The sequence below is a fragment of the Penicillium manginii genome (genome assembly GCF_028828005.1).
Source record: "Penicillium manginii strain IBT 31320 chromosome Unknown utg000002l:1.0-5564898.0:1.0-5567710.0, whole genome shotgun sequence".
NCBI classification, from domain to species: Eukaryota; Fungi; Ascomycota; class Eurotiomycetes; order Eurotiales; family Aspergillaceae; genus Penicillium; species Penicillium manginii.
In genome coordinates, this window is record NW_026643103.1 from 5,282,712 (window position 1) to 5,558,552 (window position 275,841).

Consider the following 275,841-nt stretch of genomic DNA (forward strand, 5'->3'; position numbering starts at 1 on the left):
CCCAATTTGGAGTCGGTAATCGTATACGTATTCGTGCCCGGCTTCCATTGGATGTAACTTCATGTCAGTCCCGCCGACTTGCTTCTTTTCCACTTCCAAGATGTCGGAGAACGGAGTTCTGGGTGAAGAATGGCCGTACTGTGCCCCCGCTCTCCCTTGGGCACTAGCCTTCATCGAGTATTCAAGGAGTAATGTCTGGGGCGGACTCTGAATCCCGACCCCCCTCCCCTAAATAATAGATGGGTGCGAGCCAATAAGACTTGTCTTGGCTTTGGACGCGTACACTGTTGAGGGGGGAAAGTGCTTAGATTTTTCTTTATTCCGCATTCGTCTTTCCTACCACCTAAAAGGCGTGTGGGCTGAGCAACAAATACATACTACATACGCCCGTACCATTCATTCAGCCTTGGTGGTGTCGATCATTTCGATGCCGGCTTTCTTTCCTTAGCAGACCTTCCTTACTTTTCTACTTTTCATCTCCTCTCAAGACCAGCCTTTTCTGGACTTGCCATCCTTTCTTCCATTCTTTTGGCTTTTTCTTTGACTTTTTCTTTGGCTTTTCTTTTGGCTATTTCGTTCCTATGTCGGAGTCAACGCCAGAGCTGGGAAAACCTCAGTTCGCGTCGCACTCATGGCTCGAGCCACTGGTACGTTTTGTATCTGCCCGTTACCCCGACAGGAGGAGGAGCAGGTGGCAGAAAGACCAAGAAGCTTCGATTCCAATCAGTATAGTTTGCTCACATCCCACAACAGGTCGTCGTGAGCATTATGGTTGGCTCATTGGTACTTAATCGACGCAAGAACTACAGCATCTTCGGAGGCAACAAGTCACAGAGTGACTACTTCAACCCTGAACATAATAATGGCCGCGACTCTTCACCCCCTTGCCCGCAGAGGCCGGAGAAATTTTGCGGCATCCCTATTCAAACCCCAGACTCGTCTCGCTGGGCGAAGCACATCCACAGCCGGATTCTGTGGAAATACCCTTTCTTAATCGAAATGTTCTACTGGGCCGTTAATTATCTCTTCTATTCCGTCACAAAGGCCATGTCCCAGTGGTTGTTGCCCGCCCAGATCGAGGTCGTGCAGGTTGCCCAACAACACGGCGAAGATATTCTTTGGTTCGAGCATGAATCTATCTTTCGTTGGATGTTCCCCATCCAGGAGTCGGCGTATCAAAGATTCTTCCTGAGACCACGCCCCGGCCATGATGACCTTCTTCAACCGCATATATTCATTGGTTCACATTCCGGGCACAGTGCTGTAAGTTGTTCCTAAATGACGATCAATCACAATTCGACAAGTTCTCCGATGCTAATGTTATACCTTCATGGTGGATAGATTTCTCGGCTGGTTCTACCACGAAGCCCCCGATGCCAACACATTCGCCATCGCCCGCCGCACCATGACCCTGGGCAACTTCCTCGCCTTCGCAACCTTCTGCGTCTACCCCTGCATGCCACCCCGCCTCCTCCCCGAATCCTACGGCTTCTTCGACACTGTCCGACAAGATCATGCGGAAAGTGTTTGGGTGAACAGCAAATCCGTCAACCAGTTCGCCGCCATGCCAAGTCTTCACTTCACCTACGCGTTCTGCATCAGCAGCACCTTTCTCTACCATTCCGGAATCCTCCACCGTCTCCGCGGGAAACGTGTGCGTAGATCGCCCGTCTCCCAGATCATCTATAGTGTACTCGCCGTGCTGTATGCCGTGTTAGTACTCAGCGTTATCGTCGCAACCGCCAATCACTATTGGCTAGACGCTGTCCTCGCGATGGTGTCGGTCACTGCGTGTTTCTTTGGGAACCGTATCCTACTGCTCCTTTTGCCAGTGGAGTACTGGATTTGCTGGGCTTTGCGGATCGCGAAGCCGACCCCCAATATTGGCAAGCAGGATGATTGGAGGGAGGCTGAGTCGCCTCGTTACCGGCCCGTCTCGAATTATGATATAGAGGTATAGTGGTACAGTGGTATACTAAATCATACTATGCTACACTTATATACGGAGAACATAGTATATACACCGTTATTGAGGTTAATTTATAGTACAAATTTTAATTTGCGGAGGAGGATCCTCTTCCTTCTGACACAAAAGTGGATTTCGGAGTTGTGCAAGGCTGTCATGCTCAACTACTCGTAGTACTGTGGACGGCGATCCAATGCTTTCGTATGATTCCCTATATGAGATCGAGTGTGGTCACCAGTACACTCCATTAAATTGGGGGAAATGGAACTATAGGCTCTGTCACCCAGTACTTTCTCCATGAAAATCCATGGACACTCGTAAATAAAGTTGTTCATAGATCGGATAGGCACAGCCACATTTATTTCCAGCCATATACCTTCACCGCCTCAGTCAGCAGCAAATGAGAGCCGCGCCGATCGCGATGATGTCTGTCTCCCCGACTCCTCCGCCCAAAAAACATCCCACCCATTCATCGCCAACATGTCTCGCGCGGGGCTATGGACCAAGGCCATTATAGGGTGAGTTTATCACAGTGATCATCCTAGGCAGGCATAACTGCTACCACAATCGCAATCTCGAAGCAGCCGCAGCCGCAGAAACAGAGGCAAGAGGAAAGAAAGTAACTGACCGCATCACCCACTACAGAGGAATTGCGGTCTCAGTCGGAGGCCCAGCCTTTGTCGAATACATCCGACCCACCGATGAGGAACTGCGCAAGCGCTATAACCCGGATCTCCAGAAGCGCGCAGCCGAGCAGGGCAGTCGGCGCGAGCAGGAGTTTGACGACTATGTGATGAAGCTGAAGGAGTGGTCCAAGTCGGATAAGTCGAGTATGCTATTTTTCCAATCCCAATCCGAATGGCGATGAGACTCTGTCCTGGCTAGGGCTGTCATGCTTTGCAAGATGCTAACCTGTGCTTTTCTAGTTTGGTACGCCGCGCAGGAAGAACAGGATCGGAGACGGGCGACCGAGGAAGCACAGCGCTCGCAAGCGAAGGATCTAGCCCAGGCACAACGTGAGGAAATGCGCAAAGAGATGCAGGGAGAGAAATAATTGTCTTTGGTGAAGCGTTCCCCGGGACGGCCTGGACCGGATAGTCCTGCTCGTTCGTCTTCCTCCCTCGCAGGGACACCAGGGATCCCGGGTCGGCGCATAGTCGACTCTAGGCATCTCCAGCCCTGGATCTGATATTTACAATCTTTACGGCGTGTATGATACCAATTGGTGTATTCGTTGAATGCCTTTCTAGTTGAGGCTTTGTATTATATTTTTTACGATCGCATCTCCGTTCAATTGAAGCGTCTAAATTCGGATTAGAAGTGTGGAAAATTTACAGATGGTTTATGTCATCTACTGAGTAACTACTAGTACTTACGTACGAGCACCTAGTCACTATACTATTCAGCCGGGTGGGTAGAGGAAATTCGATATCTACTACCTAGGTAGCTACCGAGGTAGTAGGTATGAATGTAGTATGCAGAGTATCACTAGTAATGTAGCACCACCTGAGGTATAGACCACTTGGGCACTAGTACTAATATCAACTTGAACCAGTTATAGATAGTAACAGTATAGATCCCCAACTCCCAGCCAACTCCAAGATATATGAATGCAAACTTGAAAACAACCTCAAATCAAATCAACTCACTCAGAAAAACCAACGCCCCAACCGGCGCCAGAACAAACAACACAACCAAAACCCCAGCACCAGCCTTATCACCCGTCGTCATATCCCTCGTGTTGACATTTGTATCTTTCGTGTTACCTGCAGACGGATCATTCCCCTTACTAGTACCACCCGTATCCTTCGAAACAGGCACATCCTTAACCCTAGCCAACGTACTCTGAATAACCTCAAGAGCAGACATCTGCTCCCCAATCCCCGTCGTCCCATCATATTGATCCCCATCTGTCCAGCGCAGCCCGCATTTATTATCCGAGCCACCGGAGCACTGCTTCGCGGCCGCTATGGCGGACGCATTGATCTTCGTCATGATGATTGTTTCGACGAATGGCGCAAGTGGCACCGTTGCTCCCATGAAACGAGCTAGATAGGCCTTGAAGGATTGTTCGTTTAGATTGCATGAAGCGACCTCACATGGCTGGGACATTACATGGTCGTTTTTCGGTTCGAAGAAGGCATCTAGTGCGTTCGTTATGCCGATCACGCGGGTTTCCCACTTTTTGGACCCGTTTGTCTAAGTGCGAGATTGTCCTTGGTTAGTTCAAGGTGATATGCAGGGCTCAGAGTAGATATGTTTCTTTTGTCTTCAGGTTTTCTTTCATCCCTTTTTCAAGATCTCGCTGCTGAATTTCCTGTGCTGAAATGGGCTGTCAACTTACCACGGCATACATATTGGCACTCCCATGCATGAAAACAGCGGGCAGATAGGCATGCTGTACCCGATCAAAAGTCGTACAATTGTCTTTTGAATCGGTATTATCCCAAATAGTATAATCCGAACGAATGAGACCAATATCCTCAGTCCAGTCCCAGATTTTCTCCGCCCAGTGTGAATACGTCGCATTATTCGTATAATGCGCCAACCGCGACGCAATATTGAACAACCCACCATTCGAAATCGAGTTCTTCAAATGCCACCCACCAAGAGATTCGTATGCTTGCCAGTGCAAACCACCACCACAAGTTGACGGGTCCCACCGTGCGACTTGCGAGTTGAATACGTTCTCCGCGAGCTGAAGCCATTGCGGTTCGCCGTCCGGTGGATCGGGATACTTCGTTTCGGCAGCGGACATTGCCGCAAATGCCCAGAAGATCTGGTCGTCGTTTCCCATTGTTCGGCTTTGGTTGTAGGGCATGTAATCGTCGTCTACGCCAACTTGGTGCAGTAGCGCTTGGGTGGTCCAGTCGTTCCATGTGTCGTCGCCGGTGTAATAGTAGTATTCCACCATCGAGCCGAACATCGCTCCGGCTTCCCACCAGTAGTACGGGTCTGGGATGTTTCCCGCTACGTCGCCGGGTTTATAGCCTGTGTAGTAGCTCAGCATGCCCTTGGCAGCTTCTTTGGCGGCGGATTTGATGGAGTCTGGGGGTTTTCAAAGTCTTAGTTTCGACTTTTGTTGGGTTCAATGGTGTCTCAGTAGATTCGGGATCGATGATGCGGACCTTTTGATGATAGGTCGAGCTCTATAGACAGTGCGGCTTTTGATAGCAGGAGGCTGGTTAGAAGAGAGGATTTCCATGATTGCGTTCGACTTTTCATTATGATGGCGTTATAGAAGAGTGGGTTAGGAAGATGGAAAATGGAGTATATTCGAAAATTGCCTAACCAGATAGACGAGACGACTCATCCAAAGAGCGAAAGCAAGGCTATATAGAGGATAAAAAGAAAAAGAACAGGAAAAAGCTTCACTTCGTTTAAAATTAGAGGAAAGGAACGAACCGTCAAGCTGGGCGAACTCCGCAGAGTAGACCCCAAAGAGAGAACCACCACTCATCAAGAAGCAACAGACACTAAGGGTCCTAGCAGATGGAGATCGACGCGAGATGAAACATGATTGCTCGAAAATAGTGAAAGTCCTGGCTTGGCGTGCGGTGGGAATGGAGACCAGGGTCAGAGGCATGGGGCCGACGTTGGGGCCAAAATAGGGCAGACAAATCAATTGGCGTGGTTTCTGGGGATCATCAGCAAGCATGGGGCTAGAATTTTGATCGGTACAGTGTCGCATGGTCCCTGACTCGCACATTTACGTGCTTTTAGGGAGACAGGTAGCTGTTTGGCAGTCGACTTGCCGTCGTTGGGAATATATAACTGGTTAGTTAGTTATTCCGTATGGAGTGGATGTTCGAGAAGAATGCCGAGTGGGGTCGCGGGGTCTGATGTTAGCGAAATTTCATCACCACAAGCATACACCTGGGCATATAAAGTCGAAAATCAAATATGACATGATCTGATTGGGGGTCACCCCCGGATTCACAGGGTAAGAGGTGCCGACATCCATCCGATTCCGGGCCCCGCGGCACAGGACATACTGTAGTATCCGTAAGGCTCGCAAATGGAGGCTGTGTATGCAGGAGACTTTCCATACTCCATACGCAGTGGATAATAGGGCTCTTGAAGGATCAAGCGTGGATTGAGATCAAGTAACCCAAATCCGGAGGGCAGCTAAGATCGACAGATCTCTTGCCTGTCGTGGTTATGGTGCAGCAGTAGGCCAGGGGCAATGACAACCTGGGACAGCAAGCAGTGCGACGGGGAAGTACCTTAGTCAGAAGATGTTTATGGAGTAAAGGCACAGGCACTGCACATGAAATTTAGTGGTAGAGGAGTTCAACACGGGTACTCCTCAGTACTCCGCAGTGCGAGGTGAAGGTGAAGAGTGGCGCGGCACCCACGGAGCGTGTTACTAAATTAAGAACCGCCGTTTCTCGAGCAACCAGGCAGCACTACAGAGTAGTCTGAGGATAGAGAATGATGATTTGCAATTAACAAGTAGAGATGGTATATACGTATTAATTATATAACTATATACATACTATATTTCCATATACCAGTATATACCCTACTAGTTACTAGTGCCTAGCTGTATGTTATGACACGTTGCGGCAGTGGACCTATGTTTGTCTAGATTTGCCTCCACAAGGACCCTGCGATGATGTATCGGATGACATGGGCAATTGCCTCTCGAGTACCATAGTTATAACCTACTAAACCTACCTAGGCTCATATATTAGTTAATACCCAAATAATTGACCGAGTGGAAGCCCTAGTGAAATGTTACTTAATTAATGTTTAATGTTGCCTTTGAGACAGCGCCACCGCACGTGACTCTGGGCGAAACCCGCCGTGGCCGTGTGAAAGTGGAAGTGGTCAGCTTCAGATCGATCTCCCATTCACCTCCACTCCTCATTTCCACCCTCTCTGTCACGACCTTCCCCATCCAACTCTGCAACTAAGCCCTCAGAACTCTCCATATCCCTCTCGTCGCATTCACCCACACCTTCTAAGTTGGTTCACCCCCCTCCCAGTCCCCAACCCAATCCGACCCGGGCCACCCTCCCCGAAATCGAGGCTGCCTACCTAACCATTTGCCGATCGGTTCTAACATTTCTGATTCTCAGAAACTTCTTTCACCATGTCCTCCGAAGCCCCTTACGACCCTTATATCCCCGCCGGCGGCCAGGGCGCGACAGCAACCGCAGGCGCCTCCCAAAATGGCAACCAGCGAACAGCCGCATTGCAAGCGGTTAGTCCTCCCCTTCTCCCTCGACAAACTGAATCGTGGATGAGCCCAGCGTGCGATCTCGTCATTATATCCGCAATATGGAACGGCAGAGTCGCGCGCCGGGTTTGGCCTCGGGGATTTTCATCCAGGCAACCCCAAACAATGGGATCGACCGGGACAGCGGACTGGAATAGGCTAACCCAGTTGGCTTTTTAGCAAATCGATGACACCGTCGGCGTGATGCGCGAGAATATCAACAAGGTTTCCCAGCGTGGTGAGCGCCTCGACTCTCTCCAGGATAAGACCGACAACCTGGCTGTATCAGCCCAGGGGTTCCGCCGCGGTGCCAACCGTGTGCGCAAGCAGATGTGGTGGAAGGATATGAAGATGCGCGTATGCCTGGTCATTTGCGTGATCGTCCTGCTGGTCGTGATCATTGTGCCGAGTGAGTGATACCATCGGGGGACGGGAATCCATCAGGGAACGAATCCAGCTAACAATAAGTGTACAGTTGCGGTTACCAAGGGCTAAATACCCATGGAGGTACCTAAAGTATCCGATCTCGAATCGCAGATGATTCGATCTCACGCAGCCACGCGCGTTGTGCTTCAATTGGGAACATGGGAATGATGAAATTATCTGTTTTACAGGATTTTTACTTGTCGAGGAATCATGGCCGTCGCGTTTTCCAGCCGTTATCCGTTAATACCTCCTGTTTTTGTTATTGTGTTTTTCTTTTCCTTTGTTACCTTTCCTTTGTCTCTGCCCTGTTCTGCTTTCTCAGCTGTTCTTGGGCGTGTTGAAATGACCAAATGCCTTGCCTTCCCCTGTGCCGACGAGACGAGCGACGTCCTTTTGGTTTATTTTGCATGGGATGAAGCCCCGCCCCCTCGTCCGGGGAATGTAAATGTAAATGATATTGCCGCGATTAGTTATGTCACCACTATGCGATTGCTCTTCCTATTTTAGCAGTAGGTACCTAGGTATCCATGTAGTCTGTACTCCGCCCCCGTGTATACTCCGGCTCGTGCCTGAATGCCTGATGGCTGCAAGGGACTCCACTATACTTTTGCGGTCAGGTACATCGGAAGGGTCTAGGTCAAGCAGCCGAGTACCTGCTAGGTAGAGGGAGGCTCACTTGACAATTCGATTCCAGTTTCAGTACATAGGATCTCTGGAACACCCCTGATGTCTCATTTTCCAACTTGAAGTACCTAGGTAGTTTAAAAAAAAAATACAGTAAGAGGTTCAAGTTGTCTACGCATTATCCCACTACCTACTCTTCTATATTTAAATCTCACCAGCACCTAGGGATAATACTTTTAACATTGTCCACCGGGTACCTAGATACCTAGGTACCACTAGCTACCCTAGTAGCCGACTTCAATAGGCACTGGCGTAACCGATCAAGGTAAATACTAGTACAATCACTTACCCTCTCTCGACTACTCTGTCGCTGTCGCTCCCCTTTCTCTCGTCCTCCTACTCGAAGGGGTTGCAAGGCCCGCGACCCGCTTCCTTGGCAAAGACTCTGCTCATACGAGGTGTGCAGACCCAGAAACTCGGCTGACTGCCCCGGATAGCCCATCAGAAAGGCCACCTCGAATCTGAATGGCGGGACGAAGCGAAACAGACCCGGCAAGCTCAGACTGAGTGGAGGAAGTGTGGATAGTCCGATTACGCCACGCACGAGTCACAGCGGCCCAGAGGATCAGATAACCTGGCACTAGACCCAAGTCGACATTGAAGAAGTCAGATACCCTCGGTAGACGTGGGTGATAGTGGATTGACGCCGAGAAATGGGTAAAAAAAAACCTTCGGGTGCTTTTGGTCTTTGCTGGGTCTTTTTTTGTTTTCGCTTATGATAATGCGAGGTTTGCGCCGACACCGCTGTAGCCACCAGAATTGCGCATTGTCTTCAAAATTGCGAAACTAAATCGCTCATGCACAGGACCATGCGGGTAGTAATGGGGAAGACCTTATTTGTAGAGGGAGGGGTAGAACCATGATCATAACTGGGCATTGAGGGGAGCTCATTCGTGAAATTATTTCACGCTGAGTCAAAAAGAGGTCGAAAGGGTGTGGGCGGTGGGGAAAGATCGCTCTGACGCCGCTAAAATCTCGCAGTCATTCCCATCTGCCAGTGCCAACACCCACCACCCACCACCCACATCTTCTTCCTTCCCAACACTCTCCCCTCCACCTCCCTCCACCTCCTTTCTCGCTTTTAAAAGGGGTATCCTCCCCTTGGACGAATGGTCAAGTTCCCAATTGAAGCTGCCGCATGTCCAAGATGTTGTCCCTTCGCTCCGCTGTGCGGAGAGCTTCCTCTGCGCCCCTCCGATCTTTCTCCGCACCGCACACTCCCCTCCGTGCTGGTCTCTCAGCTGGCCTCAAGGTGTCCGCCGCTCGCCCGAATGCCCGTGGCTACTCTCGTTCTGCCGACCCTCACCTAACCTCTACTCGCAACACCGTTGTCCAGCTGCTGAGCAACATCGGATCCAAGCGTGAGGTTCAGCAATACCTCTCCCACTTCACCTCCGTCTCCTCCCAGCAATTCGCCGTCATCAAGGTCGGTGGTGCCATTATTACCGAGCACCTGCAGACTCTCTCCTCCGCTCTCGCCTTCCTGAACCATGTTGGTCTCTACCCCATCGTCGTCCACGGTGCTGGACCCCAGCTCAACAAGATGCTGGAGGATGCCGGTGTTGAGCCCCAGTTTGAGGATGGTATTCGCGTGACTGACGGTAAGACTCTCTCGTTGGCCCGTAAGCTGTTCCTGGAGGAGAACATGAAGCTGGTTGAGGAGCTGGAGCGTATCGGTATTCGTGCCCGCCCTCTGACCGCGGGCGTCTTCTCCGCCGACTACCTCGACAAGCCCAAGTACAACCTCGTCGGCAAGATCAATGGCGTCAACAAGAAGCCCATTGAGTCCGCCATCGACGCTGGCTGCCTGCCCATCCTGACCTCCATGGCCGAGACCCCCGATGGCCAGGTCCTGAACGTGAACGCAGACGTCGCGGCCGGTGAGCTGGCCCGCGCTCTGCAGCCGCTGAAGATCGTCTACCTCGCTGAGAAGGGCGGTCTCTTCAACGGCGACACTGGCGAGAAGATCTCTGCCATCAACTTGGACGAGGAGTACGACCACTTGATGACTCAGTGGTGGGTTCGCCACGGTACCCGCCTCAAGATCAAGGAGATGAAGGACCTGCTCAGCGATCTCCCCCGCTCCTCCAGTGTTGCCATCATTCACCCCGCCGATCTCCAAAAGGAGCTATTCACTGACTCCGGTGCTGGTACCCTGATCCGCCGCGGTAACAAGGTCCACGTCAAGACCTCGCTCTCTGATATCGAAGATCTTCAGAAGCTGAAGGATGTCCTGGTGCGTGACCGTGAGGGTCTGGATGCTCGTGCTGTGGTCGACCGCTACGTTGAGGGCCTGAAGGAGAACGACTTCAAGGTCTACTATGATGACCCCATGGAGGCTCTTGCCGTTGTCCTGCCTCCTCAGCAGGGCTCCCTGGTCGCCCAGCTGGCTACTTTCACCATCACCAAGTCTGGCTGGCTCACCAACGTTGCCGACAATGTCTTCCAGAGCCTGAAGAAGGACTTCCCCAAGCTGGCCTGGACCGTCAAGGAGGACGACGAGAACTTGACCTGGTTCTTTGACAAGGCCGATGGCAGCCTGAGCCGCGATGGCCAGGTCCTGTTCTGGTACGGTGTCGAGAACGGTGAGGAGGTCAAGCAGCTCGTCCAGGAGTTCACCAAGCACGGCCGCCAGATGTTCGGTGACATCAACCTTGAGTCCCGCCTCCACCGCGCTCACCAGGAGGCTGCTACTAAGTTCGCCAAGGGCCACGGTGCCAGCGGTGCTTCTGCTGAGCAGAAGCGTGCTTTCTCTACGACCTCCAACGCCCTTCGCGCTTCTCGGGTGCGTCCTACCGTTGGTGTCAACTCCATGCGCACCTACGCCACCACCAACCCTAACCCCCCTCTGGGCGAGAAGAACGCTTCCAACGCTACCCCCGCCAAGGTTGCCCTCATTGGTGCCCGTGGCTACACTGGCCAGGCTCTGATCAACCTGCTGAACGCCCACCCCAACATGGATCTTCGTCATGTCTCTTCCCGTGAGCTGGCTGGCAAGAAGCTCCAGGGCTATAACAAGCGTGACATCACCTATGAGAACCTCAGCCCCGAGGACGTCCGCAAGATGTCCGAGAACGGCGACATTGACTGCTGGGTCATGGCTCTCCCCAATGGTGTCTGCAAGCCTTTCGTCGACGCTGTCAACCAGGGCTCTGAGAAGGGCAACGTCATCGTCGACCTCAGCGCTGACTACCGCTTCGATAACAAGTGGACCTACGGTCTGCCCGAGCTGATCGACCGCTCCTCGATCGCCCGTGCCACCCGCATTGCCAACCCTGGCTGCTATGCCACCGCCGCCCAGCTCGGTATTGCTCCCCTCGTTCCCTTCCTAGGTGGCCAGCCCACCACCTTCGGTGTGTCCGGTTACTCGGGTGCCGGCACCAAGCCTAGCCCCAAGAACGACGTCAACTACCTCACCAACAACCTCATTCCTTACAGCCTGACGGACCACATCCACGAGCGCGAGATCAGCTCTCAGCTGGGCACCAGCATTGCTTTCATTCCCCATGTCGCGGTCTGGTTCCAGGGTATCTCTCACACTATCAGCATCCCCCTCTCGAAGGAGATGACCTCCCGCGATATTCGCAACCTTTACCAGGAGCGCTACGCCGGCGAGAAGCTTGTCAAGATCACCGGAGAGGCGCCACTGGTCAAGGACATTGCCGGTCGTCACGGTGTTGAGATTGGTGGTTTCGCTGTCCACTCCAGCGGCAAGCGTGTTGTTGTTTGCGCTACCATCGACAACCTGCTCAAGGGTGCCGCTACCCAGTGTCTTCGTATGTTCTCACCGTCCCTATAACTTTCCAATGAGCATAAGTACTAACAATCTCACAGAGAACATGAACCTGGCCCTGGGCTTCTCCGAGTACGAGGGCATTCCCCTGGAATAAATGACCACCTCACGCACGAACCAAAAAAGCGAGAGAATAGAGAGCAGACACCGAGTCCTTTGAGTGCATAGATTTTCGATGCGCCTTTCTTCTCTCTCCTCTGCTGTGTTGTGTACCCGCCCGTCATGCCTATATCCTGTATACCGCATCCTGTGGGCATGTTGAATGATGTTGCGACATTTGTTGGGCTGTTTTATATTTCCCGTGATCTATCCAAGCTATATTGGGGTTTTCTGTCTGTCCTTTTGTTCATTTTGCCTGTGAAGAGTCTTTGCGTGGTCGGTGTTTCGCTTCTTAGATTCCATTCCATTTTTCTTGTTCCTTTCCTGATCTCCATTACGTTTTCACATTACATATTCCCTACACCTGAGTCTTCGCCTACCGGGTCTATTCTATTTCTGATACTCGGGCGAGTTCGAGCTGGGACTCTGAGGAATGAAAAGCGCCTGAAGCAGTTGTCTAGAGGTTACAGCCATTTAAGGCTTGGGCAGAGTCTGGCCAGGGTGTAAGTTGGTGTAGATGATAAAAGAATAGCTGGCAAAGTTACCTCCATAGGGAATTATGGATGAGTATGATAATCTTGAAACCTTGCAATCATTTATAGAATTCAGGGAAGCTTTGTTGGTTGTGGCCGCCAGTATCATGATACCCGCAGTCTGCGATATATGATGTTTGCCATTTCCTCCATCTCCCATCACCTCCCCATTCATTCCACCTACTCACCTTCACCCCCTCCCACAATCCTCATCTTCATACATCTCATTCCATCGAAAATTTGAATTCGAAGAAGCAAATACCTCAAGTTCCTCTGAATCCGTTGGCTCATCATGTTCTACAGCCACGAGAGTGAGTTCATCCATGCTACTCCAGAAGTAACACCAGACAGCCATACACAGACTGAACTAACGATACCAGTCCTGACCTCGCCAGAGCATGGGGTCGCCACAGTCTGGTAAGCTAGACGTCCTCCATCATTCAGGGTCTCTCGGAACTTAGTCACTAACAACCTCAGGCTGGCCGCAACTCTCGGTCCCAAGTCAACAACCCGCAAGATTAACCGCAAGGCCATCTTCGACGTGAATGTACCTGGAGCATGCAGGGTCATTACTGATCCCGAAGTCCCGATGGCATTGCGTCTGCAGGGGAGTATGCTGTATGTCTTGTCCACCCCGGCCGGCCCTTCAACGGTGGTGTTTGAAAGCTGTTCTAATGAGATGTGATCAGATATGGCGTAAGCAGGGTTTTCCACCAACAGTGTGGCTATACACTTCTGGATGCACAGTCCATGCGAGACAAGATGGCTTCAATGCTGCGACTCATGCCTGGCGCCGGCTTGGATCCGAATGCCGGGAAAGCAAAGTGAGAAGCCACCCTTCCCCGAACGACAGCCCTGCTATTTCAGAATGCCAAGTGGAGTTTAGCAAGAAGACCGAAACTAACGAGGTTCTCGCCACAGACCAAGTTCTCTCGTCCTGCCCTATGACCCGACCTTTCTCCCCGAAACTGGACTTCCGGGCTTGAACTTCGACTTTTCGCTGTTCAACTACGCAGATAACGCCTCTAATCAAGGCTCGAGTCTATGGGGAAAGTCAGCTGAGAGCCACTCAACCTTCTTTCAAGTGAGCAATGAGATCCAGATCGAGTTCCCGGTAGAAGATATGGGGACAGCGAATATTGCGGCAGGGCTCGAAGATGATATTTTCGGCTCGGTGGCGAATCGAGGACTTTTCGGACGAAGTCCACCTGTCGCGAGGGGATGCGTAGAAGGAGTTCTCCTCCAGCCTGACTTCGAGTTTGATGAGGATGGGAATATCGTTGAGTTTCATTCTACTCAACTCTCGCCGAGAAAGAGACGCAAGATTGCTTCTATGCCACGATTGAGTGAGGATACTCCTGGAAGTATACATCGAAAGGAACACGTGAGTGTTACATGCATATAACGAGACACTCAATTGAAGAGTGAAGTGCAGAACTTGGCTTTCTAACCAAATCTCATGATCGTGCAGATGAACCAAGAAGATCCATTCCGAGACGAAGTGATGGTGGATCTGGACCTGGATCCGAACGTAGCGCAAGCAGCAACGATCCTTGAAAACGATAATCAGGACCCAAACAACCACCAAAGCCAAGCGGCACGAGAAATAGAGGCAGCCCATGACCCAACAGAGATCTTCCGGGCCCCCTCTCGTAAACGTCCACATCGAGAAATCATCCTCGACGAAAAGACAACCCTCCGAAGTGCAGACCTCATCCGCTCAAACGAAGAGTACCTGGCAAATATGGCCCAAGCTACTACACAAAAGAAGCACAACAGACTGCAGAAAATTGTCAAGAAGAACGCCACTTTCTGGGTCTATGGTCAGGGACTGGGCTCTGTCGGTATGGGATTGGGAGGGAGTCGTGAACCGCACCCGTTGAATATGTTTTCTGGTGAAAGTCTGTTCAAGTCGCTCGGTGGCAAGGGGTTACACCCAGATCTCCAGACTGAGCGAGGTACGGATGATGAGAGAGAGCATACACGTGCATCATCACGCAAAGCCCGAACCCAAGATCGGGGTGCAAATGCCCATGTGGATCAGCTTGCAGATGTCGAATTCGCTCGCCAGGCTCCGTCAAGCGTACTCGACGATGCTTCTTCGCAAATGCCGTGGAATATCAGTGCCTCTTTGCACTCCTCTGGTCGAGCCCAGCGGTTCGGAAGCAGGAGTGTGAGCATCGGCGACCCGCGCTTCGAGTCGAGTACTCGGGCTGGAGTTGGAGTTGGCGTAGCGGGACGATACAAAATCACAAGTGCCAGTCCTCTCGCCGGAAGAGGTCATCTCGATCCCGGCCATTTCAATATTGCTGGTGGAAACTTCGATGATGACCTTGAGATAACCCGGTATCTGGAAAATGAACTTGCATCGGACCGTGAGAATGTGAGTCTGCTATCGAATCCGAATGCAGAGGCGCGTTTACGGAAGACGCAAAAGAGTCTGGATGAACAGGTGCAATACCTGCGGAAGATTCAGCGGGACCTTGCGACTCTTGATCGGGAGAGCTTGAATTTCTACGAATTTATTCGCGAGAATGTGGATGCTGCTGCGTTGGTGATTGACGAAGAGGGTGATGGGGGGTATGGCAGTGTTGCGTTCGCTGATATCCTTCCGCCTTCTCAGACGACTCGAGTTGTTGCTACGCAGGCTTTTATGAATGTTCTCACGCTTGCGACGGAGGGGTGGCTGGTTGTTTGCCAGGATCGATCTTCGGATGGTGATGGTTATGGTTGGGAACGGTGTCGATCTGGAGATATCTTTATGCGGGTTGTTGAGGGGGGTGGTGCAACCTAAGAGGTTCGATGATGAGTCGGAGGAAGGCTGATTTATCTCGCAACAGTTCTTTTCATCATGGGGTTCGAGAGAATATTCTTAGGATGATTTCTTATCATTCGGGGACTGCGATTTGATTTTCTCTTCAGTTATTTAGATACCATTTATATTGTCTTCGGATATGGGCGATATGCCAGGGCATTTTTGCCCCGTCTTGCAACTCGGATGTTGCTTTCTTATTCATTAGTCAAAACCAGTATATTTCGATTATCGTCTGTCACAACCCTAGGGTGCACAACATTCTGTATCGTGTGGCTACTATTTTTAGGCTGGGTGGGGATGGAAGGAGCAAGGGTGAGCCGTTGACAGTTGACAGATTTAATACGGAGTAGATAGGATGGGGGGTTTCAATTTCACGTCAATTTTACATTGGTCATTTAGACTGTAGGGCGGATCGGTATAGTACTCTAGTCTCTGTTTAGTAGTATATCCTATGGGAAGCTGGTGTTTACCGATCTAATCTAATCTTACCAGGAACCGGTACGATGAAGACGTTAGAGTATCGCGTATGAGATACAGGAACGGGGTCAACAGTAATGGGTATTAATACTCATACTTGTACTGCGAGGCTACGGTACATAGATTTCAGTATGATGATATTAGGTGGAATATACCTGGGCAGTCAAATAGGAAGAACTGCCTACCGTAAGGTACTATCTGACAGATAGTTTCTGCCTTATTTCAGCATTCTCTTGCCTAGCCCTGAGTCGTGTGTTGAGGCTGTCTAAGCGAGTGCGCCCGGTGGGATTGCTTGGCGCCAATATCGGTCGGACAAGGGTTAAGAGGGGGTATCTTTATATGCGAGAGTTGAATAATTAGTATGTATATATTTTTAAATATCAATGCCATTAGGTATAGGTTAAATTAATTATACCCTAGTGTCCCACGGGGTTAAGGTAGTCTGCTTACTGAGTGTACTGAGTGTAGCGTAGCCTATGTTATCGTGTGTATGTTATCGGTGCCTCAAGGTGGTCAGTGCTATCCTAGGATCATCTGACGCGCGTGTACAGTAGGGGAGCAGAGATGATCAAGGGTAGTATGTTAAGTACTAGTATACTTGATAAAATATTCTAGCGGATCTGTAGTATATACTATTGAGTAATGATAGTAAATACTAAATAGTATTAGAGACTTAATACTACCTCCAGGGCCTAAGGTAATCCTATACTGAGTGTACTGTATAGTACTCGTAAGTCTCAAACATACGCAGGCGCGTACCGCCGTACCGCGTACCGCGTACAATACTGCCGACCGTCTCGGTCATTTCCATTTCCAATTCTGTTCTTCTCTCCTCCCCTTCCCTTCCACCCCCGCCTCCATTTTCTTCCCTGCATCGCGCGTTGCATCGCGCAGGCTATTTTCTTTCCCGGGTCGCCTTATAAACCTTCACCATCTCTCTCTCCACCATTGCGATGGGTCGCACCGTCGACCAGGAGGTGCACGCGGCGTTCGTCGAGTTCCGCGCCAAGGAAGATGATAAGGTGCGTGACTTGTGTATTTCGTAATATTTCACCCCCATCGACACCGCGTCACTAACATACGGGTCCCTCGTTTTACATCTTTTTAGTGCCTCTCCGTCCAGTGTATCTATTGTCAACAGATCCGTGCAAAGAACACCTCCCGACAGAAGCAACACTTGCTCGAGTGTCCTGGTCTACGCGGTCATCCCAACGCCCCCCCAGCCTACTCAGCCTACTCAGACCCCCAACGGACTGCCTACCAATGGATACCCCGGTACTCCGAACGGCCCCCCCGGCCGCACCACCTGGCCCAACTGGCCCGACGGCCATTCCCACTCCAAATGGCACCATGATCACCAACGGTGTCAATCCGCATGCGACTCCCATGCAGACACCGCTGCAGAACTTGAACCGACCGCCCATGCCGACCCCAGGTCCTCCCCCGGGACCTCCGGGGTCTGCGCCCCCCATCCGCTACTCCGTCGCGTCCCACCCCCAAACCCAAGCCCAAGTCTGCTAGTTCGAACCTGCCTGCGCCGCCGCTGGACGACGTGCACGCGGCCTTTGTCGAATTCCGCGCCAAGGAGGAAGACAAGGTAAGCTGTCGCAACCGAAGATGAGTGCGGACGATCGCGAAAACTGAAATGCTAACCACGTGTGCCATCCACAGTGCTTGTCTGTGCAGTGCATCTATTGTCAACAAGTCCGCGCCAAGAACACGAGTCGCCAGCGCCAACACTTGCTAGAATGCCCCACTTACCTCAGTGTCATGAAGGACTCGATCCCCGCCAACAACCTGCTGCACACATTCCCCGAAGGCGATGTCGCGCGATCATTGCAGATCCCGGCTCCATCTCTGGAGTTGGACTTCCGCATGAGCATCAAAATGAACCCTAAGGTTGGCGTTGGTGCCAGTATCTGGGGTCACCGCGAATGGGTGTCATACCTCGGTGGCCAGTGGGCTGGTCGATGGGGCAAGGGAATTGTCCTGGTGAGTAACCCCCATCTTGAATATCTGCAGACATTAAATTCAATCTAACGTGATACAATAAATAGCCCGGTGGACAGGATACTCAAATTGTGACCAAGGATTCCACAACCAGCATCCGCGCGAATTACCTCCTCCAGACTGCCGACGAGCCCCCAGCTTTCATTATCATCAAAGCGGATGGCTGGCTCACCGGCGCCAAGGACGTTTTGGAAAAGGTCAACGACTCTGCGATGGCTGATGGAATCAACCCCGGAAGTTACAAATACCGTCTCAACCTTGGAATGGAGACTGGTGATGAACGATACACCTTTTTGAATACCCTGATGTGGATCGGCAGTGGCTGCCGCCGCGGACAAGAAGGTATGTCGACACCGTCCCCAAAGTTTTGTGATGGCCTCTCTTACTGACAAATATCTCCCAGTCATCTTCGACGCATTCCGTGTCAACTAAATGCAACCCATGACTTCTTCACTGTCTTGCCGTTCTTGAGCGATGTCTTCTTTTTGCGATGGGAAAAATGGTGTTTTGTTAACCAATCTCTTTTTTTTAACGTGGATCCGTTTGAATGATCTATTCCCACTGCGAAATATCTACGATTATATTGTACTCGGGCTTTTTCAAACCAACCTGATATCGCTGCTTGCATTTTGGCAGCTAGGGCCAGGACAGGATTTGCCTGATTGAATCCCCTTTTATACTTCTGATGTACCTCTTCCTACGACTTGTTTTTGAACTGATCTGAGCGAGGGATCCTCCAGAAATCGCTGATTTTGGTCCAGTGTGTTCAACCCTTTTTTTCCTTTCTTCCTACTTATTTTTTGGTACTTTTTTTACTCCAGTTTTACCCCTGTTTTTCCTGCGATGGTGTTTATGCCTCTTCTTGATTCGCTCCCTGCCCAATGTTTGTGTTCTGGTCACGGTTATCCCCATCTAGGCTGTCCTTAGTACTTTACTGCGACTGAATTGAGTCTGCTCCGCGCTGTTTCCACTCTTATCAGGATGTGCCATTTCAATAGGGTATAGGGTATTGCGTATACCAGATTAGGAATTTGTAGACCTAGTTCGCAATGCCCGCCTTTACTGACATGAACCGGAGACCTCTGGGTCGTAGATGGATTCAATTGACTTTCCCCCGGATTCGCTAAATACTGGCTAGTCTAGTCTGGTTCTGTTCGGTATGGTTGTGTATGTATTCCATAACTAGTACCTTACTGTCGAGGATCCACCCACCTGCATCGATCCCCATCATACTTGATTTACGCCCCTGGCTAGTATGTACCATTGATACTGTTTGCTCTGAAAGTAACGAATTTATTCTCGTAACGGACAGGGTAGTATAGTATATTACACAATACGCCTAATATTATATGACTGTATGAGATGCGGTATGTATCCAGTCCCGTGGTGCGGAAGGTTCGTGGAATTGGGATTCCCCACCCGGCAAACCGGTACTCGGGTGTATGTCGACCGTACTTTGGGCGCCATACAACGAGGTATGCGGTATGCGGTAACTTGGTATGTATTCTGTCGTACTTGTACTAGTATGGCGAATAGAAGAAAATGTTTCTTGGCCTAGATGTTTGATGGTTTGTATCTTTGGTGATTTGATTGATCCCTGCCTGCCTGATCTGACGTGGTCATCCTCGTATCCAAGCAAGCAGGCCCACGTGATGTATGCCTTACTATGAGGCTCATTGGGGGAGAAAACCATTCCATTCTATGTATCCCTCCATCTTACTTACTATTCCGGAATATCTGTATCGTCTTACTCTCCTACTACAGTGTCATCTAATATTTTAAATTTCTGTTTGGCCGACTGAGACCTGTCTCCAAGTCTCATACATCTTAACAGGAGATGTTGGTTTTCAAGATGCCTGAGCATTGTTGCCCATACTACCTAGCCCTGGAGTTATCAGTGGCAACACTATCACTCCTTCAACCTTCAGGTCAGAATTTTCAACTTCCAACCTTGGAACCTCCGAGTCCGATCTAATGTAGGGCTGCAGGACTATCTAGGTAGGTACTAGTTAGTCGATTATAAGTCAGTATCCGTTGGAACTAGTAGGACAACTGAATGGACAAATTCAGACTCTGAGGTCAGGCAATCTTTCAAGAAACCCGAGGCCAGAACATTGGACCTGGAATATCCCCCCCCCGGGATCGATTTTCCAGTGCCTGCTCATCATCTTCTTACGACCCCCTTTATCGGCTCGAATCCTCCAGGTTCCATTTGACCAGAATAATTTCATGATCCAGTACTCATAGCTGTGGGATTACTGGGATGAGGAGACTCCACCCACTGATATTATTCTTCGCTATTGCCTAAGCCCACTGGTCAGATTTGTTGCATAATTTGTGCATTCGAACTGCTTCGCTTCATATCGTAGCTTCGATCTAGCTTGCATTTTGGAAGATAAGAATACAATTCTTATGGGCAAGTTGATAAATGGAAAAAGACCAGGCATTAATTACCAAGCGACGTCCATGGATCACGAGAACGCAATGGAATTAAAGAGCTTCCAGCTATACCAACGTCTACTCAATAGAACCGCTTGAAATACTCGACGAGATAGATATTTTCATTTTAGCTAACTAGCGCGTGGACTTGTAATAACTCCAGCTTGAAGACATTCATTTGTAGAATGAACGAGAGTATACCAGTACTAAGTAGCACAAGTGAAGGTAGCAAATTCCAAGTCACAAAGTACGACCTGGACTAACAGCGCCCATTCTCATTTCATTATGCTCCTCATAAATGTTCCTCTCATATGACACCGAAATTTCCTGCGTCTGCTTGATGCCACCAGTTTTCGCCAGTATGCTTTTTTCGCTGCTGTTGTCACCCCGATCTAGAAGGGTAATGGGCTCACCAGCAAAATAGTGGTATCGATCGGTACTGTGTGTATCTCGATTCTTGCCATGAGTCTTGGCAGAGATGTTGTAATCTCCCGATATGGGTTCGTCTGTTCGGTCAAAGGTGGATCGCATTCGGACGAGGAGGATTCGGAGGGCTGGAATGGATGCGGCAAATATCGTTAAGCCTGTTTCTGCGGAAGCCCATATAATGATGCTCGAGCAGTAATCTAACTAATGTAAGGGGGTATTCTTGATACAGGAGTGGCTTTACTCACAGGTGAAATCTTGGACTTTTGAAATATTGACCAGCTTTGATGTCTTGACAAATGCAGTCGCGGCAGCACTTTCGGAAGTTAGTCAGTCTTCATTCATTTCAGGTAATAAAATCGAGAGCCTTACAAAACGCCGAGACTCATTGCGACGGCGATGCCGAACTTTTCTCGTTTCTTCATTTGGAGTTTCCAAAGCACAGCCCATGGAAGGAGGGCAAGGATGAAATCCATACACCCTGAATAGGCTCCGGCTGTCAGGGCAATGTTTTCAAAGATAAAGGTTGGCCAGCATTTGGCTGTAGCCATGAGCTTCGTATTCCACAGAGCAGCTGCTGGCTTGCACTGGGCCAGATAACAGACTGCACAAAGCCACATGATCGCATTCATAGTTATTATGATGAACCATAAGAGAGCCTTCATCCAAACGCGAGTCACGGTTCCCAAGAGCGTTATGGCGAAGGAAGTTTTGCTGAGGACACAGCCGATGATCACGATGACGAATGATATGTAGACTAGTTTCAGCGCAGGAGGTATGGTAGATGGGTCTTCGATGGCTTCGACATGTTTTCCGATTACTCCTAACTGGATGGCCTTCGTGATAAGTACTGTATAAATAAGTTGTAGTAGCTATTTCATTAGTCAGATAGTCTGTCTAGGTGGGATTAGAGAACGGAGAAGATATTGGTATATACCCATGCAAGACTGACGACTAAATCGTCCCAGCCCAGCCCTCGACTCAGTGCGGTTTTGCACCATATACGCAGAGCCAACACCAACCCCGGGATGAGTACCAAAACCCAGCAGACTGCTAGAATCGTTGGGCCTTGGTTTTGGCCGTGAAAGATTGTAGCTGGAGACATTTTTTCCGATAAAAGGTTTCGAGCCGCCAAAGCTGAAAGACCTCAAATTAATAAATTTCGCACAGGAAATCAATCTCGTAAAAAACTTTGAGTTTACTCAATGGCGGTCAAGTTAAGTATTCGTTTTGAGACTAGGCATCGCAATGATCTAGCTCGAAGAAGAGGGAGGTTTTGTATTACCTCGTGCAAGAAGCGAATGCTTTCTAGAAACTACAAATCAGAGTCAGAAAAGAAAAAGGAAAGAATTTGGTTGATTACTACGGAAATAAAATCCTAAGTTTTTGCAAATGACAGGTACGAGGATATTTGAACGAAAATATCCAAAACGGCATTCCCAAATGATGATCTTCCCCAACGTTCTTCAATGCCATGGTCAAGGCAATGTCACAGGAGGTCAAAGGTGTAGGAACCAGCAGCCATTTCACATCTACCAGACGTGACCCATCACATCCATTGATTCCAGGCCCTCAATAACGCCTTTCTTCAGGGCCCGTGACCCGAGAGCACAGGTGACATGTGGGGCTTTTGCTGAACGGAGACTAGTGAATCTTTATCTAAAACGGTCGAGCGTACTACACTGTATCAGTGGAAGTGTCCGTGCGAAGGGGCATGAAATCGGCTGGAACTGTCGTCAAATTTGGCAGTTCCTGCCTGCTTCCTTAACTTGAATGTGCTCCCTTTCTCAATACATCCCTGTTAAGGGTCAATCTTCTGATTACATCCACAGGACTATATAGCTTGGAATTGGCCTATACCCTGAGAACCAAAAATTAATATATCTACTACTTTGTACTCCGTATTCTAAAGCCAAAGCTATGTTTTCAACATTTGAAGTTGAGGCACATGCCTCAAGTATATATTGACCACCCTCAGGTAGTGGTGGTGGGATAATTGTGACACCACTCACGTGAATTATCGCATAAACCAAAAGGTTATAGCAATCATGATGACCCATGGATAATATGACTATCTGGGAGTAATCCTACCAGATGCCATACATAACAGGTGTTTCCACCACAATCCTAAGGCAGCCAAGTGCGTGCCTGTGATCACAGTAGCTTTGTTATCATGTTCATCACTTTATTCAAGTTTTTTTTTTTTTTTTTTTTTTTTTTGATACAGTCAACAGTGCACTAATTTGTTTTATGAAAACGTCTGACCGGACCTAACAATGTTCTAGTGTCACTAGTGTCACTAGTGAATAGTTATTGTCAACCACTGGTCTTGGAATATTTTTTTTGCTTGATTATTCTTGCACTAGTTCAAGTTGGACGATTTGGGACTGTACCATTGACGGGTTCCATGGCTTTCAGAGCCCATATATGGCATGGGCTTCCATGAATGGATCGGTACTTAGAAATTGTACAAGGAATACATTCTCCTCACAACCTTGGAATGCATATGCAAAAAGAAAACCACCAAAGATATATTTATCCCGAACCCTTTTTCTCAAGCCATGGCGAATCCCCACAATCCCAGTACCCCCTGTGAAGGTTCAGCGCCAAAGGATGCGAATGATTTTGATTCCTCTGATTGTTCCTGCGACTGTCCCTATGAGACTGCTTCTAAGGCTGCCACTCTTACTCAATCCGAAACAGACACTCACCATTACACTCGTCAGTTGGCCTTTCCACTATGTTGAGAGAAGCTCCGAAAAAGAAAGCGCCCAATATGCTACTCTCACTGCCACGCGGTAAATTTCAGATAAGGGATATTTCCCCGCAGGATTGAGACGAGAACTCCATATCGGCATTTTATAAGCGTCTAGTATGCTAGAGTGGAATAGATAGTATTTGACATTCTATATCGAGCCTATTAGTACTAGTGGTGACAGAACAGGCGAAGATCAAGTTGCTTAAGCTCTTCCACACTGCAAGTGATTCATTGTGGTAGTAGCTATCGAAATAAAAGTTTGTTTAATAGTAGTACATTCCACTTTGCTCAGTGACACCATCTGCCCGCACTAGACTACTCCGGCTGTTAAGCTTAATAGAGCGTTGTATGGGCATAGTACTGGCTCTCCTTGGCTCTCTTCTTGACTATTATCGAACAAAGATTCTAAGCATCAATAGTATTTACCTGATTCAAATGAAGCTCCATTGATGTTGTTATCTATTGATAAACGCAATTAAAGCACAAGTTCGGTGATAAGCATCGGCGACCGACCGAAACGCCCGATCCCCCTCACAAACTTATCAAAAGGTGGGACATGAGATGGATACGACCGCGGAAAGAGAGCGCTTTCGTGCGGGGTAATAAATAAAAGGGCCGACCAAGTTGGCACCTATCTTCTCAACTTCACCTTGAACTCCGGTAGCTTGCTTTTTGTTACCCTTTCTTTTAATTCAATCCTCACGCCATGTCAGCCCCGCCGCGTGATAGCCAAGCATGCGGCTCATCTGCTAGCTTCGATATCTCTAAAGAGCATCTGACATTTGTTTCTCAGGCTATCGATTCCGCTTCAGCAGAGTTACGAGAATTAAATCTCGAGGTGAGCTTGAAAATCTTATTTTGGGAATGCGTGCTAATAGTCAATAGATTTGGAATAATCCAGAATTGAAGTTCGAAGAGGACAAGGCTTGCAAGCTCCTCACTGAATGGCTCCAATCTCAAGGGTGGAGTGTGCAAACTGGGGTTTACGGCATCAGCACGGCATTTGAAGCGCGCTTTTCGGTGGTCGGTGGTGGTCGGACGATTTGCTACAATGCTGAATACGGTTCGCAATAATTAATCAAGAAAGTGTCTGCTCTGCACGGGATAGATGCTGATCTAGACTATGCGTTTCTAGATGCCCTTCCCGAAATCGGACATGCGTGTGGCCACAACCTTATCGCTACATCAACACTCGCGTCTGGAGTAGGTGTCGCGTCGGCAATGAAGCAATTCAATATCCCTGGAACGCTAGTTATTATCGGAACCCCGGCTGAAGAAACCGGCGGAGGAAAGTACATCATGGCCAACAATGGAGCGTGGAAAGATTGCGATATTGTGATAATGACCCACCCAATGCCAGATTTCTCCAGCTCTCAAATGCAGACGAAAGCGTCGTGGAAATTCCGAGCAAAGTTTCATGGCAGAGGGTCCCATGCAGGTGCGGCACCGTGGGATGGTGCGAATGCTTGTGATGCGATTGTCATGGCGTATAATGGTCTGGCGTTGCTTCGGCAACATGTGAAGAAGACGGAGAGTATTCAATCGATTATTTTGGAAGCTGGGAAGGCGGTCAATATTATTCCTGATTATTCGGAAGGTCATTTCTCGCTGCGTGCAGAGGATTCGGTGTCAGTTGAGAAGTTGAGAGAGCGAGTTATCCCTATTTTCCACTCAGCTGCCGCTGCGACTGGCTGTACGGTGGAGCTTTTTTGGTGAGTGAACAAAGGGGGGGGTGAGATATGAGTCGGTGAGTGTAAACTAATGGCCTCAGGGACGCTCTTTACGAAGACGTGGTGAATAATATGGCCCTCGCAAACCGATACACCGATTACATGCTGAACGGCCTCGAATTTGACCCGGCCGAATTCTTGGACCCTGCTACTCAGCCCAAGGCTGTTATAGGAGGGAGCTCGTACGTTCCTTGACTCTTTTTGTTATGTATGGAATGAACTGTCCGGATCGAATTAACTCGATGCAGTGATTTTGGCAACTGTTCATATCTGAAGCCTGGCATTCAAACACTCTTCAAGATCAATGCGACCAACATGCCGCACACACCGGAGTTTCAGCAAGCGGCAGGCAGTGAGTTCGCTCACACTGAAGCACTCCGAGCGGGCAAAGCCAATGCAATGGTAGGGATTGATGTTCTGCTGAATGATGAATTCTACCAAGCGGCACAGAAGGAGTGGGAGAGCTCGATGGAGGCCCGGGGCCGTAGATAAAGTCGGGCAGTTACCTAGGTAGGAACAACATTGTACTTGAAATCAAGATCATGACACCTCAATATCAAGTACTAGCTACATACCAGTACCCGTGTCAAAATTCACATTCACCACTAGCAAGCCCGAGCTAATCAATCATGGCAGAACGACCTTCAGTCTGGAATGATGGGTCAATCGCAAATAAACTATGGGAGGGTGTTACCATCCACGGAGCCTAGGAAACGGGAGCCATACAAGGAGACTTAAGCACTATTGGATTGAATTGAAATCTTGTGACATTGATCAAGCTATAAATGCAAAATGGGTACTAGAATAAATGCCACCGCGCCGTGTCTGTGCAACTCCATATCGAAAGCTGGAAGATAATGTTACAATCCCACACGGGGATCGACAGCGAAATAACAAAAGGACGGGGTGTGTGGGCCCCATTTCCGGACAGGAGAGACCCTTTCAAACCAGGTTTTCAGGGCATAGGCTGACAATTTCCAAAGAATAGTTTCAGCCGAATAGCATTTTGCCGTGAGAATTCCCCAAGGGAAAAGGTGGGGCGGGGGTGATGATGATGTTGTGGCAGGCCAGGAGGAGAGCCCATTCTCGATGAGATGACCAAAATAAAAGGATCGGTCAGGCCATTAAATCATTGCAATACCGCGCTATAGATGGTAGAAGGTCGAAAAGCAAGTAGGTCGTCAAACATATACACATGAGGCGTCACGCGGCGACGCTCAGTTCTCGCGAGGAATATGCAGAGTCTCGTCCTTGCTGGCAACCAGGGCAATGAGAGCTGCACCAACGCCACTTCCATCCTTGGAGATACCGATGCGGATCTTCTTGTCACCTGCAACACCAACCTGGGGAACCTCACGCATGGCCTCACGGATGTGTGCCTCGAAGTTGGGGTAGAACTCGACGAGACTACCGTCAACACCGATATCGACAACGCCCTCGGTATCGAGCTTGCCAGAGTCAATGAGGATAGCGGCAATGGGGACAGCACTGAGGCGGGCGGCACGCTTGCCGATGGCGTGGACGAGGATCTTGACAGCCTCACACTCGGCATCGCTGGGATTCTCGATCTTCAAGTGGTCCTTGAGCGCGGCCTTGACGTCGACAAAGTCCTTGGTAGTATCGGCCTCGACTTGGCTCAGAAGGCTGGTGTCCAGACCCCACTGGCGGTAAAAGAGGGAGTCAGAGGGAAGGGAAACCTTGGAGGTGGCACTGGCCTTGAAGATGGCCAGCTTAGGGTCGTTGTGAATTGCCAGGAGTGCGCGGCGCAGAATTTCGCCCAGGAACATGCCGGAAACACGCTTCTCGAACATCTGAATGCCGGGGTTGTTGCTCTCGGCATCAAGGTCCCGGTCGTAGACGGTGCTAGGGAGGACGCTGAGGTGGTTGTCGAAGCTGCCCCACTCCGCGTTGATGATCATCTCTCCCGTGGACTTGTCGTAGTGGGCGTCCTTCATGTGTTGGAGCTTGGTGATCTTATCGAGCTTCTCGACGTAGGCACCGTTGGTACCGGTACCAAAGATAGCGCCCAGGAAGGTTCCGGTATCGCCGGGGGAAGTGTAGGAGCGAGCCATCAGAGTTCCAACGGTATCGTTGACCAGCGCAGCCACGCGAACGGGGAGTTCGAGTTCATCGATGGCAGACTGGAGCAGAGCGCAAACGTCGTGACCAACGGCATCGGGAATGTTGAAGCCCTTGGTCCAGCGGATCAGGGTTCCGGAGTTGATACCAAACTGGCGCACGGGGAAACTGAAAGTGAAACCAAGATCAAACAGTTCCTGTTCGCTGGCACCGGCAAGGCGACGGCGCAAGTGTGCCTCGAAGTGCTCGTTGTGGTGGATACGCAGGAAAGACTCGATCTGGCGGGCGAGGAAGAGGAAGAGGTCCTTGGAGGTACCGGAGGCCATGAGTTCCCGGGGAATCATAATCTTGGACTGGGTGAGGGAGAAGGTGGTGTCTCCGTGCAGCTGGACGGAGCAGACGCGGAAGTTGGTACCGCCGAGATCAACGGCCAGGTAGAGACCCTGGATAGAGGTTAGTGAGGGCTTCATCATTGCGCGGAGACAGCAAAACGGGACGGACCTTTTCCGTGCCATTGGGCACTGCTGTCACAAAAGTTGGGATTTGGCTCAGAGTAGTGTTCTCCTTAGCCAGACCCTCATTTTGCTGGCGGATATACTCAGCGACACCGCGCTGGACCTGCTCAGCGGGGTAGTCAAATTCGCGCGCGATGCGCGTGGCCTCAGCCAAGAGAGACATGATGATGGATGGTAGGGGAAGAGCGAAGGAGGATTATGGAGAGGAATAACCGGAAATGAAGGAAAGGTAGAGGTTGAGAAAAGAGGGAGTAAAGAAAGGGAATCACAGAGAAGAGAGTAAGAGCAGACGAGAGTAATGGAGAAGAGGAAAAAGAAAGTTGGATGTGGGATGGCGGGGTCCATGAGGTCAGTCCCCCCCCCAGCCAAGATGGGAATCTCCGGGTTCACCGGACTCCTCTTCAATGGCTTTGACCAGGGCTTATTTCTGTCCGATAACATTGTCGCAGACGGCCATTATCTAGAAATTGTGCTCCGATATTGTCCATTCTGATTTGTAGTTGGCATTTGACTATTCTCTCTCTGTACATCTTCACGGCCGAATGCAGCCGTGTCCCTTCATTCTTGCGGGGTCACACAGCACCCTGTGAAACCTCTTATTTCCTCTTTTACTCCCTCTTCACCTGGAAGTTCGCTAGCAGAATCACCTAGCCTATTTTTAATTTTTCTACTTTTTTTTTCTTGGTTTTTTTTTCTGTTTTTCCCCCACCTCAACCTATGACGCAGGCAACTGTTCGAAACTACGGAGATGACAAGGTGTGGAGGGCTCTGCAGGCTGTGACTGGTCAATTGGCCGACACCCACGTTTCCCCCGGCTTCACCGGTGAGCGACACTGGTTAAGACGCGGGCGACACGGGGGATGCAGGGGACGGGCATTCATTTGCACAGCGTCACACCCGGGGAAACTTGGGGGATGGGGAAGTCTAGGAATTCAGGGGCGCATGGTGCTTGACTGCAGAAGATATTCTCGACTCTCCCAAGTTTAGTACAAGTTAAGCTGGTCTCTAACATTCATCCCCGGACATACCCCAGTTTCCATTGACTTTGGTTTATTGTTCTCATCGGTCTCTCGGGACGATTCGGCATGCACTCGGGAAACCTGAATAGGCTGGCCAACCCGAATAGCGGCCCGAGTGTGCAGTCACGTCCCGAGAAACACGGAATCCATCGGTTTCCGTGACTAACAGATCCAAACACTCGTAAGACACTTCCCGGTATTATTTGTATTGCAGGTATCTGCAATACTGTCCTTCGGTACTTCCCCAGATATATTGAACGTTTCAACGTATACGCTTGATAGCCCACATCTACTAACTATAGTAAGTGGACCAGTTATTACCCGCAGTTCAAAATGAAGGCTATTGTCATTCCCTCATTTTTGTACACCGAGGCCCATTTAATTTATTTATTGGCCCCTTCTCCTTCTTCTTCAAGTTCTAGTCAGCTCTTAGATGAATAAATAAGCCACATTGCCTTGTGTCTTTCAAGTTGACCTCTGCGAACTATGCAAGTCGAATGCTTAGTACTATCATATTGTTTCCAACTATAGTACCTACTAGGTATTGAATCGAACTAATCAAGTTGAGTGGAGATATTCCGAGTCCTATTTCTTGCATGCTGATTCTAGTTCCCCAGCTCATATCCAATCGCCCTCGGAGCCAACACATAGTCAACCCTCGCAAACCTTCCCACATGGGAACCATCCACTTCACCAGTCGTCTTCGGGTCAGCCCCAATCAAATTGTTTGGAAATCCGACGTCAAACTCCTTCGCCTTCTCCAAAAATTCGATTTGCTTCTTAGTCAACCTAATCTTCAAAGCCTGGATATTGTCCTGCAAATGCTCAATCTTGCGCCCGCCAATAAGCGGAAACACGTTCGGCGCCTTGCAGAGAATATAAGCCAAAGCAATAGCAGCCACAGATTCAATCCCATGCTCTGCTGCGACGGTCGAAAGAGCCTGGGAAATCTGCTTCTCCTCCTCTGTTTGTCCGTCACTGTGAACACGTCGTAGTTTCTCACCATTCTTCTCTCGTTCAGCTATCTGCTTCTCGCTTTGAAAGTGACCACCACCTAGTACTTCCCAAGGCGCAAGCGCCATACCAAAATGGCGTGCCATGGGAAGAATGTCTCGCTCAAAGTCTCGAAGCATCACATTCCACCGTCCTTGGTAGATACAAAAGGGGGTCTTCCCATGTGCACGCGCGTAGGTGTTTGCCGCCGAAGCGACCCAAGCTGGCGTATCGGAAATACCGAGATATAGCACTTTGCCCTGCTCAACCAGGATGTGTAGCGAGTCCATAATTTCTTCGATAGAAGTTGTGTGGTCCCACCAATGTAGGTAAAGGATATCGATGAAATCAGTCTGAAGTTTGCGGAGCGAATCACGGACACTATTAAACATGCTTCGCTTGTGATTGCCACAGGTATTAGGTGTGTTACCCTTTCCTAGGGCGTGAGTGCGGTAATCTGTGGTGAATTTGGTTGCGATGACCATTTGGTCTCGATTTCCGCGTGCTGCCATCCATTCTCCAATCCAGGCTTCGGATTGTTCGTTTTGGTAGTTGTTTGCTGTGTCGATGAAGTTACCGCCTGCAGCGGCGAAGGCGTCGAGAAGAGCGAATGATTGCTCTTTGTTCATGCTGCCCAAGAAATTTGACCAATTGTCTCCAATTGACATGCCGCCAAGTTGGAGAGGAGATACTCGGATTCCTGCGATGGGGGAGAGGACTCGGTAGCGGCCCAGAGGAGTGGCGGGCTCAGGTGCGAGTGCGAAGATTTCTTCCATTTTTATTATTGATAGAGTGGTTTCCAAGGTTTGAAATAATATGAAGTGTTGAATGGAAATATCCTCTCGGCGCAGGCCTCATATTTATAACAATACTGAGCCCGGTTGGAGAAGCAAGTACTCGGCATTGTTAACGGAGATAAGAATCGCCCGAAATGTAACATTGAAGGGAGAAATAGTTGAATTGAGGACTGAAAAATGAGATATCTTATTTGAATTGCCATCTATTATCTTAATGCCAATTCAGGTGTTTACAGCGGTATGGCAAAATTGAATCATGCCTCTCGTGAAATCGAGACTTGCAGGTTCTTCACGGTTCTCACAATATGTACGTCGAATAATAAATCAGTGAAATTTAACCAGAGAGCTATCTAAGTGTTATTTGCGTTTGCAATCAAGTGTACTTGCAAAGCTTGAGTTTAACTCCAAAGTCCGGTCTGGTAACCCCATATACATCTTAAAACTAGCCCACTTTAGGTTAGACTGTTGTCATCAAATGCTGAACTGTCATTACTTGGTTGCCCCTATTTCCAGGTGTCAATCAAGTGCCTCTCCATCATCACAAAGGAAGTGATATCGACTCCCTAGCTTGCAATGTGACTGATTAGCTTGGTTTTTAAGTGCGCAAATATGCCCTCTAGCTGTATTTCTTTAAAAAAAAAATTAAAGGAACCAAAAAAGAACTTGAGATTCGTTAGGGCAGTATCTAATTTTAACCTTTCAACAACTTCGCTGAATTTCTGCAAGAAATATCACTATCGCACTCCATCATCTTTTGCGATTTGATCCGGAGAAAACCCTCCATTCAGTTTATCAAGATAGTCATCAAAACGTCCCGAAACTCGAATGACCTCCTTGAGATGCTCATATGTAAGAGTTGTCCCCTTCCATTTTGCATACTGACGAGCAGTCGTGATCACATTCCTTATCTGTCTTCCATTCAACTTTTCCTCCTTGAGAATGTGCAGATTATCTCGTAAGTCAGCAATATCGATATCTTCACCCATCGAGTCAAGCCGATCAACAAATGTCTGCCAAATTCGAAACCTTTGTTGGGGTCCAAGGTTAGGATAATGGAGAGCAAGCTGGATTCGAGATCGAAAAGCTTCATCAAAAGTACCAACTCGGTTGCTTGTCAATATCAGGATGCCATCGTAGTACTCAAGAACCCGAAGAAACACCGATACCAGGGCATTCCGGGCTAGATCTTCGAGACTCCGTTGCTCAAGGAAGATGTCCGCCTCGTCCAATAGCACCACACAGCCCCAAATACGGCCGAGATATAGGACAGACTCGAGGTATTTCTCTACATCTTCGGCCTTGGTTCCCACATCTCCACAGGTAACACGGTATAGTGGCTTCTGTGCAATTTCGGCCACACTCTCCGCTGTTAGAGTTTTGCCAGTTCCAGGCCCTCCATGAAGCAAGAGTATGAGGCCATTGCCTTTGCCAGCAATCAGGTCGGTTGATTTCTCCGTCTCGATTTGATTTGTCACAAGAGCTTGGATCATATCCTTTGCGCTTCGTTCAATGACAAGGCTATGAAATGCCTCTCGATTCCATTCGACATCTGATATGCGATCGAGAGAGATCTCGTACCACTTCTTCCGCCTGAGGTTGTACCCTTTAGTCTTCTCGGGCAAAAGAAAACAAAATCTTTCATCGGGGGGGTTCATCCTGAGCCATTTCATCTTCACTAAGCCTTTTCGGTCCACTGTCACCCTGCTTCCGAATACCCACTGACGGATGAAGTTTTCTATACGTCTCCATATCTATCATGTATCTCTCATCCCCCTAAGCAATGTTAAATCCAGAAACCCAAGACAAGGGAGGAACGACTCACCATTTCTGTAGATTTCTCGTTTTCTTGCGCTTTATATGACACAAGTCTCCTGGTGCGACATTTCCAAATGGTCTCTCCTCGTCTGTGTAGAGTGTCAAATAATGTTTGGGGTGCGTATTTCAAGGGAAAAACATTAAGATCCGTTATAGGCTTTGCTGTCTTCATGAGTATGTCAAAGGACTGTGGCTTTGATGGCGCATTCTTTCCGATGGAAAGCTCTTCGTTATTAAGTGAGAAGCTTAGAACTTTGTCGTTTCGAAAAAATTGCCCATCGAACTCGAAGTTCCAAGCCTCAATCTGGAAATGAGACACGGTCCGTAGCTTGAGACGTGGCCCATTCCCCACAATACTGTCAAATATTTCACTGTGATAGCTCTCTTCGGATAATCCGAAATTCTTCGAGATCCAGGATTGTGCAAAATAGCCTGCGTACTCGCCGTCTTTCTTCTCAACCAGTATTTCTCCCGGCTTGAAGAGATAGTGGATGTATTGAGGGGCTATGAGTCCTCTTCCGAGGAGGTAATCAACACCTTTATACTCTTCGCCGTATTCTTCATCTAAGTACCTCATAAAAAGATCCATGTGATCGATTTCGACAGGAGAGAGCTGAGCTTTTATTTTGTTGATGTCTTGGCGACTATGATATGCAAATAGATACGGCGCAAGTAAATCTCTACTTTCGCCGTACCTCTTCTTGATATCACCAAATCCAGCGTTTGCGCCAAGCATAGCATTCAGTGCTGATTTCATCTCGCTCGCCACGGGGTAGATACTCTCAGAAGTGGGACATGGAAGCTGGGCTGCTTCTTCGTTCACGTCATAATAAGGTTGGAATTTCTTCTTGTAGTGACGAAACACAAGGAATGAAATATCAGGATTCAGGGCTAGGAAGAGATCGAAATTCCGAAGTGGAATGCTGCATCGAAGATGGGCAACACCGTTCTGCTCGTACACGATTTCCGGCACGTCACTAAAAGTAGTGATTCTTTTTTCAAGTTCAAGTTCACTAGAGCTATGCTCTGAATAATGGTCGTTGTCATTGCTCGAATCCGGGTCTTCAAGTTGATACAGGAATTGAAACCTTGGGGGGGTTAACTTCCGCCGATTCGTATCTCTTCAGCTTGGCTTGCAAGAGATCCACTTGCTGTCGCAAGACCTTATTCTCGACAGCGGCAAGATCGTCGCTCATATTGACATGATCGTTCATTTTAATATTGTATGGCATGGCTCGATCTTTAACAAGTGAGGAGAGTTCTGGAAAAAACCTGGGGTATTCACGGGTAAGGCTTCGGGGGAGCGCTTCGTGCTCGTCAAAGTAATATTCTGTTGGGACTCGCTCTTCAATTACATGTCCCAGTTCTGGGTTGTGATAGCCTTTTTTTCGGCTTGTCTCAGGCGGTTGGCTAGTATTTTGGGTGTTTTCTCGCTGGCGCAGGGCTGAAAGTTTCAACACCTCGGTTTGACTCTTCTGGGTCTCGTCCGTTGAGATAGTCGAGTGGTTCTGTTGGGTAGTTTGCTCGGCGTCTGTGCTCTGGGGGCTCTCTTGATCGCCAAAGACGTATTCTCTATCATCCACATCAGGCTGGGGGCTTTGTTAGATTGTTCCAAGGTTACTAGTTCAGGCGACCTTGGATGTTTGAACTTACGTCAATACTAATATTATACGTCATCAAGTGCTCAGTCGCGTTCAAAGCTGAGGTTGAAAATGAATCTGCCCATGATGTGTGGGGTGAAGTTTAGAGCGCCTAGAGGGGTAAGATGAATGGTGCAGCGACTCGGCCCCCAAAAATACACGTGATGTCTCGATCGGACATCAAAGTGAGTCCGAGTCGGTTTCAAGCTCAGATCAAATTCATACTTGCCTCTAAGAGAGGTGTTACCGTCAAACTTTTCAAGATAAATTATAATTATATACAACATGGCGAGCAGTCCGAGTCTAATGATCACTCCGGGTCGATTTTCAAATTGGTACACAGCCAGTGAGTGAGTATACAAGCGGGGTTTCTGTGACTCCTATCAATCTTTCTGACCGTCTCAAGCTCAAGCACTATTAGGCCTGCAGAGGTGGCCTTCAACGAAGCACGAGATTTATTTGAAAATAAAGGGACCTCAGACTCCAGGAAGAAACGCCGTCTAGAAACCCTCAGCGCAACTTCTCTGGAAGATATTCTCGTCGTTGTGGAAAATGCAAGGCTCCATTATCATAAGGACCAGTCTGGATCAAAAATGCGAAGGTATATGGAGCAAATTTCAGAGCGGATTGATTATTATGGAAACATCATGGATGTTTTTGTTCAACATCACCCGGAGTATGTTTCCTTGGCATGGGGAACCATGAAATTGTTATTCGGAGTAGGTCCACAGTCCCGTTACCTGGATCAACAAATTGGTTCCTTTCCTGAGGTAACTTCTTGTTAGGCAATTATCGAACACAAAAAGATCGGATCCATCATCGCGAACGGTGTCTTGGATATTGCGGATGCTCTACCACGTGTGAAGCTAGCTTCGACGTTGTACCCAACAGATACTATTCAGACACTAGCTGCTACACTTTACGCTCATGTTATCCGGTTTCTTCTGCGAGCTCTGGAATGGTATGAAGAAGGGTCGTTCAAACGAGCATATCACTCTGTCATGAAGCCCGCACCATTAAGATACAACGATATTCTTGATGACATCCACCGCGTTACCACTCAAATAGCTGCACATGCAACAGCAGGAAGCCAAGCTGAGCAGCGTGATATGCACCAAGAGCTTGTGGCGGTAAAAGAGATTGTCAAGTCCGGCAACGAAGCAAATAAAAGAGAACAGAAAGAGTTCCAGCGAAAGCTACAGGTAGTGATGAATCTTGTTACCGAACTCAAGATCGACATTCACTCCGATCAAGCCCTTGTCAAATTCGAGCGAGGCCAGATACAAAAGACTTTGACTAGCGTACATTCAACACAGTACTTGCAGGTGATTTCAAATCAATGTACCATCGACCATCAAGCTAGCTTAGAAATGGCAAGAAATTTGCGCAACCGACGGCGATTTGCAAAGGTCAAAATATCACCATTCTGGAGCTCAACCACTATGGTAAATTGGAATCGTTCATCGACGTCTTCATTGATATCCGTTAAAGTTCCATTTTCCGACCGGCAATCTTCCCAGGACTTTTGCACCAATGCAATCGAGCAGCTCTTGCATTTCAAGATTGCCAATTTCTGGGTTCTCAAGACACAGGATGATTCTCATCCGATCATTGCAACGCTGAAGAGTCTTATCAACCAGGCCGCTACATTTGTCAATCAAACACCGGTTGGGTCTGATCTCGCTCAAGGTCTTGATCGTTTTCTCCACGCACAGCTCGAGGAGCACTATCTACACCTGCTTGCTGATATACTGAGTCGTTTGAAAGTTGTTTTCATCATCGTGCAGTTGGAAGCAATCGAGGCGGTTGACAGCTCACAGGTCATACTGTGTCTTCAACAGCTACTGGAGCGACTTTCCAGTCTTGGTGCACCTACAGTGGTCAGGATTCTCGTTCTCAGTTGGAAGCCAGGTCTGAACTCTGAGGCAGGAGAGTCGATTCCTCATTCTCAACTTCGTGCTCGCAAGGCCTCCCGGCGTAAGGCGACCCGGCTACCCAGTCGGCCTCTTTCGACTCCACGACTTAGAATACTAGAATAGAAAGCTTCTACTAGTTTCAATTTCAATATCGCCTCTCCGAAAGTAGTAGAACTCCAGACATTCCAAGGTTTCCAGCCGTCAATTGAAGAATAAAGAAGCAATGACAACCGGAGTTAGAGCACTGATAATCCATCTTTTCGTTATGTTATGTGCTCCGTAGTTTTATCCATGAATATCGCATTGTCACAGATGAGATTTAATGACATCTTTCATTAACTTAATTTCCCCTAGTACATCAACCTCTGCTTATCCCCCGCATAATCTTTACACGTCAATCTCACCGCTTTCCCACACAAATTCAGCCGGTGGCGCCCTCCAGTTTTATTAGCTTTCGGCCCCTTGCGGGCGATCATCTCCCACTACACTCCTTTTTATTTATTTTCAATGCCAGATTAACGGGGTCACGGTTCCTCATCGCGATCTCCCGGTCGATCATGATGCTGTCCGGGCGAGTTATGAATTTGTTTCACTTCACTCGATATTTTCACTGGCTGAGCATTGGCTGACGTGTGTTGGTACGAACAGATCGTTCTAGACACAGTACACTGCAGTGTGTCTCGATCTAGTAAACTATTATGGAGTACTTAGTACCCAACAACAACAGTCGGCAAATTCAGCTTGTCCCCTTAACATCGAGCAAGGAGATCGCCATTATTCACTCCTTTTTGCATCCCCATTGGTACTAAGGGTGCACCCACTGGAGCCTGGGCCCGAAGGTGACACCTGCAGAAGATAGCTTGGAGATCCTTGCATCGTCTCCTGGCCGATGTGTGGCCCTTCGGCTGCGGCTGAGACGCGGTTTCAACTCTGCCTGTCGCCCACTTTGCCACAGCTCTCGGATGTCTTTCATTCCTTTCTTTTTCCTGGACCCGGATCATCGCGCGTTTAGAATTGACGTATCTTGCATGGCGAGCTAGAACAACAACAGTAACCCCGTATATGCATCCTCTCCACATGCACACAGAAATGGGGGCCAATTGACAAAATGTAAAATTGAAAACTGAGAATTGACCCCCATACCATGGCATGCACTGCACTACTGCGCCGTACTATTGACTCTACAGACCGCTACGGAATATTCACGGACCACATGGGATGAGAAGGGAGACTCCAGGATTGGTCCTCCTTCATGTCCACGTTGCTTGCATCGGCAAGGTCGCCTGGTCGGGGATGAGACCTGTACAAAGGGCCAGTTGCGTTGGCAATCCTGCGCTGACAGAACTTGCGTCGACTTTTAATGTCTCGTCCCCCACTGTTTGGTCTGGCTTTTTTTCTTGTTTTGTAGAGCTAACCCCTTCCCCTCAATCTCTTCTCCCCCCTCATCCACTCGTTTACTGTTAATTACCCTGGGTTTATACGCCCATAATGTCTTCATTTTTTAATCCACCCGATCAGCCCAAAGAGGGGATTGTGCTTGGGAACAATGCCCCATCTGACACAGATAGTCACAGTCGTCCACAGTCTAAGGGCAAAGCTTCCTCGAAAGCGGCGAGTGAGAAGAGCACTTTGATTGAGGAATCAAGAAATTCCAACGCTTCCAGGAATTCCAATATACGAGCCGAAGATACCCAGAAGGAGATTGCCAATGGTACTACCAATACGACTGCCAAGGATGAATCCTCTAAGGAGGTGAAGCCCAACGAAGACTCCAACAAGGAACCTGCATCAAAGGACAATGCAGAGAAGGAGGTCAAAGACGGAGAAAATAAATCAGACAGCGATGTTGACGGCGAGAAGACTCAAGAGCCCGAAATCGAATATCCATCGGCCTGGAAGCTCGTCCTCATTACCATTGCGCTTTGTTTCTGTGTGTTCTGCGTGGCATTGGTGAGTACAGAGGACCTCAATTGGATCACAGAAGGAGCATCTGTCTAATAAATCCCAGGACAACACCATCATTGCAACTGCCATCCCTAAGATTACCGATCAATTCAACTCCCTCGAAGACGTCGGCTGGTATGGAAGTTCCTACTTGCTCACCACTTGCGCTGTCACCTTGATGTTCGGAAAATTCTACACCTACTACTCCATCAAATGGATCTACCTCGCCGCCCTTTCCATCTTCGAGATCGGTTCCCTCGTCTGTGCCACTACACCTACCTCTGTCGGTCTGATCTGTGGTCGAGCCATTGCTGGTCTCGGTGCTGCCGGTCTTTTCTCTGGTTCTATCTTGATCATCGGCCAGACTGTTCCTCTTGACAAACGACCAATGTATACCAGTCTCATTGGTGCTATGTTCGGTATTGCAAATGTCGCTGGTCCTCTGTATGTTATCTCCCCGTCCTGAAAACCGTTCAAACTGCTAATATAGAATAGCTTGGGTGGTGCCTTCACTGATCGACTCTCCTGGCGCTGGTGTTTCTACATCAATCTGCCCATTGGAGCCGTGACTTTCCTCTTCATCATCGCCTTCCTCCCTGCCAACAAGGCATTGAAGCAAAGAGGTCACTGGAAGCAACAACTGGGCGAATTTGACCTCCTCGGCTCCCTCTTCTTCCTTCCCTCCATCATCTGTCTTCTGTTGGCACTACAGTGGGGTGGTACCAAATACGCCTGGGAAAATGGCCGCGTCATTGCGCTCTTCGTCGTTTTCGGTATTCTTTTCATCGTCTTCGCCGTGATTCAATGGTGGGGACAGGACCGCGCAACTGTTCCCCCGCGTCTCATCAAGAACCGAAACATCTGGGGTGCAGCATGGTACTCATGTGCTCTTGGTGGTGCATACTTTGTTCTGACCTACTATGTGAGTAGTCCAACACTTCTGACTGCCTTCCCTCTTCTAGACTGGATGGACTTCTAATCTCCTCACAGCTCCCAATCTGGTTCCAAGCTATCAAAGGCGCAACAGCAATCAAATCCGGCATCATGAATCTCCCCATGATCATCGCCGTGGTCGTCGTTTCTCTTCTCGCTGGCGGCCTCGTCACGGCCTGTGGCTACTACACTCCGTTCATGATCGCCTCATCAATCATCATGACTATCGGTGCCGGCCTTCTCACTACATTGGAAGTTGATTCCGGCCACCCCAAGTGGATCGGCTACCAAGCGCTCTTCGGCATTGGCCTTGGCCTAGGAATGCAACAACCGATGATGGTCATGCAAACGGCGCTGGACCCCATGGACGTCCCGAGTGGCACTGCCATTGTCATGTTCTCGCAAACCCTCGGTGGCGCCATCTTCGTCTCGGTCGGACAAAACGTGTTTCAAAACCAGCTTTTCCAGAACCTTGCGCACTATGCACCTGATGCCCCTGCCGCGCAACTAATCTCTGCTGGTGCGACCATGCTGCGTACTCTTGTCCACGGTGATGAATTGCACCGCGTGCTTGTCGCGTACAATGAGGCTATCATGCAGACTTTCTATGTGTCTGTTGCCATGGGTGCTTTGACGCTTGTCGGTCCGATCTTCGTGGAGTGGCTCTCTGTTAAGGGGAAGAAGATTGAGATGCCCGCTGCTTGAGTGATGGAGGGTGTGAAAAGTCATTCTCTCAATCCTTTATTTCTTCGTTTCTATATCTCCCCCCTCTTCGTGCATATTCTTTTATTTCCTCTTGGCTATGCGGTGATCCGATTCTGGTCTGGGATAGTATAATATAATATGGTTGTTATATACCTAGTGACTTGATTGATTAATATAGTTGTTGATTGGTGAAATTCCAAAATTTGCAGTGTATGTTGTAGACATCATGTCTAATTCTATTATGCTCAAGTGCCCAGCTGAGATTGATGCAAAGAAAAAAAAACCAAGTAAAAAACCAAGAAAAAATCCAAGAGGAAGAAAGTGTATGGGTATATGCTATTATTAAACCGCCGCGTATAAGCTGAGGTAAATCCCCCATATCACTCCACATGCACTGCCGAAGACGACACGTCGGTCCACGGGGATGACAGTATACATCAGAGTTGACACGATTGGGCGGTATTTCATCCGGGCGATCATAATCGGCCGAAAGTCCTGTTCAACCAGGTTAGTAAAAGGCATGCAAAGATGGGGGCAGAGCTAAAATCAACAAGACATACCTCAATAACCAACTCCCAGACTCTTTTAAGCGCAACCCCCTTCAAGACATTGATCAAGAAAACAAATAACACAATATTTACCACACCGGCCACAGTCTGGTCAAAAAGGAATTTCATCATAAAAGCATGCAAACCAGACTTCCTCACGCGAGGGGCCCATCGGGAAGCCTGCCCTTGAGTTTGCTCTTTGATCTCGGCCATCTTCTCCTTCTCCTTGTCCTGGTGATGCGGGAGCTGGGCATCTGGATCAGCAGACCAGGGCCAGAGGGAGATGAGAAAAGCGCGCAGAGATGCGAGGGAACACAGTGCTTTGAAGCTGCATGAGCGCGAGGAGAAAAGGGTTGAGATCTCCGCGCGTGAGGGAAAGCCTGGATACTGTGTTTCCAGGGCGCGTTGCCAGTAGAAATTCAGGGGCACGATTAGGATGCCATAAGAGACGAATTGGAGTAGAGCCAGTATGTTCAATTTGAATGGGGTCTGGAGAGTGATTAGCTGCAATTCTTGGTCATTGGGCATAGTTTTCTTTTATTTTTTTCCCTTTTGTGCTTTAGCCTCAGGGAAGATGGGGATATTACAGTGTTGTTGCGCTGGTCGATTAGCTGCGCCAGGATGTTGGAGAGGGCATTTAGGAGGGTCGACTGCACGAATGTGACTGTGAGTGCAGAAGGCATTGTATGTGCGACGCCATGTGAATTTTGTCCGTATTTTGGGGGGAATCTAACGGCGATCCAGGGTCAAGTTGACGTTGAAGTGGAGTGGCTCCAATTTGCGCAGGGGCCGCCAAGACGCGCAACCGTGTCCTGAGCCCCCGACATGATCGACATTGCATTCTTCTATTACTTCTACGGAGTACCTGGGCACGATTTAGTTGCAGATAACTTGAACATATGCTTATTAGAATAGTATACTCAGTGCCATAGTGCGTGATACAACCACTATAAGGTCATTCCCGAGTATCTGGCATCCATTCATTCTGTTGCATTTCTCATAATGACATGTACACCCAGACCCACGGAGCCCTAGTTGGCAACAGAAACAGGCACAACTTTTTGAAACTCAACATTCGGCCCATCCTTAGCACTAGTAAAATGATCCACAAGCGCCAAATGACCCTTCTCATCCTCACCCTGCCGATCCGCAAGACTCATATCGAAAAGGAAGACCAGTCGCGCAAGCGTCAGTCGCATCTCCATAAACGCCATGCTCTTCCCGATACACCCACGCGGCCCGATGCTAAATGGGCAGAATGCCCTGCGCGCGGTCTCGATGTCTTCTTTGTTGCTTTCCCAGCTTGTTCCGGATGGTGTGCTGCAGGTTGCGCCCTCGATCCAGCGCTCTGGGATGAATTGCTGCGCTTCTCGGTAGTATTTTTCTTGTCGGTGGATTGAATAGGTTGGTGTGCCGCAGTCTGTGCCGGCGGGGAGGAAGATGCCGTCGACGACGGCGCCGCCTTCCATTACTTCACGAGGTGGTGCGCCGGGGACGGCGGGGCAAAGACGGAGGGCTTCGTCGATGCAGGCTTTTAGGTAGGTTAGTTCGTTTAGGCTTGTGCCGCTGATGATATCTTCGACTTCTGTGAAGGCGGTGCGGACTTCTTTGGTGAGCTTTGACAGGGCAGATGGGGAGCGGACGAGGTAGAAGAGGGTTGCAGCGAGGGTGGTGGAGGTTGTGTCACTGCCGGCGATCATGAGGACGTTTGCTTCGCCCCAGAGTTCGGGCGTGCTGAGACCTTTGCCTGTTTCGGGATCTTTGGCGTTGAGTAGGTAGTAGAAGAAATCTTTCTTTGCTTCGCGGCCGGCAGAGGCTCGTTCTTGGGCGCGTTTGTTTGCTTCGACGCGCGAGTTCATGATGAAGTTCCATCGATCTTGGGTTAGGCGGCGGATGAGGATCTGGTCTAGGTTCCAGCGGTCTAGAGGCATCCAGAGACCACACTGTTGTCATTGTGTTAGGAGTCGATAGTTGATATCTCTTGAGCTGATAGAGTACTCACCACATAGTGCCGGTTCGCAGCACGATCAACCAGTCCAATCATGTGTCGGCGACTGTCGGTGATTAACATGTCAAAGCTCTTTCCGAAGCAGAGCTCGCCCATTACATCGTAGGAGAGATAACTGAACCAGTTGCCCATGTTGCGCACTAAGCCCTTCCGATCTTGCGACTCGTCTGCTTCGAATCCGGATCCGGCAAGGACCGCGCATAGTTGTCGCACATGTAGCAGCATGACATCTTCCATGCCTTTCAGCGCAGCATCGGAGAACGCCTGACTCAGAACGCGTCTTTTGCGGCCATGCATAGTCTTGTCAATGGCGTTGTGAGTGTTATACACGCCTTTGATCGCGGGGAAGGCATTGTAGAAGTCCGCCTTTTGGAGGCGTTTTCCGTGTCCGTAGATGTCGTGGAGACCACGATCGGTGTTTACCGAGACAAAGTTTGGTGCGACGCGCACATGGCTACCGTACTTTTGATGGCAGTCATCGAGCCAGAGGTGTCGATCGCCTTTGAGCCCGTGGTAAAGTTGGACCCAGGGAGTGATAGATGCTAAAGGTGGGCCGGGGATGTGTCGAAGTGAGTGTACAAATCGATTGTAGAGGATGTAAGCGATAGTCTAAGAATTTTAGTCTTTTGTCCGGGGGTTTCGGAGGGGCGTTCATAGGTGGAGATGGCGGGGAATGGGGATGAGGATGGAGTGACTGGAATGGATGGATTGCTCACCAGCACGACGACCACCGCGGCCAGATCGCCTAGTATCCGGTCGACGGTGAGGTGTCTGAGCACAGGTTCAGCTAACATGGTTTTTGGAGTTATTGAATCAGCATGGAGGTCAGCATGAGTTCCCAAATTCTTTCTGGAATTCAGTGAGGTGGTAATACTTTATACTCACCGCGGCCGCAGATACCCGCAACCAGCCGAGGGTCGATGACGGAGCCTATGAAGAGCTGCGTATAGCAATCTTGCTTGACTTGGTGGGTTTCACGGCTATGGCCGGATGTTTTTCTTTCTTTTTTAGGAATGTGTTAAGTGGCCCCGTGATCTTCTGACGCTTATGAAGGGGTGGTGGTAGATAGAATCAAGTCTTCTGTTTGGTTACCACTCAATTGCACATTGCGGGGAGAGGTCTTACAAAGCTTGGTTGGTCCATTCAAACAGGTAAATGTTACTACGGAGTACATAGCAAGGAAAGTGACAGTGGCTGAATGGCTTATGCATGGCTGTGAATAGTTTACCTTAGGTCTCACTCATATTATATCAGACATTTCGTATAGGTAGGCTATTAGCATAGACTAGACGGCCGTCCTGGACTTCAGCAAACATGACCCTCAATAATTGAACCCCACCACCGGCTGGGGGTGGCTTTCAATTGCGGCATACCGTTAGTATCCGTTCCTATATTTGGTGGATACCCGCTGTTTTAAGCACGTAAGGTCGGCCAAAGTTGGTGGGGTTGCTGTGGATAGTTGACTGCACGCCCTCCTTCTCGGAAATATCAGTTCACGAAAGAGGGGAAGACGTATGCTGTCTCGGGGCGGAATAAGCGCTAGGCGATTCCGTCTGCCAGGTGCGAATCGGGTGGACGGGCTTTGTTAAGCCCTATCTTTATCCAGACACAAGGTTGTATAAAGCCCACCGAGCTGCGAGTATGCGGGACTTGGCACTGGGCGCTGGTCGAGCCCACTTGGCACTAGATTAGCAAAATAAAGTACTATTATGTGCTGTGTCCATGCATTCCACCATCCAGGATCCATTGTTCGTTATCGTCATTGTCATCCTGCACCCGCCGCCATGTTTGCTTTCGCTCGGCCCTCTCGTTCGGGTCCACGGTCTTGCCTTCGGGGGCCTTCCAGACCGGGCGCATGAGTCCTCCTGCTGCTAGGAGGGGGGTTCTTGCTGAATGCATGTCCCCGAGATGGAGGCGTGTCTGTTTCAGTATCCTCTACAGGTTCCGGTTCGCTAGCTTCGAGGGTGGATTCGGCTGGAGCAGTGTGATACACTCGCCTAACTTTTCCGCCCTTGATATCGAGACTCATGAAACTCTTCTTCTTCTCCCACTCAGGCCGAGCCTTTTCCTCCATCTCACGCTGGATACGTTGCTGCTTCTTGAGTGCCAGTGCTCTCTGCGCCGGACTCATCCAGAGAGTGGAGGCGACATTTGGTGTTTCAAAGTCAGCGGCTTCGTCAACCACCTTTGTTCGACGGGCGTTCTGGGCCTGGAACTGAAGCAGCTTATCACGATGTGCCCTTGCCGCATCGAGTTTGCTAGGTGAGGCGGATCCGGATTCGGATCCAACAGGCTTTGGTCCTCCAGTATGGTGGACACCCTCATTGTGGGCGCGCATCTTTTCTTGGCCACGTTCGGCTCGCAACTCCTTGATCATGCTCTGGACTTCCTCTGCAGACAGAAGAGGCGTGTCGCAGAAGGAGCACGGTTGTAGTCCCTCCAACGAGCAGATAATTCGGCCACAATTCAAGCAATTTGGAGCGGGATCGAACAGCGAGTGAATCGAAGCGTAGCAGTTGCACTTTCGTCTTTCGCCCAAGGTCGGGTTGGTCGAGACTTCCAAAGCAGCAATGGCAGCCGTTAGGTCGGAGATATCGTTTGTTGTGAGAGCCGCACCACCTTTATTTGAATTCGTGGAGTTGGAGGGTCCCGATGATCGAGAGGTTTTGCTCGTCTTTGACCGCACATTGGGTAGCATATCTGACAGGACTGGGCCCGAGGCGGATGGGGGAGGCTTCGGCGACGAAGTGGGCATTGGCGACTGGGCACGAGAGGAACCCGATGACCCAGGAGTCAAAGACTGAGAAGGAGGGATCAATGTAGGCCTGCTGGCAGACATGTAGTCCTCCTCCTCCCTCTTCTTGTAACCACCGCCCACATCACCATAGTTGTCTGGCCGGCGGGTCGGGCCGGCGCTGTGTAGCGGTGCCTTTTGTTTCTTGCCCCTCCCTTTTGGTCGGTCACTCTTAGAGGCATATGTATCGTTGGATCGGGATGATGTAGGTGCTGCTGGTGCAGTTGGAGCAGCAGGCACAGTAGGCGCAGATGATCGGCCTCGGCGCGCGTTGAAGGAGGCGATGAACTCGAAGGCGGCGGGGGAGTCACCCAGGAAGTTTTTGAGGTGATCGGCACAAGCATCGGCGGGGAGACTGGCGGAATATTCGATGACTTGCTTCAGGGAATCCTCATCCAGCGGCAACAGCTGGCCTAGCCGAGGAATGGCCCAAGCTACAAGGTCGGACATGATTGAGGTGGTGGTGTTGGAGGTGAAGGTGGAGTTGGAGGAGAACAAAAAGGGAAAGGTTCCCCCACAAACCACTTGGGCACATTGAGGCAACCCTTTTTGTATACCTCATAGAACTACAAAGTAAGTACTATTTGCTACTAGTAGGAACCAGGAACTATAACAAAGTCCAAATCATGCATTGAAGCCTATAAGGCCCAGAAAATCTCAGAAAGCGCACCGTCTACAGCAATGCCAGCTGCAGCCCAGTGTATGGTATGAAGTAATGTACAAGACCTATCCCACCCCTCATCATCATCGTCATCTATGCAAATTCTTGTGTAGGGCAAACCAGACCCCAAGACGCCGTAAGTGAACAAAAAGTAGGGAACAGACTATTGAAAGCAAAAGACAAAAATAAGAAAACGCCGATGACACCGTATTGACCCCCCGACTGGGACTGGGGAAAGCAAAGTATAGGAAAAAGAACGACCCTCGCGTAGTATCGCAAACGCTTAGGCATCGGCATTTTCGCTCTTGATGTCATCGTCGTGTTCCTCGACTGTGAACGAGTTTTTCAGCTTGCTGGGTCCGGGTTTATTCGTCGAGCCCTTTTTATTAGAGGAATTGAGCTTCTTCTTCTTCGTTGGACTAGGGCTACCACCCTCGTCGTCATTTTCGTGTGGACGCTTCGGCGCTGAGGAGGTCGGGCTGCTGGCGCCACTAGCGCCGCTATCTGTCGGAGTCTTGTTGCGGGTACTATTACGCCCGGAAATATTCATACAGCGGTCCAGGTGTTGTGCTACTCTGTTCATGACAAAATAGCGTGGACAAATCGGACACTTGCTTGTCGGAACCTCGGGAATGGTGCTATCTTTCTGATCCTTGCGTTTCTTCGGGTTCGGCATGATGGCGAATAATTTCCCGTGGACATCGTGGCCGGGGAGGGTGATCATCGGCCCATTCTCGCAGTATTTTTTGTTCGGGTCCGGAGGAGGTCGGTATCCTGCCCCAACCGGAGGATAGGATAGACGGGGCAGCCGGCAGTCCGGACAAATGATCTCCTTCACGGTATGTAGGGGATTGCCTTTCAGGAGGACTTTTCCGTGGTCGAAGACGGCGGCGTCGGTCTCCAGATGTGTATTCGCGAGTTTGTTCGCATCGATGTTGACCTCTCTCGGCTTTCCGTCGATCAGTGTCTTGCTGGCAGTGTCTTCTGGAATGATGGCCTCTTCCTCGGCTCTTTGCCGAGCCACCACGACGGCGGAGCGCATTCGGGCCACCTTCTCCTCGCGATGGACCTTTGCAACGAGGTCATGGATGATATTGTGAAAAGTTTCGTTGAGTATATCGGTTGACTAGTCAAAAGCAGGTTAGAAACAAGCAAGTTCGTCTTTAATATGACCATGATCGCGATCGCAATCGCGATTCTGTTGTCTCATACCACTTTGGCGATAGTGCCGGCAGGATAGCTCGGCCGGTGGGCCGCGGTGTTGGAATCGGCCATGATCGGAGTCGTCCTGCGACGTCGGTCTCGACAGTCTAGTCCAATGCGCTCCGGTCTATTCCAGTGCTGAAAGTGCGATAGCTGTGTCTACCCGCGCGACACAGTCAAAACCCTTCTCGCGCCGATGCGGGCTAGTTCTCCATGTGCCGGAAATCTATGCAGAGGCGTGCCAATGGTTAGAGGAAGGTTGAGATCGGAATCGGAATCGGTCCGAGGGGACATAAATCCTCGAACATAGAAGCCAGAAGGAGGGTGATAAGCGTGTCTATTGGACCCTGTCGCAGTTGGGAGGAGTATGTCAGTGCAAGTTCACGGGTAACCATGGTGTCTCGGGTACAGAGGAGGCTCAGCCACCGATTCCGAAAGGGGGAAGAGAGAGTTGAGGACAAGACAGAGACGAAAAGACTTCGTCACAGTCGAGGTGAATAATAGAAAGAAGGAATTCAACTCACAGTACCGTGTGGGCCACCAGATCCAAAGTCTCTCAAAGAAGTGTAGGTGGTTGGCGTTGGCATTTGGCGTTGGCGTTGGCGTGGCTGGAGGTCACCTTATCCTTATCGCTTATCTTCTCATCTCCGCATTCTCCCACTTCATCACCTTCACTCCAGGTCTCTCTCTCTCTCTATCTTTACACTTCTATCTCCTCTCCTCATGGCCTACCAGTTCTTCGCCAAAGGTCAGACACAGAATTCCTCCATACAATCCCCTTCTCGTTCCTCCAATTCTGTTCCACCCATCCATCCCCCAACACCACAACCACCAAAGTCCGCAGCTGTCGCAACAACAAGACCTGCCACAAAAGAAGCAACATTTATTCCATACCCCGGTACCATCTTAGCCGGCTATAAAACCACACATCCCAATGCTACAATCGAACCCATTGGTGTAGCGCATATCCCATCTCTCACGCGCATCACGGGACTACTACTACCAATTCGCTACCCAAACTCCTTCTATACAGCGACAATCACCGATCCTGTCATCGCGTCCTTGTCGCGTGTTGCTATATACCATGACCAGCCAGGAACAGATAAAGTGATTGGGGGTATTCGGTGTCGATTGGAAAGGCTAGACACTCTCGATACACAACAACACGACCACGAACAGGGCACGAACCTCTATATCCAAACTCTGCACCTCCTCTCACCATATCGAGGTCATGGTGTGGCGGCGGCCTTATTAAATTCGCTCTTATTCGAAACCCCACCAGCCTCGAAGACTACTCAATACCGCGTTTCGAAATTGGTGAAACACTACCGTATTCGTTCCGTGACGGCTCATGTCCATGAAGCAAACGAGGATGGGTTGAGGTGGTATATTGCGCGAGGATTCAAGGTGCAGGATGGGGTTGTCGAGGGGTATTATCGGCGACTGAAACCATCTGGCGCGAGGATTGTTAAGTTGGATGTGGAATGGGAGGAGAATGATCAGGTCGAGGGGGGACCTGGCAACGGGAAGGAAGATGAGGAGGATGGTTGGGAGAAGATTGAGGCTCACGATAGTGAGGAAGAGGGTGATCATGGGGTCCAACCACTGCCTGAGTCTCAGTCTCAATCTCAATCCTTCGAGGATGCGACTACGCCGTCGCGGAAACGCAAGGCTGAAGAGGAAAAGGGCAATATACCGCAGAGGAGATAGCGCCTGTCGAATATTTACCATTATAACTTTACTTTCGATACCCGGGGTCAATTTGAGAGATCTCTATTTGTATCAGCTTGCGATGCATCACATCATACCTTTAGGAATACCAATACCTACTGTTTACTAGTATGAAAAACGGCCAGCATCAAAGAATGGGTATATGCATGATTCTCAAGTAGTAGATACCTAGGTACCTATACGTAACATATTTCCCATGCAGTGTGGGGCTTTCCTATTCTAGGTGCCGCCGCTTTAATGAGGGCGCTCAGAATCAGACTCACTGAGTAGTCTCTCCCCATCTTTAGAACGCTCAAATGCCCCGCCCCATCCAAAAAGTTACGTATCACAAACAGCTGCAAAATTGCGTGGCAACCCTAACTCCTAGGAGCAAATACACAGGGCAGCTCACCTCATTAGCTTACGCAATTCTAGCTAAGTTCTGCAAGCTCCTGGAAACAATTCGTCAAGTTATCTTAGTTTACTGCTTTCTACAGAGGCCAAAGACCAGAAAGTATAGAGAGCCAATCTTCTATCAGATCTACATATGTTCGAACCATTCAACAAAGATATAATTTTTAGTAAGATAGTTACCTTATCGTAGCTAAAGGCTACTAGCAAAGATAATCTTGTAGGTAAATTAATCCTATAACTCTCCCAATCAGAGATAAGGTAAGATTTCTTATAGTAGCCAATAAACAGGTATTTTAACTATAACACTTTACTACTTCTAGGAGCTTGAATTTTAATTATTATTGTTACTTCTTTCCCCTTCTCCCCTACTAATCATAGATCCTAGGATATAATAGCAATTACTAAGGGATAGGCTAGAGACCTGTGACTAGGTAAGACTTCAGGTGGTAATCAAAGAAGAGGAGAATCAACCAATAAGATATTAGAATAGTATAGAGACTAATTCTTGAAGAAACTTCAAGAATAAAGGAAACACTGCGTCAAGTCATTCATCCTGACTATCACGTGAATCAGGCACGAATCGGGCACGAATCCCTAGCGTAGCTGAGACAAGATCGGATTGCCAAAGGAAATACAAAGAGAGTTGATTACTCCCCCCCCCGAAGCTCACCCTCTTTGACACAAGCCCCCTGACAGTATTATAAATAAGATAGCCCTTAAGTCTATTCAGTACTGTAGAGATTTATTCGGCGGTAGTCTGGTCAAGCTGTATATTTTTTTTTATCACTATAGCCTATTCATTGATGTCACGAAGAAAGTGACGGGTAGTTCTAATTAGAACCCCTTGTTGGATGAAGAAGCCATAGTCTGGATTCTTAAGGATCAGCTGAAGGTCTAGGTAATTCTCTAAAGTCACTTGGCAAAATTTACGGAAATTAGCTTTGTAACTCTCTTCTGTCGCGCGTGATTCTAGCTATTTGTAGTATTCTCTCACAGCGGATTCACGAGGCCCGGCAATAATGAGAGGCTCGTCAGCCAAAGGCCTGGGTAGGGACGAGGTATCCATACAAGCGCTGCCATCTTTTCCTGGTAAGACGTTGATAATAGTTGAAGGATATGGTAGTCCTGTTGTTAACACATCCATTTTTTTCGACTTTCTTCCCGCCTGGCTTTCCAGGATTAGATCTCGACGAATATCACCGGGAATATCGTTATGACCGTCTAGGATGCCACCCTCATTGACATAGTCGATAAGCCGTTCTAGATACGGGGTCCTAAGTTTCTAATGTTTTTTGTCCTTCGGATCCTCCTAGCACCAGTCAGACTTATGCGGACACGAGCGGACATTATATTGTATGAGCTCGTATACGCGTTCCCAAGTCGAAGGTTGTCCAGTAACCTCTTCTTCCGCCACAATGTATGCCTCACGTTCAGCTAACATTCTGCTGGTTGTGGACACGCGTCCTCTCTTCCCAAATTTTCTTGGTGGAGGTATGGAAGGGCCATCATCATCCTCCCTATAAGTGAAGGCGATCTCGATCGTAAGCTTCTTGCCCGTTTCATTGTTCCCCGAACCCCAAATGCCACGATACACTAAGCTACTTTTGGATAAGCTGTGTCAGCCTCATTTGTTTTGGGGATATACGGTAAATTACCGGACTATTATATCTTAGCGGAGAAATATTTAAAACCTATAAGATAAGAAGCTACAACCTTATGTGCCCCACGTCAAGTTTCCCCGTCCTCGCCTAATTTCCTTGGTTGGTACTTGGTATTACCACAGAAGTATAGCTCCTAATCTAGCAATATCCACTCTTATATTGATTCGTGATATAATTAGCAGTGATAAACTAACTACCTCGCAAATGGCGGAAGCTAATAGCCACAGCAAGCGCGCTATATCAGGATTCGGTTTAACCTTGAACTATTCAGTAGTGTCAAAGCTTCTCCTATCAAAGCTAGACAGCCATAGCGTATCACTCTGATTATACTAGAAGCCCTGTGTAACTATCTACTCAAAAAGTAGGATTTATACCTTCCTGAGATAGAGGTCTACATTCTTGATAAATTTGATATATATGTACCAAAGTCTACTATCAGTGATACCCTATATCATATAGGGTAGTTCAGGAAGATAGCTCGACAGAAACCAAAAGAGCATAACCCAAATTTACGCAATAACTATTATTATCTGATCTCAAAATTTACCTTATACCCCCTTGTCTACGTCGTTAAATCTGGGTGTGATGAGCGGATAGGCATCGGACGAACTAACTGGTCTCCCCTCGATACAACACCCGTCCAAGTATTAAAATTCCATCACGATTAAAGGCTTACCTTTTCAAGCAGCTTGCTTTTTTATCCGCTCAATTAATGAACCAGGCGATCTTTTCCGGTCTATTTACCTAACGGAACGGGCGGCCAAGGACTTGATGGAGAGGATATGTGTGAAGTATCAACTTGAACAGTCAAATATTGCTCGCATGCTGCGCATCGAAGGCGACGACTTGAGAGTTGAATTCGACGATGAGACTGTTCGTGAACTTCCAAGTGGTCAAGTTATGACCTTTGATCATTGTGAAGCCGCGAATACGATTCAAGGCGAGGGGATTTGGAGGAAGTTTAGAATTAGGTTTCATTAACTATTGACTCGTAGAATCAACAGATATCTTCATTTGATATATTAACATTTCAATGAGCAAGTATCGATTCCATATCATAATGGAAGACATATGGGTATCAAGAAATTCCCGTTAGGACATTTCATATTTCTCTTAGTGCTTAACCTGCTCTGTGAAAAGTTAGCTTTCCATAATTTTGAATTATCACAGGCAATCTTACCCTTGTAAACATCGGCCTTGACATCATGAGCATGCTCGTCCTTCTTATCGACCAAAGCGTCCTTAGCAGCGGTCGCACGGGTGGTCAGCTTGGCGTCGTTATCCTTAGCGACCTGCTTGTTGGCTTCCTTGGATGCCTCGGCTCCGGTGCCTTGGATAGACTCGGAAACGTAGTTGGCGGCGCTCTATGTCTTGTAAGTAAACGCTATAAATTGCAGCAGATAAAGCCGACCAACCTTGATGGTGTCCATGGTGAATAGATTTAGAGTTCTCGAAATTGTTTTATGAGAAGGGCTTTGTAGATGAAAATCGTAGTTAGATGCAGGAACTAGGGCAGCTATATACTCCTGCTGTATGACGTCACCGCGATGATGATGTCATCTATTCGGACCATGCATTGGGGGTATTCAAGTTGGCCGTCGTCATACAAAGCAAGCCACTAAAACCAACTTCCAAGGCCGCACGATATCCAGTCAAGCCACTTACCCCAACTTTCAAGCCATCACAACGTCCAGTCAAGCCATGTGCTTATTGTTGAGATCAGAGGGTTTTCCTGCCATACGTGGCATCTAGTCGTAGATAAAATGAGTAAAGAGAGACTGTTACTGTAGCGCTACATAACAAACATAAGTCTTTGTTTTTAATTAAAATTTTTGTTGTCATAGCGCCCTTTCGATCTGCTCTAGGTTGGCCGGGCCGGGAATAGGAAAGACACCTCAAGAAGCTGAAGCTCAGTAGGCCATCAAAAAAAGATTCCGCTGAAGCACTGTTGTGGGGCTGGGTACCAATTTTGGCATAGGCCGGGTGTAGGCTGGGTGCTCAATAAAGGCCTCTGATCAGTCTCTGAGTAATCACAGAGCAATCACTGATCACTCAGAGATGCTCAGTGAGTCTGAGCCCGGACTGAGATCTTTTGTGAGGGGTACGTAGCGTGCTGCGTTTTATTGGGGTGCTTGAGTCAGACCGCTGGCTCTCATGTAAGCAATGCTCAGAGAGCAAATCAGAGTACCCAGATCAGGCTCACTGATCCGCTCAGCGCGCTCAGAGACGTGCTCAGATCTACTCAGTGAGCAAAAGCAGTGCTCACTGAGCACCAAAACGGAAAGGGAAAGCCAAGACCTTGCATGGGAAATCCGGTACGGAGGTACAGATATATGTAAAATGGATGATTATGCGCATATATACATAGGCTTGAAAAGAACCTTCAAAACGCCGCGGGTATCGAATCAACAAAAATAGCGTGAAAGCGAGCCTTAATCTTGGAACATTCCCGAGGTCGTTCCACGAGATTAGATGTTATAGTTCTCGGCATGTAGGAAAATCTCGTCCTTGGACGAGTCAAACATTACTTGCGTCTGCAACCTGGCCACCGTACTGGCCACCTCAACACGCATTGAAGGGGGGCCGCAGACAAAGACACAGGCCCGTCGGCCAAAATTCTTAGAATAGTCCATGAGAATTTGGGAGATATTCGGGCGGAAGTAGTCTGTCTTCCAATTCTCTCTTCGCAATGGAGGTTGGTAATAGGCGTAGCGTGGAGTGGTGTTCCCTCGTGACGCAAACGTAGTTTGTACTGGTGGGAGACTCTTGCCAAATCCGAAATCGAATCCCGGTGAGCTGCTGCCAGAATGTGGATCTGTTGGTGGTGGTTGGTAGTGGCGGCTGTTGGAAATGTGGGAAGCAGTGTATGCGTTTGGAAGAGCAGCTAGACCATCCTCGTTCTCGCGACGTAACTCCTTCTCGATCTCTGCGTCGCCAGCTGCCTCCTCGCGAATGAATGCTGAGTTTCGTTTATCGATTCCTTGGAGCATTCCATAGATCTTTTCTTGGACCAAGTCTCGTCCTGCTTGGTCTTCTTGACCGAGGCCTGTGAGAAAGAAATGACAGTTCACAATGTTAGGTGGCGCGTTATCCCGGCAGATTCGTAGCTCTTCTTGAAACCACTCCATCGTTTCTGCTGTTTTCAGTGCCCATATCACTTTGACGGACTTGGTGACAGCCTTGCCATCGCGTATTTTCTTGATCAAATCTAGCAATTGACTAGCGATCGCCGTGATACCACTGCCACCAGCAAAAAAGATCACGTCGTCAAAGGCGGACATTTCACGTTGCATTCCGCCGTAAGGCCCTTCTAAAAGTGCCGAGTAGACCTTAAAAGGTCCATTTTCCAGGGCCTTTTTGAACACTTTGCGTGTGAAGCCTTTGAATGGCCGGAAGACCAGGGTCAGGTCACGATAGTCCTCTCCATACTCAGACGGGAAGTCATCGCTGCAAAGAGAAGCGATTGTGAATGGGTGATTTTCGAAGAATGCCATTCTCGGCATGCGCAGAAAGACATATTGGCCAGGCCGCCAGCGCATCTTTGTGGGCACTGTCACTTTCAGGGCACCCTGTGGGAGAAGAGTTATGGCCGACTCTTCTCCAATCATGAAAGAGTCGGTTCGGAATGGATTCGACCAATTCAAATAGAAAAGCCGGAGAACGTAGGAAATAATCCAAATGACGACCGTGGCCCAGAGATAACCCCATGAAGAGAGGAAGTTCTTTGTATGCCAAAAAAGCATGGCCACAAAGATCCATGACACCGGGATATGGATCACAATGAACAGTTCATACATTTTGTGGCGCAGAAAGGGTAGCGAATGGACGCAAAGGACGATGAGAGGGACTATAGCCGCAATCCCGTTTCCGTAGACATACATCGGTAGCGTGATGAAATTGCGATAGTTCATCATTGCACCGTCCTCCCAAATGGGCGTTATATAGAACGGAACCATGTGCACCAAACTCAGGAATAGACAGATGTAGGCAGACCAACGATGTAATCCGTTCAGTCGCTCAGGTCCCAGTCCAGTGAGCATGCTAATGAAGTTGGCCTTTGTGCTCAGTGCTACAATCCAGGGCACCATTGCGACAGCCAGCATACCGGCTCGAATTGCCAGGGGTGGTGACCCCAGAGCGATAGAGTAGTAGTAAAGAGGCTGCGGAAGAAAGCAGTAGAGAGTCACAAAAATCAAAGCAATCGATACGATTGCTGTCACTGCTAAAGAAGGGAAAACGAATTCGAGTTTCCCGACCCTGATCACTGGCATCGGTCGATAGAAGACCCAGCGCATCAGCGCGATCGCCTTCTTCAGCGGCACAATTCTCTGGACGATCCATTCACGTCGTTTTGGCGGAGCAGGTTGCGACGTCGGGGGAAAAAAGTGTGCACTTGAGGCATCTGTCCCTGCACTAGGCAGTTCGTATTCTTCGACTATTTCTGATGCTGCGGGCTGTAGATGTGGCCGGTGCTCCTTGTGTTCCTTGTAGTAGGCGATTCGCATTTTGTCGCCCCAAATGTGATAAAATCGGATGAGAGAAGTGGTGACCAGCAACACTACCGCAAAGTAAACGAAGCCATATCCGTATTTTGCAGACTGAGACCATGGGTCCCGTTGCATTTCAACAAGCTCTTTGTGCGTCGTCGATGCGGTGACTGGGACTTGAACCCGCTTGACGAGGGAGGAGATTGAATTCCACATGATGGCGGATGCCCACTGGCAGGTACAAGTGAATGAACTAGGATTGAGTTGGTCGATAAGGATTTTTTTCCCGAGACCTCAGGACCTTGAAGATATTCGTGAGCTCCTGTTGCTTGCGCATGTTTGTGCATCGGCATAGAGCATAGACATACTGTTTTGTTTTCTCTTGTAGATCGCACCGCAATCTAGGAAATACACACCCTCCTGTATTTCAGACCCTCCTCGATCTCATGTCCTCGCTGGAAGCTCGAGCAGGTATCAGTACCGGTGTCATCAAAGTTCGAAGCAAAACGAAAAAGGAATCGTGAGGGGGAGATCTGGACTAGATGTATTGGGCACAGCGGTGGGGGTAGCACCAAGCACTCAATGCGCCGTCGCGCCGTGACCAGCTGCAATGATTAGCCATTTCCTCCCAAAGCGAACCAATCGAAGGCCTGAAAGAGCTCAACGAGCAACGCTTTGCCAGGGAGACCACGGTGGGCGGTGGTGCGGAGGTATCTCCCCAGTGAAATGTGATGGATTAGCGCCTTCGGGCCCGATCTGCACCAATCGAAGCAGCCAACGGGGTGACTGGGGTGATCGGGCCGCATTAGCGTGGTGGGGGGGGACTGAAGAACCAGCCATGGCGAGTCGATGATGATGGATTATTATTAGAAACCATTTCACATCATGGAGTAATGAGCTCGGGGTGGTAGAGTTCAACTGGTACTCCGTACCTGGTTTCCCCGGCGCCTAGTCTTGATTGCTCGGGAGTATCTGCTCGTCATCTTCTCGAAGAGGTAGAGAAGGTCTTTTTCAGCCGAGTTCTGTCATTGGCTGGTGTAGAGGTTCATGGTCAATGTGGCTCTCGGAGGATGTGCCGGTGTGACGAGGTGACAATGTGACGAGGGCGGGCAGGCAAGCAACAGGAACTACCAAGCCAGCCACCATTCTGGAGTAGATAAATTTAGATATGCTTGACTTGTAGAGAGCACAGAGTACAGAGTCCATATTAGCTACATACTACGGAGTATATACTAAATGTATACAGAATAGCCGATAAATACTCCGTCCAGTACTTGTGTACTAATATCTTGCATGTATAGTATGGCTTTCACATGGAACTTGATCAGAAGTATAGTTGCCCATTTATCATGCCACATACTAATTTGAATACCTACCTACCTAGGTAGTTAGGTAGCTCGGGAAATTACTACTACTAGTAGTAGTAGGTCAGGAATTTCAAGTTCCCTAAATAGACCACTCTATGTGGAACTCCTTGGTCTTTTGGTACTGGGTTGGGATATTTTTATGACCGCATCCTTCAAGTTTTGTCATACTAGTACTACTAGCCCTCCAGGGCTAGTAAGAACATGAAGCCCTCGGTCAGTAAAGAAAGAATGCTATCTTGTTTGTACTTTTGCGTGTGTCAATCTACTGTAAATAAACTTGTATGCAGTGGTATCATATTCACATCCGACTAGTCCGCTACCCATTAACATTGATCCAGTATCAACTTCATCTCATCCCACCTCTGGGCCGAGATATCCACTAATTGCCTCAAATCCTCACTATCAACCGTCCACCCGCCATGCTTCTCCATCTTCACAATAACCGTCTTACCCTCCTCCTTGTCAACAACAAAATGAACCCGCTCCTGCACCAGACCTTCCTCGTATCCATCCGGATCCGCAAGAATCCATTTTTGTGAACCGTGCTTGCTATCTTGAGCCTTTTGCTCCTCGGCATCAGGAATGACAACAGCCCGCCAGCCCGCCGCAGCATCAGCCTCGAACACGCAGAATGAGCTGGAGATAGGAAGGCCACGCAACGAGAGCTTCTGCGATTCGTTCACATCGTCTGAGCAAAGGATACTCTCATTGTCAACGTCCCACCAGGCTTTGGGTAGCTTTGTATCGCGTAGAGCGGCTAGGACAGAAGCCCAAGCGGCGTCGAACGGGTTCCCAGCGAGAGAAATCAGCATGATGTCGATGTACAGAACCCAGAATGCCTTGATCTCGGCGGGTTTGGTTTCTTCCTCGTTGGCTCCTGCGTCTAGGTCCATTTGTTCTTCGTCGTTGTGTTGCTGCGCTTCCTCGGGTCCCAGGTTCGGCGGTTGGTACCAGATGCGCAGGTCTTCGGCTTGGACGAGACGGGTAGTGTGCAAAAGAGAGAGGATTTGATGAGAGAGCGATTGGGCAAGAGCGGAGGGTGGTGCGCTGGGAATGAAGCCTGGTGCGCAGCCCGTGCTCAATGAGATGTTCGGGACGAGCAGGTTCAAATCCTCGATGTGTGCGCGATCTTCTTCATCCGCGGTTTCGGATTCCTTCTCGGTCTCGCCGATGCGTCGGCGCTTGTTCGCGTTTGTCGACTGCGATACACTCCACGAGGCGATGTCGTCGGTGTGAAGAATTTCGGCCCGGACACCACATACGGCAGTTGTGTCACCGAGACGAACCACGGCACTACCATTAGTATGGGTCAGAGAGCCCGCATTGGCGGATGTGACTCGGAATTGAGAGGGGGCGCGGCCATTGGCACGGATTGAGGGCTGGTTGCTGGATGATGGAGGGGAGAGGTGGGCGAGAAGGTATGCGTGGGGTTGGAGGCGCGCAAATTGGGAAGGGGGAAGAGAGAGCGAGTTAGGAGCTGCAGGGGCAGCCGTCGAAGCGGAAGCCATGATTTGAGCTTCACGAGGGTGAGTTTATCTTGCAATCGGAGATTGAAGATCGGCAGGTTCTTCATCAAAAACGCCGTCTTCCAGTCCGGCAGAATAATTTCACTATCGGAGGCGGTGGGTGGACACCTTACGCATCAGGCCACAAGTATGACAACTAATAGTCTACACGAATCGAACATTTAGGAACTTTATACAAGATGGTTGGGTTTACTAGTGAATATTCATGATGATTCCATTTCAATCGTGATTATTTAGTGCACCACCATTGAATAAAGGGGGGGGGGAATTGCACGAGTTTACAGCGTGGAGATATTCGCTTCATTCAATCCCAAGTTGTTATGCGTAGCTTCAAGCACCAACTTTAGCTCTTTCGAGGAGTTCCTCGCCTTCTCTTGGTCGGCGGCTCCTCATCACATTGATCAACCCTTGGAATGAAGACCATGCCATCCTCAGGCTTGGGGTTCTCATTTTGGGAGTCCTTCTTGGTAGCAGACTTGCGCGGGAAGGAGATTGAGAAAGATACCAGATCCAAGTTCTCTTCTTCCTTCTCTTTCTCAGTCTCCTTCTTCTTTTCCCCTTCCTTTTCGGAATCGGATTCCTTGGAATTTTCATCCTCGGAAACTTCGTCTCTCTGCTCTTTGGAATCTTTTCCTTTGGGATCAGAAACCTTGTTTGATGAAGACCCCCCAGTTAGGGCTTTCAGATCCCCGGAGAGAATTCGACTGAACAGACTCTTGTGTTCAGGAGTCGATTCATCCTTGTCTTTCTTAGCATCTTCGGTAGATTCTCCATCTGTATCCTTCTCTTCCTCTACCTCTTCCCCGTTCGGAGAACTCCCACATGTCACGGATTTCACCTCTGAAGAACGCAGTGCTCCACAGGGAAATCAGAACGCCAGGAACCAGGTAGAGAAGAGCTGGCTGAGCATGATTGGAATACTGCATGGCCAGCAACGTGGAAATCATCCCAAGGACGTATCCGACAACGCTGGCTTTGAAGTATGGCTTAGGGAAAGATCGAGCATCATGGTAGGGAGGCTGAAGTTCGGGCTCTCGCGATGGGATTGTCGGCGCCCAAAAGCGTTCGCCCCATGAACCAACTGCGGCTTGATATTGCGGCTTCACAATCGACTCGCTCTTCTCAGCTTGTGCCTTTTGAATGCCCTTCTTATGATAGTAGATAAAAAGATCGAATCGCAACGCCAATCCTACCATCATTCCAGGAATGGCAATGTCTCCAAGTCCCAGCATTGCCAGGGCTTGAACAGCAGGGTCATCATTCGGTCCCGCCGGTCGAGGGAACAACAGCTTGATGGGCACATCCAACTTCGTCGCGACCGTAACCATCAGGGGTGTGAAAAAGACAAAGTATATGTCATAGAAAAACAAGGATCCGAGAATCAGAGAACCAGTCCAGAATGTGGATGGAGACATGAATTGCAAAGCGCCGTAGCTGAAACTGAACCCAAGGAAGTTAGTCAACCACCATGGTTTGGTAATGAATGCAAAGTATCCGACAGCACCCAGAGCAAAGATGCCACTGAAGAGATCGAGAAGGCCGACAAGGCCCTTGCCGTCAATGATACCTCGAACGAGAAGACGCATCTTCAGTCGCTGGTAGGAGACATTCCGAGTGGCCCAAAGCAAAGCCATAACTTTTCCTGGAAGCGGGATCCTTCCAAAGAAGCCAGGGAGTGGTGATTGTCGAACTTGATCACCGGCTTGGAAAACGCGCTTAGATTGGTTCACTCGCCACAGCCTCCCCCCGGAAGAATAGTATTTCGGAAAGATGATTGATCGAAAGATCAACAGGATATCCTTCAGGAATGCGACAGCGAAGAAGAGGCCCATTTGAGAGAAGTAGAAGCTAAGGATCTTGTTCAAGATGGCGGGGTCTTCCAGCCATTTGATCACCAAGTACAAGCCACCAAGAGTGAGTCCAGCAGTCAAAGGAAACATCAAGGCATCCGATGGCTCCAGGCCCTCCATTTTTTGTACCGTGCCTTCATCTTCGTCATCTTCGTCATCGGTGTCATCTTCTTTATCTTCGTCTTTCTTGGGTGGTTTTGCGGCGGAGGAAGGTCGTGATAGGGAAGCATGTGCGCCGATCCAAATAGGGAAAATAGCGGCAACAAGGAGGTGACCATATGTTGGAAGAAGTGGCCTCATGCGGTCAAAATGGTAGAGAGCTTGTCCCAAGACCTCGGCGAGGGGGCTCACATCGTGAACGTCCGACATTGTACGTCACACGAGCGATAGCTCTATTCCCCTGGAGTAAATTGGTAGAGATAGTCGAAGTGAATGTGAGGAAATGAATGAATGATGAATCAAAGCATGGCAAAATGAGGATAGAGAGGAAAGTGAAAGGGAAAGCAAGAGTGGAAGGAGAAGTGGAAGTGGAAGTGTCGAGGTTGACAAGGTGGACAAAGACAAAAGTAAACTGCCCGCACCGCCCAAAGCTCCGTGGACAACCTTGAAGGTCCCGCATTTCTTCTTCCTTTCTTCCCCTCCCGCGAACTTCTACGCAAAGAAAAAGACCAAAGCCCTTCACACCTTAATATCCTCGAAAATGGCGACCGAAGTGGCATTCGACACCTCCATGGTACGCACTGCAGGCATTGGAGTCACAATCCCATCCAATCCCAATGAATAGAGGCTGACTCCACGCAGGGTTCCTTCACGGTTGAGCTCTACAATACCCATGCGCCCAAGGTAAGCTAATCTCTAAGCTATAAGCTCCGTCATGACGGGAATCATCATGTTCATTAATGATACTCAAATATCTAGACTTGCAACAACTTCTCTACTCTCGCGCAGAGAGGTTACTACAACAACGTCGTCTTCCACCGCATCATCCCAAACTTCATGGTCCAGACTGGTGATCCTACCGGCACCGGTCGAGGAGGAAGCTCTATCTACGGCGAGAAATTCGAAGACGAGATTCGCGACGACCTCAAGCACACCGGTGCTGGCGTTCTCAGCATGGCGAATAGCGGCCCCAACACGAACGGTAGTCAATTCTTCGTCACCCTTGCGCCCACCCCATGGCTCGATGGCAAGCACACTATCTTCGGTCGGGTTAAGAGCGGCATGCGAGTGATTCAACGGATGGGACTGGTGAAGACGAATGGCGAGGATCGGCCAATGGACGAATTGAAGATCATTCGGGCGCGCGTGGTGGAGGGTAATGAGGAGTGAAGCAGGACGCAGCTTTGCAACCAATGGCTTGCACACATCGGCATATTCTCTACAGGGTGACCTTCTGGGCTATTGCCATCAAGACATGTACAGTTGCCTTCCGATCAGGCTACAGAGAATCGGCCCACGAGCAGGCACGTTTGAGGCTCTTGTCTTTGGCTCACCCGCTTTCGCATCCACACCCAGCGCAACTCAAAGCTGGGCAGAAGGCTTTCTGCCCACCCTCGAATGCATCAAACATGGAGCATGCAACCGCGCAGCAACATGACTCGGGGCTTGCGCCCATGACTATACTATAGCTACGAGGTCTATCAAACTAGAGCAGATGGATATACACCAACACCAGAGTAGACAAATGAATGTATCACTACAAAACGAACCGCTTCTATCAAATGAAACCATCTAGAGCAGCAGATACAGAGTGAGATTCTCATCTGCCACCCCCCACGACGTCGGCCAGTGAAGGCCTTCGTCATGACACCCGAGATAGTCATGAGAGAACAATCGGGCTGTGCAAGCACTGGGGGTGGCGTGGAGAAAGGAAAAGGAAATGTGGGAGGAAAAAACCACTTTTAAAGTGGGCTCCGTTCGACTTGATGAGTCATCACATCACGTGTAGTGTATAGATCGACAATATGAATTCAAGATCTATCGTGGATTTCTATTTTTGGGGCAAGATGCTCGGTTTGAGACAATTGATATTTGTTATGTGAAAAGAAAAAGCGCCCCGAGTATCATTAAATCATAATAAGCCCATTAAAAATCTCGAGCCAGCCGATCACAAAGTAGAATGAAGAATTAAGAGGATCCAGTAATGCTTTCTGCGGTTGGATACTGTGCAGCCATGTCGCCCGCGTCAAAGTTTTGACAAAATGAAGATAATATCTCATCAAAGTCGTCCACTCCCGTCAAGGAATTTCCATCGGCATCCGATGTTGAAACAATGTTGATAGGAACGGTTTCCTCTTTCGTTTTCATGCTCATGTTCATCGCGAGCCCGTTCTTGACTTCCAATGTTCGGAATTTCCAGACTTCCTTATATCTTCATGTCTGTTGTATTAGTTGTTTCGTCTTTTGAAGAAAGCCTGTTGGGATAGAAACATACACAACGCGCTTCCATGTCTCAATGGAGTTATGAGCCTGGTTAAAGGACCAATCGAACGTTTCCTTGACGACTGGCTCATCGGCCGGGTCATGGTATAATTTCAGATATGGGTGTGAAAGTGCATCCCTGGCGTTAATCCTCTCGTTCACGTCAAATACTAGCATTCTTTCGAGTAAATCATTTGCTGTTGTGATATTAGATTGCCGTCTTCGCTTTCTTTCCGGGGAAGAGACATACCTTGCTGGGAAAAGCTGGGGAAAGCATCTGCAAAGTCCCTCCGCTGACACTTTGGCAAAGAATCAACAAATCCTCTTGTCTATTGATTTGTTAGCTCTCTTTCCATAGTGTGGTATCTTCCATAACATCAATGTCCAAACTTACATTGGAATTCGTAATCATATCCACGATCCACACGGGCGGATTGCCCAAAAGTTTCACAATTTGATTGAACTGATCGGCATGATTACTAGCGGGGAAAAGTGGCTTTCCTTGTAGCATTTCAGCGAATATGCAGGCTGAGCTCCAGACATCTACCTTGGCTGAGTACTTCTGCCAGGTGAGCATGATCTCGGGCGCTCGGTAAAGTCTGGTCACAACATAGCCGGTCATCTGGGGCCCCTGTAGTCGTGCATGTTCAAAACCACTTATTTTCAAGTCACAGTTTTCATTAATTAAAATACTGCTTGGCTTAAGATCACGATGGATGATGCCTGCAGAATGGACATATTTGAGTCCTCGCTAGAGAAGTTCATTAGTAACTTGGGATCTTGAGTTTGCTGATGGCAAGGTGTTCCTACCAGTATTTGGTACAAAAAGTATTTTGCAAAGGCATCTTCCATTGGGCCTCGGTCAATAAGCCTTTGCAAGTTTGTCCACATGAGTTCTGTGACAATGTACCTGCGGAAGTTAGAAATCGACAAACTAAGTAGATCGTTGATCTGAACGTACAGGTCCTCTGCTGGAGATATAAAAAGATCATTCAAGCCAACAATCTGGGTTTTTTTGGAGGAGGTTAGTTAAAATTCTGGTGGTTTGACGGGTTGAATTGGGTCCGAACATTTTCGTGTCGCAGATATCGAAGTAACTTAATTTCACGAAGCGCCCGCTTTGCCAGGATAGATGAACCAAAGGGCTTTGTCACTTTCCTCACCGCGACCACGCTATGCAAGATTTGGTCCTCTGCGGAGCTAAGAGGGACCATGTTAATCGTATTATCTTCTTGCTTTTTTCAAGAAGAAAAAAAGCGATATCACTCTGGACATACCATATAAGACCAGCGGCATCCAGTTCAACCGCCTGCGGTTCCGTATACCTGCGACCGTGTTAATAATCTAGGGTTTGGAATCAAAGAGTCACCAATACGCAACGGAACTCACCTGGTCGTAATTTCGAATGTTACACCCATCACTTGGGAAGTGTTGAAATCAGCCATTTTTGAAAGGATAGGCAGCTTCATAGGAGAGATAGAGACTAAAGCTCCCGACTTGAAGACTACAAAAACTCAGAGTAACGATAGAAGTGAAAAGAAGTTGGAAGCGGGGATCAGGAAGCAAAGAGCAAAGAGCAAAGAATCCAAGTAGCACAGCAAAGAAGAAGCAGGGAGAACAGAAGGAGAGAGAGGAAGGGAAGAGAGAGAGAGGGGCGGTGGATCTAGGCAGGACACCGGGGAGCCCAGACCGCGGACTGTTGGAACAGACAGCTTTTTGGTCTCAGAGCAGCCCCATTGTTTGCCCCAGACCCTAAATATCCCGGTCCAATGGACTGGAATGAGAACCAGCTAGTGAGGATCCATATTACTTGTTTGTCGTTGAGGACTTTAAATAGGAGCATATCGCCTCTCTTAGCACATGAATCCTATCTATACGAGTCCAGCTTGAAAACCACGACCATGGGCGTGTCTCATGGGGTTTACTAGCAATTGCCAGTGGTGAAAAAAAATGCTTCCTTTTACCTGGCGCTACTTTGAGTTGTTGTCAAGTATTTTTATCACAACCATCATACGCTTTCACAGGCAGTGGCATTCTACATCATCTGCATGGTCTGTTGGTCTTCAGCTGCCCGCCACCATCTATCTCTCCTTGCTCTCCTTGCTCTCTGCTGGTACGGAGAACTTATCCAGGTTTACTGCAATTATTAGCATAGCCAAGTTCCGGCAAAATATCTCCCTAAACAATTTGCAGTCAACTGACTCAACTCACCATATCGCTTGCAGAGGCTACCTATGAAGTCAGGCCATATGATCGGCATGTCGCAAAGAAAGCTCATGATCTTAGTGGGTCAAGGATCTTCTATGGCTATGCCAATGAGGTTAACTAGAACAGATGAATATCGTATTTATGGAAAATTACTAATTAGAAACAAGCTACTACTTGTAGCTTGTTTTTGAAATATTTCCAAAGTAGAGGCAATATTTCTGCGATGTTCTATTATGCTGTTTGGGGATTCTTAGATCGTTCTTTGTATTCTGATTGGCGGAATGCCGTGCCGGACCGGAAGAGGCTCCCTTGACAAAGCGCAGGCGTGGAGACGTGGAGATCGCCGATGCAACACGACATCGAATCTCCACGGGTTTCGTCATGTTCCTTGGTTCTGTCCTTGGTATCCCTTTCCCATGGGTCGCTTTGCAATCGGCCCCCTTGATATGACATTCTTGTTTGTTGAGTTGATCCCGCGAATCACAGTTGTTGATTCGGCTTGTCACTTATACATCCCCTACTGTAAAAAAAATTCCTATTCACGAAGCTCCTACTAGCAGGCACCTGGGCACAAAAGTCTTCGTATACGCAGCAGAGTACAATATTCCAAGCAAACTTTGAACCCTCTTCCTCAGCCACATGCCCCAGTGGCTGGAACGCCACCCGTGAATTTGCAGGTTTGACCTTCCATGAATGATCTCAGTGCGACCCCCCCCTCCCAATACGAGACTTCACGTCTACTTTCTCCGGAATTTTCTAATTTCCTTCAAGATCGGGTCTGCCCCTCCAGTCTAGCCCTTCCCCCTCATCTCTTTCTAGAAAAAAAAATCGTTCTATTTCTGGGTGATGTCAATCTAAACGCCCCATGAGATCGACAAAACATCTTTCTAATTTCGAAATACCAACTTTCTCAACATCTCTTCCTCTCTACACCTCTCTGCACCTTAGCTTCCTCTTATTCTGGCATGGTCAAAGCATAGTGGAGTTTCCTTCACAGTCAAATCTAGTTAATCGATCGCATCCCCGCGATCCTCGTCATGGAAGAAAAATCACCCCCAACGGCGGTGATGGAGGCGTATCACAGTGCAGGCCGTCGCGCCCGAGAGGTGTATCGATACTTCCGGCCAGAGCGCCTAGGAACAATCTCTGAGAATGCTTCTTTATCCAGCGGCATTTCTTCCCAGAGAGGTCGAGTATCTCGCGATGATCAATCTATCCATCAAAGCCGTGATCCATCAGTGTTAACGGAGCGAAGCACCACGCAAAGCTCACAAGATTCATGGGCTGCATTGGGGTCTTTGCCCGAATCTATGGTACTGGGAGAACCCAGTACTACGTTAAAATCCTTTGCGCAATTGGCTGCATTCCGCTTGAATGTGGACCGGGTATTTATCAGGTGAGAAGGGGAAAATGTGAGCTCAGATGTTGGCAGTCTAGACTAACCGACCTGTTCTGAAGCGTATCCAACCGAGACTCGCAATTCATCATCGCTCAAGCTGCTCAAACTACGAAAGGCGATGGCAAATACGATTTCCTTGGCGACGGCGTGTATACCGGCTGCTCGACACTCGACGCTAGCTCATGGAAAATATGCAAGGTGAATACTATTCGCATATCTTCCTTTGCGCCGCTGTGCAATTCCGTCGAAAATAGCTTCTAATTATCATTAGGATACCATTGCATTGGCCCCATCCAATCGACTAACTGGAGAATACAACTTCCTGGTATCAAACGATCTCAGCCAAGATGACCGCTACAAAACTCTCCCTTTTGTAAAAGAGGAGCCAAACTTTCGATTTTATGCCGGAACACCACTCACGACTGAAAGTAATATCAACATAGGCTGCTTTTTTGTCCTGGATACGAAAACTCATGCTGAATTTACCCATCTTGAGAAAGAGACCATGGCACATATGGGCATGCTCATTATGGACTTTCTCAAGGTCAGCCGTCAGGCATCCGAGGGTCTTCGAGCTTCCCGCTTGTCTCACGGTTTAAGTTGCTTCGTTGAGGGGCAGTCGAGTCTTACGAGTAACGAACAAGACACGGCTGCGGGAGATGACTATCGAAAACCTGGCAGATCATCCGGAATTAGCACCAATCGCACCTCAAACGACCAGTTGGATGGTCGCAGCCTCTCATCTGGACGTTCTGGATCTCGCAGCAATAGTGCATACTCTCTCGACTCTGCCTCTGAACTATCGGTCGAGAAATCCATTCCATCCAGCTTTGATTCAAACTATGGCCATAACTGGTCCCAGAACAAGGCGAAAGATGAAGGGGAGACTCATCGAGGGAATTCATGGACATTCCGACGCGCAGCCAACTTGATTCGTGAAAGCCTCGAGCTGAATGGAAATGATGGTGTTGTTTTTGTCGAATCTGACAACGATCCAATGCACAACAGTGGGTCTGACAGTGAGCTTTCGAGCTCAGTGGACAACAGCAAGGCCGTCACCGTCCTGGCATTATCCACAGAAGACGGTGGTACGGAAAGGAGAACGCCTTTGTCCTGCTCAATTTCAAATTTAGACGAAGACTTTCTGCGTCGGTTGCTTAATCGATATAGCAGAGGAAATATCTGGTCCTTCCATCGGGATGGCCTGTTATCCAGCTCCGATAGTGAGGAATCAGAAGGATCACCTGAACCCCGTGGGAGGAAGAACCCATCTTTAAAACGAATGAAGGCACAAAAGAGGAAAACCACAGAGAATTCGATTCTAAACAAGTGCTTCCCTGGGGCATCCCAGATTATTTTTGTGCCCTTGTGGAACCCGGCCCATTCGCAATGGTTTGGTGGCTTCTTCTGTTGGAACACAATCGAAAGCAATGTTTTCAATCCATTAGTGGAGCTCAGCTCTCTTTTGGGATTTGGAACCTCGATCATGTCAGAATGCAATCGGGTTGATTCACTTATAGCTGACCGACAAAAAGGGGACTTCTTGGGCAGTATCTCGTACGTTTATCCCTATGATTAAAACCATGAGGATACTAACCATCATTTACTGCAGTCATGAGCTTCGCAGCCCTCTCCACGGTGTACTAGCAGCAGCAGAGATGATGCAAAGCACAGAACTAACGACATACCAAAGCTCACTGATGGAAACTATCGATGCTTGTGGCCGAACTCTGCTTGACACGATGAACCAAGTTTTGGATTACAGCAAGATCGTGTCCCTTGAGAGACAGCTACGACATTTGAAGAAACGAGGGGACCAGTCGCCCAATCTTCGAATGAAACATCGCTCTGCGGCTCACCTGGACATATACACAGTGACTGATGTGTCTGCTCTGGCCGAAGAGGTGGTGGAAGGTGTGAGTCTTGGTCATCAGTATAGCCAGCGACATCAATCTCCTGGTTATGATTCAATGAATTCAATCACAGGTGGCGTCCCTGAGCCACATGTTCTCGTGGATCTGGATATCGCGAATCACAATTGGGTATATCACACTGCACCCGGAGCCCTTCGACGAATCATCATGAATATCTTCAGCAACGCAATGAAATACACCTCTGAAGGCCGCGTTTTGGTGCGCCTTGAGGTAAAGGAAAGCTCTGAAAACACCCATCAACAGGCACAAAGACCAGATCTAGTGACATTGACAGTATCCGACACTGGCAAGGGCATTTCTGATGACTTCCTCCGTGGGCGATTGTTTGTACCATTCGCGCAGGAAGACACTCTAGCAAGCGGATCGGGCCTCGGTCTTTCCATTGTTCGCAGTTTACTCAAATCACTCGACGGAAATATCAATGTCCAAACTCAAGTTGGTAAAGGAACCACTGTCAAAGTAACCGTGCCACTCTATCGTTCAGAGCCAGATAACTGTGTGAATGACATGCGCTCCATGTCCCAATTAATGCAGCGACAAGAGATTACAAGTGATCTGAGTCACATTCGAAGGGACTTTTCTGGACGCAAGGTTGCCATTTGGGGATTGCAGCTTGACAGCGTTTCCAAGCACCCATTCTGGTCAATGGTTTCCCATTATCTAACCGAATGGTTTGGTCTGGAACTGGTCTCACCATCGTCAGGGGAAACCATCGATATCCTCTTGGTCGAAGAAATTCCTTCGCAGTCCGAGATTAATGAGAAGGTCACTGGCGATCCTGCATTCTTGCAAATAGATACCAAAGGTGTCGGTCATGATTCGATAAAGGTCAATTCGCTTCCAGCCACCAAATTTGTCGATATCATTCACCGTCCCTGCGGTCCCCACAAGCTTGGGAGAATTATTCGAAAATGCTTACAACATCCACTTTCGCTTCCTTCTATCGCTGATCTCAACATTGTGCCTGAAAACTTGAAGCCACCAATCAAGAAACAACTCGAATCGAAACCTAACAATACGTTGAGCGCCATCAGTGACACATCGACCGAATCACCTCAAATTTCCAGCAAGAAAGACGTGGCCCGCATTCTAGTCGTCGAAGATAACAAGATCAACCTCAATTTAATGCTCACATTCTTGAAGCAACGAGAAATACCGACTCTGGACTCGGCTGAAAATGGCCAACTAGCCGTGGCCGCCGTGCAAGAAGAAACGCAAGGCTACGATATCATATTCATGGGTAAGAAACATTTCAACGTGCATAGTAAGAGAAACCATGAACAATGAGCTAATTATCATTTGAATAGACATCTCGATGCCGGTCATGGACGGATTCGAGGCAGCACGGAATATCCGCGCAATTGAGAAAGAGCGCAATGCCAGTGAAAAGCCAGCCATAATTATCGCTCTTACTGGACTGAGCAGTCAGAAAGACGAATCGGAGGCCATTGAGTCTGGAATGGATTTCTTCTTGACAAAGCCGGTCGCATTCAAGCAAGTTGCGAAGATCCTTGATGGGTGGGGAGAGGCAGGCTTATTGGAGCAGACCCAACCGACTCAACACGGGGTCTCTTCATAAGGTATTTTCTTACGGAATTACCTATATCATATCCTTTGTAAATTTATAGATCTATATACCCATAATTTCACGTCCATTACATGATGACCTTCAAAATTGGTGTGTGCCGCTGTAGTACTTCATACTACAATACTCCTGATAGATCTTGCACATCTGCACCGGCACTACTCACATTCAATTTGAGATAACCTTGGTTGTCTTAAGTAATTTCAAGCGATCAATCATCATCAATTAATTAATTGACCAATTAATAGCCCAAATACCAAATCACTCAAGTTCCATGTTGTTGACTAACTGACTGTACTCCACTGCGCTTGTCCTCACCGCCTTCACGCACAAAATAGCTCCACCTCGATTTTTCTTCTCTTTTTTCTTTTCCCCCTCCTCTCAGTTCCGACAGCTCCTCTTTTTTCCGGGACTCGGGGATGCTTGTTTGGGCTAGGAAATTACCTGTCTGATGCCTTGAGACTCGCAGTTTTTTCTGCTTAATTCCCCGAACTTACCTGGTACAGCTCAAACCTCAATCGTGACACTGGACGCCATGGAGTCTCTCGCCGATACGACGTGGGATGTCATCATTGCAGGTACTGGGCTGTCCCAGTCTCTGCTGGCATTGTGAGTATTCTATCCTTTTCCAAAGGCGTCTATCGTAAGTCTTCAGTCACTGACTGCTATCTCAGGGCACTTTCAAGATCCGGCAAAAAGGTTCTTCACTTGGACCAAAATCCACACTATGGAGGACCAGATGCGGCCTTCAGTCTGGAGGAAGCTCATGAATGGGTGACGAGTGTCAACCAACGTGGGTAGCTGCCGAATCTGCCCTGCGTCTCGGCCTATCGCTGATTTCTGTCCTCTGATAGATCCTGGCCGGTCCCCGTTTGAAGATGCCAAGATATTCACATACCAACATCCCCCAGAGTCACCGCGCTCGCCCCCCCTCGCAGAATGACTCCGAGGGGAGCGAGCGCATGGCAGGCACCCCGGATATCCGTCCCAAACTGGCTGCCAGTCGAGCCTATACACTTTCTTTATCCCCTTACTTCCTCTACACCCGCTCGGCACTAATCTCTATCCTAATCTCTTCCAAGGTCTATCGCCAGCTCGAGTTCGTCGCGCTTGGGAGCTGGTGGATCCACACTGGCGTACCGACCGCTGAGTCGGATGACCTCGCTGCTACTAACATCTTCCATCGCGTGCCTGGCAACCGGGAAGATGTCTTCGCTGATAACCATATCAGTATGAAGTCCAAGAGGACGTTGATGCGGTTCTTGCGACACATAAGCAAATCCGAAGACGACAATGGAAGCGACACAGCTGAGGAATTGTCAGCACCATTTGGCAAATATTTGTCTACTAAGTTCAGTGTTCCAGATGACCTGCTCCACGCTCTTCACTCGCTCTCGCTGTCTCAAGGCTCTGCACAAGATACCCTCGCGGAATACGCTGTTCCCAGAGTCCAGCGACATCTGTCATCTATCGGATCCATGGGACCTGGATTTGGTGGCGTGGTTTCGAAATACGGCGGTGCTTCCGAGATTCTTCAGGTTGCCTGTCGCGCTTGCGCTGTAGGCGGAGGTGCAGTCGCTCTCGCTATCGGGGTTCAGTCCCTGAAAGAGATTGAAGCGACGGCGGAAAAAGAAGAATATCCGGTCGAGTTGGAGCTCACCAGCGGAGAGTCAGTCCGAAGCAAGTTCGTGATTGGCTCCCTTTGGGATCTCCCTAGCCAAAGTCAACCTCTTCCCAGTGCTCGAGTGGCCCGTTCGATTACTGTTGTCTCTTCGAGCTTCACTTCACTGTTCCCCATCACCACTGAAGGTGCTCCTCTCCCCGCCAGTACCGTTCTTATGTTCCCTGGCGACACTCTCAGCCATCCACAGTCGCCCCCGGTGTACCTCCAGATCCACTCGAGTGACACTGGCGACTGTCCCCGACAGCAGAGTAAGTTCACCTTGTTCTTTCGCGATTTCTCAACCCACCCCTCTATATTCAGCTCGTATGATGAATATCTTACTTATCTACATTGTCTGTAACTACATTGATGAAAACATACTATCATCTACTGATCACGAGCACAACAATCATCTTGTCATTTTATTTGATTTGTCTTGGGTTCATATGGCTAACTGAATCCACTAGGTGTTATCTACGGCAGTGTCGCCCTTTCTGGGCCAGAAGGCCACACTCTGCTTGAATGTGCTGTCGACCGGCTTCTCCACGCCGAAGGTCCTCAGGCCATGGTACTCTGGTCCATGAGATATACCCAGTCGGGTCGACTCAGTAATGACGGGTCCTCGGCTACCATTCACAAGCACTCGCCCCATGTCTATAGCTTCCCACCTTCCAGTCTTGATCTGACATGGGAAGATGAGGTCATTGACATGGTCAAGCAGGCTTGGACTAAGATCGTAGGAGATGAAGTGGACCATGATGACTTTATGATCTTTGACGATCGCGAAGGTACATCTGACGATTAATTCTAGAATAGCTCCGTTTCCACCGTAGCGGATTGTACAGACACGATACCTACATATGATGATATACAATTTGATGATATACAATTTGATGATATACAATTTAAATTTTCTCCTTAAGCTGCTGAGTGAATAAGGCCGGTAACAATCAAATTGGCCCCTCTTTCTCTCGATCCAGTCTAGTGCGAGTATACTGCATAATCTGCATAACCTGCATGTGCATCGGCATGTGGAAGCGGAGGTGATTATTCATAGAAGATCAACTTGAAGCTCGGTCCGGTCGGATGTGAGGCAAATAGACATTGCCTCGGTGAGGATTTGATCTAGTGCCTAAGAATGGAATAACTTATGGATGATACCATAGTGCTACCAGACAGGGTATCTTGAAGTAGTAGTAAGTTCCTTCCATCTCAGCCACAACCTCACAACTTCAACTTCAACTTCCATTTTTACTTCTACTTCTACCACACTACCACAAACCCAATCCTCCCCTCATCAACATGGGTTTTAGCACCGTAAAGGAATTTGACCAAGCAAGTTTTTTTGATAATTTCTAATGACCAAAACTGCTAACTAACCCCAATAGGCCTACAAAAGTGTGCACGATGCATTTGCAATCGGGACGACAAAGGACAAACGCTGGAGACGCCAGCAGCTCAAGCGTGCATGGTGGATGATCGAAGACAACAAAGACCAAATTTGCAATGCTCTCTACGTCGACCTCCACCGACATCGACAAGAAAGCTTCCTCTCGGACATCGCCATGGTCCAATCTGATATCCTGCGAACCCTCGACCAACTCGACGAATGGACCAAAGATGAAAAACCAACAAGGCGAGATCTGGTCAATTTCATGGGTGGCACCGTTATTCGCAAAGAGCCAAAGGGCGTAGCGCTCATCATTGGTGCCTGGAATTTTCCTATATTGCTACTTCTTCAGCCGATGGTCGCTGCCCTGGCCGCGGGATGTGCTGTGGTACTCAAACCATCAGATATGGCGCCTGCCACTCAAGATCTACTGATGGAAATTATTCCAAAATTCCTGGACCAGTCCGCTATTCGCTGTGTCAGTGCTGGTCCGCAGGAAATGCAGTACATACTGGAGCAGCGATACGACCACATCTTCTATACGGGCTCTCCCAACGTGGGCAAGATCGTGCATGCTGCAGCTGCAAAACACCTAACACCCACTACTCTAGAGTTGGGTGGTCTTGCACCAGCAATTGTTACAGCATCTGCCAATATCGAATTATCGGCGAAGCATATCGCTGCCACCAAATTTCAAAATGCCGGACAGGTATGGTAGTGAAAATTTCCACGTTCATGAACATGCTCAGGTGTATTTGAATTGGCTCACTAACTATTCACAGATCTGCCTGAATGTCAACCACGTTCTCGTCGACCCGTCCGTCAAAGAGGCCTTGATAACTAGCTTGATCAAACATTTCAGCACCTTCATGGGTAGCAAAGCCCAACCTGAATACTACACCCACATAATCAACGCACGAAACTTCGACCGCCTCGACACTCTCCTCGAAAATACAAGTGGCCAAATAGTCTACGGAGGAACCCGTAACCCTGAAACTCGCTTTTTCGCCCCGACAATAGTCACAAACCTCCAACCCAATGACCCTCTCTTAACAACTGAACTATTTGGTCCAATCCTCCCAATATTAGACCTGAATCTGGACCATGCTCTTGCATTCACAAGGGCAACAGGCAATCCACTCGCAATATACGGCTTCACAGAAGACGAATCAGAGAAAGATCGCATCCTCTCCGAAACCCAATCTGGCGGCGTGACATTCAACGACTGCGCTCTACACGTTATTGCCAAGGATGCGCCTTTTGGTGGAATAGGAGGTAGCGGACATGGATACTATCACGGCCCGTACGGTATTCGGGAATTCTCATATCTGAGATCGTGTACGAATGCCTTCCCTGCTTGGATGGAGGGTGTGATGGGAGCGAGATACCCGCCTTATTCGAATAAGAAGTTAGAGAAACTTGTCCCAGCCGTCAAGCCCGGCTTTGACCGGGATGGCAATGATGCTTCTCATGGTACTTGGAGAAAATGGGGGTTTGTGCTGGGCATAGGGCTTTCAATTGGGGTTGGAGTGAGCGATCAGGGCCGGGCATTTGTTCTGGGAGTTCTGGCAAATGTGCTGCAGGCCCTATGATTAATGATTTATTTGTTAGACACTATGTGGGCAAATTAGCAAGTTGACTATACACTCAAGTCCACTCCTTGATTCTGAAATTTCCAAGGTTCATATCTATAGAATAATCCAACCTTTGGCTGGACTACTGATTTTGCGTGTACGTTCCTGGCGCAATAAGCACCTCGGCAGAGTCTAGCCATGGAATATATTCGATTGCTTGATCTATCAGAGAATAAGAGGACACTACATAATTTGTCTCGAACCTTCCGCGGAGTCTGTTTGACGCTCTGGAATTATCTTGTAGAGCTGCCATCGCCCAGACTTGGCAAGGCAGCTTCCAGATATCATTCTTGCAGTGCGGCAGCCTTTGCCTGTCGATGAAATGAAGATAGCTATAGGTCTTGCGGGCGATTTAGAATACCATTTCTATGACTAGACCTCATGCGAAAGCTGGGAAGATTTTGAACTCACGATCAAAGATATTTGTGGTGCCTTGGTGACGATAGAAAGGGGCTTTGTGATTCTCATTCATCAAGCAATAAAGGACTTCTTGATACAGACCGAAAAGAACATAGATCTTGAAGGCATACTTTCAAGTCACATTGTCCGCATGAGAAATTTGCAATTGTCTGTATATCTATACTTTCGCTCACTTTCTTTTGCAAGCATTATCTTGTGATTCAAGATGATGATAATGTTGGCGATGCTGATATGGTTGAATATCTCATCCATCGCGAAGCTATCGTCGATTTCCCTTTGCAGGCCGCAGTTGCGCCATTAATCGTATCCATTTTCAATATCATGTTCAGTCTGAATTCGAAAAAACAATACGAAATTGAGATGCATATGTTCAAGTTGCCAACTGCTTCGCCATGGGGCGAATATGTCACGGTCTTTTGATACCATTGGATACCGCCACTACTTCAATTACGAACGATTGGAGAGTCGCACCGCTCTTCATCTTACAACCGGCATAGGAATTCTCAATTTTACGCGTATTTGTCGAATCGGAAACTGCCAATCTGAACTTTCCCACACAAAGGATGATGAATCCTTGGAACAGCACACCATCGGAGAGATGTGACTGATTCCACGAATTTTGAAGCTGCATTCTTAGATAGAGAATTTAGGCGCAACGCCGATCGGCGGTTTCCAACAAGTTGAAAAGCTGGAGGTTCTTCAAGCCGCCCACTGGCAAGGGAAGTTCTTTTTACCATCCATCGGGCCTCCGTTAACTAGTAGTAGTGATTTCAAGTTAATATAACCTTGGAAGTGAACTTGGTAGTACTAGTAGTAGCAGTAGTATCAACTGATCTGTTTATAATACTACTACCTAGATATAGTACCCATATACCTATTCACACCTTAGATTTTCCAAGGTTGTCAGTGACTACGGAATACTAGTAGTTACCCCGTCCTGCTCATACAAACCACCTGGGCACCATACTCCCCACCGTTGAACTTCTTTCCCAGTCCAGCCCAGCTCAACCGAGTCCAAGACTGAAACAATCGCCAGGGCCAACCGACCAGGATGGATACAGTTGCCACAGTAGCAGACTCCGCCGCGGGGTGGGACAAACGAAAAAAAGCTTCATTTCCGTAGCAGGGTCAGCACCAATGACGATGGCGGGTTCTGTCACCCATGCCCGCTCCGTGGTGGGACTGACGAACCCTGATAGTTCCTCGACATTTCAAAATGGGGGCGGAGAGTGTTTCATAAGCTGCAGACCGGACTCATGGACCCGGGGGCTGCTGGTTTAGGGCATCTGTCCAGCCTCATCTCTTCCGAGTCCATGCTTTTGCATCTAGGTGCTCCGTACATAACATGTCCTTTGTATTTCGTACAGAGTACTCTGTATAGTGTATATTATTCTTCGGATAACCCGTACTCGGTACTCGGTACTCGCTAGACCTGCATCGAACAGAGTCCACGAACCACGAGTACGTAGACAGGCAGGCACCTACATATTGCATAGTACTAAGTGGGGGTGGGCGGGCGAGAGGCTGAACGGGGCACGCCGATAGAGGTGGCCAATGGACGAACGGATATGCGCGATTGGGGAGAATGGCGACAAATGGCATCATCTATTGGACACTTTCTCATTTGCCAGCTGCGATTTGCCGCCTGGCCCATAGCCATAGCCATAGCCCATCCCTTAGTCTAGTTACCAGTGCCGACAGAACGGGACGTCACGGTATATTCAGCCGAGCATCGCATGAGACTACATACTCCGTAGTACATAGTACTGCGGATACTAGTACTCCGGATACACACAATCTTTGAATCCGAACAGACTCGACAGGTCCACATGGAACCAGACTCGGTTCCGACTCAGCCCTGGAATGTTCCATGGGCAATAGGAAAGGGACTGATGATCAGGGGTCAGGGCTCCACTTGGTCGTGGGACTTTTTTCAGGGTCTGACCAAATCTTCTGAACCGTTTCGAGCGGGTAGTCGCCGCTAAGCCCCTTAATTCCCTTTCTCTTTTTGTTCTCCCGCCTTTTCGTCGTTGACAGCATCGCCAAGACCGCGGCGCGTCGAGCTTAAACCCTCGCACCGTGCAGCCTGTGGCCCGAGAGATTACGCGAGAAGTGGTATGAATGGATAAAATGATGTACAGAATACTTCGTACACAAGTCTGACCCCAAGACAGTGTCATTCTATGACTACATAGCCCCTGCCAAGTTCCGTTTATTCCTTGGCCACTTGGCCGCTCTGCGTCGATTTGAACAACCCCATCGTGCGCTCGTTGTTAAGGTTAAACGTCGCTTAGACGACTCTTAGCTTCGAAAGCGGACTAGTTCTGGGCCTCGACGAAGCTCCGGCCCTTTTAATCAGTTGATATGATCTGTGTGATGAAGGATCTAGGCTGTGAAACAGTGCCGCCACCGGATTTAATATAGATAGAACACCACGCCGTGGATGACGCAGCTGTCTCAATCCAAGAGAATTGGATGGACCTCATCTCATGGCCTGAGCCCAGGGAGCGAAATGGTTCTTATGTCGATCGCGGCCCACTGTGAGTTCAGCACGGCTGAAGGCTCGCCACTTGAGATGTCTGGTCCGAAGAGCCTTGACCCTGGGAAAGTGGATGATGGGTACGGATGTGCAAAAGGGAGACGGGTAACTGGCAAATGACAACGGGGTGAATCCTGTGGATAAGCTTTCAGGGTCTCTCACAGTAAGAGAGACTCTCAGCTGTCCTCAAGTGTGTTCCACCATGTTGAGTTGAGGGTGTAGGAGGACACGCGTCAGTGGGGGGCCGCTGGCCAGGGTGGCCCTCCTGGTGGATGCTCAGTGGTCGCGGTTGGACAGCGCAGGGTGATCGACTTCACATCATTTCCTGTAATTCTGGATCCTGTCCGGTATGGTTAGTACGGTATAATATAATACAGAGAGACCAGTCTCGATTTATTCAGATGGCGGCAAGGGTCTAAGTATACACTCGATAGTCCGGAGTGAGTAGTCAACTGTGCATAGTAGTATTTTTGGTGGTCACTTCTGTAGTAAGCCACAGTATTCTCTTCCACTTGATCTATAACTGGCAGTATTTAGGTACTCCGTAGTTAGTAAAATGAAACTACATGACGTAGATATCCCTTCCATGGGTGCCATTTGATGTCCGCGCATCATGATGATGGGCTTACCTGGACTCCGGAACTGATCACCATACCCTGACTGTTATATGTACTATTGTATCTGTACAGTCGATGATCTCTAGGATTGCCCTGATCTCCGGTCGGTTCTCCGGCGGCCGTACTTGTAGATCTGTCTACCCAGAGGAAGTACAAAGTATCGTATCCGTACTCTCTTGAAGCAGGGGAACTGTACAGTACAGCACTGTACGGCACTGCCACTACACTCCCCGATCTGATAGATTCACGATCATCGGGGAAAGTACGGAGTAAAGGAGGGAGGAGGCCGATCCCTGCAGCATTCCAGGAGACGGAGAATAACATCAGTGTGTATAGTACAGTAGAACATTGTGATATACCTAGGTGTAGTGGTTTAAGGGTACAATGAATATAGTGAGTACAATAAATAATCATTACTTATATAGAATAGACAATAATATTCAGTATATACCATAAGAATACTTTCTGAATACTACAATACTATATTAAATGTACTCAAAGTATACTGCGTATACTGTATCTCTGTACCGTACACTGCGTAATGGTAATCGCGTGACCGGTCCTCCACTTTTCCCCCAAACCCCCCGTCTCTACTCACTCTTGTTCCTGTCTCTCTCTCCTCCCTTTTTTTCCTTTCTTCAACCTCTCCTCCCCCTCCCAACTCTACAGCATCGCCTTCCGCTCTGGACTCGCCCGTCCAGCCGCGTTGATTTCTCGACTCGGCTCCTCCTCTTCCCTCTATCTGGTGTCGCAGGTCCCGACGCTACCAGCCTCTCGTTGATCTCCGTTTCCGGCATCTGATCTGCCAGCCATTCTTTTTAAAACCCACACTATTTCCGTACATTCTTTTCGGTTCGGGATCGCTCTACTCGGTACCTTTTTTTTCCGCTACGTGGAATTGTTTATCAATTCTCTCAACTACGTCGGACACCATCAACCGACTTTTTTTCTCCCTCCCCGATATCCAACGCCAATTCCGAAAGGGGCGTGTCGAATTGCCACCGGCCCTTCTCCCTCTCAAACCACCCCGAGTACATGTTTGAAAAGTCCTCGCCAACGACCGTCAAGATGCCCCTCTTCCGGCTGAAGACGGTGTTCCCGCTGATCGCTTTGGTGTCGATTGGTGTGTTCTTCTGGTGTATGGAGCGTTATGATCGGACCGCCTTTATTCGGTTCAAGAATCCCATTGATCGCGTCAATCTGGGCACAAGCAACACCCCCAACTTAGATCCTGGTAGCCAGGCGACACTCGAAACCGCAAGCAACACCTGCGAGGTCGACCCCAAGCTGGCTGCTCCCCTTCCTTTCTCCGAATGGCTCCCTCGCAAGAACTACACTCGCGCTTACTTCCGCCCTCGTCTCGTGAACCCCGATACTGAATTCCACACTCTCGAGGAGATCGAGAAGCCCGTTCTTCCCCCGATGGTCGCTATGGAGCGTGGCATGGTCGTCTCCCCCCAGAACAAGGAGGAGAACTTCATCTGCCCTGAAATCATCGACATTGATGTCGCCGCTGATGACAGCGTTGAGGAAACATCCAAGCTCCTTTTCGGTCTGGCTACAACCGTGGATCGTCTTGATCGTCTGCTCCCCTCCCTGCTCTACACCTATGGTAACACCAAGGCTGGTCTGATTGTTCTGGTTCCCGAATCCGATGACGACCTGGAGAAGCAGGAAACCTACTTCCGCAACCGCGGTCTGGATCTGACTCTGATTGCCTCCCCGCTGGACTTCACCGCTCGCTACTTCGGTATGGTCGAAGCGTTCACCGAACACATTCGCAAGCACCGTCCTCACACCACTTGGGTTGGATTCAGCGATGATGACACTTTCTTCCTTTCTCTGCCTACCATCGCCAAGGAGCTGAAGCTGTTTGACGAGACCAAGAAGCACTACATTGGTTCTCTGTCTGAGGCCAGCTGGCAGGTCGACACCTTCGGCCACATCGCTTTCGGTGGTGCCGGTGTGTTCGTCTCCAAGCCTCTGCTTGATGTCCTCTGGAAGTACTACGACGAGTGCCAGTCCTGGGGTGAGCAGCCCGGTGACCAGAAGCTCGGGCAGTGTATTCAGCGATTCGGCAACACTCCCCTCACTCTCTGGCCCTCACTCTACCAGATGGATATGACCGACCCCGTTGACGGTGTGTACGAGTCTGGCCGCAAGATCGAGTCGATGCACCACTGGAACAGTTGGTACTCCAAGGATGTCGTGAAGATGACCACTGTGGCCGCCGCGGCGGGCCGCAAGTCCGTTCTGCGTCGCTGGGTCTTCGACCAGGAGGAGGTTGTCAACGCCGCCACTGGTGAGAAGGTCCGCCACTTCTGGGTCTTGACCAACGGTTACTCCATGGTCAAGTACACATATGATCAGAACGTGCCTGACGATGCCATCAACTTCGATGCGACCGAGAAGACCTGGCCCGAGGACCCCCGTGGTTACGAGGAGCGCCTGGGTCCTCTGCGTCCGGCCGAGGACGAGGGCATTGCCAAGGACCGCTGGTTGCTCTCTAACGCCTACGTGGTTGGCGACAACGTCCACCAGTTCTACGTGCGCGAGGAAGATGAGGGACACAGCGTGATTGAGATTGTCTGGCTCGGCCCCAAGGGTGGTGGTGGTGGCGGTCTTAGCGACCACTACATCCAGGGCACCTACCAGCAATGATCTATCTCTTTTCGCGGTTTTTCCTTGTCCCTTTTTGTTCCAAGCCTTTTGCTTGCCGTTAAAAGGCCCCGCCAGTGATTGAAGGCTGGTCCTTGGGGGATCCTTTTGTTTATCACGGTTCTTCAACATCTTCACTTCGCTGCACATGATTCAGTTCTTTTACTATTATTTCCTCTTCTATTATTTGCTCTTTTTTCCTTTTCCATTTTCTCTTACACCCACATCACGACGCCAATTCATATGCATCGACCAATCCTTTTTTTCCAACTCCAACTTCAACTTCAATCTCGACCTCAAACCCCCGACCTATCTCTTTTTCCGGATGAGACTCGTGATCGTGACCTGAATTCCGCGTCCTCCAGTTTCCGAAATGTTCATTTATCCGGCGTTAGCATTGGCGAAGTCCATTCTGGTGCAGGAACCTGGTGGTTTTATGTACTCCCTATATCCCGGCCTTGAGTGCCTCAATGTCTCGAGAGTCCGTCCCGGTCCGCGTGACCTGGTGCGGTCTTATGGGGGCTTGCTCTGTCGTCTTTCCTTTCCTTTCTTATCTTGGTCGTTTCTTCCTTCTTTTATGTCCGTGGGCTTGTCAAGGGCTACACGGGTACTGCATTTGTAAAAATAGACTTGAACCGAAGACCGTATTGGTCCTCGTTGGTGATTAGCGTTGAACTGTTGTTCATTATGCCAGGAATATGATGAGTCTTCTTGATAACTACTACTAGTATATTCTATCTCTCGGTCTCTTAGCACCTGTATTCTGGAGCCTGAGGTTTCCGGATCGGCCCGCGCTCGTGTGGACTGGGGTCCACCTGGGCAGTCCGGGTGATTCAATTGGAATGTAGCTAGTATCTTAGAAGGTTCACATTGAGGTCCTCGAGCGAAGCGGGAATCGTGGCTGTAACGTGGATAATCCTCCGACAGGCGAGGATGATTGTTACACGGTGAGATGTGAGCAGGCGGGTTGATTGATGAAGATTTTGAGTCAGGTACGTGATGATAGTGGTAATAATCACGTGGCTACAGCTTCAGGGCGCACAGAAAGTTTCATTACGAGGACCAGGCAGGAGCGGTATATACCTATTTAGGTAGATAGGTATAATATAGAAGTAGGTAGTTATATGATAAGACAATGTAAATATAGCCTGGAATGAGTACTATACATGGCTAGAATAGTTGAAGCATATTGGCTGCTGAAAGTTCCGCCAGCCCTGAGATTGCTTACTTGAAGTTTTCAAGTTCTGATACTACCTAGGTACGGAGTAGTAGAATAAGGTATGGCAATGGAATGGGATATTCTAATATGTCTAGTATCTTTTTAGTGCCTCGTAGGTACTAGTAATAATTTAGTATCTCCTCACATACCATAGTAATTTAGGACCTACTGGTACCTTCCGCAAGCGGGGACATTTCCGGCTTACGGTGACTGGAATCCAGTGAATCGCATTCCTCTATAATTAGAAGCTGCACAGTGCTTATGTACTTTTATTTAATTTCAAATCCATCAAAATAGATAGTCCTAGAGATAGTCCTGGAAATTAAATAATATTGTTCACACTATTAGCTGTACCTTACCCTGTAGCTCATCCTTCTGGTTCCTTCTCTATGCTTACTGCGGGGTGGACTCGGTGGTCCAGACTGTTGCGGTGGGGGCCAAATGGAATGCAGGATGCCGGAGCAGTGTATGCCCAGGTGTACTATGCTGTACTATATACTATGATACGTAGTATAGAGTATAGTACCTATATACCTGGGTATATACTGTATAGTATACACGATAGTATATAGTAGTTATACTATATACTATAAGTATACTCGATAGTATACTATACTATAGTACTGTATCGTATGCTGTATGCCGGTCATACTGTATTGAAACCATAATGTGCCACTTTTGAATAGCACCAATCCCAATCTGGACAAGAATACCGTAAATACCACGTACTGCCACAAATACCACCACTCACCGCCCATTCACCGCCTGCCCAGGATAAACCGCACTTTGCCTTCTTTGCTCATCTGCCCATCTTCTGCCCCCCCCCCCTTCCCTTTCCTTCCCGACTTTCCTTTCTTTTAACCCTGCGATCCCAAAAACGCGTTACTCGATTGGGTATCTACGATTTCCCTTCCCCTTTCGGACTCACATCTTCACACTTTCTTTCCCATCCCATCTCTCTATCTCTCACCTTTTCTTCTCTCTTCTCTTCTGCCTTTCAACATGGCCGACATGGCTGCCGTCGACGACAAGCTTTCCCCTGGTCACGATGACCTGCAACAGCCCGGCAACGGTGCTGATGCCCGCGGTACCAAGCGCGGTCGCATTAGTGCCGAGGACGACGACGATGATGATGACAAGCCTGGTCGTGAGCGTCGCAAGATTGAGATCAAGTTCATCCAGGATAAATCGCGTCGCCACATCACCTTCTCCAAGCGCAAGGCTGGTATTATGAAGAAGGTACGGTCGCGCCTTTCCCCTCTCCGGCTACGGGGCCCACCCCCATACTCCTCTATCTCTCCCCTCAAAACGTGCTGGTCAAAAGGGTCAATGTTACCAAAAGATCAACACTCATACCTTGAATTACTACATCATTTCCCCCGGATAGTTCTCACTAACATTGTTGCGACCAGGCCTACGAGCTGTCTGTCCTCACCGGAACCCAGGTGCTCCTCCTTGTCGTCTCCGAGACCGGACTGGTCTATACCTTCACCACCCCCAAGCTGCAGCCTCTCGTCACCAAGGCCGAAGGCAAGAACCTGATCCAGGTATGCTTTTCCCACTCAATTCACTCGGTCGCATCACTCTAACAATCTTCTTTCAGGCTTGCTTGAATGCCCCCGACCCAACCACTAACGATAATGGCGTCGATGCCTCCGACGTGCCGCCCGAGGCCCCCGAGGATGTTGCCCATAACAATGTCAACGCTCCTCAGTCCAACATGGCTCGCCCCGGCATGCACCCTGGCTACATGACCAATGAGCAGCAGCAACAGATGGCCTACTACCAAAACCTCCAGCAGCAGCAACAACAACAGCAGGCGGGTGGTCAGTACACCGGCATGCCCGTCGGCAATCGTATGCCGCCGCAGCACCAGCCCACCGCATAAAGCGCTTTGCTTCCCTTCCTCTTTTCTGCGCGCCGCGGTCGGGGGGGTTCTCAGATTGCTGCGTCCTCTTCTCGTCCCTTTCCTTGCGCCAATCTCGCGTTCATTTGATACCCGTCCATCTGTGCTGATCCTCCCCTCCACCCTCTCTCTATCTCGCTGTCTCTCTTTCTCTCCCATCCCCACTCTCGCTCTATCCTCGTGGGAAATACCATTCCGATTTGCTCCCCGGAGATGCGTGTATGTGTGTGTGTGTGTGTGTGCTCAATATTATGCTCCCGATTTGTGAAGTGTACATTTACCCTGGAAACGGCTTGACGTCCCTGTCTCAAACTTCAAGGGCAAAGCGTCCCAAGCGACAAACCCAAACCAACATTCCAATACCTCATCTTCGACTTCTTGCTTCGAGTGATGGAACGTTCTCGCGATCGAAGGAAAAGAAACAGAAAGGAATTACTCCCCTCAAAAATTTTGCGAAAAAAAAAAAGAAACAGAGAAAGACATCATCCCCCAATCCAATCCTGTCCAAAAACGAAAAATCATAAGAGAGATCACGAGCGCAAGCAACTGCAAAATCTGGATCTTCTATCGCTATTCTGGCTATGATCTGGTTTTCTTCTCCCCCATTTCCCCTCTTTGTCCCCTTCTACCTAGCTAGACACACACTATGGCTGAGGTTGGTGGTGTTCGTGGTGCATTGATCTGTCGGCGTGGTTCACCAGCCCCTTGGAGGGTGTTTCTGGTTTCAATGGTTGTTCTTTAACTTGCCTTTATTCTTTTACTCCATTTTATCATTTCTTTTACCCTCGTCTTAACCCTTTTACTTACCCCCTCCATATGACCCATTAACTGACCCTGTTTATTGCTTCTCCCCTCGCGTCTCTCGTCTTTCGTCTCTTGCCCTTGCCCTTGACTCCTTTTGCCAAGTTCTTTTCCTGTCTGTATCTGTCTCCCCAAGGTATTATGTTCCATCGCTTTTTTTTCTCACTCTCAGTCTAATCTCAACCCTGTTTCTTGAGTGTACTTCCTCGGTGTAGTCCGGCTTTGTATTGTGTCGGTGGGTTGGAATGAACTGTATCTCTTATTCTCTACAGCTTGCTGGTGCGGTTACTTATGTCTTATGCGAGACCTGAGGCTGCCATGTATTTGATTTTCAATGAAATGAGGCTTTAGGTTTATTTTATGACCATTATTGGATATGCCATTGCTATCTAATCCTTAGGAACACAGGTACTCGTAGACTTGGTTAGTTCTATTACACTCTTGCTACTAGTTGCTAGGTAATACCAGTGCACTGTTTCATCTCAGCAATTATTATATGTGTTGTTCACAAATCCTTTCCTCGCGTGTATATAACAAAGAAACGGTGGTATCGTAGCTAAAGGACAAAAAGAAGCATCTTCATATCTTCTATAAAGATGTGGTGTGACGTGGTGTGAGGTGGGTGGGACTCAATTGATCCCTACTGTACATGGCGGAAAGAACGAGGCCTTTAGAATGGATCTTCCAATATCAAATGTGAAGTGAAGAGAAGGAAGAGAAGTGAAACTGGGGTCTAGATAAGGTGGTGGTAGCATGCAGGATGAATGGTGAAGGTATTGCGGGAATCTAGAGTGATCAAGGTGGTGAGTCTGGATGCTCGTGGGAGTGAGCCCATGGCGGATGGGCTTCAACACGTGGTAATAAAGGTGATGATGAGCCGTCATTCTCGATCCGACCCGTCCGATTACCCGCCCGCGGGCTCGGGCTCGTGCTCGTGCCTCTCCATTGAGATAGGTAATTCCGTCCTTGTTGCCAGGCGCCCAAAAATGTTCTTCTCGAGCCTGCGAGAAGTCCGCCGGTTGTTGAGTCCTGCCAGGGTCGAGAGGTAGGGGTCTCGTCTGGCTCGATAGTATCAACCCCATTCTCCTGTATTGCTCCATACCCGTTGGTTTCTTGTGAGCTGGACGAGGTGAGGTGGCTGGAGATGAGGCGACGTCTGCGCTGGGAACCTCCTAATAATGCTGATAAAGGCGCGGAAGCTCGACGCCAAGCGGTATTGCCTTGACTTGGTGGCGCCGAACGACGATTCCCTCGCTGCCGATGTTGCGGGATTGGACCAATGGTAGAGTGACGTGAAAGGCCGCGCATCGGTCCATTTAACGCTGCACCACTGCTTGAACTGCGTGGACGCTCGGGACGTGAATGGGGGCCTGCCATGTCGTAGTCGGAGTCATCCAGTTCGGCCCAGATAGAGGCTGCGTTGAAATCTGCCGCTTCATGGCGGTCACTAGGCAGGATCAGCGGGAGGCTGGGTGCTCGCATACGCTGGTACGAGGAGAGATGTCGAGATCGGATGGTGCCCTGGAGGAGAGGCTCTCGCTCTCCCACTCGGGATTCTTCGTCGTCTCGGCCATCCAGCAGGCCGGGAGAGCTTGGGTGCTCCTCAACGATTGCCATACCGGGTCCAAGGCCGGTCTGCGTAGGCCCCACAACAGTGACGGCAGCATGATTGTCGATATCTTCCAGGCGCCAGGATAAGCAGAGGACACCCGCGAGAAGAATGACGGTTCCCAGTGCGATCAGTCCTGCGTGAATACCTGCAAGCTGGGAGACCTGTCGGAAATAGATCAGACCATCCATGATGGCGATCACATTGTAAATGCAAAACACGAACGGATATAGAATGCTAGTACTGCACAACTTCAGTCCACGGTGTAGATAGAAAAGCTGGGTCAGGGCCAAGAAGATCATAGCCAGCAAAATCACCCATGACTGCCAACGATTGAACTGGTTCACGCGATCCACGATCGTGCGCACTAGAAGCTCCACCGCTGATTTGGCCAGCAACAGCGAGTGGGCTGATAGTATACCGCTGACCGCGCCATAGCACATGCCCCGGAAAAGTTTGATGCGACTCTGTGCCCGCAGGTTATGCGGTGTGTAATGACCACCCGCGACCGGTTTGGCTCGGGATCCGGGAACACATTTTCGCAAAAGCTTCGATCCGATTAGAATGATGACTACCAAGACAAGGGTCATAACCATCCATATCAAAAATGGACGGCCTTTCAGAAGTTCGAGGAGTTGGCTGAGGGTATGCGCAGGCTCTCCAATAGCGCCGAAAGTCGCGATCAACACGGCGCCGATACAGACGAGGAGAGTGCCGGCGAAGGAGTAACGAGTGAAAGGTTCGCCGAGAATGAGAGTGGCAAAAATCGTATTGAATACTAGCCCAGACTGTTCCCCCAACTCCTGTTAGCCCACTGAGCTTGCGTCGTACGATCCCCGAATAACCAAGAAGTATGTACTGACCGCTTGAAGAGTCGAGAGGACCGGAAGTGGAAGTGTAGTGATTTGGATCGTACTGCCGACAATATTGGAAATGACGAACATGGACATCCCTATTTGCCATCGCCGACGCTTGTATGGAGGACGTCGCGCATCGTATATTGGTTTCTCGTCTTCAAGTAGGTGGGATTTGCGTTGGAGAGTGAGTCCGATGGCCTGCAGACTGGTTGAGATAAGCCCCACGATAATGCCGACCTAGTAAGGTTGTCAGTAAGACCGTCCACCTTTATTTGTTTTTCTTCAAGGCTTCTTTTACTCACGGCGACACTGCCCTGTGGCGACAAGTTCCCCAGGTTTCCCATCTTGACCAAGTTGACGTATCATGCATCGGTCGAGTGCAAGCAGTGGAGAGGAGCGAAAAGCGAGAAGCGAGAAGCAAGAAGCGAGAAGCGCAGAAGCCGGACGACTACCGGAGTACCGAATCCATTATGTGAGGGTCAAACTCGGAGGAAGGGCAAAGGGTAGACAAAAGCAGGGCGGGGGAGGGGGAGATATGAAGGGGAGGAGTTGAAGCAACTGGATGCGGCAAGGAAGAGAGAGGGAGTGGGCGGAGAGAGGAGAGCTTCCCTTCTCCACCACAACTGCCACCTCCTTCACATTATATCAACTTCAACCACCACCCACACACCTCTTCCCCTCCTAATCATCAACCACAATCCCATATTCACCATGTCGCAAAGTCATGCCCTCTCAGATGATCAGGTAACTCCCAGCAATACCACCCTGCATTCCCTGCAACCTGAACTGACCCCGTGGTCTCCGATCCCCCCCAGGTCGCGGGCGAGCTCCGCAAGATGACCGCCTTCATCCGACAAGAAGCCATGGAGAAGGCTCGCGAGATCCAACTCAAGGCCGACGAGGAATTCGCCATCGAGAAGTCCAAGCTTGTGCGCCAGGAGACCGCCTCCATCGATACCCTCTACGAGAAGAAGTTCAAGCAGGCCGCCATGTCCCAGCAGATCACCCGCTCGACTCTGGCCAACCGGACCCGCCTCCGCGTGCTCGGTGGTCGTCAGGAGCTTCTGGACGATCTTTTCCAGAAGGCCAGGGATCAGGTCGCCACCGTTGCCGCCAGTGACAAGAAGAAGTATGAGGTTATGCTGCAGGGTCTCATCGTCGAGGGCATCTACTTCCTGAATGAGGATAAGGCCGAGATTCGCGCTCGCAAGAAGGATATCGATGTTACTAAGAAGGCTATCGAGGGTGCTGCGAAGGAATTCGAAAAGAATACTGGCAGAGAGATCTCCCTCTCTGTTGATGAGTCCGAGCCCTTGCCGGAGGGATCGTAAGTTTCCCATATATCCCTGCTATTCTCTTTTTTGGGGGTTTCTTTTGGTTGGTATGACACCAATTCTAACTACCTTAATACAGTGCTGGTGGTGTGGTGATTGTTGGTGGACAGGGCAAGATCGAGATTAACAACACTTTCGAGGAACGCCTGCGACTGTTGGAGATCGATGCTCTCCCCGTCGTTCGTGAGACGCTCTTCGGAAAGAACGAGAACCGCCGATTCTACGACTAAACAAATCCTGTTTCGATATATTATACATTCTCTCCCGCGCGGCTGATGGTTCTTCCCCGGGAGCCGTGGCCAGGTGTTTTCGTTGTTTTATAGTTCGGGCTCCTTCTACTTTCTCGCTGTCTCCATAGAGAGGGAGGTTTCTTTGCACATCTCATCCCATGACTGACCTTACTTGATACTCTGGTCCAATCTCTCTGAGCGTTCATCTGATTCTTTTTCCGGATACTTTTCAGAAATTCTCGTCATATTTGCTTGTAAACAAAATGCTGCTCGCCTTTCTAATCATCAATCGTTGCGGTCATTAACAGTATCTCAACATCCTCCTACTCCAACAATGCAAGAGGTATAATATATCCGAGCAAGGCATCCAAACAACGCTAGCCGAAGCTATGCCGTATAATCATGCCCCCCCGTATGGGTATCCGAGTGGTATCTCCATTTGTCCCTCCAGTGTCCTTTTTATTGAAGTAAGAATTGATGCTGGTTCCTTCCTTGGCATGTATCTGGAAGGGTGTTTTCTTCGGTGGTGGCTTAGATCGAACTGAGTAGACAAGTCGGTAATGCAAGGTTTCCAGTGCTCCCTTCGCCAGCATTCGTTTGAGATGCGATGCTCCGCATTCCTTCATGGAGCTAAAATTCGTCTTGAGTTGGCTTGCAAGCTTATCAATAGCGGCATTGAACTCTTTTTCGGTGTCCTGCTCCTTGTATCTGAGATCATAGAGTGTGCTGTTGAGGGCCACTTCCAAAAGCTGGGTGAGAGCGATTAGCTCGCCATAATCGGACTCGGACTCGGCCCTTGTCCCAATATTTATATTTATCTGAAATCGTGGGTCGCGAATGATATGAGTAAGCCGTTTGAGGTCGAGAACCTCTTCAACTGGTTCAGTGAGGGGTGTTGGCTCTTGAAGCAGGAATGAAACAGCTAGGCGATATCGCAGAAGCGAGATCCAGGGTGAGGTGGGGAGAATATGTTGTATCATGCGGCATTGGAACTGTGGGTCTTTTACGGTGTCGTAGAGAGCTGTACCAAGCTGACGCTCCTGATATTCAGTTAGCAGCCATTCCTCGGGTTTTCATGATCAAGTGCGTGCATACCATGTCATCTATCTCCGCTTCGGAAACATGTTCCAGCAGAGCGGTCAAAGCACTCTGTAGCTTTGTATGAATAGTAAAGTCCTGTGTCAATGAATTGTCTAGAGAAATCCGTAACAAAATATGGATCGCATGCGCCCGAACATCAAGTGAGAACCTAAAAGATGGTGAGCGGTGGCCCGATGAGCTGGGTTTGGTTGAGGCTTACAGCTCTGAGGCATCTTGGAGCAGACTAAAAACAGAGAGTAGAATTGGACGGTCTTTGAAGTGGGAGTCCGAGGGGGATTCTAATTGAAAGAAATTAGTATATTCATGAGCCCACTACAAATCGGGGACAGGTCTTACGATCAGCGGATTCTTCGACGACATTGGAGAGATCTAAGGCTTGAGGCTTAGCTCCCAATTGCTGGAAGAGAGAGTCAATGTGGTCGGGATGAATATGCGATTGAATACACTTGGGAGGGGTGTTCTGCCTGTCGATTAGTATGAGGGACGGAGATCAGGTTGGGGCGGACATACCACGATGATTCGACAAAAGGCTTTCCTTATTTCCTCCCGTGGCTCGGTTGGAACTGTAGAACGGTTAGTTCTGTAAAGCAGTCATCAATTCGGGAAACTTACCGGACCAGAAAAGCCAAAGAATGAACTCGTTTGGTAAACGTCCTAGCGAAGACGCCCATTCGAGAATGCCCGATTGAATCATACGCACACGAGATTCAGGCTCTGACTTAAGTTAGCGATGGATACAATTGGATTTTGTTCTGTGGCTGACCTCTAAGCGCTGCCAATTTGGATCCGGGCGGGAAATGACCGTTAGGAAACTGTAGTCTGGCGGGCGTCGTCGGAACTTGGTCAAAGAATCTCCAGACTCGGTCGTGGTCGAGGGCTTCGGTTCTCCGAACAGCATTCAGAAGACGTTGCAGTCCAGATCCATCTTCTTCTTGGGTATCGCCTAATGCGGAGCTCAACATGCGCTCGCTGATTGCTGTGTTGTCTCTTGCAGGCTTGGACGTGGCTCGTTCCCCATTAGATCGGGCCAAGCCTGCCTTGACCTCGGCGACTTTGGCCTCTATCTCGGTGTCATCCACCGCGTCATGAACAATATCGTCGATATTATTCTTATACTTCTTCTGTGCCTTTAGAAGAGCGAAATATGATTTTTTGGCGCCGGGGGGGCTTTGACACGGTGGGCTCTTTCTTTGGCTCCGGCGTCGAAGAAAAGAGCGTAGACGGATCGTCAAGATCTGAGATGGAGTCTGTATCCTCGCCATCGGAGCTTATGACGATCTCCTTGCCCCCTTTGATTATGCGCTGGGAGCTGCTACTATCCAGAGTAGAGGGTGGAACGGTCGAATCGGTACTTTGGAAGCTTTCCTCGCGTGCCGATGATCTCAGGGGATTATCAGAGAGGGTTCTGGATAGTGATGCATGCAGCTGGGCATCGGGACCATTGGGGGAATCCGGAATCGGGGTCGGTGTTGGGGCCGAGAAGCCTTGGAATGATATACTGGACGATGGCGGGGGATCGGATAGTGGAGATGAAACCTGGAGGGAATCGTCGACCTTATGTGAGCGTTTCTTCTCGGGGGTCAGGCCTGTCGAAATTGGCGAATATGATGGCACGTCTTTGAACCATTTCGATGACATGGCGGAAAATTTAGGTATTGGTGAAAGCAACTTGAACTTGAAAGAGCCCTGGAGGCAATGAAGATGGAGTCCGCGTCGCGCGGCGCGAAGTCACCTGACCATTGAGGCTGAACGGGAATCACTGCCTAGGTGGCCTTGAATACTACAGTTGACATAGTAGACTAGTACTAGTATATTAAATAGTAGTAAGTACTAGTAGTAGAAGTGCAAGGAACCTTGGAATCTTGGAAATTGAATGGAGTAGTATACATCAAGTTCCGAGGGTCATGTTGATTGAATACTACTACTAATAGTAGTACTGCCCTATATATTATACCTGAGGAATCTACACCTGGGCATCCATAACCCTCCAGGGCTGGAGGTAGTGTCACAAACTTGAAGTTTATAGCAAGTCTATTCAAGCCAATGTTTAGTCATTAGAATGATTAGATGATAATTAAATCAATTTCAAATTCAAATTGCTTTTAATAGCATCAACCTTAAGCTTGAAGGACTCTAGTAACACCCGTGACATTGGACCCCACCGTCATATCAACTTGAACTCTAACCCCAAGCCTGCGAGGGACGTAGCCTTGCATTCGATCAACTCCAGACCCGCGCCTTTTGCTGGAAACGACAGTGACTTGGTAGGGCATCTGTCAAGACTTGTTCGGCCAGAGATTCAGGGGCATTGTCGTCGATCCGATTTGAGTTTACGAATCGCCCTCTCCTGACTCCACTATGGTTCGTGATTGATCCGCGCGGGCTGACGACGCCGTGTCATGTTTTGATTGCTGTCAATGTCAACTTTGGACGTTCAAGTTGGAGCTGCCAATGTCCTGCAATCTCTCCTTGCAAGATTTGACCCGCACCAACCTTGGAAGTACGCGGTTGCATCTGTCTAGGCATCAACTACTCCAGGCTACTAGTACTCCATACTACTCCGTACTGGCCGTACGGATCCCACTACGCAGGAACTCCGAGTCGCTATCACCGCCGGTCACCGGTACCGAGAGAGAGGCTCGACTGGAGCCAACAGACTCGGCAAGTTACAATGATCAACAGTGGACTCCGCTCCGCTCGGAGGCCAATGCATGGATTTTGAGTGCGCTCTGCCCCGAGCCAAGATCCGCAAGCGCATCCATCGCGTGGCAGAAATAAAAGGGGTTAAGGGGGGAGGGCAGGGGAAGGGTGAATGAGATGAACAAAAGGCAGACATGATCGATCAATACTCCCATCTCGTACGGGGTATATCTCCCAGACATCGCTCAAATTGTAAGCGAAAGCATGGACAGAGCTCCGCCCTTGGAGATCCAGAATTGCGCTAACCGATGAATTATTCAACATGGAGTGCAAGACAACCACCAATGGAAGGATCTCTAGACCTTCCACATCGAATCTACGGAGTGGAGTTAGTGCGCTGACTCAGGGTGGACCGGACGCTCGTGCCGTGTCGCCGGTCGTTTCAGGCGCGTTGCTCCGACTCCGAGACAACGAGAATATTCGCCTCGAACGGCAAGGTGGCCTTTGCGTCTTCCGGGGGGGGTATTTAGTGCAAAAATGCTTTGCTTAGTAGTCCGTAATATATGATAATGTACTCCGTATGTACATGCATATCTCGGTGAGCACGGCATGTGGTTAAAGCCGACGTGCGGATTAGAAATGTCCGTCTCCGGGGGCTTGTCACTACTCCCCCTGCCCAGACCCGAGAGTGCCGGGAGAGATTAGTTCCAAAGTTCCCAATCCAGAGTTCCAGAGTTCCAGAGTTCCAGATGGGGCGCGTCAGGGAGAGAGTGGGTTGCAGAACTGTACCCTATGGAGTGCTATGACGGTGGTATAACCCGCTCGTAAGCATGCACTATTTGTATGTATGGATACTATGGAATACTAGGTATGAATACGAGGGCTGTGTCCCTCGTGCAGAAGGGGCCAAATCCAGAAATAACTTAAACCACATAAGCACAGACATAAGAGGAAATCTACGGAACCATGAAGTTGAACCGTATACTATAGTACTCTTAAATCCGTGCCGAAGATCAACCCGTCTACCGTTGCCGTTGCCATTGCCATTGCCATTGCCACAGTCAGAAATTTAGATGAACCAGCTGTGAGAGGAGAGCGGGCGAGGCTGGTACGATACAGTACCATTAATACCGGACTTACGGTCCACTGCGGCGATCTGTTTACTTGCATAGAGTGCAAGGATATGCTGTCCATTATCTTGAGCATAATAGTTAGTAACTACCAAATATACTAAGTATACTAGATATACCAAAATATACACCTGATATACTACGTACTACCAAGTAAACTATCACTCACATCACTACTCTGTACTAGTATACATCACTATATGTAGAGAGTACTGCCAACCTTGGCAGATGCCAGTGCTGACCAAGCCGGCATGTCAGCAGCCCGATGACAATACGTGACCATACAGTACCCCCAGCTCTTCACATCGTCGATACCCTTTCACTTTCCTCCTTTGCTCAGGTCTCTCCCCTCGAGAAAAAACACCTCCCTTTCTTACTCTTTCTCCTCCCCCACCACCCTCTCTCCTCCGATCTCCAGATTGCATGGCCCCCCCGTGGGTGATTCGCCTTCCTCCCGTCAATTCTCGACACCCCCCTTCCACTCTACGTCGATTCCCTTCGAAGCCGCTCACATCCGCGCGTTCTGTCATCTTACTTGCGATTGCCCCCCCAGATGACCTGCTGCTTACCGACGGCCTCTCTCGCGTGAAGAATCGGCTTCAAATCGAATCTCGCCCGCCGGAACCCTCCATCAGACTCCCGCTTAATTCGTCGAATGGTACTCCGCTTCCGTACTCTCAAGACAACACCGTCAAGTTTTATGCCCTCGCTGGGCGCAACAGTAGCCTAGATGGCTTCCGTGCATTTCCCCGGGGACAATAACAACCTTGATGTGCCGAACGATATACAAGAGGTCCCCAGCAATATATCTAAACCAACCAAGCGACAAAGATGGGCAACCACGCGCCAGACCGGCTCCGGCGGCATGCGGAAACGAGTCTCTATCATTGATCGTTTCCACAAACGCGCCGAGATAAGAGACGAGAAGCGAAAGTCTAATGCGACAAGTTCCGCTGGCGATAATGCTTCGACCGTGGGCGAGGGACAAACGGAAGGAAACGAGAACCGAACGATCTACTTCAACATCCCCGTCCCTGAATCCGAACGAGACGAAGAAGGACAGTTGAAGCATGTTTATCCACGAAACAAGATTCGAACTGCCAAGTATACCGCACTCACCTTCGTCCCCAAAAATATCTTCCTGCAGTTCCACAACATCGCCAATATTTACTTCTTGTTCGTTATTATTCTTAATGTATGTGACCCTTCGCCCCACCCCCTCGTTTGCCCTCTCAATCGCCATCAGAGCTTTAAAATGGACCCATCGCTAATTGTAATTTCTAGTTCTTCCCTATTTTCGGTGCCAATAATCCCGGCCTGAACGCCGTTCCCTTGATTGTCATTATCGTGGTTACTGCAATTAAAGATGCAATCGAGGACTGGGGGCGAACCGTTTCTGATACCCAGGTCAACAACTCACCGGTATATCGACTTATCGAATGGACAAATGTCAATTCGACCGAGGACAGCATTGGGTTATGGCGTCGCTTCAAGAAGTCATGCACTCGCGGTGTGATCACCTCATACAAATGGATGAAGACACAGTTCAAAAAGGGCGAAGACACGGAAATTGAGGATGCCGCCCGACGGGACTCATTCATGACTACAGCAACGCCGCGCCAGTCGGGAATGTACTCACACCGCAATTCATTGGCCCCTGGCGAGGTGGCCATCCCAATGACCGACGTTCCATCGCCTCAGCCCGAAGCCCGTGAGAACTGGCCGATCGCAAGCAACACCGAAAACAAATTCCTTTCCCCCGATAGTGCCAACCGCGAGAACCTGATGTCTCCAACCAACCCTGACAAGAAAACAGGATCTGTCGTCGACATGTCCAAGCAGACCCCCGGTAAGGGCCGGTTCAAGCGGGACACATGGAAAAACATCGAAGTCGGTGATTTTGTCCGTTTGTACAACGAGGATCCCATTCCCGCCGATATTGTGATTCTGTCCACCTCCGACCCCGATGGAGCCTGCTACGTCGAAACCATGGGCCTGGACGGCGAGACCAACTTGAAGGTTCGTCATGCTCTTCACTGCGGTCGCCAGGTTCGTCATGCCCGTGACTGCGAGAAGTCCGAGTTTACTATTGAGAGCGAGGCGCCTCACCCCAATCTATACGCCTATAACGGTGCGATTCGCTGGGATCAGCGCGATCCTAACTACCCAGAAGGCCCCCGCAAGGAAATGGTCGAACCTATTACCATCAACAACATGCTGCTTCGTGGATGCTCGTTGCGCAGTACTGAGTGGGTTCTTGGCGTTGTCGTGTTTACCGGCGGGGAGAGCAAAATTATGCTCAACTCCGGGGCAACCCCTGCCAAGCGTGCCCGTCTGGCGAAGGACTTGAACTGGAACGTCATTTACAACTTCATCATCCTTTTCGTCATGTGTCTGGTCGCAGGTATCGTGAACGGTATCGCGTGGGCCGCTCCAGACAAGTCGTTGGATTTCTTCGACTACGGGTCTTATGGAGGTACTCCTCCTGTGACGGGTATTGTGACCTTCTGGACGGCTGTCATTCTGTTCCAGAATTTGGTTCCTATATCGCTTTACATCTCGCTCGAAATTGTTCGCACCATCCAGGCCGTCTTCATCCACAGTGATTTGTACATGTACTACGAGAGGCTGGGTCTTTATTGTGTTCCCAAGTCGTGGAACATCTCAGATGACGTAGGACAAGTCGAGTACATCTTCTCCGACAAAACTGGCACCTTGACGCAAAACGTGATGGAGTTCAAAAAATGCACGATCAATGGCGTGTCATATGGCGAAGCGTACACTGAAGCACAGATCGGAATGCGGCGTCGCGAAGGCGTTGATGCTGATGCAGAGGCCATTCAAGTCCGAGCCCAAATCGCAGCCAATGGCGTGAAAATGCTGGAGGGGTTGCGTCTTTTGCACGATAACCCGTATCTGAAGGACGAGAACTTGACTTTCATCGCTCCAAACTTCGTTTCCGATATGAACGGACAGTCTGGCGAGGAGCAGAAGAAGGCTGCGGAACATTTCATGCTCGCTTTGGCTGTTTGTCATACCGTTATCACGGAGCACACTCCCGGTGACCCCCCGCAAATTGAATTCAAGGCCCAATCGCCGGATGAGGCTGCACTTGTCAGCACCGCCCGTGACTGTGGCTTCACAGTCCTCGGTCGCGCGGGTGACGATCTGCTCTTGAACATCATGGGCGAAGAGCGTACCTACACTGTCTTGAATACCCTCGAATTTAACTCATCTCGGAAGCGGATGAGCGCGATCATTCGCATGCCCGATGGTACCATTCGTCTTTTCTGCAAAGGTGCTGATAGCATCATCTACTCCCGCCTGGCACGTGGCAAGCAACAAGATCTCCGACGCAAGACTGCCGAGCACCTGGAAGAATACGCCAAGGAAGGTCTCCGAACCTTGTGTATTGCCGACCGACTTCTTAGCGAAGAAGAATATCAAGCTTGGAACCGGGAACACGACGTCGCCGCCGCCGCCATTGAGATGCGCGAGGAAAAGCTGGAGAAGGTCTCGAGCCAAATTGAACAAGAGCTCATGCTTCTCGGTGGAACCGCTATCGAGGATCGTCTTCAGGATGGTGTTCCGGATACAATTCAACTCCTTGCAGATGCTGGCATCAAGTTGTGGGTTCTTACCGGTGATAAGGTCGAGACTGCTATCAACATTGGTTTCTCCTGCAATTTGCTGAACAATGACATGGACCTTATCGTCCTCAACGTTGCTGAAGGCCAGTTTGATCAGGCGTCCGCGGATCTCGATAAGCATCTTCAAACATTTGGATTGACTGGTTCGGACGAGGAGCTTATCGCTGCGCGTGCGGACCACACCCCCCTGAAGCTACCCACGCCGTCATCGTCGATGGTGAAACTCTCAAGTTGATGCTTAACGATGAATTGAAGCAAAAGTTCCTCTTGCTTTGCAAGCAGTGTAAGGCAGTTCTCTGCTGTCGTGTCAGTCCTTCCCAGAAGGCCGCTGTTGTCAACATGGTCCGCCATGGCCTGGATATCATGGCTCTTTCCATTGGTGATGGTGCCAACGATGTGGCCATGATTCAAGAAGCTGATGTTGGTGTTGGTATCGCTGGTGAGGAAGGTCGACAGGCCGTCATGTCCTCTGACTACGCCATCGGACAATTCCGATTCCTCCAACGTCTGCTTCTCGTTCATGGACGATGGTCCTACCGCCGTTTAGGAGAGTGCACTGCCAACTTCTTCTACAAAAATTTGGTTTGGACATTTGCTCTTTTCTGGTACTGTGTATACAACGACTTTGATGGCTCCTATCTCTTCGACTACACCTATATCGTTCTCGTCAACTTGGCATTCACTTCTCTGCCAGTTATCTTCATGGGTATCTTCGACCAGGATGTCGATGACAAGATTTCTCTTGCAGTGCCTCAGCTTTACATGCGTGGTATCGAGCGCAAGGAATGGTCGCAGCTCAAGTTCTGGCTGTACATGGCCGATGGCCTGTACCAGTCTGTTATTTGTTTCTTCATGCCATACCAACTCTACCAAGCAGCCAACTTTGCCACCGCAAGCGGTCGCGACATCGCTGATCGTACTCGCATGGGTGTTCTGATTGCCTCATGTGCCGTTCTTGCAAGCAACATCTACGTCATGATGAATACCTACCGCTGGGATTGGTTCACCGTCCTGATTAACGCCATCAGTTGTCTACTGATCTTCTTCTGGACTGGTATCTACTCATGCTTCACCGCCTCCGGACAATTCTACAATTCGGCATACGAAGTTTACGGTTCTCTCAGCTTCTGGGTCGTCTTGCTCATTACAACCATGATATCCTTGTTACCGCGATTCACCTACAATGCCATCCAGAAGGTCTTTTTCCCTCTCGACGTTGACATTATTCGCGAACAGGTCACACTCGGCAAGTTCAAATACTTGGACGATGTTGATGATGTTCTTTCCCCAAAAGGGGAAGCCGGGATTGCCGCCTCGACTGACGAGTCGGCGGCCTCTTCAGAGCTGGCCAAGCCGATTCAGCCCCAATTGAAGCAGGATTCCGGCATCCCCGACGATGAGCGGCCTTTCTATCCACCAGCGACCGTCCATCAGAACGGCCACAACCCCCGCAGTCAGAACGGCAGCAATGGGACCAACTATACCGCGAGCCTTGACCAAAACCCACGGCCGCAATCTGTGGACTATGTTCGGCGATCTCACGACCGGACACGGCATTCATTCGAACGCGTGAGGCAAAGTTTCGAGCAAAGCAATGATTTCACCTCCGCCGCCATGCTCCAGAGGATGGAATCCAGTCACGGGAATGAGATTGTTCAAGATCCGTTTCGGGCCCCTGGCGAGCCCCCTGCACATAATGTGATTTGAGGCACCGCACCTGCGGTCTTGCATAGACTTATTCTGATGACTACGACCTCTCTTCCCCTTCTTGCGGGCGAGTGTGAGCTGGAAGGCTGATCGCACTCGTTCCATCTTCTCATGAGCAATATGCTGCGCGGTGTTTTTGTTCTCTCGTAATCCGCTTCGTTTTCTTTCCCGCTCCCCCAATATTCACTCACAGCTCTGATATTCCCCCGATAGAAAGCAGGCGTTTGGTATACTCCACCCGGTTGGTGGTTCGGCGCATTTACCCTTCTTATTTCTTTTTCTTACCCCTCTCTTGCTTTTCCGCTCTATCTTATTCCCCGTTTCTTTTATACATGGCAACCCATGGCGGTTCCCCTTTCCTTATTGTCCTTGCATGTCTCATATTGCTCTCGCTCTTTGTATAAAAGCGTTGTTGCTCTCTCCATCTTTCCCTTTCCCCTTATTGTGCTCAACACGGGGTCTTAACTTCCCCTCACCTCTCATATCGAGGTCATCTTGCTTGACATTTTCCTTTTTCTCCTTTCTTCTCTCTATTTGCTGGTTCATTCATCCTTTCTCTCAAGGGTGTTGTTGGCTTTGCTCGGGAATGGTCTTCATGTAATCTATTCTATGCCCTCGATGAGGAGAGTTACTTAATGCGAATATCCCATGAATAGTGCAATGTGCGATCTTCTATCCTGCAGATAAAGAAGTAAAGTTGAAGGTAGCTTTCCATAACTATGAACTGCATAGTTCGTAGTACTCCTTTAGTCTTTTCTAGCTAAAATAAATTAAATCCCAGTCGAGTAAAATGCGGCGCGTCGCGCTCGCCATTCACCGCCCAAGTCCCGTGCAGCTGCGTTCTGCCCGCGTTTGTTGGTGATTTTTGTTCGTTCAACCAGCTTCAGGGTCCATCTTGGCCACTTTACTTGAGCTTGTGGGCACTCGGTGTAATTTTAAGCTCCCTTTATCTCGCGAAAAGTCTCAATCTACCTCTTTTTGGTGGTATCTCACTGTTTCATCTCAGATCAGACAAAGAAACTGAAACGCATGATCAATCACCACTTACTTCACTTCTCGAATTCGATCTGATCTGTTTGACAGCAAGCCCCCGCAGCAGCTATTCTGGACTGGAGGAGAAAGTTGTTTCATTTCTCTATCTGCAGTCAGCGGGGATTTCTCTTTCCTCACACACCTCATTTCTGACGACTCGTTTCGCACCAGCCTTGTTGCCGCCCACCTGTTCCTCCCACTCCATTTCACCAGCATCACTCGGAACCTCGAACGAGATATGTGCTAGGAGTACTCCGATGGGAGAAGAAAGACAGTCAGCTGATGTTGAAAAAAACGTAATAACTCTTTTCTTTGTGAATTCCTAGCCATGGAGTTCGTGGATGCGATAGGGTGAGTCTCCTTTGTCCCTAGGAATTACCACCGCACACTGCTAACCGTCATTTGTCCTTGCGTAGAGAGCTTAAAGCCCTTCCGGAGGGCACCCATCTCCTTTGCCCGCGCCAGCACGACGAAGATTACGGCCGATACGATGACTTAGAACATGTCGATGAACAAGGGAAGAGTGTCAAAGAGCAGGTGGCTGAGGCAACTGCACGAAAAGAGAAATTCCTCTCTTGCATGCGCATACTTGCATACAATGCGGATGGCATCGAAGAACTCCAGACTTGGGTTTTAACGAAACTCGACGAAAACCTGGAGAAATGCGACCTCTGTATCAAACAATACTACACGGGGAAAATTTGGCTCATGGATCAGCTTAAGATGGACTACCAGGACGAGGATATCGAGGCTTTTTTTCAACGGGTCGATGAGTGGGATGTCAAGCGGATTACGCGGAACTTGAATACGGCCACAAAACAATTAAAAAGTGTCCCCCCGCAGCAGATCGCGCTGGATGTTTTGGAAAGGGCGGCCTTGCTTTCTATATTTGAGACTCTGAGTTGCGAGGCTATGCTGCGCAGTGATAGTCTCTTGACAAAACATTTCGATGAGCCTTTCAAACTCATCCAAACAAAACGGACGTTGAAGATCTCTGATTATGTACCGGCTGTCACCCGTTTCCTTTTCGATTCAAGCGAACTCCGCCACTACTGGGCTATCTCCACCTGGACGCGATATGGAAGACCTCCAACGGCGCTGGAATTCGACTGGGCGATTCGCGATGGTCTTCTCAGTGCATTGCAAGCAGGTTCCATGCAGCCGCCACAGCTCACCGTTATTCAACGTCTTTGGCGTGGCATGCAATTGATTGTCAAAAAACTCGACAAAGAGCAAATTACTCACAACCTTCGCGGGCTTGACATCGATCCTCTCCGTCTCTCGGTAGATCATTTGAGCTTTCCGATGCCGGGACTGCGATTCCTCTTGAACACTATTCAAACCTTCCTCGAGAAGGCCCCCGTCGATTTCTGGGATGCTATGCAGACAATTTCCCCGCAAGCTCTCATGGAACACACTTTCTTCAACACACAATTCAACACTTTCCTCATGCAAACCACCGAAGGCGAGCCTTATGAGAAATCAGCAATGAAGGACATGCTTTCATGGATCGATCCATTCTTAGCTTCTTTGAAACCTGCTCACTCACCGGCCGCCTCCCGCTTCCTCGCATTGCAATTATTAAGACGCCTGCAAGATCCACAATATCCCCAATTAACCCGATATCACTGTTTCCATGTTGGACTTACGAGTCTGCTTCATACCCTCCGTCGATTTACCGACAATGAATCTTCACGGAGCTCGGTGGATCATATTGTGCTGGAGACTACCATGGGTGTGCTCAGTGATATCATTGAAGTCATCTTGAACACGCCTAAATTTGCTATTGAGCAGAGCCGACAACAGGAGATCGTTGACTTTTGCATGGATGTTGTTCGCAACACTCTTGCCCTGGAGTGTCAGTCCTTGAAAAGTGACTACGAAGTAATTCTCAAGCATGGAACTCTCTCTCATAGAGTCTCAACTTATTCCCCGCCGATATGGGGTGCGGTTGTCAAACATCTTCACCAGGATAATCCCGCTCTTTCGAAGGCAGCCTTGCTCGGAATCCTGCCCCTCGTTGGCCTGGAAAAATTCCCGATGAAAGGCGAGGAAAAGCAGAAGGGTACCTTCAATGAAACATACGATAACCTCACCCGCCTCTCCTGCCAGATCATCGAACGCCTCGCGGAATTCAGGCCAGACCACCTCGAATCGCTCTTTAAAAGCCAGGATACTAGCAGTGCTCTTATCTCGACACTCTTCGCCGCCGATGTGCATACCTACCAAGCATCTGTCGATTTGATCAAGAACTTCAGCGGCCACTCGGCTCGCCGGGACGCCATTTCCTATCTGCTACAAAAGACATTCGTGACAACTATGTACGGACTGAGTTGGTCGTTCCGCCGAATCTCCAATATGAAAACCTTCGCACCCGCTCCGCGGATGCTCCACACTGGTACAGATATCGTAGAGATTCTGTGTAATAGCCAGACTGGTATGCTGCGTACACGCAATCTTGTCGACCGTCGCGAGGTGTTGTCCTTGCAAAAACTTTGGGAATTCCTGTGGCAGGCGTTGACTACTATCTTCAATGAGACCGAGGCTTGGCATCTTCGGGGAAATGACAAATCTGTAATGCTTGAGTTCTGTCGAGACACGATCCAGTTCGCCGACTTCCTGTTTGACCAGTATGGTGTCTTCCTTGGTGCAGTGGGAGATGCCGATCCTGGTCAAAAGTCGGTGTCGGAGAACTTCCTGAAGCCTCCCACTGTTACCATGAGTGCAATGGTGAAATGGTTGAGGCTCAAGGATGAGTATCTTGCTACTACTTTGGTTGGTCTGGTCTCTAAGCTCTTGCGAAGACTGAGTAACTTGGATGTCACTACCGTTCGTCCGGACGCGTTGGAGTTCATCGAGGGCGTGTCTGTTAATGGGACTATTCGTACTATCCTGACTACACGTGACAAGGCCGAGCTGGTTCGCTCATTGGAGGCATACTATAAGAAGCCTGTTGTTACAGCATCCACCGCTGCCTTGAAAAAGCAAAGCTCTATCACGGCATTTGCCAAATCGTCGGACCGCTCAAGCCCGTTATCTCGCTCGGCTAGTGCCCTCCCGAGTGATGATGACTTCGACGATATTCCCGATAGCGAGCTTCTGGATCTTTCTCGTTCCGTGGAGCTCAACAAAAATCGGGTGGCGGCTGAGGCTAAACGTAAAGCAGCTCTGCAAGCTGGAAAGTCCTCGTTGGTTGCTCCTAGAGTGCGACCTGGCACTATTTCCCAACAGGTTTCTGCGCAGCGCCCGAAAGACGATGCTCGCAGTGTCTTGTCGTTCCGTGAGAAGCGTGACCGCGAGAAAGAAGCCAAGAAGAAACGTGATCTGGAAATTGCTGCGCGGTTGAAGAAGAATCTTCCGGCGCGCGGTGTTGCGGAGCTGACAGCCGAGCAGGGCTCAGGCCTGAAAGGTATCGGTGTCAAGGGCAAAGACCATGCCATCCCCGCCGAGAGTATGATGGTATCTTCTGGCGAAGATTCAGATTCAGAGAGCGAAGATGAATTGGACAAGGAGCTGTTTGGCGCAAAGTCGAAGAAGCCTGATGCGGTGGCCGCCTATGAGCTAAGCAAGAAGCAGTCACTGCAACATCAACCTGTCAAGAAGACCAAGCGCCATCGTTCGATCAAAGATATGCGTGCTCGCCTGGCACCCGATCTTTCCAGTCTCCACCACTCAATCCTTTCCTGGGATTTCTTCTCAACCGGCGATCTCCCCTCTTCATCTGGTCGCTCCGATTATACTCTGGTCTCCAATACCTTCCGCACCTCCACCGAGTACCAGAGTACATTCGAGCCTTTGTTGATCCTTGAGGCCTGGCAGGGTTTCCAACAGGCTAAAGAGGAAGGTTCTTTCCGTCCCTTTGAAGTGAAGATCATGTCCCGCTTGACTGTTGATGCATGGATTGAGTTCAGTACGCAACCGGTTGGAATGCCTCTGAAAGACTTCAGCATGGGTGAAGGCGACCTCGTATTATTCTCCAGCTCGTCTAACCCCACCGGGGACCCTGATGCCGGACATGTACTTGCGCGTGTGGCTGGTATCAATCGTAAAGGCGGCAAGCAAGAAGTCACGTATCGGATGAACATTGGAAATAGCAAATTCCATGCCTCTTTCGGCACGGGTTCAACATCTTGGGCTACCAAGATCACCTCTTTGATCCCCGTAGAGCGAGAGTATGGTGCCCTTATGGCTCTGCAGTTCTATGATCTGTGCGACGAGGTTGTTCAAGCCAAGCCTTCACCTATTCTTCCATACGGAGATGCTAAGCTGGATCCATTGATGAAGAACTACTCTGTCAACCGTGCCCAGGCTAGGGCTATCAGGCACGCCATGGACAACGATGGATTTTCTCTGATCCAGGGTCCCCCCGGTTCTGGAAAAACAAAAACTATCACAGCTCTTGTTGGAAGTCTTTTGACAAACGTGCTTGGAAAAACCTCTGTTTCAATCGGACCTGGATACCATGCCAACCAACCCAAAGTACCAGGGAAGAAGATTCTGATCTGTGCACCGAGTAACGCTGCCGTTGACGAGTTGGTCATGCGTTTGAAGGAAGGCGTCAAGACGGCTAATGGCAATCATGAAAAGCTCTCGGTCGTTCGTTTGGGACGAAGCGATGCCATCAATTCCAAAGTTCTCGATGTCACTCTCGACGAGATGGTGAATGCACGCCTTAACAAGAGCACCAGCTCTAGCAATGGTGTTGACATGCAGAAGCTTTACGAAGAGCACAAGGCTACTGATACTCGTTTCAAAGAGATCCGTACTTCCTTGGACGAGTGTAGGGCCAAGGGTCTGCCTGCTCCGGAGGAACTCGAGCGCGATTTCGAGTTGACGAAGAAGAAAAGGTCTCAACTCAGTACGGATATCGACAAAGCTCGAGACCAACTTCACACCCAAACCCGAAACGCAGAGCTCAACAAGCGACGTGCCCAACAAGAAGTCATCGACGGTGCACATGCTATCTGTACCACTCTCAGTGGTTCCGGCCACGAAATATTCCAGGGTATGAACGTCGAATTCGAGACTGTCATTATCGATGAGGCGGCCCAGTGTATTGAGCTGAGCGCGCTCATTCCGCTGAAGTATGGCTGTTCCAAGTGTATTTTGGTCGGTGATCCCAAACAATTGCCTCCTACTGTTCTCTCGAAGATGGCTTCTTCATTCCAGTACGAACAAAGTCTTTTCGTTCGTATGCAGAAGAATCATCCGAAGGACGTACATTTGCTGGATGTTCAGTATCGTATGCATCCAGAAATCAGCCGCTTCCCCAGTCTTACGTTCTATGATGGCAAGCTTGAGGATGGCCCCGACATGGCGAAGCTTCGAAGACGCCCATGGCATCAAAGTGATCTGCTGAGTCCCTATCGTTTCTTCGACGTTCAAGGCATGCAGTCGAGTGCCACTAAAGGCCACTCGTTGATTAACTACGCCGAAGTGCGAGTATCAATGCTACTATACGAACGACTCATTACGGATGTGAAGAGCTACGACTTTGCAGGCAAGATCGGTATCATTACCCCGTACAAGGGCCAACTCAGAGAAATGAAGAATCAGTTCGCTGCTAGATACGGCGAGGAAATTCTTACCAAAGTCGACTTCAATACTACCGATGCCTTCCAAGGTCGGGAAGCTGAAGTCATCATCTTCTCTTGTGTTCGCGCTTCGAACAAAGGCATCGGTTTCTTGGCCGATATCCGTCGTATGAACGTCGGTTTGACTCGTGCCAAATCTTCGCTCTGGGTGCTTGGTAACTCGCAAGCCCTTCAGCAAGGACAGTTCTGGAATGGCCTCATCCAGGACGCGCGTGGGCGTCAGGTGTATACAGAAGGCAACATTGTTCAGATGCTCGAGCGACCACAATTTACTGGCTACCAAGAAGTGGAGATGGTTGATGTTGATTCGCCCATAGCAGCGCCTTCGGTCGAAACTCCTGATTCGGTGAAAGCAGAATCACCAGCGCCGCCTATATCCCGACAATCCTCGGTGGCTGCTGTACCGGCTTCTCGTTCTGTGTCGATGTCGGTACCCAGCCGAGATGCTCCGAACGCACCGCCTGAAGGGCCGTCGGGTGGGAGAATGGGTCTGGATACCACGAAGAACTGTGGAGTTTGCGGTAGTAATGATCATTTTACCTACAACTGCGACAACACCGAAGCTCAAGAGGCGTCGCGTGGCACGTGCTTCCGATGTGGAGAGTCCGGTCACTCGAGAGTTCGATGCACTGCTGAGCTCTGTCTTCAGTGTGGTCAAATTGGTCACTTGAGTTCTCAGTGCAAAGCACCGCCCAACACGCTCTCTAAGATCGAAAGGTCGAAGCTACAGCATCAGCAACGCAAGTTTGAGGACCTCCGGAAACAGAACGCTGAGCGTCAGCAGCAACGTCAAGTTGCCAGAATCAATCCCCAGGTACCTACCGTGAAAGCAACGACTGAAAATCCAGTTAAAAAGGAGGAGAACCCGCACCAGAACCAGCGCCAGCATCAGCAGCAGAATCAGTATCGCAATCAACACCGGAACGAGAATCAGAACCCAAATAATTCTGCTCACCAACAAAAGCGCAAGCGCAATGACTCGGCACCCGATGCTCCACAGGCAATGCGACAACGCACCGATGCTCCGGATGCGCCTAAGGGTCCCAAAGGCCCCAAAGGCAAAGGCTCCAAAGGAACGACGGGTTCTAATGTTCCGACTGGACCTCGGAATCCGGTTCCACCAAGCGTGAGTTAATATATTGGATGAAGGTATAGGATCCCCACCACTGACACACTGAACCCTACGCAGGATCTCATCAAACCTTCCCGCGATGGGCCAGCATATGCACCGACAGGCAAGCCACCAGCACCGGCAATCCGGGCCCCAAGTGGGCCGTCGGCTGGCAGAGCCGGAGAGGTAAGCGTGGTTCAGTGTTTCCATCTGGGTTTCTGATCTGTTTGCTCACTCGTACCACTTTTAATCTATTTAGGCCCCGCCGAAACCACGGCCACCGATGATGCGAAAGAAGAAAGACGCAGACCCATTCATTCGACCCAAACAGCGACGCAAATAGATGGACATGTTTCACTTGTCCTGTCGCTATACATTTCCTTCCGAGGGCATATCTAGGCCCCTTCCTGGGCCGATCCGACGAACCATACGAACCTATCGACCCATCACTCGATCCTGTCTCACTCTTTGTTTTTCAATTCCCATTTCTTTTATTTGCATTTACACTATCCCGCCGGCTTGTGACGAGATCGAGTCGGCAATCACCATTACAAGGAAAGCATTAGAAGGCGTTTCCGCTTGCACTACTCCGTACATCACCAGCTTGGATTAGACTGGGTCGTCATGTACGCTACCATTGTATGTATAAATACTGATTCTACGGAGTAACCCTCGTAAACATTCCAAGGTTGTAGAACAAGTCAAAAAAAAAAGAAGAAAAAAAGAAAAAAAAGAAAGAAAGGAAAACAAAAGCAAAGCCTGATCAACCGTCAGGTCACTTCCAAGGTTTCTCAATGACAGGTGGGGACAATTGACAGATCTCTTCTGTTGTGCAGTAGCGGAGTGGAGGTGACGTGTGGTTTACCTTACAAGCCCTGGAGGTCATGGGATGGTCACGGTGTTTGTCCGCAACTTCCCTCTTCCACTTCACTTCCCATCTTCACCTCTCGGCTCTTTCACATCTATCTTTTTGGAAATCAAGAATTCCACGATGACCATGCATCGGCAAGACCGTTCCCGGAGAATAAAGGCGAAAGGGCTGAGATCCCTTTACGCAAGGACCTGTGGATCCCCAAGTGTGGGCGATCTATCGCCTAGGCGCAACTCGCACTCAATAATCAGCGACACTAAACTTTCGGGCGGATCCAAGAGCACTTCTTCCCCCCACCCTCCCCCTTTCCCCTCTATTCCTGCTCCACGCTGCTAGACTGGAATCATCCAAAGCTGCATATGGCTCCGAATTTGCTAAAAAAGCAACGGCCAACGGGGGCTGCAGCTCATCCCGATCGACAGCTTCTACCCGCACCGGAGATCCTTGGGATCTGCGGCGAACTATCCGAGTGGGGAACTGATACCTCACATCCTGACGTCGCTTATACTTTCGATAAGGAGAAGAAGGAGGAGGAAGAGGGGAGAGGAGGCCAATGGCCCAAGTAGTTGGGTCAGGCCCCTTGCGTGTGCAACAACTGGGGAAACAACTCCGTAGGAGCAGAGGGAAAAGAAAACACAGCAATGGTCTGATGCTCAGCTCTGCTCTCCTGGTTTCTAAATGGAGGAACGAACGCCTCCTTCCATCTCAATACTAGGCGGGTCACACAATGCAATGCCCACGAAGGGGATGGTGCAGCAGCAGAACTCGGTCTCGGTGCTTTTTGCGAACTCCTCAGCAAACAAACACAAACACCAATCACTGTGGCTCATGCATGTTGGTGCCGGGCGAGTCCGAAATAGTTTGTCAATTCATCCAACTGCTGTGTCATATTGCGGCGCTCCGATCCCCCGAACCACGCTGTACAGGGTCACACCCAGATGATCATGAAATCATGGCCAAGCGCCCGGTTCTCTTAGACCTGACCCTGGAAACTCCTTCCTCGACGAAGGTACTAATAATTTTAACTTCAACTGTATCTGCGCCCTTTCCAGGCTATCTGCTTTCCGAGAGCGGGCCCGAACTACCTCCTGCGTCTGGATCGTCTCCAGGATGGCTTCGCCGCCCCTCTTCTCTTTCAAGGAGATGCGACAGCTCAACTCTAAAATCCTGCAGCTTTCCCACACTTAAACACTGGCTATCCTCCCTTTTCGGTTGCCTCGTCTCAGCTGCGGATTTTTTCTCTTTTCGTCTTTCGACCCAGACGCCACCCTCAAATCACTTTGTACATACGACGAGTGGCTTGTGCCTGTATATAATATACCTGTCATTTCGCATTTGCATATGCGCCTATATCTACCTCGCCACAATCCCTGTTGCAATTCGCCTCTACGGAGTACAACAAGGTGAGTTGCGCCTCCCAGGCATCTTTGCCTGGCAAAACTTTATTTCTTTCTCTCCCTTCCTCCCTCCTGTTCTTCTCTAACAAAGCAATAGCCACTACTCCCCTCTGAACATACATCAAGGCCCCTATGAACCCGGCGGTTAGCCGGATTGCCAAGGCAGCCAATCGATGCCCCTATGCATCATTGGGATACCGTGTATGAAAGTGAAATCGCACCGAGCCCTATTGTTCGAACATACAGGCCCGATCCCCCCTCCAAACCAAAAGCCAAGCGGAGACAGTCCAGCATGTCTACTGGGGGCTCTGGATCCCCAGAGTCTGCCCGCCCGCAAGGAGTAAGCCCCCCCAAGGCCCCAGGCTCGCTCTGCGGGCATGGCCGAAAGGGCTCCCCGGAATGAAAGTCTAACGGATCTTGTGCGCTTTTTCCAAACTCAGAATGCTCCTGCGGAAAGCACTACTGCCCTGCCTACTTATCTATCGCCCGAGAGACCAACGCCGATACCCGAGGAGCAGCTCACAAAAGAGCTGAAACCATTACATCGACGCCTACTTCAGTTTACCCAACGCCAGAAAAAGGAATCGGCACCGAAAACTAAGAAAGACGATAATCAACGACAAATCGAGGCTCTTCAGCGAGAAGGGTACCTCCTTCCTGCAGCTCCCAAGCGAAGGGATTCCAAGAGTAGTCTTGAAAGAACCCTGTCCAGAACTTCCAAGACTTCCAAATCATCCAAGTCGTCCAAGATGCAAGACGTCGAAAACATCGGGCGACCGTGGCTCGATAATAAAGGACACAGCAAGACGTCTTCAACGGACACGAGAAGCCGCTTGGCCTCATTGGACCTCAGTGACTTTGGATCCCTGGTGGATGTCGCAGTTTCCATGACGGACTTCAGTGAACCTTCACCTCCTCCTTATCAATCCTCGATTGCAGGAAGGCCTGCAGCCAAGAGTGACCTGAGCGTGAACCTAACCCCGGCATCTTTGCTTCCAATCCCGGTCTCCTCAGAGACTCGCTTCACCAGCACCGATCCCTCGATCTCGTCGACCTCGGTTGTGGCCACTCCCGGAAGTTTCTTGAAGAGTGAGCACACCCGACAGCCTTCGACTTCCAGCAACTCAAGCGTTCGCATTGTCGACCAAGACGCGGCGTCATCCTTGACTAGCCCCAAGAGTCAACCAGCTAGCCTCGACAAAGTGGGATCACCGGACCAATCTATGAGCAGCGAGTCCAAGTCAGACCAGAGCACTGAGCCTTCTCGAATAAGTATGGAAAATTCGACCACCGGCTCAATCAGGACTCCCTCGCAGCGCTCTCTGAAACTGTTCCCCGATGTTGCGCCACCGCGTATCTCTAGCAAGCATGCATGGCGACTATCGTCGGCACCACAATACCAAAGGCCTCCTAGCATAGCGACCTCGATCAAGTCGAATCTTTCCACTGAGGCTAAGGAGCTCATTAAACCTACAGAAGAAAAGCAACAGAAGCCAAAGCCTCCGCCAATCGCTGCGAAGGTTGAAGCCGAACCCGAGATTGAAGATGCTGCTCAATGCTCTGGTGCTCTCGCAAGACCAGAAAGTTCTGTCGAAAAGCCCACCACAGAAGTAGTTTCTTCTTCTAACACTGTCGACAAAACTCAGAGCAAACCTCGACCTACGTCTTTAGCCCTGGGTACCCTCCAGGCCTTTCCCCTGCCGGCGCCGACAAGGCCCCTGCCGTCCATCCCAAAGCCTTCGCGTGCACCACCAGGAACCCCCGATAAATCTCGCCTCACAATACAAATGGCTCGACCGAAGACAAAGGGTATGGATCTACCCCCTGGTCAACCTTCGCCCATAGCAGAAGATCCTCATGAGCCCGAAGGTCAAGAAACCCGGTCTGCAACCTCATCAAGTTTTGTTGGCGAAGCAGACTCCATTGGGGATGATGGCAATAGCCAATCGCCTGCTTCAATTGAGCGACCCCATTCGACATCGCCAGAACAACCAGGGCCTCGGAAACGCGCTTCCAGCGTACGCATTCCTAAGATGCAGGATCTGGCCGAGTCAAGCAGCCCAGAAGGAGAACCAGTCGCAGACTCGCCTGTTCTAGGCCAAATGACACCGAGCAAGCCTCGTGGGAAACGAGCTTCTCGCAAAGTTCTCCAGATCGACCCAAATGTCGACCGCAAAAATCTCCCCTTTGGTCTTCCTTCTCCTCCCCAAGCGGAGCCCTTCCACCCGATCCATCTCTACAAACGTCAAACAATCGGATTAAATCCCAAAGGAACATAACTGCACCATCAGGAAAACCTGCCAGATCCTTGGAGGCACCATTCGGTCCTGCACACCACCGAGCTTCGATGGTGTCACGCAGCAGCAGCTCTCGTAGTAGCCTCCGCCACGAGAGTATTCCCGAGTCGTATGAGCCCAGTCGAGCGGAGTCCCCGCTTCCATCCTCGGACGATGAAGGGTTTGGCCCTGCTACGGACACCATCCGGCCTCGCCGCCAGGCTGAAAAGCAACCTAAGCGTGCTCATCCTATCCGCCATAAATATGACACAGTGGACGGACGCACCGGGCACACGCGGCTGCGCTATCCTGTCCCAATGCGGTCTCAAACACCTCAAGGTCGCAGCAGTCGTGACCTTGACCCGCTCGCGTCCCCCAGTTCAATCAACTCAGAATCCACATACCGCTCTCGGGAACCTCGAAGCAGTCGCTATGTGCAACAAGAGTCGAATCAATTCCTCGAAGACCGTGTCGCAAACCTAGAACGCCAGAACCAAATCCTGCAAGCCGCTCTCCTTGCTGCCCTCAACGCAGGCGTGAAGGATGGCGGAATGATGGACGGCTTGCAGGCTGCTCTTTCTCCTCTCTCAGCTGCCCCTCAAACCCCATACCAGCGTCAAAGTCGGTACCAGCAGCAGCCGCAGTATAATTCCCGACCGGAGAGCTGGGTTAGCTCTTCTCGCAGCAGTGATAACAGTGGTTTTGAAACTCCGGGATCAGTGCGAGATAGCCGAGCAAAACTTCGCCAGCTCGATAACATGATTGAGGATATCGAGGCTGGATGGCTGTCTGATAAGTCGAACATGAGTGGCCCATCTCGCATGGCTCGGAATCGCTGATCTTCACAATCATTCGTTATACCCCTTTTGGACATATGCTTTGTTTTTGAGACTTTCGTTTCTCACCTCTCTTCACCATTTCCCCTTATTTCTTATGACCTCATGTGATTTTTTCTCGATATCAAAGACCAGTGTGACGATCTTTTGAAATTTTCTTTTCTTTCTCCATTCGATATACTTTTGGATCAATCTTATCTCGACGATACCATTGTTTTTAAATACAACTGAACCTTACAGTTGGCTTAAGTTTATAATATGACTCTTTCATATCCACATATAATAGCTTGGAGATCATCTTTGATACTATCTATGTTGTAATAAAAGTAAAACCTCTACCTTTGAAAGAGTGAACTCGCCGCCGACCCACTTGCAAGTCCTCGTAATCGGAGTTTGATCATTGCGATGATCGCACTGCCAGTCCGCGCCATTTACCTCGATGTGAATCGACTAGTAAGTCATCCACGCGAGCCAAAAGGGGCCGCCCGCCTTCGTCAGAAGCTTAACTAACATTCAAGGCATGCCGACAAACACCTAAAGGGCGAATTGAACTAGATCTCAAAACTGGCCCCACCTGGGAGAAATATCGTGTATCTACTACTAATTACTTTTATTTTACAAAGTTTGGGGCTCGACTCTTCGTATGGCACCTTTCAAGCTGCCCTTCAAGCTGCCCAGACAGCGCGCTTGATACCAGCTGGTTTAGGAAATGCCGCCCCACCTCAGGAAGATAGGCCCACCGAGAAATAAACTTGTAGAACCGCTCCGTAGACTCGAATATTATTATTCGCCCGCTACCTTGGTATGATTAGTCGGAATGTCGTTTTTCATTGTTGTCGTTCAAGGCTAGTACTAGTAGTTTCTTAGGTTCCGAGGTTGTTGGGCTGTCTCTTGCAAATACTACTATGCTACTATAAACCTGCATGGCGGTGAGGCTCGCCAACTTGAAGAACTTGAACCTTGGAAGCCCTGGTTGGAAAAGAGGGCCGGGGATTAACACCACTAGCAACTGCTAGTAGGAAATAGCAACATTGAAATAAAGAAACAGGGAGTGCTAGTCGTATTCAGCTTGCTGATAGTGTTTGTTTTTTATGTACCAAATTGGTCCTATCAGTAGCTACAACTTGAAGTGAATGCTCTCCCGATTCTTCCAGGATGGCCATAAATTTAGGCCCCTCTGTTAGTGCATTATTTCTTGCGCAAGAGAGATTCGGAAGTCATACGGACCCAAGAATTCTGCAAGTATAAAACCGAGAGTACCCGAGGGCCTTGATTAAGTAGTACTAAAAACTTTGGAAGTAGGTGACTTCATACTTGTCAAGAAACACACTAGTACCATATTCTGACGTGCATTAGCCTCTATTGTACCAATATGTCTTGCGACTCGGAATGGTTGCTTTTTTCAAATTGCTGAATGTTTTGGTGATTGGCTAGTTGATTGTAATGTATATTTTGGCTTTCCACAAATTACTGGGTTGAAAGGTAAAAAAGGGGTATTTCACAAAACGTCTAACATGATTTACCATTCGGATTGGGCGCGAAAGTATCGTAAGTTAAATTTCAAACCGAGCACTGGAATGTGACTAGCCCCGCAGCAGCTCCAAGAGACAAGGCTTCGCCCCGCAAGAGTCCTCGGGACTACTTTTGGCGGCCAAAAGCCGAGCTAAGGCTCTGGCTCTACTATTAGACCATGTTGGGCACAGATACCCATGATCACGGCCTTAAAGCCCACCTGGGCACTTTGCATACAAGAACGAAAAAGTACCGCTGGAATCGGAAGAACTTCGCACTTATAACTCTGCCTTTCTTAGAAATTACATACCACTTCGGTTTGGATCAATTGCCCCGTTGATAAACACACGTCAAATCGTGGGACCTATGTGATTTTGCACACAATCCTTCGTCAAAATTCTACTGTTTTCTTTTCACAGCCCCTCTGCCCGTTGGCCTATCTTGGTTAGCTAGCTCTCCAAGGTACATCCACTTGTCGGGGCCGTGGGAAGTGGGTCCCGACTGTATACAGCCTCAAGTACTTTACTCACAGAATTCCTGGTATTACCTAAGAACACGACTGGACTTTCTGCCTCGGAGTGGTACCGGCAACACCGATCCATAGAGAGGTGAGACGAGGCTTGAGGACACTGTTACATACTCAAGCTAGGGATCTAACTTTTGTCTAGAGCCCGGATGCCTTTGACTCTCGAGTGAAAACTGGTTACACTCACCAACTGTTGAAATTGTCAAAGCACAGAACACACTACGCTGCGTAATTACTTCGCTTTTGTGGTCTGGAGTCAGTGCATATTGTGGAGGTGGCGTTTGATGTATCCACAGCCTTACCACAACAGTGGATCCTCGCAGCGTCGGCATACCGCGGCTAGAGCGGCTAGCAATGAAATGAAGCTCGGTCCATATTGTTGCAGGGGTTAGCTGGACGAGATCGCCATGGTTGGTATTCAAATGGTCTGTTTGTAGATGGTTTACACCCTGTGTACGTATTAAATAGATCTCGGTACGAAAAAAGAAATTGCTTCTCCTAGATATAACCCACTTGGAATAGTCCACTTTGTCAGGCATTTTGTGCACGGGCAATTTTGTATACTATAGTCCCACGGTATAGTGAGATCTTATCCACCGCGGATAACTAAAGGGTGAACCTTGAACAAAGTCGCGGAATGAACATATTCTATTTACCGAGGTGGGTTTGTATTGTAAGTGATTTTACAAGGAATCCCGCTTTTGTGTTAAAGACTGATCTAGGTCAAGGATTGTTGCACCGATGACTTTTTATAAAAAGTCGGAAGCGCTCTCCGAGAATGAGTCTCACCCTGGTTTCTATTTTATCTTCTTTTACCCTTCCCGCTTCCGTGAATAGCTCGAAATCTTTTGACCCCTCCAGGGCTCGCAATCCGGATCTTGAATTGAAATGTCTCTCATCTCCAACAAAAAGTACATCTTTCTTTACGCTTTTACAGAGAGGGTCGACAGGCTCTCTAGCTTGCACGAAATCTCTGCTGGGAACATATCACAGCTTCCTACTATATCGAGAGAGAACTTTCAGCCTGATGGTAGAGCGGAGACTACATTTGGCATTGAGGATGGCCTCTCAGATATTATGGAGAAGATCTACTCTCTTCATATCAATTCGAAAGCACTGCCAAACTTAGCATCGCGATTGATTGTGAACGCAGTTGAGATATGGAGAGACCTTGATGAGTTGAAACCTCAACCTCCTCTTGATAACGGAGAATACCCTGATTTACATGCTTCTTGTGTCTCAGCACTGTATGTATGGCTATACTTGGTCATTCACCCCAACGGAATTCAGGATGCAAAGCTTCAATCTGCGGTTCGGAATGGTCTGGCTAGCACCGAGAATCTAGATTCTTCGGAGCTTTCACCTTTTTTGTTCGTTCCCGCTTTCTGTCTTGGCTTGGCAGCCATCAACCAGGATGATAGAAGTTCCGTGAATGAAATCTTTGAATCTATTGGCAACATTGCTGCTTTCATTGACATAAGTCCATATCGAGGTATCGTCGAACGAAGCTGGCGAAGATGGGACAGGGGTGACAAAAGGAGCTGGGACTGGACTGATTAGCTTGACGCTTTCTAGGATAGATAATGCATACATTAATTGAGGCATGAAATCCGATTCGCTGTTATAATTAAGCAAAACAAAACACAAGGACTAACGGTCCCGTCTCGTATAGGGTACATCACCTAAACGCATTTTGGCTAGTCTATGTCTGTCGCAGCGTTAAATTGAGCGTACCAAATGCGACTCGCCAATTTGTTGCATTTTTATGTAGAACATTGATTTTAGTGTTTTATAACATCAGTAGTAGTATTGTGTCTCGAATATACCCCGTAATGATCAGTTGGTCCTGCTCAATTAAACCCTACGTCTCTGCAAGATCATGTCGCGTTTCACTATTTATTTTAACTTCAACTCAAACAAGAATGAATTCAGTATGTCTGATTATTGGGAAATTAGAAAAATCATTCTATTTTCTAAATTCGATTGTCGCTGTTGCATTGCATCACGCTAGCGACAAGCTCTATAAAAATTGTAGCAAGCCTACTCCGGTGGCGCTCAGTTTGCTGTAGATTCCGATCTATAATCTTGGAGCGCTCTCTTCTGGTTGCCATTTTCATCAAAATTCTCTCCGTGTAGCCATTTCTCCATCGCAGATTTGACACTACTATCCCACTCATCTCGCACGATCGAGAACCAGGCCGTATCTCTGCTCCGGCCCTTTACCACCATGTGCTGTCGGAAGACACCTTCAAAAGTAAATCCCAGTCGTAGAGCTGCCTTGCGCGACGGAGAATTGAGAGAGTCACACTTCCACTCGAATCGCCGATAGTTCAAGTCCTCAAAGGCATGTCGTGCTAGAAGATAAAACGCTTCAGTGGCACCGGTTGTGCGTTGAAGTGCAGCCGAAAGCATGACATTTCCAATCTCGACAGTCCATTGTTCGGGAGTAATTCGCATCAAGGTCAGATATCCGATAGGCTTACCGGAGGTAGGCACTGAACTGCGTTTATCGATGATTGCGAAAAAGAATGGATCGAGAGAGACCGACCGTGCTGCGATGTTTTTCTCAAATTCTTCTAGCTGCGCGTATGGACCATCGCCCATGTAGTCCCAAAGGGACGCTTTGGCAGACTCCTCGCCACCAACGAGATTGAAGAGGTCTTTGGCGTGCTTTGGCTGAAGCTTCTCGAGGGTAATGGTTCGCCCAGTGAGGACGGTCAGGTTCGACGGCAAGAAAGCCGGAGGGAGAGAAACGAAAGGTCCACGTGGTCTTGCCATTGTCATAGTGGTAGTAATATTTTGGGCTGAATGAGCGTTTCGAGTACGAACTGAAGGGCGAGAGACGTGTGTTGTTTTAAAGCTGGTGATTTCCCTCCCCACGGGAATTGACGGGAGTTGATTCGATGTCAGCGCCGTAACCCCGGAGCTGCAAGACAATTGATAGGCTGCTTCTCCGACAACACTCCACTCCGCCTTGTCTTGTCTACAATGCATACCGTGACTCATATACTCTTGAGGTAGTATCGATACCGGGCTATCTACTGCATTGCTGTACTTTACTCATGAGACGAGGATCGGTTTGTGTTTTCACAAAAACCGGCAATCAATTGAAATCCACATCAATGTTGCAGAAAATTTCGTTTGATTGGGTACGACTGTAGGGAAATTTAGTAGGTACTATAGAAGTTTATCATGACCATTCGACTAGTATGTCATTCTAAGATCGGCTGTGTTGATTAGGAATGGAATGTGCCTCAATGTACCTCAATGTATTGAAGAAGCCGTTGGTATTGACTTGACTTTTTAGTCTCAATTTACAACAGCAACTTCATCGGCTCGCCTGGGGAAATAGCAATAATCGGAAACTTCAAAGCAAAATGGGATAATCCACATCTCCTCCCATGGTACCTAGGTATCTCCTTGATGATGATCTCCATCTGCCGCCATGTCTTCTCCTCCTTCCAAGGTTGCCCTCCCCATCAAATTTACTTTGTTCGGGTCCAGTTTCGAAAGACTCAAGTATCGAGTCGAACCCGTCCAAAAGACAGTAGTCCTTGGCGATTTGCCGGGATTCTTCCAACCTCGGCCACAATACCCCTGGGATTTTCTTATCCTGTATGACACTTCTCCTTTCATCCCCTGACATGGTGGTGACGATGTGGCTCAGTGTAGATAGTAACTTCGAGTTACGACCTCCTAGGTCCTTCCTTACCTCCCTCGCTCATCTCCCTTGAGACTCCGCAACATATTCATCGATATTTGCAAGAGCAGAGAGGCCGTTTTGTCTGGTACTTTGACTTGAAAGTTCGCCGCGTTAACGTTCAATTGACTCGATTCTACTTTCAATGCTCAGAGCCCATAAACCCGGCTTCCTCCCAATTTTCATTAGTGGAACCCTACTGGTACCAGTATGCCATTCTGGAGTTCGCGGTAAGAAGACTCGGTGTTTTGACTATTTTTGGTTTTCAAAGCTACAATCACCTGCTGTAATCCAATACGGCGTATCCTTTTGTTCATTGAATTTGTTGTCTCTGTCTTGGTATACTTCACAGACCATGTGATCCGCTGAGTCATCATTGTTGATATCGCTTGAAGTTGCGAGTTTGCGACGACGAGACAATTCAATTTCCACCCCGAGAGACTTGTCACTTACAATTCAAGTCTCTAGTCTAGTCTAATATCTTACGATAACTTGTCATAATCAGCTCGCTGCGATGAGATCCACCACATCCTGCTAAACCTACCCATTACCCACCACCGATCGCCGCCTCTACGCCGCTCTTCATTCCTCTAAAACATTCCCCGCGCACCAACCATGGCCAATCCACCCCAGGTAAGTTTCTGAACACCACTGTGATCCACAAAACCTTACCTTGCTAACAGGATAACCCTTTCCAGCGCTCGCAGCAGGTGCCCCAACATGTCACTGCGCTGCTCTCCCACCTCACCTCCCGCCCAGGGGTGCAATCCACCCTCATCCTCTCCCGTAAAGATGGATCTATCATCCAAAGCACCGGACTCCTCGCACCACTAGAAAGCGGCACAAACACACCTCGCTCAGCCCCGATCGCCCCGCCCACCACCGAACCTCCCACAGACTCCTCACCGTCCTCTCCAGCCCAACCCTCCCCTTCCACATACCAGCCCTCGCAGGCAGAGACGCTGGCAGCCCACATCTTTAATTTCGTCTCGAGTGCCTCCGCCCTTGGTATATCGTTTTCACGACCGACAGGCAAGGCGGATGAGCGCGCTACACCGACCCTAGAGGGCGCACCTAATGTATACGCCAATGGGACGAGTACCCCGCGCGAAGATGGCGATCCAGACTCTGCGGATCGCGAAGAGGAGGATGAGGTGAAACTGTTGCGGATGCGCACGCGCAAACATGAGATTGTTGTCGTGCCGGATCGGAAATATCTACTTTGTGTTGTACATGATGCGACCAATGCGAGTGGTGCGGGAGTCGCTGCGGGAGCTCGGTCGCGATGATATATTCGGAAATCCAACCTTTATTTCTTCCTGATTTCTTTTCTTCCCTGGCTTGCTCCCTGGCTTGCTTTGCTTTGATATGCCTTGTGGTGTCTGTGGGTGATTCGGGGTTCTTGTCTTGTCTATCTGCTATGTGGGCTCTTTTGGCTTTGGATTTTATACCACTTATACCCGATTGAAGCATGATTTCGCATTATATGTGCTGCTATCAGTTTGACTTGTAGATTGTGTCTCTGTATCTGCCATTTGTGCGTCAATTTGCCGAGTCCGATCGATTCGGTTCAGGCTGGCGGATATCCCGAGGTCTCCACGAGGAGGTGAATATGAGACAGGCAGTACTTGTAGATACGCATTGAAATGGCTCGGCCTACTTGTATTATGAGCAAAGGGTCCAGTGCCGGCCTCAGTCATGCAGATAATGGTCTCCTCAATCAACATCCGACGCTCTCATCCGCAGGATACTCTCCAGGTTGGCCTGCTTTCAAGTACAAGTTTTCAAAGTCCACACTGCCCTTGTCAGTACTCTAGTATAAATCAGGCGGTGCCCGTGGTGATTGCGTACTAAGAATCCTAGAATCGATCTACATCGAGGCCATTTCATGAGAAAAATCAACTTTTTGATATGAACTCAATGTCATTCGAATATTGAATAACGCCATATAATATAATAACACTACTTCTACTACTAGTAATTAAAGAAAAGCACTGGTAGCCGGATGTACGTGCATTTCATCATTTCCATTACTCATGTGGCTGTGGGCATTGATCTCGGCGGAGTAACTCCGCTATCAAATTGGCACGTAGATCCACTACCCCTCCCCTCTGCGGAGACGACATCGTGTCCTAACTTCAATTGCAACTTCAACTTCCACTCCCGACTCGATTAAATAAGAATATTCATTACTAGACGATTTAAAAATGGCCGCTACTTATGATGTCGAAGCTGCGCGGGCCCAGTTCCCAGCTCTGCAGCAGGAACAGGTGTTTATGGACAATGCAGGTGAGATATAAACTACCCATGCAGCCTTGGTCAACATTGAAACTTGAAGGGATATGATTTGCTAAGTTGAATTTGAACAGGTGGAAGTCAGGTCCTTGGATCCGTCGTGGATTCGTCAGTCATTCTTTTTCTCTGTGTATAGTATGTTCATGCGATGTTAATTTGGACCATGGCAGCATTCGCTCGTATTTGATCAACACCAACGTCCAGCTTGGCGCAACATATAAGATCTCTCAAGCCTCTACGGCCGGATTCTCAAACGGATATAAGAGTGCTGCGAGTTTCATCAACGCCCAGCCAGAAGAGGTATGCCAAGAGTAGCCACCAACCTTGGAAGCTAGATATTAGACACCCATACCTCTTGAAATTCAACATGCAATGATTTACTAACTACTGACAGATCAACCTCGGCGTCTCAACCACCCAACTCCTGCACAATCTCTCGACAGCGCTGAAATTCCAACCCGGCGACGAAGTGATCGTCTCGAAACTCAACCACGAAGCCAACACGGCACCATGGGTCCGGATCGCGGAACGCCTCGGCCTCACATTGAAGTTCTGGGCATCGTCCAACCCGACCAACCCAACGTGTGATGTGGGCGAATTGAAGACCCTTCTTTCAGATAAGACTAGACTGGTCGCTTGTCCCCATGCGTCTAATATCACGGGTACCATCAGTCCGATCCGCGAGATCGCCGATGCAGTTCATATGCACCCACGCGTACGTATCTGTATCTATGTATACCCTGGAGATGATCGGGTGAGTTTTAAAGAGGACTGGACAAGAGGGCTGATTTATTTCCTGTGGAGGGATTGTGTAGGCTCTTCTCTGCGTGGATGGTGTTGCTCTTGCACCGCATCGACAGGTTGATGTGCAGGCACTTGATGTTGACTTTTATGTGAGTTGTTCCTACTGTCTGTCCTTGCTGTGTACTGCTGCCTCCTGCCTCATCAGAGGCCTATCATCTACTACTTGTAGTATGGACTAAGACTAATTTGTTCCCCCGCTTCTCGTCAGGCGTTCTCGTGGTACAAGGTCTACGGCCCGCATATCGCGCAACTATACGCCTCGTCGCGAGTCCATGAGGAGATTCAGTCACTGGGACATTTCTTTAAAGCAACTGATAGCCTGGACTTGAAGCTCAACCTGGCGTCGGCCAACTATGAGCTTACGAATAGTATTCCGGCGGTGGTGGAGTACTTTGGGCCCACCGCAGCCAAGACGTGGGAGGGGATGGCTCAGCACGAGGAACGACTGCAGGCGATCCTACTGCAGTTTTTGAACTCGGATAGTCGGGTGCGGGTGATTGGGGACCGGTCAGCGAACAAGGAGGTCAGGGTGCCAGTGATTAGTTTTACGGTGGATGGGGTGGGGAGTCAGGCGTTGGTGGAGGCAGTGGAGGCCCGATCGGCGTTTGGCTTCCGGAGTGGCCACATGTACAGCCATCGTCTGTTGAAGGAGGTATGTGGGTTGGAGGATGTTGAAGATGGGGTGGTGAGGGTCAGCTTTTTGCATTATAACAGTGGTGAGTGCTTGCCCATTTCTTATACCAGTACTCCTGTACTACTAGCACCCTGGGGGTATACCAGCACCACCAGCCTCTTGGAAAAGCAGTGTATACCAAAATTATCATAGTGGAGACTAATAGGCAACAGAGGCGGAGGTGCAGGGACTGGTTCGGGTACTGCAGGAGGTGCTTGCATAGCCGAGTTCCTTGAGGCAGGGCAGAGTACGGTACTTTGGGTACATAGAATATGTAACTACATACAGTATGGAGTACTGGAGTAAGGTAGGGTGGCCATGTGCTCATCAGAATCTGCTTGAGTCATAAGTTGCCACTGTGAGTCAAAGTACCAATGAAGGGACAACAGTATGGAGTAACTAGTGTGGACAGAGTATGGTAGGCTCATGATTGGCAGCCTACCGAATAAGCGCCTTGTGCTCCTGTGGGCTGCCTAGAATAGCAAATAAAGTACTTTTGGGCAGTGCCGGTGCCCAGTGCGTCATCCCAGTCCAAGGGCAGAGTCCAGTGCCAGTAGCAGTGCCCAAATGTACCAGATGATTCTGATTTTCCCCATGGAGCAAATCGGAGACTGCGCCAATGGGGAAGCGGGTAATCTGGGTTGAACCAATCAGAGTGGACTTTCAGGGGGGGTTTTCCCCCGGGAAAACCCCTGTGATTGGCTCGGGTGGCAAGCCGGCTTCGGCGATGAGTCAGTGTAGGTACGGAGTACCTTAGTACATAGGAGTGCACTGTAGAGTAGAGAGTATAGAGATAGTATAGTATAGAGATAGAGATAGAGATAGATATGATGAATAGATGATAGATGATAGATGATAGATAATAGATACTATTATTCCATAGTATCTAGTATATATACTACAGTAGTAACTATTTACTATAGTACGGTGTGTTAATAATAGGAAAAGGAAAGAACACCGCCTCCCACCCGCCACCCGCCACTCCCCTCCCAGTCGCTCTTTCCTCGAGTGACTCTTAGTCAACCCCGTGGGCGAACGTGAAAAACCTCTTCTCTGACTCCTCCCCATCTCCATCTCCATCACCACCTCTCCTCTCCTCTCCTCCTCTCACCACTCTCTCTCTCACCACTCACCACTCACTACTCTACCCTCCACTTCCACCTCACCACACCACACCACCTCACTCCCCCCGATACCCGGACCTGGACCCTCCTGGTCATCTTATCTCCCTCTGCCTAGTCACCCAACGACTGCCTGAACAGCCAGCCCTTCCCCAGGTCTGCCTGTCCATGCTCCGTTAGGTGCCTTGTCTCTCCCCATCTTTCTTCATTTCAAAATGTATACTGAGTCCTCCGTTCCGATCGCCCGTGTTGCCGCTATCGACTCCCGCCTGATCGTGACTGTCTAAGCCTGCTGCTTTCAGTCCCTTCGAGTCATCTTCGCCACTTTCGGGGATAGCCTCAACACTGGTGTGATCGGTCCCTGACTCTTCTTTATCTTACTCCTTCCCTCTTCTCTTCTTCATTAATATTTGCCTCTTCTTTCTCTTGTCCTTGTGACTCTTACTTTTTACTTTGATTCCCTCTCGTCTTCCTTCTTATTCCCCCCCACCCACCGCCATCTCGGTGTCCACTTCCACTTAACCTTACTACCTCAACCTGGCGCATATCAACTTCTAGGCTTTGCCGTCGCCTCCGCAAAGACGGCTCCTGTCTCCTCGGCCTTCGTTCCCGGTTCCCTGCTTAACGGTATCTTGACACTACGCTATCAAATCGAATCATCCTCTCCCTCTCCCTCTTCGCGACTTGACTCCTGTCCGATCACTTAAAATCACCCTCGGTCCTTCATGAATCCCTCCGCGTCTTCGGAGATGTCGGGGATGGACGTCTTGGGTCTTCACATCTCAAACCCAAGTTCGAAAGCGTCCCACGCTCACCCCTATGCCTCCTCCATCGCCTCGTCCGCTTCCTCTTCGTCTTCCTCCGTCTTCTCCCTCGATGCCTCTCAGAGTTCCATCTCTTCCACCGCCACTAACCCGGTCGATGTGATTTGGGAGAATGATGTGGATAACCAACAGGCGACGAGACCTTCGGTCGCATGCCCCCGGGCCTTCGTCAAGGGAGTTCATCCCAAGATTGACGGTCCGGTCCCGCCGGAGTTGCGTACGCATCCCCGGCGCACTAACGTCGCGGCCAACGGCCCCGGCGCGCGTCCCCCACCTTGTCTGCTTCGTCAGTCGGAGCGCAAGGTGAGCTTCGTCGATAACCTCGTCGGTAAGTCGTGTCGGATGATCCGCACTTGTTGGATGTCCTCGTGCTAAATATTCTCGTTCAAAAGATACGGCGTCGCAAATCGTCGAAAACATCTGGCCCCTCTCCGCCGCGGCATCCCGCAGTGATGCCGCGACCGGCTCGAAAGGCGTCCTGCCTCTCCGGACTTTCATCCAAGAGACTCTTCGTCGGTCGCGCACTAGCTATAGTACTCTGCAGGTGGCCCTTTACTACTTGATCAAGATCAAGCCGCATGTGCCCTGCAACGACTTCACCAGGGAACAATCTCGGGATCAGTCGGCTACCCGGGCCATGCAGTGCGGTCGCCGGATGTTTCTGGCGGCTTTGATTCTCGCTTCTAAGTATCTACAGGACCGCAACTACTCCGCCCGTGCTTGGAGTAAGATCTCGGGCTTGAACACCCTGGAAATCAACCAAAATGAGTTGATGTTTCTGCAAGCAGTTGGGTGGCGTCTACACATCTCGGAGGCGACTTTCCAGCGATGGACCGACTTGGTTCTCAAGCTGACCCCCGGTGCCGGTGGTCCTCCCGCCAGTGAGGGCCAGTGCTGGCGGACGGTCCTCCCCGGGCTGACTCCGGAGTTGGATCTTGTTGACTCGGAACCGATGACCCCGGTCTCGGCGATGGGTGGGATGGACTTGGGTCTGGCCGAATCTCCCTCTCCGCGTTGCGCAGCGAGCAACGAGTCGATCCGATCGACTTCGCGCGAGCAGACTCCTACCTGCCAGCGTAGCTTGGCTCGGAACTTGGAGCCGACTTCTCGGATGGACTTTGTCAACCTCCCGATGCCGTCTCTCCCGCGCCCTCAGATGCTGCCCACCCCCCCAGATGACCCCCCAAACCCATGTTGCTTGCGCTCCTGCTGCGAACGCGGCAACATGTGGTCCCCGTCGCCCCTCCATCGGTACGGCGATGTCCCAGGCGCAGAACATGGGCATGGCGCGATCCACTTTGGATCAGCGCCCGCCTTTTTCGTTCTACCCTCGGGCTCAGTCATTCGATGGATACCCCGCAACGGTCCGCCGGTCCTCTCTGGCTCGGTCAACATCTTCAGCGTCGTCGCCCGATTCCATGGTTTCCGACGTGTCGACCTTGTCGTCGCGCTCTTCCCGCTCCTCATCGGTCTCTTCTACTGCTTCCGGCACGGGTGCCCCCGCTCCGTCACGACTTGCTGTCAAGGCAACTCTACGCTGTACTAGCAACTCTCTCAAGGAAAGTCGCAAGACTTTGGCTATCGCTTCGCCGATCGACGAAAGCGCCTTGGCCGATCTCTACAGTTCGCCCGACTACCCGGGCGCGATGGGCTCCGCACCGGATCTGTCGCAGTTCTCTTTGGATTCCAGCCTCAGCGAAGCAGCACAGAGTCTGTGCGAGCTCTCCGGTGCAACCACCGAGCGCCGACAATGTCGCAAGCGCGGGCGCACCGGTTCTGACGATATGCTTCTTCAGAACCACGTTCGCCATCTGATTAATGTAGGCGCCTCTGGTGTTCCATCATCCATCCTACCCGATGGGCACTTGGCAACCTCTTTTCTGATGGCCCATGGCCCTTCAGTCTCAGGTCCTGCCGGTATGAAACGGGCCTGCTGCGGCAGTGAGGCGCGCAAGATCGCCCTGAACCCGAGCATTCGTGCGGACTACTTGAACTGATTTAATCGGTGCTACGGTCTCTTCCTTTTCCTATGTGGTGAGGTTACTAGAAAAAGCCCGTCTTTTTTTGTCATTCTTGTCCTGGGTTTTATCCCCCGGCGATCGAATGAGTCCGGATTGTCTCTGCTTGTACATACCCCCTCCCTTATTATCTCTTCTTCTCCCTTTCCATCCGGGCTCTCGGTCGCCATGCAGCAGTCGTCCCATCATCTTGCCTACGGGTCTGGTGGGGGTTCACTGTTGTGAATGTGTACGATGTACGTTGGTCCGTCCCCTCGTCATCTCTATTTCTTGTCCCTTCTTTATTTTTTTATTTTTTTTTTCAAACTTTTTTTTTACATGTCTGCTTTGTTGCGTATGGAGTGTGTGGGGGCATGGAACGGTTTCCTGTTTATTTCAAGGCTTATTTATGGGTGGTGAGGATTTGGTGATACGGTGATTGGCCATCCAATCAAAACAAATTCTGTGCTACAGCAGTCTCAACCTCGTCCCTCCCCTCCACTTCCTCTGGTCTGGCGCTGTGGGCGCCTTAGGCGTGAAGAGATCGGTTCGGAGCCTCGTCCGGATTTTCGGAAAAGGTTCGCAAGGATAGCCAATCGTACACTTTCTGATTCATTTCGTTTCTTTCTCTCTTCTTCTCTTTCTTTAGCTTTGCTCGTATTGGGCGCGTAGGCTGCACTTACCCCTCGGGTACTTCGCCACTGATACCTCAAGGCTCCGCTGTGAGTCATTGTGAGCAGGGGTCAGCTGAGCGGAGCAGCTCTTTGATGTCCGATTTCGGGATGACTGTGTTGCCACTCGAGATAGTTAGGCTAACATATTTGCAGAGTACTAATATAGAGACTAACAATGACATGGATGGAAGGACGGAAGCTTGAAGTTCTGGCATGAACTTAAATCTGTCCGTGGCCCGGTGTACATTTCCGCACCGTGACATGACCCCATTATCCGATAAGCCTTGAATAACAATATACTGCAGGGCTCTCGGGATGTTATGCAGTATGCAGTATGTCATGAGATTCATACCATAGGTTGTTCTGCTATAGTTACGTAACCCCATGGTACTACTATATTATAGATTGATATACAAGCTTCTTGGCGTGTTCTGGAAGGTCGTGACTTGGTCCAAGCTCCAGGGCTTCTTAGCTTGTTGGCACTATAGAAACCCCAACTTGAAGCTTTGACCTTGTCAAGCTGTATATACTAGGTAGCATTGCGAGAGATGCTGCAATTTTGATATCAATAATCCAATATTTATTATCTAATCTGATGCAACTTGTAACCTTGGAACTTGTTGTTTACTGGTAAACTGTAGATGTATGGGGATCACCTGACGCTGCCCATCTGGTGCCAACTTGAACTTAGACAAACCCGTCAAGTTCCCAACCTCATCACTCCCCCTCATCTCCTCACTTCTCCATAATTCTCCATCCATCCCCAAGCAAAAAAACCACCCACAGACCCAAAATAACTCCAACCAGGGACTGATCCCCTCAACCCTTCACAATGCCTGCCACCGATGCCCTGCGTATGATTTACCACCTCCAGGAACAGACTTGTACTTTCCTGTTAACACAAGCACCGTGACCAGAGCCACCCCTCACCCCCGAAGAGCGCGCGATTGTCAAAAGCTACGGCAGCTGGACCAATTTCATGCAGTCCTTTGGGCTGAAGCCGTGGGATTTTGATGATGTTGATGAGGGAATGGCCATTCTTCGCGCATTTACTCAGCCTGAGGAGGAAGAGGAGACGGGTAAGGAGAAGGGCTCGAAGTGATTCCCAGTCAAATTTGGGCCGAAGCCGTGGGGATGTTATGACGTTGATGAGGGAATGACGCCTTCTTACGGACTTTCGCGAAGTCATGGGGAGGGCTCTACCAGTTAGTAGGCGGTTCACACTCTCTGTTTTGTTTTCTTAGGGGTCACTACGGATTTTCGGTGTTTCTTTGATTTTATCTATCTTTTCCCTTCAAGAATACAGCCTTTCTATGGTCAGCTTGTTCACTTTGCCTTGTTTGTTTCAGTAGTTTAATGGCATTCGGGTAGAAGAAAATGAATACAGTCTACTCACTCAAGAGAGAAAATAACAAAACTGGAAGAAACTGGAAGAAACGGGGGTTGTTCATCGGCATATTAACTGTCTCTGGTCCATACAATACACTCCTCATTTGGCGGCCAGCGCTCCTTCAGATTTCGAAATTAGATAATAGGTGACTCTTTTTCCTTTGTAGCAAAAGAGAAATGGAAGGCCATGATGATATTTTCGATCCATGATTCTCGATCCGGCTCGTTCAAGCATTCAAGCTCCTTTCCATATCAGATAGCCCAAAATTTTCCGAGGAAACAACTTCATCCAACAACACTTTAAATCGATATTGAAAACAATTAGTCTTTCAACCGCGCTTAAGATAAGTGCAATGGCCGTCTTTGCAGCCCTCACACAGATGAGTATGGTGCGGTCCCTTACTCTCTTCGGAGTGATCAGGTACTTCTTGGGCAATGCCTTTCCATTTCCTCAGGCGGTACGCCACTCTTTCCGCATATGAAGCATCTAGAACAGGACGGCTGATGCTTTTGCAAGTTTTGCAATGCTGGTGATAGACTCTGGCGTTGTATTTGTTGCCCGAATACAGCCGAATTCTAATGGCTATCATTTTGCTTGACCAGCCATCGCTCTTGCACTTTGAGTTGTAACAATTAAACCGACCCATTATGTTCGTGTCGTAGTCGCGAATGGCCCCAGTGTCTGTGTCGTTGCCGTAAAATCCGAATGTGATGCCGTCTTCTTCGAGTAGGTCTGTGATATCGCTGTGGAGAGATGGGTACATGGACCATTTCTTCTTTTGCTTCGACGTTTTGCGCGGCATATTGGTTCAAAAGAGGATAACTAATTTTGTTCCCAAGGATGGATGGATGTATGGGCGGATGGGTGAGGCGGAGATGGGGAAAGGCAGAGCAAGGTTATCAGTGAAGGGCCGGCGGCTGAATTCTGACCTTATATACTGCTAGTACTTCCAAAGGTTACACTACCCTTGTTATACAATCAATTATAAAATAATTCCTGGCAGGTTCCGTGTACTGGAAAGATCAAGAACAAACCAGGGAAGGGAAAGCAGAACAGCGGAAATTTCCATATCAGTTTCAAAAGAAAAAAGAGAAAACAAAAAGACCACACGAGGAAATACTTGGCCTACTCCTTCTAGTGCATCAATACCTAGTACTGCCACTAGTCTCTCATTATGGCAGTAATATGCAAGTACTACTAGTAGTAGTCTCTATTACTTACTATGGTTAGTTCGTATATGCAGGTATGCAAGGTGTAAGTACCTAGGTACTCCTGGGCCGTGGGGTAACCTCAACTTCAACTTCAACTTCAACTCTTACTCTCCCAAGGTCCACAGTCCAGCCTCCCCATTCGAAAAAAGGTTTCTTATCACACGACCACAGAAAATAGTATCGACTGCTACCCATTCCATAAGAGCACAATGGGCCGCTCTTGCTGTATCCCCTCGACGATACCCCAGGAAAGCCCACAACATTGCAAAGCGACGGACCACTCCCCTCCGCTATCTAGCGATGTCGCGGATGTGAGACCAAACAACACGCTGGGTTTGTCTGCCGAAACTCCGAGCCTATTGCCACAAAGTTGCCGTGAGGAAAAGACTGGAACCTCAAATTCTCTAACTCGTGATGATTTTTGTCGGGCAAACTCCGTTGAAGCCGACCTGGAAGATACCAAGAACAACTCTGCATCCTGCAGATCGTCCCTCAAATCCGAGACTCTCTCCGGTAACAATGACAACGATACCTGCTGCAAGAGACAAATTCATTCCGAAGCCCTTCCCTCCAAAGAAACAGACTCGCCGGAGTGCTGTCGTGGCAAGTCGTTACCATGTTGCAATGACTCCTGCCTGGACCGTTTAGCCCTGCGCGAATGTGATGCAAATTCAGATTGTCTCAAACTTGAAGACCAGGCCGACCGAGAGAGTATGAAACATGCCCATGAAAAAACCCTTTCTTCACTTCGCTAACACTACTTTTTCTGTAGAGTGTCCATCAACGTTGAGCAAACACAACAACACACGCCAACCTTGTGACCGTCACCAGAATTCTGTTCGCAAACAATACGCTGCCAAGCTCACGGCTCTGCAGTGCATCTGCCGCTCTCTCATTGCTCTAGGACGAGAATCCTGCTGTGAGCCTCGGCCGCGTTCTTCGCTAGATAAACAAAAGGGGCCAAACAAATCCGCAAAGCAGTGTACTTTGCGAGATTCAACTGGAATCTGCAGCACAAGTGGTAGTGTCAGCAGCTTTTCACCGGCCGGAAGAATCGACCATCCTTCTACGTCGTGCAGAAAATCCAATACTGATGAATCCTGCAAAGCTAAGTGCTCTACCAAGTCATGCTGCAGACCTAAGAATGCGACGGTTAATAGCATGCCTCCCAAAGTGCCCTCTTCAAAGGATTCTCCTTCCAACCACGAATTGATTTCACATGCAGAGGATACTTGTGGTGGTAGTGTTTGTTGCACCTCCGGAAGTCTTCCTTGTCACAGCAAGGATGTTGTCCCAGCATCCAGAATTGTTGATCCTGAAAGTCAGGCTATGGGTATCGAGCATGTTGTTTTCGCGATATCGGGAATGACTTGTTCCGGATGCGAGACCAAACTCAGCAGGACTCTGGCAGCTTTTGATGGCGTCAAGAATCTACAGACTAGCCTAGTTTTATCGCGGGTGGAATTCGACCTCGATCTCGGTCTATCAACTGTTGAAAGAGTAGTGAAATATTTGGAGCGCACGACAGAATTCAAGTGTGAAGTCATCACAAAGAATGGTTCCACTTTGGATATTCTTGTTTCCGAGAATACAACCACGTTTATCAATCGCCTTTGGCCAGAAGGCGTGATAGAGATATGCTCTGCTGATAAACGTGTTGTTCGCGTTACTTTTGAACCGCAATCGATTGGGGCTCGAGATCTCATGGAGAATCATTGGGCGGGAATCGCAAAGCTTGCCCCTGCCAATCATGATCAAGCACTCGTCGCTGGGAACAAGCATGTGCGACATGTGGGGCTCATGACTATCCTCTCTGTAGCCCTGACTATTCCAGTGCTAGTCTTAGCATGGGCTCCTATACATGTAGGAGAAGTGGCGTCGGGATCTACATCTCTGGCCCTGGCTACTATTGTTCAATTTCTGATAGCAGGCCCATTCTACCCAAAGGCACTGAAGGCCCTTATCTTCTCCCGCGTCATTGAAATGGATCTGTTAATTTTTCTTAGCACCAGCATCGCATATATCTTCTCTCTGGTCTCGTTTGGCCTTTCTGTGGCTGGAAACCCACTCTTGACTGGTCAATTCTTCGAAACCAGCACTCTCCTGGTGACTTTAATCATGGTTGGCCGCTACATAAGCGCCCTTGCACGCCAGAAGGCGGTCGAGTCAATCTCGATAAGATCTTTACAGACACCGAAAGCAATTCTTACGGATGACAGCAGCTCGCCAGAGACCCGAGAGATTGATGCTCGACTTCTGCAATACGGAGATCTGTTCAACGTGCCCCCCCGACTCAAGAATCCCTACTGACGGGACGGTTCTCTCTGGCTTCTCAGAAGTGGATGAGTCAATGCTTACTGGCGAGTCTCGGCCAATCGAGAAGTATGCAAAATCCAGCATCATCGCTGGAACAATCAATGGTTCGGGAACTCTAATTGCTCGTGTCACCCGCCTCCCGGGAGATAATACAATCAGCCTGATCGCCGCCATGGTCGATGAAGCTAAGCTGTCAAAGCCACATCTGCAAGAACTCGCAGACAAAGTGTCTTCGTACTTCGTACCAGTTATTCTCGCTCTCGCAATTGTTACTTTCCTGGTATGGATTGCTATTGGCATATCAATGCAAGCCAAACCCGGCTCAGAGGCTGTCGTCCAGGCTATTACTTATGCAATTACGGTGTTGATTGTCTCATGTCCCTGCGCCATAGGACTTGCCGTGCCCATGGTTGTTGTCATCGTCTGTGGTATGACATCGAAGAGTGGGGTTATATTCAAGTCTGCAGGAGCGATCGAAGTCGCCTACAAAACCTCGCACGTGGTCCTGGACAAGACAGGAACTTTGACCAAAGGGAATATGAATGTCGCAATTGAGAATTATAACGAACATGGCAGAGACCAGATGGCCCTCCTATTGGGCCTTCTTAGCGACAGCAAACATCCAGTCTCCGTTGCAGTGAAAAATCATCTCAAAGAGAAGGGCATCCTTGCATCTGCCGTCCCGGGTGCCATCAATGTTATCGGCTGTGGCGTGGAATCTCAGCTAGATGGCCAGTCTTTGAAAGCCGGAAATGCTCGCTGGCTAAATCTCCCAACAAACAGCTTAGTTCAGCCAGTTCTATCTCGGGGTTATACCACATTCTGCTTCACTATCGACGGGGTATTGTGCGCGGTCTTCGGCCTCGAGGATTCACTCCGTGACAGTGCAGAGTACCTTGTCTCCAATCTACACCAACGCGGTATCTCGGTTCATGTTGTATCGGGTGACGACGATGGATCCGTTAATAATGTGGCAACAAAGTTAGGGATCACCGAAAGTAATGTGCATGCACGCAGCTCTCCTGCGGACAAGCAGACTTACATCAAGAAGCTCATGGACGACTTCACCGATACAAAGCCGGTTGTAATCTTCTGTGGTGATGGCGCCAACGACGCAGTTGCATTGGCGCAAGCAACCATCGGGATTCATATCAACGAGGGCAGTGATATCGCTCAATCAGCTGCCGATGTAGTGCTTATGCGACCAGACCTGTCCGGGGTTCTCACGGTTATTGACGCGAGCAATGCCTCTGTCCGACGAATCAAGTTCAACTTCGGGTGGAGCTTTGTTTACAACACCTTTGCTGTGCTTCTCGCTGCGGGAGCCTTTGTGAAAGCTCGGATTCCACCTGAGTTTTCGGGACTGGGAGAGCTTGTCAGCGTGCTTCCTGTCATTGCCGCAGCTGTGCTTCTGCGATGGTCTCAATTTTGAACTGGCTCTCTAATGTGCTTTCCTGCCCAGGTGGGAGACTGATGCCTGTTTACATGCAGAACTGTGCATGTTTATGTTTGGATTCTCTAGGAGTCTCATGCAGGAGGCTGGATCTTACGAGGCATTCAACATGTCCGCATGCCATCCTTTCATTAGGTTCTTTCAACAACGTGTCCGCTTTTCTCTTCAAATTTACCCATAGACTCTGCAAGAAGGAGAATATTTTTTATTTCGTACTGGTATTATTCTGGCAGTTCCTGCGGCGACCTTGCGCCAGCCCACCGTAGGATTACCTTCAAGTTCCTTCTTCGTCCACTTCCAGTTCATTTTCCTCTTCCAGTCCCACGTATCAATAGTAGCAAGAAGCAGCCTTTTCTCACACAGAGAGCTCTCTACATCTCAATAGCTTGCTGCGTTTTCCCATTCCCGGAATCATACTATCCACAGCAAGTCAAAGTCTCACAAGAGGCACCGCATTTGACTTGGCAAGCCTTTGGCCATTTCTCTCGAGCTTCAGTCTCTGAAGGTATCCAGGCAGAAGGCGATGGAAGTTCCGGTTGCACAGTGGCCGAGTGAACACCATAGCTATGGAAGCAATCACCCATTGTCTTTGCTATCTGCACAAATTCGGTAATGGTATCATTCGAGATGGTGACGTGGACGGAGGCTAGGGCCTTTTCTTGATTCAAACGCCAGACATGTAGTTCGTGGACAGATAGAACACCGGGGATCTTGGAGTCATTATTGTTATTAGCGAAGGCCAACTGAGAAGGTAGTAGAACGCACCATTTGTAGATCATGTCGAATGTCTTCGAGACTGATGCCGGCAGGGACGCTTTCGAGCAGAATTATCCCAGAGTTCCTCACTATGCGAGATAATTCTAGATAAATATAACCAGGTCATGAAATAGGAGGTTTGGTACGCACCCAACGGAATTGAAGTTGTAAGGATAATTATGGCAATTGCCATGCTGACAGCAGGGTCCGCGTAGTAGCGAGCGGGATAGGAAGTGAGCCAGATCACCAGGGCCGAGATGATGACGCCGATATTGTTGGCTGCATCGCCCATGACATGGATCAAGACGCCCAGCATACCGAGATCGTAACCCTTCTTGGATGGTTGTAGGTTGTTGTGGCGATGGTTTTCGTGCACGGTAAACACCTATAGGAGAGTTGAGTAAGTATCTTTGTAGTCAACTCAGGGCCTTGTCTTACCTGCTGGGTTCCATCTTCCGTGTTTTCGACGGTGCCAGTCTCTGTGGCTCTTGATTCTTCGCTGTGCGAATTTCCATGTGAATGCCCGTGATCATGGCCATGTTCTGAAGAAACATAGGTTAGTCGATGGGTGACGCGGTCGGGAGACCAAGATGCATACCGTGGAGGAAACAAGCACTGATGATGTTGAGTGCAAGGCCGACGCATCCAATAATGAGGACGAGCTTCGGTTGTTCCACGACTGTAAATATTAATCAATAAAATTATAGGATGTCGCCAAACGAGCTCCGGAGGCACAACGTACTCTCAATTGAGATGAATCGCTCGATGGATTGTAGAAATATGCTGACACCTAGCGCCAGAAGGAAAACGCCGTTGAAAAAGGCACCCAGAAGTCTGGATCGCTGCCAGCCAAAGGATAGGTCGCTGGGAGAATCTTTCTTTGCGGATATCTGGTTGATGTCAGAGAAGAGCGGGGGTGGCTGAGAATCATGGCACCTACCTGCAAAGCAGCAAAAGCAACGATGAATCCGATGAGATCATTTAGCTTGGACAGGTTAGCCAGTGAAAGACATTGTATAAAGCGGCATAGGTTATCACACATAGTGGAATGCATCTGCCACAAGGGCCAGAGAACGGGTGTAGAATCCAACTGCGGTGATTAGAGTCAAAATCCGAATAATGAGCGGGAGTTGTTTGTGTTCATACCGGAAATTTCCGCGACAAAGAAGCAGAAGGAGATAGAGATGACCAGCTGCAAACGCTGAGACTGAGTCAAATGAAACGCCATGTTTGAAAGTAGGCCAGCAATGTTGGTAGCTTCTGAGAGAAAATGAAAATTTGCGGGTTGTGGATGCAAGACGAGAAATGCTAGGAGGTTAGGCCACACAATTCACCCCCTTAGCCTGAGGAGGATCGGTTCTCGGACTGAAATTGTTTGGGTGGCGCGGACCAGATCCCCACTCAGATACCTTCCAGGGTCTTCCATTGCTCGTTTCTTGCAGGTACCTGAACTGACGAAATAGGATTAGCATAAGTATCTTCTTCTATTCCAATCATTCCACCTCAAGTTGGCCCCATCATATTCTTCCAATGAGGCGGATGAATTAAATCGAGATGAGTTGGGCCGATTATAATCATATGGATCACCCGAGGTAAACAAAAATGGCTCATCACTCAGCCACGTCACCTGCAAACCTTCTTGCATGTTGGCTAGTTTCGTTCTCTATCTTTTGCTAGTATGAAGAGCTATCATTTCAGATGAACATTATCTAATCCATAAAAATAAGCCGTATCATATACTCTATATGGACTTCAATATCGAGACACGATCTAATGAGTGAAATGTGGTGAAATATCAATGTTTTCTCTTTGAAGCCGAAGTGGCATACGTAACACGAGATTCAAACTAGTTAGTATGAGAAAACAATATGTACATAGGTCGACTTGACCTTGCTTTTGTGCCACAAGTTCCTCTATATAACAAATCGCATAAGAGTATAAAGCCACTTGTCTAACTTGAATTCGTGTTTATCTTAGACATTAGAACTTGGCTATAATAAGTCCAGGGTGATAAACAAGCCTTACCAGATACTTTCAGTTGAAGCTTGTTACCGGGAAGCGAGCTCTATTTTCAATTCTCCGTTTGGTCATTAAACCACCTAATTCCTTGCCCGAACAATCATCATACTAGGGCATTTGCCAAGGATTCTATGGCCTCCTAGGAGAGAAATTTGGACTTCTGAGAGTCAATTGGAGGCTAGGCATTACTATTGGAGGTGTCAAAGGCCCCAAGGCCAACCAGATGGAAGACAGTACTTCCTCAGAGTATAGATAGCACGTAAATGACCAACAGAGGTCCAAATAAAGTTGCCCCAAGGCCAGTCCAATGGATTTGCGTGAATTTGGTCCATTTGTGGGGGAGTTGCCCCCAAGGTCCTCACTCTCACAAGGTCCTCACTAGTATTACTAAGTAGGAGTAGTAATCACGGTCGGAATTCACCACAACTCATTTATATTGATTTTCAAAAATATGATTATAATTATATTGCCATTTTACAATCATTACAGCTTTGACAGTACTGATTTATACTGTTTTGATTGTATTAGTAGTGTGGTATACTCACTTCTCTGGTTGCCCGCCACTATGGCCGAGTCCCCGAACCGGGCGCACGTGGCCCAAAATACACTCAAGGTTGTAGGACAGAAAGAATACTACTATTTACTAGTACTATGATCTTTATTGAAGATATAACTTAAAATCATAAAACACTACCTTGCAAAAATAGCGTGATCCATATACTACTAGGAGTAAACGCAAGGGATCCGTGGAGCCTACTAAGTCAAGAAACTGTTGAAGCCCAGGGTTGTATACTAGTATCTAGTAGCCTCATGGTTCCAAGAGTACTACTTTTCTATGAGTATGGTGCTGCTAATACTCCGAGCAATCTCGAATCATGTTATCAGGTGATGCTGTTCAAATTAGTAGTCGCTGATGATTCGCTAGATTTTGTTCCGAGGCCCTTCACTCGTCATCATACTTCTAGTACTACTACCCCACTTTCGAGCGAGGCCAATGCCCTCGAGAGCCCGGAGGATTAGAGTCTACTCCATTTTCAATTTTCAATTTTCCAGTTTTGAAACTAGATGGTACGACTAGTATAGTATACATGTATGTATACTCGAGTATGAGCCTTAGCACTTGATGGTAAATTCCATGACATACTATTTCTATGCTCTGCATAACCATGAATCAACCTTGTAAATTCCAAGTTTTGCCATCTCCAATTTAGCTTTAGTACTAGACAGCGCGTGACTGGATTAGAGGGTCATGCTGATCCAGGAATACTAGTTACTACTATTTCCAACTAGTTATACTGATGCTTTATATACTCGAGATTCATAGGGTCATATAGAAGAATTATAGTATCTATGAGTAGTAGCTACCATCATACTATGCATATAATCCCATGGATGCATGTTAATCTGATAAGATCAGACGATGCGGGCCGGACCCGGCGAGATTCTCCGCACCCCACCTACTCACCTTCACTTTCACCTTCACCTTCTTCTTTCCCTTCAACCTTGCCTTTTACTTTCGACTCTTGAACTACACTCCAGTCTGATCAAACACCATGTTCTTCAAACCCTTCACCGGGCTACTCGCTCTCGGTGCTCTCATCTCCGCCTCGGTCCTGCCTCCCACCAACGAGCAGGCCATCCTGAGCAACCCCAGCGCTCACTCACACCACGAACACAAAGAAAATGCCTTCACTCGCCCTACCTGGTTCGAATCCGCTCTCCTCGCCCGCCGCATGCTGGCTCTCTCCTCTTCCGGAGTGATCTCGACCGTCTTCCCAGATCCGATTCCACCCAACTCGCGCACTCCAGCCTCCGTCGCCGGTCTTCCTATCGGACTACGCGAATACATTGCCGACTGTGACAGAGCCCTGCCCGACAAACTTTCATTCGGAGATAACGGTGACCCAACCATCCTCGCCCTTCGCATCGCCACCACTTTCCGCAATATCGGGGCTGGATCGAACGTTACCCTCGAACTGGACTGGTGGGAGCACCTTGAAGAAGCTGTGCCTGTTTATCCCGGTTTGCCTCGGAGTCCTGCTGCTTTGCCTCGCGTCACTTTGTTCGGATATCTCGACCCCTTGCCCTCGCTCTCACACCACGATGCCGTGGCACTAGAGAAGTGTTTCCTGCGGTCGCACCCAGACGCGAAGGTGTGGCTGCCCGGTGCATCGCGTTCGCCGCATGCGAGCTTCTGGGCCCGACTGGTAGTCACACAGGCATACTGGATCGGAGGATTTGGTGATGTGCAACAGATCGGGTGGATGGATGTGACGGAGTGGAAGGGGATTCGGCAGTGGTCGAGTTCCGTTGGGGATGGACGTGGATGGGAAGATGTGCGGCTTCCAGGGGAGAAGCAGCGATAAGAAGATGCTTTTGAATGATCAGTAGGAGTTTGAAAGGATGGCGAGAGCTGAGCTGAGGCAGAGGAGAGGTGAACACGAGGGATCTCATGCATCTTTGCATCCAATCAGCTGCAGCGTCTTACTATCTTATCTACCACGATTCAACGTATCCCATGGTTACTTCCAATAAGATGATCATTTAATATCGCCCCTCTTTATCTTCACTCTGTAGGAGTTACTTCTCCTCCTCTTCTCCTCTTCGTTTCTTCTCTTCCCCTTCATATTGTACACTCTGAAGCATCGTAGTAGGTACTGGTCGTTAATCCCTCTGGTTCCGATGCACCATGCAGCTCTCTCGGCCTCATCTCCGCGTCGCAAAGGCTCGCTCGGCCTTTGCGGAGGGGAATGCCCGTTGGACTAATCGTGATCTTGACCCGATTGCTCGTCTTGATCGCAAGTGGGGAGTTGCTAGTCTCATAGGTATGCCACGCTGATCCACCTTGTACTCCATCTTGCACTCACCATCGTCATCCCTAGCTTACTGGATTTCCGATGCCTTCAACGCTGCTACTTGGCAATTCGCCAGTAGTATTATTGCCGTCGGGTTGACCTATCGCGAAGCGCTTGCCATTGTGGCCATCTCCTTCTTCATCATGTCCTTCGTCATTGCGGGGAACGGCGCGGTCGGCGCCATTTACCACGTTCCTTTCCCCGTCATTGCGCGTGCCAGCTGGGGTTTCTGGGGATCGTATATTGCCATCATTTCGAGACTGATTCTTGCGATATTTTGGTTCTCGATTCAAAATGTAAACGGGGCCAATGCGGTTCGAGTCATGATCGGGGCCATCTGGCCGAGCTATCTGACGCTGCACAATGATATTCCTGAATCTCAGGGCATCACGACTAACACGATGATCGGATTTCTCATTTTCTGGATCGTCCAACTACCTTTTCTCTGCTTACATCCTAACCGACTGCGTTGGCTATTTACCGTGAAATCCGTGCTGGTTCCCATTGCCTGGATCGCCATCTTGATTTGGGCCTTTGTGGCAGAGAAAGGTGGCGGAGGTGTCTTCAAACAGCAAAAGCCTTCTGTTTCTGGATCGAGTTATAGTTGGTTATTTCTGGCCAACATGACTAGTGTGCTGGGGAACTATGCCACACTCAGTGTTAATCAGGTAAGTTGAAGTGTATCCACTCTTCCACTCTTGATTTAAGCTTAAAATCTTAAACCTCATCATCTTTCACGATGATCATTCCTTCGTCCTTCTCCAGCTTTCTTCTTTCTTTCGAGAAATATCTATACTTTATTCTCAGAACTCCGTCCGACTAACTCTCAGACAGTCAGATTTCTCCCGCTACTCGCGCGTCAGCCCTCGATGGCAACTTCTCTATATTCCCATGTTACCAATCGTCTTCACCTTCATCTCATTCATTGGTATTGCCGCTTCGTCAGCTGGTCAAGCCCACTATAATCTAGCAGAGCTCCCCTGGGACCCATTGGTTCTTATCAGCTACTGGCCAAACCGGGCATGTCGGTTCTTTGCCGCTTTCTCATTCGCCCTCGCATCACTCGGTGTTAATATCTCGGCCAATTCAATATCCGCCGCCAACGATTTCACAGCCCTTGCCCCCGAGGTATTGAACATTCGTCGTGGCCAGATACTCTGTGCCATATTATCGTGGGCCCTGGTACCTTGGAAGATTCTGGCATCAGCGGGTAACTTTCTCACATTCATGTCTGCGTATGCGATCTTCCTCGGTCCCATTGCGGCAATCATGTTACTTGACTTTTGGGTCGTCAATCGTCGGCGATACGATTCTCTGGCGTTATATCAGCCCTGGAACCCGATATATCGTTATAACTTGAAAGTTCCCGGCTTGTCACGATCAATACATGGCATAAATTGGCGCGCTCTTGTCGCCTTTCTTGTTGGTGTTGCTCCCAATTTGCCTGGTCTCATCAATGCGGTCAACCCGAATGTTGTTGTGGGAGCAGGCGTGCATCCGTATCAATTCGGTTGGTTATTGGGCTTCTTTGCGACGGCCCTGGTTTATCTAGTCCTATCTTGGTCCTTTCCTGCTCAGGAAACGAAGATTGATCGCGCGATATTACCCGAAGAAGTCTACGAAGGGGCCGATACTCACGCTGTCGTGGAGGGCTTGGATACAGATGCTAGTAGCACGGAGAAAGCAACGACTCCGGCGGTAGAGAAGCAGCTGCCCGGTGATTTCGGCGCGAAGATTGTTTAGCCGATTGTAAACGAGTTGGAAACGAATCCAGGGATTGTAAATACCCAAAGGCTATCTCAACATAATTGGAGGGGAATTTTAAATTGTTCGGCTGAAAGTAGCAATCGGTCCAGCAAATAATTTTGGAAACAAGATCAAGTAATGAATATAAGGGTCAGAGATATGTGTAGTATAACTAACATGATCCTCAGTACGAGTTCTACTCTTACAAGTGGTACTAGTAGGGCGTATGTAAAGAAAAAAGAGGGGAAATTTTAACTGGACAAATTTGAAGATCTTGCGAACTGAGAAGCGTATTCAATTTCTTCGTTATAGGATTTGATGCATTAGGTATTTCTATGCACTATACATGGGTATCTTGGTTAGGTCGGCCCTTGTGCTATGTCCTCCTTGACACCTTCTTCCAGTCACGTTTCGACGTGGAGGAATGGACCTCTAGCGTCTCCATCTTGTCAACCGAGGCGGCGCGGGACAAGAAGATCATTCTATCGAGAAGCCATGTTCATCTGCAATGTCCTTGGCGCAGGAAAGGAACGCCGGAGCTCTTACGAGCACCCAAACGAGCAGGTCGATTAGAATGGGGCTTTTTTTTTGAAACAACGACACCTGCCGGTGGTTGGTATTGGCGTATTGTGCCTCGCCGGGAATGTCAATTTCATGCACCGGGTCCATACAAAATTGCTTCTTTCAACACTTTGCTGACACCAGACGAAGCACGACCCATTTCACCTCCCTCCTCTCTGGCGCTCTTGACACCTCGCTCAATGGCAGGCATGAAACGATTGGAGAAGACCCGGAATCGGTCCTCGCGTGTCTCGTACATTTCACCTTCGGCGTCGCGGGGCTGTCCGAAAAGGTTCAGGTAGGCGTACGGCGCAGACGAGTCAGAGATCATATGTTGACCGGTGCAGGACAGTGGGAAGGGCCATTTCGAGGAAGAGCCGTCATCCTCTAGTGTTTCATCGTCACCAGCGTCGTGCTGTCCGATTCCAGCATCGAGGAACTCAGCCAGTGCGCCGAGAACCTTCACCATCGGTCGGCCTTGGCTTCCAGACTTGCCGAATGATGCGCGGTTCGACGACCACTTTGAGGACTCTTCCGTGTGCCATCCAAGAACAGAAAGAAAACAATTGAGTGTCTTGATCCACCCGCCGGCGCAGGAAACCACTTGTTCGCCCGCGGCCTCGACCATCCAAGACAGGATTTCCACAGCGGATACGCGGATATCTGCGGCTAGATGGGTCATTCCGGCGCGGATGTAGGGGAGGAGCTGCGCGACATGGTCTTCGATGTCGTGGCGGGGCAGGGTACGGAGGAGTTTGAGGAGTTGAGTGCGAACATTTGTGTTTCCGTCGAGGATGAGGGGGAGGAGCGATGGAAGCATCACGCTCACTGGCTGAGGGAGGGAAGAGTTGACAGGGCGCGATGCGATCGAGCTGGTGAGATATGCGAGGGAGTCTCGACGTTGGCTGTCGGATTTGGAGGAGAGGAGAGAGAGATTGTGGGTGAAGACACTGTTGGCGGAGGGAGCATTGAGGTGTAAGGATTGTTGGTTGAGGACAATGGCTGGACTCCAAGTCAGTCAAGCTATTAAGGGGTGAATTGGACAAGGTGACGATGCATACACTTGGACTTGAAACTGGTATCGGTGAAGTTCTCCGGCTTAGCCCTGGCCTTGCCGACCTTCAGCTTGGGTTTCTACGGCGTCACAGTCAGTATGGTTTTTCCAAAGTGGGATATCAGTTTCAGTATATAAATTTGGCTCACCTGAAAGTCCTTCTGCTTCTCCTTCTTTCTTTTTGAGCTGGAACCCATGGCTGCGATTTGTGGTGATGTCGAATTGAGGCCGCGGAGCTTTTTTTTTTTGAGATACGAAAGACCCACGTGACTTTGATAACGGCCTCGGGCGAATTTTACCTTATCGGTTATTTTGGTGTAAAGTACGGTATTCCCGATACAACTAATACGGATCTATGCAAAGTACATTTGGATCTACGCGCGCGACAACTCAAACGAGTCCTCTACGGTAAATTATTTTGGAAATATCATCTCCCTCATGATTGGCCTCTATTTCAGTCATCGCATGAGTCCTAATCGTTTAATTGCTGAATCCAGCATGATGAGTTTCAAGGTTGGCGCTCAAGCTTAGCTTGCATCTGGCTGAAGCTGGCGAGGCCCTACTTATATCCGCGAAAATCCTCCAAGTCTCCTTTTCTGAAGGAGTCCAAAACGGTCAAATTCAAGAATATTACTGCTATGAGTCGACCAATGAATCAGCAATTCGATTGCAGTGCCTACACTGTAGGCTGGCTTTGTGCCAATACTGCAGAAGTCAATATCTCTCGAAGGTTTTTGGATGAAGAATATGCACCACCACCGCCACAGCCAAAGGACGAGAACGGTTACATTGTTGGGCGAATGGGAAGTCACTACTTGGTGATTGCCTTTCCTCTTGTCGCATCTTCTGGCCCGGTTGCCATCGCCTGCACCGTGGCGCATATGACTCGAACGTTCTATAATATTCGATTTGGGTTGATGGTTGGTACTGGAGGAGGAGCGCCTTCAGCACCCCATCCTACCAATCCATTAAATGACATTCGACTTGGTGATGTTGTGGTCAGTCAGCCCAGTCAATCTCACGGTAAGATCTAAATAAGCCTGGCTACAAGCTTCTTGATTTCTCCCATCTGTTGTGGGTTCAATTTCTGACACACACCAGGCGGAGTAGTACAATACGACAAAGGCCGGTGGACTGGTGATGACAATTTTGAGATCCGATCTCACCTAGAAGGTCCACCCAGGTATTTGTTAGGAGCTATGGCAGCACTCCAATCAGATCACCAGTCAAGACTTGACAAGATGATGGATTACTTCCAGATCGCGGCCACAAAGTTCAGCAGATCAGCAGCACCGGAATTTCGCTTTCCTGGCCGTGGCCAGGATCGGCTATACAAGCCATCTCATCTGCACAAAGGGAATGAAGGGAGTGATTGCTCAGCCTGTGGAACGGCTGCATTGCAACCGCGACTTGAGCGTCAATCAAATCACCCTGCTGTACACTATGGACTCATAGCATCGGGCAATGCTACCATGAGGTCTGCTGCCCACCGTGACCGTTTGAGAGACACATGGGGTGTACGTTGCTTCGAAATGGAAGCCGCGGGATCTGGGAATAGATTTCCATGCGTTATCATCAGGGGAATTGCCAACTATTCTGATGACCATAAAAATAAGCATTGGCAGAACTATGCGACGGCGACGGCGGCCGCTTATGCAAAAGATCTCCTGCGACACGTTCGGCCAGAAGAAGTCTTGAATTCACAGGTTGCGTCTCGAATTATGTGAAGTCTTATGCCAACGTCTGGTCTGAAATATCGAGATGGTATATCTAGCAAGTGGGGTGGAGATCAATCTTCGGGACTCGATTGGTGGAACAACTCTACTTCGTAAAACTGTTTTCAATTTGGTGACATCGTTTCTTGTGTGCGGAATTAAAAAAGGACGTGTAAAAGGGGACAGGTACTACTCAACTAGTACTGCGCTGGTGGTAGTATCCTAGTTCTCAGAGACAATATTTCTGTAGATAGACAGCAATTAGCTTAGCCGTGTAATACTCCCTGTATTTGGTCTGATTCGTTCACAGCAGCAAAACTCATCCATGGATCATCATGATGATTTTCGATCTTTTTGGCTAGCGGCTGTCGAATCCGATGGAATAAACCTATTTACCTAGATAGGCATTTAAATATTTGGTACTGAGCCTGCTCCTCCATAGCTTCATACCTAGATAATGCTACAAGTGCTCTTTTATTGATCTTCGACAGTAGACAATTGCTAATTTCTAGTAGAACCCTTCGAATTCTAAGATTCAACCTTGGAACTTTCTTATTTTATTCTGACTTTGTTTTCTAGTTTATAAGGTTCAACTATACTAGCGAACCTTGGAACATACCTTGGAGGATGGCGGACAGAGGCAGTCGTAAAAATCATCATCAAATTGAAGTCTAATAAAATCGAAAATAATAAACCCAACACACCAGGGCTAGCGTTGCATAAATACCATGAATAGACATCGGAGAACATCAAAATCAGAAATAGAATGGAATCAAATCAAAGAAAAAAAGCCAGGAGAGATGCGCACTTCTGCCCAGTCCCGAACTGCACATAAGAAAGCAGAACGAAGAACAAGAGAAACCAGGACAGAACAATCAGTTCGGGATCCGGACAGACGCGATTGTATCAATCAAATCACAGAGATCATCAAACACACGTAACAAGGACAAACGGGAAAGAAGTGGATAAAAAAATGGCTCGGTGGAAGAGAACAGGAGATAGCATGAGTGGAACCACGAATGCGATACGATGCGATGCGGATTGGAGTAAGATATTGGTGGTCCACCGGGAGGACATTAGTCGTGTATGAATGAGATTAGAGGAGTGGTGGTCTGCCCCGTCATGGTCGCATCGACTCGAGAAATGAAATCAAAAAAAACGAAATAGCGTCGGCGAACCGAAAAATAGAGAAAATCGTTCACAGACTCATCGTCAGCCATTCCCATTCTTGGCTCGCACCCTGGCCACCTGCGATACTGTGATTGGCCGGGTTGGCGGCTGCGGGTGGTGGCATTGCTGGCGCTAGAGGAACGACCTTGGATCGGCTGGTTGGCGCATTGACCCTATAGTTGTCTTCGAGATCCTGTTCAGATCCTGTGGGTGCCTTTTCGAGGCGGCGTTGCCGTCGAGGTGCTACTTGCACACCAGCGCGAGCTTGGGCAACACCAGCGGGAGGACCAGCTTTGGGGGGAGCGGCGGCGATCGGAACCACGCCCGACTTGACTGCAGTGCTGGATCCTGCAATCGCAGGCGGCGATTCGGATGCGTTGTTGCTGGGGGCACGGGAGACAACTGCGCTGAGAGAAGCTTGTTGTATGGAGTTCTTTCGAGATGTTTTCTTGGAGGAGCGGGAAGAGCCAACAGCCAAGGTGTTGGCGCTGCTGCGGTTGCGTTTTTTGATAACATCTGTCTTCAAGGAGAGGGGGCGGACTACGCCATGGAGCTTCAGGAACAGGCCACAGGCATTGCACAGAGGCTGACCCTCAGGGTTGCGTCGCCAAAGCGGGGTGGTTTGGGTGAAGCAGTTCGTACAAGCCGTGGGGCCGGCGTTGGGATCACCATTCTTAGAACCACCAGGGCTCGGTGGGCGCGAAGGCACAGCGCTACTAAGACCAGATTCAGGAGGGGTGCTAGGCGATGGGTGGTTCGTGGGAGGCTGGCTACTCTGTCCATTCATACTCTGGCGAAGTAGCTGTTGAGCGTTGGGGGTGGAGGAGGTGCGAGCGATTTTCTGCTGACGATCACGATTGCGCACGTCACTGACTGAAGCAGCCGACCCATGACCACGACCCAAGCTTCCCGCGTGCTGCCATTCCCCAGGACCGTCAATCATGTCAGTAGAGCCAATGGTGACATGTTTGCGATGTTGACCGGTAAATCCCGGTAAGGACTGGACAGACCCAGGAAATCCTGCATCCCAGGTCAAGCCAGCACCAATATCGCTGGGGTCGTCCATGGAGGGAAAATCGTTCGGCATGGCAATTCCCCCACGCTCAAAAGTGTGGTTGTCGTCATCTTCATTATCCGAGTCACCACCAAAAGAGAACATGTTGCCGGAGGGTGCGGTGGTAGAATATTCGCCATTTCCGAGCACATGTGACGGGTCGACATGCTGTTGCGGCATAGAGAATCCAGCCGAGTGAATCGTTGGTTGACCTGCCACCGGTGACTGGTACTCGCCGTTCGAGTTAAACATATGACGCGGTTGCAGAGATGCCGACAAGTTGGATGACCGTTGCTGGATATAGTTGGGCACTCGGCGATGTGTTTGAGACTCGGCTGTCGACGCATCGTTGAAGAAAATGGACTGCTCTCCCTCGTAGATCGGCTGGGGGGGTAGAAACCGTTGATTGGTATCCTGATGGTGGCGGAGAAAAGAACTCTGTTGAGTTGAGCGAAGATGCAAGTGGTGTTTGCGCATAAAGACTGGTGAACGGATTGCTGGCGGTCATGGGAGAGTCGGAGGGCGAGAAGGTGAAATGCTGCTGGTACGGGCCAGCCGAGTGGATTCCAGAGTCATCGCCCATGCCAAAAGTGTCCAGACTGAAAGGAATGCCGGACGCTGTATGATGATGCTGATGACGCCGTGGGCCACCTCCAACGGTACCATTTCCGGGCATGGTGAAGGCGGAGGGTTGATCCAGAGAGTAATCCGGCAAGCCGGTCGTCAGCCCAGCGTGCTGTGCCATCATGGCGTTCGAGACGGGAGGCACCTGAGGAGATGCCTCTGCGGGTCGCTTGCGAGTGGGCACAGCGAGGCCGGCAAAGAACTGGCGCTCGTCCACACTGGTCTTTCGCACTCGGCGAGTCACATAACCAAACTCGCTGTTTTTTCGTTGGTCTGGCTGAGGGTGTGGGAATGACGCTGCGACGGCAGAATCGACCATTTGCTGCTGATGATCTTTACGGGACTTGATAGGGATCGACGCGGAGGCCGCGGTAGGAGTCGCGGTGAAGTGGCGGTCAACGGCGGGATGTGAGGAATAATCGACTGGCGAGTCGAACGGGACGATAAAGTCATCCAGGTTCATGGCATCCGGGGTGGTGTCCATATTCATCTGGTGGTCGTGGTCGGATAGACGTAGCTGCGCGATACCACTAGGAGCGGGGCTATCGTCTTCGGTGTTCATTTGTGTGGTTCTGCAAGCCAAGGTGAGTAAGGTGCATCCCCGGATTTCACTGTGGGATTTTTGTGGAGGGGAGGGGGGAAGAGACATGGGGGTGAGATGGGGCCAAGGTACCTCGCCTGTTGTTGTTGCTGCTGCTGCTGCTGAGCCAAAGCCAACTGTTCCCGTTCCTTGCGTTTTAAACTCATGGCCATCATTCGCCAGGTCAAGTTCTCCATGCGCTCCTGGTTTGGAAGTTGGGACTTTGTTCGAGTGTAGAGCCTCCAGATCTGAGCAGCCAAGGGATCTTCTTTCTGCAATTCATTGGGGTTGTCGCCACCGCGCGGGGCACCGGTCTTCCACTCCGGAAAAATGGAATCTTGAAGGGGATTGTCGTTGGTATTGGATTGATTGGAATCGGTCGGACTGAAGGGCGAACCGAAGGAGAAGTCATCGGGAATCATGTGAGGGTCGTCGAGACCGAAGAAAGGCAAGCCGGAATTCTGCGGTCGGGCGGCCCCATGCCCGGCATGGTTGATACCCTCCATAGAGTGGGAGTATTGGAGGGGAGAGAAGAGGAGGGGGAGGCAAGGGAGGGGGGAGAGAGAAGTAGATCAGATCAAGCTGGCCCACCACCGAATGGAAATGAATCAAACGGTTTGAATTGGAATTCCCCCGTACCCGCCGTAAACGAGACCCTTGTCGAGAATAGATGATCGAGTGACGCCAAGCAAGACGATTGGCAGGATGGCGCAGCCCGCGACCAGGGTCTGTATCGACAAGGCCGATCGATGTGGGATAAGCGGGGATCTTTGAGGAAAGGTCTTTCACATAAAATTCCAACCCCGTATAACCAAATTGTCCTTGTCTGGAGTCGTTTCGAGTCGTTGGAGGGGGGGGCTAGACCCTCCAGACGCTCATGCCCCGGGAGAATGCGACAGGCGGAGGGTGTGGCGCCGAGCGGAGGCTGCAGGAAGGGGGAAAAGAATGCTCAATAAGGCGATTGAGCAAATGGAAAGAATGGGAGGAAACGAGTTGGTCACGACAAGGAGATAGATATTGGGGGAGGAGAGAGAGAGAGAGAAGAAAAAGAGAAAGGGAATTGGAGTGGAGTGAAGTGAAGATGATATGTCTGCGACTCTTCCAACACTTTGCGGTTTCCGCTGGTATGGATGTGTATGGGTATTATCGTATTACCATTACACTGTACCTACTCTTGCTTCCCTTCCCCCTCTATGGAGTACACTTTCGTGCTTTCGTACTTTGTAACTCGATCTACTCGCTTCTGATGTTTATTTTTATTTTGTTTTCTCTTTCTATTAGATTACTCCTCCTACTTCAGTGTAAAGTCCACGAATCGGAGTGGGTGGATTTGAGGCTAAACAGGCGCGGTCATCCAAAGCCGCGGCCGGTCTAGCCTTCGGGCCGAGTCCGACACAAGTCATGAGTATACAGAATTTGTTTACTATCTAGGTACTAGGATATTATATGATATACGTCTGAGCAACCCGGAGTAGATAATATCCAGAGTGGTCTGCTGGGACAGGACCTGACTCCTGCGAGACCAATTCCGACTCTGTAGAGAGAGCTACCTAGTATCAGTGGATGTCACAGATACCGGTGGAGACATCTGGAACTTCTCCGGATGGAGACATGGAGTTGGAGTAGTATAGAGGCGCTACTACGTCAACCATTGCTATACAGAGTAGTGTACTGCGATATAGCTTACTGTTGGTTTACCAAATATTTAGTTTACTACTCATTGCTAACATATGTACCTAGTTATACTGTATTCACACAATGTCTTGCAGTAGTCATGCAGCAGTGTATACAGTACATAATAGTATATCATAAATATTAAGAGATAAGAATATTCGACGGGGCCAAGACCAAAGGCAGCGGATCCGCAATCACCTCTAGAGTGGTGCTTAGAGTATATTGCTGGGTTAGTGCTCATTAGTGCTGGGGAGCAGTGTTCACCGGGCTCCGATCTTACCCGAGAGGAAGTACTACTAGTACTTGGGGAGTAAGCATGGGTAATCATGGGTATTGCTGGGTAATGTTGGTAATAACGGTGTATTGTCACACTGGGGGAGGAAGGAAGGCAGGCACGGCGTTGCCTTTTCGGTAACTCCGACATTCGCTCTTTCCGGTTTGGTCGAGTGCTCTTTCTTTCTCACACCCACATACACACGTGATATTCACACTCACCCTCCTTCTCTTGAGGCACCCTCAACTCCCTCACTTTCCACCTCTCCCCTCCCTTCAATCACCTGAGGGTCAATTGCAACCCCTCACACTGACCTCTCACAACGACATCATCTCCAATCCTGCGACCATCATCGCCCCACCGATCCACCTGCATGGCTCCAGGAGATAAGCATGATAACAGCGAATCCAACTGCTAATGCTAATTAGCCGTGGTCATCCTGATAGGCGCGCTGATCCCCTCTCAGCACGTCTCTCATTGGCTTGATCTGCTGTGTCCGGGACTCCAATCCCGTTCCCAACCCATCATCTTATCTGCTGTGTCTGACTGTCGCATGTGTTCAGAGTCCAATCTCTGATCTGTGTGGTCGGGGGTCGCTGATGTGTGGGGACTCCCATCAACGCTAGCAGGGCTCATCGCTGCCTCGCCACTTTCTGCTTGATAACAACCAATTTGTCTGATACCACTTGCTTTCTTCCACCGTTAGTGCTGCTTGTCCTGCTGCTCCTCTGGTGGCGTCCTGCATGGCTGATTCGGTTGGGCTGTCCACCCGTCAACAGCCGGTACTTGTGTCAGTCTAATGCTCGGTCCAAATATGTCCGGCGGGACAGGGGGTGCAGAGAGGAGAGGGGAGGGGGACAGTCAAGCTCGCTTGCTGTTTATTTTTTCTTCTGCTTTTTCGATCGGCTTCTGCGGTTATGGGTGAATTCCAGCGGAAAAAGGAAGATGACAGGTCCATATCAGAGCTGGGTTGCCCCGAGCAAAGGTGTCGACAAAGTAAATCGACACGCACATGGACCATCCACTCCGTTGGCCACTCGGTTCATTCCACTCAAGCCAGGCCAACAAAAAGTGGCAAGGTTTCTGCTGAAGGCTTGTGAAGAAATACTCTTTAGCCTCAGTTCGCCCTGGTCTTGCCCATCCCCTCTGCAAGACTTGAGTCTGGGGGATCAAAACTTCAGCCTCTGACGGGGACCGCTCTTTATATAATGCATTGGCCGTGCGGCTATCACTCGGAAATGTTTTGATAAGGCGTGACTCTGCCCAACAGCAAACTTTGGGAAATGGTGGTAGATCCGATCAGTGCCGATTCTGTGCTCAGCCAACTCATAGCCAAGATAAGTCTGCTGCATATCGCTGATAACAATTGACTGGGGCAGGGATGATCAGAGTTGCACCAATACTGCGCCCCCTATGACCCTGGTCAAGTTGAAGGATTCTTATCTTCTGATCTTTCCAATCCCATGGCCACTGAGGATGCACTCGTTGCTGACCAACTACTGGACTGATACCCCTTGATAGCAGCCACCATCGCCTATCTCCAGGTTTCGACCCCAGAAATCGTCCTCCGTCGGATCCCCCGGGTGATCCTCCGTACCGCATCGTCTCCGCGGCCGGGTCTTATCTCCCCGCAAGACTGCCTCTGGTAGGCTGCGCAGATACTGGGATGATCGATAATTCATTTCGATGTGTCGACAACAGAAAGATACCCATCTGATCACTATCATTGGAAGGGAAGACTCGTATCTTCCTGGGAATGCCTTGCGTCTGACAGATACTCCATATAAGAGCTGATATGCTGCGGCAACAGAAGATGTGATAGAACTAAAATTGTCTGACGCCATCGACTTTATCACCCTCGAACCTCCTAATCGATCACGTCACCGCCAGTCTCAACGAATCCTAACAGCGAGATCAATATCTCCTCGGAGATGCCTTGTAGATTCGTGGATCAACTGTCTTTCATAGGGCCGATAGCTAATCGCACACTATCATAACGTCGTACTCACATGTCAGGGGCTAACTAGGGTTGGAACCTCCTTGGGAGGGCATAGATAGAATTATTCAAAACCACAACATACGTAGGACTGAACTGATCTTTCTTTGGTGATCCCAAAAAAATCACACACCGGGAACAACATTTGGAGTGATGGTCGCGGACAATCTCCATCCTCAACAGCATCTTCATTCTAGCTGGAGAGAACCGGAGAAAGTCTGTGATAGGCAGGTGGGCTTGACAACAGACTGGTCTGGGCAAGTAAAATCTCAATTCAACTCCATCTACGGAGTACATCCCTCTTGAATACATGAAGCTTGAATGTAGGGGGGCGCAATGCTGCCCAAAGCCGCGTCTCGCTCCATCCTCGGCCTTGGAGCATTGGCCAAGTGACGAAAACGATCATCGCGACGCCGAAATTGCCCCGGAGCAGTGCCTAGATTCAGTATTGATGGACTCACGTCGTCATTGCGCTATCCCTGTTCTTCTTGATAAAGTCTTAAATTGAGAGAAACAAGTTAGCAAACCTCGCCACCAGAGTTTCCGAACCATTTCACTTGGAATGGCTACCCCTGAAGTGTGCTGAGGCGAGGCAATTAGCTTTCCCTAATTACTCCGGAGCTTAGCGCCGACCGTTGGATTGTCAGTGTGGCAGTGTTTCTTCTTATCTGCAATTAACTTTGACTGGAGCTCCACTTCTCGTGGAGATTAGATTCAAACTACCTTAGAACTGTTGGGCATTGCGCCATTGGTCTTGCAAAAATGGTGATACCTAGGTAATTTGATCAGATTATTATCAAGTGGACTTTGAATGCATTGTAAAGTAGTAGTTACTAGTAGTCCTAGTAGGCACGCAGTTCCAGTTCCATGTATCGAATATAATATAATAGGTATGTACAGTAAATGCAATCCCAATGGGGTAAAATCAATAACGTCGTAACATGGCTGTCTCCTGTCAGAATGGTTCATAACAGCGTCCATCTCGACTTGAGCCTGAGGCTTCAAGGTCAATCGAGACTGACTCGGGAGCATTCCATCCAGCCCTCGCCCGAACCAGTTGGCGCCGAATGATATACCCTCGAATAGGTGGCCAAAACCAATGTGCATACAAGGGGAGTACCACCGGTTTGGAGGCATGAAAATGAATATAAAACATGTAAGAGGGAAAAGTTCAAAAGAAAGTCTATAAGGTATCCGAAACAAACTTCTGCGGTTGACACGCGATGCCTCGGGTTTGTATGAAGGATCGTGTGACCAACTGGAGAATGATTGCAAAGAGGGGAAATGATAAGGAAAAGGGGGAAATTGAAAATGAAAAGAAAAGTCCTCCAGCGCAAAAAATGATAAAGAAAAGAGCCCGTCGGACAAGATGGGCCATGCCATGTGAAAAGAGAAAAAAAAAGAAATTGAATATGCATGAATATGCCACCCGAAAACCCTTGCGCCCGCTAATGACTAGCTGCGAAAGCAGACCTGCCACGGTGTATGAGGATAAGGCGAAAAAAAAAAGTGATCAAAAAAAGACGTATGGCAACGGTGAGGTAAAGGGTGAATGGTGAAGAGAATGGATCACGAAATTGTGATGAACAGATGTGTATCCCACTGGGTATTATAAATGAAACAAGCCGTCTAGGAATGGTGTTAGGTGACGCATGACCCAACTCGAAGCGAAGGTTGAAGTGAAGGCTGAAGGGAGGAGAATTGAATAAGGTTGGTAATATGCCGTTGGGGGAATTCGGCTTTCGTGATGTTGAAGTTCATCCCCCAGTCCTCCTCATGTTAGGGACCTGATTGGCCTGGCGGGTGTCCCATTGGAGGGTAAGGAGGTTGTTGAACGGCTTCACCCGTGTACATCGGGTATTGAACCACGTTGACAGGCATAGTGTTCATGGGCCATTGGGCATATCCCATGCCCGCTTGTGGTGGGTAGGAGACTGAGCCCGGTCCGGCTTGCATTTCAGGGTTCGATCCGGTGGGGTGTGCTGGAGTCGTCATCCTGCGCTTGAGGTCCGGTGGCATTTGTTGCTGCTGGTGTTGCGGGAATTGACTCGGATACGAAGCGCTCATGTCTGCTTGACCGGGATAACTCATTGTTCGTGATGGCTGCTGTGGTGGTATAGGCCAAACCGATCCATCGGGTTGCACGGTGTATGCTGGAGCCGGGTTCATGGATTGCGCTTGGACTGCCATTGGTGATGCGCCAGACATGGGCGATGTTGGAGGAAGGCCCGATGCTGAAGGCATGCCGTTTGGATTCCAGACACCAGGTGCGAGATTCATCATCTGTCCTTTATTGGCGGCTATTGTGGCCAAGATCTGTGGGTCTGATATTGTTGTGAACTCATCCCAGGGCACCCCGGTTTCCATTGTTGGGTGGCCGGAGAATTCCCCTGGGGCCATGGCTCGATCTATAAATCCTTAGTCAGATCTCAATTTCATGTATAGAAAACTAGTTTCGCGTAATATTCCGGGATAGCGCGAGCGCATCGATTGATATTCAATACCTACCAGTTGGAAACCCCGACATCGGGGTTGCAGGATATCCAGCGGGGTTGAACCCGGTCATATCCTGCCCGGAAGACGCGTTTATTGACATTGGCGAATACGGATAGAAGGCCTCGACGGAATCCGGGTTCAAGTTGGTTGGAGAAGATGAAATAGGCGTTGTCACGGAGTGATCTCCCGGTTGCGACTCCAATCGCGAACTTGGCCGCGACTTCTTCTCAATTGGCGGTTGCTGATCGACGGGGAAAAATTGGCACTCCTTACGTAGCCGAATACAATTCTCACATCGACCTTGAGTATCGTCTGTCGCGACTAAACATCGAATCTTGCGACGCCGGCAATGCACTGCGATGTAAGAAAGTATGAGCATGTGAATACTTGTGATGACGTGCGAAGCGGCGCATTCGCATTTTCACAAGTCACCGGGGGCCGGCGCATGATGGGAAAGACAAATATAATCTCAAGAATGGAGACTGACCACATGCGACAGATGTCCGATGATATCCCAACTTATTGCGTTTCTTATCGTTGTCCATAGCGGAATTCGGTGTTGTTGCCATCGTCTCGACGACCGCGGACATAGTTCCCACGGACAAAAGCGAAATATTACCACCACAACAGACCCAGGCGCATCAAAATCGCACGAGGAGGTATCGAGATCAGAGTAGAGCGGTTCAGATGCAAAAGGTGGGCCATTCAGACCACGCGGAGAAAGAGTTGGAGATGGTCGAGGGTGGAATGGATGATGCGCCGGAATAACCTCCTCCCCAATTGTTTTGAGTACACTCGGAGATCCACCGGTAGGTCGTAGCGGAGGTGTCTGAATTATCGCGTGTTTCAGAGGCCTGTCGACGTGTATCGAAAAGGGTGGAAGGAGGGGAGGGGAGAGAGGAAGCGACAGTGGATGAGGGGGGGGGGGCAACTCCGCCGTGTTTCGAGAATAGAAAGAGGCACTGTAACCGTCGATGGAGCAAGTAATTGATGGTCGAGGATAAATTGAAATGGTCCGCAAAATCCCCGTTGATACCGTGGTAAGCAATTAATCAATGAGATAATTATAGAGTATAATTAAAGTGCTTCGTTGAAAGGGGGATGTTGGTTAGGGTTCTAGATTGGCGCGTGATGGTTTGGAGATCGAACAGTTTCAAAAGAAGACAACCACCAGAAGGAGATTAGTAAAAAAAGAAGAAAAAGGTATAAAAAATAGAATAGGAAAAAAAAGAGAAGAAAAAAGGATGAATCAAGAGCCAAAGGAGTGAACGAAGTGGATGGCGAGAATAAAAAAAATAAAAAAAAATAAAAAAAAGATGAAGGGTAGGAAAGATGTCCTATAGAGTCGAGGGAGAAGAACAAGCTAATCGCGGGGTGAAACGCCCCAAGGACTGGTTTTTGTTATTTTATTATTTTTTGGGGGACAGGGACTGCTTTGCTGTTCAGAAAAAAAAATACAAAATATGGTTCAAAAGGGAAAAGGGAAAAATCAAAATCAAGAAAATAGAAAATCAAAAAAAAAATCCCACAGTTTCTACCTATTCCACCAGACGTGGAACACAGTGGCTCTGCATCAGACCGACACTAGGACGAAGAGGGATGTATCGACTTGGCCCAACTCAACTGCAGGTCATGGAGGTATCGATGATCTCAGGGGGAGAACTTCCTTTTATGTAGATTCACTTTTGGATTCATACTTGTAGGACTTAATTCTTCAGAATAGACTCTAGTAGTGCGTAGTAGTATGTACGCTCCTTTTCCCCCCCAGCTATTTCTTCCCTTGAATACTCCGTACTTAGGTACCTCCTCATTTCGTTTGCCCTGACGGCAAGATGGAAAACACATCTAATAATGTAGACAGCTGTGCATAAGCAGTCGGCCCATGTACATCTCCGTACCGCCATGGCCCCGATTATGTAACTTCGAATAGCCCCTGATTGCGTACGATAGACCCCCCCAGGCTGGTTCATGGCAAATGAGGCGACGAGGAACCATGGTCTGGGAGCCCTGACACAGTGGGGTGGGTGGATGCATGTGGTCAGAGGCCTTGTCCTCTGTGCCAGACCCAAATCTAGCTGAGTTATTGTTATGCAGCTGTCAATCCTTGATGAACTGGGGAATGCGTCCTTCAAGTCCCGGGTTGATTGGCGAAGCGAGCTTGGGTCGGCTCTTCGAACCAATGAGCTTGTTGTTCCTAGGCCCCTCTTCCTCAAAGAACCTTCTCTCTCTGGTTATTTCCGGAGGTGATCACACTAGACTAGAACCTTGGTGGCTTCGAGAAGACAGTCTATCGGTCCAAATAGTATAGCGTCATATGTATAGTGTGCCGTACAATTGGGATTGATTTTCCTGGCCTTCCAATCCCTCAAGAAGATAGAAGAATTTGCTGCTTCATCAGGATTCCCCTTGCCTGCATTCATCTCTGGTAGACATCGGAGTCCGCCGTCGTGGAGAAAATTCGAACGGAAATCCACCTTTACCGAACCAGAGATGCGATGCTAAAAACAGATTCAGGGTCCACGGCTGATGTTGTATTAGCCCCGACCGAGCCCAGCACGCAATGGATCAGATCGTTTAATTTCTTCCTGCTCCTGTTTGGGATATGTGTAGTCCGTCCTCCGTATGCTTTCTTTCTTTATTTCTTTTCAATCTCCGGACTACTACGGAGTACTTCGGTTACAAATGTAGCTAATCCTCTATACGTCGTAGAGTAGTACATTTGGTCATCATTTTGCATTTTACTATGCCATGCACTTCCATTTTGGCACTGGTCTACCTCGGTAGCCTACAACCCCCTTTTCGATGGGGCTTCTTTTCCTTTTCGAAACCTGGACCGGCGTCGTAGCTTAATCTCCCTAGTGGATGTAGAATGACATTCCCCCCCCCGTTAACCAAACTAGGTTCGAACTCGTGTACGTTATTTTACCACCTCCACTTTTAACTTCAACTGCGTTGAAACAATAGCCATGCCAACAGCTTCTCCAATTCAGCCGCCAATGGGAAAGGATCGCTCCTTAGTCACTCTTCGTACCCGCAGAGAGTTACGCGGAACCCCCATCGGACCCCCCCTGTCGTACCTTGGATTGACAGACTCCAGTTGGGCAATCATGTCAATCCTAATATCGAACTTTTTTACGAAGTCGGTGGAGCATATGTAGTTGGGGTTCAGCTGGAGTGGCTCAGTCTCGACACGAAGTACATACATGATGGAGCACTCTGTGAATATCAGAAGTAAATACTCCGTAGTAGCATCCTGAGCATCATCTGTTGGTTTAGTTCACACGGAGAAAACCGAGTATGAAATCAGCGCCCAGAAACCTTCGCTTCTAGCGACTACGCCCAAGTTGGATCCCAATCCGAAAGACTCGAAGAAGGTATTGGTCACCACTGCACGTATCTAGTTACTCGCAACGAGAGGGATGGGAGGGGGGGCAGATGCAGGAAACGATCGAGTCTGAGACTGTAACAAGGACCCGCTGTGGTGGATCCGGTGGTCAAGGTTTAATTAAGGATCGTCGAAACGCCGTAGCGTGTTACAGAATGTACACTTGGCACCCGTCGGAACGAGGAATGGTGTTCCACGATCATCGTTCTTTTTTGTTCTTCGAAGCCTCAAGCGAACTTCCATTTTGCATGGGGCAACCACGCGGAAGGGAACCTCGGAAGGGAAAGGGAGGTTCTGTATGCACTCCATACGATCCGGACTATCACCTCCCTCATGGAAAGGGGCTAGCGATCTGCGATGGAGCCCATAAAGACAAAGAAGGGAATTAAGTATGGCAAGTCATCCTGTCACCCCCAAACCATGAGCCAATTAACCCAAAAAAGGGGGTGGGCATCGGCGATATCCCTTCCCCTCCTCCTCCTCCTCTTCCTACTCCATCATATCCATCTTTCTCCTCCTCTTTTCCGATGATCTCAGGTAGGGCTGTAAATTAACAACCTTTTTCGCGACGCGATCAGCACCATTTGGGGGCTGGGATGATGTGAGAAGATATGCTCGTGGCCAATCACCTTAGATCGTCATTCTGACCAGAGGGGTTGATTGCGTCTGCATCACTCCGTATTCCCACCTACTCTCATGGAGCCATATGCTTTCCTCCGACCGCCCTTTTGGAGAAGATTGAAGCCCCGCACGGCCACGTTATAGGTGCACGATCGACAGTAGCCCGGACCTTGTTAGAAGCCAGGAGTCGGTTGGTGATTGGCCATCAAGGGAGGAGGGGCAAATATGCACAATCCCAAGAGGTCGGGGTGCATTTGCAGTTGCAGTTGACGCGAGATCCTATGTGGGACTATTTCCGGCCACATGTCGGAGAATAAAAATGAATAAAATACTACTAAAAGTTAGGTCGAAAAAAAAAAAAACACCGCAAAAGAAAGAGGGCTTCGGTTCTCGGTTGAAACGTCGCGGCGGCGATCGGTTCATGAAACCAGGGTCCAGGGCTGAATTGGATCTCTGGAGACATCTGAGACATCTGAGACATCCGATTTGGCTCTCCTCTCTCTCTCTCTCTCTCCTCTAACCACTAGTAGAGTATTCATCCGAACTAAACCAGTGAATCAGCAGATAGTTCCAAGATGATAGCCTGGCCGATGGATTTTAGGTTGGTTGGTAGCTATACTCCAACTTTAGAGATACATTCAACGCTCTCGTCGGACCCTTCATACCTATCTCAAACACTGTTACAAGCCTTTCGTACCGACCCTTCTCTATCTGGACAACATCTCCGTCAACTGGCTGACGTGCACTATTGACCCTCTCACTAGACCGCAATAGGTTTAGCAAACTAATCAGGCTGCCTGCCAAACTCCAACTGCCGGGCGCGGGATTGCTTCTTTGGTTTTTTATGGCGCGCATCCTGCATTGATTGTCCGCCCACTGTTCTTGTCTGCCCACACCTTCGATGTAGGATCCTTCGGCATTGATACTACTTTGAGATGTTAGTTTCCGGAGTATTAATGTTTTCTATCATGTCTCGATTGCTTTCTTGCAACTGGTTCGGTGAGTATGTCAGGTAGCTTCCGCACGGTGGCATTTTCGGATAGTGTTCAGAAGCCCTAGATTACCCAAGACAGCCCTGGAGGATGACATACCAGTGGATGAGTGGAAAGAAGAAGAAAGATGACCACTCGAAGGCTCACAACTCCACTCAGGGGGTATAGACTCTGTGACAAACTATAACTGCTGCTAGTACAGTCCATCTTTGAATATGTATACATATCGGAATCTCCATATTCCAAACTTTAGATCGGATGCCTCGCATCTACACTCCCCTACGGAGCACGGAAAATATAGTCTTCAGCATCCCCTCCGTACTCCGTATTCTCAAGATCTGTCCGGGTATTCCGATCGTAGTGGACCCTCGATGTAAGACCCTCACTGGTCCCTTGGCGTGGGTCCAACGGGGAGTCCGCTGTTTCACCATTTTCGGGCCCTTGTCCTTATTTGGCCGTTTCGTGTAAACCTGCAACTCGCACTTACGCGTCCCCCAGGAAGAATTTTTTTCCTCTGGGTCTGCACTGCCCTATGCGTGGATCCTAATCGGGGAGCTTGGAGTGGATATGGTCTCCCATTCCCTGTGATTCGCTCTGCTACCCATGCTTATGGAGAGGGCTCTTTTTTTCCCTGTCCGCTTTGATTTGTTCAACTCCCGACATAACTATCGAGTGGTTCCCTGCCACATGCGAGCCACTATGGATGTTGTCGATGCAATGGAGTTCTGGAACTTCGGCTACGCTATGTACGGAGTACGGAGTACCTGATTTTCCTTCCTTTCTGGGTGGCACGCGGTAACCAGAGTTGCGAAATGATGGACTTGCTTATCGATTCTTCTCCCCGAAGTCTCCAGGGCTTTGCACCGGCTTGACCGGGTAAATGGGGACCCAATCTGCCCTACACCGTAGTAGGTCATAGTACATTTTGTCCCCAAAAATAGGGGCTTACCGGCGAAATGCCGAGATATGTTCCCCACGAAACAGAACTAGAATGGGGAAGTCAAAATCACATACATGGTAGAAGTACTCCGTACATAGTAACTCCTTCGCATAAATGCCATTCAGGAATCGACTCATTTCCCCGGGGGGTACCTAATCCGAACAATCCCAGGAAACTCCATTTTGCCACTTGGTGCGGCCTTTCTTTTTGCCCCCTCCTCCCCCTTTTTGACAAGCCATGTGGAAAGGATCGTCGTGAGGGGGCGAGTTTGTGTTTATCAACGCCGATGGCGAGAGGGACAATGGCGAGATGATCGCTGGTGCTGTGACGACGATGAAAGGCAAATGTCGCTCACTCCCCGACTCGCACCACGACTTGAACATCCACTGCCCTTGCCTCTCGCACACAACATGCCACGCAGGTTCGCCCCGCACGACCGATGAGCGCGTGGCTGCCAATTGATGCGCACCAGGCTCGCACAAAAGTTTCGTTTGCTCGAGGTCCACGGGCGTCGATAACTAGCACTTCTTTGTCTGCACTGGACCCTGGTGTGGCTTGCGGGCCCCGATGGTTGGGGAGGGTGTCAAGTAGCACATGTTGATACGGGAAAGACCGGTGTAAGGGATGACCAGGGAGACGTGTATACTGACCCCAGGTTGAGGGTTTCTCTTGGCTGTTATTAGCCACAGCCTCGTCTTCCAATGGTTGCTCGTGGTGAGAGTGATGGTGTGATGTAAAGCCAAGCGGTGGGAGACATGCATGGGCTGATATAAACCGCACGTTATGCTTCAGTGGGAAGGATACTGCAGCAGTCGAGCTTTTTCCCTCTTCCTGCAAGGAGAAAGAAAGCGATGTCTCTTCACTGGTTGTGATGCCTCGATTAATCAAAGTGCTGACTGACAAGGTTAATGCACCCAAGCTGACGGTAGTTGGCGTCGACGCTGGTAGGTCAATGGGCAGAGTAAATGCATCAGCTGTGATATCTCCCATCCCCAGCGGCGTCGACTCAGCCGCAAGCTTCCCTCCTTGCTTGATTCTGGCTTTTCCCGACCGCTCCAACGGTTTTTCGACCGCAACTTCAAACCAACCATGTGCTAGTACCTCCAATGTAGTTACATCGCGGGGAAGTATATCACTTCCGACCCACCCCATGCAAGTTTTTGTATTTTCCAGACTAGACAAGACACGCCCAACAATGCACGATTTACTCCACCAACTGCGTCCTGCGTAAGCAAAGCCACCGTAGAGATTCGCCATCGCGCCAAGCTGCTGCATTGCCTCCTCATCGTTTTCGAGTAGCGTCCCGATGAGGAGGTGGCAGATGGCTTCGCCAGGAATCACAAATCCAGAGAGCCAGCTTCGAGAAATCCAGCCAAGAGGCTCATTGCCTTGCAGATCGCCATCTTCTGGACAGGTGCTGTGGAGTCGAACGCAACGACGTGATGCGCTACGACTGTACATGTTCTTTTCGTCGGCCAGTAGTGCCGCGCCGGGCTGGATGGGTGTATTTTCCTGGTCGCGAGGGATATCGGTTGGCTGAGTAAAGAAGATACTCCTGTTTCTTCGTAGCATTTCTTCAAAGGTAGACCGTAACGCATCCATCTTTGGCCAGCCGATATTCTCGGCGAAGTTGTATAATCCTTCAAGTTGTTGTCGGGTGTGGGGCGAGCTTATATGACATTGCCAGGGGGAGCACAAGTCGGCTTTTTCAGTGGCAGAAGAGATATGACGGCCGATAGACTCAAAGAATGAAAGCCGACCTGTCTTGGTGGGTGTGTTCTGTTCAGCAGATGCCGCTGGCGAGATCGATGGACATCCCATTTCGAGATTGTCAAGAAAGCGGCGCACGACAACAAGATCCCAGTTTACCTTGCCTTCGCGAAGTTTATCGAAATTGTATACTTCTTGAACCGTCATTTGGCCACCATGGGGGTCGTGTAGCATATCAATGCGGACAAAGGCATCGAGGCGGAAGAGTAGCTCGGCTGCAAGAAGCAGCTGAACCAGCAGCCACTTCCTTTCCATACCATCATTTATCCATGGCTCTTTTGACGTCTTCGAGGATGTTCCCTGGCGAGATACTTCCCAGAGTAGCTGGCCTGCCCGAAAGCGCCATTCCGGCAAGCTGAAATCCACCCATGCTCCAGGAGTAGCCAACACCGTGGTCAATGTTTTGATCTGAGACTTGGTGCTTTGGGGGTGTCCCGGCATCACGTCGGCCAGTGGTGGGCGGGGGTAGAGAAACTGCGAATGTAGCAGGTCATGCTGCTCGTGCGATGTTTCAAAATCGAGTATGGTACTTGTTGAACCATCACGAAGCACGCCGCGACGAATCTGTCGCAGATGGTCGATCCGTTTCGTCAAAGTCCGTAAGTTGATGTCGCGGACTCCGATGCGCTTCCAGGCATTCGGACCATCTCGGATCAGTTGTCGCCTATCATAGACAGCTCCACTCAGGCACTGCGAATAAGGCCTGTTGTAGTTTTCCATGAGATCAAAGGCCTCCGTTGCTGGTAGAGAATTCACGCGCAGGATATTGGGGGCCTGGCGTGGCTCTTCCGGGCCAGTGTATCTTCTTGCGTCCGATATTGGTAATTCAAGGAAATGTCGGAAGCCCACAGTCCCCGGTTCTCGACCATTGTTGCCGAGCATGTTTGGGACTTCGAATATGCCCACGTCGAAGGTGGCTCTTTTGGAGGCGTCGCTTCGCCCCCAGCATTCGATTGGAGTCGGTACGCCCCCTCTCACGGCCCAGTCGTCTGGCACGGGCAGGTGGGCATGAAGAGTACATAGAGTGAAAGCCGGATGAGAAAGCGGCTTGCGATCCAGCATTCGCTGGATGGATGGGCGATGATCATCCCAGGGGAAGATAACTTGGGGATACCAGCGTTTATGCTTGCCTCGTTCCAGTAAGAAATGTGGTGCTCCTGAGAGGATCGCCTTGATCTCTTTCTTGCTTAGAATCCGATCTTCCACCGGGACAGTCGAACCCGGGTCTTCTCGTGGCTTGCTAGCCATGTCAATTCGGTGCTCTAGATAATCCTGGATGTTCCCTGGTTGCTTTGGCTCGGTATGAGCTGCAGCCAACGCGTCAGTCGGGGTGGAATCCCCGGAACTATGAGAAGATTCATCTCGGCTTTTTTGCCTTGAAGTTCTATCTAGTCCTGTATGGGACGGGGCTTGATGATCCTGTATTCCTCTCAGTATTCTCGCCACTGGATTGAGATTGAATTAGATTGAGTGAGTGGACCAACCTGGATTTTTTCACGTCGATGTGACTTCGGGGGTATCGATACATCGCTACGTCTGCGAAATAGTCCATGAAAGACCCCTTCTTTAGCTTCATGAGGGCCCCGGGCCGGATGATATGGAAGTTGCTCTGTGCCGGTACTCTCGTCGACCGATAGCGAGCGACGTCGCCCGAAGAGAGGCATCAGGAAGTCGTTTAGCACATATCAGATGCGGAATATTATGTTCAGTGTTATTGCTGTGCTAGATGTATGAAGTAATGAAGTAATGACTTCAAGTGGGTTGAAGTAGTCCAAGAGTGATGGCCCCACTGATCCTCGGCACGCGGCGGAACTGCCAAATGCAACGGGGAAGGCAAACGGCAAATGGGCCGACATACCCGAGTTTGGCCCGATCGAGAACCAAGGGGGTTTTATGAGGATTGTTTGGAAATATGTAAGCTCCAAGCTTATTTGGTCATTTCATCGTTTTGTTCGGTTGTTCGTCTACTCCGTACTTCGCCTTCGCTTCCCCTCCCCGTTGATCAAAGATCTGGAACTCTACTCTCTCCTCGGGGAGAATGCTCGGCATTGCACATATATTCATTTCACTCGCTGCGTAGCTCGCTGCCTAGGCTTTTAGGGAATCCAACTATTTCCCCCATCCATGCACCTCATTTAAGCGTGGCTGTGGAAGAAGTCCAGCACTGTCTTGTACCCACGCTCATACTCCTTGACAACCTCGGGATCTTCCAAATCGGAACGAGCGGCCATCCAGCCGTGAATTTGTGTCGAGAAAGTCTCCACGTGGTTGGGCACGGTCAGATTCGCCTTGAAGGCCTTCACGTCATCGGCCGGTTCGTCCTTGGACGCCAGGCAGGCGAAAGGCACGTTGATGGTCTTGGCATCGTTGGGATCGACCATTGCGGGATGGCACTGTGCAGCCGCCTTGAAGATCTTGTTATCGGCACCGGCGGAGAGGGCAGCGATCTTTCCGCCCCAGCAGAAGCCCAGGATGGACCAGGATTGGAAGGCTCCGCCGGGGGCGGCCTGGTTGGCTTCCTTGACGATATCGGGGATCTTGGAGAGGGTCTTGGGCGGTGCGGCTTGGGTTTGGAAGAAGTTGCCCAGCTTCTGCTTGTGTTCGTCGGTGGTGGGAGGGTACCAGGAGATGTCGGCGGGGCTGCCTTCGAAGAAATCGGGGATGTAGACGCGGTATTTCTGGTCGTTGGAGGTGGCGAGGATGTCGGCGCCTTGGATGGTCTGGTCAAAGAAGCCGAAGATGTCTACGGGTGTAGTGTTAGCTATCGTGATGCATTCTGTGCCAGGGCCAGTTGGAGAGTGTATGTAGGAACTCGCAGTCCACTGGTACTCACCGTAGACGAGCAGGATGGCCTTGGTGGCAGTCTCGGGGCCCGTGACGTCTGCACGGTTGTTAGCTTCGCACATTGCAATGAGCAGAGTGCACTGCACTGAATCAAGGTCTGCGTACATGTCTTCAGGCCATTGATAGTCTGATAGCTGCCCTTGGCCTTGTATCCCTTGGAGACGACGGGCGGGATGCTGTTGTCATGGTCAGTGGATGGGTAGTCGGCAGGCATTGGAGACGAACGAGCAGCAGGCCTTGCTAATTCCAGACATCGAGGTGGTGTAGGGTGGGTGTAGTGTAAGTGTAGGTGTGAGTGTGAGTGTGATTTAGAGAGAGAGAGAGAGAGAGTGTGTGTGTGTGTGTGAATGCAAGTCAAGTTGAAGTGAAGAAGGGCGAACTGTTGGAGTCGACCCCGCCAGATGATGTCATCGGAGCAACATTCCGGTTCATACAGATCGAGTAGATAGTTATATTATTACTAGCAGACACTGATTGGAATTATTCTAGATACTACCTGGTATAATAAATAGTAACTGAATGGGAATTAACTGTAGTTCCGAGGTCGAATTGTGCCCGTAGCCAGCTCCAACCTCGGACTAGCAGAGATAGCCTTGGAGATATATAATGAGTATATGCTAGGTAATACCACTTGTGGTAGCATTCAGTTCAACAGGTGAAGTTAAACTTGAAATACACGTATTCTGCGAGCCTTCAGATATACCAGCAATCTCGAGGCTACGAGTAATACTTAGTATTAGTAGCCTCTTCAAATATTATTCCTAGTACAACGTTACACTGCGTTGTGCCTGGACTCTAGGAATACTAGAATATTGGACAGGGGGTTACTGCATGCTTGTAGCCTAAGATTAGATGTATACCTAGGTAACCTGGATCCGTATACGGAGTACTCCGTACTGGTATACTGGTAGTAATATTCAAGTTCTAATATTCTAATATTCTAATATTCTGACTCTACACATCCATCGCATCCATGATGGCCGGATTACCCGCGTTGCTCCATCAACCTGCAGTTGTTTGCCACGCTCGACTTATCACCTGCTCCACTTCCAGCTGGGAGAAAAAAAGGAAAAAAAAAAAGTGAGAGGGAGAGAGAATGGGTCGGCTATGGACACACTACCGAGGACAGACTACCTACGTACTAGCAGCGGACAATCCACCTCCACCATCAATCCTTTCACCCTGCTCAGCTACCTGCGAAACTCCACCGCTCTGCCTTATAGACTACCTACAGACTATGGAGTACTCCGTGCTAATTGATATACCCACTTCAACAGTCAGTGTAGATCTCCCGGGTTCAGAAGCTAGGAGCACTGGCACTGGCTAGAGGAGTGCCACTGGCGATGGATCGGCAGGAGGGCGTCAACGCCAGCCGCGACGCCCGAAGCCACCGGGATGAACCGACGTGGATTTGACGATCGCATGGCTCGAGCGAGATCCACTCGCGCTGTCACATCAGGGCCAGGACCGGAGCTGGAGCCGCCTTGCATGAGACTGGAGCCCGACAGCAAATCGGCGATGGACCGGATCGATGGTGGGCTGGGATCGACGATCGTGGTGTGGTGGTGGTGATGGTGGTGGAAGTCGCATGGTGATATTCTTACAAAAGAGTATGGAGGATCTGAATCGCCTCCCCTCCCCCTATTTTCCATCTCGCTACCACGCGGAGTCTTTGTTTGTATCGTTCCGGAATCTGAGACGAGAGTGGTAGACCGTCCGAGACTATTCCTGTTAGCGATACGACGGAGCACTGCGACGCTCGGGTGTTTTGGACTGGCTGGAGCGTTGGAGCCCTGAATACCCGAGACGCTAGAAACAAAAGAGACAAAGGATTCGGATAGCAATGGAATGGAATGGAAGGGGAGGAATGGAATGTACGGGGACCCCTCCGTGATAGGTTTGCTTTGCTTTGCCTTTGCCCCTTTTTTAAATTACATTGGCTAATATAATACGGAGTGGGATATTATCATTATCATTATGATTGGGATGATTGTATTATTTTAGGGCATAAAGGAATGCATTTTAGCCCGGCCACATGATTGCATGAACCCATGCAGACCCGGTTGTGATGGAGTGGGGATGGGGGGGGAATTAAAAGGGGGAAAAGAGGGAAAAATAGAGAGAGAGAGAGAGAGAAAAGAAAAAGAAAAGGAAAAAAAGATTTAATCTGTACTCGTACAGATTACTCGTACAGATTAATCCGTAGGCAATGCCAATGCCAAGTGGAATGCCCAAGGCTAAACGAGACACTAGGGATGCGCGGCATGCTGGAGACAGGCAAAGCACAGGCACAAACGGGACGGAGCGAGCGATGGATCCATCGGGCAAATTGAACAAATTGAAAATTACATTACGATTTGGATTCGCCTGACAGCGGATGTTCCATGGGAGAGAAAAAAGTGAGAAGAGGCGAGATTGATCGAGAGGCGGAGAAGTACGGAGTACACGGAGTCGGTGGTAGTCTAGTTCTGTGAATACTCCGTACCAACCCATAGGGAGGAGAGGGAGTAGACCATTGCCATATGGAAAGTGGAGACCCAAAGAAAAAAAAGAATGGACCATGGACCAGGGACCATGGGCCATACGAGGCGAGAGAGGGGGGAAAGAGAAAGAGAGAGAGAGAGAGAAAAGAGAGAAGTGGACTCATCTCACCTCACCAGGTCTCTCGCTCTGTTTCGCTCACCCCCGATCTGGACCCGGCGACCCGGGGATTGGGGATTGAATACGAGGAATGATTGGATGGAGAAAGTGGAGGAAGGGAAAAGAGCGAGAGAAAAGAGAGAGAAGAGAGAAAGGGTTGGGCTTAGACCCGACAGAAAAGTCTCGAGTCTTTTTTGGGTGGAGGCAGATGACCTGACTGCTTTGGGCCAATCAGAGCAAGAGGGTGCTCGCCAGAGATGTCTGTCTATACTGACAGAGGATAATACACTGTGAGTACACTGTGAGTACACAGTGTACGGAGTGCACGGTGTACACTGTATACTATAGTACTATACACTACGGAGTATATAGTCAACACAGACCATGTATACCATGTATACTCTGTATACTACTATACTACGATATTACTATACTATACATACTATACATACTATACGCACTATACACACTATACACACTATACACACTATACATAGTACACTACACCCACTCTGTCGACACCACCACACCATTCTTTGGGAACCCTAAAACCCTAACAGTTCTGTAAATCGAAACTAATTCCGAGGTCAGAATGACAATCATAGTCATGATAGATACGATCGTATACGATGTATACTAGACTATCCGATCATACTGAGTATAACCTCATGTCAACCACGTTCCAGGCCCGCACCGACCGTGGGCCCTCCCATTCTTTTGATTATTTTATTTCTTTTATTTACCTCGTTTACTCTAACCATTCTGAGACCCTCTAGGCCCATTCTATTTATTCCTTTTGGGCTAGTACTAGTAATACTAATGAGCTATCGCCCAAATTAACTCTGATATCTCTTGTTCCCTAAACTTTTCTTTATATTCCTTTCCCCGCGCGCCTCGACGCCACGCTCCACTCTTCTTCCTCTCCAACTCTTGACTCTCTCCTACTCCATACCTCCATACCATGCGCTATCGACCGTGACTTTCTTCTCCTTCTCTTCTCTCTCTCTTTCTCTTTCTCTCTCTCTTCTCCTAATCTCTTGATAATCCTTTCCATCTCCCTCCACCTCCATCTGCCTTTCACCTCCACCTCCACCTCCACCTCCACCTCCGCCACTCCACTCCACTGTCATTCAGTGCTCTCCGATCGCAACCCTCAGCGATCGACACTCGCCCCTCCTGGATCCTTCGAGCCCTTCGGGGGCCCTATCTGAAGGTCGAGATTGGTCTATACACGCTTCCTCCTACGGTCTTCCTGTTGCGACGGCTCAGGCTGCGGCTGCTGTTCTCCCCTCCGCCATCCCCGAAGAGCTTTTCGCTCGCGATACCTCCAACCTGGCGACTCTCGCTGTCAATCCGACTCCGGCCCCTGCGATGGGGTCGGCTCTGGACTTATCCACCGCTCATTCTTTAACATTAAATACTCGTCGTCCTGCTGCTCCGACACTCCCCAGCTTTGAGTTGCCTCCGCCACCGTTTACCCTGGCGGCGGCCACCAACGCCAACGCCAACGCCAACAACGCCCATTACTCCACCAACATCCCCCAGAATCAACCCGCTGCCAAGTGGTCGTCCCTCCCCTCCAATCTGCATCACAATCACAATTTGCCTCCAGCTTCATCTTCTCAACCTCCCGCCAATGTGAGTGTGGGCAATCTGCTGACACCCCCGGCCACAATCCAGTCTGGCGAGAGCACCGTCTCCCACTCACTTGCCCCAGTCTCTTCGTCTGAACTACCGCCGACCTATTGGCCTGGTACCCCGTACGGTGCTCAAGGAACGGGTACGGCCGGCACAGGAGGTGTCGCCTCGTGGTCTGGAATGAACCCGGCCTACGCACAGCGCAACTCCTTCTCGCCGTCTGGGATGGTGGGTCGTTCGACCATCGCGATGGCCCCCGTTTCCGCGGATGGACTGTCGCAGCCATTCGAGACTCCCTCGTTGACTTTCCCACAGGCTTTGCCCGCTCCCCCGTCCTCCATGGCTCTTTATCAAGCTCATGGTCACGGCCACGGCCACGCGACTTCGCCCGCCCCGTTGCCATCCAACGATCCCTATGGCACCCCGAAAGGACCCCCGATGTACGGCCCATCGGCCCATATGCCCAGTCCGCATCAGACCGGCTTCTCCCCGATGTATGGCGCCCCTCCCGCCATGAGCCCGGCCGGATTGGGCATTCATCCACAGGCGCGCATGTCCGCGCAAAGTCCCGGCGGCCAACCACCCCTCGCCTATCCGCGTCAACCATGGCCCTCCTACTCGCTCCCCGCCATGAATGGTCCCGTCATGACCAATGTCCATAGCCCCAACAGCCCCATGTCGATGATGGGTGGCATGCAACCAGGCTTACTCCCGGGTTTCAACAGCGGACATGTCGCCAGTGCCCAGCATCTTTATGGAGGTCATCCGCCACCTCATGGCATGCCCGCCCCCGCGGCCGATCGTCCGTTCAAATGCGACCAATGCCCGCAGAGTTTCAATCGAAATCATGATCTGAAGCGGCATAAGCGAATCCATCTGGCCGTGAAACCCTTCCCATGCTCGCACTGCGATAAGAGTTTCTCCAGAAAGGATGCCCTCAAGGTATGTACATGGAATCACTCCCGGGATATCATTGGGAACCCCACTAACTTCTTACAGAGGCACATTCTGGTCAAGGGCTGCGGCAAGGACGGCGATTCGGATTCGACCAACCACAACGCCGATCTCAAAGGAGAAGGCCGTAGTGAAGACGGCAGCCCCGTCCTCAATGGACGAGTCTAGTGAACGATCGGTTTCTGCATCCATGTGGCATCCTCCGCATCCGCCGTCACCCATACCATCTACTATATACGACCTACCACATTACCACCTACCATCTACCATCCACCATCGGGTACTTCTCCCCTCCCCTCCTGTATCTATTTTCGGGGGAGGACACGCAGACGACGGATTGGGGACCCACAGTGGCCTGAGGGAGTCGGGGATCTATTTGATTTGACTTGATATCACAGGATTTGATTTGATTTGATTTGATTTGACTTGATTGTTTGAAAGCTTTGTTTCTGGCGAAGGTGAACTGGGCATCTGGGATGGGCTGTGTATTTTTTTTTTTTGATCTTTGTGTTTGGCTTTTCCTCCGATTTCACCTTCTCTTTTCATTTTTTCTTTCTTTTTCTTTTCTGATTACTAGCCTGACGTGTGACGTGTGTATTTGATTTCTCCCTGTGACTTGATCCAGCGCACTTGGTCTTTTCGAGTCCAGTGCTTTGATGGTATATAGCAACTGTGCAATTATTGACATCTCATTTCTTTCAGCTCTTATGTTGATGTTACGCTTGATTTCCTATTCCTCCCCGATCCCCCTTTGTAGACAATGAAAGGTTAATTCGATCCGATGCCACTCTATCCCTTGATATCCACTCAACATCTCGTCCTGTACCCACGATTGGCCTTTTCTTCCCGCTAAGCTACTGGAGGATCTCTTTATCTACTTCCACGCCCGGTATGGCCCTGTTCCAGCCCGATCCTGTCAAAAGGCTTGCTACCATCGATCCTTCAGGGGCGTTTTGTGGCACCATCGAGCGATCTGGTGGGTTTCAGATCCTGCACTGTACTTATAGCCGAAGCCTGTATTGCATTGCACTGTACGGAGTACAGAGTACGGAATATTGTCCTGCACTGCACTGCACTGCACTGCACTGTACTGCGCAGCTGAGGACTTATCAAACGAGCAAACATTTCCCCGCGGTAGAAGAATACGTTGTCCTGTTAGCCCTTTCTCGTTTTCACACCTTGCTCCTAATTTACTACAATCCTCATCAGAGTGTCTCATTATGGCCGCATTCACCTTGAGCTGGACCGTCATCCTGACAGCAGCTGCAGCATTCGCGCTGGGCTTCGCATCAACATTCTCCACCTCCCATTCGACCTATCGCATTCCAGCAACAGTCCAGAACGGACCAGCCCATGCAAGATTCGAAGTCGACACCCCCGGCGGCAAATTGGGCATTCAGAGCCGACAGAGCCTCGATGCGCCAATGCTCAGTTCAATCAATAGCTCCGTTTTTGACTGGTGGTACTTTGATGCGGTTTCCTTGGATGATCCGCGCGAATCGCTCGTCTTGACCTTTTTTACCTCCACGGCTGATGCGTTTCCCTTTTTGGATTCGACGCAGGAATCTGTGCTTATCGCGTATGCTTGGGCTTCGTTCCGCAATGGGTCTTCATGGTCTGGTTATCTTCCTGCGACCCTGGCGACGGTTGATATCAGTGGAGATGGAGAAGCAGAGGCAGATGGGAACGTGAGTTCGGGGATGTGGAATGACACGGGGCTTCAATGGAATGCTTCGAAAGAGGATCTATCGGCTTATGAGGTATCGGTGAACTCGCCAGAGTTGGACGTCAAGGGGAAGTTGAGTTTTACTTCGGTTTGTCTTCCTTCTATCTGCTTTCCCCTTTCTAGTTCATCTACTGATTGTTGACTGCTGTGTAAGAGTACTCCTCCTCATCTACCCTGCGGTGTTCAGTCTGATACCACGTCTTTACAGATTGCTCCTCACGTCGGGTGGGTGAATCTGGTACCTGATGCCGTGGGATCCGTCGACATGACCATCCGAGGGTCTCGGTTGGACTTTGTAGGCGCTGCCTATCATGACAAGGTGAATCAGGGATACCTTAAATCCTACAAATCATGATCACTGACCACTATACGAATAGAATTGGTCCGATCGAAATTTCACCGAGTCCGTCCGAAGCTGGTACTGGGGCCATGGCCGACTCGGAGCATACTCGATTGTCTGGTTCAGTTACCTCGCCATCAACGACCCCACTAACACAACATATGTCAGTAGCTACGTGGCTCGTGATGGCGAGACTATTGTCGATGCTTGCGATGTTTCGCTCCTCACTGTTCGTCCTACCGGGAGCCCGAACACGACTGGGTCCCGATACCCGCCGTACGTTGGCGATATCCCAGATGGATTCAAGCTTGATTTTGCCTTACGGGAATATCAACGGCTCAGAGTGAATGTCTCTACGGAATCTAAAGTAGCTGGGGATGGAGAGTATTATATGCGATGGACGGGGAGTATAAAGGGTGAGGTGGTGGAGGTGGGGATGGATTCATCGTCTGAGTCCGTGCTAGAGTCTTCAATCACTGGAGTGGCAGTTTTTGAACAGTTTCACATGCTGGAGCGAGGCTCATCTTAGTCAATGTCTCCTGAAGTATACTAGTATTATAAATTGTTTACTATTTTGCAAAGGCTGTCATGGAGTCGCGGCCTGGATGTTTGACTCAGGTATCAATAAATGCCTCCCCAGTTGCAGCGTTCTTCCATCTCTCTCATCCGGATAGGAAAGGCGCAGAGAAATTATGTATTCAACGGTGGGACGGACCCCCCCCCCGCGACCCTCAAGAGTCCCTCGGAGGGTCCAAGTCCAAAGTGACCGACCCTGACCCTCGGAGGTGCTGGTGGTGGGTCCTGAGTGTGAGGTCTACTCGTAGGGCTACCTAGGTAGGGTTGAGGATTCGTCAAATAACCCGGAAATTCCGACTTTTAGCGTCCCTTGATCTGGTTATTCAAAACGACTTGCGCTAACCCGTGCCCATACGGCATATCGGTTTGGAGTCGGCTAATTTGTCTTCTTTCTGCCCAGGTGGTTTCCTATTTTTGCTCTACTTTTGATACGTGAATCCGTATGAGCACGATTTCTACATATTTTCGAGTCAATAAATACTCATAAATATCCCTCCAAAAGGTACACGATTGAATACAGGGTCACTGAATACTTTTCTCAATTCAACCGGCATCATCGGAGACATTCAAGGTGTGAGCCCTGGAGGGCTTACAATTAACCGGCCCTTACAAAATCTTACAAATCTTACAAATATGACAGACTCTCGCTCGGCTCAAAATCGGTAAACTTTGTAAGGGCCGGTTATGATTCTCCGTATCGAAATGTGGTCGCTTCAAGTTTTTGCATTTACAGCGAGTGCAGGCCTAGGTAACTTGAAGACACAATTAAGATCGAGCGCAGATCTATTTCCGAGTAAGGTATAGTTATTAGGTATGACTACACCGCAAGCTGGTAAGCATCTGGGCTAATTGATGTCTCTAAGGCTTACTGCATATTTCTCCTGGTAGTTGCTATGTTTACCAAGGGTTCCCAAGCATCTCCAGACCATAGGCCCTCGATGGCTCTACAACCGACTGCCGTCTTTTCGTATACACCTATGACAACGGTTCGCTATGCCACTCCCCTACCATCTCCTTTGAGTTACCAGCCCTATGCTGCACCGTTTGCGAGCGTTTCACACTTAGCTGGCGATCCCACGTACACAAAATACAGCTATATCCACAATGCAACTGTGACGGATACCAATGAGCCATACGGCCAGGGAGCTTATAGAGCCTTATGGGGAACTACCACCTTCACGGACCAATTGCCCTTTACTACCACGGTGTCTCCCACCCCAGTTGCATCATCAGGGCTTATTTCCCCCCTCCTATCTACGAGGCAGACCAAAAAGAGAGGCATGGAAATTCACCCGCAGGCTTTATGTGGGGGGTTGCGGGCAGTGCCTAGTAGTATGAGGGAGGCTTGATGGATCAAGGCCGCGGACCATCATCCGTGGACAGCTTGGGACTTGCAGCCGGAGGGAATGATTCCAATGTTGCTGATATGCAGTAAGGAAACCAAATCTACACCTCTTGACTCCTTTCCTAAAAATGCAGTTACTATCTTTATAAGCAAGAAATTCTTCGACTGGCAGCAATTGGGATCCCATATTACTCATTTTCAATCGCCTGGCCCCTTGTGGTGCCGTTTGGGGTTGCTGGATCCCCAATCAACATGCAGGCTCTCGACCATTATAAAAGTATGATTAGTTTCTGCATCGAGAACGGAATTGCTCCAATTGTGACCTTGACGCATATTGATACTCCTGCTACATTGGTCACAGGAGAGAAAGGTCCGATCGGATATCAGCATACGGGTCAGTCGGAATCTGCCTGCTTATCTAGAAAAGCTACTAATTGATTTAGGGTACGGCAATGCTTCTTTCGTCCCGGTATTTGAGTATTATGCTCGTATTGTTATGACAGGCGATTCGAATATTCATGGCAGCTACTCTCCAACCTTGACAGTGGCATCTGACAACCCGATAGATTCGCAGATCGGGTGCCATTATGGTCACTTTTAACGAGCCTAACATTATGGCGGATACATTTCATGGATATTATAATGTGAGCGAAAGTCTACTCTGTGCATAAGTCGATTGCAGGAATAACCACTGATGATTTGATTGAACAAATGCTTATGGTCCACGCAAAGGTTTGGCATTGCTATCATGAGAAGCTGAACGCTACAGGGAAAATAACAATGAAGATCTCCAACAAATTTGCTTTCCCACGCAGATTCAGCAATCCTGACGATTTGGCTGCAGCCCATCGGAGTAATTATTTCTCTTTGGAAATCCTTCTTAGCCCCACGGTTCGGGGAATGGTTTATCCAGAGTCTCTGAAAAATACCACTGGAGCGAGCCTCACCCAACTGAAGACCAAAGATCTCTCTTATCTTCATGGGACGGTCGATTTCCTGGCAATCGATGCATACAGCCAGATGAGCGCCACCCCACCCGATGATGGGGTTGAGGCATGTGCGGCGAATGTATCTCATTCACTGTGGCCTAACTGCGTCAATACTACAGCCTATGATGCCAACGGCTAGCTCATCGGGTCCCCCTCTACTATGTATAACTATATTACGCCCACTTACATTCGGCCGGCACTGAAATGTTACAATGACATCTACCACACCTCCGGAAGCATTGTAATCACTGAAGAATTCGGCTGGAATGCACTTTTGGAAGAAGAGATGACACCAGATGAAGCATGCTTCGACTATCTACGCTCTGAGTATTTTACAAATTATATTGCAGAACTGGCGAAATCGAGAGATGAAGACGGAGTCCCTATCGTTGGTGCATTCGCGTGGTCGTTTATTGGCAACAACGAGTGGGGAACTTCTGCCCAGCGATACGGCATGCAAACCGTTGACCGGAAGACTCAGACACGGAGGTTCAAGAGAAGCATTTTTGATTATGTTGATGCATTCCAAAAGGCCGTGAAGGATCATAGGTAAAGTAATCGAGAAATCGCAGGTCAATATTACAGATTCCATATAAAACGCAGAGAATAGTAAAAAGGGAGTAAAAATCCTTCTAAATACTGGCCAAATTTCTAGTCTTAGTCCGAGCTAAAATCTCAGTTGCATTCTATCCGACGATGTCTCTGTTGATGTAGCTGGCGTTTCCTCTCGTTGAATCCACGTAGCACCCGATACTAGTACTAGTAATGTACGATGGAAGCGAGAAACCAGTCGCTAAGATCACCTTGATTACCATAATCTATTTACAATTCCCAGGCTATAAAAAGGATTTCCGACCGTAGAAATTTATTGGTATAACGATCCTGGCGGTAAATATCATCATCAAGGATCCCGCTTTTGTCAATGGTAGATTGGTCTAATGTAAATCACTCATGGTCTAGGCCTACATGCCATTCAATATAATTATGCCATATGATCCAGCGTGGACTAAAACGGCCTCGCTGACAGAAAATTCACCACCGATCTATCCCGAAACAAGGTTGACTCTCATCAGAACAGTACCAACCTGCGCTATCGCCTTCATATTGTCTATAGACCCCGACTAAAATGCCCTTTCACTATCTGAGATTTGAATCGAACCAGAGCTAATAGAAGATACATTTCAATTGTCCAAGGGGATGTACCATTAAAAATGGTCGCCTTTTTTGATGGTTGCTGCTCTAAATCGCGAGATGGTCTGCTGGTAGGTATAGGGTAGTCGGGATGCGTCAATAGATTCAAGTTATATTGCATTGATAAAATGCCTAGGTAATTTATGCTGTACTATCATGTATCGTCAAATCGACCTTGGAAGTAGGAAAATGGTAAGGGGTATCTCGCGGAATGCGAATAGTATAATTCACAAAACGGAAACAAAAATTGAATAGAGACTATTCAGCTGCTCCTTCGATCGGAAGAGTCGCCTTCCACTCATCCACCAGGCCCTGGTAATCCTCAGTACCATAAGGATGGAAGCACCTGGCGATCAGACCTTGCTTTCGCTCCGGGGCCAAACCGAGGTCGCGCAGCAACAGGTCTAGATATGGGATGGCATCAAAGACGAAATCCGGGTTGCGGTGGCCGAACCCGCCGGGGTATCGATACCGGCCAAACTCGGAGTGCAGGGCGGTCTCCCAAGTCAGGTTAATTTCTTCTATATCCTCAGTTTTGATGTCTGATTGGGTGCGTACGGAGGCTGGGCATTTCTCGACGGCGGTTGGTGTGAGTTGGCCGCCGAAATAGGCCGAGATCCAGAGTGCTTGAGTCTGTGCAATGAGAGCGGTGTTGATGGTCATGGTGATGCCCATAAATGCAAGAGATCGATCTCGAACTTGTGAGAGAGGTACCATGAAGCGAGCGAGGCGAAATGGATGCGGTGCGGAAGCTTCGGCATCGTCGTCCAACGGGCGATACTTGGGGTTGGGAGTGGGCCCATGGCGAAGGCGAGGGAATCGGTTCATGATCTCTTCATCTGCAGCTTTGACCAACTTCTCGTCAAGAGGGTCCCTACTCCATGGAAATCCCAATTCGCGATCAATTCCCTCTGGTAAGAATTTGAGGTTCGGAGTGGCTCGCCAACCTGTCGAACAGATCAAGCCCGAAGTAGACAAGGCTTCGCCTGTTGAGAGATGTACTGTGTGATCGGAAAGATGGTCCAATTCTGCAATGTGCACTTTGATGGTTCCATCTTTGACCAGGTCGAAGAAGTCAGTTGGATAGTTAAGGATGGAAAGGGACGAGGCGATCCAAAAGGGAGAAATCCATGGCTGCAACTTCTTGACCTCGGCGTGCTTGTTGAAGCCGTTTAGCTGCACCACGTCGTCTGCCAGAACTGCCCAAAAGGCATCGACGATCTTTCTTCCCAGCCAAGTGCCGTGCAGAAACTGTCGAACGCGAGGGAATCCATCTGCCGAGCCCCAAATGCAAGGGCTGAACCACGTCAGGAACCGTGTAGTCACCAACTTCTCCAGCCATTTCTTCAACGGTGTTACATATGGAGGAGCCATCCAGTTCGGACCGTGACCAGACTCGCGAATGATCCAATCCACCTTCATCCCTGAGGTCGCACAGGCGTAAGCCGCATCCCATGCTGATTTAGTGCCACCAAAGACCGTCACGCGCTCGCCTTCGCGCAGAATACTGTCTTCGTGCTGTAGAAAATCACGACAGTGGAAGAGCGGGGCATCGAAAGTTTCCTGCCCGGTAAAGGTAGGCAGGTAAGCTTGTGAGGTGATGCCCGTCGCGACAATCAGCTTCTTTGTGTCGATGACAGACCGTGAAGAGGAGCCCTCGTGCGACACCACCAGCTGCCAGCTTCCGTCCAAGCGGTGCTCGGCACTCTGAACTCGGTGATTGAGTCGTATGCGATCGATGAAGTCAAATTTCTTCGCGTATGCCTCCAGATACCTCTGGACAATGTCGCCGGGGATGTGTTCGCCGGGCTTCACACCAAAAGTCGCCTCATCCATGGGGAAATCGCTATACTCGTATGTGCCGAGCATGTTATTCGATTTGAGTCCTTTGTAAAGTCGGTGCTTTGCCCAGACTCCACCAATGGAGCTGGCAGCCTCGAGAAGAAGGACATTGCTGCCGGGATTTATTTCACGATAGGTTTTGACGGCGGCGAGCCCGCTCCAGCCTGGTCGATTGACATCGGTCAGATGTTTTGCAAAAGTTGGGAGAAGAAAAAATCCCCAAGAATTCGCCGACAGTCGGGAAGAATACAACAGATTGAAGTCAAATCAAAAGCAAGCAGAGGGTCACTCACCGGCGCCAATGACCACCAGGTCCACGTTGTCCATTTCGTAAAGGTTGTAACCAGAGTCAACTGACCCGCAAAGCGAAAGACAGTTTGCGAACAAAGAGGGTCCCCCCCGACACTTTTGAGCCTGCGTTTCTCTCCAGCCCAACTGCGCGAGCCTCGAACTAAGCTGTCTAGCCTCGAGGTAGGACAGTCCCCTAGTGGCCTAGTGGGCCTGTCAAAAGGCAATTACCGGGGAAATGAATCCGACACCCCTGGATTAGGGTTGGGTCTGGCGTATCCACATCAACAAAGTTACGTGCAACTTGTTTCTCTACTCCATACTCATGAAGGAGTACAGAATCCGTGTTTATCGCACACTAGACTATGTGCGAGGGAGAAAGAGAAACAAAAAGAAGCGAGGGAGGGGTGTGCTGCGTGGATGTGAGTGTGTGTTCAGGGGTTCCCCCTTGCCCTGGCTACCTTTTGCATGCAGCCGCTCAAGTCCAGGAAAGAGAACCAAAGCCTGTACTCCTTAATTGAGGGTATGTAAATATAGAGTACTCCGTACGGAGTAGTCTGTATGAGTAGGGATGCTGACCCCTTAGTGAAATGGTGCTCTCAAAGAGTGAGTCTTCGGCTATCTGCTTGGAATCAAAACTCAATCCGCGCTCCGTCGTTTGAGATGGCCAAATGCAGACCCACGCGCCGATCGCTGACCTTCTCGGTTCTCTTTTTTTCTTTCAACCAGTCCACCCGAGGGCGTTGCGCTAGCCCGTCTTTTGTCCAGTTTAGCGCGGTCTACGCACGTCAAAAGTCTTTGAGAACCCACGAGGAGTAGGGTTCTTGCGGTGGGCCTCCATTCCTGCCATAAAAACTCAAAAAATCAAATCGGTTCGAAGGGGGACAATTCTTGGCTTGCTCGTCACTCGGGGGGGATCTGGATTATTGCCTCCAAGACCAGGATGAATTGTAATCAATGTCCGGTTAGGAACGATCGGCCTGCAGCCCTCCAGGGAGCTCAGACCTGTTCCTATCTAGATCCGAAGGACTACCGATTGACAAACAACCGATCGCATACGAATCAGACCAAGCGCTCTAGAAATGAACCGCGACTTTGGGATTAAATGGCGCGGGAAGAGCAGAACCGGAATTGCACTCGCCGTTCGCTCCACGGCGGGTCCTCGCCAACTCCACCGGGGCTGTCGGACTGGAAGGCCCGGGGGTTCCCCGCCTGTCATGGACCAGGGAGCTTTGTGTTCGATTCTGAAATGCCGATCCAGACCACCAGGTGCGATGGGAGTGAAGGAGGAACTATTTAAAATCACAATTTTATTGCCGGTAATCTCTCCGAGCGATTTGAACTGAAACTACTGTTTGGATAAAACTTTCTTAGATTGATTTCTATACTGAAAACCCAAGGAAACCGAAGCTACAAAGTCGTACGAGGCAGAGGAAAATCGATAGGAAAGCATGGGACAGAAAAAAAAAAGAAAAAAAAAGAAAACAAAACAAAACAAAGAAAATGAAAATAGAAGAAGCAAGTACATTCTGCCCAGGCGAACCCACATCCCGAAGGCCCGTGACCCTAGCATCGTAGCCACAGAACTCCATATTTGGGATTAAATACCTCCTGGAACGGCTATTATTCATTGCTCATTTATTCCTAGCATGGAATCATCCGTACCTTTTGTCAATATTCTTTTTTTTTTTTTGTTAAGATCCGCGGTATTGCCGTTAACACCTAACCTTGCGGATGCATCGCCAACCAACAATTTGCAAGATCTATGACTGGCCCGGCTATGGACAGCTGACCAGCAGACGTCCACTGGACAAGGAAGGTTTCCCCAATTCCAGTTGCAGCTTGTCCCTAGACCGTGTAACAGATTGCATTGGAGAGATCTGAGAGCTAGAGACCTAGCTGAAATTTCGTTTTCAAAAGCTGTTACTCTGTACGCCGTATAGACTTCTGCAATGTCGATCATCTCCCCGATGAGCAATCAGCCTGTTGAGCTTGGAGGGGCACGGTGGATTGGTTTCTTCCTGACTTATTTCCCACGCATCCACTTCCCAGGAACCTGCTGGTCGGAACGATAAAAGACTGGGTAATCGAGCCTGGGCCTCGAACACTTTTTCGGGACGTTATAAAGACCCACGGGGTACGGCAGGACGAGTATCCACCGATATGTTGGCGGCGGCTTTGGAGTTGACCTGTCATCGTTTCACGTTGCGTGTTAGTTAGTTAGCACGATCCATAAACTAGGTCGACTCCATAGAAAGAGCAGTTTCCACTCCCACCCGTAGCGGTTTGGCGGCTAGGCTCATTTTTGGGGGATTTTCCCATGGTGTTGCCTTGCTGTGCCGTTTATAAATCGACCGGGGGTGCGGGCTTGCTTCTTTGTCCGGCCTGGTTCCAATGAGAAACGGGCTGGAGGGTCTCGTTCTCTTACTTTCCCTCTTTACCCCGGGGCCTTGAGTCTTATTTCTTCTTTATCTCGACGAACGCCCGGAGGTCAAACTGCCAAAAGAAACCCGCTACGGTCGAACCATGGGTGACTTTAACACCGAGGCATTCACACTTCTGGCGGTGGCTATTGTGGTCATCGGTCTACGTACCACAGCACGATGGGTCATGGTCGGGCCGCGGAATTTTCAAGCAGATGATTATTTGATGCTCCTGGCATGTGTGAGTAGTGCTATTCCATTATTGGCCATGCGACAATGTTTCGAGCTGTGGTACTGACAGACAGTCTAGGTAGTGTACGGACTGGAGACTGGTGCCGCATACATGGTCGGTGCGTGGTTTATGGGCCTTGCCAACAATTCTATAACCGATGAGCAGCGCAGGACACTATCCCATAGCTCAGAAGAGTACCGCTTGCGCGTCGGAGGCTCAAAGGTGCAGGTGGCTGGCTGGTCTTTGTACACCCTGCTGCTGTGGCTGTTGAAGACATGCATGGCCATCTTCTATTCTCGATTGACGTAAGTCCTTCGAACAATGAAACAAACTTTAACAGCCACTGACGACAGAGCCAGAGCGGGCCTGATCAACATGCGTGTTCGGATCCATGTTGCTTATGGTTTGATAGCTACAACATACATTGCCACTATTTGCTCCATTCTTTTCGGTTGCTATCCCTTGCACAAGAACTGGCAAATATACCCGGACCCTGGGAGTGAGTCCTTATTAGGTTCCTTCTAGGACTGTATCTGACTGAATTCGGGACTAATCATTCATCATTAGATCATTGCCAACCCGCTGTATCCAAAATCGATATATACGTCACTGTGGTGCTCAATGTGGCTACAGATATCTACCTCATTAGCATACCGGCTCCTGTAAGTTATTACAACTTGAACCTGCCTAGGTGATCAAAGCATGCTATTGTCTACATTGCTGATGGAGTACTTTGTAGATGCTCTTCAAAGCTCGACTCCGCTGGAGGGAAAAACTGGAACTTCTCGTCCTCTTTAGTGGTGGCTTATTTGTCATGATGGCTGGAATTTTGCGCTGTGTCTTGATCTTGACAGTAAGAACAGCTGCTCCTTCAATTTGCACCTTGATTTTTGATCTAATCTCTGATTCTTCTACTAGGCTGGTGCAAATGGTGCGCAACAAGCTGGCAGTTGGGCATGTCGCGAGACCTTCGTCGCCGTCGTTATTGGAAATATGCCTATGATATATCCCCTTATCCGTCGCGTTGCTCGCCGCGCAGGTTTGTTCATCACAACAAGAAGTGGCTCGCAAAGCTATCCAGCCTACCCCTTATCCGAAGGCGAAAACACCACCGGGTATTCTAAGCGCAAGAAGTTCCGTCATCCGCTTTCTCTCCCAGCTGATTCGCAGTGGAACACTACAAGCGATGAGCAAATGATATTACCTACTTCACGACAACAACCTCCAACCTGCACAGCTGGAGAAGGGGACTGGGATGCTCAGAGCCATGGTAGCCAGGGTGGCGGAATTAAGGTCATTCATGAAACAATTGTACACAGTGCGGAGAAAGAGCGAAGAGTATAAAGCCTAATAACGAACTGATTCAAACTCAAATTATCTGAGATAGACGGATATTTGACTGAAAATGTTTCAGTCATTCTCTTCATCTCGCTAGTCAATCTGTCCACTTCCAGTTGGATTGACTGTCACCAGAGAAATGGAGCCTCTTGCGACATTTCGCAATCAAGCCGAACAAAAAGCTTTAATCACCCGACCGCGCCGCTTATCTTAATATTTACGCTGCCTGTGAAAGCAGGTGGGCTAGGTAGCGTTCATTTCAATCAGACTTTGGGATCTCGGCATTGGTGCGACTGGTACTACTCAGAGCTGGAATACTATATTCTCGAATGACGTTGACGTGGGAAACGCAATTGCGCTTTCATTCCCGAGGTCTCAACAAGGAATTGCTAGAGCCGCAGGTACTATGAGCCGATGGGTACCTAAAGTACCCCCAAAAGTTACAGGATAGCCTTGTGTTTAATACTACTCAATCGCCAGGACGATAGATCTCTTCATACCTAGGTGCGCAGGTGGATGAATCAGGCATCAGCTGATTGGACACTTAAGTTCAGTAGATAACTACTAGTAATCCGAGGATCGAGTTATGCAGCACTGACTTTGTTGACCGAGATCATTTCCGAGGTTACAGAGGCATCAAGTAACTACTAATATTGATTTTCAATAAATCTCATCGAAATAAGTGAGGAAGAATTTTCAAAATGATTCGTAGAATACCTTTCATCCAAGCAATGCAGTGGCATATGATGCATTCAATTCTTATCTTCTCGCACACTTTCTCATTTTGCCCGTCGCTTCATAGTCTTTCAAGGTTGAATTCGTGGATTCTGGGTTTCGCCCCCACAGCCGAAGATTCCGAAGATTCCGAAGGACCCCACTCGGCCTCCACGTAAATTCCGCTTCCCTGGAAACTTGATGCCGTCAACACCAGAGCAGACCAAAGGCTGGAATCTAGTGGATCGAGCCCGCCGAGGTGCCAACTAGATGCGACGGGGTACAGACAGTAGTCAGGGGCAGAGTGTTGTCCAGCCACCGCCTAAACGAGCCAAAAGAGCACAGTACGCATCAAGAGCATGGTATGCACGGCGCACGTCTTTTTTGTTTTAATTCCCATGCCTCGGACATGAACTTACGTATATTACAGTGACCAGTGTCACAGGAGGAAAATCAAGGTACATATAAATCCTATCAGTGGGTTGTAACGAGGCAGAGTCTGTATGAGCTAATATCCACGAAGTGCGACGGCAATGTCCCATGTCAAAATTGTCTCAGCCAAGGGGCGCGACTGCCAAACACATGGAACAGATATGCGAGGAAGATGGCGAGGAAGCGGTGTCACATCTGGGCCTCGAGATGACCTCGGTTCTCGACTGACGCGACTGGAGAGAGAACTCGACTTGATGAGAACCTTAGAATCAGATGGCACGAAACCGCCTGGAAAGAACCACGATGATGCTGGCCTTCCACCCAGACAAGAACAGATAGCATTAAGCTTCAGAGAAGGCGATGAATTAGCCTTTTCTAATAAGAGCTCTTCTCCCGAGGTCCAGGCGTTCTCAGGCGAGACGTCTATCGCCCACAATCTGACTGTGGTCGAAGGACGACTAGAGCAGATGGGCGTTCAATACTCCCGCGAGAGGTCAACGTCACCAAATGGTCAATTTAGATCCAATCTGACACCATCTCCCGAGTCGTCATTTCGAGGTTTTAAGGAGCAAGGAACAAGTCTTACACAGAGAGTCTTGCGCAAGCATGGTATAATTCCCGATCGAGACCAATGGGAAGTCATTATGCATACCTTCTGCGACGAAGTACATGTTCTTGTCCCATTTCTTCATCTTCCAGCGGTGTGGAGGCTCTACAAGCAAACTTGGACCATCTCTTTTGATCAGGAATCAAGCTGCAGCAGTAATAGTGAAGCCCAGCGGTTTCAGGCAGCTCATATACTGCTGTGTCTCGCGAATGGTAAATGTGTGGAATCTTCGCGATTCGAGGGAGACGAGGGCCCATATTCGGCAGGCTGGAGTTTTTACAGTGCTGCGCGTGACGCTTTCGGCGATCTCCTTGATGGGTTTAGTCAATGTACAGACCAGATATTTCTTCTCCAAACGGTTGTTTTGATGGTAAGTTTAGCTTCTTATTTCCCGCGTGAATGAAGCTCGGGGTATACATAATAGCTGATATTTGCTAGGTCATTTACCTTTTCCGCCTCGATGCTCACGGACCTGCCGAAAAGGTTTTAGCTCTATCGATATCCCACGCGCATCACCTAGGAATCCAGAGGAAAAGGATAGTCGATGCCATGACTCCATTCGAAGGGGAAATGGCCCGTAGGCTTTGGTGGTGCATTTACCTACTAGATCGAAGACTAGCTATCGAGACCGGTCGACCATTCCTGATTCAAGATGTGAATGTTGATGTCGGACTTCCTCACAATTTTAGCGACGAAAGGCTGGAAAAATATCAAGAAATCCTGCCAGTGACGACAGGGGAATTTGGAAAAGAACGGACTGAAGGCCCAACTATGGTTCCATATCTGATAGCAATGACTAGTTACTCCAGAGTTATTGGTAAGGTATGGGAAGCACTTTACGGAGCTGCCACATCTGACAAGACTCCGACTACGCTGCTGAATGAGTATCTGGAGCATCTCATCGTGCAGTCTCAAAAGTACATTTCGCATGAATTTTCTTATGACCCACTCAGCCCAAGCCACCATGATTCCAAGGCACTGGCCTGGTGGCAAGTCAAGCAGCAATTCATGATGCGCATTGTAAGTTGTCTCTTCAAAAGTTTATTTGATCTAACCAATATTTATAGAGATGGTCTTCAATCCACCTTTTGATTCGAAAACCCATGCTTCAAAGGTTAATACCTACTGATGAACCTGAAATCATCCAAAATGAAGTTACATGCATGCGCTTAGCCCAGCGCATTATCGACGATTTCAAAAAGGTCCCTGAAGAACACCCGAAATATTCATTTCCATTCTTGCACTACTTGACGAGTGCTACCATTATTGCGTTAGGTCTCATAATTAAACAACCGTCGTTCAAGGGTGCCTATGGAGATCTGACTTTGGAGGCCACGGTTTCACTTAGAGAGCACTGCCGCAAAACATGGATGTCTGGGAAAATGATACGAACTGTCGGAAAACTGAAGCAAATGGCGGACGCTATCTTGTCTGCCAATAATCACCACTCCGAGGATACCAGGGCTTTGGACATATCGTCATCTCTAAACAACAGTCACCGGAATCATCTAGTCAACGAAATCGGGCGACCAAATCTTTCAGCATCAACCGGTTAGTTTAACACATGTTCATCGGCAATGCAGTTGAATGCAAGCTCTATCAATTCTAACTTCTGCTTACTAGGTGGCCCAGGTGACTTGCATCCTGCCATACGCACAAGAGCCCAAAGGCACGATCTTCAAAATGTTCGAACAGTTAACAGTCCACCACAAGGTTTACTAGACTCCTCAGCCGACTCTCGAAAAGAACCTGAAGGGACTGACATCTCAAAATTTGCACCCTCCCGTGGAATGAGTATTTCCTCACACCATATCCTTGAGATAGGAGATAAGTCGGATAACACATGTCCTCCAAAGAGTGCCTCGTCTCAGCATATAGCACCGGTAGATCTTGACCTGAATGCATCATACCCAGGAGAGATGATAGATGATGGGATGGAATGGCTCCAGTCTCTTTTCGCAAACGGATTAGACGCGGACCTCCTCCCAGTTTGGGATTGAAAGAGAGATTATTTAATTTCGATTTGAAATCTGATTCTAGATTTCCTTTTCAAAATTTCAATTCATTTTCTATCAAGAACAATATGCTACTTGAATAAAGGATCATCTTCATCCTCCCTAGAGGCCATCGTTTTCAATAAGTTGAGATGTGGCATCTTTACCCCCGAAAGACCCTTGGGCGTTATACCAAGCCCTATCAGTAGTATTATTTCATTTTTCTTTCTTCCAAGGGTTGAAAATAGTAATTATTAGTGGCAAGTTGGTATATGATATTTATATAAAATTCACCCCCTAAGATAAGTAACCTCTGAACGGTTATGTAAAATGTCTTCATTACTTGGATTCCATTTTTGCTTTTTGGAAACCAAATCGAATGCGAAAAATGATAAGGTAATGTTGAATTTGGGCTGGTGATCGGAAGGTGGTGGCACGCATCGAGTGGCGTGGTAGCATTTGACGTACCGTTAATGAGCGTTTTTGTCTCTTTGGCCAATCATGGGGCTTCTCAGTCTGATTTTATAACCATACTTGTAGAAGAAAAAGGGGATTGGGACTAGAGAACACTCAATTAGAGCCAACATTGTTCCAGCCCAGTTGGGCCCCAGCGTGGAATAAATTTTTGACCCAGCAAGAGGCAGCACACCAGCCAGTCCATAACGAATAATGGAATTCCCAGATAGTGCCGAAGCAGCATAGACAGTATAGCTTCCAGCAATATAGTTGGTTGCGTATATAAAAGTCAACCCGTTCCCAAGACCGAAAGGCAATCCGGCAAGGATCGGGCAAATCCAATGGACGGATGGCTTTGCTGTCCACGCAAACCAAAGTTCCCCAGCCGGGATTAGTACACTACCGACGCAGACTGCGAATACAGCAGCCTCTGGTGTTGGCTTGCCAGTATTGGGGTCATTGGGATGCATCGCGATGACTTTGCGTATCAGTGGCTCCAGCATAACTGAAATCGCTGTGCCGGCTCCGATGCCACAGTAGCTAAGTCCTGCAACCCCAGGTTTCCAGCCACGCATATCTTCGAATACTATAGGATATGCCACAAAGCAAAGAAAGAGGACAGCATAGACGACTCCAACATAAAGGTTCCAGAAGACGCTACAAAGTGGCATTAGAAAGCTTCACTATTGAATGCCGGGAAAGAATGACAAGGGAAATACCAGATCGGCTCCGAAACAATCATACGAACAGGTCTGATCAGGTTAGACTTGAGCATCCGGAGCCCTGTTTCTTGGTGATCATGATGACACCACCAGCGTTGGTCACCCGAGTCCAATCGAAGCTGTTTGGCTTTGTTTCGCAGAAGAGCAGGTGCATATGTCTCCTTGACACAAAAAATCAAGGCTAACGATACACCCGTGCAAATTAGGACAAGCCAGTTTATCCAGCGCCATCCAAGATATTGAAAGACAAAACCGCCAATTATTGGACCTGTATCAGAAGATGCTCATTAGTGTTGCTCAGAAGGAATCGCTCGCAATTGTCTGTATGAAGGGGATCAATACCTAGGACAGGGCCGTTCATTGTCCCTAGGCTCCAGCAACTTAAAGCGAGGGCACGATATTGATCCTCAGTCACATCAGTCACACTTCCAGGTGCGCTCGCGATCATGACACCCCCGAAAAACCCACCAAAAAATCTGCTGATCAGCACAGCTTCGATACTTCTCGCAAGAGCCACAGGCAAAATCAGGAGACCGAATAAAAAAACAGATATCAAGTACACAGGTCTCCGACCATAGATCTCCGAGAGCGATGAAAGAACAACGGAGCCGATCGCCAGGCCAAAGAGATTTGTGGTCAACCCCAAAAGCACAACAATTTTGGACGAAACGTTGAAGGCGTCTTGCATGCCCTCAACCCCCGATGTGTACATCGTCGTATAGATGACTCTATCCACGTGTCAATTCGATCCATAGAGAGTAATTTGACCATCAGCTCATATTGGGCGATTGACATACACTACAGTTGTTGAAAAGGACATAGAGGCAACAATGAAACTCCTGTACCAGACCGACCATGCCCGGGGATTTTGTTGATCTGTCGTTTCCCAGGTGACTTCAAAACGCGGATCCCGCGTGGTGGTTTGGCCATTATCCGAAAATTTGACCAGATTGAGTTCTTTCGAACATTCCATTTTGAAATGAACAAAATTAAAGATGACTATGGTCGGGCGAAGGAGACTATAATAGTCCCTGCGGGGTACGTGAAACCCGGAATCTTAAGATTCCGCTCGGCAACTTGTTCCAAGGTTCTAGGCTACTTCATGTATTACTAGTGGGAAATGGCCCCACGCCGGCTGAGTTCAAGGTCCGATGAAGCGATGCATTGATCTCTATTTCAGTTTCAACGATTACCACGCCAATGTAATACGCGTATATTGTGATTCTATCTGATTAACCGAATGTCACTAAAATGGCCAATAAAAAGTCTATACGAAATGCTTTTATTATTGACACTGGCGCGGTTTGCTGCTATTGGAGACCGTTCAAGGATGGGCGTGTACGAATCTGGCGGAATTGATCGATATCAATTAAGCTTGAGAGTTCATAGTATGGGGCACTATAGAGCGTATCTGAAGAACGGATTCTGTTTGTCAGTAAGATCATCAAAGGCAATCTTGTCACGCTGAATTTCATCCAACTCTAATGTATCTCGATGCCGATTTTCCTTCCACAGGACAACGTATAGGCTAACCGCCGCAGCAATCGTGATACAGTAACTGCAATTTCGTTAGAGTTTCATCCTATCATCTACTGGTGCCCAATCAACTCACCAGATGATCATGCCTTGCCACAGCTCGGGGTAATGCTGGACCTTGGTGGTACTCTTGACAAGCTGTGGTCCAATGATATTTCCAACGGTGTATGCAACGAAGGTGCTACTTGCCATGATTGATTTCTTTGTCGCACCAGCAACATTGCTAGCGCCAAGAGTGATCACCAGACTGACTACAGGGCCGAAAAATCCTGTCAATGCGTAGCCGACAACTGGAGTTGTGGGCTGGTACCCCCATTCTGATTTCCAAATCATGATGCATCCAGCAATGACAGGAAGACAACAGGCTATGAGCATTGGAATGCGTGTATTCGGGATGACTGTCGGTATGTAGCCACACAGGGGAATGAAAATAACACACACGGCCCCGACAGGAAATTGGAAGAGAATCGAGTCCAAAGTATCGTATCCAAAGGTTGAAACGATCAAAGGTCCGAAACCGGAGATAGCGCCATTGATGGTGTAACTGAAGATCGTTAGAAAGGAGCCTCACTGAGGAAAATCGTAAAGTACTAACGCCGCTGCCATCATGATGGCGATCAAGTACAGCTTTACATCCGTAAACGCTTCCTTGACATGGCCCAGCTTGATTTTCTGGCATCGGACCCCGGTCTGCCCTTTTCGAAGGCGCTCCACGGCGACAAATCGCTCCTCGGCAGTCAGGAACCAGGCCGATACTGGGGAATTTGGCATAGTGCAGCACCAGAGGCCGAATATGAAGGTCAAGCCACCCGCAAGGATGTAGATGTACTGCCATTTGGCTAAAGATCCCGATGAAATTTGGCCAAATCCATAGTTCAGGGCACCGCCAATGATGGTAAACCAACCAGTACCAGAAAACCACCAGGCTTGTCTCATAGATTGTTCCTTTTGCGTATAGTAACTGCTCACGATGGTCATGAACGCAGTTGGAATCACACTCTCAATTACTCCTGTTGTGTGTTAGTATCAAAGCTCCGTAGGAAGACTGGCTGGAGAGAAACTTGCCGAGAAAAAACCGCTGGATAAAGAGCCCCTGCCAAGTTGTCACACCTGCGGTGGCTGCACAAACAATGGCCCAGATCAGTACGATGGGGCCAAGAACACAACGTGTGTCAAATCGTTGAAGGACGAGAGTCATCGGGTAAAGGCCTGCCAGCATGCCAAAATAGAAGATGGAAGTGGCCCAGCTGAGACGCGATGTGTCTACCGACGGAGGTGTTGTTGAATTGTCGACCACTGACAGCTTCAGGTCCGTGGTCATTCCGAAAAGAGAAGCACTACCTAAAATAGCCTGCGGATGATATCAACAAATCGCCCCGGAATCTCGAATTCCTCGTTTGGGTTCGCCGCACCTTGTCATAGTAAACCATGCCATACCCTGATCAAAAATCGCCTGTCAGTAAAGAACCCATCAAACGCAATTGTAATGACTGATCGCCTACCTATCAGCATAGCAGGCATAAAATAGAGATCAATTTTCCGCAGCACTCGTTTAGCAATCACCGGATCAATCTCTTGTGCCACATCACTGACCAAAGCCAATGCCGCATCCTTCTCGGTGACCTGTGCACGCTCGCTTGCACTACTCACGCCATCTATGCGGATCATTCTCACTTCTCAAGCTCTCCGTGATTTGAATCAATTCTAGGAATTTTTTTTTTTCTCCCCACGCGTAAAACAAACGAAATCGACAAGCCCAAAACAATTAGACTTTTTTTACGCGACTTTCCCAATGGGGGCTGGCCGATATCGCCATTCTCACCGCCCTATGAAATAGTGGCAGAATCATTCTGGCGGCGAAGATCGGACGAGGACGAATGAGGTTAAGGACGAGATGGAATACAATACATCTACCTTCAGCTAGGGGCTAGAAATGCAGAATAGCATTATTATTATATTGCTGTTGAGTATTTGGGCTGATGGTATTATTGAAATAACACGGTCTGGCGGGGTAGGTGTTTGCATCCAATGGCCTACTGCACCTCCGCAGTCTGTAAGGTTGTGTCGCGATTCAGTTAGTAGTACTAGTGTATTCAATTTGTGCTATCTGTAGTTATTGCATCTACTACTGATTAGGCGTAGATTAGACTGTTAGTATGGAGTCAAGTTTACTGCCTGCTAATAATTCAAATAGCACCGTGACTGCAATTTGCATTCCTAGCTAGCTGATGACTGTGTAAGCCAGCCTAAGTCCTCGGTCAGGATGCTATTTCAAGGCACCAATACCAGCATCAGACACTCCAATTTAAAGTTCCATATCAAACCAGAAGAAATCGTACCTTCAATTGATATCCATGGATGATGAGTTTGAGGTGGGTCGCGTCGAGTTGGTTGGCGTGTCGTAACTGTCTGAGATGAATGACCTCACCATTCAGATAGGCCAAAGAAAATAACCGAGTCCTGCTTCTGAGCGGTTAGAGTCTCACACAAGCTGAAAAGCTTTACTCCCAGACCCGATTTTCATGCCTGTAGTAGCAAAAGCCGGGGAAGATGACATCGGTGGTCCAGCCGGTTTCGTCGCGATGGATGTTCGTTTGCAGAATACTAGTAGGCGACTAACTGGAACTTGAACAACGCTGCCAATCGAATCTTACCTAGGTACTGGATCTAATCCACAGTGACGTGTAGAATAATTGTTAAATAATGTATATTACTACAACTTCCGTCTGGAAATTCCACTTCAAACGTTCTTTCAAGTTTCCGGACCTCTGACACGCCTGGGTACCTGCATTCTTATCGACTATTTGCAACTTGCACTATGCCGATCGAGTTCACTGTGTTCAAAGGGGGGAAAGATGGGTCAATTCGTCAGGAGACGACCCGTCGCGACGACCTGAAACGAGACGACGTTCTTGTTCGAGTCACCCATTCAGGTGTTTGCTTTACCGATGTTCATTATCGGAACTCAGATATGGCGCTGGGTCACGAAGGAGCCGGAGTGGTTGAGGAGACTGGCCCGGACGTGAAGGTGCTGAAGAAGGGTGATCGGGTGGGCTGGGGATATGAACACGACTGCTGCGGCCACTGTCGAGAGTGCTTGACTGGTTGGGAGACTCTCTGCGCCGAGCGCAAGATGTATGCCATGGCCGACCTTGACCAGGGGTCATTTGCTAGCCATGCAGTTTGGCGCGAGGCCTTCTTGTTCCAAATCCCCGACAGAGTCTCCAATGAGGACGCCGGTCCCTTGATGTGCGGCGGGTCGACGGTGTGGAATGCACTTCACGTCGCTCAGGTGCGTCCGACCGCGCGCGTGGGAATCGTGGGTGTGGGTGGATTAGGCCATTTGGCTATCCAGTTTGCAGCGAAGATGGGTTGTCAAGTCATCGTCTTCTCAGGTACCGATAGCAAGAAGCAAGAGGCGATTGAATTGGGGGCAACCGAGTTCCTAGCCACCAAGGGAGTGAAGGAGTTAAAGCTTCAGAAGCCCATCGATAATCTGATCGTCACCACGAGTAGCCAGCCGGATTGGAAACTTTACCTCAATATTATGGCCCCCAACGGTGTCATTTCCCCGCTTTCAGTGGACGCGGGTGATCTCAAGATACCCTACATGCCGTTGCTGGTGAATGGTCTTCGCGTTCAAGGTGGCATCGTCTCCGCGCGACAAGTTCATCGCGATATGCTTGAGTTTGCTGCTATTCATGGCATTAAACCAGTGAAGATGACCTTTCCGATGACTTTGAAAGGCGTGACGGATAGCTTAAAGACCTTAGAAGACGGCAAAATGCGGTATCGCGGTGTTCTTATCGCAGAGAAATAGATAGATATAGTCACGGTCAAGAATGATGCGTAAGTTGCCAATATATTGAGCCTTTGTACCTGCACCTCTACCATGCATAATAGTAGTATTCTGGGTTCTCGGGGTGCATTTCCCGAGGTCGACTTGATAGATGTTGGATATCCGAAAATTAAAATTGAAGGAAAAAACCCCCGCAAACCACTCAACTGACTAGCTTTAAGGGATATTTGATATCAAAACGGGGACCTTGACAGTTAGAAATAACTATTACATTTCTGGTCAATTCACTCTCGAATTTATTTACACACATAGCCTCATTAGCCCCGTAATGATTTAAATGAAACCTTGCGAAGTTGGCGACTTTTTCAGATACCGTTGTACAATGATGGCGTCTATTTTGGAGCGACGATATTTCAGTACAGGCTAGTGGCCGACTTGAAGTGATGGAATTACCTGACTGCAAGAAGATTCAGGAGATATTTAAAGACGATGCCTGCCATTCTGTAGTCTCTGGGCGACAAGACCTAAAGCTTCCCGAGCATGCGACTTGGTTTCCCAGAATGGAGGGAGTCTCCTTGAAATTTCAACAAGATTCTGTAATCCGTTCATGCCCCTTGTGGCATGGATTGGTGGAACGTCACGACTTGGCTCGTTCAAAGATGTATTGAAAACCTCCAGCGATATCGCTCCCTCGTAGCCGGTTGCCAGCACAGCGGCCGTGACAAGCTCGACTGGCATATAGCCACCTCTTGATTGTTCTAGAGGATAGAGGCGATGGCTTCTTGACCATGGAAGAAGTAGTGGGGTTTTTGGATCTGAAGGTGGAGAAAATGTTGTCGGGTTCATCAACTCTGCATCGCCACATTGGAAGAAGAAGATTCGGTCACCGGGCACAGTGGCCGTGAGCGATATAAGCGAGTTCATGAGAATTTGAAGGGACTCTTTTAGAGTTGGAAAGATACGTCCATGCCCTGCTGGGTTATAGGGGTCTGCAAACTCAACGGCCAGAATGTTGAAGGCATCCAGAATCAAGCCCACATTTGGACGATTGGCAAATCGAACCGCTTCCCATGAAGATGACCAAGTATTTCTTGTTGCCCAAGATAGCCCTTCGTATCCAATCTTTAGCATTCGGCCGCCATCTGCCTGTGCATATGCCGCCGCCATGTCGCCGAGCTCAGCCAAGTCACGCGCGACGGTTCTCAGGTCTGGAGTCACACCATTGTCAGTGCGGATATTTGCACACATGAAGACCAGATCAGTATCAAACGCCCGCATAAAAGGGAATCGTTTGGCGACTAGATCAAGGGTTGCGCGACGCTCCGTGGGGTCTTTGATGCCCTCGATCTGGCGAAGCGGTTGGGTACAAGCAATACGCATTCCCAGTGACCTGACGAGTTCACCGAGTTTCCGGGCGATTTCTAGATTGCGAGGAGTCGGCTCCCATAACTGGTCCCCTGGTAGGTCATTCTCCTCCAAGTAAGCCGCCCAGCATTCGTCAAAAAGATCTATCCACTCGTAGCCAGCTTCGGCGGCGGCTCTGAGTCTAGGCTCAAGAGGATGGCTTCTCCAGTTACCAAGAGATAAAGTGGCGATGCCGAGTTGATTTCTCTTTGATGGGGGCCATTGTATCGTCATGACGAAAGTGAGTAGATAAAAGTTCAATCTAGTAGAATGAATGCAGTTTTTGAGACTTGCACGATGGATTTCCTAAATATTATGCAGATGGATGATCAAATATCCGCTGGCTTCGTGGTGACCCCGGCCTCCCCACAGCCGGGGCTCAGATAAAGTCACCGGCTCCTTGGTGGCGACCTCGGGATGCTCCACCTGGGCATGAGATGATATATTCCTACTAGTACCTAGGTTAATAGCTTCAAGCCACACTATGAACGTTAGATCCTACTAGGTAGGTGCTGCGTCTGTTGCCAGTGGTATAACTTGAATGCTTCATTGGAAATGAATAGCTTGTCTATAGTATGCATTGTCTGTAATAAATACAGCGTATAACTGCCCAGATGTCAGGGTTAATTTAGCGCATATACAAGGTCTTGCTCTTAATAAGAAAAGGCAGTATTGATTGTGGGAGTGATTCCTGAGATTGATACGCCCAGTACATCCAGTAACCACAATTGCAGGGCCGAGGCCAGAGTCATCATTTTCCAATCATTGCTTAGCGTCCTGGCTAACCAAGTGCTTAGTAGTCAAGTCTGAAGTCCTTGGTCATGCTTATCGAGGCATTACGAGCGATGACTTCTAAAATGTCTAGCCGATCACTGGAAATGTCGAGATCGCGCTCTTTTCTCCGGCCACTTGGACCTATGGTCGGACCCGACAGCCACGCCAACTTTGAACCATAGGAATGACCGATGGCCAGTTGCTTAACTTCCAATGCCGTGGCTGCTCCGCCACTCGAAGCGCTGGCGGGCGATACCTTTGCCATCAATGTCAATCTCGAATGTGAATGCCGCACAGACTCGGCTGGCGGAGGAAGGAATCATTTGACAAGGGACTCCGCAGGGGGACTGTTAGCCGAATGGTAATAGCGGTTTATGTCCATCGGTCTGTGGCGACCCCATTTTTTGCCGCGACGGGATTTGGGAAGGGTTGCATCTTGTTCGGTTGGCCCATTATGCAGGATAAGGGAAGGCTTATTGTTGATGAGACTAGCTGGAAGGGAGATCGCGAAGAACTTCTTCTCTGAGTCCTCCGCGGTCGGGCCCAGTTGAAAAGTGGTGGATTTTCAGTTGAAGTAGCCAATCAGCACCGGAGGAAAATTTCCTGGTTGTGCCTTGAGGAGTCTTTGAACTTCAATCTAGTCGGGTTGAATAGGAGGTTTCATATTGTGGAGTTTGCTCTGTGATTATGACGAAGGAAATCGCGTTTGGAATAAGGGGGGGGGGGGGGTATTTGGCAGGATCTAGCGGCAGGAGGTTAGTTGGATCGCCCATAACTTCGACGTTGGTAGCAGGGTGATGAGCTGAAGGTTATCGATCAAGGGCACAAAGCATGCTCAAGTGTAAAGAGGACTCGGAGCCCTGGAGGGGATGTGCCAGTGAGACTTAGCCAGTAAGAGAGAGTGTTTGGCAGAGGAGAAAGAGATAACCGGCGAGAATGCCACAATTGATCACCTGACCCCTTGAAATCTCAATGTTCATCCATCAAGAATTAGGGAAGTTTTTAGAGAGGGCCTGGAGGTTGAAGATGTTTATTCTGAGATGTGTACTTGTATTATTGACGAGTCCAGGTGCCCAAGTGACTAGAGAGAAATAATGAAATATCAGAATGTGGTGGCTCCCGATATTACATGCCAAGGCATTCTTATAGTATTTCCTTTCAGACTCTCTTTAATTACATTCATTTCCAATAGCTACTACACTTGAGTATACAGCGCTAGTTGTAAGAAGTACAGTATTGCCGAGAAATAATGCAATGAAAGCGAGAGAGGGTATCTCTAGCATTGGTCAGATCAATTTCGGGCCGGAGGGATGTTTATTGGAAAACCGCGAGGAGCTTGGACCCTCCATCGATCGCCATTCCTAGTTCCAAAGGAGATGGGGATGCCCATCAGGACTTAGCAGGGAGTGATGGTGTGGCTTCGCGCCATGCAACTAGGGTGTCGGATGAGTTAAGCCAAGTACGCCCACCCGCTCCTTGAGTTCGAGGGGGCTTGCGGGTACTCCGTAGAGTGACTCCACCGTGTCTTGCCTGACAAGACGGGGCTTAAGAAGAGTTGGCATTTCTTTGTACCAAGCGAATGACTCGTTATCATCATCATCTGACTTCCTTGTCAGGCCATAAGCAAGAGCTGGAAAGTCTCAGAGTATATTAAAAATCGCGCAAGATGTGCCGGCGGGTAGGCAGCCAATACAGATATAGCAACAAGACTTGTGCAGATCAAGTCGATGAGGGCAACAAACGAAAAGAAAGTCTTGTTTAATCTAGGCGCACTGAGGCGATTTTTTGCGGTCATAGACTATGCCCGGAGAAAAGGGGCCATACTGTGTGTGCATTTACTCCGTACTCCGTAGGATTGACACCTTTTCATATTTTTGCATCGAACAACAACAATCCGCCACGATCATTGGTGGCTTGGTGGCTGGACAACTTGGCTTTGAAGGGGCTTTGTGGCTGCAGATCATATACAAATAGGGGAAGAGGCAGCAGCGGCAGGCCAGAAACGAGTGAGGCAGCTGTGGGAGGAAAGAAAGTTCACTACGTACGGAGAGCGCATCCATCATTCCGGAACCCCCGAGATGCTGGCCAAGAAGCTGTTTGCCAGGGTGCTTTAGATGGCGCCAATGAGAATAGACTGAGGGGCTGACTGGCCCGGGCCCATGCCATGGAAGGCTGCAGCAGAAATCTTGGAAAATGAGTCGCGTGAATTGTGGAACGAGTTCGTTCTCTTTAATTTGCCTGTCATTTCTCACGGCCAAGTACAATCCGTATGGTCCAGAAATTCCCCTAAAGGCCGGTCCCCGAACGGTCAAATGTCCAGGGAGAGTAACGCGATGAAACCATGTGGCGCTGACAGTCGACCCTCGAAGTTGCATACGATTATGGGTCCAAGCGGGGCAATAAACAAGGATGATTGGACATGCATCCAAACAGCATCAGTAAGACTCGGCAATAAAAGTTTCGGGGATTGAAAGAAGACGAGCGTGACAGTGACCGCGAGACCCTGGATAGATGCGGGATTCCGGGGAAGTATGGGCGAGTCGTCCAACCGTTGATACCAGAAGACAGATTTACACAGGAGTAACTTTGATATTTCTAGTCAGCGTGTCATAGTTATTTTTCTCTTTCTTAATCCAGTCAGAGTGCTGTGCTGGTGCATTGATCTATCCAACCATATCGTCGTGCCCTGGGCGCCCCCGCATTTTCAAAAGCGCTTTGGCTTGCGTTTACTGCCTTGGGTTAGACTGGTTCTAAAGAGTTGGCCCGGGTGCGAATTTTGATTCGATGATCCTTTTCCAGGTTTTATGTTTCTTTTTCCGATTTTCTTTGATTAGTAGGCCCCGTGCTTGATGGAGACATTGTTCCGTTGTATACTTCAACCCATGTTCTCCCCTGCTGGGCTCTGAGTTTTTTTTTATTCTTCTCAAGCTAATTGCCCTCTCCTTGAAGAATTTTACCCTCTAGCTTTAGGGCTTTAGACCCTCACAATGGGTTATACGATCGGAAACATCTACGTCATCACCACGGTGGCCGTCATCGGCGGTGCACTGTTTGGTTTCGATATCGCTTCGATGTCAGCCATGTACGTTTTGATACTTTTGCCCATTTACCCTTGTACCTCTCCAAGATTTTCCTCTAATCCATTCCAATTTATCCAGTCTTGGCACACAGCAGTACAGATGCTTTTTCAACCAGACTGGTGTCAATGACAAGAACGAATGCGGTGGCCCTACCTCGAGCACCCAAGGCGGCATTTCTGCCGCTATGCCTGGCGGGTCATTTATTGGTGCTCTGATTTCCGGAATTCTGACAGACTGGCTCGGTCGAAAGACTTCTATCCAAGTCGGTTCAGTCATCTGGTGTATTGGCTCTGCCATCTCCTGCTCCTCCTTCAGCATTGCCCAGCTTGTCGTTGGTCGCTTCATCAACGGCCTATCTGTCGGTATTCTGAGTGCCCAGGTTCCGGTATATGTCGCCGAGCTGGCACAGCCCAGCAAGCGAGGTACTGTCGTGGGTGCTCAACAATGGGCCATCACATGGGGCATCCTGATCATGTTTTATATCTCCTATGGGAGTAGCTTCCTTGATGGTCCCTCTGCCTGGCGTCTACCTTGGGGATTACAGATGATCCCTGCTGTGTTCCTCTTCTTCATGGTTTTCATCATGCCCGAGTCTCCCCGCTGGCTGGCAAAGCATGACCGTTGGGAAGAGGCCCATAACGTGCTTGCTTTGGTTCACGCCAAGGGCGACCACAATGACGCTTTCGTTCAAACTGAACTTCAGGAGATCCGCGACATGGTGGAGTTTGAGCGTCAGAATGCCGATGCATCCTATTTGGATCTCTTCAAACCGAACATGATTTATCGCACTCACATCGGCATGTTCACTCAAATCTGGTCTCAGCTGACTGGCATGAACGTCATGATGCTCTATATCACGTAAGTCTAACCACAACCGATTTCAATTATCTACTTCCAGAGGTACAGAGTGCTGTGTGTGCTAATACATATTCAAGATATGTGTTCGGCATGGCCGGTCTGTCAGGAAATGCCAACTTGGTTGCCTCCTCTATCCAATACGTTATAAATGTCGTTATGACTATCTTCGCTCTCGTATTCATCGATAGATGGGGTCGTCGGGTTCCCCTCCTCATTGGGTCAACTTTGATGATGACTTGGATGTTTGCAAATGCCGGTATTATGGCTTCATATGGCAAACCAGCCCCTCCTGGTGGCTTGAACAACACAGCTGAGCAATCATGGGATTTATCCGATGCGCCGGGTGCCGCGAAAGGTGTAATCGCCTGTACCTATCTGTTTGTTGCAAGCTTTGCACCTACATGGGGCCCCGTGAGTTGGATCTACCCACCAGAGCTTTACCCCTTGAGACTACGTGGTAAAGCCGTGGCGGTTTCGACTGCGTCTAATTGGATATTCAACTTCGCCTTATCGTACTTTGTACCACCCGCCTTTGAGAACATCAAATGGAAGGTATACCTTGTTTTTGGAGTCTTCTGCTTTGCGATGACCGTTCATGTATTCTTCGCCTTTCCTGAAACGGCGGGCAAAACTCTTGAGGATGTGGATACTATGTTCAATACCCCGGGACTGAAGGCTTGGAAGACCAAGGTCGAATTCCAACACGTTCGACAGCTCGAGACAGGTGCTATCCAGTCGGAGAAATTGGCAGCACTGCACGAAGAAAGATTGGGGTCCGTGGATAAGGAAGCAGCAGCACCGGCCTCTAAGACGGAAGTCTGAACCCTTAAGATCCAGTACCAGGACCATTCTGGTTTCCTTTTCTGTTCCCGTCTGCTAGGTAGCCAAACTGCTGGCAGAATTGCAACGTCGCTGTAGTCCCAACATACCCCATAATGACTTCATTCCATGCCACGCTACCAGGGGGTGAGTTATCCTACTTATTTTATTGAGATCATCCATTAGTCCTGAGCTCTGTCATCCGACGGCCGAAACACCCAAGAATCTAATCTCGTTTGAGAAAAATCAAAATTTCCGAATAGTTAGTCTCCCCTGTATGTCAATCATAATTTCGATGAATTATTTTGAGCCCTGGAGTAATGCCAGACTATTTAATTGAGTTAATCAAGCCAAAGGAATGCCTGCTTTCTAGTCGCTTCCCAGGCTGTTTTTTCAATTATGTGCCACCCTAGAAGTATACTGAGACACTCATTGAATAACACAAGCTTCAATGCACTTCCAGGCGACAGGAAGACGGGCCAGCTTTATTTGCAAATGAGTTTGGACAAGCGCCATGGACTGTGATAGAAATTGGGAACTAGGAATAGTCACATTGTATACGATTAATGCGCCCAATGCCAACAGAACGAATTATAGCTCAAGATGAATTGAAATAGATCAATCGGAATCAATAACCTTAGAACGCGGGTATTCGACATTACAAAAGGGACCCTAATAAATAGAAGTAGTGAGTTGAAACTGGTCATCTTGCATGGCATTCCCTTAGGCCCCGCTTGGATAAGCCTTTGGAAGTGGACCGAAAGACTCCCAAGACAATGAAACGGACTATATCGACAATGGGACATGCTAGGATATTGGCAATTAACTGCTTCATGAAACCCTACGGCCTAATTAAAAAAAACAAGTTTAGCAAGCGAAGGACTCGGAATATATCAGATAGATGCGTCATAAAGCCTGGGAAAATATGAACAAGGTCCATGCACGCAATTCACTCCTTTTGTCATCACGAAAATATAGTAATTCTCGGATCAATCTAGCTTTGCCAGTGCTGGATGATAAAGAGTCTTAAGTCGCATGTGCTACAGATCTATAGGCGTCATTCCATGCCTTGTTTATATTCACTTCCAATCCGAGTCCCTGTTTCCATCCACCAGTTTTCGAATTTCGGTCGCTCCCTTCCTGTGAATAAGATTCAAGGTAACCCTCATAATCTACAACCCGCATTTAACATGTGCAAATTAGATTTATAAACAAGTCATCGTGGACTCACTCGCCTACTAGCAATACTGCATTCAAAGGAAAAGAAAATCGTTCGAAGTACTCAAAAGAGACAAAAGTATCTCGGATTATCGCCTTGCGCATTTGCATTGACGGTCCTATAGTTTGATATGCTCGGATTTAGTGAAAAATAATGGCGTCGAGCCAACTTCCTATACAAGCGGAACCGGAATAGCTTATCTTGCTCAATGCCTGGTAGATCTATGCATCATAACGTAATGAGCTACTGAAAACCTTCATAAGTTAGCCAATGGCTTTTTTGGTTGGGTGAGATACTCAACCGCCATCGGGACCGAACAGCACAAAGCATGGAATCTGATCCTCTTTGAAAATGATCCTTTTATTTCATGGTGATCAGGAGGTCATAGTAATGTTTCAGAGCCGCAGTTAGAGGAGGCTAACGTTTTACCAGTAAAAATTCCCATCGCCAGCTGCGGAATCATTGTGTCAACTTGATTCATTGTATGTACCAGGGCGTTCAAAGCAAGCGAAAGGTCGAGAAACCTCACGTTGGAAGATACGTTTTCGCTCTCATTGCCCATACGCGTACCGGGAGTTATCCATGGATCTTCAAATTTGAAATCTTGGAAAGAGTCCAGAGGAGGGGAGTTTTCGGTCCCTGATGAAGACACGTAGATTCTATTTTCTACAAGATGCCTTGACAGAATTCGGATCTATTCTTGTCTAAGCATACTTCTTCACAAAGATAGAGCGCCATGTTACAGAACATAATGAAAACCACAGGAGATATTCCAGGCTCCACCCCCTGTCGTGTTTCGATTTCAAACTTCAAGGAGGACATTACTCCTTTGATTAACCGGGCCCCGGGGCCACGAAGCTCCTGAGTAGTGACGCCCTAGATACATAATAGAAAGTGTTCACCGACATGGAGCAAACCTAACTGGCTCAAGATCTGCTATAATTTCAAAGAAATGAGGTTCAAGAACATTCTCAATCCCGTCTTATGCAGGCTTCTGCTCGTCTTCTTGACTGAAGCTGTCCCCCAAGACCGCAAAAAAACACCATCATCTCAAAGCCTAGATCTGAGAGGTTTCATTAGCCCCCTTGAGAGTGGAAATAGCGTCAAAGAATATGGTATTGAAAAAACCCCAGAATCAAAAATGCGAAGAGAGAAGACACCTCATGTTATATAAGGCTGTACAACAAAAATGATTGCAAGGGAGACTAATATTTAGTGGAAGGAAATAACGCTGAAGACCCGAAAAAGTGTCTCAACTTGATTGGTGGCATTGAGTCCGATTATACAGGTAGTGGAGTGTATTGCAAATTCTTTAGGGAAGGTGGCGTCAACGCCGTCGAGGCTTGCAAAAATATTATGCTGCTACCAATATATTCTTGGGAAATGCATGGCGGGGCTTGTTTAACTTACGGAATCAATTGTACGGACCCGTCGGTACCAAATCAACTCATGACGGCTTCATCTGGATGTCAAAACTTGAGTGGTGATCACCAGTATGGCTAGTTGACCGTTGAGTCTTTGATTTGTTCGCCTCGTTCAAGTTGAGATCCATGGATTTATCTTGTCCTGCAGTTTTTGGGATTATGGATCGGAGGCACTATCTACGTGAGACTGGACTCGGATGACCCATGCTTCCACCCACCCTTGAGATACGGTACCTATCAACAACTTTGGATCTTTACCTAGGGGAATGTAAATTTTTCTAAAAGTCCATGTTTTTGTTTGATTCTTTTAACTACCATATTGCAACGTAACATAGACTGCAAAGGAAATTGAAAATATACCGTAAAACCTTGAGGTTAGTAGATCCCACAGATTTGAGTGGGTTGAAAAAAGAGGTTAGTCAGGGAACAAAGTAATACTCACGCTTTTTACATGCGAGCCACCAGGGCTCAAACACAATAGGTAAGTCAATAAATCACAGCTCAATATCTAAACTTGGAAAGTACTTAGTGAAAGATGGAAATGCTCGCTGGCTGTCTGTCAAGCAGACGGGTCGATCACAAGGGGACAAAACCACCACACTCGCAGAGTGCAGGAGAGTAGTAGACGGAGCGTGACGCTATAGAGGAACAATCGAACGAATGACAGAACCTCTCATGGGCAGTATATCGATACCGCAACCTCAGCAGCCTCAGTAGAACATTTCGAAAAAGGGAACATGCATGTTGATATTGATACTAGGGAACGAACGCTACTTATTTCCTCGAAACTAAATTGCAGCCTTGTTGCTAAGGCCCCAGTCACCTGACTCCGATGTTGAGATCGAAATCCCCACTACACTAGGTAGTATCATTTATAATATTTCTCATATACCTGGAAATTCCTAAGTCCAAGATATGAATTTTATCAACAAGAGATAGGTATCCATGAACTTCATAAATTATTCGGCAAAGCTACACAGTGACTTTCGTATTACTAGAGTGACTTTCGTATTACTAGAAAATAATTGATTAGGCCGCCCCTGGAAATCAATACCCTTTTGGTCCCATCACGCTGTACATTATGTTAGAACATTGACTGGGGGAGTCGCGTGCAATTAGTATGGGGTACTCATTAATCCAGTTGTAGGTAACCATATGATCTACGGACATCCATACATTGGGCGTTATACTTGAAAATAAGTTCTACCCCCGGCTCACTTATTCGAGTAGTGTCTGCTATCTACTTCCAAGGTTCATTTTGAAGAACGAAATTAGAAGAACAGCTATTGCTATAACCGTAATATTAGGTAAAGTGCGATCCATTACCTACCTCGGCACTAACTAGGTATTAACTATGAAACTATAAATATCAAGGCACATTTTAAGTTCACGTTTCAAGGTTAGCCAGGAAACCTCCAAGACGGCATTACCACTCGCAGGTTGAAGCTCTGGACTCAAATAACTTGAGCTTACCTCTTCAATGATGACATGCCACTGTTGCCTTGAACAATCTTGGAATCTTTGGAGCTCGATGATGCGCCTGATACACTTTAATAGATCGAATCAGGATCAAGACCCTGGACACTAACAATAGACCCGCCAGTCCTTGCCGACGGAATATTCCCGCGTTTTTGATTGAATCGAGGGCCTCTTGGGTATAGAATGGAGTGATCTTAAAGTGGTAGCAGATCGAGGTGACAAGGAAAGTACCAAAGAAGAAAAGCTGAATTCACAGACCCGCAAAGATGATGTGGCATTGTCCTACCATAAGAAGGTTGGCGCATGCACTGGCTATAACACCGCCTCCAGACCCTGCTCCAGACCCTGGAGGATAAAGAGAGCCCTGGAGAACGTTATCTGCCCGAAATAATGCTTTCAAGGTTTGTCATCTACTGAACAGCTACATACCTGGTTACCTGATGTGTTGACCTCGTATAAAAGTGATCGATTTTTCAAGAACCAAATATATTGAAACTGTGTGCTATTAGTAGGACTAGTAGAGAGTGAGAGTAAACAGGCAGTACTAAGACTCCAGCGCTGTCTGAGGCGCATACTAGCAAATGGTAGTCGATGTTGGATGAAAACAGAATTAGGACGAGATCTGTATCCTAGGAGTTGAACTAGATATCGGTTAACTACATCCCAGAAGGAGTGAATGTACAAAAATGGATGATGTGTCTTTTCACATGCCTCAAGCAAAAAGTGAGTTCAACCACTTGGCGTGGTTTTAAATCCGCTAACAGAAGTGGAATGCAGTGGCCAAGAAGCATAATACAACAAATACCACCGCAGCCACTAGACTAAGTGTATATAGGTAGATGGTATAGTTGCACGGGCGGAGGAGCCTATGGCAGTAGTGATAACCCTGGAATGAGAAGACAGGACACTTCTTTGCTTGTAGTTGACGGGAACCAACGGTATTTGTTATTAGCCAGGATGTGTGGGGAGAGTCAGGTGACTCGCCCATATTCTTAGCTAGCTCTTCCATAGTTCTTCATGGACACCTTCATATTGCCTAGCCATCCGGCTCCTTCCAGACAGTAGCGTCCTACAGGATGCTTCTGTATCAAAAACCTGACGCGAGATGCATATAGTAGTCATCAACCCACATTACCGGAGTACTAGTAGAGTCTATCGCTATGTACCTCCCTAGGGTAGGCTAAATGGGACCAGGGACCTCGGCAGAGAATTCAGAATTTTTGGCCGTCGTGTTCGCAATTCCTATTCACCCCTGCGAAATAATAGTACCAAGGATGGGGCCAGTTCTAGTAATTGTATCATTTAGCTAACTGCTATTTAAACCTTAGTACTGGGCCAAAATGTAGGATTCCAAGGCATTATAAGTTCAAGTTAGTATCCCTTCACCGTAAATAATGGCCAATACTGGTTTATAAGTACCACCATGGCCCAGGGTAGACGTAGGCATGTTTGGAATTATGTCAACAACTTGAACTTGAACCTGTACTGTGATGTATTTATTAGCTGTCCCAGCCTTCAAGTTGGAAACCATGTGTGCGATTAACCGTAAACATCAATACAAATACAAATGTTGGAAATTTCGATAGAAGTATACATTCTCGTGGCAATTAAGAACACGAAGAGGCACTAACGCCTACCTAATGGTTTGACGACATGTCTAAGTGCACAGCGAGCCAGACCTTTGAAGTATCACAAACTCAGCTTCCATTGTACTGTATTGTGTTATGAGCCCTGGATTTCGTAGTGTAGATCCAAACATGCCCGACAGGCCCAACTTCCAACTTGAACGTTTAAACTAAACATATCACTACTAGTACCTTGTAGGTACCTAGTGTAATGGGGATTCTCGCTCTTCAACAAGCAGAGATCCCGTGACGTGGTGCCTCAGTAACAAGATGTCCACAACAAGATGTCCATTCTGATGGTGAGATATGTAGCGCGCGCAGTTCTACTTTTGAGAATTAACCGATATTTCCTATTCATGAATCAACCCCTGCTTCGTACAGTAGCCGCTATCTGATCCACCATGAGATGAAGCTTTATTAGTTCAGTACTAGGAACAAGCCTATCTGCCTGGTGAATACTACTCCTTGATCAGTTCAAGCACCCTACGGGTGTAGTGGTTTTGTTCCCTGCGATCGACCCGTCTGCTCACGCAGACAGCCAGCGTGCGATTCCCATTTTTCACTAGGCAGTTATTCAATGGAGCGATCCTTTGTTTCGAAATCCGAGGGTTTTCACAGCCCAGGGATCGCGGTCAGATCAAGAATAATGCCTGTCTATTGAATTGAGAGAAGAAGCCATAATAATGCGAGTTGCTCTCAATAAGAATACTACTAGTAGAATATGATTCATGAAACTTGAAGTACTAGTATATGTGACCTCTAGCTATATACCTAGATATGGCGGAAAGTTGATTTTTACTCATCCTTCGAAAGAAATTGGATAATACCTAGGTAGGGTCGTTGGCCAGGTGGCCAATAGGATTAAACTTCCCGCCCATAACCTTGCCGCCCGTAGATCAATTCTGTTTCATCCAGTTCCTTATGCCGACCGGCGAAAATCTGGCTTGGATGGAACAGTATAAAGGTAGCCATGACAGAAACCATCAGCGTTGCATCAAAGATATAAGCAAAGTACTCATGGCTTTGCAAAAAGCCAGTTGATCCTTGGATGTACTCAATGACTCGGTAGAGGCAACGTACTATGATCAAAATACTGGCGAAGTACAAAACCTTCATGTAACGATCCCAGTTGAATGAAACGGTCACCACAGCGGAGGTGGGGCTGCTTGACATCCGTTTGTGGAAAAAAATCGAGACAAAAACAAAGAAGCCGAAGAAGATGATTTGGACAATAAGTCCCACGACGATGACATTTTCCCCGAGCTTCAGTTTGCTACCCGTCTTAGCGCTTGACATAACTGCACCACCTAGATCGGATTAGTCACATCGAATTGTATTATGATGCAGTCGGGAATAGGATACTAACCACCGCTCTGGATCACAAATGACAATACATCGCCCGAGACAAAGATCTTGGTTAACTTGCTTCCGCGAACCATAGATCGGCTGTCTCCATCGGTTAAGCGAATGATACGACCAAGAATCATATAGATTGATGCTGCAAACAGTGATGGGCCGAGGAGAATGAACAAGCTTTGCATTGCATATGCCATGGTTGTGTAGTTCGGTGCTGAATGTGCATTAACAGCTCGCGCAGCATAGCCAATTGATTCAAAGAAGCCTCCCACGATAAAAGCAACCAAGAACTTTAGTTTATGTTTGCAGGCAAGGAATAAATGTCCAAGTGTGAGGGTGAAGAATAGAATGATAAAAATCACCGCAGCGGCCAGCGATGGCGTATAGTTATACAGAGTGTAGCCCATTGTAAATGATGTATTGAGCTCGATAGAATCCGGAAAGCAGAAAATGGAGAAAGAAAGCCCTGGGGGTGAGAAATGGAAGAGAAATGAGATGAAATTGAAGAAGGCGTCGTGGGCCTAGAAATTGTGGGAAATGCCATGTTATATCATGCATGGAAAACCTTGGAAATTATGCCCACCAGGTATACAATGGTTGCGGGATCAACAATCAGCCGGTTTTATGTGGGCAGGTGGCTCCGGGGCTGAAGGAGGTGACCACAGAATTTTCGTCTGCCCCCCAAAAAACTTTGAATTTCGCACTAAAGGAGAAACAAATGCTAAGCTTTATTTTTAGCTAGATACATTGTCAGAGAGTTTGATCGTTTTTATCCCCATACTGACTAGTGGTCGTCTATTCTCTTGGTACGATGGTAAACCGAGCAATCCGAATACGAAAGCGACCTGTGGGTCCTTTACCCGAATCCGTCGGGCTATTTGTAGCATTTCCCATCTCAGCCTCAAGCTAATCGTAAATTTAACAAGTTTCATTTAACACAATTTAGGGAAACAAGAAGAATCACAGTTCATAATTGGCTAGTAGTATGTGTGTAACTAAAATTGTAGAATAAATTTGATTCCTGCAACTTCAAAGCTACGTTATCGTTCTTCGCACCCACAAAGACCGTACATCGCCATTTGGAGATCTAGTTATTTTCACGACACCAAGTTTTCAACCGTTAGCCCAATGGCTCTTACCAATGCTGCTGTGATCGTGATAGTGCTTGTTTGTTGCCTTTCATCTGTTTCGCTCGCGGCGGCTATGTTTGGTCATTATTCCATTGCGCGCAATCCCCAATGGTCACCGTCAATCGATCAGCAACGATACATGCGGGAGCTAAGGCTTAGGAATCTCAAAGCTCTTCTATGGGAAAGCACGAGCAGGTAATAATAGTCCTTATTATGATGAATTTCACTTGATTGCCGGAGGCTACTAATTGAATATCAGGGCTGATTTGATGATCAACGAACACGAAGGATTTACAGCAGATCCCGAGGCACAATCGGTGGAAGCAACCGACTCACAAGTGTGATAGTGGAAGAAGAAGCGCCAGGAAATTGTCGGGGTCGGTGCCCAAAAAAGCAACATTTGATATACAATATTTTTGTACCTTACTTATATTCATGGATGCCGGATGGTAATTTAATTATTGTCTTGCACGAGCTGTGCGTATGTCTGGGGCTTACTATGACGCGCAGGGTCCAGGGGCATCTATGAACTGACTGGAAATAAAATTATTCAAATTAGTAAGAGCTAGCTAAATCGAATACCGCATAGCTTTTTTCACGACCGAGCGGGCCACCCACAAAACATATACTAAATATGATAAATGACAACTCAATATGATCTCAACAATCTTTTATATCTAGGAGGTTATATTAAGGGATTCCAAGGTTCTATTCTCAATGGTATCCAGTACTAGGTATTCCAAGGTTGACAGCCCACCTGGGTATACCATGCTCTACGAAGGAAAAAGTCCAGAAAAACATATACAGATTAGCAACTTCTAACACGGTGGTACAGATCGGAACCAAGCAACCTTGGAAAAAGACCGGAATTCTTTCTAAATTACTAGTATGTAACTATACACAGGGTTACCTGGGCAAGCTGGTTGGAAATAGACTTCAAGTTTTCCTTATTATATCATATCGAGTTCGAACTATTCCGACCGCTCAAAGAAACCTCCTTTAAGATACGAGATCGTGAATGTTCACATGCTCCCCTACCCCTCGAAAGACTCACAACCCACCGTACCAAAATTGACAACCTCGAATACCAGCCAAAAGGGGTACCAAATAAATACCACTCCCTGGTCAATCTCAAGATAAATATTACAAACCATCAAGAAGTAATGTCTGTTCGATATAAGACTTAGTTCCATGCGAAGCAGTAAATTCTGCATGGAAGATCTGGGTGCGGCTAAACGAGACGTGTTAACTATGCCGTGCGAACCTTGTGATTAGGTGCTGATAATACAAATGTTTACAATTTCAAGGGTCAGATCACGCAAGGCTACAAAGGCCTTTCGGCGCATGACATGTAGGGAAACTCATCAACAAGGAATCGGTTTCACAGGAACCCTCATTTCTTTGTGTTGTGTACAGTAAATTGAATTGACTGCCAATCTCGGTGTAATAGCCCCGTATAAGCTTCTACCTGGGGGTTTTCTAATTCAATAATTACTCGTTCATCTTAAATGTCTATTCGGATGTATGAGTCTTATTAATGTGCGTAGAGTGGTCAGCCCTGACCTCAGTCACCTGACATCTACTATTCCCTCACCTATATAGAGCACCTAGGTCACACTATAGACAATACACACTTCTATGCATATCCGTACCTTCTTGCTACTCCTACGCACAATTAAGTTACAAAAACAACAATCATTAAATATCTTTCCTCATAAAAACAATTTCTATATCCCATCTGTTTCCATTTCCATCCCATACGTCATAGTAGTTCGGCACAGTTATGACAGGCTCATATCCACGACGACTATACCAAGCTTCATTTGTGATCTGTGAAGAAATGGCAGGCTTAATACAAAGTTCGAATGTCCTTCGAGTGTATCTTCTTACCTTTGGGATGCTGCCGTATGTAGACAAAGCAAAATCTTCTCGAGTTTGGTGTGTTTTTGTAACTGTGTCAAGCATGAGAGTCTGGGCCCATAGTGGCTCTCGAGCTGCCATATCTTCCACTGCGTCCATAGCTGCACGTCCGATCCCTCCACCTTGAAGTGACTGCAAAATGAAAAAGCTCTTAATCCAAAACACCCCTTCAGAAGGTAGGTCTATACCAAGTCTTTCTGCATCTTTGTTCCAGGGATCCAAAGAGATGTGACCGATTGGGACAAACGCCACCTGTGATGCACCGCGTGTCATCCCGTTGACTGATCGTGCCGTATCATAAAGCACTTCCTTTTTCACATTGGGTGTTTTCACATTACCCAAGTCTGACTGACGGACCTATATGCTAAATCAGCAACCATTTTATTTTTCATTCATCGGGCAGGAGTTAATCCGTTGGACTTACAATCCAGTACATGCATTTCTCACCCTTAATTTGTTGCTCCCTCCATTCTTTTTCGACTTTTTCATGGTCCCAATTGCATTGTACTCTCTGGTTATACAGCGACCGTCGATGGATTGCAGATTCAGCATCCCAAGGGAATAATAATACCTTCACCTTCGAACTCATAACTGTATTCGGATACCTGAGACCAAGAGCAGCAAATTCTATCATCACGGATTTTTAGCTTGCTCTTATGTTCTGATTAGTAAAACGCCAACCCAATCAGAGAAACGAACATTGAAGAATCTGACTCTGACATACTACGGAAGACCCACACCAGACACCGCGCTGGAGACCCACATCAAACACTGGGGTCCATTAACAAAGCCGTAATACTGTACTAGTACCAGTGGTGTTAACCGCTCGCTGGTTAGTTTGATATCTGATCAACAAAGTCATATTTTTGATTATGATTTATCATATAGAGTTTCATTACTATAGAGAATAATATATGAAGGCATTTCTTGAATTAAAATAATGATTTCACAAACTTACAAAAAGTACTAGTATGTTGTAATCTACTGACTCTAGACATGAAGATATGATTACATCTGCGTTGGAAAAATGTTTCTTATCTAGATCCAACCTTGGAATGTTCGAAAATTCTACGGAAAAGCTAAAAATATTATTCAGAGTATCACATTTTAATTTAGGGTTTTGGGAACTACAAATTATGGTATCTACTAATGATCTACAGACTTTCTGTCTCTATCTTCATTACTTTCCCGAGGTCGTCCACGAAGAAAATATTACATGAAATTTCGTGATTGCGACTCCTCACAACCTTGGGATTTCGAGTTTTATGCTACCTTCCAGGTACACGGCTAGGCTCACATGGGAACATACATTTCGGACATAATTTGACATCCAAGATTGCTGGTAGCTGAGCCCCGACGATGCCTACTCAACCTGCGGCCGAGACCCAACAAACGAGACCAAGCGAGATAAAACGGCAAGTTCCAACTTGAGCTTGACTGTATAAAAGAAGCACTTCAACACGGTCTGCGTGATAAAATGACCCGAGAACTCTAGCGACAGCAGCGCAATATCCATCAAAATGATGATCGTATTGATCGCAAGTAGCTGGTACATAATGTTGTTCCTGCGCTTACTGCGCTCGGGATAGAGTCTCAGCATCCTAATGGTCTGAACAATAAACAAAGTAGATATGATGATCTCCTGCAAAAAGAAAATAGTGAGTTGCACCTTCTCCCAGATGTTAAAAAAATGCGGAAAATGAGAACGGCAGTCATAAACCGCGCCATATGAGGCAATGATCTGTGGAATCTGGAAGACGATCGCGTTGAAAATAATCATCCCTAGTGCCCAGTGCAGCACTGTCGTATTGAGCGCAACCAGATACAGTCTTGAGTAAAGAACAAGCGACTGGCCTGTCACCATGATACACCATCCAGCCGTCGATAGCGTAACAGGGATCCAGATCGGCGCGAGCTTAAAGTACTTCAGGAGCAGGCCCAGCGCATCAGGAATAACGCCCAAGGATGTGGAGACTAGTAGACTCCAGAAGTATAGACCACGGTAGTTGCGGAAGACTGAAAATATGAGCACTATCAGCTCTAACGAGCTGTAGATGGCGATTCCAAGCAGGCTGGCGATCATAGCTTGTACAGCGAAGCTGTTGCCTGTGTATGCTCCGACGATGCCATCAATAGGAACCGTACAATGGATCATGATATTGATGCATTTTTTGCAATTATTCTCACATGAAATTGAGAGTCCACATTTAGTATACTCTGTGTATTTTGCGCTGTGCGAGATGGTGAAATGTTCAAGATGTCGTTGCGGTCGGAAGTGGCGCAGCCATGGGTGAGGGTACGACGCATAAGCTTAGCTACCCGGAGAATACTTCCTATTCCAGGAGTAGTCGTCCAAGTCGCCCCGCGGACTGATGGGAGAGGCCGAGCCCGGCTGCTAGAGGGCACATAACCGCATGATATCCATGTCGAGGCATCAAGCTTTGAGGCTTCGAAATTATACTCCCACCCTCGGCTACGGAGTACTATGTGAAGCGTGGCCGATCTTCTGTGGGCTTGGTTTGCCTAGTTGGTGGCTTAACGTACCAACAAAACATTAAACCTGTAAAAAAGATTCATCACCGAAAGATACAACGACTCTTACCTCAACAGATTTGAGTCAAAGAACAGAAGTTATACGGACAACCAGATATTTGCTAAGTCTTGGTCGGGATAAAACAAAACACACATAGCCGCCAAGTACGTTGTGCTTAACCTGTTCCCGCCCTTAACCATGCTAACACCGAGCAATTCCGCTGCTTATTCATGGCTAGGATTCACGACAACCACTGGTGAAGTGTCGTCAAACTCTGTGGGGGTGATTGGTAGAGGTTTGCTGAGCTTGTCATTATCAACGAAAAAGGTGCGGAAGAAGGCCATGTCCATATGAAGCTGTCAGGTTTTAGCTCACTTAGCTCAGGTCAATTGATGAGAAATAGATCCGTGAGTTGTATTTACAACTGTCCGATTGAGACCGTACTTGTTCGAAGCCAGTGCGGCCTTGACACAGTCTCCAATTTGCTTTTAGTGCATCGAGCAAGTTCCAACATCTTTGACAAATTTCTTAGGTTTGGATGATGAACGGGCCTTCTTTGGTGGTTTTTTCTGGCCCGCCTCAGCGGCGGATGAAAGTATGCGCTGTGTTCGTTAGGTATAATCCTTGATCGAAGTTACATTGAATGGATCGATAATCTGCTTTTTCGTGATGCAACTATGTCGTCGAGGTGGTGAAGAAGCCGATTCAGGGATGTGCAAGGAGGTGAAAGAAAGAGAGCGAGAAGGAAACATTTTAGAAATTTCACAACGCGCCGAAATCGAGACTCTTCTAATACGTGTACTAGGCTAAAAAAATTGCAACTTAGGTGCCTGTTCGTATATCGTCCAATCAAATTTGATCAATACGTTTGCTCTCGATATCAGGGGGGTTTGCCCATTTTGACACTTTCTTCGTCCAAATTGTGTCACGTGGCTTGAGTCGTGTTTGTCAGAGGACACCGCGAGAAAGCTAGACACGGCAAAAAGCCGGTGATGGGATGGAAGAGAGAGAGAGAAAGCTAAAATGAAGCTATCTAGGAAAGAGGGCCAGGGATGCCTGAGGGCGGGTGGCTAACCGCTTGACAGTGTTGACGTCACACAGAGTGCCACCACAAGCACTTTCTCTTTCCTAACCTCACGTCACAATTATTGCCCTGAATACCTTACTTATGTGGGTTTATTCTATCAACGAAAAAGAAGAACAATTTCATCTTGACCTGATCCGAAGACCTGGTAATTCGATTTTCCAGCGATAATCATTTGTCCCTTACTAGAACCGATCATGCGAGAGACGGCGAACTCTCAAAGTCCTCAACTACATTTTCCCTTCGAGCATGTGAAATCACCAGATCGCTTTATGTCGGACCATTATCATCACACAATAAGAGATGATGTTAGAGACGAGCATGATATCCGAAGCCTTCCGATCGTAGACGATCCGACGGATGTATTTGCCAGGTGGGTTGGTCAAAGTCGCGGGAGTGTAAAGGTTCTCAGCCGGTAGAAAATAACTCAAACCGAGGGTTTACAAGGCTGACAACTACCTTGAACTCACCGGATAAGATTCCTGATTGAGATGACTCGGCCCAGGTCAAGAGGATCCCCACATCGATCACACAATCGGAGCAGGCATCATTCACCGGGAAATATAGGGTATTCGTCAAAGTCCTATATTATGACAATAGATATAAGATATAGGGATAGTATTTAAACCATAAATTAGTGGTTTAATATGATCAAAAAATGACTGTATAACACCAATATCCATACTATCGTAGTGATCACGTCCTATTGGCCTCTGCTTAATCTATGAATAGTTATGTTGAGATACAGCCTTTTTGATCAAGCAGTATACCTAGTTATAATTAACAGGTACTGTATCTATATAAGTACAATGTTGTATAGTTTTTATACTCACTTCTATACGTGTAGCAGTAGGTGGAATCCCTAGTGTATCTAGGTGACTAATCCAGGTATATAATACTGCTTTTTAGGCATTATGTAGCCTACTGTGGGATATACGAGATATAGTAATAGGCTATCGGCCTTTTATGAGTGCCCGTAGGCGTTGAACTGGAACATGGTATTCATGTGATAACGCAGCGAAGTTAAGCTTTTCAAAGGATATAGCCTTTTGGTAAGCGGCAATTACACGCTCTTTGGTAGTTATATTGTTCAAATTAATGGTAAAAAGGGTTGTAGTATTGGCAAATAGTCAAAAAGGATTGCGTGGGTAAGAAAGTTCGCCTGGGTGTGGGTGACCCAATTGGCGGGCGGTCAATTGGGTCAGTATGTGACTGCTAGCAAGGCATCGGCTTCATTGCCCCGGCATTCCAGTATGAGGGATTTATCGAGGGACATATTGTAGTCAGCGGGGTTTTTTTAAAGTGTGCCGGTGGGGCCGTTCAGTGGGGTGGTGGCAAGCTGTAAATAGACAATTGTAATAGCCGCAAATAGTGGATGGGACCATGCTTGAAAGAGGACTTGCTAAAGACATTTCCTAATTATAAAAGAAGCTGCTCGAAGATAAACTTTCCAACCTCTGCTGGACTTCGATTTTTTTCTGCTTTATATCGATCCCGTTTCTACTTGTCTTTCTGCTATCGCTACGTCTTCTCTCATAGATCATGCCTCAACAATGACTTCCAAATTGCTTAATGTCTCACTCCATGTTGACGAGAATATGGCCTTTGGTGTTTCCAGAGACGACAATATCCCTAAACCAGGCGACGGAGAGCTCCTTATCAAGACTCGTTTCTCCGGTGCGAACCCGGCAGAGATTAAGCATGCAACACACCTTGGCATATACCCTACACGACTCGGCTATGATTTCTTTGGAAAAGTCCTCAAGGCTCCCCCAGGCTCAGCCTCTAAGGTTGGACAAACTGTGGCTGGGTATACTCCAACCAGCGTAGGTCGACCAGCCGGGTACGGCACGTATCAGAGCTACTTGGTCCGCCCTGAGAACATGGTCTACTCGGTTCCTAAGAATCTTCCTTCCGATTATACGGCATATTTAACAGTAGTTACTATAACTACAGCAGATACACTGTACAAATTTTACAAATTTCCTCTCCCTAGCGATTTAACCTAGAATACCCAGGCTAGCAAGACTGCTAGTCCTCTTTTGATCTGGGGTGCATCTACTAGTGTAGGAATATACGCTGTTTAATTTGCGAAGGCTAGTAAAGTATTTCCTATCTTTGTCTCGGTATCACCGGAAAGATATGCCCTTTTATCCGAACTTGGTACCACTCATTGCTTTAGTTATAAGTCTCTCTTAGTGATCAAGGATATCAAGGTAGTGCTAAAGGAATACTATTTTAATAGTGTTTTATATACCTTTAATACTGTTGGAAGCTTTAGCGGCCTTGGTTCAGCGTAGATAATAGCTTTATATACCTCTAAGGACGCTATTCTAGTCTCCGTAGTAGTCTAAAAAGACCCTCACTTCATAATACCTTTAGCTACCACGAATAAAGAGATCACACTTAAGATTATAAATCTCCCTTATCCTATCACTATACTAGCTTGAAAGGAGGACCACTAATAGGCATAGAGTGTCCTTTAATAGGTAATTGAATACTATAGAACCTGTTTTTGACTAGTTTCTATCAAGGTATTCCAAGGGTAAGCAGAAGATGCTCTAGAGGAGTTAAAGATTCTGGCCAATATAGGCCGAGGGTTTGGGAAGCTGGCTCTCGTGTATCCTCTTGTATAATATTAGTTACTATTATTCGTTCAAGTAGCTTAATGAACTGCTGTTCTTTCTATCAGCAACTGTCCTTGTTCCTCTCTTATAAGACATGTTAGGTTTGGCTTTGGAATGAGTATTTGTGTTGAAATGAGTATATATCGTGACTTCGATGGTCAAGTTCAGGTCCCGCAAATTACAGTCCCGTCGATTTGTCGATCAATCAGTGAATTGTTTCGAGTCCATATCCCGATAGCTCAGTGGGGCGAAGTCGATCCCAGAAAGGCTTGCATTTAAAATGAACCTTCGGGTATTTCAGCCCGGCGCCGCGTCCGCTTAGTCAGTATTGAAGTTCCATTTCCCCTTTCCTGTAAAGTGAAGAGACCGAGAAGGTGTTAGTGGGATGAAACCAAAAACGACCATAGAAAAAGTATAGAAACACCTCGCAAGATCAGAATTAGTACCGCTTGGAGGTTAATAGCTTTCTTTGAATGTCACTGCTATTTTTAGCAACCGTCTTTTAAGCTATTGATCAGATTAGGCCTCGCCAAAACCCGCCCACCGCTAAAACCCGCCCGCGAAAACTCAGCCCATGGGCCGTGTTGGTCCCGGTTGCTGAGATAATGAGGCTTGGATCACGTGCATACATCTACCTACCTCTCTCTTAACTTGTATCTTAGATAACACATGCAATATAACACACAATCAATATACCCCAATGAAATGAACATTGAAGCATCACTTAATAAAACAACAGGTTATGAGCCCGGCACCGCTCACCTCAAATTGGAGACTCTACTTTCTGCTCTGAGTTCTCCCCGTTAAGTGATAGCTTCATCTATTGACCAAACTAGAACTACTTATTTGGTACATTAGCAAAGAGGACATTTTCTTATTAGCTCACATGAAATATTAGATCATTAAAATTTCTTTAGGATGTCCTAGCAATTACTGAGGCCTAAGGGCTCAGGCCCCCAGGTTGCTGAGTCAGCTAGTGCCCACCGTGCCTGCCATGTAGATAGCTTCTCTCCATAGCATCTTCATGTCACCACTATCTTCAGTCTCTCTGCGAGTATCCCCATCCTGTGCCTCCAGTAGTAGGGTCCCAAAAAAGGGTCAGTTTTTTTGTGGAGCCGGTTACTACTAACACTGTCGCGACAAAGTCACTGTTACTAGTCGGATACATTGCCTAGTTAGTTAATACTTGGCAATTAGTAATTAGCCTGCTTACCAAAGCAGTAACCTTTGTTAAACAGCTTTTTGCCTCTATCTTTGAATGAATCAGACTTTTATGAAAGAGCAATTACCATTACCAAAATGACATCTAGCGGCCTATCGTGGTCGTGAAAAACACACTACCAGGGTCATCCTATCACACTGCGACCCTGCGGCTTGCGCCCCTTTTTGTATCTCTCAACCCTGTAACACTGCCACCCTGCGGGCTTGCGTGATTCGTCAGCCTAACTGGACAACAGTACTAACTTTCCGCCCCCGCTCCCGCCCCAGATTTGCTTCTTTTTGTCACCTCGACTTATGCTTACAGCCTGTTTACTTTACTGGCCAGTGACCTCTCTGTAAAAGCCTGGATCGTATATATCAGCGGCTGCGCACAGGGGTGTGAAGCACAGCTATCACCAATCATCAGGCATTTATGAGCCGCAGACGGCTTGTGGTCTACCTCCCGACTCGTCTCTATCGCCGAAATTCTAGAGTACTCTTCCATATGCAGAGTATATGACACCACATTTGGTGCGCTGCTTGGTTTGCTATTTGAAGGGTATGTAACTAGGACCGTACTGGACAGACAGTGGCAATCAGCCCAACGAATTGTTTTTCCGGGGTCAGGTTAGCACATTAGAACACAGTGAGGCAGTTGTAAGGCAGCCACAATGACACGTCAGCGGCTCAGTACAGTAGGTATACAGGGCGTTACGATGAGCGGTCAAAGTACATAGTACCTTGCGAGACCATGATGAGCGTTGGATGAAACTTGACGGAACCAAAATACGAGCAACCCTCGAATGAAATTGTGAAGTGGTCACACGTTCAGCCACCCAGTGAGCACCATATAGCCAATGAGAGGGACAAGATATGCAGAGACTAAAGCAGCTAGCCCTTTAGGGCCGGATTAATCACAGTTGTGATTAAAATAATGGTATTGTGTATGTTGGCACGTCGCTTATGCTGCCAACCCACCCCCACCCCCACCCCTTCTACACTCATGGATTTTCAAATCCCCCAAGGTCATGGCTACCAAAGTCCCCTTTGGTGATGCAAATTCCGGATTGCAGACAGGAATAAATAATGGGACAATAAATGCTCAGTTCAGTCTTGATGGAGGTAAGGCCATGAGAAATCCGAAGTGGAGTGGCGTTTTATTGAACAAGGCCAGATGCTGTAGAGAGGCTGATGGGCGCAAATGTGGTGACGCCCATCGCTGAAGAAGACTCCAAGGCCCAGCTACGTTCGATCCAATCCTTCCTGGGAGTATCCAGTCTCCCCGACGAGCGCCATGAGAAGCTAGAAGGATCCTGTCGATGGATCGATGAGCGGGAGGATTTTGGAATATGGAGGAATGCACCCTATGTGCTCCATTTGGCCCAGGAGATAAATTTGAAGCCGCAGGTATACTGGATTCATGCTGGCCCTGGGGTGGGCAAAACAGTCCTCGCGGCACATGTCTCTTCACAACTCAAAGAATCTGGTATTCATCATGCTGTCTATTATTTTCATGCTGGAAAAAAGGTGTCACAGTCTTTAGCTGGATTATTTCGGTCAATAGCCTTTCAGATGTCCACCTACAACCCGGCTATCCTTGACGCAATGATGAAGCTTCAGGGTGAAGGTATTTCATATGATCTGGATGACCCTTGTGCTGTTTGGTCAGAGATCTTCAAAGGTAGCATTTTACAGGTCTGTCCCCATTTTCTTTTAACTCTTTGCAGTCTATGAGTCTATTTACTTTGGAGTCTTGATTAACAAGTATCTACCAGACGTCTCTTCATACCCCCCAGTACTGGATCATTGATGCAGCAGACGAATGCCTTGATTACACCGAGATGTTCACCTTCTTGGGTGCAACTCGCTCCGGTTCCCACTCCGAATCTTCATCACTAGTCGAAAGCTCTGGAACATGAAAAAGTTGGTCTCTCAACTAAAGAACTGTACAGTGTCCATTGTTGAGATACCATTGCCAGACACCATGAGAGATATCGAATTTTTTGTGCAAAATCGGATGGACTATCTCCCTATCGACAGCATTATGGAAAGGCAGAAAATTAAAGAAAAGATTCTGTCCAAAGCAAATGCCTCATTTCTATGGGTCCGACTTGTGATGGACGAACTTGAGCACGTTTACGGGTATGAGGGCATCATGTCTGTTCTTGAAGAAATACCCGCAGGCATGATATTGTATTACTCCAGGACAGTCACCGACATGGCGCAAAACAAACGAGAAAAACACGTTGCTAAGGGCATTCTATCATGGGCATTGTCAGCTGCCCGGCCTCTGTCGATTAGCGAGCTTTCTGAGGCATTAAAATTGGACATCAAGGACCAGATTCATAGTGCTAGAGCTGCCATTGATGGATTATGTGGAAATTTGGTCTATGTCGAGGAGCATACAGACCTTGTCCATGTAGTCCATGCGACTGCAAGAGACTTCTTGTTCTCAGATGATGCAGGGGAGTTCAAGATCTCGAGCTCTGAGTCTCATGAGCGAATAGCCTTGACTTGCTTGCAACTACTCGTCAGTCCCAGTATGCAGCCTCCGAAGCATAGAAGTTTAGTGACACAGAGGCTTCCAAACGAACAAGCATCCGCTCTTCTTGATTATGCCATCGCAGAGTTCTCTGAACACGTCTATGCTTCATGCTCGGAAAGTGACAAACTTCTCGAGGCGTTGACAAGATTTTTTAAGAGAACTATTCTGAGCTGGATTGAGAGAATCGTATCAAAAAACATTTTACATCGACTGATTCGTGTTGCACGAAATCTTCGAGGATACCTCGACCGGAGGGCCAAGTACTGCTCGCCGCTGAACCAACATGTTAAGCTTCTCGACAGCTGGACTACCGACCTCAGCCGACTAGTGATCAAATTTGGCAGAGCGCTAATAATGCAACCTCATTCCATCTACTTTCTGATACCTCCGCTATGTCCTACGGAAACAGCAGTGTATCAGCAACTCGGTCAAAATTCAGATGGCCTCAAATGCTCAGGTTTCAACAACACGAGTTGGGATGACTGTGCCGCCACTGTCAACTTTGAAAACGAGAGTGCATCCACTATGACCTGTGGTAATGGCTTTATTGCTGTCGGGTTTGAGTCAGGAAAAATTCATTTGTATAACAAGAGTAGCTGCCAGAAAGAGCTAACAATCAGAAACGACTCTTCTGCTGACCTCTTATTGCTCGACCCCTTCGGATCATTTGTTGCGTCCACAAGCACAAAATTTCTCACAATTTGGGACCTTAAGGGAAACCTTCTGTGGAAGAGACGATTGAGAAGCCGTTGCATTTTGCTCACTTCTACTCCAAAATTCATACTTGGAATAACGACATCGGGGCGTGGTTTCATGTGGGATATAGCTACTGGAGATCAGCTTGAGGAGCATCAATACAAGTATCGACAGTTCGAAAATAATTCCGCAGTGCGATCGGATTTGAGTCAAGCGCCATTCGCGGCCTCTGTTTCACCTGGCCTCGAACTCCTTGCCCTTGCTTACCGGGCTGGACCAATATGCATATATGAATTGCAAACAGGAAGCTGGATTGCTTGGGCGGTTGAGCCAAATTCTCGGAGAGTGGCCCAGCTTGCCTTCAATCCTAACCCGGAAATCAACCTTCTTCTTGTCGCTTACGATGAGTCTGATTTGTGTCTCTATAATATGTGGACGGGCGAGCTCGTCGCTGTGCAGTCATCTATCACAAACGCAATCTGCATTTCACTATCATGTTCTCAAGATGGGCGGACATTTGGAACAGTCGACGTTCTTGGGAACCTTCAGATCTGGGATTTTGAGACACTTACACCCCTGTACCATGTACTCACGCCAAAACAATCATTTCGAGTTCTAAAATTCACATCTGATACCTTGAGCTTTGTCGACGCCACTCAACGCGAGATGAGAGTATGGTCACCGCCCGCCCTGGTAAGAAGGTCTGTCGAAGAGGAGGCCAGCATGAGCGATCAGGCTGCTGTGCTACCTGTTGCCCAAGGCCACTTCGAAAGCTTTCAGGGCTCCAAGATAAGATCAGTGGTTGCACATGATGTGTACTCAGCTGTATTTGCTGGAAACCACAATGGAGATGTGACGCTTTTCAACCGTGACGACGGCCACGAGATTGGCATCTTATACTCTCATAGGAATACTATTGTCAAATTCCTTGCGGTGACAAAGGCCAATGTGATTGCGTCTGGCGATGTCAACGGCATAGTTCAAGCCTGGCGCTTGGATAAATCGCAACTTCCTGAAATGAGGGCCGAGAAGCTCTTATTACGGGTCCAAATAAGTTCCTCAATTTGTCAAATGCTCTTCGATCAGGGAGGAGATCATCTTCTTGTCTCAACCATGAGCTCGGACTACGTATACGAAGTTTTGACAGGAAATTTGGTCGGTGTTCTCCCCTTTGGCACTAGAAGAGAAGTTTGGAAATGGACTGTTCTACCAGATCCTAAATATGTCAATCGGTTTACATTGCTATCGAACCGCAAATTGGTGACTTACTCCGCCGAATTCTTTCCTAAAGAGGTTGATGACACCCAGATAATGCTCAGTTACACAACTACAGGAGAGCTTGTTGAGATTGGAATTGATTCAGTGGTATTCCATGAACAGACAAGAACCCTGATCTTGAACATCCGCCAACAAAGTGGATATACGATCACTTCTTCGGTCTTCATTTTCAAACTTGCTCATATGCGCAACAACAAGCCGGCTACCCGTATCCAGCCTCTACGGATACTGACACCAGACTTGTGTATGCAATTCCTTGGGGTCACCTGCGCAGATCAAAGGCTCGTTTTCCTGCACCGAAACTGTTGGGTATCCTCTATCAATTTGCTCACACTTGAGGCCTCACACTATACTCAGCACTTTTTCGTGCCAAGTGAGTTTATCACTAACAGCAATGACGTCCCACCTTTGCAAACGGTCAACGACAACTTTGTCTTCCCTCTGCACAACAAACTGGCGGTGATAAAAAACGGCCTCAACTTTGGAAAGCTGAAAACTGTCGAGTGACCCAGGGATGACTCGAGTTCTCTCCATCTATTTACTCGGTACACGTGGAGAAACCTTCTGAATGGGGCCTCTGACGAATCTGGGTTGGCCGTTTGTAGGGATCCGACCAGATACCTATCTAGTCGGTCAAACCGACGGATTTTGGCATTATCCATCTAGACAGATATACTATGTCTCCTTGACATGTAGTTCATGGTCATACGGAACCTTCGACATCTGGATGACTTGAGTCTCGTCACCCCCCCCTGGACTTGGCGGGGATCTCTCTTTCCTGTGGCCTATAGTTACCTAGAGCTCTCAGAGCCTTTGCTCCTCCACTATCTTCATATCTCTTCCTGCATCTATGATCTATCATCATCCCCTGGATGGAAGCACTGCTCGTGCTTCCATCTCCTGTCTCTCCTAGAGATATGTACCCTGGCCTTTATCGAAATCGTCCACCTACACCTCTACCGGGCCATGGAGTTGGACACGTGATTGTTTCATTCTATGTACATAAGATTCTCAAATCAAATCTTTGCTCTCGGGATTCTAGCTGCCACCTGGGCAGCAGATACTAAGCTTCATGCATAATCTATCGTCGTTGTTACCATATCAGTTTCCCCTAAATTCTCCTAGCTCTTTAGTGGAATACCCAGCATCACAATATTAAATTCGAAAGGAGACACCATGGATCAAAATAAAATCCCTTGAGATTGATTGATACATAATTGGATGCACGACGTATTTTCTCAGCTCAATATAATCGATCAACTCCAGGCATAAAACTCATTCAGTTGAAGCACAGTATCTTCTGGCTCATTGGAGCACTTCCACCGCACTGAAGGAATACTTCTACCAATTCGCTCTTCAGTTTTCACCTCGACGCTAAATCCCTGTTCCAGGATATCCATCGCAGATTCAAGTCCATGGCTAGGATCCCAGACAACAACCTTAGGTAGATTAAACCTAGAGGCTTCTTCCAAAGCGTCAAGGAGAAGTTTGGCAGCAGCCCTTTTCTGTAACCCACTCTTCTCTATATTGCCCCCTACTCTTTGTACTGCTAGCTGCCGTTTCCTAAAGTCGTGGAACCAATAAAGCCACACATCTGCGCTTTCGCAAAGTCTTCCATGGCTCTGTGGAGCCTGGCCGTAGATCTTCGCGCAAGTGAAAGCAGCTCGACCATGGAGCCAACTTATTATTTCTTCTGTAGGGACCACGGCTATATGGGTCTCATTTGAGCCAACTTCGAGCTTCTCAAATTTAGCCATGGTATTCGCCACGTCACGCTCACAAAGACTTGACATATCCTTTTTTGTGAGAGCTCGAGTAATAGGTAAAGCCAAAAAGTCATTTGATCCGACATGAGGGCACGTTAGCGTAGATTGAAAAGAGCGTTGCATTTTCCAACCTCTATCCACATAGAACTGTCAAGTCTGTTAGGGAAATGTGGAAATACACAATGGTTAGATTTCTTGATGGATCCACACATTACCAATGCTTGTGTATAGCATACTCACGGTGGCATTGCCTGGCCCATCCAACCATTCGGCCAATCGTGTTAACAGTAGAGACGCGAGACCTTGTCGTCTGTATCTGGAATCAGTGACGACACTTGATAAACAAAACCCCGGCTGTTTTCGTGCTCCATTGGCATCGCGGACGACAAAATCCCTCCGTAATGTTTTGCAAGTTGCGAAAATTTGATTAGGGCTGTCCACCCGGAAGAGACACCAGCACCGCCACCCGTTATTGTGAGCGAGTAGCTGCTGGCCTAAGAATTCGTCTCGTTCTAGGTATTCTGCCTCAGAGAGAGGGCTTCCAAAGGGCGCTGCGGCCAGCTTTGCGCACTGGACTCGCTGTTCAACCGTTGCCTCGCTGAAGGCTATCCTCATGGGGCCATCTGGTCCGTTGAATGTTTTAGAGGTACTTTCAAGCATTACAGCGTCGTTGTAATCCAAGGTTGCTACAAAGGTCAGACTAGCCCATAATTATTCATCTCATCTATCGCATTAGGAAATGGAAAATATTACCTGAAGTGTCTTTGGGCTCTGTCAATAGCTTTCCTCGTCGCTTTCTGGGGCGCAACGGGAAGGAGGAATTGATTACCCCCGCCTCACCCCGCCTATTTTAGTCTGTTTAAAAATCAAGGGCTTGGCAGCCCATGGGATACATGCTTAGGATTTTCTGCGGTCTACGCGCGTCGCTAGGTCTGTAAGCCCTGGTCCATTCGCCTGGGTTATTCTGAGAATAGTGCGTATTACTTGTGCCGGTCATGCGCATCAAAAATGCGCCAATCAGATCCAGTATTTGGACAGGGTACTTTGATACCGGCGCTATGTATTAATACCTTACTACCGTTAGTCCCCTCCATGACTCGTTTCAGCCCCTTTTTTCTATTTTCCCACTTTCTCCTCTTGTTCCTTCTGTTACACGTAGTTCCACATCGCTATCGCCAGTTTAATAACAAGATCGAGCACCAAAAAATGGACGAATCCTTGGATCCATCGATATTTAAAGGTATGCTCATCTCAAACGCCTTGAGCAAACCCATTTGACTCTGACATTGATTAAAATTCGCCTCGCAGCGTTGCCGGTGGGATGTACAATTCTTTCAGTCAATCCGCATGGGAAGGGTAGTTGGTCTGCCGGATATAAGGTTGATGTAGGGGTTCACGGTGAAGAAAAGGAGTATTTTCTCAAGGTCAAAACCCTTATAGCCTCAAAGCATCGTGTCACTGATGGGTCATTGGCAGATTCTTGACAGACATAATCATCAAGAAATGGCCCTGGGGGAATATGAGAGTCAGATGGAGTTAGCAAAGTACATCCCTGATAATGTCGTTGTACCTTTGGCATATGGGACTCTCGAAAATGACCCCTCGGCATCTTTCTTTTTGGCAATCTTTCGCAACCTGAGTGAGAAAACCGCCACCCCAGCGCAGCTGGTGGATGCCCTGGAGAAGTTGCACAATAATTCTGTCTCTCCGAATGGCAAGTTCGGTTTCCATGTAATGACCTTCAATGGCGTGGTGCCTATTGTCAATGACTGGTGCGACACATGGGAAGAATATTTTTCTCGCCAGCTTAGATCGGATATCAAGTGGGAACAAGGTATTCGGGGACCAGATCCGGAATTCGATGCGATTGCAGACGAGTTCTTTCAGAAAGTCATCCCAAGGCTATTGCGACCCCTTGAAACTGGTGGAAGAAGCATAAAACCTAGCCTCGTTCATGGTGACCTCTGGCAAGGCAACGCGCAGATTGATATGGTCACTCAACAACTCGTACTCTTTGACTCCTGTTGCTGTTATGCCCACAATGAATGTAAGTTAACTACTCGTCTACCTTGCATCATTATAGACCGTGACTGATGAGACTCAAGTCGATCTAGGTATGATGAGGGAGCCGAGATATCGGTTCACAGGCGAGCATGTCGATAGATACAGGGAGGTCATACGTCCTTCAGAGCCGGTAGAGGACTTTGATGATCGACACGCGCTATATGCCATGTAGGTCTCTTCTGGATCGATGAGGGTTTTACACGCGAATTTGCCCACTAACGTTATTCAGGCATGATAACCTTATTAACGCTGGTCTTCATGACCACCGGGCATTTCTTCGTGGATGGTAAAAGCATACAGCCCCGTCATATACGTAGTTAATTCAGGCTGATCACTTTTAGGGTTCGGGAGGAAATGCTGAGGCTTATTGCGAAACATCCGAACGGCATTGACGGTCCACAGGATGATAGTGAATGATTTGATTTCTGAGGAAAACATTTGATAGCAGGACCAGAATCTTTCCTAGGGATATTACATCAACTAAGCCCTCTTAAGTTTTGATCCTGTATTTCGTGAGCAATCCATCAAGTATAACGTCTCGTTCCACCACTTACATGGATCTATTTAAATATTAAAACAGATCAATGTGGTATTTTTCATGTGGGAACTAGGATAGCTTATCTGTACTACAGACCATGCATAGTTATCAGCTAAATTAGCAATTGCAGAAATATATGATATTAGCTAATCTCTCATATTATAGTCATAGGATAGAATTCAGTTCATTTTTAACTTAAGTACTACCCCTAACCTAAGGGACCTGGTATAGCGGGCCTGACTGCAGGGCGGTCAGGATTTCTTAAGTATGGGCAGAATTCGCCCTACCACCCTGACTGCAAGTGATTTTCCTAACCTGACTGCAAGTAATTTTTTCCGTACGATTACTTTCAAAATTCGGTAAGTTCTAAATCTATATATATTCTCTACCGTATTTGAATCTTAGATTGTTTCGAGTCCACATCCCGATAGCTCAGTGGGGCGAAGTCGATCCCAGAAAGGCTTGCATTTAAAGTGAACCTTCGCGGGATACAGTCAGGCGAAGGTCAAAAAACGCGTGACTTTTTTGTGGGTCAAAAAGTGGGCCCGGATTATTGATTTTCCAGGTTTTGACCTTCGCTGCTAACCGATTCGTAGCGGAGGTCAAAAATTTTGACCTCTGGTGGGTTAAAAACCCGATCTCCTATTGGTCGTCCGCTATCGCGCTAATTTTACTAGTCTATACATATCGATTATACGCTATACCCATATTTTGCGTATCTAGATCGCATATCAATTTGATACCCTATTCATATGTATGGCAGGAGCATAGGTAGTAGTGATGCTCCTTCCATTCACTGCTACTATGTGCCTTCTATTCACTGTCAATGAATGAATGAAATGGAAGGCACGAGTGAATGTAAACAAAGGATACCGCAATATATATGCAACACCATCTCTATGTCTTCTACATAACTCTCTCAACTCTATCTTCATCAAACCTCGCATCTATATTGATCAAACTTCATATCTATCTTTGTTTCTATATCTCTGAATCTCCAAGATGGTAGATTATACTACGTTTGCCTATTTTACTGGTCATCAGCTTCCGCGTGCCTTCTTTGAAGCTATTGGAATTGATACCGCAGTCAATCCTGACGCGATCTTTGGTTATTTCCATGTAGACTGCGGCACGGTTTTGGGTTTGGTCTTCAAATGCTAACCAAACCCAAATCGATTTGGTCTGCGGCTTTCATATCTTTACCAAACCCAAATCGATTCGGTTTGCGGTTCTAAGATCTTTACCAAAACCTAACCGCAAATTTTACGGTTAACCAAAACCGCAATGCGGTTACCTTGCGGTTAACCGCACTAGCATAAAAGATGAAGATCTTACCTATCTAAGCCACCCCACCGTTTTTATACACCTGATAACTAAGCTCAAATAATGCATTCTTACATATGGTTTCGTTATTACTACTGTAATCATTTATTTTTCTTACTTTCTGTTGGAAATAATTTGAAATAGAGCGGTATTCTAAAAGATAAAATATTAGTCTACAAAAAATTCAAGTTCGAAGTTGGATTTTGGATATTGTTGGCGAGATTTACTGTGTGTTGTGATTAGTTTTTGTAATCGAGTATAGTTATCGCAGAAATATATATTTGACTTAGAGAGATTATGCTGCATCTTTAGGTCAGTAGAACATGAAAAGCCTAACTTGACTAATTTTTAAGTATTCTGAATTTTGATCATATGTTGTAAAAGAGCTAGTTTTTTTTACCTATCCCTAATAATTTTTAATCTAGTATTACAATATAAAAGTGTTAAAAAAGTGTGTCCTAAAAGTGCAAAGTTGCAGTGATAAATGGTTATCTTGCGGTCGTGCTGCGGTTACCTTGTGGTTATCCTGTGGTTTTTGCGGTTTTCAGGGGTATTTTGCGGTTATCTTGCGGTTATCTTGCGGTTTTTGCGGTTTTCGGTAATCTTAGTGCGGTTATTGTGAGGGGTCTTTGCGGTTAACCGCAGGATAACCGCATTAGTAGCTCTAATATCCAATTAGAGTATATCTTTGACTCCACTCTATAATTGCTTTTGCAACTCATCAATGTCCTCGGTCGCGTCTGGTGTTTGTGGTCCTCTCGTCGAATCTTGTAAGTTGTTTGTCTCTCATTTACACATATTGGCTCTTAAGACCATAGCCAAAGATGGCCTATACTTCATCAGTCTTCACCGATCAGCATTCTGATACTGACTTTCTCCTACCAGATGACCTACCATCACTCAATACATATTGTCGTACTGCCACCGAGTCAATTACACCATCCATTTGCTCTCAACAACTGCAATTACCGCGAGCGCCCTTATTCCTTACACGTACTGGGCCACATCTTCAGCGATTTTGGATCCTTGTAGAAATGGACCCCGCAACAGGCCAAACTCGGAAGGATTTCACTGAGTGGTGGCTTCAAACAGAGTATGGCACAAGAAAAGACATCGAGACCACCATTCATTGGGACCACAAAAAGAGAGCTTCAGTCTGGGATCACTTTGAGCAAGTAGCTCATGAACGGACAGGAGAGCCTAAAGTTATGTGTAAGCGTTGCCTTACTACACTTACTCATCCAAATATTCGGCGTGGAGGAACATCACCAATGAACACACATCTGAAAGGGAATACCTGTCATCCAAAGCATGGGATTGGCAAGTTACTTGCGAAGCAGGTAAGTATATATACTCTCTTTAAGATACTGCTTTTAGCTAATAACTTATAATTTGTAGTCACAAACTTCAAGAGCAACTTTAACTACTTTCTCTGAAGAAGCGCTTGCCCAGAAAGTCCTTTCTCTTATCCTCGTCGCACGGCTCCCATTCCGTATCCTTGATCGTCCAGAATTCCAGGAATTAGCTGATCTAATTGCTGTTGCTCCCTCACGGGTCAAACTACCCTCGCCCCGGACGATTAGCCGACAACTACACTCGAATATCCAACAAGGACAACAGAGTATAATAGATATGCTCCCAGAGGATAGTAGACTATCTCTATCACTTGATTGCTGGACATCACCTTTCCAGCAGGGCTTTATGGCTATTACTGGTTATTTTCTGGATAACGATTGGGAGTATCGAGAGGCTCTACTTGGCTTTGAACCCTTACAAGGCTCACATACTGGGAGTAACCTAAGCTCAGTAGTTATTGGTATTCTCGAAAAGTATAAAATTGCCGATCGGGTTCTGTCAGTAACAACTGATAATGCTACCAATAACAATACAATGATGCTCAGTATTCAGGATGAGCTCAAAAGTCAGGGTGTTGGAAGTGACGGGCTTGGTAATGGTATATTTCGTGTTCCATGCCTGGCCCATGTGATCCAACTGAGTCTGAATCAACTTCTCGGAAAAATAAAAGCAATGCCATCCAATAATGAGGCAGAGGATGGATGGTCAGATGACCGTGAGCGCCAGGCGCGTTCTCAGCAATCAAAGAGAGAGATTATCCAGACATTGAACAAGGTATGTGATGATTCAGCAAAAAGAGAGAGAGAGAGGATAACAGCTAATAATAGTTATCTGTAGATCCGAAATCTTGCTATCTTTATTAATGCAAGTCCTCAGCGCCGAGCTGCATTTCTTGTAATCCAGTCCCAGGAGCCTCGACTGCTTCCTCTTCAAGATGTACGGACTCGATGGAATTCTACATTTCTGATGCTCGGCCGAGCCAAGCGACTACAGAAGAGCTTTCAAGAATACTGTACAGCACACGGCTATCTCCATTTTCAGCTTGACAAAGAAGAATGGCGTCAGATCGACTACTTACTGTGTATCACTGAGCCATTCTTCAAGTTCACAACTGCTCTCTCAAAAACAAAAGACACCACAATCCATCTTATCTTTGGTGTTTACAATAAGCTTTTCAATCACCTGGAGAACTCCGAGAACCAGCTTCGCCGAAAGAGACTCCCATGGAAGAAATCAATGCTGAGGGCATTGCAGGCGGCAAGGGAAAAGCTTTCTGAGTATTATCAAGCAACTGATAAGGAGTTTTATGGGGATCTTTATGGTATTGCTACCATTCTTGCCCCATCAAAGAAACTTCGATTCTTTACCTCAAAAGATTGGCAAGGGGATATTGATTTTGGTGCAAGATATCGTGGGCGTCTTGAAAAAGAGTTCTGGCGATACAAACGGCGATTTTCAGATCAGGCTGAAGAATCATCCTCTAATGTCCAGCAGAACTCCAGTGATATTAATGAGATTGAGATGCTGTGTGACTCACAGACTTCATTTTATGCAGCAGAAGTACCAGCAGAGGAGGATGATGATGAACTGGCTCGATATCTTGCAAAAGGTAAGTCTAATTGCCTGTCTGCCTATCTCAGATACTAATTTTATCTAGGCCTTATTTCACAACAGCCCCGTTTATTCTGGAAGGAGCATCAAAAAGAGTTCCCAGTGCTGGCTGCTCTAGCCCGGGATATTCTTTCAATTCCTGCGAGTGGCGCAGGTGTTGAGCGTCTTTTTAACTGTGCTCGAGATATTTGTCACTACAGACGGGGCCGCCTTAACGCTGATACTATCAAGGAGTTGATGCTGCAATCGTGTGCTGTAAAATTCGAGGTTGAACAGAGAGAGATTGACTTTACAAAAGAGCTTGTACTAGCGGGTGAGGCAGCGATGATTGAACAAGACAGAGGATCAATAGCCCCTCTTCCAGCATTGGATCCAATTAGCGATATTGAAGAGAAGGAAGGAGAGAAGGAGGAGGAGGGAGGAGGAAGAGGAGGAAGATAGACAGGAGCCATCAGGAGAGACACAAAAACGAGCGCGTTCTGGAAGTACTAGCTCGCAGGAGGATCAAATGGAACACGAAGGCACACAGCGAGCGACGCGGATTCGCAAGAAGCCTAAAATGCCAGAGGGGTTCCAACTGGCGCCTTTGTAGCTTAAATACTGTCAGATTATATTTCTTGATTTGTTCTTCTATCCAGTTTCTTTGTTCTGTAGTCTCTGTATTCCGTATATCCTGGAGATGACTCTTCGCCTGAAAATTAGTCAGAGCTCTCATACATGACCAAAACAACAAAATTACCAAAAAAACTGCATAAAAATCTATCTGCCCAGCAGGTCACGAGGCTTAGCATGTTTGTATTGTTTACAAGACCGCGGTTAACCGCAAAACCGCAGCGGTTTTCATTTGAAGACCAAGACCGAACCGCAAAATTTTGCGGTCTTGGGATGAAGACCAAAACCGAACCGCAAAAATTTGCGGTTTTGATATGAAGACCAAAACCGCTGCGGTTTTGGTTAGGTTTTAGGTTAACCGCGGTCTTTGCGGTTAGTGCCGCAGTCTACTTATAACAGATAAGGACTAGTAGTATACAAAGAGAAGTAAAAAACTCTTAGATAAGAGCAGGAATATCAGTTTCCATAATTTAGAGTTAGAAAGTAGGAGTAGTCTAAAAGTACCAGAAAGTAACTTAAAAAGTAATAAATATATATTCAGAGGTCGTACATTAATAAGCATCTTTTTACTAAATTTATTAAGTAGATCAAGAATCCTAGAGTAGAGTCTCCCAGTTATACCCTATTAAAAAGATTAGAGAGTTTTAGACTAATTAGAGTTAACTCCTACAACTACTATAGAAGATAGTAACTTCTAAGATTCAAACTAGTAGTAGTAGAGATATCAATTTAGAACTTATAAAATTTTTAGAGTAATTATACAACAGAAGCTCTACACAGTCAGGTCCTGAAATATATAAGCAGTGGGGTAGGTAGGGCGAATTCTGCCTATACTTAAGAAACTCTCACCGCTAAGTAGTGAGGCCTACTGCTCCAGGTCCCTTAGATTAGAATAAAATTAAAGAAGTTCTAAATATTTATATTTAAGAAACTTTCTTAGTTCTAGATTAAATCTAAATTAAAATAACTCTAATTTAAATCTAAATTAAAATAACTTTAATTTAAATCTAAATCTTTCTTATTTTAGAAATAGATTTTATCTATTTTCTCTATAAAATAAAGATAATTCTAATTATACTTCTATTATTAGAGTTAGTCTATTTAGTTTCTTTAATAAAATATCTTCTAACTTTTATTTTAACTATAATAAGTTAGATTATTAGATAAATAAATATTATTTACTACTAAAAGTTCTAGAAATTAGAATTTAGAAAGTTTACTTAAGATTTTAGTATTATTATAATAATATTTAATTAAAAGACTTAGAAAAAAGATAGAAATTAAACTAATTTCTATAGATTCTAACTTTTAGTCTTAAGTAGAAATAGTTATCTATTTCTATACTTTAATCTATATTTAAAATAATATTAAAATATATATAGATCTTATTAGTTATAAATTTATTTAGAAATATTACTTTAACTAAACTAAATATAGTATTTCTCTTTTAGAAGTAATAGACTAATAAGATATCTTTATCTATAGTATATAGACTATTCTAATTACTATATATAACTCTAGAGAGATAAGATAAAAGTTTTTATATCTCTATATTATAATTAATAGAGATCTTTATTTCTCTAGATCTCTAATACTATTATTAAATATAACTATCTAAAAAATATAAATTATATTAGTACTATAGTAGAGATAATAGTAGTTTAAATATAAAAAATAGATAATAGAATAGTTAAAATCTTACTAATTTATAAAAGTATATAGAAACTAAATCTATATCTTTATAGTTATTAAAATACCTAAGAAAGTTTAATTTTCTCTAAAAGATAAAGAGAAATTAACTAAGAATTAAGAGTAAATTCTCTCTAAGTTAATAGTATTTTAGGATATATTTAAAACTTAAAATTCTAAGATTATATTACTATAAAAGAAAACTAATTATTTAATTAAACTTAAAAAAGATATATTACTTCTATATAGTCTAATCTACTCTCTCTTATAAGTATAACTTATAGAGCTATAGAAATATCTTAATAAAAATCTAGTAAATAGTTAAATTTAACTCTCTAAAAGCTCTATAGATATTTCTATTCTATTTATACTAAAAAAGAATAGAGATCTATATCTCTATATTAATTATTAAAGATTAAATAAAGTCTCTATTAAAAATTAGTACTCTCTATCCCTTATCTTAAAGATTCTTAACTATCTTTCTAGTACTAAATTCCTTAGTAAAATTAATATATAAAATATATACTATTAGATTTATTTTTAAGAAAAAAAAGAATAGAAGACTATATTCTAAATAAGATATAGCTATTTTAAATATATAGTAATACTTTTTAGACTTACTAATATATCTATAATATTCTAAAGTTATATCTATACTATACTCTATAGTTTCCTTAATACTATTTATATTATATATTTTAATAATATTCTTATCTTCTTAAAGATATATAAAGAATATATAAAATATCTAAGTCTTATACTTAAAAGACTATAGAAAGTATAACTATTTATTAAAATATCTAAATATAACTTCTATAAATTCTAAGTTAAATTTTTTAGCTTTATTATTAGTTAAAATAGAATCTTAATAGATCTAGAATAAATTTAAACTATCTAAAAATAGAAATAGCTAATATCTTATAGAGATATTTAGATCTTTCTTAGATTCTATAACTTCTATTAAAGATTTATTAAAAAATATTTATTAATTATATTATTACTTATAGAACTCTTTAAAGAAAGTAAAGATAAAAAAAAACTAAAAAGTATTAAACTAAATAATAGAGAATTAAAGATATTTTAAGATTTTCTTAATATCTTTTTAATAGTATCTTTTCTTTATTACTTTAATCTAAAAAGATCTATTTAATTTAAAACTAATATATTAGATTTTAGAATAGTTAGAATATTTTTATAACTAGATAACTAAAGAATATAGTACTTTATTATATTCTAGTCTAAAAAATTCTTATCTATAGAATAAAATTATATAATATTAGATTAAGAACTATTTATAATTATCTATTTCTTTAAATACTAATATTAATATTTTAAAGAAAGCTAATACTAAATTAAAGTTTTAACTAATTATTATAATTTAAAACTCTTTATAAACTAACTAAAGATTAATAGAAAATAGATATATTAGTATCTCTTTCTTATCTCTTTTAATTTTATAATATATTACTACTTAAGTAAAATAAATTCTATAGATAGACTATTTTATATTTTAGAAGAAAAATAAACTCTATCTATAGAAAAGATATTAGAGCTAATTTATAAAAGAATTATAGTTAAATTATTTATAAAAGTATAATAGTTTACTATTAGTATAAAACTATCTAAAAAGAAAAATAGAAAGAAATAAAAATTAATAAATATAATTATATTAGTCTATAGAAATCTATTACTATTTCTCTCTCTAACTATAAATAGTTTATTTAGTAATCTAGAGTTAGAGTTAAACTAGATTAAAATAATACTATTATCTCTATAGATTAAAAAGATCTAGAAAAAACTATAGATAAGTCTAGTAAAGTTAATTATTTAGATCTAAGAAATAATAAAGAAATTTTTCTAAATTAGAACTATAATATAATATATTATAAGATTTTAAATTATTTTTAATTTATATCTTCTTAAATAGTATTTACTATAGCTATAAATAAAGATCTATTTATAGATAAATCTCTAAGAAAACTAAAAAAATTAATTAAAGAACTCTAAGATAAAGATAAAATAGTCTAGAAGAAGATTAATATAACTTTAGAAAATATTCTATAAAGAAAGTATTAGAGTATTAATTCTAAGAAACTCTTATACTATAAAGGATATTTATATATCTTTATTATAGAGAATCTAAAGTAAAAGTTAATTAAACTCTATTATAATAAATAACTTATAAGTTATTTTAGAAAAATCTATATAGAAGAATTAGTTAAAAAAAAGTTTTACTAAGAATATTTATCTAAGAATATATAAAAATATATTAAAATATATCTAATATACTAGAGAGTTAAAACTCTAAAATATTAACTTTATAGTAAATTTTAATTTCTTCTAATTTCTTATTAACTATTTATAGAACTAAGTATAGACTTTATAATAGAATTTCTAATTATAATCTTTAAAAAATAAAAATATAATATAATTTTAGTAATTATCTACTAATTTATAAAATACTCTTAATTTCTCTCTATATTAATAATAATATCTATAGAAGATCTTACTAAATTCTTTTTTAATTAAATTAAACTTAAATATAGAAATCTAGAAAAAATTATATCTAATTAAAATCCTATCTTTATAAGTAGATTCTAGTTATAATTTTACTACTATTTAAAAATTAAACTATAATTCTCTATAGTATTTTACTCTTAAATTAATAACTAAATAGAAAGATTTAATTAAATTCTAGAAAATTATTTTAAATATTTTATTAATAGAAAGTAATTAAATTAGACTTAATTTCTTAAAATAGTTTAATTTATATATAATAATATTATTAATATATCTACTAATAAAATCTCTTTCTATATACTACTAGAATATAATTATAACTTCTAAATCTAAGTTCTAAAGAAAATATTTAAGAAGAAAATTTTAAATACTAAAGAATAGATAATTTACTTTTAAAATATCTAAAAAAAGATTTTAAAAAGGTTTTAAATTATATAAGAAATATAATAGAAATTATATAATAAAAACTATAAATTAAAAGATTTTAATATTAGAACTTTTATATTTCTTTTAATAAAGAATATTTACTTTAAAGTTAAAGAAAAGAAACTATTTTCTTAATAAATTAGATTTTTCTATATTCTTATAAAAATTAGTATATAGATATACTATATTATACTACTAGAGAAGTACTTAAAATTATATAATATTTTCTCTATCTTTTTTCTTAAACTATAGAATAGTTAAAATAAAGATAATTTACTAATATTAATATCTAAACTTAAAGATAAAGAGAAATAGAAAATTAAAGAGATTTAAGATAAAAAATTATTTAATAGAATTTTATATTACTATATTAAATAGACTAAATAGTCTTTAGAATATAATTAATAAAAATCTATAAAGTACCTAGAAAATATAAAGAATATAATATCTTTATTTAGAAAGAAGTAAATCTAAAAAACTATCTTTTAATAATAATAAAAAGTTATTAGAATCCCTTTAAACTATATCTAAATTAATAAAGAAAAGAAAGAGAAAACTATCCTATCTAACTCTTACTAAATAAAGATATATAGTTATAAAAGAGAAGAATAGATAAGATAAAAAAAAAAAACTACTATAGAAGTAAGTATTAATCTATAAGTACTTTAATATTAGTAACTATAGTTATAATAGTAGAAGTTAAATTAACTCTATCTAAAACTATATTATATTAATATTCTATAGTAATCTTTAAAAAAAAAAGTTTAAATAGTATTCTACTAAAAGATTATAATTAGTATTACTAATTTAGAGTTATAGAAAGTTACTAAAATATTTAGAGAGATAAGTTAGAGATAAATTAGTCTTAGTATTTAATTCCTTCTAATATTTAGTAATAAACCCTATATAATTAACTATAATCTAATTAGTATTTCTTATATTAAAGTATAGATTATATATAGAAAAATAGACTAAGATTATCTTATAAAATAATATTAGAAGATAGAGAGATCCTAATATAGTTACTTCTTTACTTACTATACTCTATATAGGTATAGTATCTCTAGGAACTATAGTAATAGTACTACTAATCTTAACTTTATAAGTCTAGATAAGAATTAACTAAAATTAATATAAATTACTATAGAGTCTATAGAGTAGCTAAAATAGATTAGTATTAAATTAAATATAAATTAGAAAAGTATTATATTTAGAAATAAGTCTTATTTTCCTTCTTATAGAGAGTATAAGTAATTAAATTTATATAATTCTAATTATACTTAATTAAAAGAATAGTATCTATAGGAATATAAAGAGCTACTTCTATAATATACTTTATATAGAATATAAAGAAAGGATAGAGAATTTAATTATAAAGAGAATAAGAACTAAAATTAGTACTTATAATACTCCTAGAGCTAGATCCTCTATCTCTATCTCTATTACTATCTTTAGTTCTATCTCTAGTATAATCTTTACCTTTCTAATAACTTCCCTAACTTATAGTATCTTTAGTACTACTAGAGAGATTAGTAATAGTAGTAGAAATTAGAGTAATAGTAGTAGAAGCTAGAGTAGTAGTAATAGAAGTTAAAGTAATAGTAGCAGAAGTTAGAGTAATAATTAATATAATAAAAAGATATTAAGATAAGAATAATTAGAGAGATAAAGATAAGAGAAGTAAGGATAGAGAGAGTTATAAGAGAAAAGCTTTTATTATAAAGTATTAAAGAGAGTATATTACTTTATTTATATCTATATATAAATATACCTAATTAGGATAGGCTTTAAGGTCTTTAACTAAGAGTAATACTATTATATTTAAATTATTTAATCTAATTCTTATCTTTATTAATAGTTAAACTGACTATCTATAAAAGAGAAGGATAAATTATTATAGGATTTGAAGTATATAGTACCCCAGACATTCGACGTCGATCTGTACTTAAATCCCCTTTGAGCCACCTATATATTAAGGCCCACCCGAACCCTAATATATTTAAGATCCTATAAGTATTCAGGATTCTTAATCTTGTTAAGAATCAGTCTGTGTATCAACTGTCCAATCTGATCTCTACTGTCCGATATCCTTGCCTAGTCACAGGTCTCTAGCCTAACAACTTAGTAACCATTACAAGTAGACTGTAGTATCTAAGAAGAAAACTAGATATAGATCTTATACGAACTTAGAACTTCTGAAATTCTGAGGTTAATCGTACGAGGGAAATTGCTTACAGTCTACTCAAGAAAAAGGGGTTGTAGTCTACTCAGTGGGGTGAATTCTGCCCATACTTAAGAACTTCTGACCGCCATACAGTCTACTAGACTGCACCAGGTCCCTTGGGTTAGGTTAAGGATTTAGCTGTTAGGGTTATAGAGTATAGAGCCAATAAATCAGGATGAAAAACGCCAACACTAAACCAAGATGATAAATTCTTGAAAAGCAATCAGAAGAGGGCGTGGAGTGAAAAAGTAGCGAATCAGAAAAAGGCAGTGGGTTGATGTAGCGAATGAGAAAAAATAACTTGGCTAACAACAGCGAAAAAAATAAAGTTCTCAGAACAGGGGTACCCTCGCCCGCGAAGAATCCCTTTCTCTCAATTCGTTCGTTTCAGGGCACTGGACATTTACCGAAGCCCATATCAGAGGTACGAGAGCTGTGGAATAAAACATTGGTAGATTAGAAGGCTCGATCTAGGTTAAGGGTCTGAACTCCTGAATGAAAGATTGTAATCAGATAATCAGCCGACTCACCACACCCACGATCATTGCTTGATTCCCTTCATTTAAGTAAGCATAAATTCTGAGGTTTACATTTTAGAAATGGAAGAATATCTCGCTTCTCAAAATCGCTGGCCCGTGTCGAAGATCACATGATATTTAGTGGGGGCCAAGAAGGAATCTGCGGGGTACGAGCAACTCTGTCAAGGGCTCCTCTGAGCTTTCAGGTTCACGGGTGAGCAAAGATGTCTTCTATCTCGTTTGCTCATGGCAATTCGGGTAACCAAATCGCGGTCAATTACGGAACCATAGTTCTGCCGTCGAGTAGGTTACAAGTTATTAGCCCCAGATCGAGTGCACTGACATCTTCAGGCTCAGCAGCACAAGATTCATCGATAAACTCTGGTGAGGGCTATGTGCTACAGTATGACACGCTAGTTCTAGGACACTTGTGCTAATAGGCCTCTATATCTATAGTTCACCGCCTCGACATACCCTTCGATCTCACAAACGTACCTGTAATTGAAAACTTTGTCGGGCGGCAAGATGAACTCTACCACCTATGGCAGTATTTCAACCCGATCGATTCCCGATCACGAAAAGTTGCGATAATTCATGGACTTGGTGGAATGGGAAAAACACAACTAGCGGTCCGTTTTGCACGTGAACATAAAGATGATTTCACCGCTATCTTTTGGCTGAGTGGTAAAAATCGAGGCACGTTAGTGCAATCCTTGAGCTCTGTTTGGCCTCGATTACCAGGGAGACTCCAGAAAAGCACGGCTATCAATAACGAAGAGCTAGAGCAAAGAGCTAGAGATGTGTTAGAGTGGCTAAAGCAAGATGGTAATACGCGCTGGTTAATTATTTTCGATAATATTGATCAAGACTCTCGAATCGACAGCGGTGTGCAGAATGCATATGACATCGAAAAGTTCTTTCCTAAAGCAGATCATGGATCTATTCTCATCACCTCTAGGCTTCCAGGGCTTATTGAACTGGGAAGGTCATTCCCTATCCATAAGCTTGAAAAGACAGAGGCCATTCTGCTTCTTCTTAAAAATAGCGGTCTATCAGGAAGCAACACTGTGAAGAACCTTGAGAGCAGGCCAGGTAGGAAGATGCTTTCAGACGAACTTTGAAAATAGTACTAACATATCTAGATACCCTGGCCCTCGCCGACCGTCTTGATGGATTGCCACTGGCCATTGTCATCGCTGCAGCATTTATGCGTCAGACTGGGACTAGTATTACCCAGTACTTAGAATATTACCAACAATCATGGTCTATCCTACAGTCACAATCAAGCCCTGAACGTCAGTACCAGAGAGGCAACATGTTGCAGACGTGGATGATCTCATATTATGAGATCCAGGATCGAGACCCAAATGCAGCAAAGATGCTACTACTACTTGCGCGCTTTGACAATCGAGATATTTGGTATGAGTTGTTAAAAGCTGCTTCGAAAAGCTCAGCTATTCCAGACTGGCTCGAAAAAGCTATATCAAGTGGACTTGCATTCAAACTTGCAGTGAAGCCCCTTGTTGAATTCTCTTTTCTTGAGACTAAGCAAGAACAAGGAAGTTATGCTATGCATCCTGTGGTACAGGATTGGTGCTTCCACGTTGCTAGTGAAGATAGGAATGTGCATTCTACCCAGCTTTCGGAGCTAGCGATAATTTCTGTTGGATACGCTGTTCCCTCTTCAGGTGATAGTAAAGATTTAGAGATTCAGCGACGGCTTCTCCCACACGCAAATGCTTTGTGTGGTGCGCAATACTCTGCTGATTCCTTTTTTATTTGGGGAGGATTTCACGGACTCGGAAATCTCTACTCAGATCAAGGGAGACTGGAAGAGGCAGAAACGCTATACCAGCGAGCACTGGCAGGCAAGGATAAAGTCCTTAGCACAGACCATGCGTCCACTCTCTGTACAGTTCTCAAACTTGGGGATATCTACAGAGAGCAGGGGAAGTTTCAAGAGGCAGAAAGACTCTACCAGCGAGCGCTGGCAGGCTATGAGAAGACCCTAGGTCCAGATCATAAATCTACTCTTGATTCTGTTAACAACTTTGGAAATCTCTTCTATAGTCAAGCAAAGCTAAAAGAGGCAGAAGAGATGTACCAGCAAGCACTAGCAGGTTTTGAGAAGACTCTAGGTCCTGATCATAAGTTTACTCTACCTACAATCAGCAATCTTGGAAATCTCTACTATGATCAAGGGAAGCTCAAAGAGGCAGAAGTGATGTACCAGCGAGCACTGGCAGGCTTTAGGAACACCCTAGGTCCAGATCATACGTCTACTCTTAAAACAGTCAACAACCTTGGCCGTCTCTACTCTGACCAAGGGAAGCTTCAAAAGGCAGAAGAGATGTTTCAGCGCGCACTGGCAGGCTTTGAGAGCACATTGGGTCCAGATCATACGTCTACTCTTGTTACAGTCAACAATCTTGGGAATCTCTACTTTGATCAACGGAAGCTGAAAAATGCTGAAAAGCTATACCAACAAGCTATGGCAGGCTATAAGAAGACTCTTGGTCTAGATCATACATCTACTCTCAGTACAGTCAATAACCTTGGTCGTCTTTACTATGAGCAAGGGATGCTGAAAGAAGCAGAAGAGATATACTTAGAAGTTTTTTCAGGATGCAAGAAGGCCCTTGGTCTAGATCACATATCGACCCTTATTGCTGTCAATAACCTTGGCCTTCTCTACAAAGATCAAGGGAAACTAGAAGAGGCAGAAGAGATGTACCAGCTAGGACTGACAGGCTGGGAAAAAGCCATTGGTCCAGATCATACGCTCACTCTTGATATTATGAACAGACTTGGTCTTCTCTTCACATATCAGGGCAAGCTTAAAGATGCCGAAGAGATGTTCCAGCGAGCACTGGCAGGCTATGAGAAGGCCATTGGTCCAGATCACGATATAACCCGCCAAATTGCAGAAAGATTAACTACACTAGGCATTTCAGAGTAGTGCTAAGTGAAAAGAGAGTGTTCCATTTCTATACATTTTTAAAACAAGCCTTTGCAACATATAACTCAGAAAGCGACTCGCCACTAGCAACGTGCAGAATATCTAAAAACACCCGCACCTCCAATTTCCTGATCATATCGTAAATGATGACCCGACGCATGTTGTGATCTGAATTTTTTGATAGCTGCATATCACGGCAAATTTATCTGTAATACAAAAGCTTTTTGAAGTCCACAGTTTTAGCTCTTGTGATTAGACCTCGGATCGAGTCGCGACTTTCTAGGTCCGGTCCAGGTTTAGAACCGCCAAGACCGGTTCTGGTTCCAACTCTTTGAGGTCGCGATCCGGTTCCAACTTCTTTAGAACCGGACCTCTAGGTCCGGTTCGAACCTGTAGGTTCTTCAAATAGTGCAAAATCGGGGAACCTTGTGATATACATTAATTATGTAGTTTTGCTCTGTATATTTGAGTATTTATCTTATATTAAGTAGAAAGTTACCTTCTACAATAAGCAGGATCTAGGTTAAAAATACGTTAAAACTAATCTCTTAAGTATCTAGAACTTATTTACTGTCTGATTTTGTTTGATTTTATAAAGGAAGTAGTTAAACTACTTAGCTAAAAGAGCCTATTTGCAAGGATAAGGATCAAAACCTCAATAAATAATAGTATAAAACTAAGATAAATCAGTAAATTATCTATCTGAAATAGGAAGTGTCTTAGTAGGATTATATAATTCAGGTTTCTACAGGTGTAAACCGGACCGGACCTAAGATTTCTAGGTCCGGTTCAGGTTCCAGATTTTTGGAATCTGGAAACCTCAGGTCCGGTTCCAGGTTCCAATTCTTTGAACTGGAGTCGGACTACACCGAGGTCTACTTGTGATGAGGTGAGTCTGTTACTGCGGAGTATCACAACAAACATGAGCTTTTGGGATCAATAATCGAGCCTTCGGGCTATCCTGGAGTGGATTAGGGGGGTTTGTTGAGTTAGCATATCGTGATTGTGAAGGTAGTATCTTTGGAATTGTAAAAATGCATGGTAAGATAATGTCGATTGAAGTGGAGAATACGTTACTGCCAGTAGACCTATACATGGGCCGGCCTATGGGTTTTCTTGGCGGTCTATAGGCTGGCCTATTTGGCCCATTTGGCCCCCAAATTGTGAGGACTCAAATATTGGAATATTGTAGTATTTTGACGAAAAAGTAATAAAACTAGAAGAGAAGAAGAGAGAGAGAGTGTCACAGGGCTCGTGTCAAAGAGGGTGAGCTTCTGTGAGAAGTAACTAACTCTCTTTATATTCCCTGTAGTAACCCGATCTTGTCTTAGCTATACTAAGGGTTTATGTCTGATTTAATACCGATTTGGTACCGATTTATATCTGATTTATATAATAGTCAGATTAAATAACTTAATGTAGTGTTTCCTTTATTCTTAAAGTTTCTTCAAGAATTAGTCTCTGTTACTATTTATATATATTATTAGTTAATTCTCCTACTCCTTAATTACTATCTAAAGTCTTACCTAGTTATAGATCTCTAGTCTATCTCTTAGATTACTATTATAATTCTAATTTTTTTTTTAACTATCTAAGATTAAAGATAGCTCTCTCTACCTACTAGAATTCTACTTTTAAATCTAGTAAACTCTACTCTAAGTATATAGACTTAATTTACTCTATTTTTAATATTAATTTAGGATAGATTTAAATTAAAGAAGTAGTTAAGAAAGAATCTAGTTTAGATTCTACTAAGATTAATTTAAATCTAAACTAAGAAAATTCTATTACTAAATTCTTATCTTCTAACTAGAGGGAAAATAATTTTAAATACTCTATTAAAGAGTAAATTTAAAATTAGTTTATATAGTAGTAAAAATTAAATAAGTTTCTTAAGTTTAAGAAATATATCTAAGAACTTTAAGAATAGCTTTATAAGAAAGTTACTTCTAAGTAAAAAATATTCTTATACTCTAAACTAACTAAAATTAAGAAAATTAAAATTTCTAATTTTATTACTAAATTTATCTACTAAGAGTAATACTCTTAGATTAATACTCTTTTAGTAACTTTTTAGAAAGTTTTTTATATTTATTATTCTAAAAATACTAAGATTACTAAGAATATCTATTACTTAGAATCTTTACTCTAAAATTAATAGATTACTTTTAGTATTAAAGATTCTATAAATTCTATAATAACTATATAGAAAAGATTTTTAATATAGACTATTAATATTATTTTTTAATTAGATAATTTTAAAATAGATACTATTTTTAAATATAATAAATTTTAATAAAGATACTATTTTTAAATATAATAAATTTTAATAAAGAAATAATAAAAGTTTAATTTAGTTTTATTTTTATCTTTTAGAATATAAGAAATATATAGAATAAATATCTAAAAAGAAAAAAAAGAATTAATTTTAATCTAAATTAGATAAATTATTAGTAAGAAAAATTTTATTAATTTATAAATTAAGTTAAATTTTCTTAATCTAAAATAGTTAAATTAATAAAATAGAATATTAATAGAGAATTAAAAAAAAAAAAAATTTATTTATTTAGAAATAGTCTCTAATTAACTCTAAATTAGAGTTAAAATAATAACTTTTTTTAAAATAACTAAAATAAAACTAAAAATAAATAACTAAAATAAAATAATTTAAGATTAAATTAGAAGTAAAATAAGACTAAAAGATAGTTAAAGAATACTAATAAGTCTTTTTAACTTTCTAATACTAATAAAAAATATTTTTCTAAGACTTACTAAAAATATAATTCTAAGAATTATATAAAGTTAGACTATCTAAAATTTAAAGATAATAAAGTAAAAATCTAAGAAACTAAGAAAACTAAAGATAATTTTCTAAAAAATAGTAGAAAAAGATAATAAATTAAATTAGATTTTATAGATTTAGATTTATAGTCTTAAATAGAAATCTAAGAATTAAAAAATTTCTAGTTATTCTTTTTAATATAATACTAATTAATTATAAAATTATATTAGTTCTATAAAAGAACTATTAGTAATTTAAAACTAAAAAATTAAATATTAAAATATTAACTATATTATACTTTATAAAAGTATATAGAAATAAAACTTATATTTTTATAGTACTAAAAATACTAGAAAATAATTTAGTTCTTCTAAATAAAGATAAATCTAAAATTATATCTCTAAGAAAGAAAACTAATTATAAGATTAGTCTTAAAGAAAGTAGTATATTTTTTTTTTAGATTTATTTACTTTTTTTTTAAAATAGAATTAAAAGTTCTCTAAGAATACTTTAATAAGAATCTAGAAAATAAAAGAATTTATCTATTAAAAAATTCTATAGAAATACCTATTCTTTTTATACTAAAGAAAAATAGAGATTTAAGACTATATATTAACTATTAAAGATTAAATAAAATTTTAATTAAGAATTAATATCTATTATCTTTTATTTTAGAGATTTTTAACTATCTTATAAGTACTTAGTACTTTAGTAAAGTAGATATCTAAAATATATACTATTATATCTAAATTAAAAAAAAAAAAATAGAAAACTATATTTTATACTTAGTATAGATATTTTAAATATATAGTAATATCTTTTAGATTTATTAATACTCTAACTATATTTTAGAACTATATCTATATAATACTCTATAGATTACTTAATATTACTTATATTATCTATTTAAATAATATTTTAATTTTCTCTAAAATTTATAATTAGTATATAAAATATATCTAATAAGTTCTTAAATAACTTTAAAATACCTAACTATTTACTAAAGTATCTAAGTATATCTTTTACTAGATAGAAGTTAAATTTCTTAGTTTTATTATTATGAATATTATACTATAAAACCCTATAACAAAATACGCCAAAGCTCCGGCTATAACAACCGATAGATGACACCTAAGTGGCACCCGTGCCGACAGCTAAGCAGCACCCATGCCGATGGCCGAGCAGCACCTATACCGATGGCCGAGCGGCACCTATGAATATTACAAATATTACCGTTGCCTAGGCTATACAAGCCTTAGAGAGCGGATGTAACTATGCCAGTGCCCCGAGTGCAACTATGCCGGTGCCCCGGGGGTTACTGTGCCAGTGCTCGGGGGTTACCGTGCCAGTGCCCCGGGTGTAACTATGCCAGTGCCCCGGGTGTAACTATGCCGGTGCCCCAGGGGTTACTGTGCCAGTGGCCCGGGTGTAACTATGCCGGTGCCCCGGGTGTAACTATGCCGGTGCCCTGGGGGTTACTGTGCCAGTGCTCCGGGTGTAACTATGCTAGTGCCCCGGATGTAACTATGCCGGTGCTACTGCTACCATACTTAGCAATATTGCCTAAGCCAGCTAAATATATATATAACCTTCTCCCCCCATACACAACACAGAACAAGACAATCAAGACAATCAAGACAATCAAGACAAGCAAGACAATCAATACAATATCAGCAAACATTGCAAACACCAATCTTCTTTATCAAACAAGCTAAACACCTTCTTCTTCTTCATCCAACCTTCCCTAAGCCTATTGAGACATACAAAGTCTCAGAGGTTATGAGCCCGGATTGCTTTATATCTGGCTTATACTACCACCACTTCTTTATCTTCTTTCATCTGATCTTTTAGGGTTTAGAAACCCTAAACCCTAAAACCCTAAACCCTAGGGTTATATCAAAAATATCAAAAACATCAAAAATATCGAAAATATCGAAAAATGTCAAATCTTCCAAAAATTGAGGTGCCTAAGCTCTTAGGTATTGAAAACTATACTACATGGTCAATTAGGGCTTATGCCTTATTGATTAAGGAAGATCTAGGGTTTGATACCCTAGACCCTGATGGGACAATATCAGATGAAACCAATATCACCCCTGCTAAGAACAGGAAGGCACTAGCTATTATTAAGCTACTATGTGATGATAATCCTCTATTATATATAAAGGATGAAACTAGTGCTATTCAGGCATGGAATACCCTAAAGGAGTTATTCAACCCTAAAGGTTTTACCACTGAATTCCTGGTGTTAAAAGAATTCTTTAATACCACTTTGGGTGATTTTGATACTATGGAGCAATACCTTAATAAGGTAAAATTGCTTATCAATGACCTTAAATCTAAGGATATTATACTACCTAATCAGGTAGTTATTGCCTGGATTTTAAATAGTTTGGATGAAGACTATTCAGGCTTCATACAAAATATTACACAATCTCTACGCAATGATCCTAAGGCATATACTATTGATTCATTGATTAAATCACTTATTGATGAATCACGTGGCAAAGATGATAATGCTATTTATAGTATTAATAACTCTTTCTACAAACAAAACAACAAAAACAACAAAATAAGCAAAAATAACAAACAAAACAAACAAAACAAAAAACCATGGAAGAAACAACCTTTGAGTGGAAAATTTTGCAAAAATTGTCATAAAACCAATCATAATGTCGATGATTGCTACTTCTTATATCCTAAGAAGCGTCCTGATTGGTGGAAATCAAATGATACAGACGATACAGACGATACAAACAATACAAACAATATAAATCAAACAAACAAAAAACAGCAAAAACAACAAGATATTGCTATTGTTAATGCTATTCTCTCTGATTCAGATGACCTTGACACTATACCTATTCAGGATATTGATATGGAAATCGATAATCTCCTATTGGACCTGGACAATGATGTGAGTGTCAATAATACCCCAAAAAATGATAAAAATAATAAAAAGCTTACAAATAATAAAGGTTATCTAGGCAAATTGCCCTATCAGATTGGACCTATTTGTAACTTTGTTATTGATACTGCTGCTACTATCTCAGTTATTACAAATTTAAACTATTTTTGTTATAAAAGAGAAGTAAATGAAACAGTAAACTGGGGAAAAGCACTCAAAATACCAATAAAATATAAAGGAACAGTTATAATTCAAACAAATCTGAATTATATATATATTATGCATAATGTGCTATATATGCCTGAATTAGGTATTAATATACTAAGCACTAATAGGCTAAAAGGCCTATCTATTTTCAAGGAAAATAGTGTATATATATATAATAATAAAAAACCAACAATAAAAGGTTATAAAGATATACTATATAAAACTAATACTAATATACTATATCCTAGAAAGATATCTGATAATAAATATCAAAATAAGCTTCTATATCTAGAAGATAAAGATATAGAGATAAATAATTGGCATAAAAGACTTGGTCATATTGGACCTAAGGCCCTAAATCATATATTAAAAGATATTATTAATATAAATATATCTGACAAAAACCTATATAATATAATAAAAGAATGTGAGATCTGCCTAAAGTCTAAGGCAAAAAGATATATAAATAAAAAGTCAAATAACAATATTCTCTATGAAAAAGGAGAAAGAATTCATAGTGATATAGGTGGCCCAATAACACCAAAGACATATAATAATTATATATATTATATAACCTTTTTAGATAAGCAGACACGCTATCTATTTGTTATATTATTAAAGAATAAAAGCCAAGCAATAATAGCCTTTAAAAAGGTAAAGGCTTTAATAAATAATCAAATTGGTATTAATATAAAACAATTATTCACCGATAATGGTAGAGAATATGTTAATAAACCAATAAGAAATATAACCAATAAATATGGTATTACCCATAATACTAGTCCTGCCTATACAAAAGAGCCTAATGGCTTAATAGAACGTATAAATCTTACTTTATTAAATAAAGTAAGGACAATGCTATCTAATAGTAATTGTCCTAAATACCTATGGGGTGAGGCTTTAATAGCAGCTACCTATTTATATAATAGGACACCACATAGTGCTCTAGGGTTTAAAACACCCTATGAATTATATAATAAAAGAAAACCCCCTAATAATATCTATAACCAATTAAAGATATGGGGTTCTACTGCCTATTATACTATTAATAAGCAGATTATAAAGCTAGAACCTAGGCAAGAAAAAGCTATACTAGTAGGCTATACTGATTATGGCCACTATAAACTATATCTACCTAATAAAAGGACTACTATAATAACAAGAGATATAACAATCCTTGAAAATAAATACTATAATTTTAATAGTATCAAAGAAGATACTATAGATATATATCCTGATAATAATTCGGATGAAAGGGTTACCCAGAAAACCCTAAACCCTAAAATACATGGGATGAATACAAGAGCAAAAGAATATGCCAAAATTTCAGAAAATCCTTCTCATAAGATTGAAGTCCAAATACCAGTGAAAAATACTATATATAATAATAATAATAAAAATAATAATAATAATATACTATATACACTATCTGATACAGCAGTAGAAGCTATATATAGACCTCTATATAGTAGTGTATTAAACTTTGTTTTAACTACAACTACTACTAAGGAGCCTAATACACTAAAGCAGGCCCTAGAAGGCCCTGATAGCCTATACTGGCAAAAAGCCTGTATAGCAGAAAATAATGCATTAGTCAGCCAAAAGACATGGGATATTGTTGATATCCCTAATAATACTATACCTATTAATGGCCGGTGGATTTTCAAGATGAAACCCACTATAAACAGAACAGCCAATAATACTAGTCATATTACTAATAGTGATAATACTATTCGCTATAAGGCTAGATGGGTTATACAAGGTTTTAACCAAAAACTAGGAATAGACTTCCTAGAAACCTTTTCAACAACATGCAGAACAGAGTCATGGCATATGCTATTATTAATAGCTGTTAATAAAGGCCTATGTATATGGCAATATGATGTAAAAAATGCATTCTGTCATGCTGATATTGATGCTGAGATATATACTATATTACCAATAGGTCTATATAACCAAGATATATATCAAAATAAATGTGCAAAACTAAATAAAGCACTATATGGATTAAAACAATCTCCTAGACTATGGTATCAATACCTAAAATCAGTACTGGAAGTGCTAGATTTTGAGGTATTTCCATATGATGAAGGAATATATATAAATAAAAAAGATGGTTGCATACTAATATGTCATGTTGATGATATACTAGTATTACATAAAGACCTATCCTATATCAAAGCCCTAAAAGATAAAATAAATATATCTATTGAATTAGATGAAATAGGGCAAATTACTACCTTCCTAGGTAATGATATAACTATTGACTATAAAGCAAAAAAGCTATATATATCTCAAATAAAATATATAGATAAATTATTAACTAAATTTAATATATATAATAATAATACCTATAAAAATAAGGATATACCTGGTGAACCAGGCATAAAACTATCTAAAAATATTACTATAGCTAGTAACACAGATATAAAACAATACCAAAAGGAAATAGGCTCTTTATTATATTTAGCCTTAAAAACAAGGCCAGATATAGCCTTTTCTGTGTCAAATTGTGCTAGGTTTATGTCAAATCCTAGCCAAGAACACTTCAAAGCTATATACTATATATGGTGCTATATACTAAAATATAATAATCAAGGTCTAATATATAATTGCTCTGGTAATAACCTATATATAAAAGGTTATTGTGATAGTGATTGGGCAAATGATATTAATAATAGAAGGTCTACTACTGGCTATATATTTAGCCTAAGTAATGACCTAGGCCTGACAAATCCAATATCTTGGAATAGCCAGCTACAAAAGACAGTAGCCTTATCTAGCTGTGAAGCTGAATATATGGCACTAAAAGAAGCTACAAAAGAAGCTATATATCTAAATAATATGCTTAATTATATTAATAATCACCTAGAACTAGGTTATACTGATACAATACCTATAATATTAATAGATAATGAGGGAGCAAAAAAGCTTGCCGAAAACCCTGAATTTCATAAAAGATCAAAACATATTGATATCATATATCATTTTACTAGGAATGCTATACAAAAGAATCAAATGAAACTAGTACCAATACCATCAAAAGATAATATTGCTGATATATTCACTAAAAATGTGATAAAACCTATATTTATAAATCATATACCTAATATAATAACTAATATTCAGAGCTAATCTCTATATAAGAAGATATATATAAAGATTAAGGGGGAATATGAATATTATACTATAAAACCCTATAACAAAATACGCCAAAGCTCCGGCTATAACAACCGATAGATGACACCTAAGTGGCACCCGTGCCGACAGCTAAGCAGCACCCATGCCGATGGCCGAGCAGCACCTATACCGATGGCCGAGCGGCACCTATGAATATTACAAATATTACCGTTGCCTAGGCTATACAAGCCTTAGAGAGCGGATGTAACTATGCCAGTGCCCCGAGTGCAACTATGCCGGTGCCCCGGGGGTTACTGTGCCAGTGCTCCGGGGGTTACCGTGCCAGTGCCCCGGGTGTAACTATGCCAGTGCCCCGGGTGTAACTATGCCGGTGCCCCAGGGGGTTACTGTGCCAGTGGCCCGGGTGTAACTATGCCGGTGCCCCGGGTGTAACTATGCCGGTGCCCGGGGGTTACTGTGCCAGTGCTCCGGGTGTAACTATGCTAGTGCCCCGGATGTAACTATGCCGGTGCTACTGCTACCATACTTAGCAATATTGCCTAAGCCAGCTAAATATATATATAACCTTCTCCCCCCATACACAACACAGAACAAGACAATCAAGACAATCAAGACAATCAAGACAAGCAAGACAATCAATACAATATCAGCAAACATTGCAAACACCAATCTTCTTTATCAAACAAGCTAAACACCTTCTTCTTCTTCATCCAACCTTCCCTAAGCCTATTGAGACATACAAAGTCTCAGAATTATTAATTATAATAGTATTTTAATAGATAAAAAGAAAATTATAGTTATTTAAGAATAGTAATAATCTTAGATATTTAGAGATATTTAAGTCTTTTTTTATTCTATAATTTTTATTATTTATTTATATACTAATACTTTTTAATTATATTATTTTTTACTAAATTTTTTAAGAGAAGTAAAAATAGAAGAAAATTTAGAGTAGTAGAATTAAATAAGAGAAAATTAACTATATTTTATATCTTTCTTAATACTTTTAAGAAAGTATCTTTACTATATTTCTTTAACTCTAACTAATTTATTTATATTAAAATAGATATATCTAGATTTAGAATAGTTAAAATTTTATTATAATTTAATAATAAAAAAATATAGTATCTAGTTATATTTTAGTTAAAAAAATTTACTTTTATAGAATATTATTATTTAATTTTAGATTATAAACTATATATAATAGTATAGTTATTTAAATATTAGTATTAATATCTAAAAAGAAATCTACATTAAATTAAACTTTTTTTAGATTATAATAACTTAAAATTATTTATATAGTAGTAGAAGATTAATAAAAAATAAATCTAATAGTACTTATACTTAACTCTATTTAATTTTATTATTAAATACTAGTTAGAGAAAACTAATTTAGTAAATAGTTTTTTTTATATACTAGATATTGTGAATATATAAAGATTAGTTAAAAGACTTAGCTATTCTCTGGTTAAATATCTTAACCAGAAGCCTTATCAAATATAACTATTATCGTTAAGCTTAACTAAAAAGCCTAACTATATGATATCAAAATATCAAAATATATTTCAGATGCTTGGAGTTCTGCCAAAAGCCCAAATAGGCCTAGCCTATTTGATCACACCGCTGATGAATAATATTCTGCCCAAGGCCTAATCAGGCCTAGTCTACTGTGGCTTACCGCCCAGGAAATTTAACATAAAAAGGGCCTGCACCCCCCAGCAAACCTATCTTCATCATCATTCTTATTGATCTCTTTCATCCCATCTTGTGATTACTAAGCTCAAGAACAATATTTTAATACAACTTCCTCTTTTGGCAATCAGTGAAGCTATTCAAACATCCCCTGATGCTTGTAGGACTTTATGTCTCACAGATATTAAAGAATCTTACTCTATAGTTAAGACTCTAGATCTAATTTATACCTAATTTAAGAGTAAAAAGACTTTATTTATTTAAAAATTTATTATAATTAATAAATACTTTAAGAAAAAAAAATAGTAAAATTAGTCTATATTTAGTATTAACTAAAATATTAGTTTATAGAAAGTTATTAAAAATTAGTATCTAATTTATTAGTAATTGTATACTTAAAGACTAAGAATTAGGACTATTTATCTAAATTAGTAGTATTTTAATTATATTTTAATATAATTCTAATAGTACTAGAGAGAAATCTATTTAGAATTTACTTACTTACTTTCTTAAATTAAATAATTTTAGTTTCTATAAGAAATTAAGTTATATTTAATATATATTCTTTAGAGTTATTTATACTATAATAATAGTAGAAGATACTTTTATAGAAAGTACTTTTAATAATCTAGAAAGTTTTATTACTTATTTATAGAATAAAGATATTATAATTTATAAATATAAAGAAGTTATTTTAATTAGTAAACTAGTTAGTAAATACTAGAAAGTAAATTTTTTAAATTTACTTTATTATAGTAACTACTTATATATCTTTATTTTAGATAAACTATATATTAAGTTTATTAAACTATACTATAATAATTCTTTAGTAAGTTATTTTAGTTAAAATAGAACTAAAGAGTTACTAAAGAGAAAGTATTATTAAAAAAATCTTTTTAACTAAGTCTAATTCTATATAAAAATATACCTAGTTTATTAATAAGTTAAAATTTTAAAATACTATCTCTATAGATAGTTATACTCTCTTTCTATTTTTACTTAATTTTTTACTAAATTAACTATAGACTTTATTATAGATCTATTTTCTATATAGATTAAAAAAAAAACTTATAGATATAATTTTAGTAATTATTAATTATCTTATAAAATATAGTTAATTTTTTACTATTTTTACTATAATTACTACTAAAGAATTAACTAAATTCTTCTATTCTAAGATAGAGTTTAAATATAGTAATTCTAAAAGTATTATCTTTAATAGAAAATTAGTATTTACTAGTAAATTTTAGAAAACTATTTTTACTATTTTATTAATAAATAAAGAATAAATTAGTCTTAACTACTAAAAATAACTTAGTTTATAAATAATAATATTATTAATTAATCTATAAAGAAATCTTTCTTTAAACTACTACTTAAATATTCTCTAAATTTCTAATTATATAATAATAATAAAAAGATTAAAAAAAAGACTTTTACTACTATAGAGAAACTTAATTAACTTTAAAATATCTAAAAAAAGACTAAAAAAATAATCTAAACTATTTAAGAATTCTATTAGAAAAACTATAATAAATAATATAAAAAAAAGATTTTTTAAAAAAAGAGATCTAGTAATACTATTAACTAAGAATCTCTATCTAAAAGATTAACTAAGAAAGTTATTCTCTTAATAGATTAGACTATTTTAAGTCTAAAACTATATTAGTTTATTAGTATATTATTATACGTAGCTAACTGGTTACAGTAAGTAGTTAGATCTAGGTAGATAACTTACTAGTTTCTCTATGTTATTACTTATCTATAATATCTATCACTTGTACTTCTTAAGTATAAACTCACAACTGTACTGTTACTATATACAGCCTTATATAGACTTAGGTCCTATAGAGTAACTTTAAAGGAGGTACCAGATAGTACACTAAGTAGATCAGTCCAGAGAGCTCCCCTACTTATAGTATATTTGTTATAAGAGATAAAACTATATAAAGAGTAATCTAAAAGGTATACTATAGTAACTTAGATTAATTAATCGTAAAGAACTAAATATATATTTATAAATAAGTATCCTTATATATCTTAGTCCTTTTTATTACTTACTATACCTTAGTATAGTAGTTACTATATTATTCTATTACTTACTATATTCCTATACAGTAGGTACTATATTAATTATATAATATTAAGTCCTTTATAATTTTTATATTATTCCTAATTATATAATATAGGATTGTTATATAATTCTTCTAACTTTTATTTCTTTAGACTAAGTTAGTTAGTCCTAATCCTTCTGTAATATCTAATACTAGTTCCTATAATCTATAGAGTTTTATTATATTTTATAATATTATCCCCTCTTTTAGCTCTTTAGTCTCTAAAGATTCTTAAATCTGTAGATTTCCCTTTTATTTTTCTATTTTTTATTTTAGTCCTTACTTCTTAATTTTTATATCTTTATTATACTATTCTATTTTTCTATTCACTAGACTAACCTCTGTCGTTAAATTATTAATAAAGATTTTAAGTTAACTATCTCTTACCTTTATTATATTTATCTAAATAAAATCTATATCCTTCTATCTAAGTCTTCTAATGAATATAGTAACTATATTTCTAGTAGTAGTTAAGTAAAGTATAAGATACCTAAGTTAATATATTTAGATATAGAGTAGTATAAGTTTATAAAGGTATAGAATACTATTAAGAAGAGTAAGAAAGAGTTACTTATAAAGTTACTATAACTTTAAAAGTAAGATAAGTTTCTTTATAGATATACTAGTAATTTTATTATTTATAGTTATAAGAAGATTACTAAACTAGAGAAACTTAAGTACTATAAGGCTAAGAAGTAAGATCGTCTTAAAAAAGAATATATTAAAAGTAAATAAAAAGAATATAAGGCTAAACCTTCTTATACTATATCTAAGAGTAACTATTATATCTTTAATAAGAATTATTAAATTCTTACAGTAATATCTAAGAATCTTACTTTAATATAGCTAATTATATTATCTGATCTATTACTAGATACTAATTTCGATACTTTCTTTACTTTTTTCCTAGTAGTATCTACTTTACCTTCTAGTAATACTATTAAACTAGCTAGTAATAGTCTCTTAGATTCTTAATAGATTCCTATATATTCTCTAAAGTAGAGTATTCTTTCTATTTTATAAGTAGCTATTACTAATTATTATACTATCTATCTTATAGGATAGTTTTAATCTTATATTTCTCTTTACTAGTTTCTTTAAGTTTAATATTAGTAGTATCTAGTATATTTTCTAGTATAGATTCCAGTAATAATATATAGAATATAGAGTATATTCATTTTATATTTTCTAGGAGTCTTAAGTAATAGTTTACTAGTCTAATTTTTTCTTTAATTGTAAATAGTCCTAGTTTTAAGTAGTTAAGTTTTATACTTAGTTACTTAGTTTTAATATTCTGATATAGAAGGTATACTTTCTTTTTCTTTTTTAGATTTAGTCCTTTCTAGTAACTTTAATTATAGTAATATTTTATCTATAGATTAAGAAACTCGATATCTCTTACTAATTAAAAGTATAGTTACTTTATTTCTAAAACCAAAAGTTATAATATTTCTATCTCTATTTTCTTCCTAATAACTTCTCTAATTATTATAGAATTATACCTATAGTTTGTAAAAAATAGAGTTTCTTTCGTTATTATATATATAGTATTAATGTATATAAATTATACTAATAGTAATAGTTCTACCTAATTATCTTACTAGTAGTTTATATAGTATTATAGGTACTGTTCTAAGATTTAGTTTATTTATTCTATTTAGCTATTTATTTAGGGATAATAGATAGTAGAGAGTCTATACTTAATACCTATAATATCTATAAATAATTACTATATATTACTTGTAAAGAGTTTATCTCTATTCAATATTATCTTTTCTAGTATTCTATAGTTTGTGAAGATATATCTAAATAATAGAGATACTATAGCCTTAGTATTAATTATCTCTATTATTAGTATTATATATAAGTACTTTATTAATTAGTCTATAACTACTATAATTATATTATATCTCTCTGATTTTAGTAGTTTAGTAATAAAATTAATTATAATCTATTTCTATAGTTAAGTTAGTACTTCTATATTTTATAGTTCTCCGTATAGTGTATATTACGATAGTTTATCTCACTGATATATATTATATTTTTTAATATATCTTCTAACCTTCTTATATATATTTAGGATATAGTAGTTTCTTAAGAGATATTCTACTATTTTTTTTACCCCTATATATCTATATATTAGGTTATTATAGTACTATTATATTACTTTATTCTATAGCTATTATAGGATATAAACTAATCTATAAATATAGAATAGTCTATCCTAATATTCAAGACTTTTATATACCTAATCTTTAGTAAATTATATAACTTTATTATTTTTTATAGTTTCTTTGATTTTATTGATCTAGTTATTATTTTTAATTTTACTAGTAGTAGCTAAGATCTAGTAATTATACATAAGATAGCTATTTTTATTTATCTTAAATATAGCTAGAATAACTTCTTTAATCTCTACTATATAGTTAGGTCTTCTACTAAGTATATCTACTTAACTATTAGCTATACCTAGATAATATTTAATTCTATAATTATATCTTACTAAGGTTTCTACCTATCTTACTTATTATCTAGTTAATTCTTTTATATTTATAAAGAATATAAGATTCTTATAGTCTAATTTAATAAGAACTTAGTAGTTTACTCCTTCTAGATATATTTTCTAAACTTTAAGTACTAATACTATAGCTAGTAATTCCTTATTATAGATATTATAATTAATTTCTATAGATATTATTTTTCTAAACTAGAATATAACTAGTCTTAGTTTTCTATTATTTCCTAGTTAGGTAAGATATACTTTAAGTATATAATCTAATATATTAGTTTCTACTATATATAGTTTTATTAGATCTACCAGTATAAGTATTATTTACTTAATAAATAACTTTTTGAGGTTATTAAATAAGATTTCTAATTAGTTGTTCTAGATCTATTTTTAGTCTTTCTTTATTAGTTTATTAAAGTCTACTATAACTTTTCTAAATCTATTAACTAAGTATTAGTAGTAATTATATAGCTCTAGAAACTATTAAACTTTCTTTATATTTTTAGGTACTAACTAATCTAGAATACTCCTAATCTTATCTTTTTATATACTAAATCTATTTTCACTAATTATATATCCTAGGAAGTCTATTTCCTTAATATAGAATTTATATTTCTTAAGTTTAAGTATAACTTTAGTTTCTCTAAACTTTTATAATATTTTTTTATTATACTAAATATATTCTTCTAGAGTTTTAGAGAATACTAGAATATTATCTAGATATATTATTATAAAGATATTAAGGTATTCTTCTAGTACATCAAAGATAAACTATTAGAATATAGTAAGTATATTTATAAGTCTAAATAGTATAACTAAGTACTTAAAATATCTATATTTTATTCTAAATACTATTTTCTATTTATTACCTACCTTAATCCTAAGATAGTTATATATATTAGTAATATCGTATTTAGTAAAGTAAATACTTTCTTAAATACAGTCTTATATTTCTTATATAAAAAGTAGTAGATATTAATCTTTAATAGTAATCTTATTTAGATATTAATAGTCTATATAAAGTTAGAGTTCTTTTTCCTTTTTTAGTATAAAGATAATTAGATATCTAACTAATAATATCAATTTTTAGATATATCCCTTCCTAAGGTTTTCGTTAATATTAGACTTCGGCACGACCCACGGGTACCCATGGGTACCCATACCCAACCCATCGATGGGTTAGGTTTTGGGTCCAAATCTCCGACCCATGATGGGTTATGGGTCGGAGCTCAAAACCCATAACCCATCATGGGTACCCATATGGGTACCCATATTGCTGTAAACAGGGCAAACTACGAAAAATCTCGTGATTGCATAATTAATGCAAATTTAGCTGTAATTTTAGGTATTCTAGTCACATGTAAAAGAACCTACATGATGATGATAATTGATTCAAATTAATTCTATTATTCAAATTCTAGTACTGCTCAAAATTATTGTCCTCTCTGTGTTTACGCTTCCTTGTAGACATCCGTAGCTGAGTCCCATTCTCTGGTAATAGAGGCTGCTGAGGATCTTGACCCTCAACACCAAGATCTATTAATTCAGTAGTAGAAGCTACAACAATATCCTCCTCCTCCTCCTCCTCCTCCTCCTCCTCCTCCTCATTATCACTAATCGAAACTATCTCAACATCCTGGAGATTCTCATCATTCTGTTCCTTTGACATCTCAATCTCATCCAACGTAAAATACTTCTCAAGCTGCTTCATCTCTGCCTCCTGGAGATCGAATCTTGATGCACACAGGAATAGCATGATTTCTTCAATAGTCTCAGACTTTAAACGGCCGCGTCGGTAATGGCAGACATCACGCGCGGTGTTAAAAAGCCGCTCAACACCAGCACCAGTTGCAGGGATTGAAAGAAAATCTCGAGCAAGCAATGCAGTTGCGGGAAACCGAGACTGGTTCTCACGCCAAAAATGAAGTGGTTCATCTTCGACTGGGTCTAGAAATAAATTAGTATAGAATATTAAAGATAAAGACTCTTTATGAAAGAGTTAAAGAACAAGACTGACCACTATCAAGATACTGAGCAGCCTCATCTCCAACAGGTTTTGCTATAGTCTTGCTCCCACTGAGCATCTTGTTGAGTTTTGATGTAGGTCTTGATGATGCCTGGGGTGTAGGTGAGGCTTGATCTCTGGCAAGACGTTGCTGATATGGAAGCAGTGCTGACTGGAATGATTTGCGATATGCAACACGCCACTGTTGCTCCCAGTCATCAGTTTGAAAGAACTGGAATTTGCTATCTGGTGCAACCATAGTACAAATCGCAAAGATATGTCCTTTCACACCATCTGTTTGCGAATAGTAGCCACCAAGCCTCTGTCGGCCAGCTTCAAGTGATTGGAGCATCTGCTTTTTCCATGGAATCCGCTTCTTCTTTAGCTGACCTATTGACTTCTCAAGATGCTCAAAGAGTGCATTGTAGAGCTTGAAAACCAGATGTGTAGTAACCTCCTTTGTCTTTGACAGCTCAGTAGTGTAGTCAAAGAAAGGCTCTGTAATACAGAGAAGATAATCAATCTGACGCCACTCCTCATTATTAAGCAACATCTCTTTACAATCATACTGCTCACAGAATGATATAAAGTAGCTGCGTAGTCGTTTGGCACGTCGAAGCATCAAAAAGGTTGAGTTCCATCGATTTCGGACATCTTGAATAGGCACTAGCCTAGGTTCTTTAGGCTGAAGCTGGAGAAAGGTCTCTCGCCGTTGAGGACTGGCATGGATGTAAATTGCAAGATAGCGGACCTTGTTCAATGTGCCTGAAATCTCATGTTTCTGTTGTTTTGCATTTGCCTTTGCTGCAGACGATTGCCGATCGGTCCATTTTGTCTCAGCGGCATCATTTTGGGGTACAGCTTTAAGACGATCAAGAAGCTGATTCAGACAGAGCTGGATGACATGGGCAAGACAAGGGATTCGGATAACAGTGGTCTCACTAGAGAGTGCTTGCTGAATTGTATCCACCAAAGTTTTGTTGTTTGTCGCATTGTCTGTTGTAATTCCAAAGACTCGATTTTGGATGTTGTGATGGGTCAAGGTCTCAAGGAGAACTGCGCTTAGATTTGCACCAGTATGTGAGCCATATAATGGCTTAAATCCAAGAAGAACCTCTTGATATACCCAGTTGGCATTAACAAAATAACCAGTGATTGCCATAAAAGCCTGGTTATAGGGAGAAGTCCAACAATCTAGTGCAATCGATATTTTTGACTCAGGAGGAAGGGTTTTGAGAGTAGAGCGTTGTTTATCTTGGATAATATCTCGTAATCGTCGCCGAATCGTTGTTGCAGAAGGTATCATCGGAGGAGAAGGTGCTAAGCGTGCAGATCGGATAAGGGTGTGGAAGGTTGGATGTTCAATAAGATGGAATGGTAGGCGATTTAAGGTGAGAAACTGCAATAGCTGTGTCTCCCATGTAGTTTGTGAGAATGACTGAGTAGCTGTTTGGCCCTAAAATAGTTAATATAAGATAAATAATAGTAAATAGAGAACATACTTCTGATATTAGGAACTGAGAGATATCCTCTTTTCTGTTGGCCTTGACCTTTTGGCAAGCTGCTGTTTTGAGATGCTTTAACAGAGTTGATGTACCATATAGACTTCTGCCATTTGGTAAAATTGATGCAGGATGCTCTAAGATCCGGGCACAGTTTTTACACATAACCTTTGGTGCCCCATCTTTACAAGCGGCAACCTGATCAAAGTGACTCCAGATATCTGAATTGCGATTTGTATCCCATTTGAGATTGCTTTTCTGTCCAAAGTCTGTCTGGAGCCACCAATCAACCCAATCTGTGTGAGTCATGCTGTTGTAAAGTACAAATGCCTTTCTCCGATTGGGGCCAACACGAGTAAATAAGTCAGGGGGAGGAAGATTGCTCGGTCGGAGAAAATCAGGCTCACTACCTTCAATTGGACAAGAACCAAGAATACTGTTTGTCGGCGTAATAAGAGGATTTGAAGGAGTAAAATCAGTTAACTGACCTGTGTCCCCCTCATAAAGAGAGGGCAGAAAGTCAGACTCCTGGCTTTGGCCTTGGGACATATTGACACCAACTGAAAAATAGCTGTAGAGAAAGCGAGACATATTAGGAGAGAACATACCTTTAGCAAAGAGATTGACTGAACAGACAGATTCTTCTAAATCCAGCTGGAAAAGGGGATAAGTAAAAGCAATATAGGGAAATGATATTTTATTGGCTATGGGCACAGATCTGATCCACTGAAACCCATCACCAACCCATCAAGCCCATGTGATATATCGAAAGCCCATCAAAAACCCATCGGAAACCCATAATACCCATCAGAAACCCATTTAATACCCATTCCCAACCCATTTCCCACTTTTTGGGTCAAAAAAGATTTTGACCATGGGCAGTTTTTGGGCGAAAAACCATCCCACCTATAAGATAGACTCTTTGTCTCTAAAAGCTCTCTATTACCTGGGTATCTATAGTAAAAATGAATAAATAAATACTAGTAGACTTTATTCTCTATGAGTATTTATTAGTGCTCTAGATTTTGGTAGTTCTTGAAGTGAAAAGCATTTTTGATCCCTGTTATATTGGAGTATGTATTACCTTCCTAGAGATATATATCTCCATGTTCTTCCAAGGTTAAGCGTCAAAACAGCCAAAACATTACATACTACAAAAATAGAACCACTGCTACCTAAATTTAACAATTTGATCTGAAAAAAATAAATAATTTGATTCAAAGATTCTTCTGCTGATTTTAAAAAATGTATTTTGAGAAGAGACTGTAACTATACAGCCATGAAGTCATGAATATCAAAATTACAATGATCAGTCAGCTGAATTATCCATGCCAAGCCTCAAATTTATGCACAATATGGGTTTTTTGTACCCATATGGGTACCCATGAAAAACCCATGGGTACCCATCGGGATGGGTGCACCATTTTGAAAAAACCCATAACCCATCATGGGTTGGGTATGGGTCCAAAAGTTGGACCCATTTGGACCCATTGCCGAAGTCTACTCTAGAGTATAGAATAATCTATCTATAGAATTTATTTTATCTAAATAGTAATATATTACAAAATTAAAAGGAGTAAAGAAGAGATACTAATATATTTATCTTCTATTAATCTTTAGTTAATTTATAAAGAGTTTTAAATTATAGTAATTAGTTAGAACCTTAATCTAATACTAGTTTTCTTTAAGATATTAATACTAATATTTAAATAAATAAATAATTATAAATAGTTCTTAGTCTAATATTATATAATTTTACTCTATAGGTAAGAATTTCTTAGACTAAAATATAATAGAGTACTATATTCTCTAGTTATCTAGTTATAACAGAATTCTAGTTATTCCAAAATCTAATATATTAGTTTTAAATTAGATAGGTCTTTTTAGATTAAAGTTATAGAGAAGAGATACTATTAAAAAGATATTAAGAAAGCCTTAAAATATCTTTAATTCTCTATTATTTAGCTTAATACTTTCTAGTTTTCTTCTATCTTTACTTTCTTTAAGGAACTCTATAAGTAGTAATATAATTAATAAGTATTTTTTAATAAATCTCTAGTAGAAGTTATAGAATCTAAGAAAGACCTAAATATCTCTATAGAATATTAACTATTCCTATTCTTAAATAGCTTAAACTTATTCTAGATCTATTAAGATTTTACTTTAACTAATAATAAAGCTAAGGAATTTAACTTAGGATTTATAGAAACTATATTTTAATATTTTAATAAATAGTTATACCTTCTATAGTCTTTTAAGTATAAGACTTAGGTATTCTATATATTCTTTATATATCTTTAAGAAGATAAGAATATTATTAAGATATATAATATAAATAGTATTAAGGAGACTATAGAGTATAGTATAGATATAACTTTAGAATATTATAGATATATTAGTAAGTCTAAAAGATATTACTATATATTTAAAATAACTATATCTTATTTAGAATATAGTCTTCTATTTTTCTTCTTCTTAAATATAAATCTAATAGTATATATCTTATATATTAATCTTACTAAAGAATTTAGTACTAGAAAGATAGTTAAGAATCTCTAAGATAAGAGATAGAGAGTACTAATTTTTAATAGAGACTTTATTTAACTTTTAATAATTAATATAGAGATATAGATCTCTATTCTTTTTTAGTATAAATAGAATAGGAATATCTATAGGGCTCTTAGAGAATTAAATTTAACTATTTACTAGATTTTTATTAAGATACTTCTATAACTCTATAAGTTCTACTTATAAAAGAGAGTAGATTAGACTATATAAAGGTAATATATCTTCTTTAAGTTTAATTAAATAATCAGTCTTCTTTTATAGTAGTATAATCTTAGAATTTTAAGCTTTAAATATATCCTAAAATACTATTAATTTAGGAGGGATTTATTCTTAATTCTTAGCCAATTTCTCTTTATCTTCTAGGGAAAGCTAAACTTCCTTAGGTACTTTAATAACTATAAAGATATAGGCTTAGTTTCTATATACTTTTATAAACTAGTAAGATTTTAACTATTTTATTATCTCTCTTTTATATTTAAACTACTATTATCTCTACTATAGTACTAATATAATTTATATCTCTTAGATAGTTATATTTAATAATAGTATTAGGGATCTAGAGAGATAAAGATCTCTATTAATTATAATACAGAAATATAAAAACTCTTATCTTATCCCTCTAGAGTTATATATAGTAATTGGAATAGTCTATATACTATAGATAGGGATATCTTATTAGTCTATTACTTCTAAAAAAGAAATACTATACTTAGTTTAGTTAAAGTAATATTTCTAAATAAATTTATAACTAATAAGGTCTATCTCTATATAGGTATCAATATCTATATATATTTTAATATTATTTTAAATATAGATCAGAATATAGAAACAGACAATTATTTCTACTTAAGATTAAAAGTTAGAATCTATAGAAATTAGTTTAACTTCTATTCTTTTTCTAAGTTCTTTAATTAAGTATTATTGTAATAATACTAGAATCTTAAGTAAACTTCCTAGATTCTAACTCCTAGAACTTTTAGTAGTAAATAATATTTACTTACCTAATAATCTAACTTACTATAGTTAAAATAAGATTTAGAAGATATTTTATTAAAGAAACTAAATAGACTAGTTCTAGTAATAGAAGTATAATTAGGATTATTTTTATTCTATAGAGGAAATAGATAAGATCTATTTCTAAAATAAAGGAGATTTAGATTTAAATTAAAGTTATTTTAATTCAGATTTAAATTAAAGTTATTTTAATTTAGATTTAAATTAAAGTTATTTTAATTTAGATTTGAATTAAAATTGTTTTAATTTAGATTTAATCTAGGACTATAAAAGTTTCTTAAGTATAAGTACTTAGAACTTCTTTAATTTTATTCTTTATTATTAGACTAGTTTAGAAATAAGTTATTAGGTTATAGGTATTTTAAGTTTAAATTTAAATTACTATTAAATAGATTATACTTTTGTACTTTTACTTTATTAAATTTCTATATACTTTATACTTTTTCTATCTATTCTACTTAAATAGTAGGTATATCTTTAGTATATTATTAGATATATAGAGTTAACTACTATTATAGCTTTAATATATAATAGTAAGCTTATTTATCTTAGGATACCTAGGATAGATAATACTCTAGATCTATAAGGTAATAGTAAAAAATCTTTAGTTTCTTATTAATTTACTAGTAATAATACTCTATCTTATTACTAACTTCTCTAGTAAAGATATTTTTATTATATATTAGAGTAAGAGTCTATTTTTTAAAGTACTTCTAGCTACTAAGATATTTATTATTATTATCCTTAAGATATCTTTCTTCTATAGTCCAATTATTTTTACAATTAGAATTAAGATACTTAATTTCTACAAGAATCTTTATCTCCTTATTCTTATAGACCTTAGAGTTACCTTAGAAGATATAACTAAGTTAAGAGAGCTAATTCCCTTACTTCTAAATACTAAACAATCTCTTAAACTTATCGACCTTAAAACTCTCTACTTTCTTATACTTCTTAGTTTCGATTTATCTGTAATTTATAGGTAGGCTATTTAAGAAGTCTTCTATATAAATTTTAGAGACCTAAGTAGTAAGTTCCTTAAGGTATATATAGACTACTAGAAACTCCTTAAGATACTTAATTTTATACTTCTTCTTCTTAAGGCTCTCTTAATTAAGTTCTGTAATACTTCTAGTTATTGGTCTGCTTATAATTCCTTAGATCTATATCCTATGTAGGGAAGAGAATAGTAATATATTAACAATATATTTAGCAGTCTTGTAGGTAGGTATCTGGTCTGGTATAAGTTTGATAGGGGTTCTAGGTTAATCTGGGATTAATTTAACCTTAGGCTATTAGATAGCCGGAGGTATAGTAGGTTCGGAATAAGTACTATTACGGGAGGATATAGGGTTTCGATGTGTAGAGGGCACTATCTTCAATCCTTAGGTAGTTAATAAAGAAGAATCAGAATTATAATAGTTACTAAGTTATTAGACTAGAGACCTATAACTAGGTAAGGATATCGGACAGTAGAGATCAGATTGGATAGTTGATATATAGACTGATTCTTGACAAGATCAAGAATCCTGAATACTTGTAGGATCTTAAATATATTAGAGTTCGGGTGGGCCTCGATATACAGGTGGCTCGAAGGGGATTCGAGTGCGGATCGACAACAAACGTCTGGGGTACTGTATACTTCGAATCCCGTGACAGATTTATACTAATACTTTACTCTCTATTACTAAAGTATATAGTTAATATAATAGTACTACCTATTATATTATTGGATTCTTCTATTAATAATATCTATAGTATTTCTATAGAGCTAAGTAGTAGTAGAGATAGTAATACTAAGGGTTTATAGTAGTTAAACTTAGTAGATACTAGGTAGAACTGTAGGTATTATCTTACTATAGCTGTTAATTGTTCAATCTCTATATTCCTTACCTTATACTTCTTACTCTATATAGTATATATATCTCTGTAGTTAGTATACTTCTAGGTATTCTTATTATATTTATAGGAAGTATAGTCTTAAGGTTAATACTTCTCTATATAATATATATATTTTGTTTATTAGTATAGAAGATTCCTATATATCTAAATTATTAATAGTTAAAGTACTATTATATATAGAGACCTCTATTATATAAAAGTACCTAATACTAGTTTGAATCCTAGAGTACTCTCTCCTTAATAGCCTAATTTATTACCTATAGATTACTAAGTTTAAGGATAATTAAAGCTAACTTTACCCTATTCTTTAGTGTCTATAGTTAGTTAATTTTTATAATTATAATTAGAGCTATATTATCCTTCTAATACTAAGAGTTCTCTACTATAATAGCTTTTCTAACTATCTCCTAGGTCTCTTATAATATCTAGATTAGATTATCCCTTATTAGCTAGTTAATTAGTAATTTTACCTATACACTATATACAATTACCCCCTAGAACAGTATATAGATAAATACTATTAAGTTAAAGCTCTTTATCTATCCCTAGTATAGCTATATTAACTATATCTCTTAGATATTATATACTATAATCTAGAGGTTATCTAATTTAAGTTAGCGGACTGTCCTAACTATTACTATTACTAATATAGCTATACCTAACTCTTTAGTAAAGTCTATATAGACCTTATTAGTGTAGGCCTTAATCTTCTAAGAGGTCTAGCTACAATATCTTTTCTTCTGATTACGGTCATTAAGGTAGATAATTATATCCCGGTTATATACTATATCTGGGGATATAGGGAGAGAGGTATTTAAGGATAAGGGTAGTAATAGTTAATAGGCTAGTATAGGTATATATACTATAGCTTAGGCCTAGGTAGCTATACCTATATACGTCAGAGGCTCTATAGTAGCTTTAACAGTATCGTAAATCTTCTTAGAGAGATTATTATAGAGGGACTAAAGCTTCTACTACTAATTGTACAAGGGAAGTCTTACAAGATCGTTGGTAAGAACTTAAGTATTCTCAAGAAATTCCCTTATCTAGTCTAGTTTTATCGGTTTCTGACTACTATTAAGTTCCATCAATAGCTCCGTAGTGCTACGATTAAGGTTCTAAGCACATTTACGATTCGAATACAAATTCTTCAACATAGTAGATACGCCCCCTAAAGAGTGTAAAACCACCTTCTCTACGCGCCGCACCGGCATTTTAAGCTAGAGTATATAACACCGGGCTCAAAATATAGCGCATAGAGTTATTTAAAACTTGCACAGTACTAGAAGTTGCCAACTGGTGTGGTTCCTGAGATATTTCAAAAATTCGGTTTGCGCCAAAATAGTTGTTTTCTATATATCGTCGATCTACGCAATATTCACTATACAGTCCACCCACAAACCGACATTACTTTAAGCCAGACCACAGCCTAGTTCATACATAAACACAGCATTCCGCCAATCATATAATCGAATGTATCGGATCAGAGCCAGAGTCCCTATGTTCTTCTCTAGCTAGTTGATAGGATATCGATCCAGATTTTTAACTAGATTATATTAGTATAACCTAAATATAACTGAATATATTAAGACTTTATAGACTTACAGCAACCCGGATACACCTGGCGGAGATAACACCGGAAGTCTGGCTAGGTCTTAAATATCATTCCGTACTAGTGTAGCGGAGTAAGTTCGACTATAGGGTAGATAAGGAAATTCATTTTCGAGAGACAAAGGCAAGGATTCGGAGGCTGTTGAGTAGGATTATCGATAATAGCTACCGTAATAGGCTTGCGTGGATTTAGAACTAAGACTAGTAGTCTCCAGTATTGATTTGAATCAATAACAGATCCTAATAATAAGGTTAGTATATATTTAAATCATACTTCAAAGGATCATACCATGGAAATAGACTGCGGCACTAACCGCAAAGACCGCGGTTAACCTAAAACCTAACCAAAACCGCAGCGGTTTTGGTCTTCATATCAAAACCGCAAATTTTTGCGGTTCGGTTTTGGTCTTCATCCCAAGACCGCAAAATTTTGCGGTTCGGTCTTGGTCTTCAAATGAAAACCGCTGCGGTTTTGCGGTTAACCGCGGTCTTGTAAACAATACAAACATGCTAAGCCTCGTGACCTGCTGGGCAGATAGATTTTTATGCAGTTTTTTTGGTAATTTTGTTGTTTTGGTCATGTATGAGAGCTCTGACTAATTTTCAGGCGAAGAGTCATCTCCAGGATATACGGAATACAGAGACTACAGAACAAAGAAACTGGATAGAAGAACAAATCAAGAAATATAATCTGACAGTATTTAAGCTACAAAGGCGCCAGTTGGAACCCCTCTGGCATTTTAGGCTTCTTGCGAATCCGCGTCGCTCGCTGTGTGCCTTCGTGTTCCATTTGATCCTCCTGCGAGCTAGTACTTCCAGAACGCGCTCGTTTTTGTGTCTCTCCTGATGGCTCCTGTCTATCTTCCTCCTCTTCCTCCTCCTCCTCCTTCTCTCCTTCCTTCTCTTCAATATCGCTAATTGGATCCAATGCTGGAAGAGGGGCTATTGATCCTCTGTCTTGTTCAATCATCGCTGCCTCACCCGCTAGTACAAGCTCTTTTGTAAAGTCAATCTCTCTCTGTTCAACCTCGAATTTTACAGCACACGATTGCAGCATCAACTCCTTGATAGTATCAGCGTTAAGGCGGCCCCGTCTGTAGTGACAAATATCTCGAGCACAGTTAAAAAGACGCTCAACACCTGCGCCACTCGCAGGAATTGAAAGAATATCCCGGGCTAGAGCAGCCAGCACTGGGAACTCTTTTTGATGCTCCTTCCAGAATAAACGGGGCTGTTGTGAAATAAGGCCTAGATAAAATTAGTATCTGAGATAGGCAGACAGGCAATTAGACTTACCTTTTGCAAGATATCGAGCCAGTTCATCATCATCCTCCTCTGCTGGTACTTCTGCTGCATAAAATGAAGTCTGTGAGTCACACAGCATCTCAATCTCATTAATATCACTGGAGTTCTGCTGGACATTAGAGGATGATTCTTCAGCCTGATCTGAAAATCGCCGTTTGTATCGCCAGAACTCTTTTTCAAGACGCCCACGATATCTTGCACCAAAATCAATATCCCCTTGCCAATCTTTTGAGGTAAAGAATCGAAGTTTCTTTGATGGGGCAAGAATGGTAGCAATACCATAAAGATCCCCATAAAACTCCTTATCAGTTGCTTGATAATACTCAGAAAGCTTTTCCCTTGCCGCCTGCAATGCCCTCAGCATTGATTTCTTCCATGGGAGTCTCTTTCGGCGAAGCTGGTTCTCGGAGTTCTCCAGGTGATTGAAAAGCTTATTGTAAACACCAAAGATAAGATGGATTGTGGTGTCTTTTGTTTTTGAGAGAGCAGTTGTGAACTTGAAGAATGGCTCAGTGATACACAGTAAGTAGTCGATCTGACGCCATTCTTCTTTGTCAAGCTGAAAATGGAGATAGCCGTGTGCTGTACAGTATTCTTGAAAGCTCTTCTGTAGTCGCTTGGCTCGGCCGAGCATCAGAAATGTAGAATTCCATCGAGTCCGTACATCTTGAAGAGGAAGCAGTCGAGGCTCCTGGGACTGGATTACAAGAAATGCAGCTCGGCGCTGAGGACTTGCATTAATAAAGATAGCAAGATTTCGGATCTACAGATAACTATTATTAGCTGTTATCCTCTCTCTCTCTCTTTTTGCTGAATCATCACATACCTTGTTCAATGTCTGGATAATCTCTCTCTTTGATTGCTGAGAACGCGCCTGGCGCTCACGGTCATCTGACCATCCATCCTCTGCCTCATTATTGGATGGCATTGCTTTTATTTTTCCGAGAAGTTGATTCAGACTCAGTTGGATCACATGGGCCAGGCATGGAACACGAAATATACCATTACCAAGCCCGTCACTTCCAACACCCTGACTTTTGAGCTCATCCTGAATACTGAGCATCATTGTATTGTTATTGGTAGCATTATCAGTTGTTACTGACAGAACCCGATCGGCAATTTTATACTTTTCGAGAATACCAATAACTACTGAGCTTAGGTTACTCCCAGTATGTGAGCCTTGTAAGGGTTCAAAGCCAAGTAGAGCCTCTCGATACTCCCAATCGTTATCCAGAAAATAACCAGTAATAGCCATAAAGCCCTGCTGGAAAGGTGATGTCCAGCAATCAAGTGATAGAGATAGTCTACTATCCTCTGGGAGCATATCTATTATACTCTGTTGTCCTTGTTGGATATTCGAGTGTAGTTGTCGGCTAATCGTCCGGGGCGAGGGTAGTTTGACCCGTGAGGGAGCAACAGCAATTAGATCAGCTAATTCCTGGAATTCTGGACGATCAAGGATACGGAATGGGAGCCGTGCGACGAGGATAAGAGAAAGGACTTTCTGGGCAAGCGCTTCTTCAGAGAAAGTAGTTAAAGTTGCTCTTGAAGTTTGTGACTACAAATTATAAGTTATTAGCTAAAAGCAGTATCTTAAAGAGAGTATATATACTTACCTGCTTCGCAAGTAACTTGCCAATCCCATGCTTTGGATGACAGGTATTCCCTTTCAGATGTGTGTTCATTGGTGATGTTCCTCCACGCCGAATATTTGGATGAGTAAGTGTAGTAAGGCAACGCTTACACATAACTTTAGGCTCTCCTGTCCGTTCATGAGCTACTTGCTCAAAGTGATCCCAGACTGAAGCTCTCTTTTTGTGGTCCCAATGAATGGTGGTCTCGATGTCTTTTCTTGTGCCATACTCTGTTTGAAGCCACCACTCAGTGAAATCCTTCCGAGTTTGGCCTGTTGCGGGGTCCATTTCTACAAGGATCCAAAATCGCTGAAGATGTGGCCCAGTACGTGTAAGGAATAAGGGCGCTCGCGGTAATTGCAGTTGTTGAGAGCAAATGGATGGTGTAATTGACTCGGTGGCAGTACGACAATATGTATTGAGTGATGGTAGGTCATCTGGTAGGAGAAAGTCAGTATCAGAATGCTGATCGGTGAAGACTGATGAAGTATAGGCCATCTTTGGCTATGGTCTTAAGAGCCAATATGTGTAAATGAGAGACAAACAACTTACAAGATTCGACGAGAGGACCACAAACACCAGACGCGACCGAGGACATTGATGAGTTGCAAAAGCAATTATAGAGTGGAGTCAAAGATATACTCTAATTGGATATTAGAGCTACTAATGCGGTTATCCTGCGGTTAACCGCAAAGACCCCTCACAATAACCGCACTAAGATTACCGAAAACCGCAAAAACCGCAAGATAACCGCAAGATAACCGCAAAATACCCCTGAAAACCGCAAAAACCACAGGATAACCACAAGGTAACCGCAGCACGACCGCAAGATAACCATTTATCACTGCAACTTTGCACTTTTAGGACACACTTTTTTAACACTTTTATATTGTAATACTAGATTAAAAATTATTAGGGATAGGTAAAAAAAACTAGCTCTTTTACAACATATGATCAAAATTCAGAATACTTAAAAATTAGTCAAGTTAGGCTTTTCATGTTCTACTGACCTAAAGATGCAGCATAATCTCTCTAAGTCAAATATATATTTCTGCGATAACTATACTCGATTACAAAAACTAATCACAACACACAGTAAATCTCGCCAACAATATCCAAAATCCAACTTCGAACTTGAATTTTTTGTAGACTAATATTTTATCTTTTAGAATACCGCTCTATTTCAAATTATTTCCAACAGAAAGTAAGAAAAATAAATGATTACAGTAGTAATAACGAAACCATATGTAAGAATGCATTATTTGAGCTTAGTTATCAGGTGTATAAAAACGGTGGGGTGGCTTAGATAGGTAAGATCTTCATCTTTTATGCTAGTGCGGTTAACCGCAAGGTAACCGCATTGCGGTTTTGGTTAACCGTAAAATTTGCGGTTAGGTTTTGGTAAAGATCTTAGAACCGCAAACCGAATCGATTTGGGTTTGGTAAAGATATGAAAGCCGCAGACCAAATCGATTTGGGTTTGGTTAGCATTTGAAGACCAAACCCAAAACCGTGCCGCAGTCTAGTTATAAGTGTTAATTTACTGTATAATTAAACCAGATTATTACTTATTTAACCTTATCAATATATAAGATTCTAGCTAGAATTGCTTCTAAGATCTAAGAAACTCTCCCTACACTATAGCCTTAATTACTTATTTCTTTTTTATCTGATCTAATCTCTAATCGACCCTCTTACTTTAAGTCTCTTCCGCTATATTATAATAGTATCTAATATTACTGTATATTATTATGTCGTTATGTCTGTTATACAAAGAAGGCTATTAAAGAGTACTAGTGTACTGTTTATAATTGGTATACCTTTGCTAAGCTACTTTCTTAGCTAGCTAATAATTTAACTCCTTCTCCCTTACTAGAGTAAGAGATTTAAATATATACTTGCTCTGTTTATTATTAGTGTTTCTATTGCTAGGGGTCTAATTTATACTACTTTACTATGCTTAGCTCTATACGATTAGAATCAGTAGAGCTAGAGTTAGTATCCTCTACTATTAATTAGTTCTTTAACTAACTAGAAGAGTAGTACTAAGAGGTCTTTTACTCTTTAGATTGTACGATTGAGACTGTGGAGTTGAATAAGACTACTCTATAGCTGTATTATATCCGGTGGTTGCAGTATCTTAAGGACCAATATCTAGAGATTCTCTCTTTGTTGACTAAGATCTCTGAGCCTGATATGTCCAATCTACTCTGGAAGATCTACTAGGCTATAACCAATATAGTCTATACGGCCTAGTTGATTGTTAAACACTACAGCTATCTGATCCAGGTGGAGATTATTCGTACGGAGATTAATTAGTCCCTATATACTCCTCTATAGGCCTATATAGACCTGGAGACGATCCTGGCCTATATTACCCCCTAGTAGTAGATTATTAGCTTCTTTACCTATATACAGTATCCTATAGAGCTCTCCTACCTGGCCTACCTCTACTACTGCTTCAACTACTGTTAATAGAAGGTATGGCAGTACCTCTGGACTCTGGCTACCTATCCCATGGGGGGTAAATTCAATGAGGCCCATTGAATTTTTTAGGGTTTTGTTAAGTATGGGGGAAAAAAGTGGGTCCAGGGCCCATTGAATTTAGATTTCAAACCCCCATTGAATTTAGCAAAATAATGTCGTAGAGTTTCCAGATTTCGATATATTTTAATTTAGTATTAGTTTTATTCCATAGCCAAATTTAAGCACAATCAGAGCATATCCAGTATCGATTTTGTCCCCCACAAAGTAGCAAGATTTTTTGATGGGGTAACCACCAGCCGCCGGTCGCGACCAGTCAAACCCACCAACATCAACAACCACCATATGTAGTTTAGTCATAGGATTTGTTTTTTTTTGTTTCAAATTTCAGGGGGGGTTTTCCCAGATCCCCCATCATCATCCCATTTTATTTTGGGTCCATTTGAACAACATTGAGTTGATCCCATTTCCCAGATATACAATACCAGCCGATATATAGATTTCCATATCCGACATGGACACCGAATACCAGGCCCACGAATTATTTTGTGTCAATGCCGAATTTCGCGTGTTGATTTGCCAGAAATGTCAATGTGCCGTACGCCGGGGACAGATCAAGGCCCATTTAAGTAGTACCGTACATCGGATACCCATTTCGTGGGTACAGTATATCGACAGAGTGATCCAGCAGTGGGATCATATTGATGATCACCCAGAGGTGGATAGTTGGCCCCGCCAGATTGATCAACCCATCCCCGAGTTACCCGTTTATCAGGATGGATTATTGTGCCAGCAATGTGAGGTATATACATGCCGCCAGATCCGTACGATGAAGGCACATTGGATAGAGGCCCATCAGTATCGTGTACAGCAAAGCCGCGGTCGTCCCACACCCAGACAGGAAAAAGCCATCCAGGCCGCCATTAACGCCAATAGCCGAGCCGTTGCGTGTCAGCGTATATTCAGCCAAGGCCCCGGTTCACATTATATTCATATTGTGCAGCCCAATCCCAATGAGCCCCCCCATAGACCCCGTGGAAGACCCCGACCGGATTCACCAGTTAGTGCAAATGGTTGAGGAGTATCAGCAGCAAGATCAACAGGCCCATGAAACCATCATCCAGGCCGGGGAGTTAGATGAAGCCACGCCATGGTTGAATCGGACGGGGTGGGTTCGGTATTTACAAGGGACCCCCCCGGCAGCCATTATTCGAGAGTACCCAGCGCCCCGAGGAGGATGCCGAGGGACCAGAGCGTATCGCATTGGTCATTTGGGAGGCCATGGAGCGATTGGCATCGGTGAGCCAGGAGATCGCCAAGGCGTGCGGGCATTTAGTACGCATTGATGTGGTCCGTACGATGAAGGACGAGAGTCCACATAAGCCATTATTGGCATATTTAGATGCCACCGCCATTCAAAAGCATGTGGCACCGTGGCAGCAGATTATGATGTTTTTTGCACGAACCCAGGTATGATCACGTCCGTACCCGATATCAGACACCCAGGTTGATTCACCATCCCAGATTGAACATGATTGGGAATCACCCAAGTATTCATTTACCCCCCGACAGCAGCAGTTATGGGATGCCGTGTGGCGCCATGCCCAGGCCCAGGCCAGTTGTCCCGACCCCGAGGATGATGAGCCCGAGCCATTCGAGATTCGTCCCATCGAGCATGCATTATTAACGTTTTGCATCGATTTATTACGCCAGAAGATCCGCAACGATGAATATGGATGTGCCATGATTTGTGCCACCGCCGTGATTGGATGCGGGCAGTTTGGTTGGGCCACGCCCGAGAATTTCCCCCCCCCGGATATCCAGTTTGATCAAGATCGCGCGGTTTTTTATTTTGCACAAAGCATTGCGGTTAGACCCCCGGTCATCGGAGATCCGTCGTGGGTTCGCCGGGCAGCAGAACCCGCCATGGTTTGAAGGTGATATGATCGGCATCGATGAGGCATATGCCCACGATGATGAAGGATATGGCAGTGCCCCCCCATCCCCGGTGGCCATGCGTAGTTCCCCCCCCACCAGCGATGACATATTAGGAGCATTGACACAGGAGCAGCGCCAGCATCCCGACCGAACGTTCCCCGAATGGGTCACATATTTGGTGGATTTATTCATGGTTCGTGGGACCAATGGCCCCGTCCAGTGGTGGTTAGATTTACGTACGTACGGACGGACGATATTTATGAATACCCCCAGCGAGGGTCATATCGGGTGGAAGTCCGGAGATGAATTGTTGTACAAACAGATCCATTTTACCATGGGCCATTTCCGCGGATTTGTGCATGGGTTGGTTGGCCGGTTACGGCAGCAGTTGGTCCACGAGTTGATGTTTTGCACCGATCACCCGCCCCCAGCCATCCCGTGGGATCATTTGTACGATGATGCCACGCAGAGTGCCACCGGATGGAGTTTTTTACAGGATTTACGTACATCGTGGCCGGTCCAGGGTCCGACGTGGTTCATGGAGCGTATCCGCCACGAGCCCCGATTACAGCGTCAGTTTGTACAGTCCCACGGGGCCGGGTTCCGGATGCCCGCCATCGATCGGTTTTTTCGAGTGGTGAGCCAGTTCCGTGAGCGGTTAAGCGTGGCCGTCCATGTTTGTGCCGGTCAACCCAGCCGGGGTCCCGAGTTAATGAGCATCCGGCATCGTAACAGTGAGCGAGAGCGCCGCAATATATTCATTGAGGATGGCATGGTCACATTTGTCAGTCGATACCATAAGGGGTTCCATGTGGCCAATGATACCAAGGTGATTTTCCGATATTTACCCCGGGAGATTGGTGAGTTGGTCATATGGTATTTATGGTTAGTATTGCCATTTGTGGAGCAGATGCAGTCATATCAGCGGCATATACGGGGCGAAGCCGCCACCATCGGTCGACGGGCCGAGTATGTATGGTCCCCGGATCCCGATCGGCAGACCGAGTGGAGTAGCGTCCGGTTACGGGAGGTATTGAAGCGCGAGACCGCGATTGGATTGGATGGGCAGAAGTTGGGATTACAGGCATACCGTGACATCGCCATCGCCATCAGCCGGCGGTATTTACGCCCCAGCAGTCAGTTCCAGGCCAACACCGAGGAGGAGGCCCCCGACATTGACGACGAGACATCCATGGATGATGATGGGATCCGAGCATTCATTGCGGATATCCAGGCCGCGCATTCCGCCAGCATTGCCGGGACGCAATATGGCCGGATGATGATGGAGAATCCCAACACCACGGCCCGGCACCGCGAGTTATTCCGCCAGGTGAGCCAGGATTGGCATTATTTTTTAGGATTCGAGTCCACCCGTATCGAACATGACCGCCGGGCCCCCGGCACCAAGCGTAAGCCCAACCCATGGGAAGTCGAAACGGCCGAGGCCCGTACGCAGCGTCGATATGATTTACACCAGACCAACATAGACGAGGCATTCCAGCACATGATGGGGAGCAACACCGTAGCATTGCGGGGGCAACAGGGTCCCGTATTACAAGCCATCAAGCATGGGGTAAGCCCCATTGTGGCGGTCATGCCCACCGGGGGAGGTAAGAGTGTGTTGTTTATGTTGCCCGCGTGGGTGAGTGGCCGTGCCGGGTTAACCATCGTGGTTGTTCCATTGATTGCATTACGCGGTGACATGGAAGCACGATGCCAGCGATTGGGGATTTCATGTGCGGTATGGGACCCCTATCCCATGGGGGGTAAATTCAATGAGGCCCATTGAATTTTTTAGGGTTTTGTTAAGTATGGGGGAAAAAAGTGGGTCCAGGGCCCATTGAATTTAGATTTCAAACCCCCATTGAATTTAGCAAAATAATGTCGTAGAGTTTCCAGATTTCGATATATTTTAATTTAGTATTAGTTTTATTCCATAGCCAAATTTAAGCACAATCAGAGCATATCCAGTATCGATTTTGTCCCCCACAAAGTAGCAAGATTTTTTGATGGGGTAACCACCAGCCGCCGGTCGCGACCAGTCAAACCCACCAACATCAACAACCACCATATGTAGTTTAGTCATAGGATTTGTTTTTTTTTGTTTCAAATTTCAGGGGGGGTTTTCCCAGATCCCCCATCATCATCCCATTTTATTTTGGGTCCATTTGAACAACATTGAGTTGATCCCATTTCCCAGATATACAATACCAGCCGATATATAGATTTCCATATCCGACATGGACACCGAATACCAGGCCCACGAATTATTTTGTGTCAATGCCGAATTTCGCGTGTTGATTTGCCAGAAATGTCAATGTGCCGTACGCCGGGGACAGATCAAGGCCCATTTAAGTAGTACCGTACATCGGATACCCATTTCGTGGGTACAGTATATCGACAGAGTGATCCAGCAGTGGGATCATATTGATGATCACCCAGAGGTGGATAGTTGGCCCCGCCAGATTGATCAACCCATCCCCGAGTTACCCGTTTATCAGGATGGATTATTGTGCCAGCAATGTGAGGTATATACATGCCGCCAGATCCGTACGATGAAGGCACATTGGATAGAGGCCCATCAGTATCGTGTACAGCAAAGCCGCGGTCGTCCCACACCCAGACAGGAAAAAGCCATCCAGGCCGCCATTAACGCCAATAGCCGAGCCGTTGCGTGTCAGCGTATATTCAGCCAAGGCCCCGGTTCACATTATATTCATATTGTGCAGC

General features: G+C 45.7%; 80 protein-coding genes across 80 annotated transcripts; 45 read left to right on the top strand and 35 right to left on the bottom strand.

The window, feature by feature from the left end:
• Positions 1-581: 581 nt before the first annotated feature.
• N7533_003274 (phosphatase PAP2 family protein) lies at positions 582-1,960 on the top strand (the record flags this gene model as incomplete). The annotated part of the gene is made up of 3 exons (XM_057099924.1): positions 582-647; positions 754-1,172; positions 1,342-1,960. 3 exons carry the CDS (start codon positions 582-584, stop codon positions 1,958-1,960), a joined length of 1,104 nt encoding a protein of 367 aa, XP_056965060.1.
• A 486-nt stretch (positions 1,961-2,446) lies between these two features.
• On the top strand, positions 2,447-3,020 carry N7533_003275 (uncharacterized protein; the record flags this gene model as incomplete). Its single annotated transcript, XM_057099925.1, has 3 exons — positions 2,447-2,484; positions 2,612-2,796; positions 2,893-3,020. 3 exons carry the CDS (start codon positions 2,447-2,449, stop codon positions 3,018-3,020), a joined length of 351 nt encoding a protein of 116 aa, XP_056965061.1.
• A 581-nt stretch (positions 3,021-3,601) lies between these two features.
• N7533_003276 (glycoside hydrolase family 76 protein) lies at positions 3,602-5,657 on the bottom strand (the record flags this gene model as incomplete). The annotated part of the gene is made up of 3 exons (XM_057099926.1): positions 3,602-4,165; positions 4,311-5,014; positions 5,372-5,657. The coding sequence occupies 3 exons, from the start codon at positions 5,655-5,657 to the stop codon at positions 3,602-3,604; spliced, it is 1,554 nt and encodes a 517-aa protein (XP_056965062.1).
• Positions 5,658-7,064: 1,407 nt separating this feature from the next.
• Positions 7,065-7,685, top strand: N7533_003277 (SNAP receptor SNC2; the record flags this gene model as incomplete). The annotated part of the gene is made up of 3 exons (XM_057099927.1): positions 7,065-7,175; positions 7,371-7,599; positions 7,666-7,685. 3 exons carry the CDS (start codon positions 7,065-7,067, stop codon positions 7,683-7,685), a joined length of 360 nt encoding a protein of 119 aa, XP_056965063.1.
• A 1,753-nt stretch (positions 7,686-9,438) lies between these two features.
• Positions 9,439-12,190, top strand: argEF (bifunctional acetylglutamate kinase/N-acetyl-gamma-glutamyl-phosphate reductase; the record flags this gene model as incomplete). The annotated part of the gene is made up of 2 exons (XM_057099928.1): positions 9,439-12,076; positions 12,135-12,190. 2 exons carry the CDS (start codon positions 9,439-9,441, stop codon positions 12,188-12,190), a joined length of 2,694 nt encoding a protein of 897 aa, XP_056965064.1.
• An 827-nt stretch (positions 12,191-13,017) lies between these two features.
• N7533_003279 (Rad21/Rec8 N terminal domain protein) lies at positions 13,018-15,519 on the top strand (the record flags this gene model as incomplete). Its single annotated transcript, XM_057099929.1, has 6 exons — positions 13,018-13,036; positions 13,106-13,142; positions 13,203-13,343; positions 13,415-13,549; positions 13,647-14,109; positions 14,197-15,519. 6 exons carry the CDS (start codon positions 13,018-13,020, stop codon positions 15,517-15,519), a joined length of 2,118 nt encoding a protein of 705 aa, XP_056965065.1.
• Positions 15,520-16,970: 1,451 nt separating this feature from the next.
• Positions 16,971-18,459, top strand: N7533_003280 (DUF3237 domain-containing protein; the record flags this gene model as incomplete). Its single annotated transcript, XM_057099930.1, has 6 exons — positions 16,971-17,050; positions 17,126-17,474; positions 17,531-17,614; positions 17,689-18,009; positions 18,075-18,369; positions 18,431-18,459. 6 exons carry the CDS (start codon positions 16,971-16,973, stop codon positions 18,457-18,459), a joined length of 1,158 nt encoding a protein of 385 aa, XP_056965066.1.
• Positions 18,460-20,706: 2,247 nt separating this feature from the next.
• Positions 20,707-21,997, bottom strand: N7533_003281 (uncharacterized protein; the record flags this gene model as incomplete). The annotated part of the gene is made up of 4 exons (XM_057099931.1): positions 20,707-21,092; positions 21,141-21,208; positions 21,265-21,764; positions 21,830-21,997. The coding sequence occupies 4 exons, from the start codon at positions 21,995-21,997 to the stop codon at positions 20,707-20,709; spliced, it is 1,122 nt and encodes a 373-aa protein (XP_056965067.1).
• Positions 21,998-24,356: 2,359 nt separating this feature from the next.
• On the top strand, positions 24,357-25,872 carry N7533_003282 (M20 family metallopeptidase; the record flags this gene model as incomplete). Its single annotated transcript, XM_057099932.1, has 5 exons — positions 24,357-24,488; positions 24,536-24,713; positions 24,786-25,362; positions 25,422-25,562; positions 25,629-25,872. 5 exons carry the CDS (start codon positions 24,357-24,359, stop codon positions 25,870-25,872), a joined length of 1,272 nt encoding a protein of 423 aa, XP_056965068.1.
• Positions 25,873-26,597: 725 nt separating this feature from the next.
• glkA (glucokinase glkA) lies at positions 26,598-28,137 on the bottom strand (the record flags this gene model as incomplete). Its single annotated transcript, XM_057099933.1, has 2 exons — positions 26,598-27,902; positions 27,961-28,137. The coding sequence occupies 2 exons, from the start codon at positions 28,135-28,137 to the stop codon at positions 26,598-26,600; spliced, it is 1,482 nt and encodes a 493-aa protein (XP_056965069.1).
• A 1,461-nt stretch (positions 28,138-29,598) lies between these two features.
• On the bottom strand, positions 29,599-30,762 carry N7533_003284 (Aryl-alcohol dehydrogenase (AAD); the record flags this gene model as incomplete). Its single annotated transcript, XM_057099934.1, has 1 exon — positions 29,599-30,762. The coding sequence occupies one exon, from the start codon at positions 30,760-30,762 to the stop codon at positions 29,599-29,601; it is 1,164 nt and encodes a 387-aa protein (XP_056965070.1).
• A 2,900-nt stretch (positions 30,763-33,662) lies between these two features.
• On the bottom strand, positions 33,663-34,275 carry N7533_003285 (uncharacterized protein; the record flags this gene model as incomplete). The annotated part of the gene is made up of 2 exons (XM_057099935.1): positions 33,663-34,187; positions 34,252-34,275. 2 exons carry the CDS (start codon positions 34,273-34,275, stop codon positions 33,663-33,665), a joined length of 549 nt encoding a protein of 182 aa, XP_056965071.1.
• Positions 34,276-37,642: 3,367 nt separating this feature from the next.
• Positions 37,643-39,736, top strand: N7533_003286 (MDR family MFS transporter; the record flags this gene model as incomplete). Its single annotated transcript, XM_057099936.1, has 4 exons — positions 37,643-38,104; positions 38,163-38,542; positions 38,594-39,020; positions 39,089-39,736. 4 exons carry the CDS (start codon positions 37,643-37,645, stop codon positions 39,734-39,736), a joined length of 1,917 nt encoding a protein of 638 aa, XP_056965072.1.
• Positions 39,737-40,078: 342 nt separating this feature from the next.
• On the bottom strand, positions 40,079-40,967 carry N7533_003287 (Mpv17/PMP22 family protein; the record flags this gene model as incomplete). The annotated part of the gene is made up of 3 exons (XM_057099937.1): positions 40,079-40,231; positions 40,297-40,773; positions 40,872-40,967. The coding sequence occupies 3 exons, from the start codon at positions 40,965-40,967 to the stop codon at positions 40,079-40,081; spliced, it is 726 nt and encodes a 241-aa protein (XP_056965073.1).
• A 348-nt stretch (positions 40,968-41,315) lies between these two features.
• Positions 41,316-43,086, bottom strand: N7533_003288 (cytochrome P450; the record flags this gene model as incomplete). The annotated part of the gene is made up of 3 exons (XM_057099938.1): positions 41,316-42,227; positions 42,287-42,901; positions 43,009-43,086. 3 exons carry the CDS (start codon positions 43,084-43,086, stop codon positions 41,316-41,318), a joined length of 1,605 nt encoding a protein of 534 aa, XP_056965074.1.
• A 971-nt stretch (positions 43,087-44,057) lies between these two features.
• On the bottom strand, positions 44,058-45,536 carry N7533_003289 (C2HC5-type zinc finger protein; the record flags this gene model as incomplete). The annotated part of the gene is made up of 1 exon (XM_057099939.1): positions 44,058-45,536. The coding sequence occupies one exon, from the start codon at positions 45,534-45,536 to the stop codon at positions 44,058-44,060; it is 1,479 nt and encodes a 492-aa protein (XP_056965075.1).
• A 494-nt stretch (positions 45,537-46,030) lies between these two features.
• Positions 46,031-47,022, bottom strand: N7533_003290 (uncharacterized protein; the record flags this gene model as incomplete). Its single annotated transcript, XM_057099940.1, has 2 exons — positions 46,031-46,873; positions 46,960-47,022. 2 exons carry the CDS (start codon positions 47,020-47,022, stop codon positions 46,031-46,033), a joined length of 906 nt encoding a protein of 301 aa, XP_056965076.1.
• A 651-nt stretch (positions 47,023-47,673) lies between these two features.
• On the top strand, positions 47,674-48,660 carry N7533_003291 (GNAT family N-acetyltransferase; the record flags this gene model as incomplete). The annotated part of the gene is made up of 1 exon (XM_057099941.1): positions 47,674-48,660. One exon carries the CDS (start codon positions 47,674-47,676, stop codon positions 48,658-48,660), a length of 987 nt encoding a protein of 328 aa, XP_056965077.1.
• Positions 48,661-50,047: 1,387 nt separating this feature from the next.
• On the bottom strand, positions 50,048-50,421 carry N7533_003292 (uncharacterized protein; the record flags this gene model as incomplete). The annotated part of the gene is made up of 2 exons (XM_057099942.1): positions 50,048-50,334; positions 50,400-50,421. 2 exons carry the CDS (start codon positions 50,419-50,421, stop codon positions 50,048-50,050), a joined length of 309 nt encoding a protein of 102 aa, XP_056965078.1.
• A 1,427-nt stretch (positions 50,422-51,848) lies between these two features.
• Positions 51,849-52,165, bottom strand: N7533_003293 (uncharacterized protein; the record flags this gene model as incomplete). The annotated part of the gene is made up of 3 exons (XM_057099943.1): positions 51,849-51,865; positions 51,916-52,099; positions 52,151-52,165. The coding sequence occupies 3 exons, from the start codon at positions 52,163-52,165 to the stop codon at positions 51,849-51,851; spliced, it is 216 nt and encodes a 71-aa protein (XP_056965079.1).
• Positions 52,166-53,203: 1,038 nt separating this feature from the next.
• N7533_003294 (putative metalloreductase transmembrane component) lies at positions 53,204-55,438 on the bottom strand (the record flags this gene model as incomplete). The annotated part of the gene is made up of 1 exon (XM_057099944.1): positions 53,204-55,438. One exon carries the CDS (start codon positions 55,436-55,438, stop codon positions 53,204-53,206), a length of 2,235 nt encoding a protein of 744 aa, XP_056965080.1.
• A 1,474-nt stretch (positions 55,439-56,912) lies between these two features.
• N7533_003295 (3' exoribonuclease family protein) lies at positions 56,913-58,097 on the bottom strand (the record flags this gene model as incomplete). The annotated part of the gene is made up of 1 exon (XM_057099945.1): positions 56,913-58,097. The coding sequence occupies one exon, from the start codon at positions 58,095-58,097 to the stop codon at positions 56,913-56,915; it is 1,185 nt and encodes a 394-aa protein (XP_056965081.1).
• A 361-nt stretch (positions 58,098-58,458) lies between these two features.
• N7533_003296 (aspartic endopeptidase) lies at positions 58,459-60,334 on the bottom strand (the record flags this gene model as incomplete). The annotated part of the gene is made up of 2 exons (XM_057099946.1): positions 58,459-58,930; positions 58,977-60,334. The coding sequence occupies 2 exons, from the start codon at positions 60,332-60,334 to the stop codon at positions 58,459-58,461; spliced, it is 1,830 nt and encodes a 609-aa protein (XP_056965082.1).
• A 331-nt stretch (positions 60,335-60,665) lies between these two features.
• cyp1 (putative peptidyl prolyl cis-trans isomerase (CypC)) lies at positions 60,666-61,294 on the top strand (the record flags this gene model as incomplete). The annotated part of the gene is made up of 3 exons (XM_057099947.1): positions 60,666-60,698; positions 60,767-60,808; positions 60,884-61,294. The coding sequence occupies 3 exons, from the start codon at positions 60,666-60,668 to the stop codon at positions 61,292-61,294; spliced, it is 486 nt and encodes a 161-aa protein (XP_056965083.1).
• A 798-nt stretch (positions 61,295-62,092) lies between these two features.
• On the bottom strand, positions 62,093-63,831 carry N7533_003298 (Mitogen-activated protein kinase hog1; the record flags this gene model as incomplete). Its single annotated transcript, XM_057099948.1, has 9 exons — positions 62,093-62,336; positions 62,400-62,583; positions 62,637-62,715; positions 62,781-63,137; positions 63,197-63,296; positions 63,348-63,391; positions 63,457-63,621; positions 63,660-63,711; positions 63,776-63,831. 9 exons carry the CDS (start codon positions 63,829-63,831, stop codon positions 62,093-62,095), a joined length of 1,281 nt encoding a protein of 426 aa, XP_056965084.1.
• Positions 63,832-65,631: 1,800 nt separating this feature from the next.
• On the top strand, positions 65,632-69,506 carry N7533_003299 (GAF domain-containing hybrid sensor histidine kinase/response regulator; the record flags this gene model as incomplete). Its single annotated transcript, XM_057099949.1, has 5 exons — positions 65,632-65,990; positions 66,053-66,191; positions 66,265-67,550; positions 67,606-69,167; positions 69,235-69,506. 5 exons carry the CDS (start codon positions 65,632-65,634, stop codon positions 69,504-69,506), a joined length of 3,618 nt encoding a protein of 1,205 aa, XP_056965085.1.
• Positions 69,507-70,047: 541 nt separating this feature from the next.
• Positions 70,048-71,980, top strand: N7533_003300 (putative Rab geranylgeranyl transferase escort protein; the record flags this gene model as incomplete). Its single annotated transcript, XM_057099950.1, has 4 exons — positions 70,048-70,121; positions 70,187-70,286; positions 70,367-71,444; positions 71,643-71,980. 4 exons carry the CDS (start codon positions 70,048-70,050, stop codon positions 71,978-71,980), a joined length of 1,590 nt encoding a protein of 529 aa, XP_056965086.1.
• Positions 71,981-72,477: 497 nt separating this feature from the next.
• Positions 72,478-74,157, top strand: N7533_003301 (uncharacterized protein; the record flags this gene model as incomplete). The annotated part of the gene is made up of 3 exons (XM_057099951.1): positions 72,478-72,492; positions 72,564-73,274; positions 73,348-74,157. The coding sequence occupies 3 exons, from the start codon at positions 72,478-72,480 to the stop codon at positions 74,155-74,157; spliced, it is 1,536 nt and encodes a 511-aa protein (XP_056965087.1).
• A 4,653-nt stretch (positions 74,158-78,810) lies between these two features.
• gfsA (glycosyltransferase family 31 protein) lies at positions 78,811-80,436 on the top strand (the record flags this gene model as incomplete). The annotated part of the gene is made up of 1 exon (XM_057099952.1): positions 78,811-80,436. One exon carries the CDS (start codon positions 78,811-78,813, stop codon positions 80,434-80,436), a length of 1,626 nt encoding a protein of 541 aa, XP_056965088.1.
• Positions 80,437-82,654: 2,218 nt separating this feature from the next.
• On the top strand, positions 82,655-83,540 carry N7533_003303 (Transcription factor of morphogenesis MCM1; the record flags this gene model as incomplete). The annotated part of the gene is made up of 3 exons (XM_057099953.1): positions 82,655-82,891; positions 83,065-83,199; positions 83,256-83,540. 3 exons carry the CDS (start codon positions 82,655-82,657, stop codon positions 83,538-83,540), a joined length of 657 nt encoding a protein of 218 aa, XP_056965089.1.
• Positions 83,541-85,154: 1,614 nt separating this feature from the next.
• On the bottom strand, positions 85,155-87,169 carry N7533_003304 (uncharacterized protein; the record flags this gene model as incomplete). The annotated part of the gene is made up of 3 exons (XM_057099954.1): positions 85,155-86,771; positions 86,832-87,062; positions 87,128-87,169. 3 exons carry the CDS (start codon positions 87,167-87,169, stop codon positions 85,155-85,157), a joined length of 1,890 nt encoding a protein of 629 aa, XP_056965090.1.
• Positions 87,170-87,536: 367 nt separating this feature from the next.
• N7533_003305 (H(+)-transporting V1 sector ATPase subunit E) lies at positions 87,537-88,389 on the top strand (the record flags this gene model as incomplete). Its single annotated transcript, XM_057099955.1, has 3 exons — positions 87,537-87,569; positions 87,641-88,152; positions 88,239-88,389. 3 exons carry the CDS (start codon positions 87,537-87,539, stop codon positions 88,387-88,389), a joined length of 696 nt encoding a protein of 231 aa, XP_056965091.1.
• A 377-nt stretch (positions 88,390-88,766) lies between these two features.
• Positions 88,767-91,128, bottom strand: N7533_003306 (uncharacterized protein; the record flags this gene model as incomplete). Its single annotated transcript, XM_057099956.1, has 8 exons — positions 88,767-89,429; positions 89,485-89,638; positions 89,690-89,768; positions 89,827-89,950; positions 90,001-90,053; positions 90,103-90,204; positions 90,254-90,611; positions 90,667-91,128. 8 exons carry the CDS (start codon positions 91,126-91,128, stop codon positions 88,767-88,769), a joined length of 1,995 nt encoding a protein of 664 aa, XP_056965092.1.
• A 2,862-nt stretch (positions 91,129-93,990) lies between these two features.
• Positions 93,991-98,617, top strand: N7533_003307 (uncharacterized protein; the record flags this gene model as incomplete). Its single annotated transcript, XM_057099957.1, has 3 exons — positions 93,991-94,455; positions 94,545-97,127; positions 97,166-98,617. The coding sequence occupies 3 exons, from the start codon at positions 93,991-93,993 to the stop codon at positions 98,615-98,617; spliced, it is 4,500 nt and encodes a 1,499-aa protein (XP_056965093.1).
• A 1,360-nt stretch (positions 98,618-99,977) lies between these two features.
• On the top strand, positions 99,978-106,697 carry N7533_003308 (putative tRNA-splicing endonuclease; the record flags this gene model as incomplete). Its single annotated transcript, XM_057099958.1, has 4 exons — positions 99,978-100,000; positions 100,066-106,369; positions 106,433-106,540; positions 106,614-106,697. 4 exons carry the CDS (start codon positions 99,978-99,980, stop codon positions 106,695-106,697), a joined length of 6,519 nt encoding a protein of 2,172 aa, XP_056965094.1.
• A 2,217-nt stretch (positions 106,698-108,914) lies between these two features.
• Positions 108,915-110,901, top strand: N7533_003309 (uncharacterized protein; the record flags this gene model as incomplete). The annotated part of the gene is made up of 2 exons (XM_057099959.1): positions 108,915-108,962; positions 108,985-110,901. The coding sequence occupies 2 exons, from the start codon at positions 108,915-108,917 to the stop codon at positions 110,899-110,901; spliced, it is 1,965 nt and encodes a 654-aa protein (XP_056965095.1).
• A 68-nt stretch (positions 110,902-110,969) lies between these two features.
• On the top strand, positions 110,970-111,737 carry N7533_003310 (uncharacterized protein; the record flags this gene model as incomplete). The annotated part of the gene is made up of 1 exon (XM_057099960.1): positions 110,970-111,737. One exon carries the CDS (start codon positions 110,970-110,972, stop codon positions 111,735-111,737), a length of 768 nt encoding a protein of 255 aa, XP_056965096.1.
• A 2,923-nt stretch (positions 111,738-114,660) lies between these two features.
• N7533_003311 (uncharacterized protein) lies at positions 114,661-115,332 on the top strand (the record flags this gene model as incomplete). The annotated part of the gene is made up of 1 exon (XM_057099961.1): positions 114,661-115,332. One exon carries the CDS (start codon positions 114,661-114,663, stop codon positions 115,330-115,332), a length of 672 nt encoding a protein of 223 aa, XP_056965097.1.
• A 495-nt stretch (positions 115,333-115,827) lies between these two features.
• On the bottom strand, positions 115,828-116,556 carry N7533_003312 (GNAT family N-acetyltransferase; the record flags this gene model as incomplete). Its single annotated transcript, XM_057099962.1, has 1 exon — positions 115,828-116,556. The coding sequence occupies one exon, from the start codon at positions 116,554-116,556 to the stop codon at positions 115,828-115,830; it is 729 nt and encodes a 242-aa protein (XP_056965098.1).
• Positions 116,557-118,087: 1,531 nt separating this feature from the next.
• N7533_003313 (uncharacterized protein) lies at positions 118,088-118,761 on the top strand (the record flags this gene model as incomplete). The annotated part of the gene is made up of 2 exons (XM_057099963.1): positions 118,088-118,105; positions 118,171-118,761. 2 exons carry the CDS (start codon positions 118,088-118,090, stop codon positions 118,759-118,761), a joined length of 609 nt encoding a protein of 202 aa, XP_056965099.1.
• Positions 118,762-119,679: 918 nt separating this feature from the next.
• N7533_003314 (putative aminotransferase) lies at positions 119,680-121,467 on the top strand (the record flags this gene model as incomplete). Its single annotated transcript, XM_057099964.1, has 7 exons — positions 119,680-119,761; positions 119,842-119,875; positions 119,938-120,067; positions 120,162-120,521; positions 120,583-120,660; positions 120,780-121,287; positions 121,418-121,467. The coding sequence occupies 7 exons, from the start codon at positions 119,680-119,682 to the stop codon at positions 121,465-121,467; spliced, it is 1,242 nt and encodes a 413-aa protein (XP_056965100.1).
• Positions 121,468-123,090: 1,623 nt separating this feature from the next.
• On the top strand, positions 123,091-125,186 carry N7533_003315 (putative G1/S-specific cyclin Pcl5; the record flags this gene model as incomplete). Its single annotated transcript, XM_057099965.1, has 3 exons — positions 123,091-123,517; positions 123,582-124,683; positions 124,736-125,186. 3 exons carry the CDS (start codon positions 123,091-123,093, stop codon positions 125,184-125,186), a joined length of 1,980 nt encoding a protein of 659 aa, XP_056965101.1.
• Positions 125,187-126,692: 1,506 nt separating this feature from the next.
• Positions 126,693-126,962, top strand: N7533_003316 (uncharacterized protein; the record flags this gene model as incomplete). Its single annotated transcript, XM_057099966.1, has 2 exons — positions 126,693-126,714; positions 126,778-126,962. 2 exons carry the CDS (start codon positions 126,693-126,695, stop codon positions 126,960-126,962), a joined length of 207 nt encoding a protein of 68 aa, XP_056965102.1.
• A 616-nt stretch (positions 126,963-127,578) lies between these two features.
• Positions 127,579-128,052, bottom strand: N7533_003317 (3CxxC-type zinc finger protein; the record flags this gene model as incomplete). Its single annotated transcript, XM_057099967.1, has 1 exon — positions 127,579-128,052. The coding sequence occupies one exon, from the start codon at positions 128,050-128,052 to the stop codon at positions 127,579-127,581; it is 474 nt and encodes a 157-aa protein (XP_056965103.1).
• Positions 128,053-128,670: 618 nt separating this feature from the next.
• Positions 128,671-130,771, top strand: N7533_003318 (heavy-metal-associated domain-containing protein; the record flags this gene model as incomplete). Its single annotated transcript, XM_057099968.1, has 2 exons — positions 128,671-129,172; positions 129,234-130,771. The coding sequence occupies 2 exons, from the start codon at positions 128,671-128,673 to the stop codon at positions 130,769-130,771; spliced, it is 2,040 nt and encodes a 679-aa protein (XP_056965104.1).
• A 40-nt stretch (positions 130,772-130,811) lies between these two features.
• On the top strand, positions 130,812-132,209 carry N7533_003319 (ATPase P-type K/Mg/Cd/Cu/Zn/Na/Ca/Na/H-transporter; the record flags this gene model as incomplete). The annotated part of the gene is made up of 1 exon (XM_057099969.1): positions 130,812-132,209. The coding sequence occupies one exon, from the start codon at positions 130,812-130,814 to the stop codon at positions 132,207-132,209; it is 1,398 nt and encodes a 465-aa protein (XP_056965105.1).
• Positions 132,210-132,646: 437 nt separating this feature from the next.
• Positions 132,647-134,214, bottom strand: N7533_003320 (cation diffusion facilitator family transporter; the record flags this gene model as incomplete). The annotated part of the gene is made up of 9 exons (XM_057099970.1): positions 132,647-132,940; positions 132,996-133,090; positions 133,137-133,371; positions 133,425-133,528; positions 133,585-133,665; positions 133,729-133,876; positions 133,927-133,971; positions 134,027-134,076; positions 134,133-134,214. 9 exons carry the CDS (start codon positions 134,212-134,214, stop codon positions 132,647-132,649), a joined length of 1,134 nt encoding a protein of 377 aa, XP_056965106.1.
• A 2,344-nt stretch (positions 134,215-136,558) lies between these two features.
• Positions 136,559-137,371, top strand: N7533_003321 (uncharacterized protein; the record flags this gene model as incomplete). Its single annotated transcript, XM_057099971.1, has 1 exon — positions 136,559-137,371. The coding sequence occupies one exon, from the start codon at positions 136,559-136,561 to the stop codon at positions 137,369-137,371; it is 813 nt and encodes a 270-aa protein (XP_056965107.1).
• Positions 137,372-137,694: 323 nt separating this feature from the next.
• Positions 137,695-139,603, top strand: N7533_003322 (nucleobase cation symporter-1 family protein; the record flags this gene model as incomplete). Its single annotated transcript, XM_057099972.1, has 3 exons — positions 137,695-137,830; positions 137,888-138,528; positions 138,668-139,603. 3 exons carry the CDS (start codon positions 137,695-137,697, stop codon positions 139,601-139,603), a joined length of 1,713 nt encoding a protein of 570 aa, XP_056965108.1.
• A 655-nt stretch (positions 139,604-140,258) lies between these two features.
• N7533_003323 (IPI1/TEX10 family protein) lies at positions 140,259-141,418 on the bottom strand (the record flags this gene model as incomplete). The annotated part of the gene is made up of 3 exons (XM_057099973.1): positions 140,259-141,169; positions 141,229-141,301; positions 141,371-141,418. 3 exons carry the CDS (start codon positions 141,416-141,418, stop codon positions 140,259-140,261), a joined length of 1,032 nt encoding a protein of 343 aa, XP_056965109.1.
• A 441-nt stretch (positions 141,419-141,859) lies between these two features.
• Positions 141,860-142,948, top strand: N7533_003324 (ankyrin repeat protein; the record flags this gene model as incomplete). The annotated part of the gene is made up of 2 exons (XM_057099974.1): positions 141,860-142,244; positions 142,323-142,948. The coding sequence occupies 2 exons, from the start codon at positions 141,860-141,862 to the stop codon at positions 142,946-142,948; spliced, it is 1,011 nt and encodes a 336-aa protein (XP_056965110.1).
• A 1,186-nt stretch (positions 142,949-144,134) lies between these two features.
• N7533_003325 (Nitrogen regulatory protein nrfA) lies at positions 144,135-146,870 on the bottom strand (the record flags this gene model as incomplete). Its single annotated transcript, XM_057099975.1, is given in 3 exon segments — positions 144,135-145,544; positions 145,561-146,356; positions 146,458-146,870. 3 exon segments carry the CDS (start codon positions 146,868-146,870, stop codon positions 144,135-144,137), a joined length of 2,619 nt encoding a protein of 872 aa, XP_056965111.1.
• Positions 146,871-152,087: 5,217 nt separating this feature from the next.
• N7533_003326 (putative C6 finger domain protein) lies at positions 152,088-153,394 on the bottom strand (the record flags this gene model as incomplete). Its single annotated transcript, XM_057099976.1, has 3 exons — positions 152,088-152,716; positions 152,817-153,158; positions 153,292-153,394. The coding sequence occupies 3 exons, from the start codon at positions 153,392-153,394 to the stop codon at positions 152,088-152,090; spliced, it is 1,074 nt and encodes a 357-aa protein (XP_056965112.1).
• Positions 153,395-159,093: 5,699 nt separating this feature from the next.
• N7533_003327 (uncharacterized protein) lies at positions 159,094-161,760 on the bottom strand (the record flags this gene model as incomplete). The annotated part of the gene is made up of 1 exon (XM_057099977.1): positions 159,094-161,760. One exon carries the CDS (start codon positions 161,758-161,760, stop codon positions 159,094-159,096), a length of 2,667 nt encoding a protein of 888 aa, XP_056965113.1.
• An 887-nt stretch (positions 161,761-162,647) lies between these two features.
• Positions 162,648-163,570, bottom strand: N7533_003328 (dienelactone hydrolase family protein; the record flags this gene model as incomplete). Its single annotated transcript, XM_057099978.1, has 3 exons — positions 162,648-163,255; positions 163,346-163,393; positions 163,462-163,570. 3 exons carry the CDS (start codon positions 163,568-163,570, stop codon positions 162,648-162,650), a joined length of 765 nt encoding a protein of 254 aa, XP_056965114.1.
• A 3,387-nt stretch (positions 163,571-166,957) lies between these two features.
• N7533_003329 (putative C2H2 finger domain protein) lies at positions 166,958-168,756 on the top strand (the record flags this gene model as incomplete). Its single annotated transcript, XM_057099979.1, has 3 exons — positions 166,958-166,971; positions 167,154-168,576; positions 168,634-168,756. 3 exons carry the CDS (start codon positions 166,958-166,960, stop codon positions 168,754-168,756), a joined length of 1,560 nt encoding a protein of 519 aa, XP_056965115.1.
• A 1,052-nt stretch (positions 168,757-169,808) lies between these two features.
• On the top strand, positions 169,809-171,183 carry N7533_003330 (uncharacterized protein; the record flags this gene model as incomplete). Its single annotated transcript, XM_057099980.1, has 3 exons — positions 169,809-170,402; positions 170,469-170,633; positions 170,692-171,183. The coding sequence occupies 3 exons, from the start codon at positions 169,809-169,811 to the stop codon at positions 171,181-171,183; spliced, it is 1,251 nt and encodes a 416-aa protein (XP_056965116.1).
• A 985-nt stretch (positions 171,184-172,168) lies between these two features.
• N7533_003331 (uncharacterized protein) lies at positions 172,169-174,117 on the top strand (the record flags this gene model as incomplete). The annotated part of the gene is made up of 6 exons (XM_057099981.1): positions 172,169-172,562; positions 172,628-172,661; positions 172,710-172,969; positions 173,019-173,154; positions 173,391-173,643; positions 173,704-174,117. The coding sequence occupies 6 exons, from the start codon at positions 172,169-172,171 to the stop codon at positions 174,115-174,117; spliced, it is 1,491 nt and encodes a 496-aa protein (XP_056965117.1).
• Positions 174,118-175,013: 896 nt separating this feature from the next.
• N7533_003332 (uncharacterized protein) lies at positions 175,014-176,924 on the bottom strand (the record flags this gene model as incomplete). The annotated part of the gene is made up of 2 exons (XM_057099982.1): positions 175,014-176,761; positions 176,891-176,924. The coding sequence occupies 2 exons, from the start codon at positions 176,922-176,924 to the stop codon at positions 175,014-175,016; spliced, it is 1,782 nt and encodes a 593-aa protein (XP_056965118.1).
• Positions 176,925-179,411: 2,487 nt separating this feature from the next.
• N7533_003333 (uncharacterized protein) lies at positions 179,412-180,884 on the top strand (the record flags this gene model as incomplete). Its single annotated transcript, XM_057099983.1, has 6 exons — positions 179,412-179,549; positions 179,619-179,845; positions 179,900-180,039; positions 180,108-180,202; positions 180,280-180,393; positions 180,459-180,884. 6 exons carry the CDS (start codon positions 179,412-179,414, stop codon positions 180,882-180,884), a joined length of 1,140 nt encoding a protein of 379 aa, XP_056965119.1.
• Positions 180,885-182,125: 1,241 nt separating this feature from the next.
• N7533_003334 (fungal specific transcription factor domain-containing protein) lies at positions 182,126-184,631 on the top strand (the record flags this gene model as incomplete). The annotated part of the gene is made up of 4 exons (XM_057099984.1): positions 182,126-183,001; positions 183,070-183,651; positions 183,699-184,182; positions 184,255-184,631. The coding sequence occupies 4 exons, from the start codon at positions 182,126-182,128 to the stop codon at positions 184,629-184,631; spliced, it is 2,319 nt and encodes a 772-aa protein (XP_056965120.1).
• Positions 184,632-185,095: 464 nt separating this feature from the next.
• N7533_003335 (MFS transporter) lies at positions 185,096-186,776 on the bottom strand (the record flags this gene model as incomplete). The annotated part of the gene is made up of 4 exons (XM_057099985.1): positions 185,096-185,738; positions 185,801-186,071; positions 186,146-186,531; positions 186,601-186,776. The coding sequence occupies 4 exons, from the start codon at positions 186,774-186,776 to the stop codon at positions 185,096-185,098; spliced, it is 1,476 nt and encodes a 491-aa protein (XP_056965121.1).
• Positions 186,777-187,201: 425 nt separating this feature from the next.
• N7533_003336 (putative MFS transporter) lies at positions 187,202-189,007 on the bottom strand (the record flags this gene model as incomplete). The annotated part of the gene is made up of 6 exons (XM_057099986.1): positions 187,202-187,361; positions 187,416-187,883; positions 187,935-188,300; positions 188,386-188,690; positions 188,752-188,777; positions 188,842-189,007. The coding sequence occupies 6 exons, from the start codon at positions 189,005-189,007 to the stop codon at positions 187,202-187,204; spliced, it is 1,491 nt and encodes a 496-aa protein (XP_056965122.1).
• A 1,150-nt stretch (positions 189,008-190,157) lies between these two features.
• On the top strand, positions 190,158-191,159 carry N7533_003337 (NAD(P)-dependent alcohol dehydrogenase; the record flags this gene model as incomplete). Its single annotated transcript, XM_057099987.1, has 1 exon — positions 190,158-191,159. The coding sequence occupies one exon, from the start codon at positions 190,158-190,160 to the stop codon at positions 191,157-191,159; it is 1,002 nt and encodes a 333-aa protein (XP_056965123.1).
• Positions 191,160-191,618: 459 nt separating this feature from the next.
• N7533_003338 (sugar phosphate isomerase/epimerase family protein) lies at positions 191,619-192,776 on the bottom strand (the record flags this gene model as incomplete). The annotated part of the gene is made up of 1 exon (XM_057099988.1): positions 191,619-192,776. One exon carries the CDS (start codon positions 192,774-192,776, stop codon positions 191,619-191,621), a length of 1,158 nt encoding a protein of 385 aa, XP_056965124.1.
• Positions 192,777-196,303: 3,527 nt separating this feature from the next.
• N7533_003339 (sugar porter family MFS transporter) lies at positions 196,304-198,076 on the top strand (the record flags this gene model as incomplete). The annotated part of the gene is made up of 3 exons (XM_057099989.1): positions 196,304-196,398; positions 196,475-197,254; positions 197,332-198,076. The coding sequence occupies 3 exons, from the start codon at positions 196,304-196,306 to the stop codon at positions 198,074-198,076; spliced, it is 1,620 nt and encodes a 539-aa protein (XP_056965125.1).
• Positions 198,077-204,681: 6,605 nt separating this feature from the next.
• On the bottom strand, positions 204,682-205,583 carry N7533_003340 (RTA1 domain-containing protein; the record flags this gene model as incomplete). Its single annotated transcript, XM_057099990.1, has 2 exons — positions 204,682-205,127; positions 205,187-205,583. 2 exons carry the CDS (start codon positions 205,581-205,583, stop codon positions 204,682-204,684), a joined length of 843 nt encoding a protein of 280 aa, XP_056965126.1.
• Positions 205,584-206,304: 721 nt separating this feature from the next.
• N7533_003341 (uncharacterized protein) lies at positions 206,305-206,650 on the top strand (the record flags this gene model as incomplete). Its single annotated transcript, XM_057099991.1, has 2 exons — positions 206,305-206,501; positions 206,566-206,650. The coding sequence occupies 2 exons, from the start codon at positions 206,305-206,307 to the stop codon at positions 206,648-206,650; spliced, it is 282 nt and encodes a 93-aa protein (XP_056965127.1).
• A 1,354-nt stretch (positions 206,651-208,004) lies between these two features.
• N7533_003342 (uncharacterized protein) lies at positions 208,005-208,860 on the bottom strand (the record flags this gene model as incomplete). Its single annotated transcript, XM_057099992.1, has 3 exons — positions 208,005-208,136; positions 208,197-208,583; positions 208,651-208,860. The coding sequence occupies 3 exons, from the start codon at positions 208,858-208,860 to the stop codon at positions 208,005-208,007; spliced, it is 729 nt and encodes a 242-aa protein (XP_056965128.1).
• Positions 208,861-209,589: 729 nt separating this feature from the next.
• Positions 209,590-210,381, bottom strand: N7533_003343 (uncharacterized protein; the record flags this gene model as incomplete). Its single annotated transcript, XM_057099993.1, has 1 exon — positions 209,590-210,381. The coding sequence occupies one exon, from the start codon at positions 210,379-210,381 to the stop codon at positions 209,590-209,592; it is 792 nt and encodes a 263-aa protein (XP_056965129.1).
• A 3,015-nt stretch (positions 210,382-213,396) lies between these two features.
• N7533_003344 (uncharacterized protein) lies at positions 213,397-213,852 on the top strand (the record flags this gene model as incomplete). The annotated part of the gene is made up of 1 exon (XM_057099994.1): positions 213,397-213,852. The coding sequence occupies one exon, from the start codon at positions 213,397-213,399 to the stop codon at positions 213,850-213,852; it is 456 nt and encodes a 151-aa protein (XP_056965130.1).
• Positions 213,853-216,698: 2,846 nt separating this feature from the next.
• N7533_003345 (WD40 repeat domain-containing protein) lies at positions 216,699-220,696 on the top strand (the record flags this gene model as incomplete). Its single annotated transcript, XM_057099995.1, has 5 exons — positions 216,699-216,792; positions 216,845-217,156; positions 217,235-217,365; positions 217,446-217,527; positions 217,623-220,696. 5 exons carry the CDS (start codon positions 216,699-216,701, stop codon positions 220,694-220,696), a joined length of 3,693 nt encoding a protein of 1,230 aa, XP_056965131.1.
• A 749-nt stretch (positions 220,697-221,445) lies between these two features.
• On the bottom strand, positions 221,446-222,615 carry N7533_003346 (uncharacterized protein; the record flags this gene model as incomplete). Its single annotated transcript, XM_057099996.1, has 2 exons — positions 221,446-221,985; positions 222,196-222,615. 2 exons carry the CDS (start codon positions 222,613-222,615, stop codon positions 221,446-221,448), a joined length of 960 nt encoding a protein of 319 aa, XP_056965132.1.
• An 843-nt stretch (positions 222,616-223,458) lies between these two features.
• On the top strand, positions 223,459-224,436 carry N7533_003347 (uncharacterized protein; the record flags this gene model as incomplete). The annotated part of the gene is made up of 4 exons (XM_057099997.1): positions 223,459-224,002; positions 224,061-224,187; positions 224,249-224,305; positions 224,361-224,436. 4 exons carry the CDS (start codon positions 223,459-223,461, stop codon positions 224,434-224,436), a joined length of 804 nt encoding a protein of 267 aa, XP_056965133.1.
• Positions 224,437-226,604: 2,168 nt separating this feature from the next.
• N7533_003348 (uncharacterized protein) lies at positions 226,605-229,288 on the top strand (the record flags this gene model as incomplete). Its single annotated transcript, XM_057099998.1, has 5 exons — positions 226,605-226,650; positions 226,766-227,220; positions 227,279-228,010; positions 228,074-228,845; positions 228,894-229,288. The coding sequence occupies 5 exons, from the start codon at positions 226,605-226,607 to the stop codon at positions 229,286-229,288; spliced, it is 2,400 nt and encodes a 799-aa protein (XP_056965134.1).
• Positions 229,289-237,276: 7,988 nt separating this feature from the next.
• N7533_003349 (uncharacterized protein) lies at positions 237,277-239,795 on the top strand (the record flags this gene model as incomplete). The annotated part of the gene is made up of 2 exons (XM_057099999.1): positions 237,277-237,928; positions 237,979-239,795. Coding segments are annotated over 2 exons (2,469 nt in total), but the record flags the coding sequence as incomplete, so codon positions are not given.
• A 16,770-nt stretch (positions 239,796-256,565) lies between these two features.
• Positions 256,566-259,204, bottom strand: N7533_003350 (uncharacterized protein; the record flags this gene model as incomplete). Its single annotated transcript, XM_057100000.1, has 3 exons — positions 256,566-257,095; positions 257,166-258,609; positions 258,656-259,204. The coding sequence occupies 3 exons, from the start codon at positions 259,202-259,204 to the stop codon at positions 256,566-256,568; spliced, it is 2,523 nt and encodes an 840-aa protein (XP_056965136.1).
• A 7,252-nt stretch (positions 259,205-266,456) lies between these two features.
• Positions 266,457-269,287, bottom strand: N7533_003351 (uncharacterized protein; the record flags this gene model as incomplete). The annotated part of the gene is made up of 5 exons (XM_057100001.1): positions 266,457-266,998; positions 267,047-267,818; positions 267,882-268,613; positions 268,672-269,126; positions 269,242-269,287. 5 exons carry the CDS (start codon positions 269,285-269,287, stop codon positions 266,457-266,459), a joined length of 2,547 nt encoding a protein of 848 aa, XP_056965137.1.
• A 3,167-nt stretch (positions 269,288-272,454) lies between these two features.
• Positions 272,455-273,108, top strand: N7533_003352 (uncharacterized protein; the record flags this gene model as incomplete). The annotated part of the gene is made up of 2 exons (XM_057100002.1): positions 272,455-272,643; positions 272,698-273,108. 2 exons carry the CDS (start codon positions 272,455-272,457, stop codon positions 273,106-273,108), a joined length of 600 nt encoding a protein of 199 aa, XP_056965138.1.
• A 7-nt stretch (positions 273,109-273,115) lies between these two features.
• Positions 273,116-274,900, top strand: N7533_003353 (uncharacterized protein; the record flags this gene model as incomplete). The annotated part of the gene is made up of 1 exon (XM_057100003.1): positions 273,116-274,900. One exon carries the CDS (start codon positions 273,116-273,118, stop codon positions 274,898-274,900), a length of 1,785 nt encoding a protein of 594 aa, XP_056965139.1.
• Positions 274,901-275,841: the final 941 nt, after the last annotated feature.